General features: G+C 39.9%; 3 protein-coding genes across 19 annotated transcripts; 1 reads left to right on the forward strand and 2 right to left on the reverse strand.

The window, feature by feature from the left end:
* The first annotated feature begins 1,645 nt into the window (after positions 1–1,645).
* On the forward strand, positions 1,646–23,652 carry MPPE1 (metallophosphoesterase 1). Of its 12 annotated transcripts, none has more exons than XM_074340391.2 (12): positions 1,646–1,863; positions 3,418–3,506; positions 6,872–6,959; positions 12,466–12,858; positions 15,381–15,489; positions 17,172–17,275; positions 17,925–17,999; positions 19,680–19,788; positions 19,958–20,023; positions 20,115–20,237; positions 20,781–20,921; positions 21,895–23,652. In XM_074340391.2, the coding sequence occupies exons 4-12, from the start codon at positions 12,581–12,583 to the stop codon at positions 22,075–22,077; spliced, it is 1,188 nt and encodes a 395-aa protein (XP_074196492.1). In that variant the 5' UTR covers positions 1,646–1,863; positions 3,418–3,506; positions 6,872–6,959; positions 12,466–12,580; the 3' UTR covers positions 22,078–23,652. The 12 variants fall into 12 exon arrangements, with proteins under 12 accessions (XP_074196492.1, XP_074196488.1, XP_074196489.1 ...); XM_074340390.2 differs by lacking the exon at positions 1,646–1,863 and adding an exon at positions 2,140–2,272; XM_074340389.2 differs by lacking the exon at positions 1,646–1,863 and adding an exon at positions 2,432–2,567.
* Positions 20,912–223,147, reverse strand: GNAL (G protein subunit alpha L). 6 transcript variants are annotated; one of them, XM_074340381.2, is made up of 13 exons: positions 222,515–222,628; positions 164,687–164,930; positions 164,360–164,432; positions 163,634–163,688; positions 163,350–163,469; positions 71,437–71,534; positions 37,101–37,155; positions 35,484–35,557; positions 34,389–34,447; positions 33,925–34,045; positions 32,124–32,254; positions 28,938–29,005; positions 20,912–24,923 (listed from the first exon to the last, which is right to left on the reverse strand). In XM_074340381.2, exons 2-13 carry the CDS (start codon positions 164,826–164,828, stop codon positions 24,777–24,779), a joined length of 1,143 nt encoding a protein of 380 aa, XP_074196482.1. In that variant the 5' UTR covers positions 164,829–164,930; positions 222,515–222,628; the 3' UTR covers positions 20,912–24,776. The 6 variants fall into 6 exon arrangements, with proteins under 6 accessions (XP_074196482.1, XP_019566908.1, XP_019566909.1 ...); XM_019711349.3 differs by lacking the exon at positions 222,515–222,628 and adding an exon at positions 165,570–165,744; XM_019711350.3 differs by lacking the exon at positions 222,515–222,628 and adding an exon at positions 165,570–165,707 and having other exon boundaries at positions 164,687–164,933.
* CHMP1B (charged multivesicular body protein 1B) lies at positions 43,133–45,816 on the reverse strand. Its single transcript, XM_019711359.3, has one exon. The coding sequence runs from the start codon at positions 45,694–45,696 to the stop codon at positions 45,097–45,099; it is 600 nt and encodes a 199-aa protein (XP_019566918.1). The 5' UTR covers positions 45,697–45,816; the 3' UTR covers positions 43,133–45,096.
* Positions 223,148–288,358: the final 65,211 nt, after the last annotated feature.

Consider the following 288,358-nt stretch of genomic DNA (forward strand, 5'->3'; position numbering starts at 1 on the left):
TGGACTGAATATTTATGTCTCTCCAAAATTCATATATTGAAATCCTAATGGCTGATGTGATAGTGTTTGGAGGTGGGATCTTTGGGAGGTATTTAAATAGTGAGGGTGAAACACTCATGAATGGAATTAATCTCTTCTAAAAGAGACCCCACAGAGGTCCCTCTCCCTTCCAGTATGTGAGGACACAGTGAGAAGGCCCTGGTTATGAACTTGGAAGAGGGCTCTTACCAGAAGTCAACCATGCTGGCACCTTGATCTTGGACTTCCAGCCTCCACAATTTTGAGAAATTTCTGTTGTTTATAAGCCACCCAATTTACTGTAGTGTTTTGTTATGAGAGACTGAACAAACTAAGACATCCTCCCTCTGTTGTTACGTCTGCCTCTGACTCTGTTACAGCTGGGAAAGTTTCTTAATTTGGAAGAACCCAAGTGATTAGATTGGGTCCACAGGGAAAATCCAGAATAATCTCCCCATCCCAAGGTTCTTAATCTTAATCACAGCAGCAAAGTCCCTTTTGGAGGACTATTCATTAGGATGTGGACATCTTTGGGGGGCTATTATTGTGCCAACCACTATGCCATGTACCTGTCTCTTTGCTTCAACATTATCAACACTTTGCCAATATTGTTTCTTTTCCTATTTCCTTTTTTTTTCTGGAGTATTAATGCAAGTTCCAGAAATCATATAACTTGCCTGTAAATACATTCAGTGTGTTTCTCCAAACTTAAAAACAAAACAAAACATAACCATAATAGCATTATCAAAGCAAAATTACCATTCTTCAGTGTCATCTAACACCCATTCCACGTCCAAGTTTCCCAATCTTTTCAGAAAAACGATTTTTTAGAAGCTACTTTGTCCTAATTATGACCCAAACAAGGCCCACATTTAGCTAATGAGTCTCTCAAGCCTGCTTTATAAAAGATTTCCCTCTCATTATCATCCCTTTTTTTCTGATGTTATTTACTTGTTGAATAAAGAAATTGGGTCATTTGGTCTGTAATATTTCCCACATTCTGGATTCAGCTGATTTCTTCCTGGTGGTGTTACATAACATGCTCATTTTGGTCCCTACATTTCCTTAAGCTTGTAGTTACTCATAGGCTTAACCGGATTTACATTTCTTTTTCCTTTTCTTCTTTAGTTAATGAGCATACTTCAGAAGTGATGCTGCATACTTCCCATTGCATATCAAAGTGCATACAGAGTCTGGTTGTCCCACTTTTGTTGATGTTAAAATTATTCATCTGGATATATTTGAAAAGATTACAATATTCCAACTTAATAATAATTACCATTTACTGCTTACTTACCATATACCAGGTATTTCGCTGGTGGCTTTCTATGATTTTCTCATATTACATCTCAGTACCTTAACTATACTCATAGATTTGCAAAAACATACCAGAATTGGTTGAAAGACTGAATTACTGCCATGATCTTCAGTTTACTTCTTGTAACATGGGGTAAGATTCCTGCTCTGATTTACAGGCTTACTTTGAAGATTATTTGAAATAATGGATGTGAAAGCACTTGAGAAATAGAACAGGGGATGCTATACTGTTATAACATTAGTAACATGAGTTTTTTTTTTTTTTTTAAAAAGGAAACCCATAAAAAATAGTCACTCTGACCGTTTCATTTACTCATTACACATTTCTTGAAAGTACTTTGCCAGGCTCTGTTGAAGATGGAGTATGAAAGACACTGACATTTCTCAAGAAGAGCGACCAAGTGGGGAGAAGGCAGAGGGAGCAAGCAATCACTGTGCCAGGGACAACGCAGCACACGGCACACAGGCCGGAGCAACTCGGCTTCCCAGAACAGGCAGCTTGCCGCCGACCGGCTCACCTTCCTCCGGGTGAGCCTTGGGTTCGGGGGTTCTCCCGCCGCGGAGCCGGACTGCGGGAAGCCCGCCTCTCCCTCCCGAGCCGCGGCGGTACGTTAGAGAAGCGACTACTGAGGCTGCCGCAGCGGCTGCCCTGCAACTGGCCGGTGCGGGGGCTGGGAGACCGAGCGTGTGGCTTCTCTGAGCCCCACGGTAGCGACCTTGCTACCTAACGGCCTTTCCGTGCCCAAGAGACTTATCTTCCGTGAGCTCCCCTTGCCTTTCTGGTATGTCGTTCTTGTCCCCGGTCTCCACCCATTTGCAGCGACTTCCCAGGGGTTCAAATGAGCGACAGTACTCAGGTCTCCAGCAGATAGAAAAGTACAGAAGACATTTAAGGATGGCACAAAGGACCGAGTCATTGGGGAAGATGCAGCCACACGTAGGTGTTTGCTTTTCTTTGGACCTATTGTTTGGAGTTGCCAATGGAGCGCCTACCGCGGCCTCTCTTCCTGGGGTCGCAGGCCAGCGGCTCTGTCCCCACAGTGCGCCTGCTCTGGAGGCCCGCGTTCTAGAACGTCGGCGCCGGGCAGGACGAGGGCGGGCCTCTCGGGAGACTCTGGTTTCCCCACCAGGTTGAGGCCGCCAGGGCGGGGTTCCAGGGCGACCGTGACGTGTCAGGCCACGCTGCGGAAACAGGAAGCTGCTAAGATGCTCGGCCCAGGCTCGGAGGACAGGTGAAGCGATGGGTGTCTGCTCGCCTGGGTGGCTTTGCTTTCTGATCTGCCTTGTATCGTGTTGAGCGCTCAGTGCAAGAGGATTTTACGTGGGTCCTTGTAACCGTGTTATAATATTTATGCTTCTAGGTGAATTGCTGTTTCTTGTCACTGCAAACCGGAACCTCTTTGCCCTTTCAGGATTGCGAGTAACTTACTGAAAAAACAGTATTCTGGAGATTGGTTATTTACTGGAAAATCACTATTACTTAGGGCCCATATATTAAATCATAGGGGCTTCACACTTCCTGGTTTACTGATGTAGATTGAAAAACCATCTCTTATTTTAAAATACCATTTAAAATGGAAAATTTAACATGCAAATAGCCATTGACAATATTGTAGTAATAGTATATTTAAGATAATGAGAAGTTAAAAAATTACAGGTCACTGCATAGTAAACATTTTTTAGTGCTTATGGCGGGAGGGAATTTAGATAGTTAATGATAACTTTGAAGTGAATCAGTCAATGGATAAAATATTTTGCTTTCCATTGTGGATTGCAGCTACTATTCTTATGTGTTGGGCAATATAAAACTATGATGTATACATGTCATATTTAAATATACTATAAAAGACCTATTCTTGAACAATAACATAATGCCAGTCTTTTTTTAGCTGTGTCAGTTCTCAGCTTTTTTGTTTTTTTTACTTTCAGTGTTGGTCAGGTGATCAGGTTCCTTGTTTGTGTGCCACAGGGCAGCAGCCATGTACTCTCTAAGAAGTGATGCATATTTCGCTTTAATAATAGTTAACTGAATGAAAGATTACTCAGCAACAAAACACATTTTCTGTTTTTTGCGTATTTCAGATAAAGGTGCTCTGATTTGGAGGAGCACAAGAGAACCCAGAGCCTTTTATACTTCATACAGTCTCATCTACCAGTTGCATTCTTTAAAGGTAAGAAGATGACTCAGTGATATGCCCCTAAAACCAGGCACCTAAGGCTTATTTTTTTTTTATTAGTTTCAGGTGTATAAAACAACATAGTGATTAAACATTTATGTACCTCACAAGGTGATAATCCCAATAAGTCAATTATCCATCTGACACTGCATAGTTATAACAATATTATTGACTGTATTCCCTATGCTATACTTTATATCCCCATGACTATTTTTTAAAAAAGTATAGTTGACAGATAATATTATTTCATATTAGTTTCAGATATATAGCATAGTGGTTAGACATTTTTATAATTTTTTTTTATCGGGGAATATTGGGGAACAGTGTTTCTCCAGGGTCCATCAGCTCCAAATCGTCCTTCAATCTTAGTTGCAGGGGCGCAGCCCACCATCCCATGCGGGAATTGAACAGGCAGCCTTGTTCAGAGTTCACACTGTGACGAACTGAACCATCCAGCCACCCCGACATTTTTATAATTTATGAAGTGATTCCCCTGATAAGTTTAGTACTCACCTGACACTATACATAGTTTTTTCAATATTATTGACTATATACCCCATACTGTACTTTACACATCCCCATAACTATTTTGGAACTACCAGTTTGTACTTCTTAATCCCTTCACCTTTCTCACCCAGCCTCCTAACCCCCTCCCATCTGTAACCATCAGTTTCAATCTAGTTGTGGAGTGCGCAGCTCAGCTCCAAAAAATATTTTATATTTTTTAAAATATAAAAGTAGTGGATTTAGCTCTGAAAGGGAGCCCTTGTTACGGGACATTGTTAGCTTGTAGGGTCCTATGTATGTGTGTTTGGGGCAGAAACCTATATAAAAAATTGTGGCAGAACCTATATAACAAAATTTACCATTTTAATCATTTTTAAGTGTACAGTTCAGTGGCATTAATTACATTCACATTGTTTTGCAACCATCACTAGTATCCATTTTTACAGCTTTTTCATCTTTCCAAACTGAAACTCCATATCCATTAAATAATAATGTCCCATTCTCCCTTCCCAGCCACTGGTACCCACCATTTTACTTTTGTTTTTAGGAGTTTGACTACTCTTGGTTCCTCCTATAAGTGGAATCATGTAGTATTTATCGTCCTGTGACTGGCATATTTCAATTAGCATAGTGTTCTCAAGGTTCATCCATGCTATAGCATGTATTAGAATTTCATTACTTTAAATTAAAAAAGTTTAAATGAGGTAAAATATACATAAAATTTACCGTCTTCCCAATTTTTTAGAGCAGTTTTAGGTCACAGCAAAGTTGAGCAGAAAGTTCAAAGTTCCCATATACCACCTTCCTCCACATAACACAACCTCCTTCATTATCAACACCCCTCACCAGAGTTTTTTACAGTTGATGAACGTACACTGACACATAATCACCCAGAGTCCATAGTTTATGATAGGTCCACTCTTGGTGAGCATTCTATGGGTTTAGTGTATAATGACGTATATTCACTACTATAGTTTATCATTCAGAATATTTTCACTACTCTGAAAATCCTCTGTGTCCCACCTGTTCATCCCTCCCTTCCCCCTGCTCCCCAGTCCCTGGCAACCACTGATCTTTTTACTGACTCCATAGTTTTCCTTTTCCAGAATGTTATGTAGAAGGAATCATACAGTATACAGCCTTTTCAGTTTGGCATCTTTCACTTAGTAATGTGCATTTAAGGTTCTTCCATGTTCTTTCACGGCTTGATAACTCATTTCTTCTTAGCACTGATTAATATTTTATTATCTGGATATAACATAGTTTATCCATTTACCTACTGAGGGACATCTTGGCTGCTTTCAAATGTGAACAGTTATGAATAAATCTGCTATAAATATCTGTGTGCAAGTTTTGTGTGGACATAAGTGTTAAACTCATTTAGGCAAATACTAAGCAGCACAATTGCTGGATGATAGGATAAGAGTATTTTTATTTAGTTTTATAAGAAACTGCCAAACTGTCTTCTAAAGTGGATGTACCATTTTGCATTCCCACCAACAAGGAATGAAAGTTTCTATTACTCCATGTCCTCATAAACATTTGATGTTGCCAGTGTTCTGGATTTTGGCCATCTAATAGGTCGGTAGTGACAGCTCATTGTTTTAATTTGCATTTCTCTGATGACATACGATGCGGAGCATCTTTCATATACTTACCTGCCAATATACTTCTTTGGTAAGATGTCTGTTAAGGTATTTGGCCCATTTTTAATTTTTAATTTTTATTTTTTACCCAGTTATATTGAGGTATAATTGACAAATAAAATTGTATATATTTAAAATGTACAATATGATGATTTGAGATATGTGTACATTGTGAAATGATTACCACAGTCATCTTAATTAACACGTCCATCATCTCACAGAGTTACCTTTTTTTGTGTGGTGATAACACTTAAAATTTATTTGCTTAATTTTTAAATCAGATTGTTTGTTTTCTTATCGAGTTTTAAGATTACTTTGTATATGTTGGGTAACAGTCCTTATTAAATGTGTCCTTTGCAAATATTTTCTCCCAGTCTGGGGCTTGTCCTCTCATTCTCTTGAACCATCTTACCCACTTTTAAGTGTATATCTAGTTCAGTAGTATTGAGTATATTCACATAGCAGTCCAACCAATCTCTAGAGCTTTTCCATCTTGCAAAACTGAAACTCTATACCCATAAAACAATTCCCCATTTTCCCTTCCCCAACCCACTGGCAACCACCATTCCACTTTCTGTTTCTATGAATCTGACTGCTCTAGGTACCTCATATAAGTGGAATCATACAATATTTGTCTTTTTGTGACTGGCTTATTTCACTTAGCATAATGTCTTCAAGGTTCATCCATGTTGTAGCATGTATAGGAATTTTTTTCCTTTCTAAAGGACTGAATAATATTCCATTGCATATAGATGTATATATTACATTTTGCGCACACACACACACACACACACACACACACACACACATATACATATATATGTATATATAACATTTTGTTTATCCATTCATATATTAATTTGTTTTTTTCCCACCTTTTGGCTATTGTGACTGATGCTGCTATGAACATGGGTATACAAATATCTGTTTGAGTCCTTGCTTTCAATTCTTTTGAGTATATATGTACAAGTGAAATTGTTGGACCATATGGTAGTTCTATTTTTAATTTTCTGAGGAACCACCGTATTGTTTTCTCTAGTGGCTGTACCATTGCACATGCCCACCAGCAACGCACAAGGTTTCCAGTTTCTCCACAGCTGGGACTTCTCTGGCTGCCTGGATCACGCAGCCTGGGGAGGACTCAGGAGCTGCCAAGTATTTCTGTGTACTTCACTTATAGAAGAAAGCTGTTTTTTTTTTTTCCAGGGAGGCTCAGGGAAGTTTGTCATACTTCCCTATTCACCAGAGAGCTACTTGAGCATTTCGTTTTTGTGAGAGTCCCACACAGGACCTGGTGAGACATGTTCTGTGTACCTGTTTGCCAGTCTTTAAATTTCTGCCTGGCTCTTTGATCACAGGGAGCAGGAATAACCTCTATGTATATTTTCCTCCTGTTTCTCTGACTGGAGACTTTCAAGCATTTAATTTAAGGCAGATAATGGACCAAAAGGGTGATAATATGTATGTTTGTAATTCTAAAATGTTTGGGGAAATACAACTAAATGTAAGCCATTTAATGCCACAGACATTTGTTGAGCACCTACTGTTTGTAGGCACCATGCTGAGCCATAAGAGGAGGGGGGATATGAAGATAAACAAGGCAAGGTCCCTGTGTCAGGGAGCTTATAGCCTAGTGCAGTAAGAAATACATTTTATATCATGACCAGTGCACACAGATCCATGTACATAAAAATGGAAACAAGTTTTGTGTAAGAAACTTTGCTATGCCTTGCCTTTTTATGTGCCATATAGACCAGTATTTTCTATTCTGTTTTATTTTATTTTTAAAAAAATTGTGGTCACAAACCACCCAATTGAGTTCATAAACCAGTGATGGGTGAATTTTAGCTTCCTAAAAGTTCTGGGATAGTAGGTGTTACTAAGCGGTTTTTTTAAAGTTATCATTTGTGATGTTAGGAATAGGAAGTATATGTGGTAGAAATCAAAATACCACAGATTCAGTGCTTTGGTTCTTACCAGGGCTTTTCAGGACCTTTAATATTAAAGTCTAGCTCCCTTCCAGACAAATCAGGAGATGAGATGTACGTATCAGCCTTTTGATACTAGGCCAGACTGCACTGTGGTTGGGAGGCCTGTATAGTTTTCCTGCTGGATTATCATTTGATGAGTTTACTAAAACTGACAAGTTCAACTTGGGGAGTGAAAACAATAGCATTTTAGTAATTTTGCTTTCTTAACCCAAGCCTGCTAATGCAAAGGAAAGCTTCTAATATGGACAGAAATTTCATCACTTACTCACAAGAAAACAACACATAAAATATAGTCTTTATCCCATTTCCTAATTTTCTGGTCTAGTGATACAAGATGGATAAACACATTTTTTTCATGTAGTTATTGAGTAGACAGGAAGAGATGGTTGCATTTGGCCTGGGTGTAGTATCCATACTGCTCTGATGAAGGACTAGACCCTCCTTTCACTTAGTCTAGGAAAGAACACATTTTTCTCTCCTCTAACCTGTAAGAGCCTGGACATGGAAAGGATAGTAGCATTTATTCAGACTGTGTGGCACTGGAGATGTTAAATCATTGGCCTATTTATTATGCTTGAGATAAAATTTAAGGTTTGCTTTTAGTGAGGAAAGTGCATGGGGACTTCAGATGTGAACCGTTAGAAAGTGGAACTCAGTAAATGAATGGAGAAAGCAGATTCGACCCAAGATGTCCACAGCTTCTAGATTCCCTCCAATTATTGGCCTTTGTTCTTCTCCCTAACTTGATTATAGCCATTTGAATTGAGTATCATTTGAGCCTGTTGGAATTCTTCAGATTGTAAGGTTTACTCTGTAATGTAATCCTGACATACCTACTGCATAGAAAGATTTATTTTTAAAAAACTCTTTTGTAAACATCATTTCTATCAATCTCAACGACATCAGTGGAGGTACCGTGTTTCCCCGAAAATAAGACCTAACCGGAAAATAAGCTCTAGCATGATTTTTCAGGATGACATCCCCTGAACATAAGACCTAATGTGTCTTTTGGAGCAAAACTTAATATAAGACCCGACCTTATTTTCGGGGAAACATGGTAGGTACTGTAGTCCCCATTATGAAGCTCAGAAAGGATCTTTGGCTTGCCCAAGTTCACAGAGCAGAGCTGCGGGTTGGGTTCTTTACAATTCAATGTAGATGTTCTCTCTGCTGGTGAGTATTCATGACATAGGATAAAATACTAGAAGAGGAACAAGTAGCTGCTAATTCGCCATAGAGCTCTTAGGTTTTCCTCTTTGCTGCCAAAAAAGACAGGTTCAGTTTGTGTACATCTGTCTGCCCGGTGGTGGGAATGTGTCTACTCCAGTGCTCCTAACTGCTGGTGGTCAGCACGTTTCTTTCAGCTGTGTCAGAAAATGAGGAAGCAGTTCTGTCTCTTTGTTGGCTTAAAGCTTAGTGCAAGAAGTGAGCACAAGGAAGTCACTTATACCCATCTGGAAGCCATCAGGTAGGGGATATCTCGTTACGTGATGTGGTGCTTTGAATGGTGCCTGGCATGGTGGCCTTACTGTGCCATTTCTAGGAAGAGGATGGATTCCTTCCCCCACCCTCATCAGCCCTAAAAACTATTCTGTCTTCATTTCAGAAGGTAAAAGGGACTATGCTTTGGCCATAACATTGAAGACAATATTAGGAATACTAATTTGATGGGTCATAAAATGAGTTTTGGATAGAGGAAGAAAAGCAGTTTTCCAAGATTTGAACAAAAGGAATTCTGTCTAAGGATTTGGTGCCAGAAGTTGTCAAATATGATTTTCACACTGATGAGGAGTTCTATTTTTAGAAAATGATCACATTATACCTGAGAGATTATTCACATGGTATGTTAGGGTTTTCTCAAGAAAATGTGTGACAGCACCAGCTGGCTTGCTTGCTCTCCCTCTTTCTCCTTCCTTTCCTCTCCCTTCTCCCTCCTTCCTTTCTTCCTTTCTTCATTCTAAGTCCTCTGGTGAATGGCTTCATGTAGGATATTTTTTATTTCTCTGTGGAAAAAAGAACATAGAAGTTTGAGGGATGGGCCAGGGCTCTCCTGACCTTTGGTTTCTTTGCCAAGGACTTTCTAATCTATGCTGACATATTAGTCATCCTCCGCAGCAGTCAGCCTGGAGGCAGAGAGCCCAGCTGTGTGGGCTGCACAGGATCAAATGTATATGGGAATCAAGTTTGGGAGAGCTGTGTTGCCTGTGAGTGCAAACCTATGGCTTGTCTTTTTGTGTCATCTGTCCTGCTCTTTTTGGTCTAGGGAAGGTGGAGGATTGCAGTCTTGTGTCCTATCCGGTTCCTGAATCCCATTGTGGCCTTACTTGTGAAGGCAGTGTCATCATGCTTGTTCCAGGTCACTCATCTTGCTGTGTTCCAAGACTCTGACTTTACTACTGAAGCACGATTGTCTCAGCTTAAAGAAGTGGGTGGAGAAGAGCAATTACAAAGTTATTCTGGTTTTCATCTCGGGAAACTTAGAGCCTGGAAAGAGCAAAGCTTTGCATAATGGAAGAATTCTAAATCCCCAGAGGGTTGGGGTTCCTTCCCTCCCAACCTATCCTCTGTGGTCTGTGGAAACATCAAGTTTTTAGGAAGTTTTAACTGTTGTTTTGGCCTTAGCTTGTAGGATTTAGGAGATTCTAGGCCCTTTGAAAGAAATGAGATGGTAAGATCAAATGGTTGCTTTTCATATATTTGATTGAATCAAACCAAAGGAAATTAGATGGTATTAAGGAATATATTCATTATTCCTTAGAGTCTCTCTCTTTTCTTTTATGAATATAAGCTGAATAGAGAATCCATGCCTTTAGTCACACTGGTGAATGGTTACTAACAACGCTTGTACAGTCATTCTAAAGTTTGATTGCAGATAGATGGATGACAGAAAAAAAGAGTTGTTACCTTCTCTTCATCAGCATCAGATTAAGCACTAGCTTTATAGGGTGAAATTATCCACAGGGTGACTACATATCCTGAGCTGCCTGGGACAGTCCTGGTTTATGCCATAGCCCTGTTTTTATTATTAGTGCCACTTTTCACTCTCAGAGATGTCCTCAGTTGGAAGATATATCGTGACTCCAGTTATGTAGCATGTGTGGTTCAACCTTAGAGAAAATGGAGGAGGTAAGGAAGTAGTAAGTAGAGAACAAGAGGTATGGCACGTAATCACTGATGGTCTGGACCTGGTAGATAAAGATATTGTGGATTTTCTGACTAGAATTCCAGTAAGAGCGTCGATCCCAGGCTACATGCATCGTTGCTTCTGACCTCTCTATCTGAGAGGGCATATTTAAAATCTAGTATTTGTGTACTGTACCTCTTTAATCAAGTACAATGCTCAATATAAATAATGCCATTTGAGTGTAGGCAGAGGAATGATGAAGACTTGGGGCCCAGAGCCCTTCATTTCACTCCTATCATTTCATGTGTTCTGAAGATCCACAAATGGAAGTGAGTCCTTCCTAGTACAGCAAAACAACTGTCAGCTCTTCATTTGAATAATGAAGAGATTTCCTCATTTTATCATTTTCTGAAGAAATTTTCAATTCTGGGGTCTTGTTTTACATTTTTGATAATGGCTCAAAATATGTTTGTCCCTATTTACTTTTCTCTAGGTAAGGCTTTTAATTTTTTCCAAATATAGTGGTCGCTTATTGTAGTACACTGCTGTGAAATAAGCTAGGGACTGAGGCTTATGGGCAAATATGAACAGATCTGAAAACTGAATTTGACAGAGATTATTTTAGATGCTACAGAAATGAGAGTGTTCCTGACTCCTTGTCTATCAACCATGGAAGATTCCTCTCAGAAAATCATCCTTCCAGAAAAGGATTTTCTTTATTTATTGACTCAGTTAAGATCTATGTCTCCCATAGTCCCCACCCCCTGCAATACTTCTGGAGCTGCTCCCATAGCTGAGAGCTCTGTAGCCTTTAGATCACCATCCATTTTAAGATTCTTGTCTTGAGCATTAGTTGTGGAACCTTAAGTAGAATGCCACCTTTTATAGCCTATCTTAGGCCATCCTTTTATCAACCTTTGTCTTCAGATGTGTCGAAAATAGATGCTTTCTTTATAGAATGCAAAGTTCACCTATGACTCAGATGAATCCATAAACATTTTAAAGGTTCCTGTAGAGAAACCATTACACATAAATGCCATTGCCGAAGGACATGCAGGGTTTTAAGGCTAATTTGCAAGTAAAAAGCCCATACTGTGAAAAAATATATAATTTGAATGCAGTGCACAGATGGTGGCTCTCTCAGACACTGTCCTCTGAGCCCAGAGCCCAGAGTGGAATGCATTGCTTGGATCTCTGAAGCACACTGCAGGAAGATATACTTCTTTTGTGGAAAAGAATGTAGAAAACTAATAAATTCACCAACACATTACAGGGACTTATGACCTGTTGATTTTTAAGGTCTTCAAGGGGTGGTGGTGAATACTTTTGGGAGTCACATTACCTTTAAATAATAATTGTTAACTTTCCCAATTAAGTTTACTACCTTAAACATCATTCTCATAGATTTTCATTTAATGATTTCCAAAGTGGTAATAAAATTTTATCATCTTAGTGGGAAGATATTCTAATAACATTATTTTGGCATACAGTTATAGAGACCTCCTAGGCAACCAGTTGTTATCCTTACCAGTAATCAGACCTATTATTATTGTAAGAGTACAGGACAATTTGTTCATTTAGGAATGTAGATAGAATTCTCTGACTCGTTAGTTCTTAATTGAGGGAGCTAGTGTTAGTGGCATTATTAGGAAACATAATCCAATCCTTTTTCCTTTTCCCTGTAGGTACATGGCTAAGACCTGGACACCATTTTCACCTTACCCAGGATTCTACAATTTTCTCACAGTGAATTCTTGGAGGATCTGATTCTTGGTTGCTGGCAACTTCTGGGCAGGAGAAATGGTTACTATCAGACTTGGGTTTGGAAGACAGAATTTTCGTCTGTTCAAGAGGAGTTTTTTGCTGTTGAAACTCATAGCTGTTGTCTTTGCTGTACTTCTATTTTGTGAATTTTTAATCTATTACTTAGTAATCTTTCGGTGTAATTGGCCTGAGTTGAAAACTCCAGCCTGTGATGGTGAACAAGAGACTCTTGAACCTGTGCTGAAAGCCATGTTTTTGGCTGATACCCACTTGCTTGGGGAAGTAAGAGGCCACTGGCTAGACAAATTACGAAGGTAGGAGCTAAAATTAGGAATCTTTCTGAAATTTGACTTTTCCTTGAACTTATTTACTGAACATCTGTATATACAAAGGCTTAGAATTTGGAAGGCAGGTCTGGATTTGAGTCTTGTGACTTTGGACAGGTTACTAAGATCCTCCAAGCCTGTCTCTGCCAACTTTTTTGTAACTGGGTTATTATGAGAAACTCCACAGGCTGTGTGAAGCAATTCCCCCAACAATACCCAGCACATGGCCGTGTTCAGTGAAGGTAGGTTTTCTTTTCCCCTGGGCGGGGAGGACACAGAGCTGGGTTGGTGGGTCCCTCTCACAATCACTGATGTGTAATTTTGAGCTCACTTGGTTTGTGCCCACTCTGGACAACAGGAGGAGCAGGGCAGATTTGTGGTTGTCTTCCTGGGGAGAGGATTCGTTCCTGTCTCTCCAACTTAGACCTGCCCAGTGTAGTCTGTCTGTTTTCCCACCAGAAGGCCTTTTCAAAAATTTAATTGTGAGATACACATAACATAAGTTACCATCTTAAACATTTTTATAGGTGTATTGTAATTGTCCTTTTGTGACTGGCTTGCTTCACTTAGCATAATGTCTTCAAGGTTCATCCATGTTGTAGCATGTGTTAGAATTTCCTTCCTTTTTAAGGCTGATTATCTATTGTATGTTTATACTACACTTTATCATTCATCTGTTGATGGACTCTTGGGCTACTTCCACCTTTTGGCCACTGTGAACAATGCCCACCAAAAGGCGATGGATGGGGGCTTTCAACCCCCAAGGCATCAGAGCTTCTTGTCCGTGATGACCCTGTACCCTGACCCCTTTTCCTTACCATGGCTTCATTTGTGCCTCTCTGAACATTTGTGCCTCTCTATTCTTGTAAGAGGGACTGTCCTCAAAGTGCTTTGGATATAGATGAAACTTATGTTGGGTGACAGGGGAAGATGTGTGATGTCCCCAAAGGTGGGTGAAGAAGACAAGACGAAAGAAGGGCAGATGGAGGGGCTGCTATACATTTTTACTCAGTTTTAAACCAAAAGAGGTATGACATAGAGAAGGCCAGGGTGAGCTTAAGTTCCTTTGGCTTTGTTTGGGGCTTACAAATTGTGCTTTGTTTGTGACCCCTAAGCAGTCTTCCCTGCGCTCTTGCAGCTGCTGTTTCTAGATGCTTTCTTTTGCAGGGTGAATAACATTAAGTCAAGAAAAACTGAGAAATGTATTTTGAGAGGAATCGTAGGTAAAGATGTACCATACAGCGTTTACACGGGGCCTGAAAAGTCTCCTTTGACCCAAAGTTATTGTTCCCTATTTATATGTTCCAGGATGGAACATTCCCCTTTTGCAAGGGAGAAGCAACCAGGAACATGCCTGAAAAAGGAGGGAAGAATTGGGATCCTTAGGCAAGTGACACAAATCAGAGTTGGTTAGGGAGAAGAGAGGGAGGGTTGAGAAGCACTGACATTGTTGAATATCGTGTTTCCCGGAAAATAAGACCTAGCGGGACCATCAGCTCTAATGCGTCTTTTGGAACAAAAATTAATATAAGACCCGGTCTTATTTTACTATAATAAGACTTATAGTAAAATAAGACCAGGTCTTAATATAATAAATATAATATAATATAATATAATATAATATAATATAATATAATATAATATAATATAATACCGGGTCTTATTTTACTATAATATAAGACCAAGTCTTATATTAATTTTTGCTCCAAAAGATGCAGTAGAGCTAATGGTCCGGCGAGGTCTTATTTTCGGGGTAGCATGATACCTATTGTGTGCATTTACATAGTGCTATCTCATTTAATCCCATATCTATCCTGTGAATGTAGGTTTTTATTATCTTTACCAATGAAGAAACTAAGAATCAGAGGGAGCAGGTAACATTCTCAAGGCTGCACAACTGGTTAGTGGGAGGAGCTGGGATGTTAAGCCATTGTCCATGAGATTCCAGGTCCCAGGCTCTTTTCATTCGCTTGTCTTACCTACAGGGTGATTACTTGTTTGTCCAAAGTGCACAGGATTTACAGTTTTGATATTGGCTAGCCTGTTTCTCTCATTGTCTCTCCTGAACTCTGAACACAAGAAAGAAGTTGAGGTACCTTCAAAAAGTGAAAGTTAAGCCAGATCAGATGCTGTTATCTCCTCAGTGTGGTGCAAAAATAGTCTACATTGGGCAGGTTTGGAAGCTGGGTTAAGCCCTCAGACCCCTGGGGCCCTCATGACTGAGTGATGACTTTGTAGCGCAGTGTGGGGCCTGATCTCTTGGTACAACACAGGGGAAGTCAGGCTCTGATATGTATGGGAGGAGCAGGCTGACTCCTTTAGTGCCTTTGCTCCCCACATTTAATCACATATGGATTCTTTGGTTCTTCCAAGCAGTGGATGAGATTACGAGGGAGGGGCCTTGGAAGAGGGAGAATGGGACCATTTGGTTCACTTTTTAAATGGCCCATAAGACACATGTGGCCTCCACCCAAGAAACAGACTGATGCTTTTTTCCTATTGTCTTCTAGGGAATGGCAAATGGAGAGAGCCTTCCAGACGGCTCTGTGGTTGTTGCAGCCGGAAGTTGTCTTCATTCTGGGGGATATCTTTGACGAAGGGAAGTGGAGCTCCTCCCAGGTAGGACCCTGTGATACTGGCACCCTAATCCTGCTTTCAGGGTCCAGCACAGATAGTCCAGATAATCCACGAAGAAATTATCAGCTAGGGGTGGAAGTTTTGCTTAGTACCAATATTAATAATGTGTAGTCTATCTTAAAGGTTATTAGGATCTGTGTGTAATGACAATCTTGAGTTAGGTTGACTGATCTTATCTTTGTCTATTTAGGAAATATGTAGATTAGCCAGATATCACTTTGTTGGAATGCACATTCCCATAAACCTCTTGGGAAAGGGGAAATTGGCAAGACGAATTGCTATTTGTTGTCACCAAAATTACAGAATACACATGGAAATGTAATTTGACTTCACATTCTTCCTTACCCATTAAATTATAAGCACTGTGCTACAAAGTTACTTGCTGCTGTCCTCTTCTTTTCTTTCTTCTGAGGGAGAGGTGCAGAAGGAGCCTTGGGGACGTAGCATGAGGTTCCTCTGTCTTCAGGGTCCTTGAGACCTCTGCCCCAGTGTTGAGGTGATGGAAGCCTTTCCACAAACCAGAGCGAAATGCTCTTCTCAACTTAGCTGTCAGAATGCTTTGCTTATTACATTCCTGGAATTAATGGGGAAAAAGGAGTTTTTCTTGCTGCTTAGTTAAACATGTTCAGTCACTAATGATTTTTGGAAGATAATCACTGGCATTTCACTGGACAATCCCAAAGCTGTACAAAGAAAGTCTTGGTCCGGATGTGATAGAAACCCATTGATTATAGGATTGTAATGTTTGTTATAATCTAGCCCAAAATTAAATATGAGACAGTGGGAATGCTGTATGTAAAAAGCAACCAGTTATAAAATGAGATTGGATATATATGTTGTTTTTCCAAATTAAGGGCAGCATTTTATGTTTTTATGTTTTTCGAATTTTATGTTATTCTGATTTTATAGTATTCTAACTTTAAATATTATTTATCAAAGTGAAGTCTTTGTAAGTGTATTGAAGGACTGTCTACACAGCATATTTCCCTAGGCTTGAGCTGTATTTAAAACTTTTAGGATAAAGTTGATTATTATTCAACTAGGTATTATCTAACCTAGAGTGTCCAATTGATGTTTTTACGTTTAATAAAAATAAGAACTACCTGAACATAATTCTCAAGCTTTAATAGTTAAAGCAAATGTCAGAATATTCTTTAAATATTTGTTGGATTTTGTCTTTCACCTACATCTCATTAGGTCTCACTCCCACAGTTGTGGCCACAGGGAAATGCTAAGACTGAGGAGGGATGTACTCATCCTTGTCTTGGTTGACACACATGAATTTATTCGACATTTCCTAAGAGCTTGTTCTTATAAAATGTCCAGATCTGATGTGATTCTTAAGATGGGGTCTATGTAGCATCTTCAGGGGATCTTGAAATAATAGGTGTATGAACCAAATATTTTGGGGGTTGCTAGTTAATGTTTTAAGATGGGGGATACCATTTAATTAAAATTTGGCATCAAATTAAATAAAGTATTAAGTTGATTTTGGAAAAAGAAGTTTGACATAGAATTAGAAATTCTAATTTATGCATTAGCTTTATGAACATCTGATTTGGACGGGGGAATTAACTTCTCACCATTAAAATAGGGAGTGTGTTTTTTAGCCACAGGGAAGGGAAGGTTCTTTGAGTCTCAGCAGTTACCGTTTTATCCTACAGGCCTGGGCGGATGATGTGGAGAGATTTCAGAAAATATTCAGACACCCACATCACGTACAGCTGAAGGTAGTTGTTGGTAACCATGACATTGGCTTCCACTATCAGTAAGTAGTTCACTAAAGCATTGTAACATGAGAGCTCTTGATAACTATAATTTTTAATCTGCTACAATTCATATGAAAGCCTTGTTTGTGTTGTGTGGAGGAAATTTGTATTCCTTGAAAGATGTAAGCTCTAGAATGTAAGCTCCATGAGGGCAAGGATTTTTTCCCTCATGGACATCATACACTCTTGACAAATCTCTGTTAAATGAATGATTAGTGTGGCGTTGTGTGACTCTAACTTAAAACTTACATTTAATGGCCAGTTATTTTCTTTGGGAATCAGAAAACAATATGATTTAGACTTTAATAGCTAATATTTATATAGTGCTTATGATGTGCCAGGCTATTTTAAGCATTTTACGTCCATATATTAACTCAATCTTTACATGGGTCTCCTATTTTATCCATTGTACCAGTGGGGAAACTGAGGCCTTGGAGACTTAAGTCACTTGCCCTAGGCCTCACGGTTAGTCAGTAGTGGAACTAAGAGTTGCACCTTGGTAGCTTGGGACTAGTTGGAGCTCTGAACTAACAATGCTAGTCTGGCGCTCAAATCCTGAAAAATTATTTTTTGTGTTCATGATAACTTTAAGAGGTTATAGAATGGCTTGCTCTGAAAAAAAATGTTTCTTTTTGTAACTGAATGTAGGATGAGCACATATAGAATAAAACGATTTGAGAAAGTTTTCAACCCTGAAAGGCTGTTTTCATGGAAAGGAATTAAGTGAGTATTATTTGTGAATGCTTATGAAAACCTTTGTCCTTGGAAATGAATTTTCAGAGGTGACTGCCATATTGGGTCAGGCCCATGCTGTCTGGCCTAGTTTACAGTCTCTGACGAAGGTGCCTCAGGCTGTCTTTGCTCATGGTCCCCATTGGAGGCACCACCTTGGTTTTCCCTAACAACCCACAGTGACTCAGTTAGTCTATGACTTTGCCTAGCCACCGAGGGAATTTTATTTTTTCTGTCGACACTGTCTCTGGGTGATATAAATTTCATCAGCCCACTTTGTAAACGGATATTTTTTATTTGTTCAAAATTTATTTATTTCCTTTTATAAAAGATGTTCCTGTAGTTTTGGTGTCCTAGGATTTGGTGGCAAGTGTGTTCACTGTGCTCTATAGCTCTGTGCCTAGTCCCCACTCCCATCAGCCTTGATTTTTAGATCAAAGCTTCCTAACCCTTTAGTCTGACCATCTATACAAGCTCCCCTTCTATGTGGCCATTTTTTTGCCCATTTCTGGACCCTTTCTGGTGTGTGTGAGTGTGTTTGCAGCATAGTGGACCAGACCATACATATCATTCTAGTTGCAGATCTAGTGGAGAGAGAAAAGGTGGGAGAGGAAGGTTTTTCCTATTTTGATCATATCCTTCTCGTGGTGTCCAGTACTCCGCTGGCTTTGGCGGAAGCAGCTCACTGGGCCTGTCAAATGAGATGATCTATGTTAAGCTCCCAGAGACCAGGGTTCAGGGGGTTCTCTACAAATGCTTGCTTCTTCCCTCCTTTTGCCTGTAAGGCAGAGTCCCAGGTATCTTTCTTTCTTGAGTCATAATGGAGACTTGACAAAGTTTGAGTTGTTTTTCTCCCTTGGCATAGCGTTTAAGACATTTTAAACACACTGATCATATTTCAGATCAGTTGATTAGTCAGCTCCTCATCTCTAAAATTCTTTAAATTTCAGTCTTTATGACCTGTACCTTCTTCATGCCCAGTTGATATGTGTATAGGAAATAAAAGCATATTTAATGGAAGTCTGTAGAAAATAAAATTAAGGTAAAGTGCTTGCAAAAGAGAATCATAATTGACTTTAGGACTATCCATTCCTGTGAACTCTGACCAGCACCCCACTCCCTAACCCCGCCTTGTTTGCTGAGTGCACGGATGCTGCCGAATGTTGTCCATGGTTCACTTAATGTACTGATAACAACATCTAACATTTACCGAGTACTTTCTAGTGGCAGGCCCTATTCTGTTGTATTATTTCATTTAATCCTCACAATGAGCTAATGGCATGGTGTACTATTTATATCCCCATTTTACAGATGAGGCACAGAGAGACTAAGTAACTTTCCCAAGGACACATGGTTTGATGCTGAGGTTAGGGTTGTCTGACCGTAGAGATTCTGTAATCTGGGATTTCTCACAAATTCAGGGGTAAAAATCCTTTTACCATGTATTGGACTCCACTTCCAATTATACTACTTTGTTTTATTTGTTCAGTATCGATTTCTTAATATTAACTCCTGCCTACAAACACTGATTAGCTGAGTTGAGATTTAAAACTGTTCTGGATGTGTTTCTTCACCCTGTGGATGCTTAGCTTTCATTTTGTGGGAACGATAATGTGAGAAAACAGTAGACAGAAAGCCCCCTGACTCTCTGCTTGCTCCCATCTGCCTCAGTTTTGTGATGGTCAACAGCGTTGCACTGGAAGGGGATGGCTGCAACATTTGCTCTGAAGCAGAAGCTGAACTCATTGAAATTTCTCACAAACTGAATTGCTCCCGAGAGGTAGGAGATCATCTGAATGGCACAGGTGCCTTCTGTTCTGGCGTCTTCTAAGGGCACAGTGAGTCAGTACACTTTTGTGTTTCTGTCAATCTCTCAGCCCCCTTGTTCCTTCCTACCATGTGCTGACTGCTGGGTTTGCCAGGTTAACTGACTGATTTTTGACCACCAGGAACTTCACTCCAGCCAGTGTGGGGATGGGCAGCCGTTGCCGAGGTCAGCCCCAGTCCTTCTGCAGGTGAGGTGGGGAGAAAGCAGCTCTGTGTATTTGGAAGAAACACCTAGGGTCTCATGAAGTCACATCTGACTCCTCTCTAAATCCTGGACAGCATTTTCCACTTTACCGGAAAAGCGACGCTAACTGTACTGGGGAAGATGCCGCACCTCCAGAAGAAAGGGGCACCCTGTTTAAGGAGAGATATGACGTGCTTTCTCGGGAGGCCTCACAAAAGGTTTGGCAGCATACTGGATGCTAACCAAAAGCCAGATGACTTTATAGTTATCGATTGGGGGATGGAGGGCAGGGTGTTGGCAGTAGCTCAGATTATCATGTCATCATTTTGTTCTTTTACCCCCAGGATAGTCTTGCTATTCTTTATTCAACGTTTTTCCAACAACTTAAGTGTATTTGGAAATGTAAATGGCACTTAAAGAGTTAAATTTTTAGGGACTTAAGATGCTTTTTCTTAAATATGTATAATATATCATATTTATATATAATAAAATATAAACATTTATGAAATAAATTTACAAAATATTTATAAAAACTAAACATAATTTAAAAATATAAAATCTGGGATGAGAATAGATTCTGAGAGCCTGAACTTTTAATAGAGTCTAAGCAAACCCAAGGATTTTAAGGAAAAAACAAAGCAGTCCTACAAAGTAGGGATTTTGTATTTAACTTGATGAAATCAACGGTGCCCTGGCTCTGGGCCCCTGGCAGGGCTCTGTTTAAGTATTAACTGCCTGTTGCTGTCCCCTGGGTGTGGCAGCTGCTCTGGTGGCTGCGGCCACGCCTGGTCCTTAGTGGCCACACGCACAGCGCCTGCGAGGTACTCCACGGGGCAGGAATCTCTGAGATCAGTGTGCCGTCTTTCAGTTGGAGGAACAGAAACAACCCCAGTTTCATCATGGTAATGTGAACATTTATTTTCGTCTCAAAGCTTTTTAAAGTATTTAAATCAACACAGAAATCAACTATTTAATTGCTATAATCTGTCAAAATATACAAAAGCCATAAATAAACTTCCCCAACTCCGCACGCACACTTAGTTTGATACACTGTGCCCTGTCTAAACATCTTCCTGGGGACAGGTAAACATGGCATATTCCAAGAGGGGTGAGGGGAGGAGTGTCTTACAGAGTGTTTCATCCTTCAGGGATGGCAGTGTCCTCTGATATTAGGCTCTGTGTATTGAATGTCATGTTTTCCTTAGCGGTACTTCGTCATCATGTCTTGTTTCCCAAATGTGCCATGTGCTCCGGTAGAAAAATGCTATAGCTCTTGCAAGTTGATTAAGGATATTCTTTCATTGAGTGACCACCTGATGCTTCAGCGCCTTTTTTTTTTTTTTTTTTTTTTTTTGCCTTTGGGTTCCAGCCTCCACTCCAGTTCATAATGCTTTTATGTCAAGTACTTCTACTTCATGAAAAGATGGGGAAAACCTCATGTTTTCAAATTCACAGTAGTAAATGAAAACATTCCCCACTGTCATTTCATATAGCAAAAATGTCTACCAAAAAAAAAAAAGTCTCCTGGCACATGTATTTCTAGGTAACAGATTGCTTATTTTAGCATCAAGTGGCATGAAAACTAGCCTTGGACTCCTGTTCCTCGATGACCATTGCTTGAAATCTCCCTGTCTCTCTGAGTATCTCTCAGGTGTGCCCACTATACTTTAGAGGAGCCCTTGGCTTCCCTTCTCTCACCACTGCTTCTGTAGGTTGAAGTCTGTGCCTCTTTAAGTCTCAGGTGAGGAGAGCTACTTCCCTGCCTCGCCTAAGCCAAGAAAGCTGCCTTTCCTCATTTGTTGTTAAGGCAGACTCTTGTGTTGGAGCTGTGCTTGGGGCTCTCACTGCAGCGTAACATTCTCATTTCCTTTCCAGGGCAGTATGACATCCACAGAGTATGCCCTCGGCAAGTGCTACATTCCCTTCGAGAGCACGGTTCTGATCACATATTGTGGAACAGCTGGGTTCCTTGTGGTCCTCATATTAATTCACTTTGGGTTTCTAGATTTGCCTTTTATTTTTGGTTGCCAGCTGCTCAGAAAATTTAAGACAGTGTGAAGAGGAGACTTTCTGCTTTTAGTAATAAATGTCAAAACCAAAGAAACTGAACTTGGGGCAGTGCTCATTTGAGATGAGACCGAAGTAGGCTGTCTTTATGCACATCATAGAAATTCTAAATGATTGATGCAAATTACTGCAGAATAAATAGTTGATTGTACTGTTCTCATGCTATGAAAATGGGTCATTATGACAAGTCTGTTTTCTCATTTTATCAAATATATGTATAATCAAAGATTATATCTGTACAATGTGTAAACGCTATTAATGTCATCACTTGCATGCACCAGACAGTCCTTCTTTCCCCAAGATGGAGCAGCAGCCCTGGAGCACACTTGGGCTTACGTGTACACAAACCAAACTTTGCGTTGGCTTTTTGTCCTCCTCGAAGTTGTTCTCAAATTCCTATATATTATAAAGCTATACACTGAAAATTAACATACAAATGCTATAAGCAGGAATATGTTGTTTACACAACTTTTGTACTTCTGTGCTAAATTAATGGAATCAGATTTTTAGATAAGTTTAATTTTCTCTCCAGTAGACCAAGTTGTTAAATCTGAATTTAATGCCTGTGGTCAAAAGAAACTTGAAAAATGGAGTAGGAAGTGGCTTTGGTATTTAAAAGTAAATATATCTTGATAATTTTAAGCCAGACAAAATGTATTCTTTTTGTATTTTTGCTAAGAGGCTAGGTCTTTCTTCAATTGATTTTTAAATAGGAAGTTTAGTTAACAGGGGAGTTATTGAGTAATAATGCATGTAAAAATATACAACTTCATTTCTTTGTATATGTGTGGGAGTATATCCTCAATTTTTCTTCATGTCTTATTTTGAAAGTGCAATGGAAATTGAAAATAATTTCTATTTTGTATGTCTCAGTTCAACTGAGAATTTTACGAAATAGTTAAGGATGAGAGGAGCAGGAATTTGGATAAAAAGATAAAACATGTGTTTGTTGCACTGATTGTCTATAAAATTGTGATCCTTTCATGGAAAAGTGGTAGTATTTAAAATTGGATAAGTTTATAAAGGATTATAAAATGCTGATTATATTATAAACTTTAAAATACTCAACAAAGACTAAAAGGAAATTACTGAAGTAATGTATGCTAGGCTGTCACTTCCCTGGATTTGTATTGTTGAAATATCACTTCAGACATCGTTACAGATTATCTTTGACCTAAGTAAACTACCCTCAAAGCTGTGACTGTGGATAGAATATGACATGTGCCTCCTACAGCGATTCTTGCTTTCTAGATATATTGTGCAATAAATTGAGGCTGCATTTGCAAATCTTTCAAGTTTGAGAAATAGCCATATATTTTGATTTTATATTTCAAATAAAGGTTTTGTAATATCTCTTCTTTAAAAGGCAAATGAAGATGCCATCCTTTGATTCTCGTAGGCAGACACAAATGTTGATGCCCATTGGTCTTTTTTCTTCCTATTTTTTAATGATGGAACCTGTGGTCACATAAATGGTTCAAAAACTTTGACAGTGGGAATGGCTGACCTATTCCCACTCAGGGAATGTGTAAAAGTCTTTAAATAATAAAATAATCGAGAAACATATTGTGTGGAGAGAAAAAACATCCTTGGTTCCCTGAAAGAAGCTTGTGATGTTAGTACGGCATTGTTTATAAGATGTGGGTGATTAACTTGTACTTTATATATAATCAAGGAGCATTTTTAAAAGTACCAACTGATAAAATGTCCTAAATTCTACAGATAACCATTCATTCCTTTTTAGAGCAAGCGGCAGGTAATGTTGACATTTAGCTGTTCAGCACACAAAAAAACCACAACAAATTTCTTGTACAGGTATAGCCATAACCAAGATACAAAGATCTACAAGTATTTTTCTTGAGTAGTTATACAAAATAATATTACATTTTGTGGTCTGTACAGTATAATAAACCAGCAATAAAACAACAACAGAAAGAATATATGAAAGGAGACAATTTCTCAAGCATAGTGAAAGTCTAAAGAATAATTTTTAGACAGGACATACTTTGCAGTAGTGAATGTGGTTTTCTGCCTAAATGTAAAAGGCTCAAAGTAGCTCTAATTCAAATGCCTGAGGCTAGCAGCGACTTTAAATATTATTGAAAAAAGGCTTTCTCTCCACTCTGTGGCTTGGGGCCTACTCTAAGTCTTGGGCCAATGTAGATCAGGAGGGGTGGCTACTTGTCCGCCTGCAGCTTCTTAAAACTGGAATTGGAAAGCGCCAGTGCTTCACCGCATTACCCATGTGCCTCTACAATCATGCTTGATAACTCAGAAAAAAGTGTGTTTCTCTCCCATCTGTCAAGTTTGTCCTTGATGAATCAATAAACCACTGAATGGACGAATAAAAGGGAGATTTCACTGCAAAGTCACCCAAGTGAGAGTGGACAGTTTGCAGTGACACAAATTGGAGGTGGGAAGGCTATGGGAAGTCCTGTTCAATGAAAACAAGCTACAAACCAAACCTGAGGGGAACAGAGGTAGCCAGAGGCTTGGTGATGACACACGGAGCCCACACTGAGAAGGACGAACAGCAGCCTAAAGACACTGGGAACTTAACTACTTCCTACCATGGCTTGGGGTTGACAGACAGGCAGTCTGGGAATAAATGCTCCACCTGGTGGGGTAGCAGAGAGGAGAGCAGGCGGAGAGAAGGCGCGAGAAGGCGCGCCCAGCGGCCCAGGGCCGCCTCACAAGAGTTCATACTGTTTGAGGTGCATCCTCTGGATGATGTCGCGGCAGTCGTTAAACACCCGGCGGATGTTCTCCGTGTCTACAGCGCAGGTGAAGTGCGGGTAGCAGTAGTGTTTGCCGTCCCCCGTTGCCGTGCTGATCCTCTGCAGAGAAAGAGGCTTGTGGGCTGTGGGGCACGGTCTGTCTCCACCAGGGGCACGTGGGACAGCTGTTTCCCCCTCCCCCGCTTCATTCTTCGAGAAGAATTTAGGCAACACTTTGATCAAAAACTAGAGGGCTTGGGGTATTGTCTTGTTTGACATAAGAACACAGCTGTGGGGAGTGTCTAAATACTGAACACGCTGGTGGAAACCCAAAGCACCTTAGCTTACCTCTTGCCCACAGAAGCTTAGAGTTCAGCTGAGACAGGACATGTTTAAAAGACTGCCACAGAAAATAGAATTCAGGGTAGAAGTTTCCAGAAATGAAGGTCTAAACCAGCACCTCCCAATGGAACTTTGTGCAATAATGGAAATGTTCTATATCTGCCCTGGCAATAAGGTAACCACTATTCCTAGCAGATGCAACAGAAAGACTGATTTTTAGTTTTATTTAATTTTAATTAATTGGAATTTAAATACCCACACACTTCTAGTAGTTTTGTATGGACAACACATCAGTCACGTTAGAGCTTCAGCGTTTCCTAGGTGTGTCCCTTCTTTAAAAGGCAAATGAAGATGCCATCCTTTGATTCTCCTAGGCAGACACAAATGTTGATGCCCATAGGTCTTTTTTCTTCCTATTTCTTTAATGATGGAACCTGTGGTCACATAAATGGTTCAAAAGCTTTGACAGTGGGAATGACTGACCTATTCCCACTCAGGGAATGTGTAAAAGTCTTTAAATAGTAAAATAATGGAGAAACATTGTGTGGAGAGAAAAAAACACCGTTGGTTCTCTGAAAGAAGCTTGTGATGTTAGTATGGCATTGTTTATAAGATGTGGGTGATAAATATAAAGTACATATATAACCCTTGGTTAGCAGTGTTCTGGGAGAAAAGTGCTCTGTGGCCAAATAACTGGGAAACCCTGAGTCGTGAGTACATCTTGGAACGACATGCTCATGTGCATTGTGAAGCTAAGTGGGGCAGTGGGAGAGAGGCTGCCATGGGCTGAATTGTGTCTCCCCCTCATTCGTATGTTTTAAGTCCTAATCCCCAGCATCTCAGAATGTGACTGTGTTTGGAGATAGGGCCTTTAATGAGGTCATTGAATTAAAATGAGGTCATCAGGGTGGACCTTAATCCAGTAAGATAGGTGTCCTCATAAGAAGAGGAGATTAGGACACAGAAACAGAGGGAAGACCATAGGAGGACACAGGAAAAAGGTAGATATCTACAAGCCAAGGAGAGGGCTCAGGAGAAACCAACCCTGCCAACATCTTGATCTCAGACTTCTAGCCTCCAGGACTGTGGAAAATAAATTTCCTTTGTTTAAGCCCCCCCAGTCTCTAGGTTTTGTTATGGCAGCCCTAGCAAACTAATGCAGGGGTCATGTGGAACTTTCTTCATAGGTGACCACAGGAATCCCTAGGTGTCCTCACCCCCCTACTCGCACCCCTTCTTTTTCTGCAAAGCATCTTGGGAAACAGCCATTGGAGAAATTCTAGGACTCCTGCAAGGGTGTTGTGAAAATGTTCATCGGGTTATGAAACTCCTCTTAGGAAGAGAGCCGTATTTTTAGCAATAGTTGGGCTTATCCTGAGCAATTAAACATTTTTTCTTTAAACTTCTCAACACTGAAATGTGTAGGTTACGTATCTTTTTAGTCCTAAAGCACCAGCTGAGGTATGTGGCATACACAGAGTAAGTGCATAGTGAATGAATGATAATAAGCTTTCTTTTGTAATAATCTGACAGCTTGTCCCTGCCTGGAGCAACAGTAATTTAAGGAATGGAGTCATTACAAAGGTTGTTGCCGTGTACAAACTTCGAACAGTTAAAATCTCTAAACAAACTGATTTTCATTACAAGTGACAGAAATGAGCTTGTCAAGGAAAACTGGGCAATTTTAGGCTCTGCTTGGCTGGGTCACCTGGCTGCTGTCCAACTCTTTGAAGCCCTGTCTTAGGAGATAATGTTCAAGAAATCTGAGACGGGCTAGTAAAATACGAGGAAGACAGCCCAGAAAACATGCAGGTTTCTAACAGATGCTAAGAGCATCAAGACACAGGGTATTGACCTTACACTCACCACCTTCTGTTTTAAAAGGTTTGGTGACACTGGCCATGGAGGAGACTCTAGCCTGGGTCTGGGCTCAGGTTTGCAGGTGGTTTCCAGTTTGAGGGACGGGACTGGTTGACGGTGACTGGGGGGACTCTGGGGGTTTACCACCTGGCTCTCTCTCCTGGATCCTTCGGTTCTAAGTTCCTCCTGTTCTGGGGATGCTTCATGCCTCCCTGCGGGAGGAAATGAACTTGCCTGGGACAAACCTCTTGGTAGTCAGTCCCCTCCTCATGACATTTAAGGAGAACGCTCAGACGGCATTTGGCCCCTTCTCAAAGCGGGGTTCTTCTCACTGTGCTCTCTCCCTTCTCGGCCAAAACCCCCTTTTTTCCTTCCTCAAGGACAGGTCCTCTCCCTGTACCTCTCCATCTCCTTTATAACCTTCATGTCCCACAATCTCTCAGGGCCCTGCATTACCAAAGTTATTGTTTCACCCAAGATTTGCTCCTGTCCAGATTAAATACTGAATAAATAACCAAATCTGCAATCTGCCCTGGCTACCTTCTATGAGGTTGGAACCACTGGGGTTATGGTTTCCAACTCAAAACCTCTCAGATGACTCACTGGCCCAGGAAAATTCCACAATAAAAAGTTTAAGTCGATACCCCCATGCCTTTATTTCCCTGATTTGCAAACTGCATACAAGCCAGAACTATCCATTGTTAGAGAAGAAAAGTTTTCTGGCCAAGGACTAAATACTGGAAGCATGGCCATTTATATTCTATTTCTAATCTTTATCTAAATGCCTAATTTGCACACTTAGTTAACTTTTCATTCTCAATCGAATGGCATTTTGTGGAACATTTTTTATGTGTTTTATATTTTATGGCCTTGCAAGATGCTCCTCCAAAAAGTAAGTCCTTGATCTACTACAGTTTCCCTTATTGAAGAGATTCGCAGTGTGCATCAGCACAGCAAAGGTTCTGAGAAGACTTACAACCGAGAAACCTGTCTCACTTTATTCAACACAGCATTTCCCAGATTGACTCACTGCAGAGCCCTTTCCCAGCACTACTCGTTATGTCCCGGGGGATGCTTGTTCCTCAGAATTCACTTTGCGACTTGATTTCTTGCCCTTGTTACTTTCTCACTCAATATAAGATTAAGAGAAAACAGGGAGCATGGTGGGAGGAGGGTAGAGACATGGGTTCCATCGAGTCAAGCTGAGGATCTGATCCCGATGGGAATGCGTGCCAACTGGACTGTCCCTGCTGCAGACTGGGCTGATTCCCAGTTCTGCAGAGCACAGTTGACGTGTACCACGTGCTATCTGGGTATTATTGGAACATGCCCTTGGGTATGTCATGGTATATAATCGTTTCTAGTAAAACTCCTAGCCATTACACACTGGGTTATTCAAAAGAGAAAAACAGATAAGTAAATGTAAAAATTTACCAATTAATCCATTTGGGTGAAGAGTATGTGGAGTTACTTGTACAATTCTTTTACTTTTTTATGTAAATTTGAAATCATCTCAAAATAAAAAGGAAAAGGAAAAAAATAGGATATGTCTGAATTTGAGCAGGTCCATTTTCACGTTAACCTTAGTCTCTTAGAGTTGAATGGAGAATAAGGGCTGAAAGGATGACCCAGTGTGAGAGCTGGTGTTCCAGACTCTGCTGAAGGACTCTTTCCTTCTGGGAAAATACAAGTGACAGGGTCTGATTTGTCTCAGTACCAGTTTTGCTTGTAAGCTGTGTGACCTGAGATGACATGTCTAACCTCTCTGAACCTCAGGGTGCTTGGCTGTAAGATAAAGTAACATTACCTTCTCTTATCTCATAATTGGAAGGGAGAATGAATGAGATCATGAAAGAGTAAGTAATTTCCAAATTGCAAAGAACAGTTTAACCGTAATGTGATAGGAAAACAAAGGTTAATAAATTTGCTTACCAAAAACAAATCCCGGATAAAGAACTTCGCTCTTGTAACTTTGGGATCTTCTCCTGCATCTGGTGTTGCTGTAGAAATTAAAAATAGACTTTTAAGTAATGTGAAACAGAGATACAACTCTATGAAAATATAAAAGGAATGATAAAGTTAGACTGAGGTATACTCATAGCATTAAAAGACTTGTATAACAAAGCAAAAAACTAAAATGTCATTTTTATTTTAATTTTCTCCTCCCAAATAATTTTAATTTAACAGAGCTCTGATAAAACTTTTTTATTTTTATTTTTTGGTGGTGGGGGATAACTTCCACTCAAGTAAAACGAAAGTATCTCATTGAACATGGACTAAGCCCACAGCTGTCTCCTTCACCTTCAGGGCTCTCTGGAGGAAAGAAGACCTGGCAGCCTACCAGAAGCAGGGCGCCAGAACTGTAGCTGTGGCTTCTGCTGAGGTTCTGCCCATCAGGGCTGCATTCTCATTCCATCAGCCTTATTCTTAGAAAGAACCCCTCTTACTGTTTCTACTACAGACTAGGGCATCTGCAGCTTCTAATTAAAATCAACTACAGCGGCCATTCTGACGCTAGGCCCTTCCCAAGACTTTTTCCCATGCAGATTCTAAGTTCACAGGATCATTGAATAGTTTCTGCAACCCTGTGAGATCTATTTTCCTAAACTTTAGGCTTCATGTCTGCATGTTCTCATCACTTTCTTCCTCCTGTGTTGCAACTACTGTGACTAGGTCCTCACTTCCATGGAGCAGGCAGTAGGGAGCTCTGCAGGCGCGGAGTCAGGCCTGGCCTGGAGGCCTGCCAGGCTTGGCCAGGGCAGGTGCCTGGGGAGGCCCAGTGTAGAGGGAAGAGAGGAGTGGGCAGGGGGAAGAGCACAGTGTGACTGAGGGGGAGAAGGAGGAGACCAGTGACACTGAGGGGGAGGGGGAGGAGACCAGTGACACTGAGGGGGAGGGGGAGGGGGAGGAGACCAGTGTGACTGAGGGGGAGAAGGAGGAGACCAGTGACACTGAGGGGGAGGGGGAGGAGACCAGTGTGACTGAGGGGGAGGGGGAGGAGACCAGTGTGACTGAGGGGGAGGGGGAGGAGACCAGTGACACTGAGGGGGAGGGGGAGGGGGAGGAGACCAGTGTGACTGAGGGGGAGGGGGAGGAGACCAGTGACACTGAGGGGGAGGGGGAGGGGAGGAGACCAGTGTGACTGAGGGGGAGGGGGAGGAGACCAGTGACACTGAGGGGGAGGGGGAGGAGACCAGTGTGACTGAGGGGGAGAAGGAGGAGACCAGTGACACTGAGGGGGAGGGGGAGGAGACCAATGTCACTGAGGGGGAGGGGGAGGAGACCAGTGTGACTGAGGGGGAGAAGGAGGAGACCAGTGACACTGAGGGGGAGGGGGAGGAGACCAATGTCACTGAGGGGGAGGGGGAGGAGACCAGTGTGACTGAGGGGGAGAAGGAGGAGACCAGTGACACTGAGGGGGAGGGAGAGGAGACCAGTGTGACTGAGGGGGAGAAGGAGGAGACCAGTGACACTGAGGGGGAGGGGGAGGAGACCAATGTCACTGAGGGGGAGGGGGAGGAGACCAGTGTGACTGAGGGGGAGAAGGAGGAGACCAGTGACACTGAGGGGGAGGGGGAGGAGACCAATGTCACTGAGGGGGAGGGGGAGGAGACCAGTGTGACTGAGGGGGAGAAGGAGGAGACCAGTGACACTGAGGGGGAGGGGGAACAGCACAGTGATACTGAGGGTGGGGGAGGAGATCAGTGTCACTGAGGGTGGAGGGAGAAGCACAGTGTCACTGAGGGTAAAGGGTGGAGTACTATATTGCTGAGATTGGGGAAGCACAGCTTCTATTTCCTGGACAGGTCAGGTTTGGCCTCAGCTTGTGGTGAGATTCAGTCAGTGTTGGTAGGGATCAAAAGCAGGGTTGTGGTTGTGTTTCAGAAAGGTAACTGCAGAAGTTCTGAGGATGTTCTGTAAAGTTGAGTGACCAAAACTAGGAAGCCTGGGCAGGAAACTGCACTGGCCAGATCCATAGCTGAGATGAGTGGGGAATAAGGGTCAGGACCAAGGCCGTGAAGAGGAAAAGAAGGAAGAGCAGGCGCAGTGGACATTTTGGAGGCAAGCTCCACAGAGCTTTGAGTATTGACAGGGTGAGGGGATGGGGGGCACTGGTGCCTGAGAAAGTTAAAGAAGACTCTGTTGCTGGCAGATAGGTAATCCAGCAACAGAGAGGACTACACAGCAGTGCTCTGAAGATTTCCCTTAGGCAGGTGGCACACTGCCTTAGCCTTGGAAAGCACACCCCGAGACTGGCTGAGGTTAGTGCAAAGAGGATGATGAATTTTCTTATCTTCTTAACTAGGGTTTCTAGGAAAATCCCTTTTATTCTGCTTTATCTAGTTTGGGATTCAAATTTAAGAAGTGGTGCTATTTTGCTGTAAACCTACATCCTACAAGACTCTGGTGGCCCAGTATCTACTCAAAACTGAAGAGCAGCGGTTGGAACTGGGGTTACCAACTCTTCCAGGTTTGCCCGAACAGGACCTTCCTGGCTTTAGCACTGAATGTCCCATGTCCCAGGAACCCCCGCAGATGGTTGGTCACCCTAATGGAAGTCACCAGTGTTGTAGCCAAAGTCATTACTGGAGACAAAAGATGTAAACACAGTGGCTGAAAATGCAGGCTCAGAAGTAAAGGGTTCCAAGTCTGCTTTGTCCTCACAGGCTCTGCCTGAATGACTTTGAACAAGTGACTTTACCTTGCTCAGCCTCACTTTCCATAGGAAAACATGAGAAGAACAGATGCTCCCACATAGAGTTACTGTGAGGGTTCAGTGTGAAGGTCAGTGTAAAGGGCTAACATGGGCCCGGTTCACAGTGGACCCAACTGAGGCACCAAGAGGCAGAACTTACCCCAACTAATAGGGGTTTCACACTCAAAACTACCCTTTCTGCAACTGCAGCTTGAAGGGAAAATCAAACTCTGAAATTTTTATAAATGGAATCCTACATAGGACATTTTAATACTCTAGCACTTGAGGATAGTTGAGAGGATTGATTTAAATTAACTGAATTTCCTAGTTTCATCAGAACTGTTTGAATTGTAGTTACAGGGCTGTTGAAAGAACAATAAAGTCTTTCCCTTAATCGGGAGAAACTTGTTTTGAAATCTTACCGTCTTCAGGAACAGTATAATTTGCATACTCTGGAAAATAATCTTCAATTTTTGATTTTCCTGCCAAGACTTTTTCTGCCAGCATATCTTGTTTGTTCAAGAACAAAATGATAGAAATGGTCCGTAACCACCTGAGGAGAAATAAACATACAAATTTCATATCTACTATATGGGAAAGTACATCTAACAGGAGAAATTCAGTGAAAAGGACAACATTGTCATTTTCTTGATGATGTATAACATTTAGCGTTATTTGATATACCTGTATCTGAGTCCCCTACTCCATCTGTCAACAAGACATTCTTATAATGATAAATATAGGCAGTTGATTTAGCAGTTTAGCACTTTCTAACTTATCTTCACTGGGGTTATAAATTTACTGGCTAAGGTTTATTTAGGTAATAAATACACTTGGTGTTATTTACTAATAAAGGGTCAGAAAATTAGAACAATTAAAGCATTAACAACAACAAAATAGAGGACTCATTAGCTAATCACACAGAATACAGTTTGCAGCTGGCTTGGTTCTTCCCCTGCGACCTCTGAACAGATCTGAGGTTCTCCAGCTGTGGAGAGGATGTGACAGATCTAGAGCTATATCACTGCACTGGACATGACAAGCTAAGGGGAGGGGCTCAGGTACAGTGAAGGTGCAGGATGGAAAGTTCTCTCTCTGTTTCATTAACTAAATACTGAGAACTGGCTTAACATGAGTTCAGTGTGCATATCAGCAAAGCCTTTAGAAATTCTATTACTTCAAAGGAATCAAGCTGATGATTACTGTACAGGAATCGTACTGTGAATTAGAAACACAACCCATTCTCCCCCCAAATGGAAACAGACTTACAGTTTCTTCTGCTTATAAAATACACAGTCCTTGTAAAAATTAATTTTTAATTACAGAAAAAAAATCAAATGTAATTGCACCTAAAGACAACCACTATTAGAATTTTTATATTTTTACTTGTAGTTTTTTTCTATCCTCACACATATTTATCATCTCTATAAAAATAAGTTATGGTGGTTTTAAATCTGCCTTTTCATTTAACATTATTGTAATTTTTCCATGTGACTGTGTGTGTGTGTGTGTATGCATATATATATATATATATATATATATATATATATATATATATATATATATATATATAAATTTTTAATGACTCCAATGCATTCCTCTGTATACCTGAGTATTTCCTGACTCTCTTTCCCATTAACTGTCTTAATGCTATAGAACTGAGACCAGTTGTTGAACACTTCATAGAGAAATACTTTTCTGATAACCCAAATCTTTTGCAAAGTCAGCTTATGTTTCTGTCCTCCTTGGAGCTATTTATTCCCAAATATTTCAGAAGAAACTTTGATTTTTTTAACTGTGTGTGTGTGTGTGTGTGTGTGTGTGTGTGTGTTTGCAGTTCTGTCCCTGTGTAGTACTACCAGTTCAAACATGATCATGTTGTGCTTTTAAACTGGAAGTGATATGTGGTTAAAATTAGTACTTTCTAAATTTTGAAAACCAAACAAAACCAAATTTGAACCCTAGATATGATCTTAGGCTTTCAGAGCAGAGATTTAAATTTTCTTGACAAAGCACTACCAGGGCTTCATCAAGGGACAGCCCCCATGTTAAGCATGTCTGTCTATGAGATGGACTAAAAGAGATACTTCTATAGTTTTGAATTTATCAGTAAGAAAAGAATGACTGTATCTGGAGAATAAAAATAAAAGTGAGTTGAGTGGTATTTTCAGTGAAAGAAAATTTGCAATCGAGTGGTGAGACTGAATTTATTATTTTTATAACCTGTTGTTCCAGATGCTTTCGAAAAGGTCCAGGGACTCTCTCAGCCTGTTGGTGTTGTTATCTTCCCGAATCACCATGTTGTAGCTACTGCAGGCGGCGACGTAAATGATAGCGGTGACGTCTTAGTGGGAGAAGAGACAAAAAGTTAGACCAATGGTCATTGTGGGGTTATGATAAAGTACACATCCAACTGCGACCCATTTCCAGGGAAATTTTCATTCCATGATTCTAAGAATGACTTGAGTCAGCACCGTGTGTATACCTGGTTGTTCAGTAACGTATCTGACCAGGAATCTACCCATATCGGTGAATGATACATGGAAATTGGAGATGCTTAAATTCCTTATTTATGAGATTCATACTGAAGGCATTTTATATATAATCTCATTCAAAGCTACTTAAACACAGTAGCAGGAGTAAGTGTGAGAATTTGTCCCATGTTCCTGAGAGAGCATAGAAATCACCGTTAAAGCACTGGATCCATTTTCTTCTCTCATCCCTCTGGCCACCGACATCAAACATGCTGTGGAAGGACAACAGGACAATTATTAGGAGTGCAAGGAAGCAATGCACACGGCCGTGCTCCTCTCCGTTGCTGTGTGGCCTGTAGCACAGTTCCCGGTGGGACCTCAACAGACCGCTCGGGCCCAGCCCCAGGTTCCATACCAGCTTGCTGGGCCTGGGTGTCCACACCCAGTCGTTTCTCTGGTCTCAGCCCTCACTCCGCAGCCATCAGGCTGACTTGAGCCCGCTTCTCAGAGCAGCCTGAGCAGTGCATCCCTCTGTCTGAGTTTCTGGCTGCAGTTTCTCTCTACCTATCCCAATGCCTTGGATCTTTCTCACGTTCTCAGGTGTCTCAGGTCTTGGATTCTTCCCTTCCCTAAACTTACTGCATGTACGTCAGGACCACACAGTCTGTATTTACTTATTGTCATGCAGGGTGTCATGCGGGGTCTCTGGTCCCGCTCCCCACATAAGAACGCAGGACATGGTGAGGCCAAAAAGGAACATCCATGGAGCCATAGGTAGGGGAGACATACCACTGTAGTCTCGCTGGCGGCTCGGTTGGAGACAAAGGAAGCAGGACCCACACTATCTACAACCTGCAGTCCACTTCTCTGCCAACCAACCTCACTTGCTAGCTGCAATCCGCCATGCTAACTGTAATTCACTCTTGCTAGCTCAGCCATCATCTTCTTGCTAGCCCCCCATTTTCTGCTAGCGTAGCCATGGCAGTTATATTAGTGGCCAATGGCTCACTGGTTACAGCTGATGGCCAACTAGCCACAGCTGATGCCCATCCAATCACAGTTGATGGCCATTTACTACCTGAGTCAGCAACTTTCCACGTGAGGCCAAGAGCCTGGAAACTGCACTCCTGCCTCTGTCCCCACATTTATCCTAAAGGATGGTGATGCATATTTGGTATTCCACTCCCCAAAGCCCTAGGGCCTTGGGTAGTAGCAGGGTCCCTAACGCCCCACACCCGTAAGGCCCAGCCTACAGCGAGGAGGGCTTCCCACACCCCACAGCAGGCCTGCTCTGCAGGACACACTTACTGAAAGTTTACTTTGTCCACTTGGAATCGTGTCTCAAAAATCCCTGATGTCAGGACTCTGCATCTGAGAAGGTCCTGAGGGCAAGAAGAGAAAAAGAAAACCAAGTGACATCGTTGTTCTTCTTCATAAGGGAAGCCCTGGATGCAACCATAATGATTAAGTTTTTCGAATAGCAATTTCTGCCATTATCAAAGATACAATAACATGGTAATTAAAAACTCAGACAAATGCATTCTGTCTCACCCCCACCTCTCCCATCCCCTGAGAAAAATCACAGTTAATGTATTTGTTTGTCCTTAGATACTTGAGAGCTGTGCTTTCACTTTCTTTATGATTGTTTTTTTAAATCATTGATGAATGTAGTTCACTGACTGTCATGCTCCTGACAACCAAATCACATGCTTAGTGTTCGGGGAGAGACCCTGCCAGTGTTCTTCTGTTACACCCGGAGAGCCACCTGCTCCAGGTTCAGAACTATTTGGGTGAGAAACCAAAGGAAGCGTACTCTGCATTCACAGATCATGGATTTTTTGGACTGGATGCTAGCTGATTTTAGATTTCCCCTCTCTTACCTGCGTACTTCTATTCCCTCTAAAAGATGATGCGGTCCGGGGGGGGGGGGGGGGGGCGGGGCGGGGATGAGAAAGCCACACTTTTACACAGCTGACATCTCTTGTACATTTATCAGATGTCAGGGGTATTTTTTTCTGACCACAAATCTATTATGATGTTACTGAAGCAGACAATCATTCTGGAAGCTGGACGGTGGTTGTCCCCTCTTATCCTGACGAGACACATTTAGGACAGCCTCAAGGAATTGACTCTACTGCTCTGTCAGATAATTTTGAGCTCTTGGAGTCAGCCTCAGAGAGAGATGGACTTCACGGGAGAGAGAGGAGGTCAGACTTTCAGGAAGGGCAGAGAAAAGAGAACCCCCAGAAGGGGCCCACAGCCAAGCTCTTCCAGGGGACACAGACACTGGGGAGTGTTGGAGATGCTGCTTGAATGGAGGCCCTCTAACTTTCCTGGAATTCACTAGCTCTTGAGGCATCTGGGTGGCTCCTAAGTTGAGCAGTTCAAGGTTCTCTAAGTCTCTGCAGATGCCTGAGGATCAAAGGTTTCGGGAGACACAGAAGGTCCCTCTCTGCTACTTACAAATGTGCAGTAGGGCACTTTTATCTAGCTTAACCCAAAGGAGACACACTGGGTCACAGCTGGAAAGTGTGCTGTGGTTTATGACCCCGACTAGGGCAGGGTCATAAAAGCTGAATGAACGGGCAGGGTTTATGAAGCTGGGGAAGTAAAGGTTTAGTTTTCTGTTGACAGCTCCAAGAGGAATGGGAATTGCTTAGTCCTATTCCACAGATACAATTTTGTTGATATTGGGAATTTAGAAATCAAGCAAGTTTTAGAGAGTTAAGTCAATGGGCCCATTAACAGGGTATGGTAACACAACACGTGTGCATGCAGGGACAGTGAAACAATTTGAACGAAGTAGTTATTTTAAGAATTTTTTCCTTAGTCCATTTTAAAATAATCATTGAATAATACTGGCAGTTTCTCTAATTCACAAGTTCCCACAGGGTGGCCGGGTGGCGCAGCTCTGACTTCACATACCTGGTCAGTGGGGGTGTAGTCCACCAAGCTGACACTGTCGATTCTTTCCAGGAAGCTGAAAAGAAAAAGAGCAGTGCTCAGAATGTTCTCTGATGACTTTCTCCTGGGCTGTAGGGTGCTGTATAGGATAGTCACACAAGCACAGGGGGACAGGGACAGCAGAGAGGCTGAGGAAAGTTCCTATCTTCTTTCCTGCACATTTGTCTGTCTAGATAGCATCATATTCCTGATTGAGGGGCTACGACTATTTTTTTTTTTTTTTTTTAACTCTTGCCATCCCTCTTGTCAATTGCCATAGGGTTGTGGGTGAGGGACCACTCAGAAATTGGGAACGGGCACATGCCTTTTTCCAAGACTAAGCTAGTAGAGGAAGGCCACACTGCAATGCAAATACAACACGGGAGGTGAGAGATGTTCCTTTAGCGCAATATGTTCGGAATAAGATCCAAAATCATGTGTGAGTGTGTGTGTGTGTGTGTGTGTGTGTGTGAGAGAGCAGGTTTAATGTGGTATGTACGCATGGCAGAGGTTATACGATTGGTCCCAGCAGTCTGATATTTTACACAGAGTGTGTAGCGCACTCCTGGAAGCAATTAGAATGAGTTTTGTGTGAGCAAGAGTGACTCCACATTGAATGAGCAAAAGTAACTGCATTTTGGACACGCACAGAGAACTTAGCAGACAATGCCCAGGGAGCTGCCGGTTGCCCTGGTAATTGGGTGAACTAGCTACAGATCCTGGGGGTCTGAGAGTCTCTCAGGGATTAGTCCCCCTGACTTGCAGGAAGAGACTGCAGCATGGACTGTGAGCCTAGCAGTCAATCGTGACACCGAGGAAGGGAGAAGTAAGTGGAAGGGAAGAAAATCACACTGCATCTACACGTGGAAGAAGACATGGGAGCGAGGGGTCCTGCAGGCAGGTGCTCTCCCTCCCTGCAGAGAGACTGCCTGTCCATCTTACCTAAAATAGCACCCTTGTTCATCTCCATGCTAACCTTGCTTTATTTGTCTACAAAGCACTTATCACAGCCTGACATGCTTTTCATTTGTTTATCTGTTCATTATCTCTTTCTCCAAAATGCTAGCCCTCCAGGGCAACACTTTGTCTGGTTGGTCCAGGTGTCCCAGCACCTTACACAGGACTGGCCCCTGAATATTTGTTTGATGAATGAAAGTCCGCTCCCCTCGTCTTCCTGAAGCTGGAGAAGATAAAGGAGCAGGTGGCTGAGAGGCCCAGTCTACGCGTACAAAGGACACCGTGGAGACTTTTAAGACACAGGAAGAGATGGCACTGGTTAATTGGTAAGCGAAGGACCACTTCCAAAGAGAAGGGCAGCAGGAGAGCATGTGAGGAGAGGGAAGGGGTCTCAGTGGCTCATGGCCCTGGCTGTGTTCAAGTGGCCAGGGTGAGGCTCCTACGCTGGGGAGAGCAAATGTGACCTAGGCTAGAGGAACATGGCCTGGCCTTCCCAGCCTGTCCAATCTTGGAAAGTTTGGGTTCCATCACTGGGTATGTGAAGTAAAGCAATGATCTGGCATTCATCTGAGTCCATGCGCTTGGGGGCATTTTGCACAGTGCAGGGGAGGTGTCATCTCCAATCTCTGCACTCCCCACCTACCAGCCTGCATTGCAGGCCCTTGAGATGCTGTCAGCACAGGCAAGAGGGAGGCCAAAGACACAGTAAGACCACTTAATTCCCTTGGCCATCTTCACTCCTTCCTACTGGAAAGTGAAAGATAGTCCCAGTGGCCAGATATGGTGGCCTGGTGCTGCGGTGACATTTTGACAGCCTTCCATCCATGCACCCTTGATTTGGCACAAGGCCCAGCTGCTCCGGAACCAAGACCTACCTTAGATCTGCAACAAGAGGCAACCCCACGGCAAGCAAGCCACTAGCAGTATGTAGGAAGGGGCAGTGTCAGTAGTGAGGTCATCCCAGCTGGAAGACAGAGCCTGTCCCACGGGGAGGGGGGGAGGGCACGGGGGGGGGGCAGGGGGAGGAAATTATGGAGGGTAGTGTCTGTGACTGCACTGCCTTCTGTGGGAGTTGTTAAATAAAGTCAACTGCTCCCGGAGAAGGACTGCAAAGCTATGGCCAGGTGGCAAGGCCACAGAGAAGCCAAAGGAGCCTGAACATCTTGTGGCCTTTCTGGAGCAGGCACTGTGAGCCCTGGTGGGTGCTGCTGCGTGCATACCAGCAGGTAGGTGAATTGGCCCAGGGTGCAGAGCTGGTACCTGAGACGGAGGAGTTTGGACAGAGTACAAATTGGAAATGCCACAGGAGGGGACCTCCAGGGAGCTGGAGAAACCTGGAGGCACCAGAGAGGGGAGGGCCCTGCCTTTGCTGGAGGCCTGGTTTGAAAACCACAGTTGCAGTTTGGCTCAGTCTTGCTGGCCTTGAATTTGGTGGAGTTGGGAGAGCCTTGGATGTACACACTGAGTTTCTGACCACCTAGCAGGAAAGGAGCCAAAAGACTGTGATGAAGTGAGAGGTTTCTGCTCCTGGAAAAGCAGCTCTGGACTATAACCCAAACAACCAGGTGGGTCTGGGTGGTAGGGGATATGCTACTCCCCCCACTATCCCACCCACTCCCCAATCCCTGCTGTGGGCTACAATAATTTGATTCAGAAATGATCTGTCCTCTTGGTACAGGGGACATATAATACTGACATGAGATACAGAAGCTGAGCATCTCTGATCAAAAAGGCTGGAAAGAATTGCAAATTAAACTAAATATAAAGGCTTTGGCTATAGTTAGTTTAGGAAGCATCCAATTTCTATCAGGATGCAGACAGGGTGAAGGGAGGTGGGTGAATTTATTCAGATGCTAATAACTAGTGTAAGGGGAAAAAATGAAATGTGGTTAAAAAATACATGAAAAGTTCCTGATGTGATTAAAGAGTACCTTCCAAAGGAAGTGGTGGGAGTACTTTCCTGAATGCTGTTAAAAATAAGTGGTTCTGAGATGCTGATGACAAAGGCAAAGATGTCAAGTTCTTTTCCCATCCATGGTCTCCAGGATGGATACTCAAAGTTCCAGCTCTGGTACTTAACCATCTAAGCGAGACCTCACAAGCATCAAAGAACATGTCCAAGAATATCTTCTCAATTGTTACTGATGCTGAATGGTATTCTGAGTTCATGGATTTCAAGTTTGTGCAATGAAAATAAAATGTGAAAATTCCCCCCGAATGTGAATGTATTCCCCAGTTCTTTGAAAGACTCTCTAAGGAATAAAGGAATAAAATAAAAATCTATAGTAGTAGATTTCTGCCAGCCTTTTGCCTAAATCTTTGTTTCAATACTCATATTTTCCAGCATGTTGTAGAAGGACTTCAAATCGGGGCTCTTTAAAGGGTCTTCTGTTTCACACACAGAATTTCACAAGACATTTTAAAGTAGCACGGTCTTCTTAAATATGCCACTGCCTGTTAAGCCAAAAAATTAACCGGACTATAGAATCCCCTTTGTAGACCATTCACTCACACTAGATACAGAGTTGCAGGACAACACCAAATTATAATTATAATTATGGACACTATAAAAAAAGTAGTTGAAAAACAATTTACTTCGATTTTTTTCATTATCTCCTGCTACAGTTGAGGATATTCATGTCTGCAGAAACATTTTTATTCTCATCATTTAGATCTTCCTTCTGTTTAATACTGGCATAAAATGGTAATTCATTGTTTATTTCTCATCTGCTGTCTGCTCTCCCACTAAAATAAGTCAAGTCACAGAGTTCTTGTGGTCATGGAGTTGATCATGAAAAGGGACAAGGAAGGGATTATGAAAAGATAAAAAATATTCTGTGAAGTGCTTTTAAACAACCGGATCTGAGAAAAAGTACCAGCTAAATGAAAATGTATTTAAAATTATCTCTTTTGTGAAAAATGTAGCAAGTTGGAACTCTGTTAAGGCCAATAAAAACTTTTCTCAGTGTGTTATTGAAATTTATTTCATGATGCTTATTTTCATGATATAAAAATACTGTAGAGAAAAAGATGACCTATGCAGTGACAAAGTACTGGGCGGTTCTAACGGGGCGTAGGGTTAAGATCCATGCTGCTTAAAAGGTGGTCCTCACCTCAGCAGCGGCAGCACCTGCAGACCTCGGAAATCAGGACTTGTAGCTGAACCGCATGCCCTGAGGAAGCAGTGGTCCATATGCACGTCAGAATTTGGAAAGTGCTGTGCCTTTTCCTCTCCATTTTTATTGCCACCCTACTTTAGGCTCTCATTTCTTTTCATCTGGACAATATGGGTTGACTCACACTCCTGCTCCTTTCCTCAGGGTAAAGTCCACACTTTTAATCAGCCTCCCAGCTGTTCACAATCTGCCCGATCTCTCTTCACTCTTTAATGTCAAACCCTCCCTTCTAGTCAAATCCTCAGGTAGTTTTTGGCCTCAGGCCTTTGTGTAATTCCCAGTTTTCTTTCTTTGAAGCCACAGATTAAATACAACCCCAGCCTCTTCCAAAAAGCCAATTTTAACCACCAGGGACACTGCAATTCTGTTCTCCATGTACTTATTATTTCACGAATTGATTGGCTTGGTATACTGCCTTATATCATGATTTACCCTTTTTAAAAGTTGAAGTATAAAATCTATTAAGTGTGTAAAGTGCACTAATCTTGTGTTCATCTTCATAACTTTTTTACAACTGTATACACACGTCCATTTTTCTCTTAATGAGTATGCCTTGTCTACCGAACTGTATTGAGTACCACTTAAGGCAGAAGCATGTCTTTGATTTCTAGAAAGAAGCCCCAGCTAACCAGCCTCTGATATACTTTAGCCTAAATTTTTACTATATTCAGTCATTCTGAATAAACACTGAATTGTTTGTCCTGACACTATTTAGGAGGGAAGGAGGATGTATAAACCCTGAAGAGGAGGAACATTTCAATTTGGAGAAACACTGTGAAGGAAAAGGGCACAGTGCTTCTGAGGGTATATAATGGGGCCCTGGCCAAGTGCCCACTGTACAACCTTATCCACAGAGTATGTTGTCACTAGTGACCTAGGCATGATCACCAGTGAGAGCATCTGAGGGAAGTACGCATTCATGCTGGAGTCATTACCAGGAGCCACCTGAGCTAGGGACCACACTAGACACAGTCTGTCCTGCTCCATAGAGAACTTACCATCTAGTTGTAGAAAAACAACTTAGGTCAACCAGGCAGGCATTTTGCTAATTGATTAAAAGAAAAAAAAAATTACAGGGACTTGCTCATCAGTTTGCTCAACATCCACAGGCTGTGGCTTTTTGTCAATACGTAGTACTAAAAGTCTTGAACTTTGGATTTTGGCTATAGAAACGCCTCCAAAAGTGTTGTGTGTAGTGCAGAGGGCGAATCTAGAGTGCAAGGTCCTACACTTCTGCTTTACAATGTTGATAGTCTGTGTGGCTGACCCTGTGACTATGTCTAGTTAATAAGGTTATCAGACTGGCGCTTATTTTAGGTGGTGTTCTTTTCCAAATCAAAGATAGCTGGGTAAGCACAGTGGCCAAGACTCAGCATGCCTCTACCTAAAACATGCATCGACACACACACATGCACTCACATTCCTTCAGGAAGAAACAACTTTAGTGAGAAAGTTCTCCAATAGTGCACATATCATCTGATTGAAATAAACTAAATAGTGCATACAAGTTTACGAGTATTCTAAATCCATGTTAGAAACTGCTTTTGAAGGCAGAAAAATAAAAAGGAGAAATAAATAAAAACTGTACCAGTAGTTGCATGGAAGATTAACTGTTCCTTGGTATGTTTGAGTGGGTCCTTTTGTAAATTATATCTAGCCTGGGGAAGTTTCTATATGAGGAAGAATCTTCTTGCCATAAAGAAACTATTAATATTACAGTAAAGAATAGCTAGGGTTTCTAGAAATATGCATGAAATTCCATGCTAACCTAACAAATGCAGGTTATAAGGGTGAGAATGGAAAAATACCGTACTTTCTGAACCAAATCTACCTCTGAGTTATTTTTCTTAAAAAGCTTTTTAAATAGGATGCACATTCATATGTAGTGACATGCAGTTTAAAATGATTTATTTGACACACTTCGTGGTTTACATTTCAGGATTTCATCAACTGCAAAAATGAGGAAATAAGTCATGGGCCTAATATGCTTTTGAAAATAATATTTATGGTTCCTAAAAATGTACATTCATATAGTTTGAAATGAACATATATCGAGAAAGTTCAAGCTTATACAAGCATTGTTTAATCTCACAAAATATATTCATATTGTTGGGAATATTTGCACTATAAAAAAGGGTCTTCAATTTACCAATGGGTTCAATACTAAGCTATAATTTAAGTTTTAATTATTTTTTTCCAGTCTAAAGAGGGCTTATGACTCATGCTGTACTCACACAGCTGCCTCTGTGAAATCATGTGATGAGAGGCGACACCAAAAGAAGCAAGTTCTAGAAAGACCTGGAACAATCAATTGAAGTCTCTTACAGAGAAGGCTTCAGAACAACATCCAGTCAGATGTAGACTCTTAAGCAGGTCAGCTCTCGTGTACCTGTTTTTTTTTTTTTTCCCCTTAAACACATTCATTCACACTGGAAAATGTTATAATGGCAAATACTTGGTTATGAATCTTTCAAAGGTCCTGGAAGAGTGCCTACAATTATTTTCTGAAACACTGGAATTCTCGATGGAGACACCTTCCAGTGAAGGGGGGATTTAAAATATCTTTGAGTATTTAATTTAGATTAACATACTTGCCAAGGCAAAAGCAAACCAATGTTCTCCATGTTTTGAGGCTATGAGAAAGTGGTGGGTGACGGCTACGGGCTTTACTTTTCAGCCAGAAAATGCACTCTGCCATTCCATAAAGATGGAAGGCAACACAGCTGGGCTCCAGCTTTAGAGAATCAAGCCTGCTGTTCAATCCTGCACCTTCTTCCCAGACTTTCGACCTGTTGCATGTATATTCGTTACTTGCATGGCTAAGTAAAACATTCCAACTTATATTTCCAAGGTTTTTGTTTTAAGAACAAATAATAAATACAAATAATTAGAACTTAAAATGCTGTTCTAATTTTATTTCTATTTTTGGTTGTTAAAATCAAAATAAAACCTACAAATATAGTCCCCGGGTTTTCTCAAACCAATCAACAGTTCTTTGGCAATATTAGAGTAATAGAACTGCTATGCTAATTAACATACTTTATAAGAAGTCTAAGTAATGTATTGAAATAGAAAATAACTAGAAATGTGTTAGAGAAGTTCATTTGAAAGAAACTGTCACGTTAAACCTTGTTAAGGCTTTTAAAAAACTCTTTAGTAAATAAAAACATAAACGAACAATTTTTCCATCTAATAAATGGAAGTCAAGTGGCATTTTTTTGTAGTTATACAAAACAACTACAACACAAAAATTTACAGAACAGTAAGAGGGCATTAGGCAAGAACATCCTAAGGTAATTTTAATATAAGTTATGAGGACAGATTAATAGTCAACTGTAGTCTCATTGTCATGGCAAAAAAGGGATACACTGAGATAGCACTGTCCATGAATTAAGTTGAATGAGGTGTTGACAGCCCTGTAATCAAAGTAATTATTCTCCTCTTTAATTTTTATGCACATATCAATTCTATATATCAATTACACTAAGTTTAAAAAAAAACACACCCTCCATTTTGATAATTCGGGTGGAAAACTAGAGTTTTGATCATATTTTTGAGAAACATTCATGTACATCAAATTAACTAGTCCTGTTAACAGGCAGCTATAAAAATACACACCATCACAAACTATACAGAACTTTAAAATCCAGTTAAGGGTGGAGAAAGCCTGGAATTTCTTAATGTATCTGAGAGCACTGTAAACCCAAAGGTAGAAGCATTTTAAATAAACAGCATTTCAGCATTCTGGCATGTTCAAAGTTTTTAGTGTATAGAATCTCTCTAATACACAGAAAGCATTTTAGAAGGCGGCTACAGCCAAAAAAACCTCGGAGTGGGTTTTGTCGTCACACTTGATCTCGCAGGCGGGCCAGTCTCTGGGATAGTTCATCCTGCTCCGCCGAGGCCACGCTCGTGCCCACGGAGCCGGTCTGCCCCTGCGGCAGCTCCATGTTGAGGTCTAGGCCGGCCTCGTCTGCCATTTCCTGGAGCAGCATATCCACCTGGTTCTGGGGAGTGGTCAGCGTCGTGGTGTTGCTCATCGTGTCTTCCATTTGCTGCGTTTGGACGTCCAGCGTCTCAAACTGGTGCTCGAATTTGTCCATCAAGGCAGAGATCTTTTCCAGATTCATGGTTTTCAATGTCGCGTCCATCGACTTAACCACCCCGGCCATTGACTTGGTCACCTTGCCCATCGTCACCGCCGTCTGGACTCTAGCAGCTACCGCATCGACCCGCGCACTCATTCTCAGGAAATTCACCGCCTGGTTCTTCTGGCGAATGGCATTTTCGGCGTGTATCCTCGCAACTTCCATGTTGCCCTTCTGAATGGCCTTTTTAATTTTGGCCTTTTCGGCCTTTTCCTCCTTGTCGCATTTTTTGGCACTCCTGCTCAGTTCTTTGGCCGCGAACTTTAGGTTGAAGAGGTGTTTCTCCATGTTGGACATAGTCGGAGGGCTCCTGGGAGTCGGCTGCCAAAGCCCAGACGTCCGCTGAAGAGAAGCAGAAAGGAGGCCCGCACCCGGCTGACGCTCCTTTGTTTTGGTTCCACTTCCTGTTTCTGCCGCGCGGCGCAGACGGTGACATCAGAGCCCGGCGCCGGGAGGCGGGGCCCGCGGGACGCACGGCCCGGGGCGGGCGGGGGGTGGGGGCCTGGGGCTGACGGCGCTAGGGGCTGCCCCCTGAGGCGGCGCCGGTCGGACCCCGCCGACCCGGTCAAGCTGGAGGCTGCGTGGTTGACCACGGCGCTCGCCCTTTGCATCGAGTTCCGCTCAGTTTTTAAAGTATTAATAGATTCACAAAAATTTGTGTTCACACATACTTTCTTAGGCATATAGCTACTGAAATACGCAGCATGTGTCTAGAGCTGCACGTAAAAAATACCCAAACTCCAAACTTGGCAAGCCTTAAGGTGTCTGGGCAGAGGGCTAAAAACCAGCAAACAGGTCAGTAGACTAAAGTTTTCTTTGCTTGGGTAACTTCCACTTTCTCAGGGAAACCTGAAAGCATGAATTGTTAACACATTAAAAAACAAAACAAAATTTGTATCATTGTCCTGCGTCTCAGTCTTTGATTACAATTTTGGCTAGAGTCCTGCGATATGTTTTTATTTATTAGTTCACCAGTGGGTGAAGACACCTTCAAAACCATGGACCACTCCATGTATACCTTGGCGGGAAGCTCCGCTTACAGGTGAGTTGCCAGGCAACTATCATCCAAAAAATCCTCCTGTGATTTAGTAATTAAAAACCCCATCATTTGCTGACGTGATTCCATCTATTTGATGTTTTATAAATATCCAAGGAACTTCACTCACATTTAAGTCTGACAGGCTAAGCTGTCATTTTAAATTATGCAGGCAGAGAATCATGAAGTATTAGGACACACACCCACTTGCATACATCAAAACTGTCACTATGTATTAAACCCTTTTTAAAAATGCTGGCTTTCAAATGGCAGCAATATGTGCTATAGCTTTTTTCCTCAGGTACAGCAATAACAAAATATAAGAAGACCCAACCTGCTCTAATGAGCTAGGTTGAAAATGATCACTGAGAGCTAATTCTGTTTAGTGATAATTTTAATCCAGAGTCTCACCATCCCTTTCTCCTGTGATAACTTGCCAAAGGTCTTGAACCACAAATTAAAAGTTTTCTGGTGTCACATGCATTTTCCTAAAACACAGCTCTGATTATATCACTCTCTTGCTCCAAAACCTGGGCAAAAAGACTGAACTCCTCTGTGGCATAGTGGGGCACCCTTCCTACTCTTTCCCTCCCCTATGTGCCAGTTAAATGAGAATGAAGCTTGAAGTCGAGCATCATTTGTGTCATTTGATCAGTGTGGAGAATGAAAATTGATGCTTCTCCCTCTGTGTACACTGTCCTAGCTGCCTGGGCTTCCACCCCATTCATCTCTGCCTATTGCTCATCCTCAAAAGCCACCTTCTCCATGAAGCCTCCCAGCTCCGCCCTCCTCTGTGGTGCCACTGTACTCTGTACCTCTGCCATAGCACACAGGGTATACCTCCTGGCAGAAAGTCTGTGGGGATAGGTAACCTAATTATATTATTGTTAGGCCATATTTAGGCCAGGAACAGGAAACTTCTTATCTTAAAAGCCATCTTGTCTTGCTTTGTACCTTGTACCTGTCAGCTTGTGTTTGCCTTAGGCCTGGAGAAGCCGCCTGGAATGTAGAAAACATCTTATCCTGTCTTGCTTTGTACTTTGTTTGTCTCCCAGGGGCTTGTGATCAGCGGGCCTGGGTGAGCCTGGGTGGTCTGACGGAGGCCTGGGAGCCAGGGTGTGGAGCTGGAGGGCTTGATCATGCCCTGAAACCCTTTGTTGCTAGAGACAATGCAATGAAAACCCCCTGAAACATTGAAGGGGGAACAACCTCGTTTAACTCCTCCTATAAAACTCTATACCCCTTTTTGCTTGGGGAGGTTATGGTCTTTTCTAGCCTGACCTTCCGCAGCTCAAACATGCTAAATAAATTCTAATAGACCACTTTTGGTCTCCCACGACTCATTTCTTCTGGGGGTGCCTAACAATTATAATCCAAGAGGAAGCGTTGAATAGTCTTATTCCTTTTTCCCTGTGTACAGCTAGTGCTCTGCACACAGTAGGCATTGCATCCAATAAGGCTTTGCTGAACTGAATTGTGGTTGGCAGGGGCTAGGACATTATGCTAGTTAGCAGCTTAAGCAAGATTACTTTCCTCCCCTAAAGAAGAACTCTTTGTTCACATGAGACACTTCTAAAAACAGAATATAAAAAACCAATAAAGACAAGAAATCTGTTTGAAGTGGGGCTCTAGGACCTATGCCCCCTTCTCTGCTCACTCCCATCTTACCCTCCCTTTTTTTTTGATTCCCTGTTTTTCCTTGGAGTTAAAAAACCAGCTTCTTAACCATGTTCTATAGTTTGCTTAATGACAAATTCTAATTTGGTGAGAGCATTTGCAAAACAATCATGAGAAACTTTGATAGACTATGAGAATAATAACAACTAACATTTATTAAGCACTAATGTACCAAGCACTGTTCTGGGCATTTCACATGAATTAACGTATCTCATCCTCACAAACCTTATGAGATAGACACTATTAACACCAATTTACAGGTAAGGAAACGGAAGCATAGAGAGCTAACCAACTGGCCTTTGACCACCCATCTGCTGAGTGAATGTTAGAAATAGGATTCCACAGATACAGTGGGGACCACTAACAAAACAATGGGGAATCCAGTAAGTTAACAAGAACAAACATCTTTGGATTAAAATAAGTTGATTTGCTAACTGTTCTGAGAAGATTAAGAAGTTGCATTGATTGCAAGGTTAATATGACCTAAGTAAGTTGCTAAAAGAAGTTAACATCCCCTAACGCTAAATTTATTGAATGATGGCAGGTCTGCTCTCCAGGCTGGTCAGACAGTCTAGAGAATGGGGTGGAGTTCTAGGAGCTGTATTTTCAGAGACCAGAGCAGGTGGAAACAGAAGAGAAGGCTGACATTCACATTTGCCAGCTGATCCTTTTCCCCCTGAGCTGGGTACATTCCTTAGGACCCCTGTTTCCTTTATTCTATAACATCCCCAGCCATCCCCATTGCGTTCAATATGATCTATAGCTAACAACTATCATGTTTACATTTCCAGAGTAAATTTTCTTCTGAGCTCCCATATACCAAACAATCTGCTAACGATGGAAAACCTTGGGTCCAAGAGTGTTTGCAGCTCCTCTAACTTACTGAACACTCAGTCTTTCCCCCCAAATCTACTTATCTCTACTTACAAAATGGCATTTCCATTCACCTAGTTTTTCAAGTCATATTCTTAGGAATAATCCTGGATGTCCCCCCTCCTCTACATCTACATCCTATCTTTAAGTTTTTCCATTCTTTACATTCCATCAAGGGTGAAAACCTTCAGGGTCTGTTCAGATTAGTATGCTTTTTTTTTCATGTATCCAGCACAGGGGAGATTATTTTGGGTTTATGAAAGATTATCAAAGGAGGCTTTGGTCCTATGATAATTCTGATCACACATGAGAACCTTCTGGACTCAATTCATGTGTAAAAAAAGAATATGCAGTTTATAGTCACTGGAACATTTGGAACTTTTACAATAACATCGCTGCCTTTTGACACTTATGGTCAAAGTAGAAAATATTTTTAGGGCTTGTAAAAATTTTTTGATTAGAGTGTAGACATTTCTAGAAAGCCAGGAGTCAAAGTCAAACCAGTTAATGATTATTTTTATTTCTTATACCATTTTCACCAAGTACATTGGCAAAAACTATAATATCTACTTTTAGAAAGAAATGGATACTGTCATAAACTGTTAATGAGAGTGCAACTTGTATAACTTTTTGAGCCAGTTAATTATTTTTATCATAAAATGGGGAAGAAAAATATGCTATACTTTGGCACATATGGCCTATTTCTTTTCCTTCCTTGAACCAATACAAAAGTTTAAGCTTGAGATATTTAAGAGGACATGTGGCTTGATCTCACTGGAAAAGAATCATTTGCTAAATCTAAAGATACAAAAAAGGAAAGAATTAGATATGAAAAATAATGTTACTGCGTGTGTTAAAATATTACTGGATTCTCATAGGTCAGTTTCTAGTGGTTTTGAAATGTTATACTTCAAATTCTCTTTCTGAGCTCCTCCTCGCTTACCACAAGTTGTATCTATGTGTATATTTATGTTGATTTGCTCAGTAGCAGTCTATCCTTTTATATGCTTTTATGGTGAGATTTTGGCTCACAACCTTGCACCTGGCATTAGTCAACCTCTGAAACACACAGATGCTCAATAAATTCCTACTGAAGGTATGAATGCAGCCAAAGGAAATGGCATTGGTTATATATCCAGTTGATGACCATTTTGAAAAATATGTTACATATCTTTATTGGGTATATTATACATAGGGTGCCATAAAAATGTATATACATTTTAAGAAAGGAAAAAACTGTATTAAAATAATACAATGAATGACACTAGCACTCATTTGATTAATGTCATCTTATGAGCAAAAGTCATACTACACATTGCTACCATAATTCAATTCAACTTCAAAAAATAATACATAGATAACATCTCTTAAAATGTGTACATTTTTTTGGCACCCCTGGTATTTTTCTCTGTATCATCTTTTCATTCAGGAACATAGCTATAATTTAAAACTCTGAGACTTCTCAAACCTTCGGAAGTTGCAAAGTCATTGTCCCTCTGATTATGTTAACATGATGTCAAGGTTTAGAAATGAAAAGAAAGAGTTAGAAGGAAATAGAGAAGTAGCACGTGAACAGATGCCTGCCCTGTTCTGTGCGTGTTGGTAAGTGTCTGGTTTATTATCCTCCTGGTGGTGGGGGGAGTGGATACTGTTAGGTGAACCCTGCCTTCCCTATGTCCCAATGGTCTAATGGGGCATCTACTATTGTACTAACACGGGGATTCTCCTGCTCCTTCTGCACTGAACATCCTACCAATTTGATGGCAGGCTGAAAATTTGATCTAAATACCCCTTGCCTTCTAAAGACAATCCAGGATTTCTTTTTGTTGCTGAGTAAAGCAATGACCACCTAGTTGTTTACAGCAGGGGGCTCCACAGTCCTTGCTTTAAAGAATGATCTGGATTTAGAAAAAAAATTAATGGCAGGAATTCTTTAAAAATGTAGTCTCTAAATATTAATTTTCCCATTTCGGTTTTGTTAAAGAATGACTCCAGATTCTCTTTAGTTCACTCTTATTTTAAGATGATTTTTGATTTTTGGGTTTTCCCAACAAAGGAAGCAACAGGAAAGCAGGAGGGAGAGGTACTCAGCGTGGTCCTGACCTGATGTGGGGGCGGCACTCTGGTGCATCGTGGGCAAAGCTGTGTGATACTTGTGTGACCCAGACTAGGCTAGCTCTCTTCTCGGGCCTGTTTTCTCATTTCTAAAGTTGGAAAGAAGTACCTATGACCTAATAGTCTGGTAATAATGCCTTGGTAGATTTCAGCACCCGGGGAGGCTTGAGCAAACCATTAAATCAAACCATTAAATTAAATTAAATTTAAAAAATCCCTGAAACAATCTGTATAGATTCATTCTAACATATATAGTAAGAGGGAAAAAAAATGCATTAACATAAATTGCTTTTTTTTTTCTGGCAATTTGTGATAGATGTTTGCAAATCTCGTGGGGAACATGCGGAGCAGATTCAGCAAAATGGAGAAGGCAAACAGTGTATTTCGGTATTACTCAACTATTTACAGAATATTTTGTAATAAGAAAATCTACTCCTTTGGTGGGATTCCTGCCTCAAAGGGAGAGAAAAATGTAAGTAGAAACTAAAAAACTATAGAAGGAAAACAAAGACCTGAAATATTTTATGGTCTTTGAAATATGCCATGTATTCCTCTTACCAATCACTGTTCCCATTCTTCACTGCAAATCTTTATTATGCTACTTTTTTTTTTTTTTTTTTTAAGAAACGCTTACTCCCCTGCATGGAAGCATGTTGCAATTATCTAACAGCTGCCTGGCTGTCGACTGGGAAATTAGTAGATCATCCTGCAGACATGGGTCTGGATGGAAAGCGATTTCGCAACTACAAGCCTGGGGTGACAGGACAGGACTGTATCCTGGCCTGGTCAGCCTTGCTATGTCTGGGACCCTCTGCAGGAATCGGGAAGCTGACTGTTCTAATGTAACCTTTTAAAAAACTTGAACAGTAATCTTACAACTCATAGGTTAAAAATTAGTTAATGTGCACATTAGTCAGTACATTTTGTTGCTTATTAAAACCCTCCTCATGGAGTACCTTCTGTGTATAATGGAAACAGATGGTTAAAAGCTGAGAGTTTCCCGAGGGCTTCTTTAGATTGAGTATGGGGAGATGTTGGTGGAGAACAGAGTTTTTGTTCCTTATTGCTGCTCCTGGTAACAAGTGTGTACTGCTGACACTCGCACATGTAGCATCATGTAGTCAAATTAAACTTAAGGAGGTCAAGTGATTTAAAATACCCAGGGTCATAGAATAGAAAGTACTAGTTCTCACAATTGCATATTCTGAGAACCATTTAAAGTCCTTCCCATTCTAGTTTAGTCATTAGTTCACATGCAAAGCTAAGCCTGGCAATTCTTTTGGTCAAGGAAGAGCTGCAAGTAAGCTTTTGAGCCAAAACATAAAGCTTTGTTAGTTTCAGTTGGTATCTTTAGTTAGGAAGCAAAATGGTATTAGAAATCAAATATAATTTAACTTAGTGAGTCCTACTAGGAATAATTTATTTTAACACTTCTATTTAGCATGTAAAAAATCCTCTAACAAAGCAGAAGAGTTCTTATCACTTCTATACTTCTATAACGCACTGGTATAGCATTCCGTTCTCTGCGAGACAGTGAACACTTGTGGTCTAAAGGAGGCCAAAGATAGATATTTTTAAAAGAAGTATTAACTTTAAAATGGTTTTGAACTAAACCATTCTGAACTAAAACATAATGCATATGCATTCTTGTTCTACGATATTTGATGGAGTTGGGCTAGAATCTTCCAGCTGATGCCTGTATTCCACAAATATTTACTGAGTTCATGGTTTGGGCATGAACAATATGGGGGACAGGTAAGTAATTGGTAAACATGATGCATTTATAATGTTCCATAAAGCAGAGGTATTTATTTCCCCTAGTGTTTCTTCTCAGAAGGTTCTCCACAATCGGGGCACAGTGGTGGTGCTGGCTGAGCTTTCCTGATAAATTTGACAAGTGAGGCATTCTAGCAGATATTTCTCTTTTGGGAACCACTAGGCTGCCTTGGGACATGATTAACCATGTCCTAAATATAACTAATCCTAGCTAAGATTAACATCTGGAAAACAATACTTCATAATAAATCTTAGCATACTGCAAGAGAAAGAAAATGTATTTTTAGTTTAGGGGTTAACAGAGAATTGAAAGCTCACTGAATTTCAACTTACACTAATATATGGAACTCTGTAAATTCTTCCATGTCATTTACATGAAATAAAATAAGAAAACAGGTACAAATTGCATTCAACATGGTTCCTGGTCATTGGAAGCATCCTGGTGTTTCCTATTTCTGCAGCAGCCCCCCACTGAGTATCTGCCACAGCATCATTTCCCAGCAGGTCCCACCATCTCCTCCCACCCCCACCTTCCTCACAAGGGAAACAACTGTAAGACTGTTAACTATGAGGAGCATGCAGTTGACCAAGGGGAGAGAAAGGAGCTCCTGAGGACTTCCTGAGGAAGACAGCCTCTGAGAGGGGGGCCCAGTGAGCTGCTCTATTTCAAAAGGCCAAATATACTGACATGTTCAGATCACACCATGTGACACAGACAGAAATGGTCCTTATGATTTACATTCACCTCACGCAGAGTTTTTTATCTGAAGAGATCTGAGATGTCATTAAACATGTTCAACTAAGGACAATAAAATTTTTCCTTTTTTGGAAAAATTATTAAGTCTTGTCAACTTTAGAAGAAGATATATTTAGTCACTGTATATATCTTTGCTGAGAGTCATAGCAAAGCTGATTTCTTTCTTAGTGATTACCACCTGCCTCAGGTAGCTGGTATGAGGAATCTTTCATTTCTTCTTCACAGATTCGTGCATAACACTCCAGATTCACATTAATATCAAGTAGAATAAGAAACAATGGCACACCATGCACTTAATTGTCACATGAATAAAACTGTAAGCAAACAGGAATTATATTTGTGGTTAGATTGCTGAGTTAATACAATAATAGAATAAAACTTGTATTTCAAAGGTAGCTTTTTGTTGATATCATGGATTCTAACTATTATGTAATCAGTGGAGTTTCATATCACAAGGAGAAATTCTGAGATGTCCTAAATTAAATTACAGCAGGCCAGAGAGTGGAAAAAAGACAAAAAAGGGTTAATCAACCCCAAAAAGGGGCTAAACAACTAACAAAACTGTTCACATTCCTGAATATGATGGAATTTCGGATTAACTTCCAGGTGGCTGTTTCTGTGATAATCTAAAAGAGAGAATAGCCAGGTGCCATCAAACCTCTGGAGGCTTCTCTTCTCGTGTACACAGAAACTTTCCAATCTTCTGCCCACAGCTAATTCACAGGAACGAACACTTCTTCCTTGTGGACTCTGCACTGATCCCTGGGCTGGCCTCTCTTCAGCTTCTCCTACCCCCTTTATCTACAGTCAGTGTAAATTCTAACTGCTTACATCTTTTCCCCCTACTTGACGTATAAAAATGCTCAACATTTCCAGGACAGTGGACATGTTTGCCTTTCCCACTTGGCGCTGCTGCTGCTGGTTTAGACTTCATGTTCTAGGAGCTGGTGTTTTTTGTTTTTTTCTTGCTAGAAATGGCCCAATTAAACCCTTTCTTTAAAAAATGCTCTCAGCCTTGCAAATTAAAATTTTTGTTTCACAGATGTTAAGAAAGACATTTAATTCTAACTACTGACACATACACCATCTTAAAGAAGGTTTTTCTTTCTTTGAATACTTTTAATATGAAATTATCAAAGGGCAGTTTCTTTACTGCCTAAACCCTGTTTTAAAAGCTTTAATTACATTTCTTGATATTGTGAACACATTCTTGTTGTTTATTAGGAGGAGGGAAGTACTCTAAAACGTATTACTAAATATTCAGTTTTCTCTGAGACAGTAGTAGAAAATTCTGCTTTACAGGAGTCCATGTAGAAGCCAGTATCAGAACTTCATTGCTTTTTATGGCTGAATAATATTCCATTGTATGGACAGACCACATTTTATTTCTCCACTCATCATATGATGGACATTTACATTGTTTCCACTTTCTGGCTGTTTTGAATAATGCTGCTATGAATAGGTATTGTGTCTTTATCTGAGCTTTACAGAAAAATTAACTTTGTGTAGAAATTAATTTTTTAGAGAAAGCAGAAACAGAACAGTTATAATATATTAGCTTGGTGCAAAAGTAATTGTGGATTAAAAGGTTAAAAAAAAAATTGCAAAAACAGCAATTACTTCTGCACCAACCTAATAAAAGCCCATTCATTTAACAAAATTAAAAAAAATTACTTTCAGGTGTACAAAGCAACATAATAGTTAGACATTTAAAACCCTCATAAAGTGATAACTCACCCCCCCAAGCTACTACCCCTCTGACATCTTTTATAACTGTTACAATACCATTGACTATCTTCCCTGTGTTGTACTCCACATCCCGTGACTATATATACCTATATATTTAGTTATAGTTGACATTCAGTATTATTCTACTTCAGCTTTAGGTGTACAGCACATTGGTCAGGCATCTACACAGTCTATTTTGTGATCCCCCTGATAAGTTCAGTGCCTATTTGGCACCTTACATAATCTTGACAACATTGTTGATTATATTCCCTATACTGTATTAACTACAAATTTGTATTTCTTAACGCCTTCACCTTTTTCATCCTGCCCCCAACCCCATTCCCATCTATCACCCTGATAGACCTAGTACCTATCTGGCACCATACCTAGTTATTACGATATTGTTGACTATATTCCTTATGCTATAACCTACATCCCCATGACTACTGTATAACACCCAATTTGTTCTTAATCCCTTCCCCTTTCACCCATCCTTTATCACCCTCCCATCTTAAAGAAGTCCCTCTAAGATTCCTTGTAATACTGGTTTGGTCGTGATAGGGTTTCCAGGTGGGAATTCCCACCCGTTCTCAGGAATTATTTTCACTTTCCCGTTCCCAAATCCCGAGAAAATTTGGTTGGGAAATCGGGAAAATAGGCTCCTTGAACTCAGGTGGTTGGTAGTATTGGCCGTCACTTTGTGGAAATGATTCATCATGGAGAACAGAAAACAATTTATATCTCGGGATTCAGGACTGGGAAAGCAAAAAAAAAATTAAAAAATTCCTGAGAATGGGTGGGAATTCCCACCTGGAAACCCTAGGTAGTGATGAACTCCTTTAGCTTTTTCTTGTCTGGGAAGCTCCTTATCTGTCCTTCAATTCTAAATGACAGCCTTGCTAGGTAGAGCAATCTTGGTTGTATATCGTTGCTTTTCATCACTTGGAATATTTCCTACCACTCCCTTCTTGCTGCAAAGTTTCTGTTGAGAAATCAACTGACAGTCTTATGGGGGCTCCCTTGTAGGTAACTAACTGCTTTTGTCTTGCTGCTTTTAAGATTCTCTCTTTGTATTTAACCTTTGGCATTTTAATTATGATGTGTCTTGGTGTTGGCTTCTTTGATTTATTTTGTTTGGGACTCTCTGTGCTTCCTGGGCTTGTATGTCTATTTCCTTCACCAGGTTAGGGAAGCTTTCTGTCATTATTTCTTCAAACAGGTTTTCAATTCCTTGCTCTCTCTCTTCTTCTGGTACCCCTATAATGTGAATGTCCATATGCTTGATATTGTCCCAGAGGCCCCTTAAACTCTCCTCAATTTTTTGGATTCTTTCCACTTTTTGCTGTTCTGGTTGGGTGTTTTCTGCTATCTTATCTTCTACATTGCTGGTTGGATCCTCTGCTTCATCTAATTTACTGTTGATTCCCTGTAATATATTTTTCATTTCCATTATTGTATTCTTTATTTCTGACTGGTTCTTTTTATGGTTTTCATCTCTCTGTTGAAGTTCTCCCTGAGATCAGTGAGCATTCTTATAGTCAGTGTTTGGAACTCTGTGTCTGATAGATTGCTTATCTCCATTTTGCTTAGTTCTTTTTCTGGAGCTTTGTTCTGTTCTTCTATTTGGGTCATGTTTCTTTGCCTCCCCATTTTGGCTGCCTCCCTGTGTTTGTTTCTATGTATTAGGTAGGGCTGCTATGTCTTCCAGTCTTAGTAGAGTGGCCTTATGTAGTAGGTGTGCTGTGGGGTTCAGTGGCACAGTCTTTCTGGTCACCTGAGCCATGCACTCCAGGTGTGTCCCTTGTGTGGGTTGTATGTGCCCTCCTCTTGTAATTGAGCCTTGGTTGATAACTGCACATCAATGTGAGGGACTGACCTCACTGGTTGTGAGGACTGGCCTTGACTATAGTGGAAGAGTTGTTGTGCAGCGGCTGACTCTACATTTCTCAGAATAGGATCTGCCTCAGCAGGACTCTGGTGCCTGCCCAATCTGCCCCTTGGGTGTGTCGTACTTGGAGGCAGCAGGGTGATGCTCCAGCTCGTTTTGAAGCTGGTCACTGGGGGCGCCAGACCCAGGACCAACTTGGAGAGGATCCACTGTAGGTCTACTTCAGCCACTACCTGTGCCCCACCTGGGGCCACCCAGCGGGAGCCAGAAAGAAATCCTCAGATGGCTGCCACCCATGCTGTGCTTGGAATCACCTTGAGAGGCCAAGCCATGAACCAAGGCCGGCTGCTGCTAGTGTTGGCTTAGTGCTGCTCATCCAGAGGTACAGAACACACTCAAGCCAGATGCTGCTTGTCTGGGTTCCGGGAACCTTTGAGACACCTTAGGAAAGTGCAGCCTGTGTCAGGACAAGTGGCCTGCATGAAAACGCCACTGGAAGTGGCCTGGATGTGCGTGGAAAGTTGGGCGGAGCCAGGTCTCAAATCGCCAGGGTGGAGCAAATAAGCAGCAGAGACTCCAAAATGGTGGCCGCCAGTGTTCACACGCTGGGAAGGGGGAAGGCTCAACAAGGAAACAATGGCCTCCACCAGCTCCTCCCTCCAAGAGAAAGCCAACTCTCCAGCTCCTGTTCCAAGCCAGATAACTCAATTCCCTACCATTTGTCCCTGCCTCCTTTCCCACTGCTGCCCCAGTGCTGAAGCTCAGAGCGAGTGATTCCACTGGTGGGTAAGGCTGCGCACAGTCCCTTTAAGAGGAGTGCCTATGAGTGCAGCTGCACTGTCTCACTCAGTCATAATGTCCACTGGTTTACACAACCAAAATTTATGGGGACTTCTCTCCCCAGCACTAGAACCCTGGACTGGGGTGGGACTGGGATCTCTCCCTCCTTTAGAGGGTGAGGGTGGGAGACCCCACAGTCGAAACAGTCCTCCTGATTTTTAAAGGTCACATGTGGGTGTTGGACCAGACCGTCCAGTGTCTCTGACCTTCCTACCACTATGGAGGTGGCTTCTTCTGCACGTCCTTGGTTGAAAGGCTTCAGTTCAGCTTGATTTCAGGCGATTCTCAATAATGGCTGTTTTGTAGATTAGTTGTAATTTTGATGTGGTTGTGAGAGAAGGTAAACAGCATTTATCTACTGCACCATCTTGGTTGTCTCTCCTAACAAATATTTTTTGAACAACTAATATGTGCCGGCATTGTCCAGGCACAATGGTAAACAATAATTCCATGTGAACAGTCAACAACGGTACAGTAACCTATCCATAATAATGAGTTTTAAAATCTTGATTAGATTTAGTTATTCATTCAACAATATTTAATGAGATGTTGCTGTGTCAGGCACTGCACGGAGAACAACTCAAAATCCTATCAAAATAACTTCTTATAAAATTACTGGTCTTTATTTGTCAATTATATCTTACTAAGGCTGGAAAAAATAAACACCCCTAAAAAAAACCCAAACGAAAAAAACAAAAATTACCTGCCAATTTCCATAAAGATTTTTGTTAGAGAAATTAAGATATATTTTCAGTATGGGAACTGTATTTTGAATCAGCATTTTTGCTTTTCTATTTCTTTTCTTCCTTTTTCTCTCTTGAACTGATTTAAAAAAGATAAAGTAAGAATATGCAAAATTTGAATTTTTTGGGTCTTATAATGACTATTCTCAGCTGTGTATCCATACTGTCACCACACTCAACTCAAGCACATAGATGAGACAATTCATTTTATAGGGTAAGGAGTACTGAAGGGTACCCAAGTTTTGCTACCATAAAGTTGTCTTTTAGGATATTGATTTTAAGCTGGTTATTAAGAAACAAAAGACTCAGAAAGAACCTTTGACCTTCACCTCCTTTTCCTGTCTAAGAGATTCAGATGGAAAAACTTGATTCAGGCAGGAATCTTAGCACAATCACTTTAGGATTAAACTGAAACACTCCAAGCAGGAGCCTGTTGATTAGATTCCCCCACCCCAGATGTCCCATTGTTTTCTGGGTTGCTTAGCAAAAATTCACCTGCCAAGTGTGTTTTGGATTTCCTCAATTACCTACAAATCACCCATTTTCACTTTTAAAATCTAAGACCCAATTTCCCCACTTTTCTCCTTTGTCCAAAATGTCATATATACCCAATTTTGCCTCACTGTCTTTGGAATTTTCATACTATGTGAATTCCCTGTGTGCACATATTAAAATTTTGATTTTCTCCTTTAATTTCTGTTAATTTGATTATTCGCCCAGCTAGAAGAAACTAGAAGGTGGAAGGAAAAGTATTATTTATTTTTATTAGCTTCCACAATATTAACTTCTATTCAGCAATCATTCACCCCTTTGGAATGGAGCCTGTCTCTTTTTGATCCCCACCCCCCCTTGGTACTAAATAGAAAGGCCCTGAAATTAGGCAGATTCAAATGATCAGCAGTCTCCCAATTAATTTCACTGAGATGTCCAAGTTAAAATCTAACGAGACATTTGCAAAAGGGGGTCTCAAAGTGCATTTAAAGTGAACAATTAAATGGTTTTTCATATTCAGAGTTGTGCAACCACTTCCATATCACTTTTAGAACATTTTCATCCCTCCAAAAAGAAACCTTGTACCCATTTAAGCAGTTACTCCTCATCTGAACCCCATTGTGCTTGAGCCCTATGCAACCCTAATCTACTTTGCCACTGCAGATATACCTATTCCATTTCATATAAATGGAACCATACAATACGTGGCCTTTTGTGACTGGCTTCTTTGACTTAGCTTAATGTTTTCAAGGTTCATCCATATTGCAATGTATCAGTACTTCATTCCTTTTTATAGTTAAATAATATTTAATTGTACAGATATGCCACATTTCGTTTCCATCAGTTGATGGGCATTTGGGTTATTTCCACTTTTTGGCTATGATGAATAATGCTGCTGTGAACATTTGTCTAGAAGTTTTTCTGTGCATGTATGTTTTCAAAAATTTTTGGTAGCTATAGCCAGGAGTAGAATTGCTGGGTGATATGGTAACTCTGCCAGACTGTTTTCCAAAGTGACTGCATCATTTTTCATTCCCACCAGCAGTATATGAGGGTTTCAATTTCTATACATCCTTGCAAACATTTGTTTTTATCTGACATTTTGATTATACCCTTCTTAGTATGTGTGAAATGGTATCTCATTATGGTTTTGATTTGCATTTCCCTAATGGCTAATGATTTTGAGCATTTTTTCATGAGCTTAATGGCCCTTTATATATCTTATTGGGGAAATGTCTATTCTGATCCTTTGCTCATTTAAACATTGATAAAATTATAATTAAAGATAGACTTATTCATCTTTTTATTATTGAGTTGTAAGAGTTCTTTATGTATTCTAGATACAATTCTCTTATCTGATACATAATTTACATATGTTTTCCCCTTTCGTAAATTACCTTTTTACTTTCTTGAACCATGAGGAACTTTATAGAAAAACAACTATCCTGGCTTTCATTTACAAACCACGTTCAAGATATAAATTAATTAAGAATGTAAAATTGGTGAGAGTGACTTTAGAATGTGGAAAATGGTTGCCCTGTGACAGCCCACTTATTTATAAGCTTTAGAGCCAGGCCTCATCATCTTTATAAGTTGGCATCTGCGAGTGCCTGACATTGGATGCTCACAAATATTTGTTGAACTTTTAACCTCCAATAGTCTTCACAGATTTTAGGTTTAAAATTTGAAATCCTGGATAAATCAAGTAATAGTCTGGCATGGTGTATTCCTGTGCTTTTGTTTCCTCCTCTATGAAGTAGAAATAATAGACTTAAAAAAAAATTTACCTAATCCAAACTCACCTCATTTCATTAATTTTTAAAATTTATTAAAGTTTTATTAAATTTATTGCAGTGACATTGGTTAATAAAATTATATAGGTTTCAAATGTACAATTCTATAATAAATGATCTATATACTGCATTGCGTGTTCACCACCGAAGTCAAATCTCCTTCTGTCACTATATATTTGATCCCTTTCACACCTCTCCCCACACCCGTTTCCCTCTAGCAACCACCACACTATTATCTGTTTTTGTTTCTTGCTTTCAGTTTTATATCCCACATATGATATGTGAAATCATATGGGTCTCGACTTTTTCCATTTGACTTATTTCGCTTAGCATGCCAATTTCAAAATCCATCCATGTTGTCGCAAATGGCAGTATTTCATCTTATGGCTGAGTAATATTCCATTGTGTATATGCACCACATCTTCTTTATCCAATTATCTATCGAAGGACACTTTGGTTGTTTCCATGTCTTGGCCACTGTGAATAGTGTTGCAAAGAACACAGGGGTACATATATCTTTATGGATAAGTGTTTTCAAATATTTTCAGGTAGATACCCTGAAAAGGGATTGCTGGGTCATATGATACCTCTATTCTTAATTTTTTGAGGAACTTCCATACTGTTTTCCATAGTGGCTGTACCAATTTACATTCCCACCAGCAGTGTATGAAGGGTTCTTTTTCTTCACAACCTCTCCAACACTTGTTATTAATTGTCTTGTTGATGATAACCATTCTAACTGCTGTGAGGGGGTATCTCATTGTGTTCTGATTTGCATTTCCCTGATAGCTAGTGAAGTTGAGCATCTTTTCATTTATCTGTTGGCCATTTGTATGTCTTCTTGGGAGACGTGCCTGTTCAGGTCCTCTGCCCATTTTTTAATTGGATTGTTTTTGTGTGAGTTCTTTATATATTTTGGATATTAACCCCTTATTAGAGGTGTTGTTTGTAAATATCTTCTCCTATTTGGTTGGTGGTCTCTGTTTTGTTGATGGTTTCTTTAGCTGTGCAGAAGCTTTTTAGTTTGATAAAAGTCCCATTCATTTATTTTTGCTTTTATTTCCCTTGGAGGTCAAATTCATAAAATCCTCTCTAAGACCAAGGTCCATAAGTTTAGTATCTATGTTTTCTTCTATGCACTTTACTGTTTCAGGCCTTATATCCACCTTATTCACCAGATCTGGCAGTGTGCAACTTCTGGCTCTTCCCCAAAATCAAAATGACTATGAAAGGAAAATGTTTTGAATCCATTCAGGACATTGAGGCAGCCACAACAGCACGACTAAAGACACTCATGAAAGAGGACTTCCAGAACTGCTTCAGAAAGTGGCAAGAATGATGGGATAAGTGTGTTCGAAGAAAGGGGGAGTATTCTGAGGGGGATTCACAGCAATGTGTCTTTTACTGTAATAATTTTTTTTTATTTAAACATTCACCGTATTTTTCTATCACACCTCGTATATCGTGTTGTTATTTTAATTTGTCTCTATGTATCTTTTGAACTCTCCTTTTATTTCTTCTTTGACCCAGTCATTCTTTAGCAGCATGTTGTTTAATCTCCACATATTTGTGGGTTTTTTTTCACTTTCATTTTGCAGTTGATCTCTGCAAAATTCTCCAGAGAATATGCTTGGTTGGAGAATATGATTGGTATGATTTCAATCTTCTTAAATTTGTTGAGGCTAGTTTTGTGTCTCAACATATGGTCTATCCTTGACAATGTTCCATGTGCACAAGAGGAGAATGTATAATCTGGTGTTCTCGGATGAAATGCTCTGTTAATGTTGATTATGTCCATCTGATCTAATGTGTTATTTAAGGCTGATATTTCCTTATTTTCTGTTTGGATGATCTATAGCTCTCAATGGGGTATTTAGGTCCCTTACTATAATTGTGTTTTCTTCAGTTTCTCTTTTTAGTTTTGTTAGTAGCCACTTTATATATTTTGGCACTCCCAGATTGGGTGCCTGTATAAGTGTTATGTCTTCTAGATGTATTGTTCTCTTTACCATTATAAAATGTCCTTTTTTTTTTCTTGTTACCTTTTTTATCTTCATATCTATTTTGTCAGTTATAAGTATGGATACACCTACTATTCTCTGGATGCCCTTTACTTGGAGTTTCATCATCCAACCATCCACTTTGAGTCTATATTGGTGTATACAGCTGAGATATGCCTCCTGAAGGCAGTATATGGTTGGATTTTATTTTATTTTATTTTATTTTTAATATTTTATTGGGGAAGGGGAACAGGACTTTATTGGGGAACAGTGTGTACCTCCAGGACTTTTTTCCAAGTCAAATTGTTGTCCTTTCAATCTTAGTTGTGGAGGGCGCAGCTCAGCTCCAGGTCCAGTTGCCGTTGCTAGTTGCAGGGGGCACAGCCCACCATCCCTTGCGGGAGTCAAAACCGGCAACCTTGTGGTTGAGAGGACACACTCCAGCCAACTGAGCCATCCGGGAGGCCGCTCAGCTCAAGGTGCTGTGTTCAATTTTAGTTGCAGGAGGCGCTGCCCACCATCCCTTGCGGGACTCGAGGAGTTGAACTGGCAACTTTGTGGTTGAGAGCCCACTGGCCCATGTGGGAATTGAACCGGCAGTCTTCGGAGTTAGGAGCATGGAGCTGTAACCACCTGAGCCACCGGGTCGGCCCCTGGATTTTATTTTTTGACCCAAGCTGCTACTGTTTGCCTTTTTATTGGTGGGCACAATCCATTTACATTTAGGGTCATTACTGATGTTTGAGGATTTCCTGTAGCTGTTTTATCTTTTGTTTTCTGGTAGCTCTGTGTCTCTACTGATTCTTTTCCCTTATGTTTCTGTCTGTTATTTTAATTTTGTGGTATTGTATTATTTTTTCCCTCTTATTTATTTATATATATTTTTATGTCATATGGATAATATGTCTCTGGATTAGTGAGAGAAGCAATATATTAATTCACATAATGTTCATAGAAGAGTGCCCCCATATGGTAAGTTTCGATAATTCTGAGCTATTTTGCAGGTGCACTTTGAAGCTTAGAAATACAGGACACTGCTCTTACGCTATTCACAAGCTGTACACTGTTAGTAGTACTTAGTGGCTTTCAACCTGAGTTTCCTGGGTTTCTTGGAAGTGTTTCAAAGAATTCAGCAAACACTTAAAAGACCTGTAATAAAACCCCTTATACAAACAAATGTCTTAAGTGCCATATTGTAATTTGTGGGGTACTACCAATGTGTTACCTTGTGCTATTATACTATGTTACTTATTTTGGTTTCGCCTTCTGATCACATCTATACGTATGTTTATTTTTCTTCCCCCTACATTTTATTATGAAAAAACTCAAAGATACAACACATTTGAAATAATTTTTTAGTGAATGCTTGAATACCCACCATCTAGACTCTGTCATTACCATTTTACTGTACTTAAGAAAATGACATATCTATCCACCTTACTTTTAACGTATTTCAAAGAAATTGCAGACACCAGTACACTTCTTTCTAAATACTCCAGCATGCAGTTCTTTATCTAGACATTAATATTTTTTCACAGTTTTTTTAAATGTAAAATTTAGATCCATAGTAACACAAATCTTAAGTGTACATTTGCTGAGTTTTGACACATGCATATACCTACGTAACCCAAACTATCAAGATATTATACAGATATTTCAACTTCTTGCAGATGTGTTGTTTTTTAGAGAGATGCAGAGCACTGGACATTGTTTAGAAGATGCAGCCCCTTTCCCACAGTGTAACCGTGAAGGGATGTCCCCACAGGCACAGAGGATGCAGTGCCCTGCCTTATCAAAGGCTACCCCACAGGTGAGTCCAAGCACTCATTATACAGTAACTGTCACGTCATCATAGGTGACAATGTGACACAGTTCCATGATAGAATACTGTCTTATATACAGTATTTACCTCTTCTTCAGATCGTTCATTTATATCCTTTATCATTTCCTTTGATAAACTGGCAAACGTAAGTGTTTCCCTGAGCTGCTATAGCAAATAATCAAACCCAAGGGGGAGGAGATCATGGGAACCTCTGATTTGTAGCCAAGTCAGAGAGAAGTTGTGGGTAACCTGGGGACCTACTACTTGCAAGTGGCCTCTAAGTGGGAGGAATCTCACAGGACTGAGCCCTTAACCATTCAGTCTGACACTGTCTCCAAGCAGATAATGTTAAATTTCAGGACAACCAGCTGCTGTCACAGAACTGCTTGGTGGGGAAGCTCCCCACACTTCCATCTGGTATCAGACGTGTTATGAATGTGGTAGTAGAGTGAGAGTAAAAGAGAGACACAGGAGGAAAAGTGTAGGTTTCCTACTCACACAGAAATATTGGTGCTAAGCAAACCCTCTCAAAAATTCCTTCTCAGGATGAGGGTTTCCAAAAAAGTATAGAAGAAAAGGATAACCATGGGTTGACCAACTAAGATATTTGGTCTACCTATATTATACCCAGTCACTAAATTTATTCTTCATACCTAAAAAAAAAAATTACTGCCCATAAACAGGAATATTTCCAACTCCATAGGTTGAGAAAATAAAACTGAACATAAATTTGTCTAGAAATAAAGGTCAAAATGAGAATTAAGAATGCGTATGTGCACCCAGGCAGTTGATTACATATTTAATGAATTCAATAGTACATTTATTTTAAAATGTCCTGCAAAAAATCAACTTTGAAGTTGAAACTTCAATTTTGCTAATAATTTTCAAATTGTCCTGAAAGCTTAGATTAAAGGACTTGAGAGCTATGAGATTCAAATCAGTGCTAGAGAGGGTAGATGTGGTTACCTCGACTCCTAACAGATGGCAAAGGCAGATGGGACTTAGCAGAAAATCACTTTACCTTTCTCATTGCTCTTTTTATTTTTTTCTGGGATGTTCTCTATCTTTGAGAGTATTCTAAAATCAATTATTCAAATGGGTGTACTCCTAGAGGCTCTTATCATGTAAATACATTGGTACAAAGCATAAGAATCTACACCCTGAGCTTTAGAAGTTTCAAGTTACAGTAAGCAAAGTCTGATTTTATAAACCTGTTCTAAATATCCAATTTCCTCTGATTTTCTTTCTCCCAAAATAGCTGTTTCCATGGCTACATAATAACTTATTATTAGGACTTAGAGGAAATGCATTTTGGGGGATCATGCAGTAGCGATTGTTTTTAATGTTCACAGTGGGAACTAGGGAATTGTGTATCAAATATAATCTCTGGTCATTTGCACAGCTTGCTCGATGCTTCAAAGACACACATTTTTACCAAAAGTACAATATTGAAAACTCAGTTATAGTGATCGTTCCCCTCCTCTTCTAGGCATATCAGTCCTGGTGTTGGACAGTGTAGCCTGGCTACCCTGGCTGCTATGCAGTTTCTCTTCAGGGACATGGAAGTGGCTACCGACTGGGCCAGTGGGGCAGTGTGATGGGGTGGGGGACAAGGCTAGATGGGGACAGGCTGCCTGACTATTAGCAAAACTGATTCCCTCTGTTTTCTCTGGGATCTGGCCTGCAGAGTATGGAGTGGACCTGCCAGTCAGGAGCCAGGGACAAGAGGGGCAGACAGGGAAAGAGAAGTCAAAATGCCCAGACAGCAGGAACAGAAGAGCTGGTTCCCCGAGTGCCTCTGACTTGCAGTGGCTTCCATGAGACTCAGAACAAATTTCCCTTTTCTTGAAGTTGCCTGAGCAAGTTTCACTCCTTGCATACCAAATAGCATAACATAGATCTTAGTAGCCTTTTCATTTATATACCATATAAATGGTATATATGCTTTATAATTTGGGAATTTCCATTCGCATGTATCTGTTTGCAGGCTTGGAGAGTGGCATGTATCTGTGGCTGGTAAAACATGAAGCAGGTCTAATAAACACACATTTAGACTTTCATCTGTTGTTGACCAGAGAACCCCTGGCTCCACAGCAGACTGCCCCCCTCACCAGTTTTGGCCAGTTGTTCCCATTGCTTTTCCTGCCCTGGATCCTTCTTTCCCTGTAATCTTTCTTTTTTCAGATTGAGATGTAATTCATATAATGTAAAGTTCACCATTTTAAAGTATACAAGTCAGTGGTTTTTAGTATATTCACAGGCTGTACAACCATCACTATTATCCAATTCCAGAACATTCCCATTATCCCCCCAAAGAAACCCTGTATCCATTCGCAGTCACTCTCCGTTTCTCCCCCAAGCCCTCGGCAACCACTACTCTACTTTCTGTGTCTATGGATTTGTCTATTCTGGACATTTCATATAAATGGAATCATATGTGACCTTTTGTGTCAGGGTTCTTAAACTCAGCATAATGTTTTCAATGTTCATTCATGTTGTAGCATGTATCAGGGCTTCATTCTTTTTCATTGCTGAATAATATTCCACTGTGCCATGTATCACATTTTGTTTATCCATTCATCATTTGATGGACATTTGGTTTGTTTGCACTTTTTGGGGATTAAGAATAATGATGCTATGAATATTTGTGCACAAGTTTTTGTCTGGATATATGTTTTTCATTCTCTTGGGTATACTGCGGGTGCCAAAAAAACGTATACAAGTGGACACTTTGGTCAACGTTGCTCAAACAGTAGTTTGCCATACACTGAAGTGTCTGCATGTTAATGATAAGCACTTTGAGCACCTCTTGTAATTACAGAAGTCAAATGTGACTTGTATTCATCTTTTGTTATCGGTATATATTGAGTATTACAATTTTAATAGTTTTTTTCCTTTCTTAAAATGTGTATACATTTTTTTGGCACCATCTGTATATCCAGGAGTGGAGATGCTGGACACCTCTGTGTTTAAGCTTTTGAGGACCTGCAAGACTGTCCCTAGATTCTTTATCAGCAGCTCAGCCTTAACAGAATTTTGGCATCATTGGGAAGTACCGCTTCCCAAAATATGTCCATGGTTTCTGTCATGGAAGAAGTTATTTGAACAGGACGTAGAATTATGCCCTTCATAATAAGCATTAGGGTTCAAAATCAATGCTATTGAACAAGGTAGCACAGTGACTTAGATTCACACCAAGATTCAAGTCAGAACTTTTCCTTAGAGCGATTTAGATGAGAGGAAAGAAGAAAACATGTCAGAACACTGGGAATGTGCAAGGGGAAAGAAGAGAGGCTCTAGAGTGTGAGTCTGGGGTGGGGTGGCATGTGCACTTTAAAGAGACAGGGTCAGCTTTCCTATTAGTACCATATTGAATATGGGGCTTCTGTTCTGTCAGTTCATTTATTTCAAATAGCACTTAACTGAGCACCGACTTTATGCAAGAACACTCATCTAAGAGCTGGGCACTTAAGGATGAATTATACACACTCCCTAAGGAATTAAAAATCTAGTGGGTTGGACAAGATGACCAGAGTCTCCTGGTCCCAGGGCGTTACTCTGAGGTCATGTTCCTTCACTGATTTGACATTGAAATGTCTTTTCTTTTATGAAGGGATGGAGATGGGAGATGGAAGCAGCTTATAGTCCTTTAACATCTTATTTGGCAACATAAAAAAACGTGGCAGCCGTTTATTGGTTAACAAATGTTATCCAAATATTACTTGTTTTTGAAATCCCTTACAACCACCCATCTCAAAATCTGAGTGTAGAGGAAAAACAAGACAGTTATTAAGCGACAAAGGTTACTGATTCAACTTGATTCTCATGTGTCTGAAAATAGACTAAAAAAGCAAAGTTGAAGGAATTAGGATTAACGTAAATTGTGCAGTCTAGATGGGAACTGGTTTCTATGATTCTGCCAGGCCCACAGTTAAGGAAGCATAAACAAAACTTTGGTGTTTTATTCCTCACAAGCCTGGAAGGGAAGTCTTGACCTCATGCCCCAGAGTCTCACTCTCAAGGAGGTTTTTATCCGTGGCTCTTGGCAAGATCTGAATCCTAACTATTATTGTCAATGCCCATACTACTACTTGTTTTTTAAAAATTTATATTTGCATATTCCGTTTTAAATTCAATCATCAATTGTATCACTATGGTGATGTGAGAATAAGTTCTCTGTTCCTTTTTTTTTTTTAAGAAAGAAAAATTCCTAATTTGACATTGGGCAGCACTATGGTGTCTCCTTACATCTTTGCTCAAGAAACACTGGAAAAGGATGATAAAACATGTTCCACACCAATTTAAAAATTCAAACGTATATGAATTTCAATATTATTATGAGCTGTGCTAGAAATTCCAGTTGTTAGCATTTTCTTAGTATATCCTTTCCATCTCTAAAATCATTGTGATTTAGCATATAATTCTGTCGTGGCTTTTAAATGATTGTAAAATCATTTAGAGAAAGAGCAAGTGAGAGTAAAAGGGAAGATAAAGACCTTTCAGGAAGAGGGGTGCCTCCTGGGACCCTCTCAGACAGAGTTTGAGCTCCACTGGGAACCTTTCCCCACTCCTACACCCAAATCTAAACCAGCTCAGCTTTCATGGACTGAATGATCCAGCTGTGAAATAAAAATAAATGTACCTACTAAATGACATGAGCGTAACCACAGGTATGTCTTCACAAATGTAAACTTAAGGGCATGGCCAATGTAAAAAGGGATTATGTTTTAGGGTAAGTCTTGAAGGAATTGTTAAGCATGGCAGGAAACGAGAAATTTTAAACACTTTTCTAGTTAATAAAAATTTTTAATTAGTACATTGTTTCTTTAGCATGTGCAGTGGAGGCGCAAACTTTGATGGTCATTTCAGGGTGTGTGGAGCAGGTCTGTGCTGCATCTCCATGTTTTATTCTGCCCTGTGGAGGGGAGGACAGAGCTGCTGCTCATCAAATGCTTCTGGACTGGGGGTGGGAGCGGAGGTGTGGGGGGGTGTAGCCAGTTCTTGGTTGTGATAAGAAGGAAGTTAAATAAATCCCTTAGATGTCCCTTTGGCATCTCAAACTTAACTTCTCCAAATCGGAGCTTGATACCTTCCTCTGTTCTCCCATAAACAACATCTCCCAGGTTTTCCCACCTCAATAAATCGCACCAGGACCTACCATATTGTCATCCTGAATCCCACTTTTCCTCTGTCTCCCTTATCTGATCCACCACCCAGTTCTGTTCCTTCAGCACCCAGAGCTCCCGTCCATGGCCACCATCTGACCCAAGGCATCCTACTGGGGTGTCTGCCTCCTTTTTTTAATTCTCCACATAGCAGCCAGAGTAACCCTGACGTCAGAGTAACCTCCGAGTAACCCTGACAACCTTGGAGCCGATGATTACTCATTCCATTTGGAAGAAAATCCAAGTTCCTTGTCATGGCCTTCTGTACTCGGGAGAGTCTGGCCGCACTGACCTCTTTCACTTGTTTATGGCCACTCTTCCCAGAGTGGCTTCTTGTTAGTGACTGGACAGCCCAGCGACCCCTCCTGGGGCCCCTGCCATTGGCCTCTCTCAGTGCCTGTCACAGGTGATGGTGCCTAAACTCCTATGGATGAGAAAGGGCTGGGGGCACCCACACAACCCTTTCTCCATGAAATCAGTATTTACAGAATAACTTCATTAGTTGGTTCTAAATGTTGTAAATTCCTAGATTTTATGCTTCTAGAATCTTTTTCACACATATGCATTTTTATAGTAGTAGACTAAAAATGTAATAGCACTCCATTTCTTGCTGCTCAAAGAGTCATATAAAACAACTAGTTAAATACAGTTTTTGTTATCGAAATGGCAAACATATCTAGAACTTTTTGATTAACATTCTCCTGGGGGAACCATTATTCTCTAACAGATACAGAATGAATCTAAAATAGCAAAAGAAAACAATAAAATAAGCATTTCAGAGAAAAACAATCGGCCAGCTGTGGCACCAGAGTCCTTTACTTATTTCTTATTTCTCTTCATTACTTTTTTCATCAACTATTTACACATTATATTAACTACCATCTACTTTCAAGGCTCTAATCTACTTCTAATGTGTATCACTTATCACTTTAAGAGCTTGGGCTTGATTGCAGATGTTAATATTATTTTAAAATTTAATTTGGGGGCCCCTGTTCCAAAATTAAAATATAATAACAAATATCTAAGTACAGTGTAATTTACAGATATGCCTATAATCCTATAGAAGCAAAAAAAATGAATAGAACTGAAACAGTGATCAAAATAAAATGAATGCAACATGTTTCTGGTTCTTCCTTGAAACTGATTCCTATTGGATTTTCAATTTTCCATCTATTAAACGTGACTCATTTTAAAACTTGATTTCTGTAGCAAGATGTTAATTATTTGTTCCTTGTATTTAAGAGATGTCAGTAATCCGGGGAGGGCAGCACAACAGACACAACTGCGCATGCAATTCTATCTTCAAGGAGGCCTGGCTCAGAGCCGACTTACTACTGTGCGCAGTCGATCAGCTGGTACTCATTGGACCTCTCAAAGCATGCCTTCACACCTTCATCATCCCAAAGTTTCTTCACATGATCAAAGAATTCCTAAAATTTGAAAAAGTTACAAGAGAAAGCATGTGTTATAATCTTTCAAAAAGTTAAAAGTAAAAAGAAACTGCCCCCCGCCCCCTGCCAAATTTAGCAGGTAGCACATGAATTATTTTCTTTGAGGAAGTCTACACACAGTAAAATGCACAGATCTTTTATTCAGTGTGATGAAAAAAGATGCATCTGTGTTATCATCTCTCACATCAACTTGTCAAACATTTTTATCATTCCAGAAAGTTCCCCAAAATGAAAATTACAAGTCAAAAGTTAATGACATTAACTAGAAATACAACTAACTAACAATTTGAAAGTTCTTAGTATTCAGTAACTTTACTAGTGGAACTGACACTTTGGCAAGGAAAAAATATGTCTATAATGTTAAGTTCTGTTCTAGCTGCTGTCTTTTAAATTTTCTGTGTGAGCCATGATTATGAATAGACGTGGTTGGTCAGATAGGGTAAATATGGCCCAGAAGCATTAGGTACTTTAGAAAGAGACCTTTAAAATCATACTGTTTGGGGGGATAGTAATTTTGTGTGTTTTTTGCCATTTTAAAAAACTATGATTTTAGTGTAGACTGTGATTTCTGGTTCACTCAAATATGTGCGGGCACAGTGTTCAATTTTATTCATTATGATAAGCAGCATCCTCTAAAACAAGAACATTCCTTATCTCAAAGTAAAAGGTGGTTTTAGGAATTCATATCTCCAAAATTACCCAAATTAACTTAGAGCTATGGAAACAAATGACTACACATAGTTGCTAAATAGAAATTTTCACAAAACACTGTGAGAATATTTACATTTCTTCCCATATCAATTATTTGCCCCTCACGGCAAGCCAGGAAGCACCCATTTCTATCTTTGATCTGTATAGAAGGGTCTGGGGCTACATGGCCAGTAAGCAACTGAGGCCTTTATGTTCACCATGGCTGCCAAGCTCCCAAAGAATCAGCATACCTGTTTCCCTGAAAATAAAACTTAGCCAGACAATCAGCTCCAATTAGGGTCTCCAGACAGGAATTCCCGCCTGTTCTCAGGAGTTTTTTTCACTTTCCCTTTCCCGAATCCCGAGATATAAACTGTTTTCTGTTCTGCACAATGAATCGTTTCCACAAAGTGACAGCCAATACTACCAACCACTTGTCTTCAAGGAGCCGATTGTCCCGATTTCCCTATCAACTTTTCTTTGGATTCGGGAATGGGAAAGCGAAAAAAAAATTCCTGAGAACGGGTGGGAATTCCCACCTGGAAACCCTAGCTCTAATGTGTCTTTTGGAGCAAAAATTAATATAAGACCCGGTCTTATTTTACTATAAGACTGGGTAGAATAGAATAGAATAGAATAGAATAGAATAGAATAGAATAGAATATAAAACCTGGTCTTATATTAATTTGTGCTCCAAAAGACGCATTAGAGCTGATTGTCCAGCTAGGTCTTACTTTTGGGGAAACACAGTAGATTCTTTGGAAGAAAAAAATTAAGGGTTGCTATTTTTCTTAGGTATTCACAATTCCTTACAAGGATGAATCCAGGTATTGTGGGCCTAATGCTTATACAATTTGGGGGCCCACTTTGAAAAAAGAAAAACAAAATTATGAATACAAGTAGGTATAAAATCTTGGAAGGGAGAGTAGTGGGGAAGCGCCCGGGCTTAAGCTTCTTTAGGTTCTAGTACGTCCAGTTCTGACTTCCCAGTATCAGGAACAATCTTTTTTTTTTTTTTTTTTAATTAAAGTTTATTGGGGTGACAATGGTTAGTAAAATTACATAAATTTCAAGTGTTCAATTCTGTATTACATCATCTATATATCACATTGTGTGTGCACCACCCAATGTCTGTTCTCCTTCCATCACCATATATTTTATCCCTTTACACTCATCTACCCACATCCCCCCTTACCCTCTGGTAACCACTAAACTATTGTCTGTGTCTATCAGTTTTTGGATCTTTGTTGTCTTGTTCCTTTGTTACTTTGAGTTTTATATCCCACATATCAGTGAAACCATATGGTTCTCTAATTTTTCTGTTTCATTTATTTTGCTTAGCATAATAATCTCAAGATCTATCCATGATGTCACAAACGGCACCATTTCATTTTTTCTTACGGCAGAATAGTATTCCATTGTGTATATATACCACATCTTCTTTATCCATTCATCTATCGAAGAAAGAACACTTTGGTTGTTTCCATGTCTTGGCCTCTATACATAAAGGTGCAATGAACATTGGAGCACATATATCTTTATGGGTAAATGTTTTCAGATTTTTTTGGATAGATACCCAGGAGAAGGATTGCTGGGTCATATGGTAATTCTATTCTTAATTTTTTGAGGAACCTCCACACTGCCTTCCATTGTAGCTGCACCAGTCTGCATTCCCACCAACAGTGTATGAGGGTTCCTGTTTCTCCAATGCCTCTCCAACACTTGTTATTATTTGTCTTGTTGATGATAGACATTCTAACTGGTGTGAGGTGATATCAAAATTAACTCAAAATGGATCAAAGAGCTAAGCATAAGACCTGAAACAATAAACTGCGTAGAAGAAAACATACATACCAAACTTACGGACCTTGGGTTCAAAGAGGATTTTATGAATTTGACCTCAAAGGCAAAGGAAGTAAAAGCTAAAATAAATGAATGGGACTATAGCAAACTAAAAAGCTTCTGCACAGCAAAAGAAACCATTGACAAAATAAAGAGGCAACCAACTGAATGGGAAAAGAATTTTGCAAACAACACTTCTGATAAGGGGCTAATATCCAAAATATATAAGGAACTCATACAACTTAAACAACAAAATACCAAACAAATCCAATTAAAAAATGGGCAGAGGACCTAAATAGACATTTCTCCAAAGAGGACATACAGATGGCCAATGGACATATAAAAAAATGCTCAACATCACTAATCAAAAGAGGAACAATCTTTAAAGTTATGTCACGTGTCTCTATATCTATCATATGTTTGTCGGTCTGTCATTATCATCAACAAATCCAAACTGTCCACAGTTGTTAAGAAGGGACAATCTTTATATGAAGGATAGTAGCTGAACACCTCAGTTTCCCTAGATTTATGTTTCCTTCTGGAATCTCTCACTGCTACTCCTATCAGTCTTATGAAATTTATAGGTTTTCCTTCTATGAGCCATGTGAAAACACACACACACACACACACACACACACACACACACACACCATGTCCCAAGAGAAATACTCCATTACACTATTCTTGAGATGGTCTTTGCAGATAGCCATAACCCCTGAGTCATGGTGCTATTTAGAGTTGAGCTCCATCTCCACTCCCCACGCCCGATTGCAAAACCCTGGTGCAGTGGTCCCTTGAATAAAGTTCCTAGCTGTCTTTAACAAGTGTCAGAATAATTTTTTCTTTAACAGTTTGAGCTAAAGGCTTTGAGACAGAATTACAGAGGAGTGCTTGATCCAAGAATCAAGATACACAATTTCTGGGGTACATGTTGACACAGTAATAAGGCAGGAATTGTAGGCACTGTGATTTTAAAATAGATGCTTTGGGCACCACCAAAGAGACATCAAAGCAACAACAATCTCTCTTTGCTTTAGCTTCCTCATTGGTAAACAAAGAGGTTGCACTAGAATATAGCTGGGTCCCCAAGATTCTCCATGTGTACTTTTTAAGGGGTTCTAAAAAAACACACACAAACAAACAAACAAAAAAAAAACGGCATGGAAAATTCCAGGCATGCTGATGCTGTTGCTTCATTAACATTTTACTATGGAAAAATTCAAATTTACAAAAGTAGAGAAAATGGTCCCCCAGGCACTCATTACTCAGCTTCCTCATTTATCAACATACTGCCAATTTTTTTAAAATCTCTATTTCATGCCCTTTTCCCCACTTTTATTATTTTGTAGCAAATCTCTTATACCATATTGTTTTATTTCAACATTATTTCTAAAAGATAAAAGCTTTAAAAAATCATGGCCACAATGCAACTCTCTCAACTAAAAATACGTAAACAAATAAAAAAATGATTCTGTAAAATCATTAAACATTCAGTCAGTCAGTGCAGCTTTTTTAGTGATGATTAAACATTTGTTCAGAGCCAGGCTAGAATTCTCATACATTTGCTACAACAACTGGGAAATAAATATGAGGAATAATTTTAAGATGACTCCATTAGCAACTAAGATGAATAATACTAAATAAAAATAATTTCAGTGTTGTGTGTACATATGTCTCAAAAAACTGATTCACAGTGAAATGTAACCTATTTTTGACATCCAAGAGTATTCAGAAATTGACGGCATAAAAAGAAATCACTAAGTGTAAGTGATGAGACAGGTTAGTTAGTATGATTGCTAGGTAGATAGATAGGTCTCTGGTAAACTAAAGAAAAGACAGCCATTTCCTAAAACTTCAGGTTTTGAAATCATTCCTTTGCTTCAGGACATAATGTAACAAGCCCTTGAGGTTAATCATAAAATTCATTTTGGCCTGTCAAATGGAGGAGCAGATCTGATAGATAAGAGTGGGTTGCTTTGCTAATTCCTTTAGGATGGGCAAGCAGAACAAACCCGGTAGACAAATTTCATTAGAAGGCGCCAGTTCCCTTTTTCAAACAGTTCCCTTCTCCAAACAGCTCCCCTTCCCCAGGCAGGCAAGGGAAGGTATAAATGTAAGAGCTTTTGCCTCAGTCATGGGGCACCCCCATTCGGGACCCCCTCCCGCTCGGGAGCTGCAACCTCTTCTCCTGCCTCTCATAAACTATCCTTTTTTAAAAAACTCTTTCCCTCTCCTGGTCCATGTTTCCATTCTTCGGCTTCACGAGACATGATCCCGGCCTACACTCAGAAACTGCTGGAAGATCCATCACCTACATCACTGACATTTAAATTTTTTTCTGTATTACTGAGTATGAGACTCGCCTTGGGATATTCATATATTGAGTAAATGAAATACATGAATATTTATGTTACTCTTATTCAAAGGAGTTGGAAGTGCGTTATAGAAAATAAAATTATAACGATACCAAATTTTAACCTACTTTTTAAAAGGGTTTAAAGTTTTACAGTATAATTTTGATTTCAAATAAAAAATTTAAAAATCTACATGCTATCAACATCTTCCTTTATGTATAAATAAAGTTTACTCAAAACTAACTTGGAATTCTCAGATGAGAAACAATTTTTTAATTTACTTTTAAATTCTTCATAACTGCTCTAAAATGGAAATAAATATATGATAATAAGACACATAAGAATAAAAATTCTCGAGTGATATCTCTGCTAATATAGTACAATAAAATAAGTTTTTAGTCACACTGACACAGAGGTACACTTTTTCATTTTTGAAATAATCAAAAGCATATTTCTCATTTCTTGAAATGAAAGTTGTCCAGTGGTCTGGAGTGAAAGCTCTGGCTACACACACAGGGCTCAGGCAGGACTGCCTTCACCATTGGTGCCCTGTCCTAAGGCTGGTGGAAACTCACTGCTTTGAGAGTAAAAATGTTTTTCCTTATGCTCGTGGCACAATCTTCTTCATAGGATGACTTATAGATATACTTCTCTATAATTTTAGTGTCAGGAATACTTGTTTGTATCTCTCAAGCTATTGCTTTCTACATTTTATTATTAATTTTTAATCTTATGAGCCCTGTGATTTTTCTGCCGAGTTGATTTACGTCACTGAGTTGAGAAAGCCTAGAAATCGCGTTTCAGAGTAAGTCCTAGCATGTGTGTAGGGTTTTTCCTTATGCTCTGGGAACTAACTTCACTTCTGTTTCCACATAACTTACTCTCCTGTTCCTAGCTTTGTTCTCTTGTATTTTCAGTTATTTAATTAACTTGTTTTATAACTTTGTGAGCAGCACTAAATCCTTTCTGGAACAAATTGAAGCATAAATACATGTTTAACATAATTTTCTGGGAACAGAGTGGATAATGTCCACTACCATAATCAAATGGACTTTAGAAATAGGCAGTTCAGGTCAGTAGCCATCCAAACTGAATTTTCTCTCTCTCTCTCTCTCTCTCTCTCTCTCCCCCCCCCTTCTCTTTCTCTCTTCCACTCCCTTCCTCCCAGTCCCTTCCTCTCTTCCTTCCTTTCTTTTTAAATTAAAAATTATTGGGTGACAAGTGTTAGTAAAGTTACATAGGTTTCAGGTGTACAATTCTGTAATACATTATCTATATCTCACATCGTGTGTTTACCACCCAGAGTCAGTTCTCCTTCCACAAACTGACTTTTCTAAAGCTCGAGTTTAGGTCCAACACACCTTCTCAGTTTTATCCCTTGGATAACAGAATGATCTAATAGATTTCTGCCATTTGTTTTCAGGTCTCTGGTATATATCAAGTTAAAAGTCTGTGTGGGATCTGTCATACCTGGTAACACTATGATTATGTTATTTATAATCTCTGTCCATCCTCAAATCTAATTTAACACAGTATGTCTAAAATTCTATTTAGGAGCAGCTTTCAGAAAATATGCTAAAAAAAAATATATATCAAAAAAACTAATTCAAAATCATTAGCAGTCCTGATGCCCATACTTTTCCTAGCATGAAGCATGTTAGGCAACAATGTCAACAAGTAACCAAGTATAAAATGAGGTCACTCCTAGCATTTATCCAGTGCCTATTAGGTTCCAGGAAATGTTCTAAGGGTTGTAGATACAAGGTATCATTTGTGTCTCAAACAAGCCTGCCATATAGGTGATTCAACTCCCATTTTACAGATGACAAAATGAGAATGATTAAAGATATTTTCTATTTGCTCAAGCTTCCTTGACTAGGAAATGGTCAAACCTGAGTTCAAAAGCATGTTCTGTGTCCAGCTAGCTTCCTCATTCTCTGGTCAATGGCAGTTCCTTGTGCCTGGAGGACCAGGGAGAACAAATGCAAATTTCTAATATACACCAAACTCCTCTATTTTTTCCCCTTAGGACAGGCTACTTTTAACACCTTTCTGAGGTATACTTTGCCTACCATAAAAGTCATACAACCACCAAGCACAATCAAGTTTTACAACACTTCTGTCACCTCCTCACCCTCCTTTGCAGCCAAGCGTGTCCCCACGCCTGGTCAATTGTTAATCTACTTCTGCTTCTGTAGTTTTGTTTTTTTTTTCTAGAAATTTTATATGAACGAAATCATATAGTCTTTTGCGTCTGTCTTCTTTCACTTAGCATGATATTTTTGAGATTCATCTGTTTTGTAATGTTTATTAGCAGTTTGTTCCTTTTTCAAAAAAAATGCTGAGTTCTAGTCCATTTTATGGATATACCACAATTTGTTTATTTATTCACCAGTTGATGGACATTGGTTATTTCCAGTTTTTGACTGTTATAAATAGTGTTGCTGGAATAGTTGTGTGCCAGTCTTTGTATGGACTTTCATTTTCATTTCTCTTGGGTTGATACCCAGGAGTGGAATTGCTGGGTTATATGGTAGGTAAATATTTAATTTTAAAAAACTAAATTGTTTTCCAAAGTGGCTATTCTATTTTATATTGTCAAGAGCAATGTGCAGGGGTTCTAGTTTCTGTACATCCTCACCAATATTTGGTTTCGTCAATCTTCTTAATTTTGATTACTCTAGTGGGTGTGTAGTGACATCTAATTGTGGATTCATCTTGAATTTCCATAATAACCAATGAGGTTGGACATCTTTTCATGTAATTGTTGGCTACTTGCATATGTTCTTTTTGAAGTGTCTATTCAAATTATTTTGCCCATTTAAAAAATTGGGTTGTAAGTCTTATTATTGAGTTTTATTTCTTTTACAAAGGTAAGAGGTTAAAAAAAACTGGATTCAAGTCCTTTGTTAGCTATAGGTTTTACAAATATTTTCTCTCAAATTGTAGCTTGCATTTTAATTATCTTAGGCATCTTTTGTTGAGCAGAGTTTTTAATTTTGCTGATGTCCAGTTAATCAATATTTTTCTTTTAGCACTTATGCTTTTTTGTGTTTAAGAAATGTTTGCCTAACCCAAAGTCAAAAATATTTCCTCCAAGTTTTTTTCTAAAAGTTTTATAGTTATAGCTCTTAAATTTAGGCCTATGATTCATTTGAATTAATTTTTGGAGATGGGGTGAGGAAAAGTCAAGTTTCACTTTTTTACATAAGGATATCCAGCTTTCTCAGCACATTTATTGAAAAGACTATTCTCTTTCTATTGATTTACCTTGGTACCTTTGTTGAAACTAACCAGACACATGTGTGTCTGTTCATGGAATGGCACTTCTGTTCCACTGATGTATATGTCTAGCTTTATGCCAACACCACACTGTCTTGGTTATTGTAGCTTTGTGGTAAGTCTTAAAATTAGTAATGGTAAGTCCTCCAACTTTGTTCTTCTTTTACATCATTATTTTGGTTGTCCTAGGTCTTCTGAATTTCCACATACATTGTAGAATTAGCTTGTCAATTTCTAAAAAAAGCCTGCTGGCATTTTGATTGAGATTGCATTGAATCTATATATCACTTTGGGGAGAATTGCCATCTTAACAATAATGAGTTTTCTAATCCATTAACATATCTATTTATTTATACCTTATTTAAATTCTCTCAATAATGTTTCCTAGTTTTCAGTGTATAGATCTTTCACATGGTTTGTTAAAATTTTTTTCTAAGTAGTATTTTTTGGATGTCATTTTGAATGCATATATTTTTTTAAATTTCATTTTTGGATTTTTTTTATGACTACTACATAGAGATACAATTAATTTCTGCATTAGATCTTGTAACCTGCAACCTTGTTAATTTCACTTATTTGTTCTAGTAGCTTTAAATTCCTTCCTGTGTAGCTGTGCACAGAAATAGTTACCTACATAGCTCTGGCCTCTCTCTGTTTCTCTCCTAAAAGTATGACTCTTGAGGCCTGGGCCAGAATCATAATTCCCTGCGGTTCCAAAGTGCAGGAGGACTGAGCTAAAGACCTTCACTGCCCACCATGGCAAGGTTTCATAGTTTTTGCTGCTCTTCCATTGTTTTTTAAAGATACAGTAAAATTGATCTAGAGATTGTATCTTTTTTTTCTAAATTATAATCTCACAAAACAACTATGATAAGTATAAAGTTTTAGTAATCAGATCCATGATCCATAATAGAGAATTAAATAAATCTACCCTATAATGATGGGTACATAATTTTCCTCAAGTATTTTTTCCACAAAATTAATTTTTTAGCATTTGATTTTCCCCTTCACAATACTCCCACTCTTATACCTAAGACTCTCTCTGTAAAATCCTAATTCTCTGAGAAAATTGTGAACTTGGAGCATGGCAGAGAGACTCACAAGAGAAACTTATTTGTGTGGGAACAGAAATAAAATAATTAGGTATTTTCATTAGGAAAAAGAGACTCAAAGAATCACGACTTTAGTTTTTGCTTCCAGACAAGGCTCTATCAAATTATCTGACTAAAATTCTCTTTGGAACATCAAACTTAAATTACATAACACTCTAAGGTATTATTCTTCATCTTCTTAGTCACTCCGACTCCTTTCTGTTTTATGTGTTGAGAGGTAAAATGGAGAGGGGAGCCCCTTTTTTTGGCAAGAAGGTTAGATTGAAGTGAGTTTGTTATATTCCTACTGACAATTGTAAATTAGATACATATTTCTTAGGGAAAATCTTAGTGTAAAACATACTAACGGTGTCTAATAAGGAACCATGAAACAATACTGGTGGTTTGAGCATGGATTTCAGTATTTGAGGGCCGGGGCTCAAATCCCAGTAGGGGGGCTCTGATGGCTGACACTGTTTCCTCCTCTGCTCCATGTTCTTCCTGGCAGAGGTTGGCTGGGACTGATCCGTACATGGCGGGCAGGGGAGGAGGTGCACATATGAGGGGTAAGGGCAGCAAGGAGACAAAGGGTGGCTGGAAAGACAACAAGAAGCGGGATGAGGCTGACATCAGGGAGGGCAAGCTCAAACTCAAGACAGTTAAGAGCATATTGACCAATAGTGTGATGTGCTGCTGGGGAGTGAGGTCTGGGAGAGTTCAGCTTTGGAATATGGCACTGTAGTTGTGGTACAACTGTGGGAAGGCCCGCCAGTTGCCAACATGTTAACAGAGAAACACATGGTGAGGAAACAGAAGTCATATGAAGGCTTGGCAACTGAATTTTAGAAACATCTACAGAACATCTGCTGTCATAAGGCATATATGCTTTGTGTTGGGTATAGGAGAGAGAGGGCACAAGATTTCTGAGTGTGAGGAGAGGGATGAGCTCTGGTCACCAGCACAAGGCAGGTGATGGTGTGGCAGTGCAAAGAACCAACAACATGGACAGGAGCTCGAGGGCCACTGCTGTCAGCGCTTCACTTTTAACAGTGTACTTCTGATTCCTGGATTTGCCCTAGGCTTTCAGACATTTCCAGAAAGGCCTCCAAGCTAATATGACTTGTCAAAAAATACACTTAACAGCTGATGAGCCAGTGAAGCTGGCTGAATAAAATGCAGCAAATGATGAGAAAAAAGGGAAGCAAAGGGCCACAGAATATATAAGAATGCCTGCTACAACATGGAAATTCTACTGACAGCCGTGTGCTGTAAGTTGAGCCTCTAAATCCTTTGCCCAGGGAGGTGGTTCCAACGATCAACACTGGGAAACAATCCACCCCTATAAGGTGGCTGGGAAGAGTGGGGGATATGGAGGGATGTCATGAAGGGTCTCTGGTCCCACTCCTGGGCTATTCCAGCAAGTGCTTCCTCTGAGATATGACACAATGAGGTGAGGACCTCCTCTAACTGGTGGTCCCAAGCCTCCAGCGCCCTCCGCCAGGGCTGCCGGTGGCACCTGGGCCACCCCACCAAGTGTGTCCTCTGCGCCATGACGCAACATGGTGAGGAACATCCAGCCCACACGGCTGGCTGCACCTTTTGCCTCCTCTGGCAACTGCTTAGTCAGAACATGCAGGGCCCTCTCCACGCTGGCGGGAGAGCCGCTCACATCCTCCCACCCCTCCCTGGGGGCCCAACCCCCGAGAATGGTGGCCACCAGGCACCACACACTGTGTAGGGGCCACCCATCCTCCTGCCCAGAGTCAGACACCATTCGCACCCAGCTGGAATTGTGCTCGCTGCGCCTGCTGTCTGACTGGGTGGAGGCCTCAGTGTAAGATGTCTGCAATCCTCGGAGCCTACAGCAGCAGCAGACTACCAAAAAGCAGGTGACACCCTGTCACGGGGGAGACCCTGCTCGCTCCACCATTTGTCGTGTGAGGCAGCCTGCGGGGTCTCTGCTCCCATTCCCCACATAAGAACGCAGGATATGGCTAGGCCAAAAAAGGAACACCCACGGAGCCACAGGTAGGGGAGTCATACCAGTATAGTCTCACTGGAGGCTGGAGCCACACAACCTGCAACCTGCTGTCTGCTTTTCTGCCTGCCAACCAACCGACTCCCCAACCAGCGCAGCCGTGGCAGTTATATCAGTGGCTAACTGGCTAACTGGTTACAGCTGATGGCCAACTAGCCACAGCTGATGCCCATATACTACCCAAGCCAGCACCTTTCCACGTGAGGCCGAGAGCCTGGAAACTGCTCTCTGGGACTCTGTCCCCACACCCACTATGGCCAATAGGACAGCGTGCCATCCGGAGGCTTGAGAGGACCACCAATTCACCCAGGGGTCACGCCTCTCCCAGGCAGACTGCGCCTTCTACTCCCAGCACTGCTGTTCACGGGCCTTCTGAGACCAAGCGCCCACATGCACAAACCACTCCACCATCTCTTGGAGAGCCCTGGCTGGCACCATATCCTACTAGCTGCGCCATGTATCATGCAGGGACTCTGGTCCTGCTCCCCGCACAAGAACACAGGATATGCTGAGGCCAAAAAGGAACTTCACGGAGCCGTGGATGAGGGGTGTCACGCAGGGTGTCATGCGGGGTCTCTGGTCCCGCTCCCCACATAAGAACGCAGGACATGGTGAGGCCAAAAAGAAACACCAAGAGAGCCACAGATAGGGGAGTCATACCACTATATTCTTGCTGGTGGCTGGGTTAGAGACACAGGAAGTAGGATCCACACTATCTGCAATCTGCTTCTCTGCCAACCAACCACCCAACCAACCCCCTAGCTAGCTGCAATCCACTGTGCTAACTGCAATCCACGCTTGCTAGTTCAGCCATCATCCACTGCTAGTGTAGCCACGGCAGTTATATTAGTGGCCAATGGCTCACTGGTTACAACTGACGGCCAAATAGCCACAGCTGATGGTCATCTGATCACAGTTGATGGCCATTTACTACCTGAGCCAGTACCTTCCCACGTGAGGCTGAGAGCCTGGAAATTGCACTCCTGGCTCTGTCCCCACAGGAGGTCATACCACTATATTCTCGCTGGCAGCTGGGTTGGAGATACAGGAAGTAAGAGCCACATGATGCGCAATCCGCCTTCTGCTTCTCTGCCAACCAACCAACCCCACTTGCTAACTGCAATCTGCACTTCCTAGCTCAGCCACAGCAGTTATATCAGTGGCCAATGGCTAACTGGTTACAGTTGACGGCCAACTAGTTACAGCTGAAGGCCATCTACTGCCTGAGCCAGCACCTTTCCATGTGAGGCTGAGAGCCTAGAAACTGCTCTCTGGGACTCTGTCCCCACACACCACCCCTACAGGTTTCTCGCCTCACAATCTATGTGACAAGCATCTTCCGCAAGAGGCCCTGTGTCAGGAACCCAGCTCTCGAGAAAAAGTTCCGGTCCAGTTCAAGTAATGTCCCAGGGGGGTGTCCCTCGATGTCCACCTACTTCCTGGGCACAGCCAGGGTTTCTCAGGGTACTGTGCTGGAACAATAGTGGCTCACAGCCAAGGTGCTTACATATTCTCAAAAGCAGCCAGTCGCGACACAGGAAGTAAACATCCGCCTGTACCACAACAAGAGGTCTTCCTGCACCACAGTCTTGCTGGCGGCTGGTTGAGACACAGTGTGGGGACAGCGTCCCAGAGAGCACTTTCCAGGCTCTCGGCCTCACGTAGAAAGGTGCTGGCTCGGGTAGTAGATGGTCATCAACTGTGACTAGTTGGCCATCAGCTGTTACCGGTTAGCCACTAGCCACTGATATAACTACCGTGGCTAAGCTAGTAAGCGCAGATTGTGGATTGCAGATTGCAGTTAGCAAGTGAGGTTGGCTGGCAGAGAAGCAGATGGCTGGTTGCAGATCGTGTGGCTCCTGCTTCCTGTGTCTCCAACCCAGCCGCCAGTGAGACTATAGTGGTATGACTCCCCTGTCTATGGCTCCGTGGGCGTTTCTTTTTGGCCTCACCATGTCCTGTGTTCTTATGTGGGGAGCAGGACCAGAGACCCCGCATGACATCCTGCATGACGACACACAGGAAGCAAACATCCGCCAGTTCCACTACATGGTGGTACGGTTCCCAAGCAAACAGTCAAGTGGCCCATCAAATCAGGAATAGGAGTCAATTCTCCATAGTCCACATTCATTTGCCAGTGCTGTGTGTTAGCCTCACAATGTGTGCCCCTTCAGCAGGGCGAGGGCTCCAAGTCCTCCCCAACCCAGGGGTGAGGGACGGCCTTGACCTCACCTGTATCCTCCACCGAGGACTCAGCAAGCGTTTCTTCTTGGGACTATAAGTCCCGCATCTGGGCTGCTCCAGCAAGCACCTCCCAGCCCACACAGCCACAACGACTTTGCATTCTCCGGCCTATGCTGTTTGGAGAACTGTCCACGTCTTTCTACCCCTACAAGGGGGTCTAGCTCTCCGGCAGGTGCATGGCTCTTTCTATGTTGGTTAGCGAGCCATTCACATCCTCCTACCCCTCCACGGGGGTCCAGCTCTCCGGCAGTTGCTCCTCCTGGTCTTCCTGAGACTGAGTGTTCATACGCACAAACTGCTCCACCGCCCCTAGGAGAGCTTTGGCCAGCACCATACCCTGCTCGCTGTACCATGTATCATGCAGGATCTCTGGTCCAGCTCCCCACACAAGAACGCAGAGTGCCTCACACTCTGTAGCACAGAAGAGCAAGAGCCTTCTCTGGAGAGTAACAAATAGCTATGAGTGATAAAGAAGAGCCCACTCACTATAGAAGTTTTAACACCCCTCACTATAGGAATTTTAAGTCTCCTTTTCCCTAGTTTCTTAGCTCACTAGCCTCTGGTCTTAATCACTTTTCAAACTAGTTTCTTAATCCTAAACTAAACATTGATTCTAGCCTAAATCACAGATATCTCTCACTCCTGCTTCAATTAACTACTTAAAAGGCTGTGACTTAAGCTTAGTAACTGTAATCATTGTAGCCCAACACTCCTCCAGGCTGTTCCATACCTAACTCCTGGGTAAAATAGAAAATTGGGCTTCGAGTCCTCCTTATCTAGGGGCTGTTGGGGTATGAATTATGTCCCAGTGAGGCTTCCAGTGCACCCTGACCAAGGCAGATATGAGACCCTGTCATGCAGGGACTCACACAGGGTTTCAGCTCCCGCTCCCCACACAAGAAGGCAGGATATGGTGAGGTCAAAAAGGAACACCCACGGAGCCATAGATAGGGGAGTCATATCACTATATTCTCGCTGGCGGCCGGGCGATACACACGAAGTAGGATCCACATGATCCGTAATCCGCCGTCTGCTTTTTCTGCCTGCCAACCAGCCAACCAGCCAACCAACCAACCAACCAACCAACCAGCCAGCCAACCAACCAACCAGCCAACCATCCAACACAGTCATGGCAGTTACATCAGCAGCCAATTGGCCAACCGGCTACAGCCAACAGCCAATCACAACCCGAGCCAGCACTCCCCCCCCACCCCCCATGTGAGGCCGAGAGCCTGGAAACTGCTCTCTGGGATTCTGTCCCCACACTCCACCCCTCCAGGGTCTCACCTTACAATCTACCCGACAAGCATCTTCCACAAGAGGCCCTGTGTCAGGAACCCAGCTCATGAAAAAAAAGATCCCAGTCCAGTGCAAGTAATGTCTCAGGGGGCATCCCTCGATGTCCACCTACTTTCTGGGCACAGCCAGAGCTCCCAGGGCACCACCAGTCCTTCTGGGCACAGCCAGACTTCCTTGACACAGCCAGGGTTTCTCATAAACAAGACTGCAGTCTGCGCCAATGTCAACTAGGGTCAAACCACATTAGAAGGTGACCAATGTAAGCACAGTTCCACGTGGGGCCTCCAGTCCCCGCTCATCCCCTCTGATTGGGTACCTTGGCCCCACCCCTAATCAAGCTGAAAGGAGTTGGCCTCAAGCGGCCGCATGAAGTCCTGGAGGGAAACGGGTCATGCTTTCCCGGACTTCTCCTTTATGCTTCGCCGGAAGTGCTGTTCCGGACGCAACTGTTTCCAAAGTTCCAACAAGAGTGCATTGGGTTGTCAGTCTATTTTTTCCTGATCAACCCCTGCTGCCACGAGATCACGCCACATCTGTGCGCATGTTACTCTCTGAGGCCCCCAACCTTGCCCCCTTATTTTTGGCTTGGGCTTCCAGGACTTAACTTCTCGGACCTCCTGTCTTAACTTCCTTTGCCACCGGCTTTCAACATCGCCTAGGGTGGCCATGGCAATGGTAACTTCATGGATCCGCTGCCCCACATAGGGCATAAGAATGGCAACCAAGGATCCAAAAGCACTTGCAGGGGCAGTATCCAAAATCAGATCTCTCATGCTGATTGTAAAACACTTGTAAAACGGTTGTAATATGGCCCCCACATATTATGGTTGAACATAGCATGTCTCATACCCATTTCACGGATGATTTGAGTAAGTTCAGTATACGATTGCCATTTGCTCACAGTGTCTGGCAGCTCGCCAGCCTGTCCCCATACTGTGCATACCGCAGCAGTGAGCTACTCCATTAGAGAGTGGTTGCCCTGGTCTTGGGCCAACCTATGGCAATTCTGTAACCTTTGTCATAGGGACTGTCGTGCAGGGAGGCCTGCGGGGTCTCTGCTCCCACTCCCCATACAAGAACGCAGGATATGGTGAGGCCAAAAAGGAACACCCACGGAGCCATAGGTAGGGGAGTCATACCACTATATTCTCTCTGGCGGCACTATACTCTCAATGCAGGCTGGATCCACACTGTCCGCAAACCACCATCCACGCTTGCCAGCCCAGCCGCCATCTTCTTGCTGGCCCCCATTCTTTTCTTCTCTCTGCTAGCGTAGCCACAGCAGTTATATTAGTGGCCAATGGCTCACTGGTTACAGCTGACGGCCAACTAGCCACAGCTGAGGGCCATCCAATCACATTGATGGCCATTTACTACCTGAGCCAGCACCTGTCTATGTGAGGCCGAGAGCCTGGAAACTACTTTCTGGGGCTCTGCCCCCACAGGGACGGATGCCCCATCATGGAGGCTAGCTTTTCCATTTACCTGGGGAGCAGAGAATGCTGTCTGCTCCCTCATCCCATAAACTTAGTAGCCAAGCCGAGACTGGCTCTCCAGGGCGCTTTCAGCACAGCCTCCCCAGCTCCTGCAACTCAGTGGGAGTGTAAGGGGTGTAGGTTGTGAACTCAGTCACAGCTGGGTTGCCAGCAGCAACCCCCCCCCCCCACAGAGTCTCCACTGTGGGGCTTATCCTCTAACAAGCAGACCCGAGCTTCCAGCACCTCCCACTGGGACACCTGGGTTATTCCAGCAAGTGCTTCCTCTGAGTTATGATGCACTGTGGTGAGAACCTCCTCCAACCGTGTGGTGATTGGCCATTGGCTGCAGCTGGTTGGCCAACTGGCTGCTGATGTAACTCCCGAGCTTCCAGCGCCTCCCCCACCCCGGGGCCGCTGGTCCTGCACCTGAGCTATTTCATTAAGAGCGTCCTCCATGTTATGATGCAACAGGGTGAGGAACATCCATCCCACACAGCTGGCTGCACCCTTTGCCTCCTCCGGCAACTGCTCAGCTAGAACCTGAAGGGCCCTCTCCACGCTGGCCGGAGAGCCATCCATGTCCTCCCACCCCTTCTCAGGGGTCCAACTTCTGAGAACAGTGGCTACCAGGTACCACACACTGTGTGGGCTACATGTCCTCCTGCCCAGAGTCAGACACCATTTCTACCTGGCAGGAATCCTGCTCGCCATGCCAGGCATTTGATTGGGTGGAGGCCTCAATGCAAGATGTCCGCAACCCTTGGAGCCTACGGCAGCAGCAGATTCCCAAAAGGAAGGCGATGGCTTCTATGGCCAAGAGGGTGGTGAGCCATTTGGAGACTTGAGTCTCCCAGGCAGACTGTGCCTCCCGTTCGCGGCGCAGCTCCTCACGGCCCTTCTGAAACTGAGCTTTCATATGGATAAACGGCTCCGTTACCTTACGGAGAGTTTCGGCCGGCACAAAACTCTGCTCGCTGCACCATGTGTCATGCAGGAATTCACGCGGGGTCTTAGCTCCCGCTCCCCACATAAGAATGCAGGATATAGTGAGGCCAAAAAGGAACACCCATAGAGCCATAGATAGGAGGGTCATACCACTATATTCTCGCTGGTGGCCGGGCGATACACACAAAGTAGGATCCACACGATCCGCAATCTGCCGTCCACTTCTCTGCCTGCCAACCAGTCAACCAACCAACGCAGTCACGGCAGTTACATCAGCAGCCAATTGGCCAACCGGCTACAGACAACGGCCAACCACCACCTGAGCCAGCACCCCCCCCCCCACCCCCATGTGAGGCTGAGAGCCTGAAACTGCTCTCTGGGACTCTGTCCCCACAGACCCTCTCTTTTTTTATTTAAGATCAGATAGGGTGAGAGTTTCGTGAATCCCCATTAGGTAGTGACAGCTCTACCCTCCTCAGCTTGAAGCACATACAGAAGAAAAGACCCATAGCCCTGATGTCCCCACAGAGATTTATGGGGATCCCGTCTCTCAGGAGAAAGGCAGGCAGTTAGAGACAAGTGTGGGGACAGAGCCCCAGAGAGTAGTTTACAGGCTCTCGGCCTCACGTGGAGGGGTGCTGGCTCGGGTGGTGGATGGCCGTCGGCTGTGGCCGGTTGGCCGATTGGCCGCTGGTATAACTGCTGTGGCTGCGAAGGATTGCCAAGGATTGCCAAGGAGCCGAGCAGAGCTGAAGAGAGAGGAAGAGGAGAGCCGAGAGAGCGGAAGAGAGTCGAGGAGAGTGGAGGAGAGTCGTCGGTCGGTTGGCGGAAAGGAGGGACGGCAGGTCGCGCGTCCAGTGGGCCCAGCCTCCAGTGAGACCATAGTGGTATGACTCCCCTACCTATGGCTCCGTGGGTGTTCCTTTTTGGCCTCACCATATTCTGCGTTCTTATGTGGGGAGCGGGACCAGAGACCCTGCAGGCCGCCCCGCACGACAAATGGCGCAGCGAGTAGGGTCTCCCGCACGACAACAAGTAATTGGGTCTCAGCATTCCTGCATGTCCAACACAATCTACAGGGAGCACCACCTGGAGACCTCCCGCATGAATACTTCCCTTATCTACCCTAACCTTTAACCACTGTGAAGACCTAACTAAATTGGACTGGTCACTCACACCTGCATGGCAGAAGGCTACAATAACATCCATCTCACCCTAGCCTCATTATACCATCATTATAATATCATACATATGCCCAGAAGTTCATTAATATCATAGCAGACTGAACTCTGGGAAGGGACATGCACACTCCGAGAGGATGAGGTAATGGCTCCTTATCAATTACAGATGTCAATCAAGTGGTCCAGTGACTGGAGAGGAACAGCCCATCCTAGAGAAAAAAGATAAAACCCCCAGGCTCCAGGGCTGCTCCAAACCCTTTGGAGTGTACTTTTTTTTTTAATGTACACATTTTTTAAAAACTATTATTTATTTTAAGTGTGTTTTTCCAGGACCCATCAGCTCCAAGTCAAGTAGTTATTTCAATTTAGTTGTGGAGGGTGCAGCTCAAACTGGCCATGCGGGGATCGAACTGGCAACCCTGGTGTTACGAGCATTGTGCTCTAACCAACTGAGCTAACATATGGCCCCTGGAGTGTACTGTATTTCCCCCAAAATAAGACCAGGTCTTATATATTAATTTTTGCTCCAAAAGATGCATTAGGACTTATTTTCAGGAGCTGGCTTATTTTTTCATGTACAACAATCTACATTTATTCATTTATTCATGGACAAAAATCTACATTTATTCAAGTGCAGTCATGTCATCTTCTTCTGGAACATCGTCATAACTCTTCAAACCCTGAATTCTGGCTTGAATTTCTTGCAACTCCATTTCCTGTAGAAACATTGGCCCCAATCTCTCACGTCCAGTAATAGAGCTCTCCTTAAAGGAGCACTTCTTGTCCATGTAGCCTGTCCGTAGTGCATTGGGAACACAGCTGTCAGTGATTTTACCCCATAAATTCTTCACCCAAGTTACGACCTCTTGCAGGCTAGGCTTCACAAAGTTTCCACACTTATTTCTCTCCATTCTATTTTCAATGTAGTCATTGATTTCCATGTGCAATGGTCCTTGAATGGCTTGTTTATTGCAGTATCAAGAGTTTGGAGATAGGCAGTCATTCCTGCGGGAATCATTATTTGATCTATTCTCTGTGCAAGGAAGTTCTTCATGTGTTTGGCACAGTGAGTGCTGGCTGAATCTCAGACTAGCAGACCTCTTTGGCCACCTCGCAAAACAAGTGGCAGCATTAAATAGACCCACTTCCTTATAACTGCTTGTGTGCACCAGGCTTTTTTGGATTCAAGAACATAAATGCCTGAAACACATTCAACCTTATCTTTCCTGTCCTTAGTGATGATTAGAGATGGGGTGTTCTTTCCACCCAGACGAATTGCCAAAATACAGGTAACCCGTGCACTTTCGTAACCCGTGGAGGGAATGTAGATTAACGAGGCACCCCTCTGATCAATTGTTGTTTGAGATCCCTGGCCCATAAACACTGCAGTTTCATCCATAGCAATCATGTTGGAGAACTGGTATTTAGAAAAGTCAATGCCATCAACAAAGGACTTGAATGCAAGTGCACTTTAATAACTGCAGTATCTTCCAGCTTGAACAGTGTTGTCGATCTTAGAGACAGTTTATACCGCTGAAGGAAGCCATCCAGCCAGTATTGTGATGCTTTGAATTCTTCTAGGGATATTTCTAACTGTGGTGCCATTGCAAGAGCAAATGCTTGAATATCAGCCCTGTGTACAAAGCCTGTGCTCTCCTGTCAGCAATCCATTCACAGATGATGTCTTCCAGCTCAGGAAATAATGGTTGCCGACCTGATCCACACTTGCGCTTTCTTCGTCCATCTGTTGACTGAGGTTATTGTACTGTGCTCACCATTTTTGGACCATTCGGAGATCCAACTTCTTCTCTTTGCAGAAAGTCGTAAGATTCTTGCCCCAGGAGTCCTCCACGATTCCTTTCTTGTACTAGATGGAATAGCTCTTTCCTTTTGCACTCATCTTGTCTGGGGGTCAAAATATTATTCCCTTTAAATCTACCATTAAATCAAGAGTTAATTGAAGACTTACGAGACAGGAGTGGCAACAAAAATGATAACAGTTAAGAATGATGGTTCACACAAAAGCAACGAAAAATTGCAGGCACCAAAATTCAGAAAACGTTTCTTTATTTCAAGAGTGCATTAAGTACGTCTGTTACAACACACAATGTATTGAATTATGAAGATTCATATTAGACACAACCACGTCAGTTCGTTATCAAGTGCGCACGTTATTCATGACTTGTGTCTGTACTCCGGTTGGTCATTCGTCAATAAGTCTCTAGTTCATTTGTTTACATAGGCGTTTACCTCTTGTCCAAAGGCCCCCGCTTGGGTATTTACAAATACTTAATTATAATTTATATTATCATTTATTTTAAGTATTAATGTCAATAATATTATATATCTATATTTATTATATATTAATATTATTATTTTATAATTCAATATGTCTGTCGTGTGTTGCAACGGAGGTATTAAATGTGTCCATCTGGCTGATGATCTTAACTGGGCCTTATTTTGGGGGTAGGGCTTATATTATGAGCATCCTGAAAAATCATGCTAGGGCTGTTTTCTGGTTAGGTCTTATTTTCGGGGAAATACGGTACTTTTTCTTCTAATAATGGCCTTGAGTCACTTTTCTTTGTGCCTTGGCCCACTCCTAATTCTTTGGAGTGTACTATCTCTTCTAGTAAGCTTCTCTTTCACCACTTTACCTCTGTGTCTCATTCAATTCTTTGCTCGAGACACCAAGAACCCGGACACCGTGCCAAGGAGGGCCCTACCCTTGGCAATATAGCAGCTAAGATTCCCAGTTTTACTCCCAGAGGCCTGGGTTTGACACCTGGTGTGGGAAGCTAGCCCAGACTCCGCTGGGATTGACCCCCAGTGTCAGAGCCAAGCCCGGACACCCTGCTGAGAAGGGCTCCCTCTCGGGTAACATGAGGAAACCTAACACCTCACACTACATTGGACGTGTTATGTGATTCAAATTTCCACGTAGATATCAAATAAAAGATTTCAAAGGCAACAGCTGAGCTCCTTTGCAATTCTGCAGGAGTAGCGAATCTGGCAACAGGCAACAGGCAACATAAAAGAAAAAGAAAATTGACCAAAAAACCCCAAACACCTTGCAGTTCAATACTCATGTGTTTATATGAGATAATCTTTAAGATTACTTCCAGTTCTGAGACTCTCTGATTAAATTTTATATTTTTCCTTTCTATCTATTTTGTGTATAACTCACATAGCATACAAAACACCTATTTATAGTGTACAATTCAGTGATTTTTAGACTGTTTGTAGAGTTGTGCTCCCATCACCACAATCATCCTCAGAGGAAACCCCATACCATTAGCAGTCACTCTTTATTCTCTCCTCTCTCAGCCCAGGGTACCATCACCAGTCTGCTTTCTGTCTCCATGGATTTGTCTATTCTGGACAGTTCGTATAAATGGAATCATATAATATCTGGCCTTTGTGTCTGGCTTCTTTCACTCAGCATAATGTTTTCAAGGTTCATTTCATGTTGTGGCATGTGTCAACACTCCATTCCTTTTTATTGCCAAATAATATTCCATTGTGTGATGTATCACATTTTGTTTATCCATCTATCATTTGATGGCCTTTGGGTTATTTGTACTTTTTGGCTCTTATGAATTAAGCTATGAACATTCATGTATGAGTTTTTTTTGTGGACATATGTTTTTAATTCTCCTGGGTATATAGCTAGAAATGGGACTCCTTTTATTCCCAAAGAAACATCTGGAACTATTTTATAAGAGTTATTTGTTGGAATTTCTGATTCAACATGCTTAAGTCATTTCAACATTTAATAACTTTATTAAATGCTTAGTTATTTATCCTAATGGAGGCAGATAGTGTGGCAGATATTACAAGATGGTTAATCTTATTTAGCTTTTGAATGTATTTCAGATTTAAATTTGAACACAGACCTGACATTCTTGAAATTTCTGACAATTCCAAACAAATAAGAATGCCTCAAAGATGATCTGACAGCTCAATGCCTCCTCCCCACCCCACTCATTTCCTTTTCTGCTCAAGCGACAGCCATCTCTGAGCTCACTTTGGGCCACCCTGTGCTGAAACAGGAGATATGGGTGGAAAAGGCAGAGCTAGTTCTTTTCTTTTGGAGCTTACACTGGCCAAGTGAGTGTTTGCAAGAAGAGGTGCCTAGGGCAGTGGAAGTCGTGATTCCTTCCACAGTGGACTCAATCAAAGTAAGGTGTGGCATTCATTGATTCAGTCAGCAAATATGGAGGGCCTGGAATGGGTAAGATTTGTGAGGGGGCAGTTACCAAAAAAAAGGAGGCCAAAGAAGTATGGAATTTCTTCTGCAGGTAATGATTAAGGTAATAACCTTCAGGCTGTTGAGTTCCACGGTCAGTTCTCAGTTGCCCTCTTACCTGCTCTATCATTAACATCTAACACAGCAGACTATCCCCTCCTCCTTGACACACTGTACTTTGACTTTGAAGACATCATTCTCCTGGTTTTCCTGCTCAACCCACAGTCACTCCTGCTTAGTGTTTTTTGCTGGATCCTTCTCTTTTCCCAGCCTCCTAATACTGGGCAGTCCCATGGCTTTGTCCTGAATCCTCTCCTTTAAACTCACTTCTTTGGTGACCTCCATTTTGGGGCTTAACTATGTGTGAATAAACAGTCGTCCCTCAGTAATACGCATATGCTCAAGCCCCTTATATAAAATAGCATAGTATTTGCACATAACCTAAGCACACCCTCCTATATACTTTAAACCATCCCTAGGTTACTTATAATACCTAATACAAGGTAAATGCTAAATAAATAGTTATACTATATTGTTTAGGGAATAATGACAAGAAAAACAAGTCTGTACATGTTCAATATGAATGCGAACAACCATCGTAGGCCAAACTACACAGTACATGTCTACAACAACATAACTTTTTTTTTTTTTCCAAATATTTTTGATCCCTGGTTGGTTGAATCTGCAGATGCAGAACCTGTGGATACAGAGGGCCGACTGACTGTACTAGTGACTCTCAAATGGAAATCTCCAGCTTGGACTTCTCTTCTGAATTCTGTACTCACATATCTAATTGTCTGCCTGACATCACCACTTAAATTCTAACAGGCAACTGCAATTCAGGAAGTCCAAAATGAACTCCTAATTTTCCCCCTAAAACTTGCTCTACTCGAAGTCTTCCTTAGTCGATGGCAATATCAGAAGCATTCAGTTGCTCAGGCTCAAAACCTTGGAGTCACCTTTGATTCCTCCTTTCTCTCACACTCACCATGTGATCCCTTAAGGAAATCCTCTTGGCTGTACTTTCCGAATACACCCAGATTCTGATCATGTCTTACACCTCCACTGCTACATTCCTGATTAAAGTCATCATTTAGGACTGGCAGTTACTGCCACAGACTCCTAGCTACTTCTACCCTTTCTTACCACAGTCTATTCAACCAGGAGTCAGTGATTCTTTGGAAATGTAAGTCAGATCACATTACGATTGGACTCAAAACAATCCAGTGCTAACAACCCAAGTGCCCATCAAAAGCTAAATGGATAAACAAAATGTAGGATATTCATTCATAAAGGGAATATTATTTGGCCCTAAAAAAGAAAGACATTCTGACACATATTGTAGTGTGGATGAACCTTGAAGCCATTATGCTAAGTTAAATAAGTCAGCCCAGAAGGAAAAGTACTGCATGACTCCACTTATACAAGGGGCCTAGGATAGTCAAATTCATAGAGATAGAAAGTAGAATGGTGGTTGCCAGGGGTTGGGTGAGGGGGAATGGGGACGTAGTGTTTAATGACCACAAAGTTTTAGTTTGGGAAGATAAAAAAGTTCTGGAAATGGATGGTGATGGTGGTTGCACAACAATGTGAATGTTAAAGCCACAGAATGTGAACTTAAACATGGTTAAGATGATAAGTTTTATGTTATGCATATCTGACCATAATAAAGAAGAGTTTATTAAGAAAACAAAAACAACAATCCAGTGCTTCCCATCTCAGTAAAATCCAAAGTCCCCACATTATCTGCCCCCTGGCCGCTTCACTCCCCACCTATCTCTCGTTGTCTTTGCTTGGCTCACCCTTCTACAGACACACTGGCTTGGGTGTTTCTTGAACATGCCACCTTGGGGCACTGCTCATGCCCTTGCCTCTGGCTGGACACCCCTTCAGGTCTCTGCATAAACGCTTTATTGTCCTTAATAACCCTATGTAAAATAATAACTCCAACTGCCACCCTGGGGTCCCTATTCCCTTTACTCTTCTTCACTCCCTCCCCCCAGCCATTACTATGCTGTATCCTTACTTATCTAGTGGTTGTAATCTCGTTTGTTCTATAAAATGTAAGCTCAATGAGGAACTTTGTCTCCTTTGTGCTGCTATATTCATAATACCTAGAATTATGCCTGGAAGATGAACATTCAGTGGCTAGTTTTGGAATCTGTGAACAGATGGGAAGTCATTGGGGGTTGTGACCAAGAGCATCCCAGAGCTCTGCTTTAGGAACGTGAACCCTGGAACCACAGGGATGTAGGTTAGAGCCATATGCCACTGATGCAGCGAGACCGGTCTAAAGGACACTGTGATGAGATGTGTTTCGGAGGAGATGACACATTTAATTTAGGTAAGTTGGGTGACTAGTGGAATGATCAGAGAGATGTCTGGGAAAGAGTTACAGACAGAGGACTGGAATTCAGTTCAGGGATGAAGCTGCAGACTGGATGAACTTTGGGAAGAATCTATCGGAGGCTGCTGATTAAAGTCATAATACAGAATGAACTTGCCGAGGGAGAGAGGTAGTGAGAAAAGCAGAGAAGAATGACAAAGATGGGACCACAATGCACAACTAGCTTTTGAGATTAGACGGTTGGAGGAAGAAGAGGAGCGTTAGGAGAAGAAACAAAAATGTATAGTGAAATGAAAATCAGGGAGCACATGTGGGGTCAGGGGCAGTAGCGAGGATGGAACTCAACCATCTAACCAAGGTAAAATTGGAATCCATGAGTAACAAAGAGGTGGATAGACAACGTTCTTTGAACAAGTTAAATAAGAACTTAAAGCAATCTCCAGGTGCTATTCATGGCATAAGAAACTCCATAAATAGAATGGTTTCAGTTGTTACTCTCTCAATTAATCTTTTAGTGCCAAACAATACAATCAGTGGGCAGCAACAGGATTTTAGGGGGAAATCCATAGTATGATCTTTATTTTATCAGTTTTTGCTAACTTGACTCTGAATATCAAAAAATGACATTTTCTTGGCAAGTGATGTATCACCTTCTTGATAGATAAATTAAGGTATCTGACATATTACAGAAAGAACAAATATTTTTCTTATAATCTTTAGCCAAAATCCAACTTTCTTCCTACCACAAGAAAACTATTCTTAAAGTTTAAGTGAAACAGGTAACCAAATTCATGTCTGAAAGAGCTTTGAAAACATGAACGCCATATATGCACTGATTATTGCTATGATCGTTCTATGGACCTGCCTGGGATCACTGATCTGAGCAATATCTCCTCCTTCTCCGACCTTCTCCGACCACGGAGTAACAAGTTTAAAAACTTGTTACTTAAAGATGGTGGAGAAGGGCAGTTCTAGCATGTCCTCTGAATGTCTAATAGACATCTTAAACTCAGCATGGCCAGAGGTAAGCTCCTCATCCCCTCAAACCTGGCCTACCTACAGCTTTTGCATCTCAACGGATGGCAACTTTGTTTTCCCAGTTGCTCAGATCATGCCATGAAGTCATCTTAACGCTTCTCTTTCTCTCACAGGACACATCTAATCCATCAGTATGACTCCACTTTCAAACTGTATCCAGAGTTGACTATCTTACTACCTGCATGTTTCTAACCACCAATATCTCTTATCACATTACTGCAACAGTCTCCTAACTCGTGTCCCCTGCTTCTACCCTACAGTGCTTCTGAAACTGTGGCCAGGATGGTGCTTGTATAGTGCAGGTCAGCTCAAGTCACTTCTGTGCTCAACACCTCCTACAGGACCCTATTCACTCAGAGTCCCTACATTGACTAGAAGACCTTATTTCTTTTTTGCCCCCCTCTCTATGACCTCTCTAGTATCATGTAGTCATTCTCCTCCTGCTCACTGCTCCAGCCACACTGGCCTCCCGCTGCTCCCTGAACCCCCAGGGTGCTCCCATCCCTGGCAGCACCTTAGCATTGCAGTTCTGGCTGCTGGACTGTCTGTCCCTGATCCTGCTTTGCTCACTGCCTTACCTCCTTCAGAGATCGCCTTAAATCCCCCTTCTCAGTGACACCCTCTCTGACCAGCCTCGTTAAAACTGCAGTCCCCTCCTCCTCCATCCCAAGCCCCTCAGCTTGGCCTAATTGTTGTCTCTACAGGGCCTAGCACTTCCTAAAATACTCTGTAATTAATTTATTCATTATGTTCTATGTATTCTCGGTATTTCCTGCTATACCATAAGCCCCACGAGGGCAGGGATCTTCATGTTTTGTTCCCTGATGTATATCAAGCACTTAGTATAGTCCTTGACACATACTAAGAGCTCAATAAATATTTGTTTCATGAGCGAGTGGATGAATAAACTTTCCCAGGAATCCTCTTCTCTCTCTGCCTTCTACCTACTTTATTGTCCAAGTTCACCTCCATAACAAAAGTTTATGCTTATTAAGATAATTCAAAATTCATATACATTATGTTAGCAACTTTGAATTGATGGGACACTGGTTTGTGACTACAAGCAGTTTTTATAATTGGATGTTTAAAGGCATGTTCGTCCTGGTTCTGCTCCATGAATATTTTTAAAATTGACCTTTCCAGGGCCGGCCTGGTGGCTCAGGCGGTTGGAGCTCCGTGCCCTTAACTCCGAAGGCAGCCGGTTCAAATCCCGCATGGGCCAGTGGGCTCTCAACCACAAGGTTGCCAGTTCGATTCCTCGAGTCCTGCAAGGGATGGTGGGCAGCGCCCCCTGCAACTAAGATTGAACATGGCACCTTGGGCTGAGCTGCTGCTGAGCTCCCGGATGGCTCAGTTGGTTGGAATGCGTCCTCTCAACCACAAGGTTGCCGGTTCGACTTCCCCAAGGAATGGTGGGCTGCGCCCCCTGCAACTGAAATTGAACACGGCACCTTGAGCTGAGCTGCCGCTGAGCTCCCGGATGGCTCAGTTGATTGGAATTTGTCCTCTCAACCACCAGGTTGCCGGTTCGACTCCCCCAAGGGATGGTGCGCTGTGCCCCCTGCAACTAAGACTGAAAGGACAACAACTTGAAGCTGAACAGCACCCTCCACAACTAAGATTGAAACGACAACAACTTGACTTGGGAAAAAAAAAAAGTCCTGGAAGTACACACTATTCCCCAATAAAGTCCTGTTCCCCTTCCCCAATTGAAAAAAAAAATTGACCTTTCTGGAGTCCAAGAACATAATCCTCAGAAAGTCATAAATGATTCATGTTATTGATAATGTATTGACTAGCACATGTAAAAGAGCTTCCTTTTCTGAAAGATAAGAGCTGAGACAAATACCTCCCACATAAGAGCCTCGCCTGGCCTCCCCTGGCCTAGCCTTCCCATTCCTGGCAAGTCTAGTCTGCTTGGCCCTTTTCTGGTCTAACTTGTGACTGTGTCACTATTGGTGTCAGTGAAGATCCCTGTGTGTCCTGATGATTTTAACCCATGGCCATGTAATTTGGCAAAGAACAAGTTCTACCTGGGCCTGGGGCCTGAGGGACATTCTACCAAGGCAGTGACCTCTTTGCTTCTGTTGGGTTCTGCCAGGATTTATGCCTCTTCTTCTCTCAGCAAATTTTCTAAATGACAGCAAATTGCTTCCTTCCACTTATACACCTCTCCAGAGTATCTATCAAGAGCCCTTTATTTTGTGTTTGTAAAATTCCTAATTATGACAAGTAACACAAGGAAAGCAACACACCTGTTCTGTTATTCCCTCAATTACACTTCCATGTAGTTGGTCACATTACCCCACATGATCCTTAAATACTATCAGCTTCACTGCAGGGGTTGGTTGGATACCTGTTGTTTGTCATTTTATCTATCTATCTATCTATCTATCTATCTATCTATCTATCTATCTATTCATCCATCCTCTATCTACCTATCTATCATCTATCTATCATGTTTATATTTGTTTGAAATAAACATATGGAGAAAAAGATATATACTGGGGGTGCCAAAAAATGTATACACATAACTTGTATTCATATTTTGTAATTGGTATATATTAAGTATTACAATTTTAATAGTTTTTTCCTTTCTTAAAATGCATATACATTTTTTTTGGTACCCTCTATATATACATGTATATATAGAGGGTTTCAAAAAATATATATATGTAATTGTTGTCCTTGTTGTCAAAGCTATTGATCCACAGGGGAAAATCAGAACATAGGATATTAGATTCAATTGAAAAATAAAGCTAATAATAATAATAATAATGATAATAATAATAATAATGACACTTTAGTTTCATGGCCTGTGAAGAGTAGAGAGATAGGGAGAATGATCCAAGGTGGCGGAGTAGATAAACGCTGTGCATGCCTCATCCTGTGAACACATCGAAATTACAACTGAATTATAGAATAATCAACCTGGACAACCATCTGAAGTCTAGTTAAACAGAAGTTTTATAACTAAGGATATAAAAAAGAAGCCACATCAAGACTGGTAGAAAGGGTAGAGACACGAACCTGGCTGGCCCCAAACCTCTGTGTGGTGAATGAAAATTGTGAAGAATATCACAGCCACAGAGGTTCCACACAGTGGAGCAAGGGACCCCAACCCCACACCAGGCTCCCCAGGAAGAGGAGCCCCCAAAACATCTAGCTGTGAAAAACAGTGGAGATTCTGATGGTCTGGGTGGGATAGAAGGCTGTGACAAATCCAGATGTCCTCTTAAAGCACCCACAGACTCACTCACAGGCACGCACCCTAGACTCTCAGTGACTCGGGAAGCACTGGAGACATAAAGGGGGCAAATTGTGGTGTGTGTCTTTGGGCGAGGGCTAGAAGATAGTTGCCCTGTGTGGGATCCTTCTCCCATGCAGCTGGCAGATGGGGGCCATCTTTCCTGTGTTGAGCCCTCCCTGACACATGGCCAAATCTGAATCTGAATTGGTCTGGTGAGCTCAGCTTGCTCAACCCTGCTGACTCAGTAAGCCCCCACCATACCCAACTGCCTACCGCACAAGGCTTCACCAGTGGCTGAACCTTATGGGAGCAGGCAACCAAGAGCAGGCATCAGTGGGTCCTGGTTTTTTTCAGAGCTACCCCAGACCTGGTACTGGTGGCAGACGTTACTAGAGGCAGCCGTCCTACATTCACAGCGTGGCCTCTCCCATGTGCGTCTAGGTCCAGCACAGGCAGCAACTAACCATGGATCACTTTGTAGTTTGTACCAGGTAGTCCCTGACTCTGTCACAGGCAGTAGCTGACCTGAGCCTTCACCGGAGCACCTCCCAAGAGGCTCCAGAACCAAAATACTTGGAGGTTGGCTTCATATCACAGCAGAACACCACCCAGTTAGCCCCACAAGTGGCACACCCAAAGAGTGGTCTCAACAGGCATTAGAGCGCACTGGGGGGAATCCCACTCCATGTGGTAAGCCCCCTGCACAGCAGCCCATAAGCTGTGGACATGGCCAAACCCCAAAGCCAGTCAGTTTGAGGGTCAACCCCACCCACTAACATAGCAATCAAGGCTCAAATATAACAGGTGGGCACACACAACCCACACAAAGGACACTCCTGGAGCACCCAGTGCAGGTGACCAGGGAGACTGGCACTGGACCCCACAAGGCACCTACTATATAAGGCCACCTGGCAAGACCAGGAAATGTAGCAGATATACTCAATACAAAGAAACAAACACAGGGAGGCAGCCAAAATGGGGAGACAAAGAAATGTGTCCCAAATAAAAGAACAGAACAAAACTTCAGAAAAAGAACTAAACAAAATGGAGGCAAGCAACCTACCAGATGCAGAGTTCAAAACAGTGGTTACAAGGATGCTCAAGGAACTTAGTGAGAACTTCAATGAAGAGATAGCAAGCATAAAAATAAGACAGAAACCATGAAAAAAGACGAGTCAGAAGTGAAGACTACAATAACTGAAATGCACTAGAAGGATCAACAACAGACTAGATGAAGCAGAGGATCAAATCAATGATTTGGGGGACCAGGTAGCATAAAACTCCCACTCGAAAAGCAAAGGGAAAAAAACTAAAAATAAAAAACAAAAAACAAACAAAAAAACCCATGAGGATAGTTTAAGAGACCTCTGGGACAACTTCAAACATAACAACATTCACATCAGAAGGAGACGAGAGAAAGCAAGGGATTGAGAATCTATTTGAAGAAATATTGACTGAAAACTTCCTTAACCTGGTGAAGTAAATAGACATACAAGCCCAGGAAGTGCAGAGAGTACTAAACAAGATAAACCCAAACAGGCCCACACCAAGACACATTATAATTAAAATGGCAAAGGTTAAAGACAAAGAGAGAATCCTAAAAGCAGCAGGAGAAAGGCAGCTAGTAACTTATAAGGGAGCCCCCATAAGATTGTCAGCTGCTTTCGCAACAGGAACTCTGCAGGCCAGAAGGGATTGGCAGGATATACTCAAAGTGATGAAAAAAGTACAGATGTACAACCAAGACTACTCTACCCAGCAAGGCTATCATTTAAAATCGAAGGGCAGATAAAGAGCTTCCCAGACAAGAAAAAGCTAGAGGAGTTCATTACCACCAAACCAGTATTACAAGGAAACTTAGAGGGACTTCTTTAAGATGAAAAAAAAAAATCAAACATATGAGTGTGAATAATAAAATGGCAATAACTACATGTCTATCAACAATAATTTTCAGTGTAAATAGATTAAATGCTTCAATCAAAAACATAGGGTGGGGCGGGGCCAGATGGCTCAGTTGGTTAGAGTGCAAGCTCTGAAAAACAGTGTTGCCAGTTTGATTCCCACATGGGCCAGTGAGCTGCAGCCCTCTACAACTAGACTGAAGATAACAAGCTGCAGCTGAACTGCTGGAAGGGTGGCTGGATGGCTTAGTTGGTTAGAGTGCGAGCTCTTAACAACAAGGTTGCCAGTTCAATTCCTGCATGTGATGGTGGGCTGCGTCCCCTGTAACTGAAGATTGAAAACTGCAACTGTACTTGGAGCTGAGCTGCACCCTCCACAACTAGATTGAAGGACAATGACTTGACTTGGAGCTGATGGGCCCTGGAAAAACACACTGTTCCCCAACATTCCCCAATAAAATTAAAAACAAACAAACAAACAAACAAAAAAAACATAGGATGGATGAATGGATAAGAAAATAAAACCCGTACATATGCTGTCTAAACGAGACTCAGTTCATTCACATTGGAGGATACACACAGACTGAAAGTAAAGGGATGGCAAAAGTTATTTTATGAAAAAAAAGTTGACTAAAACAAAGGTATAACAAGAGACAAAGAAGGACCCAGTAATCCCATTTCTGGCTATTTATCTGCAGAAACCCAAAATGCTACTTTGAGGGGACATGTGTAGCCATATGTTCATTGCAACATTATTTACAATAGCCAAGGTGTGGAGGCAGCCTGGGTATCCACTGATGGATGAATGGATAAAGAGGAGGTGGTAAATATATACAATGGAATATTGCTTGGCCGTGGAAGGGAATCGGTTCTTGCCATCTGAGGAGGCATGGATGGATCTGGAGGGTATTGTGCTGAGTAGATTGTTAGACAGATGCAATGTGATTTCACTTATGTGTTGAATCTAAAGAATAAAATAAACAAACAAAACAGAAACACACTCATAGATACAGAGAACATTTTGATGGTTGCCAAGATGGGAGGGGGTTTTAAAGGGTAGGTGAAAAATGGAAAGGTATTAAGAAGTACAAACTAGTTATCACAAAGTAGTCATAGGGATGTAGGGTATAGCATAAGAAATATAGTCAATAATATTGTAATAACTGTGTATGGTGTCAGATGGGTACTAGATTTATTCGGGTGATGGATGGATGGGTTAGGGGACCAGGTGAAAAACGTGAAGGGATTAAGAAGTACAAATTGGTAGTTACAAAATAGTCATGGGGATGTAAAATAAGGCATAGGGAATATAGTCAATGATATGGTAATAACTATGCATATTGCCAGGTGAGTACTAGTCACTTCTTAAATTACACAAATGTCTAACCACTATGTTGTACACCTGAAATTAATAATACAAAACAATATTGAATGTCAAGTGTAATTTAAAAATTTAAAGAGGGAGGAAAGGTGAAGGGGGATAAGAGATTCTAATTTCCAAGTATAAAACAAGTAAGTCATGAGCATGTAATGTACAGCATGGAGAATATAGTCAATAATATTGTGATATCATAGTATGGTGTCAGATGGCTGCTGGACTTATGGTGATCGCTTCTTTAGGCATCTAAATGTTAAACAACTACGGTATATACCTGAAACTGATATAATGTATGGTAGCTATATTTTTAAATAAAAATCTTAAGAAAAAGAGTAGACACATATGAAAAAAGAAAGAGGAAGAAGACAGAGAGTGAAACAGAGACACATATGGAGGAGAGAAAGACAGTGTCAAGTAAAGAGGAAGGGGAGACAGGAGAGTAGAAGAGAGGCAAAGAGAAAGGCCAGGGACACAGAGAGAGACAGAGGCTCACACAACAAGGAAACAGTGGGATGCTTTGTAAATTGTGTCATTTCCAACATTACTATTAAAACTTTAAAATAAGTGCCTTAAAAAAACAACCATGTGCAAAAGTAGTAATGGCTATGGATGGGTCAGTTGATAATAAACTGAAGGCTACAACTTGCCTGGATTTGGATGGGGACCCTATTATTCATTGTGTTACTATATAAAGCCAGTGAAACATTCTCATTGTGGAAATAACAGAACACTTAGGCTTAAGATTGAGAAATCAAAAGATGTCACACAAGACATTTAAAAACGGTGTTGTCCTAAGAGGACCATAGCACTCATAGCAAAGCACTCCAGTGCTCCGGGGCTAGAGAGGTCATCGCTCTTCCCAAGCACAGACTCAGAGGTACTGAATGCCTCTGTGCCTGCGGACATAAGCTTAGGATATTGGGGCTCATTAGCTTGAGGAATAACTTCTAAAGATGTCATTAGAAAGGATATATTCATTTAAAATACGTTAAACTACTTAAGTGCTTATAGCTTATGATTCAAAATCCACATTTGATTCCTAACATTCCATTTTATGATATAAACATTGCTAAATAAGAGAGAATGTCTTTTAGATCCCTGAAGGGATTTAGCAACTATCAAAATTTTATTCAAAATTAGTATTCATTCATTCAAGTATAGTTCATATACAATATTATATTAGTTTCAGATATACAATATAATGATTAGACATTTTTATACATATAAATCAAAAGACTTAAAGATAATGTCTTTTTAAGCAACTGTATTAGAAATTTATTCTAAGAGGGGAAAAAAAGTCAGAGTTTTAAAAAGCCACATGTCTATGCAGTATTATGCATAATAGCAAAAAATTAAATGTCTATAACGGGGTTTGTTAAAGGAGTAATGGGATACAATATGATGAATACTATTTAACCATTAAAACTCAGGTTGTAGAGGCATATTTATTAAGTGACAAAATGTTTCTAGTAAGTTTAAAAGGCAGGTTTTAAATCAGTAGCTATGCTAAGATCCCAATTTAATAAAAAATAGGTATGCTGGAAGGATATTGCCAAAAGTTTGTAGTATTTATCTCCAGGGGATGGGACTATGGAAGGATTTTACTTTCTTTGATGAAACTTTTCTGTATTAAAAATTGTTTAATCCTACAATAAGCTTGTACACTCACATCACATTAAATAGCACATTGTTGGTGCCCAAGCGTCACCTTTCACTGGCTTTCTGCTTATATGCTCATCTCTAAATATGTGGCATGTCTGTATAGAATTAATTAATGGGATAGAAGGAAATGGTTATTTTCCTCTAAGGCAGTAACATTCTCCTTTTGGGAGAATGCTTTGGTGTCTGTTAACTGACCCCAGCTTTGAAGAACCTCATAGCTGAGCGCCCTCCATTCCTGCAGGAACCAGCTGCTATCGTCCCTAGTCACGCAGAGCTGATGAAATGGGAATTGTTTTGTTTTACCCCTAACCCATGGGGGAGACCATTTCTCTTTAGAGAAGGCTCTTTATTCTCCTCCTTACTGAAGTCTACAGGAATAGGCCTGGCTGGTCGCAGCAGAGTTCTGCTAGTATCCAGGTCTTAACTCAGACAGGTGCCCAGACATACAGACGGAGGCCTAAATATCATGCTTAAGTTGCGAGGAAATATCTGTTTAACAAAGGTCTCATCTAAACTTTTCTGGTTTCTTTCACTCAGCATAATGTCTTCAAGGTTCATCCATGTAGTACACAGGAGTACTTTATTCCTTTTTGTGATTGAGTAATATTCTATTGTATTCTATACCAAATTTTGTTTAACTATTCATCTGTTTATGGACATTTGGGTTGTTTCCACCTTTTGGCTATTGTGAATAATGCTGCTATCATTAGTTTACAGATATCTGTTAAATTCTCTGCTTTCAATTATTTTGGAATTGCTGAGTCGTATGGTAGTTTTATGTTTAACCTTTTGAGAAACGACCAAACTGTTTCCTACAGTGGCTGCACCATTTTACATTCCCACTAGCAGTATGTGAGAGTTCTAATTTCTCCATATCCTCACCAACACTTGTTATTTTCAGTTGTTTTTTTTCAATTATAGCCATCCTAGTAGGTGTGAAGTGGAATCTCATTGTGATTTTGATCTGAATTTCCTTAATGGCTAATGATGTTCAGCATCTTTTCATGTCCTGTTGGCCATTTGTGTACCTTCTTTGGAGAGTGGTCTATTCAAGTCCTTTACTCATCTTTAAATTGAATTGTATGTCTTTGTTCTTGAATTCTAAGAGTTCTTTATATATTCTGGATACTAGACCTTTATCAGATATATGATTTGCAAATGTTTTTTCCCATTCTGTGGGTTGTCTTTCATTTTCTTGATAATGTTCTTTATACACGGAAGTTTAAAATTTCAATGAAGTCCAATTTACCTATTTTTTTTTCCTCTTGTTGCTTGAGCTTTTGGTGTCATATCCAAGAAATCATTGCCAAAATCCAAGGTCATGAAGATTTATTCCTGTTTTCTTCTAAGGGTTTTATAGTTTTAGTTCTTATATTTAGGTCACTGATCCGTTTTGAATTAATATTTTTGTTTGGTATGAGGGTATATGTATAGTTTAGAGTTAGTTTGATCAAGATTATTTCTCAAATTCACATGAATTTTTGTTGGAAAATGACATATTTCAATGCTATAACAAGTCCATACTATATAACCACACCTAATTTTATCAAGGAATTTTGTAGTGATCTCCTTTCCCCAAATGGAATATGAAAAATCACCAATGATGGTAATTTGTCAACGACACTTAAAACAAGGATTACTTCTCCCTCAAAACTTGTTATCCATGCCCAAATATTCCCTAAGAGCCAACAATGAAACAATCATTCAACAAATATTTACCAAGTTACAGCCCTGTGCTAGGTATGATGTTAGGGGTTGAGGAGACCGAAATGAGTGAAAAAGAGGTGGTCTCTGTCTTGAATGAGTTTGTAATTTTGCAGATTATGTGCCCAGCACAAGGCAAGTTGCTGGGGAGATGAACCACAAGTATGAGCCACAACTCCTGTTCTCAAGAAGTCAACACTTTTTTGGTAAGGAGACCATGGCTGAGATACACCAAGTAATTAGAAAATGATAAAAGGCAGTAAGTACTGAATATATAACATGGTGACTAAAGCTATGGTGCCAACTGGGAAAGCTACAGAAAGTGAAAGCTGCATGAATTTGGGAAAGGGAGAGATTAGAACAATTTCAGAATATTGGAAAAGTTCCAAAGGAGGGCTTACACTCAAAGAATCAAGAGGACATGAAAAATGGACATGATATAATAGTCAGATTTTGACCAGATTGGCTTAACAAGTAGGAGAGATTGATATCAGAGAGCCATGAGGGTGAGGGTGAGGGTGATAGTGTTTTGGGGAGCTCTTTAGCTCTTTGCACACCTGAATTACTATAGAGATGGTCACCAGAAAGCTACTTGAGTCCAAAGTCCTTTGTCTCACACTCCTGTGAGAGTGAAGCTAAACCCACGGAGCAGCAAGTTTGATAAATATATGCTGCTGTTGCAGCTCACAAGTCTAGGTGATTGTACCTAACAGCTAACCTGTTATTTTCTTATAATGTTTTACCTAAATGTATCACATGTACTACTAGGCTGATTTGTGTGTGTTTGTGTGTGTGTGTGTGTGTGTGTACAATATGAGCTTAATATCTTTTTTAGATAGTGTGGAGTTACAGTATTTTTTTTTCTTTTTAAAAGGTTGTAAAATGTTTTACGAAGAAAAACACCCATGAGAGAAATCAGCTCATTTATTTCAAGTAAACAAGCATGATCTCTTGATAATCAACCTTCTGTTTAGAAGGCAAATAGAGTCCCTTATGGCTTCTCTGAGCTCCCCTCCCGCCTGGGTGGCTCTATGGTATAACAAGGGAGCCTGTTCTGCTGTGGCTACAGAAAAACACCTAGCTTCTGTGGCTGGTAACAAAGATAACAAATGTTCAAGAAATTTAAAAATAACTGTGGCCTGTAGATCTCATTAAAATTTAAACATCACTTTCATGGAAACCTTCATTAGGATCCTAGCAACGTCTTACAAATTCATGCAAACTCCCCAACACTGAGCTTTCCTTCACAGCCACTAAAGGGACATCTTAATTAGAGAACATCTCCTTCCCAAATTAGGATGTCTTACTCTGTAAATTCTGAGTAGCGGTTTTATTTCTTTTACCAAGTATTGAAATAGTTTTGATAGAACAATCAACAGGCTGCAAAACACAGTTCTACATTATGCTAAATGCAAAGAAGTCTCAGAGATAAAAATCAAACATGTTAGACGCATTCCATCCCCCACATGTACCCTGATTCCCACTGTAGTAAGTGTTAACAAAACTCTTGGTGCAGCTACATGAAGTGTGAGTGAATGACACACTATTATAAACAACACCTGCCCCCCAAGGACACAGTGATGTCATAGTGTTGGAAGCTGGGGATCAAGATGCACTAATAAGTGCCCTGGAGAATTCTCCTGTCATAGCAATGGTGTGGTAAGATCCCAGGGAGACACATGGCACAATCCAGGGCTCTGAGCAATCCCACCTCACTCCAACCTACCAAGACCCTGTGTTCAGCTCCTCATCAGAGGAATGACTCGAGTGAATTATATTAAACTATTAAAACCATTCTCCCACTTTAGTTTTTACATTGAATACATCTGGCATGTCATTATTTTTATTTTTTTTCCATTATTTTAAAAAGAGTATCTTTTCTGGGCCATTGGAGAGCTCTAGAAAAATGAACCCTGGAATGTTCCTAGAATTTTCTTCTCATTTTCAATATCAATAACCTGAACCATTCCTTATTTATTTATGTATTTATTTAATTTAGATATAATTGATATACATTATATTAGTTTCAAGTGCACAACATATTGATTCGATACTATTTGACTATATTGCAAATGAGCCTTTCCTTCTTCAAGTACTCCTATATATTACAAGTAATCTGATTCGTGATGTGCTTCAAACAAAATATTTACTTTGGTACTTTTACTTTGAAACACAGCTGTATCAGTGAGTTACAGGCTGCATCTTTGTGCACCAGCATTTTATAACAAACCTTTTTTACATCTTGTGGGTCTAAACTTTTCATATACCTCCTCAACGTCAGATGAGCATTATTTGTATAAATAACATGCAAAACTCTGTGTAAATTTGTTTGTTTCAGATTACGGTAGAAAATGCCAAGATAAAAGTGGGGATAAAATGTAACTAGGATAAAAAGGCAAACACAGAGTACTTTATTTTAAAAATCCACTTAAAAAAGGGTATTTTTATGTTTGTAAGCCGTAAGATACATAACGGTACTATTTGATCTGTGGGGGACCTGGTTGTCTACACATACCCTTCCCCACCCAATGTGCTTCACAGGTGCCACAACTTTGCATGATCTGTACATGAAGTCCTCCAGGTGAGCTAAGAAGCTGTGAGAAAATGCTGAAAGTGTGTCAGCAAACCATCTTCAAACAATGCTGCCATAGAGGGAATCTACCACTCAAAGTCTCTGACTCTGGAGAACCTCGTTGGTGCTAGAGCTTCTAACACCATTTTAAACTTCTTTTTCACTCACTGTTTACCCAGGCTTAAACAACAGTGAAAGAAAAGGACACTGGCCATTTGAGTTCCTCAGTTTTGACTGGGGCTAGCCTTGGCTAACTTCTTGGCATTCCAAAGTAATACCCCAGTACTTATGCTGCTATGGGGAGCGTCACACCTAACCCTGCTCACACCGCCCCTCTGTCCTGGCAAGCCCGGCTGGAGTGAGAGCAAAATGGAAGGCTGACGAAGGCACAGGTCATGCTGCACAGAGCTGGAAGACCATCTCGAGGTGGAACGGGTGCCTGAACTGAGACAGGCTAGCGGCAGTATCTGTGGTGTCGAGTTCTCTTTAGTACCAATCCTTTACATTTACCATACACGTTGTTTTTAGTAAAAATGCTGTTGATGACTTTTAATGAATCAAGATTTATTCTGAATTGCAAACATAAAAAGCGCTATATAAAAGTGCAATTATCACTATGACTGTGAACTATAACTGCAGAGAAAGCAGGGACTACATGTGTAAGTGAGGCAATTCGCACTGGTGACCACTCACTTATAACTAGAGAGTTCCTGCAAGTCCACTGAAAGTTTATGACCGCACCCTAGCTTGACTAAGCACTCAGAACCACACCATGTGTTTGTTCTGTCATTACTGCCAAACCTGAGGGCGCAGCAGAAACCTTCCGGGAGCTTTTAAAATAGACAGGTTCCTCAAACCTTCCCCAAGAATTCCTGAATCAAATCTCTGTGGGCAGGCAGGCTTAGGGCTCTTGTTTTAGAAGCTCCTCAGATGATTCTTTTTTTTTTTTTTCCCTCAGATGATTCTGAAATGCAGCCTGATCCAAGACTAAAACATTGATCAAGGCTGAGGAGAAGTTCTTAGGGCTGCTTGAGATCTCAAAGACCCAATTACTGGAATGACTCCAAGTTTGATCAAAGATTAATGTATTGGGGATGGCAGAAAATAACAAAGGCAAGTTTGCAGAAGGAAGTGGGAAATTGGCAATGTCAATGAAACCAGGTGCTAAAATCTACTTTGTGCCTTTCTTTATTATCAAGCCAACCATCAGTTCACATTGCCCTGATCCTATTAAGCAGATACTATCCCTAAATACACATGAAAACTTCAAGAAGTAAAATTCACCAGGGCAGGTAGGTCTCAAATACAGGCAATCATCCAATCAAGTTTAATGTTTATTAGTTAAATGATGGCTACCAAATGATGTCAAAGTCTGAAACGTTCTATATCTACACGTTACGTCAATGCTGCAAAAAGTCACTAACGACAAAATCAGATAATGTGTAAATATTGAGAACAGCTTCAGCCCATCTTACTGAATTTGTGTTTTTGTTGTTTCCAGGCAAAAGAGCTGTTGCCAAAAAGTGATGTGTTATTAGCAGAGATTTTAGTGCTAATATAGATACATCTTCATGAGATGTAAAATGCACTGTCTTGAAATTTGTACAGAATAGACTTTTGCCATTGGCATATTCTTAATTTCCTTTATATTTGTTCATGGGAAGAGAGGTTAAAATCTATAACCTCTCGATTTTTAATTTTTCATGAGTGTTGGCCTTACTTTCCTAATTAGACCAGAAGCCCTAGAACAGGGATTATTTAAAAAATGTTTTCCATACCCCTCTGAGTCCCTTGAACACTGCTGGAGGCTAAGAAAGCATATGTTGAGTTGTTTTACTAGCTTGGGATGTACGTAGGTGAGTTGAATTAACAGAGAAATTAAGAAATCATGTTAAAAAAATACAAAAAATATTTAAATGGAAATTTGAGAAAATCCATCCCACTACATTTCTTTAGTCACATGTAAAAGAATCATTTCCAAACATTATTTCTCATTCAGATCTGACCCCCAAAATAGATTTATTTTCAGTGCAAGTTCTGGTACTCAAAGGGATAGGAAAAATAAATAAGAATTTCCATTCCCCTTTCATGTTCTTCTCTATATTTCAGTTATTTGGGGTCTTCGAGTGAAACTCCTGTGAGGACCTAATCTTTAACCATGGGTATCTTCTCCAGGGCGACCACGTACTTCATATTGGAATGTGCACTGTATTTTAGGACACTGAATTATAAGATGAAATAAGCACACAAAAGGCAGATGGAATAAACTTCCTTCTCTCTTGATTTCTGACAATCAGTTCTTTACCGCGTTGCTGATAATATCCTTCATAGGTAAGGAATAATAAAGGAGGAGCAGACCCACTTTTCTTCTCTCTCCTTTTCAGAACAGGGGAAAGTCATTTTTTTCCCACTTTAATAATTTTCTCCCTTGAGAGAGGAATTCAAATGTCTTTCACTTGCTAGGAGAGTGGGAGGAAGGTGGGTGGAAATCTTTAAAGACCTTCAATAACAGCTTGACACAGAACTGAGCTGGAGGAGCTGGTGCTGTAACCCGTTCAGAGCCAAGACAATCTTTGTTATTTTGCTGGAGGGGGAGAATTATACCAGGTCTCTGGTCAGAATGATCCCTCTGGCCTCACATAAACCAACCTGGACCCAATTTAGGATAGACACACTGCAAACAAAACAAAACAAAACAAAACAAAACAAAACAAAACAAAAAACAAAACAAAAAACAAAGAAAGCAATTCGCTTTTAAATTCACTGACACTGACTTCTTTTACCTAAGATAATTAACTATATGCTAGAGAGAGAAAAAATGAAAATCCTTAGAAAGGCTGGAGGAGATGCTCTCTGGGATGATGGTTCTAAGAGGGTCATGGCCAGTACTGGTGGGTGCTGGCAGGTGCCGGACCCGGGCTGCGGGGAGAAGTGCTGTCTTCCTGGGCACCAGCATTGGCAGTTCTGAGTGTGGCTCAGCATCCTGGTTTGTCTAATTGTTAGAGCTTAAACATCTTTTTTCAAGGATTTTTTTTATTAGTTTTGGGTGTACAAAACAATATAATGATTAGACACTAATACCCCTCACAAAGTGATAACTCCAACAAGTCTTCTACCCATCTGACACTGTACATAACTATTACAATATCATTGACTATGTTCCCTATGCTGTACTTCACATTCTGTAAGCATATATATGTGTGTGTATATATAAAATTATAGTTGACATTCAATATTATTTTATATTAGTTTCAGGTCTATAGTGCAGTGGTTACGCATTTATATAATCTATGAAGTGATCCCCCTGATAAGTCCAGTACCCATCTGACACCTACATAGTCGTTACAACATTATTGATATTTCCCATACTGTATTTCACATCCCCACGACTATTCTTTTCTTTTTTTATTAGTTTCAAATGTACAAAACACCTCAATAGTTAGACATTTATCATTTATACCCCTCACAAAGTGATAACCTCCCTCCTCCAATCTACTACCCCTCTGACATTGCATACAGCCGTTACATTTCCACTGTCTCTATTCCATATGCTGTACTCCACGTCTTGTGAATATATATATATATATATATATATATATATATATATACATATGTTTATATATATGTATATAGTTGACATTCATTATTGTTCAGCTTCAGCTTCAGGTGTACAGTGCAGTGATTAGGCATCTACATCATCCCTGAGGTGGTCTCCCTAATTAGACAAGTGTCCATCGGATACCTTACAAAATCTTTACATTATGAATATATTCCCCAAATTGACTTTCGTATCCCCATGTCAATCTTGTGGTTACCCATCATGCTTTCTAATCCCCTCACCTTCTCCCTTCTCCCCATCCCCCATCTACCAACCCTCAGTTTTTCCTCTATGTCTCTGAGACTGTTTCTGATTAGTTCATTCATTTATTCTTTTCTTTAGATTCCACATATAAGTGAGATCATATGGTATTTGTCTTTCTGTCTGACTTATTTTACTTAGCATAATGTTCTCTAGGTCCATCTATATCGTTGCAAATGGTAAGATTTTGTTCTTTATGGCTGCATAATACGCCACTGTATAAATGTACCACAGTTTCTTAACCCAGTCATCTACTGGTGGGCATTTCGGTTGTTTCCATGTCTTGGCTACTGTGTATAGTGCTGCAATAAACACAGGGGTGCATACATTTTTTCGAATTAGAGTTTAGGAGTGAAAGTGCTAGGTCATAAGGTAGCTCCATTTTCAGTTTTTTGAGATATCTCCATACTATTTTCCATAGTGGCTGCACCAATCTGCAATCCCACCAACAGTGCACAAGGGTTCCCTTTTCTCCACATCCTCGCCAGCACTTGTTGTTTGTTGATTTATTGATGATAGCCATTCTGACCGGAGTGAGGTGGTATCTCATTGTGGTTTTTATTTGTGTTTCACTAATGATTAGTGAGGTTGAGCATTTTTTCATATGTCTGTTTGTCATCTGTATGTCCTCTTTAGAAAGATGTCTCTCATGTACTCTGCCCATTTTTTAATTGTATTGTTTGTTTTTTTGGTGTTGAGTTGAATGAGTTTTTTATAAATTTTCGATATTAACCCCTTATCAGCTATATCACTGACAAATATCTTCTCCCATTCAGTAGGCTCCCTTTTTGTTTTATTGATGGTTTCCTTAGCTGTGAAAAAACTTTTTAGCTTGACGTAGTCCCATATGCTTATTTTTTTCTCTTACATCCCTTGCCCGAGGGGATATATCAGTAAAAGTATTACTCTGAGTGATGTCTGTAAACTTTCTTCCTATATTTTCTTCTAGGAGTTGTATGGTTTTAGATCTTACATTTAAGTCTTTAATCCATTTTGAATTTATTCTTGTATATGGTGTAAAGAGGTGGTCTAACTTCATTCTTTTGCATGTGTCTTTCCAGGTTTCCCAGCACCATTTATTGAATAGACTGTTTTTACCCCAACATAAACTCTTGCTTCCATTGTCCTCATGACTATTTTGTGACTACCATTTGTACTTCCTAATCTCTTCACTTTTCTCACCAATTATTCCCCCAACACCCCTCCCATCTGGCAACCATCAGTTTGTTCTTTGTATCTATGAGTATATTTCTGTTTTGTTTGTCTGTTCATTCTGTTCTTTAGATTCCATATACAAGTGAGATCACAAGTGAAATATGTCAGAGTAAGGCTTTATGATTTATATTTTCCATTTGTCCTACTTGTTGGGAGGTTCGAGGCATACAAGCTTACTACCAAGTATCCCATACTTCCATCTGTCTGCAGATACCCACCTCACATTTCCAGAGGCTCCCTAAGGGATGACAGCATGGGGAATAGGCAGAACTCACACTCCTCCACCTAAGCTTTGTCTCAACTTTCAGGTACCCTTTCACCTTACAGTTCTCTAGACTTAATTTCCTAATTCCAAGGGGGCAAAGTCTTGCAAAAAACTGTCTAGAAGATTTTACTGGATTGAAGCAGGGGAAGAAATGGCTGCTGATAGGGGATGAAAACTGAGCGTGGGACTGACAAAAAATATGAATCACAGTAATTCCAGACTTTGGAGAAACTAAAAGTGCTACAATACCTGGAACTTTCTCCCTTAAAACACTATTGTGCTAATTGTCTTCTGGTTCCCAGTTTTAAATAGTAGTGACTGAGTATGAGTAATGCCTCTTGTTTATTCACCTTTTCTAAACTCGAATTCTTTGTACACTGTGAATCATTTATTTCCTCCCACTTTTCTGACTTTCTTATGTACTGGACACCCAGGCCTGCACAGCTTCCTCCTAATTCAACAGAACATGCACAGTGAGTTCCTTGAAGGCTCAGAAATCAGGTACTGGCTTTATTTTTTTTCATTTCCACTGAGGCTGAAAATGAATAGTTTTTTTTTTTTTTCATGTATTGTATTCAGATTCATAATACAGTCCTTTTAAACACACACAGACCAGAGCCAATTTCTTGGCTCAGAAGCAAAATGCTAATTTGTACGTTTTCAATGAATTACTAAATGCCCTAAAAAGTACATGCATAAAAGAAAACGAAAAGAACAAAATTACACAATCTGTCTCTGCTTGAGCAATACATAATGATGTGGCTCTTTTTGGGCAAAGGCATCAATCAAGAAGAATATGTTTAAAAAGCAGAGCACTAGGCTTTTCGCAGCGTTCAATAATTGTAGGGGTGTTTTTATGACGGTCTGGTGAGGTAAGGTCTCGCAGTTATACCTGACATATACACAGAGAACATGACTGTCTGTAACACTACCTATAAATGTGGAAAAAGGCCATGTGATTGAAATCAGTCCCGATGTCAGGTGAATGACCTAGGAGACTTAGAAGCAGTCAGCTGGATTAGGGGTCATGCCCATTCAGATGAACAACTTACCCAGTGACCTGAAGACAAAAGAGCATTGCAGAGAAGGTTCTAAGAGTACAAGAGATTCTCGTCAGCACTGGGAGCGCAAAGACTAGTGTGCCTGCGCCCCTCGATGGGTAAGCATAACCGTCAGGCCCAAGCAGTGGCCACTCTTCACTGAACACAGGCTGGAAGGGCCATGTGGTCATGAGGGTACCAATGGGGGCTCAGAGAAACACAATGAACAGCCAAATATGGTGCTTCTCACCTGGCTCTGCACCTGTCAGTGCCACTAATGCTGAGGCTCGTTAAGAAGAAATTTATTTTGCCCACACCCTCTGGTTCAGACCTGCCTGTCTGACACGGCAGCCACTAGCAACAGGTGGCTTTTGAGCACCTGAGATGCCTTTTGCTCAAATTAAGATGTGCTGTACGTGTAGAATACACTAGATTTCAAAGATCGATTATGAAAATGGGTTGTAAAATTTCTCAATAATTTCTAGAAATTGCACGTTGAAATACTTTGGATATATTGTGTTAAGTAAAATATTAAATTTCACTTGTTTCTTTTTACTTTCAAAAAATGTTGCTACTAGAAAATGTAATGTTACACATGTGGTTTACATTTGTGGCTCACATTATATATTTTCTGTATTTGGTCAGTGCTCCTCTAGAAAATGTGTTCATTAAAAAAGGGCTGGCCTCAGTTACATGTATCGATGCAGTCACTTTGAGATCTTGGTTTTGCAAAAATATAACATAAAAGTTTAATTATAAAATGTTTTTCTCTGAATAGCTAATATGGAGTACTTATGATATGCAAATATTGAGCCTGACAACTTCTATGTATGTTGACTCATTTAATCCTCACAAGTCTGTGAGGCAGGTACCATTATCATGCCCATGTTAGGGAGAAACAAATGCTGGCTCACTGAGGTGCTGCTGCTTAGAAAGGGAGAGCTGGACTCTGAACTCAGGCAGCCTCCAGGAAGCAGTATTCCTTCTACATCCATTTCTGTGGAATGTTGAAAGTGTTAAATACTTTTAAAATAACCTGGATTATACATATTCATAATAAACAAAGAATGGGAGAGGCATCCATTTCTGGAATTCTAGTCTGATTAACTGCAAGAATAACTGCTGGAATATGATATGAAATTTACAGAATGACAGTTAACTACATTTACAGACACTGATTTATCTTCTACCATGTCGTCTGCATAATCAGAATCTGTCTTCAGGGAGGTAATACTCTCAATAACTTTGTGCCACAAAATCTTAAAGCATTGTTATCTATTACAATAAATTTCAAGTAAAGTTTTTGTGCATTATGCTCACATAGCCCCTTTGATATCATTTGTGTAAAATTTCCCTTTAAGAGAGGACGTGACACAAAGAAGAGAATGTATGTTAATAAATTAGAAAACTCTAATTTCTTTTTAATGTGGACTGCAGGTGAATAGAATTGGATAATGACACATGGCCACCATTGGTTCTCACATGGTCTTCCTTTGCTTTATTTTATTATTTATTTGTTTAATAATACAATGAACACCATGAACCCTCCCCCCCCCCCCACTAGACATGATTAACAACTGACATTTACCTACGGACTTTTACTTGCCTTTTCTCTGCCTCCTCTCCACTACCCTGAATCTTGTGATGATCATTCTCTTCTCTTAAAAAAAAATATCACAAATATATGGTAGGCTGAAATAATACAGTATTCAGCTTTGCTTGTTTTTGAACTTCACAGAAGGATACTGTATTACGTACACCTTTTCAATACTTTAGTTCTTCATTGAACATGAAGATACTGAGATCCATCCATGTTGTGGTGTAGGTGTAATTCATTCCTTTTTACTGCTGCATACCTCATTGTGTGGGTATTCCACATATCATGTATGCATTGTCCTGTTAGTGGGCATTTGGGTTATTTCCAGTCTTTCTATTCTTATAAACAGTGCCACTATGCATATTCTTGAACATGTTTCCTGTTATACATTCCTAATGAGAACACTTATTTTATTTATTTAAAAAAAATTAATTTTGAAATACATCGTGATCTCTACCCTTCTGGAAGTGGCATCTGCTAGGTTTTCCTCAAAAAATGCTGGAATAAACAAAGACCTGGTAGCTTGATGATTCTATTGTGTGCAATTCAGAATTTCCTTTCCATGTTACTTAGCACACAGCTTTTCAGTCCCTTTAATTATGTTTATATCACAAAGTAGTTTATCATTCTCACAAAAGACAAGGTATATCTTCAAAGAATTCAGTAATTTGTTCATCAAGTAAAAATAATGTTTTTAAAAGAATTACACAATTAGCCAAGGAAATGCCTACAACTGCTCTTTTCTTTTTTTGAGGCAACATAATGTTTAATTTCCCACAAAATGCTGTATTTTCTCCTTTCTTGATGTAGTGTTGTTTTAACAATAGATTTTTGAGGGTATAGGAGTGTATGGGAAGAGAATGCTATCACATTAAATGTGCATATCTATTATAAGATGCGTGGAAATTTCAGCAATTCTACATTATTTAAGGTATATAGTAAGGCTTTCTCTGTCCTAGGTTGGGCTCCCTGGTTTGGGAGACACAAAAGAACTTTAAGAGTTGTTCAGAGCCATGGTTCAATCTTTAGGTATTTCAAAGTCCATTTTTTTACACATAAGTCAGGGAATGCTTTATTTGTATTAACCACAAACATAGTATGTTGCAAAGATGCATATAAGAGTAAATGTTGATAAGGAAAAATAAAACATATTTCCCCTATACTTAAACTCTTAATTTGAAACAGATATAAAAACCACTGATAAGTTTTGGTCACTTACTGGTTGATATTTAAAATTTAACTTGTAGACTATCAATCCTGTAATCACAAGTTCTGAGTCAGTGAAAAATGCAAACATACCTGCTAGGGGTAACACATTAGTAGTCTGTCATCAGTCATTTACCCCTTGTTGTTACTTAGGTTTTCCAGGTTAGGAATGGAGTTGTCAGCAATGTGCATGTCAAAGTGTCTTTGTGTTTCCTGCTAATTTTTATTGTAATTCAAGCCCCTTTCTGGTTCTAGTATTTGAACTTGGCCACCACTAATGACTCACATTTATTGTGTGTGTGTGTGTGTGTGTGTGTGTGTGTGTGTGTGTGTTTTAGCTCACCAAGCTTTTTCATGCATGTTTTCTATTTCATTTCTCAGAGCAACTCAGTGAAATAGATATTAGCATTCTCATTTTATAGATGGGAAATTTCAAAGACAAGGTGGCTAAGAGACTGTGTCTGGCCAAGAGACTGTGTCTGGCCAAGAACTGACTCAAGTCTTTTTAATCTTGAGCTCAAACCACTGCACCATACTTCACAGGGGCCAATTGGAATAATTACGAAAATATGGTTAGGTAAGGACACATCCTCCAATTTATAGCTGAAATATTTTCATTTTAAAGAGCCAAAAAGGTTCCTGCAACAAAACTGTAAGCATTTATTTTTTTTCAAGATCTTAAAATATTTACATAGCCAGAGTTAACACACATTAAATTTGACAAAAAACTTATAGTTTTCTAAATATAAGGGGGCATAATAAAAAAATTTAGATATTTGCTCTGAAAGAAGGCTAATGTATTAGGATTCAAATACAGAGGGTGCCAAAAAATATATACACATTTTAAGAAAGGAAAAAATTGCATTAAAACTGTAATACTCAATATACACCAATAACAAAAGATGAATACAAGTCATGTGTATACATTTTTTTGGCACTCCCGGTATATGAACAGAATACACAAGGATAAATCTCTGGACAAGAGTATGAATGTGACTATGCAAAAATCCCTCTACTTCAGGGGTTGGCTTCAAGTCCCTATAGGATAATTTTAGGTAACAGCACATGAAAAGAAGTTAAAAAATTAAAAATAGAAATTTATCACAGAGACATTTTTATACTACATCTAAGAAATGTAACACAAACCATCTGAAACCCTAAGGAAGAAAACCAAAGGCTGTACAAAACCAAAAGCTGTAAAAAGGTACTAGCAGAGCTAATAATCCATGTTCTTTATATATATATATATATATATATATATATATATATATATATATATATATATATATATAATCAACAACAACAAATTATTAAAGACATCTTTCACTAGCTCAGCAAGCTACAGACCCCTTCTTCAAATGAGTGGAAAAAATCATTCCCAGTTGATACTTTCCATCTTGATTTTTGTTAATCACTGCACAATTAAATTTTTATGGTATGATGAAAGGAAATGAATTAAATTGCAAAAATATTCAAGTAAAAATGTCTGACTTCAGCAAAATTTTGGTTGATAAACTGTCTTTAAGGGCAGGGATTGTGTCTTGTTCACTGTGATATCCCAGTTTCCAGGCTATACTAGTTTTCACCTAGGTGGTGTTCAGGAAATTCTACCTGAATGAATGAATGATCCAATAATTCCCATACTTCCATTTTCATTAACTTGTATTTTTGCTCCTGAAAGAACTGAGTGACTATGAGATCTGACTCTTTACAGAACAGCTAGAGGTAGATCATAGTGAATGGAAAGAATACCCTATTATTTCAGGTAATTTCTCCTTTTCAGGCTGCTCCATGAAGTTGAGCCCCTGCCACACAAGCTCCTGTCAGCAGGTCCCTATCTTTAAGAAAATTTATCCATCAATCTCAAGGCACTTCATCAAATGACTATTATTCCATCCTGCCTCCACCATCAACATCACCATGTACAGAAGGTGCCAAAAAATGTATACACATTTTAAGAAAGGAAAAAACTATTAAAATTGTAATACTCAATATACTTGTATACCGATAACAAAAGATGAATACAAGTTATATGCATACATTTTTTTGGTACCCCCGGTACATATAATGTTCAGTTGTGACTTATAATATGGATACCACATATTTGCAAGCTATGGGAAGAGATCTAATAATGGAAATTCTAGGTGCAATGACAAACTATTAGGAAACTATAAATTTGGTAAACAAGAAAGTTGCTTCCATCATAACTATTGCTTATAATCACTTGCCTTCTGTTTGGCAATGCCATAAGACCCATTCTCCAACCCACAGTGTGTTTTTCTCCACTCCACTAATTCCACTATTATTGGAATAGGAAGAATTGGTCCATCCATGACATCCACATACTGTTTCTAGTTCTCTTAACAGTCTCCAACTGTTCTTACTGGAATGTATCTCCCAATCCATGATGAAAACTGATAAAAATAGGTTCTTGAGAAAAGGGACTTTTATTTTCTATGTGAATTTTTATCAATGTACCTATTGCACCGATTAAAGAATACCTTTGTCATGATTCTACTTGTTCTCTGTGCAGGAACGGCATTTCAGACATGATCTTGCTAGCTTTCAGTTTTACAGATGATGTAATGAAAGCCCCAGATATTGAGTGATGTTTCCCAAGGTTTTATCACTAATACACATTGAGGGGAAGAGAAGCTAAGACTGTTCCTACATTGTTTCTCTGTAATATCACACCACCTCTGCAGATGTGACTCCAGGCTCTGAAGATTTGAATAATGATCTAATGGATGCTCACTCAGTTTGCAGTTAGTACTATTTTTGATGAAAAAACTGAAAGCAGGAGAACTAAATGGACCACATCTAGGAGAACATGGACATGTAAGTAACCTTATCTATAGAACCATGAATGAGTTATGGTTCAGATATTCCAGAGAATTTAACTCTTCCTTGATATTCAACTATGCTCATCTGTTCCAAGGATGAAAATAATGGGTCAAAAGGAAAACTTTTCAATTCTTAAAACAGATATAATCAAACTACTTCCCACCTCAACAGTCACTATTCACTTTATTTATAATATAATGGGTGGTTATGAGATTCTCTTTCTTAATAGCACTTGTTTGTAGGCAACACAGAAACCCATAGGAAGAAAGCTAGTAATGGGAATTTAAGGTACCAAACAAGCTGGTAGGAAGGTGTAGATTCTGGGACCCAGAGGCAATAGAGTTAGGATACGAAGAGTGTAGACCCCAGGGCCAGACTCTGGACCTGAACCCACCACCAATCAGTTGTGTGGACTTCATCTCTGCATGTAGTCTATTAGTCCATAAGACAAGGACACTAACAGTGTCCCCGGCTGGGGTGTTGTGAGGATTAAGTGAGTACATATGTCTGAAGCTTTTAGTGAGTAATGAGTGCTATGTGAGTGTCTGCTCTTCTGGGAAGGGTGAAATCCTTGGCAACCTATAAAACATATGTAGGTGCTCATCTAGTTTACCTATTTGATTTTGATTAAACAACTTGCAAAGAAGATCATGAAGAAAGGCATTAAGTAAAAACAAAAATTTCAAAGTGCTAATTATATTATAGACAGAAGGATAGGTTATTCTCTTTATCTTGTAGCCCTTAATATTTGGAGCCTTTTTTTATCAGCATACGCTTTACATTCCCACTGTACTGTTCAGATGAAGATGTTGCTTAGAAGATTAATATATCCCTCTGCTTACATGCCTTTTATAAAGTTCTCATGACAAATAGCATGTGTTTGCTGAATTCTGAACACAAGGTACAATAAAATGAAATCATTATTAGTCTGAAATCCTGTTATCCAGGCCTTCACAGGTATGGAAGGCACTGTATTGCCACAATTCCTGAAGTATGTCAGCTGGAATAACAGAGAAAGTTTACTGTGATTTTAGTTTGTATAGTTAACTGTAACTTAAAAGTGAGAAATTCTCACTGAATTTCGTGCCATCTGACATGAGTAGCAAGAATACTGGTTCCAGAAGAAAGGGATGTCGTTTCTAGTCATGATTTTGCCCCTAATGTGTGTAAATTTGGATAAACCTCACCATCGCCCTGGGATTCATTTATAAAACCACTTTAACATTCTCTGAAACTATTCATACACATCATAAACTTACAAGAGGTCCAAAGGAAAAAAAGAGTGGTAAAAAATGTATTTGGCTTTCTGATTCCTAATGTTTAGGAAAAGTAAAATGACTTTTTATTTTGATATAACCTTTATGCTTTTATGATTTATTTATTTTTTTGGCTTCATTCTGGGGTGACCTCCTGATACACACAAATGACTATCAGCACAAAGGGTTTAACGAATAGAAAGGGGACCTGTAACACATGATCCAATAACAAATCTAGTAATGAACAGAAAGTGATTTTTTTCAACAAATAACTTTTAAAAATTTCAATAAAGCCAAAGGATGAAGAGAAGATTGTAATATTTCCAAGTTTTAAGTTCTTATTGTAGGATTTATCTCACTATACACATCAGAAAATGTTATGCTTTATAAGATTTGAACCCTCTTTTCATTAACATACTTATTACATATAAACTTCTTTTCTAAAGAGTATGGAATGTTTTTTCTCATGAGCTAATTGAAATGGGTTGTTATTTACAAAAACGTTTTGTATAATCAAAAGTGCTGGAAAATCCAAAAGAACGACAGGGATAGCTGAATTTAAGAAGGAGAAAAGTGGCTAACAAGCCAAGTAGAAGCAAAAATGTGAACCCCCCAGAACTGTACTGAAAATTTTGCAAGACTCTACTGAGCAGAGCAACTCTAGAAACGAAGCTGTTATTTTTAGGCATCCATGACAATGATGGATAGATTACAAATCACTTCCATCTGGAGACTACTCTTCTTTAGGCATTAACTACTGCAGTTAAATCCGAGGTAAACTGACAGTTAATGAGATTCTAGAGAGCCTGTCAATCTAAATCAAAGATTTCTAGAAACTAAAAGGTTTAAGTTTTTCAGCAAAAAACCTTTTTTTCACATAGATGACTTTTGCATAGAAATCTTTCAGAAGCACTCCATACGTCCCTGACTTCTCAAAAAAATTGAATCTCACCTCTTTTTTTTGAAGACCCAGGATATAGGTAATGAGCATCAATTACTGTATTAATAGTGTAAACACAGTGACACCCCAGGAAATCTACCCCTGCACAGAATACCTAAGTGGATTTGCCTTTTGAGTTCCTATACACGTGTTTTATCAATTTCTGACTCTTTCCTTGTTGATTATAGTACTTCTCATAATCCCTCTTATATCTAATTTGATACAGATTTAGAGTAATTGTTTCATGTGTGAATACTTTTACATTGTGGATTAGAGTGTGGGTTCTAGAGGGAAGTCCCAGCTCCGCTGGTATAAGTCATGTGATGTGGTGCCAGTTATTCTACCTGAACTTCTTCATCCATTTCATGGGCTTGTCATGAAGGGAATCTTGTGTGTGTGTGTGTTTGTGTGTGTAATGAAATAGTCCATGTGAAACCACAGAATGGTATGTGTTGCATAGCTAAGTACTCAGTGATTACCCAAACCAATTGTGTATAAATATTTTCATAAATGAACTAAAGAATACAACAACTGAACTGAAAAACACACTAGAGGAGTTCAACAGGAGACTAGATAAAGCAGAAGAAAGAATCAGTTAACTCAAAGACAAAGCAGTAGAACTCACCCAATCAGAGCAAAAACAAAAAAGTATGAAAAAATATATGATCCCTTAAGGGACTTATAAGACATTAATCAGATAAACATTCAAATTTATATGGCTCCCAGAAGAAGAAGCAGAGAGAAGAAATCTTATTAGAAGAAATAATGGTTGAAAACTTCGCTAACCTGGAGAAGAAAACAGACATCTAGATCCAAGAAGCCTGGAAAGATCCAAAGAAGACAAACCCGAAGAGACTCACACCAAGACATATCATAATTAAATTGTCAAAAGTTAAAAACAAGGAGAAAATATTAAAAGCAGCAAGAGAAAAACTACTTGTTATATACAAGGGAACTTCCGTAAGACTATGAGTAGACTTTTCAGCAGAAACTATGAAGGTCTGAAGAGAGTGACATGATGTAGTCAAACTGTTGAAAGGAAAAGAAAACTTCCAACCAAGAATACTCTACCCAGCAGAGTTATTCAGAATTCAATGAGAGCGAAAAAGTTTTCCAGACAAACCAAAGCTAAAAGAATTCATCACCACTAAACCAGTGTTACAAGAAATGGTAAAGGGATTTCTTTAAGCTGAAAAGGAGGGCATTAATTAGTAACAAGAGCACATGAAAGAATAAATCTCACTGGAAGGATAAACTTATAGTAAAGGTAGTGGATTAATCATTTATAAAACTGGTATGAATGTTAAAAGACAAAAGTAGTAAAAATAACTATGACTATAATAATTTGTTAATAAAAACACAAAATAAAAAGACCTAAAGTGTGACATCAAAAACATAAAACATGGGGGGTTGGGGGGAGTAAAAATGTTGAGCTTTAGAATGGGATCAAACTTAAGTTGTTATCAACTTAAAATAGACTACTATAGGTATAAGTTGTTATATGTAAGCCTAATGGCAACCACAAAGCAAAAACCTATAGTAAATACACAAAGATAAAGAGAAAGGAATATAAGCACACCACTAAAGAAAGTCAGCAAAGAAAAGAGCAAGAGAATAAGAAAGGAACAGAGAGGAACCACAAATAGCAAGAAAACAATTAACAAAATAGCATTAGTACATACCTATCAATAATTACTTTAAATGTAAATGGACTAAGTTCTCCAATCAAAAGACAGAGTGGTTGAATGGATGAAAAATAAGACCCGTCTATATTCTGTCTACAAGAGACTCACTTTAGATATAAAGACTCACACAGAGTGAAAGTCAAGGGATGGAAAAATATATTGAAAGCCAAAAGAAAGCTGAAGTAGCTATGCTAATATCAGACAAAATAGACTATAAAACAAACACTTTTAAAGAACTATAGTTAAGCGACAAACATGGGCATTATATTATGATAAAGGGGTCAATCCAACAAGAGGACATAACGTTTGTAAATATTTATGCACCCAACATAGCACCTAAATATGTAAAGTAAATATAAACAGACCCAACGGGAGAAATAGACAGCGATACAATAATAGTAGGGGACTTTAATACCCCACTTACATCAATGAATAGATCATCCAGATAGAAAATCAATAAGGAAACATTGGCCGTAAACAACATGTTAGGACAAATGAACTCAACACATATATACAGACAATTTCACCCAAAGACTGCAGAATATACATTCTTTTCAAGTGCATATGAAACATTTTCTAGGACAGATAATAGGTTAGGCCACAAAACAAGTGTTAATGAATTGAAAAGGGCAGAAATCACATCAAGTATCTTTTCTGACCATAATGATATGAAACCAGAAATTAATCACACATAAGAAAACTGGAAAATTTACAAATACGTGGAGATTGAACAACATGCTACTGAACAACAAATGGTTCAAAGAAGAAATAAAAAGAGAAACAAAAAATCACCTTGAGACAAACAAAAATGGACACATGACATACAGGATACAGCGGAAGCAATTCTAAGAGGGAAGTGACAAATGCCTACCTCAGACAACCTAACTTTACACAGGAACTAGGAAAAGAAGAACAAATGAAGCCTAAAGCTAAACAGAAGAAAGAAAATACAGATTAAAGCAGAAATAAATTACATAGAGACTAAAAAGACAATAGACAAGACCAATGAAACAAAGAGCTGCTTCTTTGAAAAAATAAATAAAATTGAAAAGCCTTTGGCTAAACTCACCAAGAGAAACAGAGGGCCCAAATAAAATCAGAAATGAAAGAAATGTTAAAACTGATACCACAGAAATACAAAGAATTATAAAAGACTACTATGAATAATTAATGCCAACGAATTGGACAACCTAGAATAGTGGATGAATTCCTAGAAACCTACAAACTACCAAGACTGAAACACGACAAAATAGAAAATCTGAATAGACTGATTCCTAGTAAAGAGATAAACCAGTAATAAAAAAAATCCCCAGTAAACAAAAGTCCAGGACCAGACAACTTCACTGATGAATTCTACCAAAACATTCATAGAATTAATATCCATCCTTCTTAAACTCTTCCAAAAAATAAAAGAGGAGGGAACTCTCAAATTCATCTTATGAGGCCAGCATTACCCCAATACCAAAACCAGACAAGGACACCACAAGAAAAGAAAATTCCAGATAAACATAGATGTCAAAATCCTCAACAACATATTAGCAATCCAAACTCAACAATACATTTAAAGGCTCAAACACCAGATGAAGTGGGATTTAATCCAGAGATACAAGGATGATTCAACATCCACAAATCAATCAGTATGATATACTACATTAACAAAATGGAGTGACGTCATAGGAATGGTGGCAGTGAGGTGGTTTTCTTGAGTTCTCTGGAACTTACCATAAATTGAACATCTATAACCCATCAAAGTACTCTCTGATCATCACACAGAGATGCATAGGCGGATTACTTGAAGGTGGACAAATTTGGCGAGCAGGGGAAGAGGGAAGGGAGCGGAGTGGAGATGAGGCCCGCCTCCATGGCTGCAGAGATGCAGGAGGTCCCAGGACATAACAGAGACCACAAGAACCAGGAGGTGGGCTCTTTCCCTGCGTCCTACAGCTGATCTCTCCTGCTGAGAGAGCAGCATATCCAGTCTTCTTTGAGGCAGTAACCTCAGCTGAGACCTCCGGTTGGGCCGTAGGTCAGACAAAGGACATAAACTCCATACCTGGGCTCCTCCCCCCACTCTCCCAATCCTACCCCGCCCTTCCAGAGACTCAAGCTGGCCCCTGAACTGAGGAGTAGTGTCAGATTACAGAGGAGCAGTAGAGCTCAGGATCTGGGAAGACCCGGTTTGTAGCTGCTGTGACCCATGGAAGAGGCTAGGGAGAGTGTGCCACTGTTGGGCTGGGAGAGAGAAGACTCCTCCATCCCCATCCCCCACCTTTGCTGGCCCGCCTAGGGCAGGGCAATTACAACTGCAGAGACACACCCACGGGTCATCAGCAGGCTGCAGACACAGCTCTGAAATCTATGGCCACACACACACACACACACACACACACACACACACACACACACGGAAGAAGTGCCCTAAGACTCAGGAGACCTGGGCACAGGGCTGGCTGTGTTACTCTCAGTGCGCATAAGTGCAGGCAAGGGCAGAAACTGCACCAACTTTGTAAAAACTACCATCCAGACCCCGTAGCCCCACTCATCTAGAACTGCAGTCAGTCCCAGGGTCACTCTAGGCACCAGGTGACTGGCTCTGCCTGCACAAGACACAGAGGACTGCTACAGCAGAGGATAACGTGGAGATTACTTGGTGGGCTTAAGCGAAGACTGGTGCTGCTTTTTTCCTTTCATTTTGCTTTTGTAGTTTTGATATTTTTGCCTGTGTTGAGTGTGGGTGATTCGTTGTTTTTACATGTGAGTGTATTTGGTTTTTTCTTTGTTGTTGTTGTTGTTTTTGTTGTTGTTATGCTTGGTGATTTGCTTTGTTCTGAAATTGCCCTACACCAGGGCCCAGCCCAAGAGGCACAAGATTCAACACACCCAGAGGCCAACTCCAGACCAAACCAGAGTACTACCAGGTTTGACCTACAAGTGACACACCCAGCAGGAATTCTCTACAGGCACAAGAGCACATAGAGACCAAGCCTCATTTGAGTGGTCAACCCTCACGCAGCAGATCATCCACTGTGGACAGAGACAAGTCTCACAACTAGTCAGCATAGGAGTCAATCCCACTTACCGACAAGCCAAAAGCAATTAAAGCTCAACTTTAACAGGACAATATACATAACAAAAGAGTCACCTTTGGAGCACACGCAGAGAAGAAGGAAGTGGTGCAAGTCAAATATAAAGGACACATACTACATAAGATAACCCAGCAAAAACCAAGAACCCTAGGGGATCTACCTAATATATCGAAGCAAACACAGAGAGTCAGCCAGAATGGGGAAACAAAGAAACATGTCCCAAATAAAAGACAGAAGAAACCTACAGAATTGGAACCAAATGAAATAGAGGTAACCAATCTATCAGAGACAGAGTTCAGAATACTGATGATAAGAATGTTTAGGGAGCTCAGTGATGAAACAAAGAAGGACAGAGAAATCATAAAGAACAACCAGTTAGAAGTAAAGAATACAATAGCTGAACTAAAGAACACACTTGAAGGAATTACCAGCAGGTTAGATGCGGCAGAGGATCAAATCAGCGACTTAGAAGACAAGTTAGCAGAGATCACCCAAACGGAACAACAAAAAGAAATAAGAATAAAAAACAATGAAAATGATTTAAGAGACCTCTGGGATAAAATCAAGTGCAACAACATGTGAATCATAGGGATACCAGAAGGTGAAGAGAGGAAGCAAAGGATCGAGAACATATTTGAAGTAATAATGACTGAAAACTTCCCTAACCTGGTGAAGGAAACTGACATACAAGCCCAGGAAGTGCAGAGAGTTCCAACCAGGATATACCCAAACAGGTCCACACCAAGACACATTATAGTTAAAATGGCAAAGGTTAAAGGCAAAAAGAGAATCCTAAAAGCAGCAAGAGAAAGACAGCATGTTACACACAAGGGAACTCCTATAAGACCATCAAATGACTTTTCTACAGAAACATTGCAGGCCAGGAGGGAGTGGCAGGAGATACTCAAAGTGATGGAAAACAAAGGCCTACAACCTAGGTTGCTTTATCCAGCAAGGCTATCATTTAACATTAAGGAGAGATAAAGAGCTTCCCAGAAAAGAGTAAGCTGAAGGAATTTATTACCACCAAGCCAGCATTGCAGGAAATATTAAAAGGGCTTCTATAAACAGAAGAAAGATGAAAACAATCTAACTACAAATAAAAAAAATGGCAATAACTATGTACCTATCAATAATCACTTTAAATGTAAATGGATTAAATGCTCCAATCAAAAGACATAGGATGGCTGAGTGGATAAGAAAGCAAGACCCTTATATGTGCTGTATACAAGAGACTCTCCTCAGATCAAAAGACACACACAGGCTCAAAGTGAAGGGTTGGAGTAAGATGTTCCATACAAGTGGAAATGAGAAAAAAGCTGGAGTTGCAATACTTATATCTGACAAAATAGACTTTAAAATGAAGAATATATTAAAAGACAAAGATGGGCACAACATAATAATAAAGGGAACGATCCAACAAGAGGACATAACCCTAGAAACATCTATGCACCCAACATAGGAGCACCTAAATATATAAAACAGATATTGACTGACATAAAGACAGAGATCAACAGTAACACTCTCATAGGGGACTTCAACACACCTTTAACAACAAGGGACAGGTCTTTCAGACAGAACATCAATATGGAAACAATGGCCTTAAATGACACATTGGACCAGTTGGATTTAACCGATATTTTCAGAGCATTTCACTCCAAAACTGCACAATACACATTCTTCTCAAGTGTACATGGAACATTTTCCAAGATAGACCACATGTTAGGCCACAAAACAAGTCTTGATAAATTTAAGAAAATTGAAATCATACCAATCGTCTTCTCTGACCACTGTGCTATGAAATTAGAAATCAACTAAAGGAAAAAAATTGGAAGACACACAGATTCAAGGAGGCTGAATAACATGTTATTAATAATGAATAGGTCAACCATGAGATCAAGGAAGAAATCAAAAGATATCTCCAGACAAACGAAAGTGAAAACATGATGACCCAAAAATCTATGGGATGCAGCAAAAGCAGTCCTAAGAGGGAAATTCATGGCAATGCAGGCCTACCTAAAGAAACAAGAAAAGTCACTAATCAACAGTTTATCTTCACACTTAAGGGATCTAGAAAAAGAACAGCAAAATAAGCCCAAAGGGAGTATAAGGAAGGACATAATAAAGATCAGAGTGGAAATAAATGAAATAGAGACCAGAAAAACAATACGAAGATCAATGAATCCAAGAGTTGGTTTTAAGAGAATAAGAAAATCGACAAACCTTTAGCCAGACTCATAAAAAAAAAAAAAAAAAAAAAAAAGAGTGGACCCAAATTAGTAAAATCAGAAATGAAAGAGAAGTGACAACAGACGCCACAGAAATGTAAAAAAATTTAAGAAATTTCTATGAGCAACTATATGCCAACAAATTTGACAATCTGGAAGAAATGGACAATTTTCTAGAAGCATACAACCTTCCAAGGCTAACTCAAGAAGAAATGGAAAACCTGAATAGACTGATTACAACAAGGGAAATTGAATCAGTAATCAACAAGCTCCCAACAATCAAAAGCCCTGGACCAGATGGCTTTACAGGTGAATTCTACAAGACATTCAAAAATGAATTATTACCCATTCTCCTCAAGCTCTTCCAAAAAATCCAAAAGGAAGGAAGGCTCCCAAACACTTTTTATGAGGCCGCAATCACCCTGATCCCCAAATCAGACAAAGATATTACAAAAAAAGAAAACTGCAGGCCAATATCCCTAATGAACATAGATGCAAAAATCCTCAACAAAGTATTTGCAAACAGAATTCAGCAATACATTAAAAAGATCATATACAATGATCAAATGGGATTCATTCCTGGTATGCAAGGGTGGTTCAACATCCATAAATCAATTAATGTGATACATCACATTAACAAAATGAAAAATAAAAATCATATGATCATATCAATAGATGCAGAAAAAGCATTTGACAAAATCCAGCAGCCATTTATGATAAAAACTCTTAAGAAAGTGGGAATAGAGGGATCAACATAATAAAGGTCATATATGATAAACCCACAGCTAACATCATACTCAATGGGGAAAAACTAAAACCATTCCCCTTAAGATCAGGAACAAGGCAAGGTTGCCCACTTTCTCCACTTCTATTTAACATAGTGCTGGAAGTTCTAGCCACAGCAATCAGACAGGAAAAAGAAATAAAAGGCACCCAAATTGGTAAGGAGGAAGTAAAATTGTCAATATATGCAGACGACATGACACTATATATAGAGAACCCTAAAGACTCCACCAAAAAACTATTAGAACTGATAAATGAGTTTAGTAAAGTAGCAGGATACAAAATTAATATTCAGAAATCAGTTTCATTTGTATATACCAATAATAAAACATCAGAAGGAGAAATTAAAAAAAAAATCCCATTTACAATTGCTTCAAAGACTATAAAATACCTGGGAATAAATTTAATCGAAGAAGTGAAAGATCTGTACTCAGAAAATTATAAGACACTGAAGAAAGAAATTAAAGAAGATACAAATAGATGGAAACACATCCCATGTTCATGGATAGGAAGAATTAATATAGTTAAAATGTCCATATTCCCTAAGGCAATATACATATTCAATGCAATTCCTATCAAGCTACCAAGGACATTTTTCACAGAAATAGAACATATAATCCTAAAATTTATATGGAACTATTAAAGACCCCGGATAGCCTCGGCAATCTTGAGAAATAAGAACAGTGACAGGAATAACAATACCTGACATCAAATTAAACTACAAGGCTACAATAATCAAAACAGCTTGGTACTGGCTTAAAAACAGACACATAGATCAATAGAACAGAATAGAGAGCTCAGAAATAAATCCATGCCTATATGGTCATTTAATCTACGACAATGGAAGCAAGAATGTACGGTGGGGTAAAGACCATCTACTCAATAAATGGTGCTGGGAAACCTGGACAGATACATGCAAAAAAATGAAGCTGGACCACCTCCTTACACCATATACAAGAATAAATTCAAAATGGATTAAAATTTATAAAACTCCTGGAAGAAAATATTGGAAGAAAGTTTACAGACATTACCAGGAGTAAGATTTTTACTGATATATCCCCTTGGGCAAGGGAAGTAAGAGAAAAAATAAACATGTGGGATTACATCAAACTAAAAAGTTTTTTCACAGCTAAGGAAACCATTAATAAAACATAAAGGGATCCTACTGAGTGGGAGAACATATTTGCGAAAGATATACCTGATAAAGAGTTAATATCCAAAACTTATAAAAAACTCACTCAACTCAACTCCAAAAAAATCAAACAATTAAAAAATGGGCAGAGGACATGAAGAGACATTTTTCTAAAAAAGACATACAGACGGCAAACAGACACATGAAAAAATGCTCAACCTCATTAATCATTAGAGAAATGCAAATAAAAACCACAATGAGATACCACCTCACCCCAGTCAGAATGGCTATCATCAATAAATCAACAAACAAGAAGTGCTGGCGAGGATGTGGAGAAAAGGGAACCCTTGTGCACTGTTGATGGGATAGCAGATTGGTGCAGCCACTATGGAAAACAGTATGGAGGTATCTCAAAAAACTGAAAATGGAGCTACCTTATGACCTAGCACTTTCACTCCTAAACTCTAATTTGAAAAAATTTATGCACCCCTATGTTTATTGCAGCACTATACACAATAGCCAAGACATGGAAACAACTGAAATGCCCATCGGTCGATGATTGGATTAAGAAACTGTGGTAGGTTTATACAATGGAGTATTACGCAGCCATAAAGAAGAATGAAATCTTAGCATTTGCAACAATATGGATGGACCTAGAGAACATTATGTTAAGTAAAATAAGTCAGACAGGGAAAGACAAATACCATATGATCTCACTTATTTGTGGAATCTAAAGAAAAGAATAAATGAATGAACTAATTAGAAACAGTCTCAGAGACACAGAGGAAAAACTGTGGGTTTCTAGATGGGAGGGGGGGGGTAAACATAAGGGGGAAGGTGAGGGGATTAGAAAGCCAATTGGTAACCACAAGATTGCCACGGGGATAGAAAGTCAATTTGGGGAATGTAATCAGTAGTGTTGTAACGATTTTGTAGGATATCCGATGGACACTTGTCCCATTAGGGAGACCACCTCAGGGATGATGTAGATGCCTGATCACTGCCCTGTACACATGAAGCTGAAGCTGAACAATAATGAATGTCAACTACAATTATATATATATATATATATATATATATATATATATATATATATATATATATGGTTACTGGAAGTGGAGTTCAGCATTAGGAATAGAGACAATGCAAATGTAATGGCTGTGTGCGATGTCAGAGAGGTAGTAGATGGGGGGAGGAGGTCTATCATTATGTGAGGGACATAAATGATAAATGTCTATTACGTTGTTTTGTATACCTGAAACTAATTAAAAAAAAGCAAAACAAAATGAAGTATAAAAATCATATGATCATCTCAATATATGCACAAAAATCATTTGACAGAAGTTAACATCCATTTGTGGTAAAAAGTCTCAACAAAGTGGATATAGAAAAAAAGTACCTCCACATAGTAAATGCCATATATGACCATCCCATAGCTAACATCACACTCAATGGTGAAAAGTTAAAAGATTTTCCTCTAAAATGAGAAACAAGACAAAGATGCCAAATTTCACTATTTTTATTCAACATATAATTGGAAGTGCAGAGCAGTTAGGCCAGAGAAAGATATAAAAGGCATCCAAATTGGAAAAGGAGAAGTAAAACTGTCATTACTTGTAGATTATATTATATTATATGCAGAAAACACTAAAGGCAACCATGAAAAAACTGTTAGAACTAATAAATTCAATAAAGTTGCAGAATACAAAACCAATACACAAAAATCTGTTGCCTTTCTATACACCAATAATGAACTATCAGAAATAGAAATTAAGAATGAAATCTCATTTACAATTGCTTGAAAAATAATAAAATACCTAGGAATAAATTTAACCAAGGAGATGAAAGACCTATATATTGAAAACTACAAGACATTAATGAAAGAAATTGAACACACAAATAAATGAAAAGATATTCCATGCTTACGGATTGGAAGAATCAATATTGTTAAAATGTCCATACTACCTAAAGCAATCTACCGAAAACACTACCCAAAGCAATTAGATTCAATGCAATCCCTATCAAAATTTCAATGGCATTTAATTTTCACAGAAATAGAACAACTAATCCTAATATTTGTATAGAACCACAGAAGACCCTGAATAGCCAAAGCAATCTTGAGAAAGAAGAATAAGGCTGGATGAATCATACTCCATGATTTCAAAATATATTTCAAAGCTCTAGCAATTGAAACAGTATGGTATTGGCAAAAATCCAGACATAGATCAATGGAAGAGAATAGCGAGCCCAGAAATAAACCCACACATATATGTTCAATTAATTTACCACAAAGGAGGCAAGAATGTATAATGGGGAAAGGACAGTCTCTTCAATAAATAATGTTGGGAAAACTGGACAGCCACATGCAAAAGAATGAAACTGGACCACTATCTTATACCATACACAAAAATTAACTCAAAATGCATGAAGAACTTGAATGTAAGACCTGAAGCCATAAAACTCCTAGAAGAAAACATAGGCAGTAAGCTCCTTGACATTGCTCTTGGCAATGATTTTTTGAATCTTACACCCAAAGCAAAAGCAACAAAAGCAAAAATAAACAAGTGGGATTATATCAAACTAAAAAGCTTCTGCACAGCAAAGAAAACCAACAAAATGCAAAGATAACGTACTGAATAGGAGACAATACTTGCAAGTTATATATCTGAGAAGGGGCTAATTATCTAAAATACATAAAGAACTGATACAACGCAGTAGCAAATAGCAAAAATCTGATTAAAAATGGGCAGAAAAGCTGAATGGATATTTTCCCAAAAGCATACAGATGGCCAACAGGTACATGAAAAGGTGCTCAACATGTAGAGAAAAGGGAACCCTTGTGCACTATTGGTATAGAATATAAATTGGTATACCCACAATGGAAAACAGTATGGAGTGTCCTCAAAAATTAAAAACAGAACTACCATATGATCCAGCAATTCCATTTTGGGCATTTATCTAAAGAAAAAGAAAACACTAACTCAAAATAATATATGCACCCCCATGTTCACTGCAGCATAATTTACAATAGCCAAGATATGGAAGCAATCTAAGTGTCCATCGATGGATGAATGGATAAAGAAATTGTGGTGTATATATATGCAATGAAACATTATTCAGCCACAAAAAAAGAATGAAATCTTGCCATTGTGACAATATGGATGGACCTTGAGAACATTATGCTAAGTGAAATAAGTCAGACAGAGACAGACAAATACTGTGTGATCTCACTTATACAGGGAATCTAAGATGATAGATACAGAGAACAGATTGGTGGTTGCCAGAGGGGGGGTGGGGTGGACGGTTGGTAAAGGAATTCAAAAGGTAACAAAGACATAGCTAAATCCCTGGGGTCCCTTTTGGGGAGACTCACACCCTGGGGAGAGCACTGACCATCACAGCTTATTTGAGCACAGTCATATGCAGAAGGAGGACACCATGAAGCCTAGGTTTGTGTCCTCAGAAAGGAAAACTTCACACACAGAGAGTCTAAAGAGCTTTTATTAAGTAACAGATTCACAGCTATCAATATAATATAAAAGACAAATTTAAAAAAATTATTTAAAAAAAAAATTTAGCTTTATTTTTAAACGGGTAAAATTTTATAACCATCATTAAAAGTTCATCCCAGCTTTCATTATGTGCAGACATTGGAAATTAATTATTAATTAATTAATTACTACAGCTTTTCGATATTTACATATTTCAAAATCAAATGATAGCAAAATTTTATCTATAATACCTAAAAAATTTAATATTTTAACATGTACTTATCATGTTTCTTATAATCAAACAATAGCTCTCTGTAAATGCATCTATTTACAGATGGATGGCTAGCTAGATGATAGAGACTATATATATTCTTAAAAGCATTACTGATTACAGATAAGAATGGTGTTCAAAGTATTTATGAAGATGTTTATAATAATTTCTTTTACTTTTTTAAACTCTTATTTATTTAAGTGTGTTTTTCCAGGACCCATCAACTTCAAGTCAAATAGTTGTTTTAATCTAGTTGTGGAGGGTGCAGCTCACAGTGGCCCATGTGGGGATGGAATAGGCAATCTTGGTGTTTGTTATTAACACCACGCTCTAACCAACTGAGTTAACCGGCCACCCCCTGTAATAATTTCTGATGTTATTCTAAAGCCCAGCTTTTTCTCATACTCTTTGGAAGTATTTTGGTCAATGCATGGTTTAAAATTTATAATAACATTCGGTTTTTTCCCCAAGTCTAATAAAAATAATATTCCACAAAATCTAATTTTGAATGACATCTAGCAGCTTCCATTAAGTGATTGTATAAGCTACATTTTTATTTGTTAGTTCTGTACATACTCAGCAAGGTATCTTCTAACTCCTTCCCATTCATCGTGAATAAAATGGAAGATTAAATGTGAGGTGTCCCCTACTGAAAATGAAGTCAAATGTGTGAGAAACCAAAGGCCCATAAACCTTCAAGCGTCACTGTTTAACTGAATTCAAACAGTGCCAAGCTTGGCTGCCTAAAGGGCTCTGGGGTTCCTATTTCTACACACTTTTCAAGTTTCATGAGCTCTTTTCCAAGAACAAATAAAACTAAATGTGCTCGAAAAAAAAATTTTTTTTCATAAGTGAAATCGTATGTGAATATGGAAAGGGGGCTTGGATCAAGACCAGTCTGGCCACCCTCTCGCCTTCATACACAGTGAGTGTCAGCAGTTGTTTTTTTGTCCCCCAGAATAAAATGCCAAACGCATCCCTCTAGAATTGCTTATTCAGAGTCGGGAAATGCCACAGAGCAAACAGTTCCTTCAAGGCAGAAGGTTTGTCATTAGTGGATCAAGAATCAGAAAGAAGCCACAGTCAAGAGAAGATTAAGTAGAAAATCTGGGCTCTCCCTAGAGAGTGGCCAGGCATCTGTTTGGGCGGGAAGAGTTGTCATTCCTCACATGTTGAACTGAAAGATGGCCCCAGCTGGGTGACCCCTGCCCACACCTAGGTAGACTATCATGTAGGCAGATACAGGGCAATACTCATAATACAATCATTTCTTTTCTAAGACATACACATGAATCAGAGATTTCCATTGACCTGAAATTTGAAAACAAAGACCAAAATGAGGGATGACAAGTGACCTGACCGAGCTTCACCCTGCAAGTGAAATGAGGCTAACTTGGTATACAACATTGGACCAGCGGTTCCTGTGCCCAGGAAGGTCAGACTGTGGAGTCAGACCTGGACTCAAATGCTGAACCATCTACTATCCAGCTCTGAGATCCTGGAAAAGTCAATTAATCACCTTCTGTGTGCTTCTGTTTCCCCATGTGTGAAATGAGGAAAACAGCCCACCTCAGGGGACTGCTATGAATACACGACTTAGGACAGTACTTGGCATGAAGTGCTATGTGAGCATTAGTCATTATTTTCATTGGAATCAAGCCAATTTATCATCATCACCAAAAAAAGATAAAAACTGAGGAGTAGAAAAAGTTTTCGGTGGGCTCTCATGTATTTTAAAGTCCCAATTTGGTTTTTCTTTATATTTTTATCTAAACTGTATAATTTATTCCAGATGAAAACATTTTCTGCAAAACATATTAGGTCGGTGCAAAAGTAACTGCGGTTTAAACAGTTAAAAATAATTGCAAAAACGCAATTATTTTTGCACCAACCTAATAGTATTTTTGACTCTTCTCATGCAAACCCAAGCCTTGGAGTGTTATAGCAGACAGAGAATCCCCTGCAAGCACCACAGTCTGGCCCTTTATTCAGAGCCAGGCTTGTTGTGGGTCCACTCTAAGAAGTGCTGGGTCAAATTGGGCAGCTGTGTGCAGTGCAGGCATCTGACAGTGGAAGCACATGCACTGTTCCATCTCTCTGCTCCTCAGGGCCTTTTCAGCTTTATGAATTCAGCAAGGATACCAAGAGTTGCACTGCCTGTCTCATCCCTCCCTCCATGAGCAATGAGGCTCTTTGCATGTTCCTGGAACCCATGTATTTGTAGGCAAAATCCCTGAATGAAGTTCCTAAAGCTTCAGCACTGGGTAACATCTAGAAAGGCAGTGTGTATACATTTAGAGACATCATGTAAAAAGGCAACTAGTATGGTGGCTAACATTTGTTGTATGTTTAGTGTGCCAGGCAGTGCCAAGCACTTTAGATGCATTATTGTATTTAAATCCCATCACTACTTCAAATGATAGGCATTATCATTATCACCCCCATTTTACAGATGAGAAAACTGAACACAGAGATGTTATTTAACTTACCCAAGGTTATATAGATAGTAGGAGGCAGAGATGAGACAAGAACTACAAAGCCTACATTCTTAGCCATAATATTAAGGAGCCTTTACTCTAGCCATCAAAATGACTCAGATACAATTGTTCTTATACAACTATATGTGTAAAGCTATTGTTATTATATTTTTGGTATGATATTGTTTCCTTTCTTTTAAAGAAAGAACCTCAACAATGGATACGAAGCCGCCTAAGGGAACAATTTCAGAGACGGGTTACACAGAGCACCATCCTGTTTTTCTCCCATCCCCAACATATACTGAGACTCTTTCCGGGTGATTTCTCACAAAATCCTTTAAACAGAGTGCTTGAACTTCTAGTTGTTACCACTGTAGATAAGCAAACATGTTACGTGCTCAGCCACCAAAGTGTGTAACTTTGACTAAACGAGCACTGAAGAAGCACACATTAAATAAATTGGGGGATGAGAAACTTAGGTGACACTGTGCAGTCTGTGTGTAGCTTCGGGGGGTCTGCTACTTCTCATCTCACAGGTAGGGGAAGAAGCCCAGTAGAGATGGCTTGTTGGAAGGCTTCTGCTCAAATGTACATGACTAAGGATGTGAGAAGTGCCTCAGTGGTGAGAGGGTGACTGAGGCAAGGGATCAAGTAGATGTTACCAACCAGCATGAAGCTGAAAGGCACGTCAGAGGAAGGCAGACCTGTGAAATGAGAAGAAAAGGCATCCCAGCCAGCAATGCTGCCTCTCCCTGAGCACAAATTCAAAGCCGTCTTCTAGAAACACGGGGCATAAGGGACAGAAGGCTAATGGGTAGCATGTAGTCCATAAGTTGAACCATCTGAAACTGCCATATTATAGGTTAAAATGGTCACACATTAGCAATTTCTTATGATTCAATCAAATAGATAATAAAGCTCCCCTATATAAATGCAGATCTGAAAGATACATGGATGAAAATGACAAAAAGGAACTACCGTGTTTCCCTGAAAATAAGATCTAGCCAGACAATCAGCTCTAATGCGTCTTTTGGAATAAAAATTAATATAAGAACCAGTTTTATTATACTACGAGACCGGGTCTTATATAATGTATGATATAATATAAGACCGGGTCTTATATTAATTTTTGCTCCAAAAACGCATTAGAGCTGATTGTCTGGCTAGGTCTTATTTTCGTGAGAAACACGGTACATGAGGAATTAGGAGGCTCTGTTCTAGTCTTGACTTAAGCTCCAGATGAACACATCTGGATGACCCTAGACAAGCCTCTTAAAATTCTGCTGTGATAACTTGCTCATTTATAAAGTAAGTCTTGGACCAGACACACTTAAGTCCACTCCCTGTTGAAATGCTAAGATTCAAGGAGAAGCCACCGTAAGAGTGCAGATAAGGAGGAATGGTCAAAATGAGGTAAAGAAGTCAATGCATTTAACCCATGATCAGCTGGAACAGAAGTCCTGGGGGCAACCTGATGGGTACAGAGCAAGCACTTGAAGTAGAAAACCTGCAAAGATTTAGTTTCCCCCACGCGGGCGCAGGACGCAGACCTAGCTCAGTGCGCCGAGCTCGCTGCCTCCCGGAACTACCGCAGCTGCGGGAGAGGGAAGAACTCGGACTGCTAGGGCTCCGCCAGGGCTCCACAGGGCTGAGGGGACAGCATATAACACGACTGAACCCAACGCTCACGGCAGAGACCTCGGAGAAAAGACTGAGGGAAAAAGGCTGAAAACGGTGGTTTAAGCCCGCACTGCCGAGCAGAGAACGGAGCCTTAGGCACTGAGACTAGCCACCCCCTCCCACCCCTCCCAGAGCTCGCCCCGCCCCCACCTGCCCGGTGCTAGAAGCGAAACAGTAGCAGTGTCAGATCAAAACAACAGAAAATTTGCTGTTTTGAGAACTGTGGACCGCAAACGCAAATTCACAGCCCAACTAGTTCCGGCAAAGGGGAGAGAGCTGTGGAAGCAGGACCGGCTGTGGTGGTGGTCGCCGCCATTGCTCTGGGCCACTTCTCACAACTCACCCCACCCCTGACCCCACCTATCTGGGCGGATCCCTGCAGGAGTAAACAGAACTGCTGAAACAAACGGGCTCTGAATCAAGAGCGGGAAGAGCTTTGGAACATCAAAAGCTCTCCGCATACCCACGGGGACACTGCGCCCTGTGACCTAGACGAACTATTAACAGAGGAGAAGCCCGTCTCCCAGGGAATCCCCCCATTGTGTGAGAAGTTGGAATAGTGCAGAGAAAACATAGCACTACCGTGTGGGAGAAGAAAAATAAGTTGCAGTTGGAGAAATAATAAAACATTCTACCAAAAAGTACTGGCAAACAAAAGAAAGACCGCTTTCTATCAACCTGTTGCAGAAGTCACTCCTGTAGATGTCTAGGAAGAGAAACAGTAAACCAGTAATCGCCATGAATAACGAAGGCAACAAGATAGCTCAGAAAGAAAGTGAAAAATCTCCAGAGAAGGCACTTAAAGATACAGAAATATCTGACTTAAATGACAGAGAATTCAAGATTGCAGTTCTGAAAAAACTCAACGAGATACAAGAAAACACAGATAGGCAGTTAAATGAACTCAGAAACTCAATCAAAGAACAGCATGAGCATTTTACGAAAGAGATTGAAATCTTAAAAAAGAACCAAATAGAATTTCTGGAGATTAAGAACTCAATAGAAGAAATTAAGAATGAAATAACCAGCTTAGGTAGTAGAGTTGACCAGATGGAGCAAAGAATCAGTGACATCGAAGATAGAAACCTGGAAATGACACAAATAGAAGAAGAAAGAGACTTGAGACTTAAAAGAAATGAAAGAACTCTACAAGAACTTTCTGACTCCATCAGAAAGAGCAATATAAGAATAATGGGCATACCAGAAAGAGAAGAAAGAGAGAAGGGAACAGAGAATATATTCAAACAAATTGTCGATGAGAACTTCCCAAATTTGTGGACAGAACTGGACCCTCGAATCCAAGAAGCAAATAGAACACCTAGTTACCTCAATCCCAACAGACCTTCTCCAAGGCACATTGTATTGAAGCTGTCTAAAATCAACGACAAAGAAAGAATCCTCAAGGCAGCCAGGGAAAAGAAGACGGTAACTTACAAAGGAAAGCCCATTAGATTATCATCAGATTTTTCAGCAGAAACTCTACAAGCCAGGAGGGAGTGGAACCAAATATTCAAACTATTGAAAGAGAGACACCATGAGCCAAGAATAATATATCCAGCAAAGATATCCTTTAGATATGAAGGAGGAATAAAGACCTTTCCAGACATACAGAAGCTGAGGGAATTTTCTAATACACGACCTGCACTACAAGAAATACTAAAGGAGGCTATTCGACCACCATCAACAGGGACAATTTGTGGCAACCACAACTCAAAAAGGGGGAGAGTAAAGGCCTGAATCGGAATATGGGAATGGAGAAAGTAAGCGTGCTGAAGAAAATGGAATACTCTAAATATCAAAATTTCTTTTACATAAACTTAAGGGTAACCACTCAAAATAAATCCAGAATTGAAATATATACTGAAATAAAAGAAGAAACAGAGGGAAACATCATAGAATACCACCACACAGAAATAATAGACAACAACAAAAAGGCAAAGAAACAATGGAGACACAGCCTTACCAGAAAACTAAAGATAGAATGACAGGAAATCCTCACATATCAATAATCACCCTAAATGTAAATGGACTGAACTCACCAATAAAAAGGCACAGAGTAGCAGATTGGATCAAAAAACTAAACCCAACCATATGCTGTCTCCAAGAGACACATCTCAGCTACAAGGACAAACATAGACTCAAAGTGAAAGGGTGGAAATTGACACTCCAAGCAAATGGTATCCAGAGAAAATCAGGTGTAGCCATAATGATATCAGATGAAACAGACTTCAAGGTGAAAAAGATAACAAGAGACAAAGATGGACATTTCATAATGGTGAAGGGGACTGTACAACAAGAAGACATAACAGTCATCAATATTTATGCCCCCAATCAGGGAGCACCGAAATACACCAAGCAACTACTAACCGAACTAAAGGGAGAAATTGACCAAAATACAATTATACTAGGGGACTTAAATACATCATTGACAGCTATGGATAGATCATCCAAACAGAAAATAAATAACGAAATAGTAGCCCTAAATGACACATTAGATGAAATGGACATAATTGACATTTATAGAGCACTTCATCCTAAAACATCAGACTATACATTCTTTTCTAGTGTACATAGAACATTCTCAAGGATAGACCATATATTGGGACATAAAATCAGTCTCAACAAATTTAAGAAGATTGAAATCATACCATGCATATTCTCTGATCACAAGGCTTTGAAGTTGGATATCAACTGTAAAAAGAAAGCGGGAAAAAACACAAATACATGGAGATTAAATAACATACTTTTAAAGAACGACTGGGTCAAAGAAGAAGTTAGAGGAGAGATCAAAAGATACATAGAAACAAATGACAATGAAAATACATCCTACCAAAATTTTTGGGATGCAGCGAAAGCAGTTTTAAGAGGGAAATTTATCTCATTACAGGCCTATCTCAAGAAACAAGAAAACTCCCAAATAAATAACCTCATGTTACACCTTAAAGAACTAGAAAAAGAAGAACAAGTAAAACCCAAGGTCAGCAGAAGAAAGGAAATAACAAAAATTAGAGCAGAACTAAATGAAATAGAGAACAAAAAGACAATAGAAAAAATTAATATGACAAAGAGCTGGTTCTTTGAAAAGATTAAAAAAATTGACAAACCCTTGGCTAGACTTACTAAGATAAAAAGAGAAAAGACACTGATTAACAAAATCAGAAACGTAAAAGGGGAAGTTATCACGGACACCACAGAAATACAAAGGATCATCCAAGAATACTATGAAGGACTGTATGCCACCAAATTCAACAACCTAGAAGAAATGGACAAGTTCTTAGAAACATATAGCCTTCCAAGGCTGAACCATGAAGAACTGGAAAATCTAAACAGACCGATCACCAGTAACGAAATTGAATCAGTCATCCAAAACCTTCCCAAAAGCAAAAGTCCGGGACCAGATGGCTTCACTAGTGAATTCTACCAAACCTTCAAAGAGGATCTAATACCAATTCTGCACAAACTCTTCCAAAAAATTGAAGAAGAGACAGTACTCCCTAACTCATTTTATGAGGCCAACATTACCCTGATACCAAAACCTGGTAAGGACAGCACAGAAAAAGAAAACTACAGACCAATATCTCTGATGAATACCGATGCAAAAATCCTAAATAAAATTCTAGCAAATCGAATACAACAATGCATTAAAAAGATTATTCATCACGACCAAGTGGGGTTCATCCCCGGGGCACAAGGATGGTTCAACATACGCAAATCCATCAATGTGATACATCATATAAACAAAATAAAGGACAAAAATCATATGATTATATCAATTGATGCAGAAAAAGCATTTGACAAGATACAACATCCATTTATGATTAAAACACTTAATAAAATGGGTATAGAAGGAAAATACCTTAACATAATAAATGCCATATATGACAAGCCCTCTGCTAATCTCATAATTAATGGAGAAAAACTGAAGCCCTTTGCTCTACGTTCAGGAACACGACAGGGATGTCCCCTATCACCTCTGCTTTTCAACATCGTGTTGGAAGTCCTTGCCAGAGCAATGAGGCAAGAGAAAGAAATAAAAGGCATCCAAATTGGGAATGAAGAAGTTAAATTATCACTCTTTGCAGATGACATGATGCTATATATAGAAAACCGTAAAGACTCCACCAAAAAGCTATTAGAAACAATCAACGAATACAGTAAAGTTGCTGGCTACAAAATCAACGCACAAAAGTCCATTGCCTTCCTATATACCAACAATGAAATCTCAGAAAAAGAAATACAAAAAACAATTCCTTTTGCAATTGCATCAAAAAGAATAAAACACCTAGGAATAAACTTAACCAAGGATGTGAAAGACCTATATGCTGAAAACTATAAGACTTTTTTGAAAGAAATTGAAGAAGACACAAAGAAATGGAAAGACATTCCGTGCTCATGGATTGGAAGAATCAACATAGTTAAAATGGCCATATTACCCAAAGCAATATACAGATTCAATGCAATCCCCATCAAAATCCCAATGGCATATTTTAAAGAAATAGAACAAAAAATCATCAGATTTGTTTGGAACCACAAAAGACCCCGAATAGCCAAAGCAATCTTAAGAAAAAAGAACTATAATGGAGGTATCACACTTCCTGACTTTGGCTTGTACTACAGGGCTACAATAATCAAAACAGCATGGTATTGGCAGAAAAACAGACATATAGACCAATGGAATAGAATTGAGAACCCAGAAATAAAACCACACAAATATGGACAGATAATTTTTGACAAAGAAGCTAAAAACATGCAATGGAGCAAAGACAGCCTCTTCAATAAATGGTGCTGGGAGAATTGGATAGCCACGTGCAAAAGAATGAAACTGGATGCTATTTGTCACCATGTACCAAAGTTAATTCAAAATGGATCAAAGACTTAAGCATAAGACCTGACACAATAAACTGCATAGAAGAAAACATAGGTACTAAACTTATGGATCTTGGGTTCAAAGAGCATTTTATGAATTTGACTCCAAAGGCAATGGAAGTAAAAGCTAAAATAAACGTATGGGACTATATGAAACTTAAAAGCTTCTGCACAGCACAAGAAACCATTGACAAAATAAAGAGGCCACCAACTGAATGGGAGAAGATTTTTGCAAACAGTGCCTCCGATAAAGGGCTAGTATCCAGAATATACAAGGAACTCATGCAACTCAACAACAAAAAAACAAACAACCCAATTGAAAAATGGGCAGAGGACTTGAAGAGACATTTCTCCAAAGAGGACATACAAATGGCAAATAGACATATGAAAAAATGCTCAACATCACTAATCATCAGAGAAATGCAAATCAAAACCACAATGAGATATCACCTCACCCCAGTCAGAATGGCGATGATCAACAAGACAAATAGTAACAAGTGTTGGAGAGGCTGTGGAGAAAAAGGAACCCTCATACACTGTTGGTGGGAATGCAGACTGGTGCAGCCGTTATGGAAGGCGGTGTGGAGGTTCCTCAAAAAATTACGAATAGAATTGCCATATGACCCAGCAATCCCTCTCCTGGGTATCTACCCAAAAAATCTGAAAACATTTAGAGATAAAGACACGTGTGCTCCAATGTTCATTGCAGCTTTGTTTACGGTGGCCAAGACATGGAAACAACCAAAATGTCCTTCGATAGATGAATGGATGAAGAAGTTGTGGTATATATACACAATGGAATACTATTCGGCGGGAAGAAAAGATGATATAGGAACATTTGTGACAACATGGATGGATCTTGAGAGTGTAATGCTGAGCGAAATAAGTCAGACAGAAAAAGCAGAGAACCATGTGATTTCACTGATATGTGGTATATAAACCAAAAGCAACAAAAGAACAAGACAAACAAATGAGAAACAGAAACTCAGAGACACAGACAATGGTTTGGTGGTTGCCAGAGGGTAAGGGGGGTGGGGGGTAGGGGGTGGGAGATGAGGGTAAGGGGGATCGAATATATGGTGATGGAAGGAGAACTGACTCTGGGTGATGAACACACAATGGGATTTATAGATGATGTAATACAGAATTGTACAACTGAAATCTATGTAATTTTACTAACAATTGTCACCTCAATAAATTTAATTAAAAAAATAATAATTTACCTGCAGTAAAATTGACTACGACAATTTAAATCAATCTTTTAATTGAAGCACAGATATTTTCTAAATTTATTGTAATTCTTTTTATTATTTATACTGGTATTTTCATTTATTTCTACCATAACATTCCTACTATAAAAGTGTAAACTGCAGTAAATATAAAAGTCTCCAGTTGAATTACCTAAAAGTTAGCTTCAAGAGAGCCATGGTTCTACAAATATCCCACCTGCCATGGTATTTCTGCAGGGCCAGACTATCTAAATTCTTCATATGATGTGGGAATTTGTGAGAAGGACCCCTCGGATGCATCCCAATTTGTACATGGTGCTACTCTGTCTGTAGTGCCCTGAATCCTGGTCTAACTCCAGAACTCATTCATTCTTAAAAGTCCAGTCCAAGCCTCATTTTCCCTGGGACAGCACTACCAACAGCTCCCTCACAGGCTAATCCCACCTTACTCTGTTCTGGTGGCATTTCAATGTGTCCTAACTATTTATTTAAATTCTGTGCACCCTGTTATTCCTTACGGGTACACAAAAATTCATTTTGGTATTTTCAATGCCTAACACAGTTCCTGACACATATTAGGTAATCATTTAAAAAAACAAACTGAATTGAATGCCCATTCAGTAAAACTGATAATGGTCAATTTGAAAGATATTAACTTCTAGTAAATTGGAGAAATTCATGTGATGATATGATGTACTACTTATTAATTATAACCTTTTAACAGTAGAAATAAGAAACACTGATCATAATCTTTATCAATTTAATTCTTTCAAGCAGTTAAAAATACTAGTGGAGCCATTTTGGTAGGTGATTACATAGTTTAACAAAATCAAATGAAAATACAATTGTTTAAGAACTATTAAAAACCTTTAAGAAATTAAAACTGAACACTTTGAAATGATATATCATCATTAAAATGTAAAGCAATAGGATATTTAGATGATGTCAAAATTTAGGAGATTGGTTAAGAAGCAGAGGCTTGACAAAGACGAGTTAAAGCCTCCCAATAATTTCTCAACTCAACCGACTTGTGGTATTCTCACAAAAGGTAGTCTTTAGGGTAACGGATACACTGCTGTGGATAAAAACTAACTCAATAAAACTTTTAACATTATTTTTGATAAAAATAAAGGTTCAAATAACAATTGTTATTTTTCTGTAAATACTCATTTGATTGAGATTGTGTAAATTATTCTAGAAACCAATCAAGAATAATGAGTGGCAAAACTCATTTTTGAAACTGAACACCATTCTCCTACCTGATGGATGGTAGTAGTAGGAGAGGAAAATCAAGAGAAAATATTCGTTTTTCTTTTTTCTTTTTCAGAGATTATTCTAAAAGTAGTTTTTGCTGTGATAAGATCTTTCATTCTTTTTAGAAATTTTTGAAGAATAATCATTGACATAAGTGTAGTACTTGGGTAATACATTTAAAATAATGTTCATAATTTAGACAATACTTTGTGCATGATTCCATCTCCGTGTGTGTGACTGTGTTAATTGTGTATACGGATAAATAGGTAGGATAAACAAGATTTTGGTAAGGTTCATTTTACCTCAATTTGGAATGATTAAGTTCAAATGGAAATGAATAAAGTATCTCTTCTGTTCCTATATTTATATGCTTTATAGGATGAAAAAATACAATTAGCCTGAACATATTTTTCACTACTAACATCTCTTTGAGCACTAAGTAATTATGCGCGTATGTAATGAATTACTGCCACAAGTGTGCAGTTAATGCACTTTTTAAGCTAAAAGATGACATTCTCTGTTTTTCTGAATACCATGGAACTGATGTGGTAAACCATGGGCTCATTTTGAGTTTTAGCCAAGCCTACTGCTCCCACAGAACTGAAAGGGACAAAAGCTGCTATGCTAGATTATGGACCTTAAATTTTATGATGAGGAAATGCTTCCTGACCAAGTGAGTCCTGCCATAATTCCATGGTCTGTCAATGTTCCCTTCTCGTTTCTGTGTTCTCCTTTTTAGTCTTCCTGAAGCCATATTCCAAATGTACAGTGTGCCCACTTTTTAATAGAAATGAATAAAAAGTGTTCCAATTGGTCTGGTAGTCTACGTCTCATCTCTCTCTAACTCTTGATCACCTTTCAACACCCACCTTTGACTTTAGCTAAGCTGGGTTCTTTCCACCATGGTCCTTAGTTCTTAGTGCTCTGCTGATGAAAATATTACTCTCCCAGGAAGCCCAACTACATCAGGTATTATCACAAAGCCTGCAGTCTGAGCACTATAGTCCTTATGAATCTTCTTTTCTGAATGGGTACAGAATTTCTAGTTTATTCCATGTAAGTCAGCATTAAATTACATAATATTTATTATTAATTAATTTCATATTACATATTATATATTATCTATATTGTACACATCTTGTTTTTTCACTAAATCATAAGTTTCTTGAGGCTAGATGTCATAACTTAGACTTTCTTTGTGTAACTCACAGTCCTAAGTACAGAGCTGAGCACATGGCAAATACTTGAGTTTAGCACACATTTTCAAGCATAACTACAGTCATGCACCGATTGCTTAATGATGTGGATATGGTCTGAGAAATGCGTCATTATGCAATATTGTTGTGCAAATATCACAGAGAACACTTATACAAAACTAGATGGTATAGCGTACTGCACACCAAGGCTATATAGTATAGCCTATTGCTCCGAGGTGATAAATCTGTACAGCATGTTACTGAATATTATAGGCACCTGTAACACAATGGTAAGTATTTGTATATGTAAACATATGCGGTCTGACAATTAAGTTCGTGAACTCATCCTAGAAAGAGTGCTTACATACCTCATTGCTGAATATCACTACGGTCACCTTTGAAGTGCTCCCTTAGGGAAGCTTTGCACTAACACCAGTGCCTAGTCCACCCTTCAAAGCAATTTTGGAACTCTTTTTCTAGAATGGCCATCAGAGCTGCCATCATTATTACCCTTGATGTCCTGAATGTCATCAAAATGTCTTCCTTTCAATATTTCCTTTATTTTCGAGTAAAGAAAGAAGTCATTGGGGGCCAGATCAGGTGAGCAGGGAGGGTGTTCCAATACAGTTATTTGTTTACTGGCTAAAAACTCCCTCACAGACAGTGCCGTGTGAGCTGGTACATAGTCATGATGCAAGAGCCATGAATTATTGGCAAAAGTTCAGGTCGTCTACATTTTTCATGCAGCCTTTTCAGCACATTCAAATAGTAAACTTGGTTAACTGTTTACCCAGTTGGTAAAAATTCATAATGAATAATCCCTCTGATATCAAAAAGGTTAGCTACACCGTTACAATAAGTTCGTGAACTTAATTGTCACACCATGTATAACAGGTACAGTAAAAATATGGTATAAAATATTAGGTTGGTACAAAAGTAATTGCAGTTTAAAATGTTAAATATAATTGCAAAATCGCAATTACTTTTGCACCAACCTAATAGAAAAATGGTACACTAATATAAAGCACTTACCATGAATGGTGCTTGCAGGACTGGAAGTTGCTCTGGGTGAGTGAGTGGTGAATGAATGTGAAGGCCTAGGACATTACTTTGCACTCTGTAGACTTTATAAACACTGTACACTTGGGCTACACTAATTTATAAATTTTTTTTCCTTTCTTCAGTAAATTAACCTTAGCTTACCATAATTTTTTACTTAATAAACTTTTTGATTCTTTTCTAATAACACTTATCTTAAAACATAAACATTGTGCAGCTATACAAAAATATTTTTTCTTTATATTCTTATTCTATAAACTATTTTCTATTACTTTTTTTTTTTTTTAACTTTTTTGTTAAAAACTAAGACTCACACACATTAGACTAGGCCCACACGGGGTCAGCATCATCGATATCACTGGCTTCCACCTCCACATCTTGACCCATTGGAAGGTCTTCAGGGGCAATAACATGCATGGAGCTGCCATCTATGCTAACGCCTTCTTCTAGAAGACCGCCTGAAGGACCTGCCTGAGGCTCTTATTAAGGAGGTGTCACTGTTTTCAGAAATATGTCCAAGGTGGTGTGCTTGGTTTGTTTCTTCTCTGCATCACATATTTGCATGTAAGCAGATAATGAACCATGAACATTCCTCTCTATTAATGAAAACCTTTTGGCGTTGGGGGTCCATATTTTCAAATGTTTTAAGGAGCTTGTTGAGGCCTGCAAAAGCTTCTGCTAAACCTTTCACTGTGAATTTTCTTGGGCATTCTTCTTTTTCTTGTCCTGTAGTTTCCTTTCTCTTGCCTCTTCTTCAGCTATGCATTCCTGTTCCAGTTCCAACAACTCCTCAGTCAGTTCCCCAAGAGCCACCTCCAGGAGTTCCTCCATGTCACCGTCATCCACACCCAGGTTAAAGCTGTTCGCCATCTCAACCACAGCCTTGTTGGTTTTTGTAACCTCCTCATCCTTGGGAAATCCTTTGAAGTCACGGATGAATATCCGTCCAATAAATGCCATTTACACCCTCCTTGGTGACATTACCCCAAGCCCAAGCAAGCTTCTTGATGCAGTCATAGATGTTGTAATCCTTCCAGAATTGCATCAGTGTCTTCCTCAGTTGCAGCAAGAGCCTGGGCATAGGTCCACCTCAGGTAGCAGGCCTTAAAAGCTGCTATGACTCCTGGATCCCGTGGTGGGATCAAACAGGTGGTGTCTGGAGGGAGAAACACCATTTTGATATTGGGATGAAGCTCACCATTAAAAGGAGGAGGTCTGGGAGAATTACATATTTTGCCATGTATAATGTGCTCCTGTGTATAATGCGCACCCACATTTCTTGCCCAAACTTTCAGGGACAAAAATCTTTCATTTCAGTTCTTTAATTCAAATTTTTGTTTACATTTAGGTACTTACTTTTTTTGTATTATAAAGGAATTTTAGCATTTATTTTTTAACATATTATGGTACAAGAAATTTTATGTAAGAAATAATTACAAAACACAAGAACAGATACAAGGTACAAGAAATTTTATGTACCGGTAACAAATTTATGTTATTTATACATCATAGAAGGCCAAGAACTCTTCGTTGTTGCAAGTTCGTCGTAAATGTTGTAAATTCACCAAACCAATTATCGTATTGCAGGGTATTGTTTTGCATACGGATATCGTTATTGATTTCTAGAGTTACACTTTTAACTCATAAGCATAAATAAAAGAATTAAAACATTATGTAGATACAGAATCGGTACTACCCATATATAAAGCACATCCTTTTTTTTTTTTTTTGTATTATTGCCTTTCTTTTCTTTTCTTTTCTTTTCTTTTCTTTTCTTTTCTTTTTTTTAAAATAAATTTTATTGGAGAATATTGGGGAACAGTGTGTTTCTCCAGGGCACATCAGTTCCAAGTCATTGTCCTTCAATCTAGTTGTGGAGGGCGCAGCTCAGCTCCAAGTCCAGTCGCAGTTTTCAATCTTTAGTTGCAGGGGGTGCAGCCCACCATCCCATGCGGGAATTGAACTGACAACCTTGTTGTTCAGAGTTCGCACTCTAACCAACTGAGCCATCCGGCCGCCCCCTATAAAGCACATAATTATTTTTCCCTCACAAATTTGGGCAAAAAGGTGCACATTATACATTGCAAAATATGGTATCAACAATAAGAAAATCTTGAAAGGTATGTTATTCTCCAAACAGAACTTCTTCATTTTGCTGGCATAGCAATTCAGGAAGGCATCTTGGAAGAGGAGCTGGGTCATCCATGACTTCTTATTGCTCCTAAAGTACAGTGGCAGTGTACTTTATCAGTGCTTATTGATATGATTGAAGGCCTTGGGGTTCTCACTGTGCCCCAAAGGGTTTCAGTTTGTAGCCTGCAACACTAACCCAAAGCAAGACTGTTATCCTGTCCTTAAAGCCTTGAAACCTGGCATTGACTTGGCCTCCTTATGGATCAAAGTCCTTTCAGACATCTGTTTCCAAAACAGGAAAGTTTCATTCATTTTGAATATTTGCTCTGGCAAGTAATTTTCCTCCACAGTCAGCTTATCTAGAGTTTCCAAAAGTTCTTCAGCTGCCTTCTCATCAGCACTTGCAGACTAACCACTCATTTTCACATTATGTAATGAATAATGATTCTTGAATTGTTTAAACCACCCAGAGCTAGCAGTAAATTCAACATTGTAGTTGAGTCCAGCCTTTTCTTTCAACACCGCAAACTATTCACTTGGGCCATGATCATCATGGTGCCAAGAGGGATACACTTCTGTGTCTGGTCTTCAATCCAGGCCATTAGAAGTTTCTCCATGTCTAATATAGACCCTTCTTGAATTTTTATTAGTCTTGTCACCTTCAGTGAAGCAGATCCCTTAACAGTTTTCATCACTTTGTTCTTGTTCTTCAAGATTGTAGCTCTGGTGGAATGGGACATGCCTGACTGGCAAGCAATACCCATCACTGGTTTTTCCACCTGCATTAATCCTTAATCACTTTTAATTTCATTTTCAGGTCAATCATTCAATGTTACCACTGGCAACACTGGATTTTGTACACTTAGGGGCACGGGCCATCCATGATGAACAAAACAACACAAGATTAAATCAAGGACAAGGGAAAATGATGTGTAATAAAGAGATGCAGTAACACAAGATGTATGAGGCTGCTGCTGGTGTAACACGGCATACTGTTTTACAGCCAAACCTTTTCTTTATAAGTAGAAAGAGTACACTTTAAGATAACAATAAAAATATAGTATAGTAAATATATAAACCAGTAACAGTAATTTATTATCATTATCAAGTATTATGTAGTGCACATAATTGTATGTACTATATTTTTATACGACTGGCAATGTAGTAAGTTTGTTTGCACCAGCATCACCACAAACCATCATTATGCGAGTAATACATTATGCTATGATTTTATGACGGTTACAACATCACTAGGCGATATAGGCGATAGGATTTTTCAGCTCCATTATAATTTTATGGCACCACTGTCATATATATATATACATGTGCATGGTCTGTCATTGACTAAAACATTGTTATGAGGTGTATGACTGTATGTGCCAAGCAAAGAGGAGATGGTTTCTACCTCCAATAAATGTATGTGTAGAGGCAAAACTCAACATGACTAACCATGATGTGAGCTTTAAATAAAAGAACAAGCATAAAAGTTAAACTTCTAAATCATGAAACAATATCTGCTTTCTAAGCAAGTCTAGCCTTGTTAATAGCCTTGTTAAAAATCACTCAGCTTTAAATGAGTACTTAATAAGTGCTCAAGACTGACCTTTGGCAAATCAATATTTAAATAAGGACAAATAAATATACAACATGCAAACTGTGTTCTTGAGAATCTTAGTTTTTCATGTAGAGGGTATGAAAAACAGCAGGCATGTTTTGAAGGTGGTAAGAACAAGAATTGTGGAAAGGAGGAACAGTATACAATGTGCAGATTGAGGTAAGCATGTCATATGGGAGGGAAACCAAGGGAGAGCAGAACATTCTAAAGCCAAGATGGAAGAATGCAGGATGGGTACAGAATGAACAGGAAACTTGTGTGCGAAACATACCATGTGGCATGGACCTGAATGGTTGTGCCCCATAAGGGCAATGTCTACAGACATTTTTGGTGTCAACACTGGGGATGGAAGAAATTCTAGAGAACAGAGTCCAGGAATGCTGTTAAATATCTTACAATGCACAGGACAGCTTCCCATAACAAGGAATTATCAGAGAAATAGTCCCAAAGAGCTACCAAATGCTCTAACAGGTTATTAGGCAGAACATAAAGGTCAAATGACCTCCAAGGGTTCTGCTTGGGTTACTTGTATAATTTGTGATTTCCCTCAGTGATGAAGTCTGTACCTTCTATACTTTAAAACATCAATATTTAATCGATGTCTAATAAAATCTTTTATATTTTTATACTTAAGTACTCTGGCATTTTGTCTAAGCACCAAAACAGTTTCCATACAATTTACTTTAATGTTAAATTTTATTTGAAAAATGTTTACTTTGCAATTCAGGCTAGATGTTTTCTCCATACTAATAAGATTAATTACAATTATATGTTACAACTGATTATTCACTATGAGATAAAAATACATGAAAAAGATTGCTATTTGAGGACCCTAAGTCAATTTTAAGCCACACGAGCTATCTCCAGGGACCAGACCTGGGTACCTGGGGGCAGGAATAGGAGAAAGACTTTTCAATCTTTTATATCCTTTGGAATTTGTGCCATACTTCTTATTCAAACAAAAAGAACTTAAAAAAAAATTGCTTTGTGTAGTGAGACTGTTATACATCAAGTTGGTTTAATTCAATTTATATGCCTTAATAAAGGACAGAATAAAAAATGTATGGGACGATTTTAAGAGGTGAAGGAAAAAACTCACACATTCATGGATGACATTCTCATGCAAAACTGAAAAAATTAAAAAGTCAGTATTTTAAAGGAATTTTTTAGGAATAACTTCATTATTCCTCCTCTTTAAACTTCAGTGTATCTTTCTCACAAACCACATGTGTCAACGTATCCAGATCTTAATTTGACATAAGAGTAGCCTACTGCTCCTGCCACCATTTCCCAAGAGTGCGTTGAAAGTTCGAAGTGTTTTCTCTCAGAGTTACATAAAACTAGCAATAATAAGGACTAAGTGTTCTAACACTAAGGTATTTTTAATGTCGTATTCTTTTGAAAAGAACGTGTCCTTAGAAGTGAACCAAGCAACAAACTTCCAATACATCCAAATTAGAGGTGCACCTTGACAACAAAAACTTTGACAACACACTTTCAAAGGATTTGAAGTTTCAATGACATCTTATTAGCGGTGTCTCGTGGCTCACGCTCAGACTTCCTGGCATGTTGGTGTAGATGAGAGGTCACCACTCTGGATGATCCTCTAACGATGTGCTTTTTATTATGTGAAAAGCAGCATCACGACCCACATTCTATTTAGTTTTCATTACAAAATTTAGAAATAATCAGAAAGAATTGGCAACAGCTTTCCCCTTAAATATCATCGTGGATAAAATTTATTAATGTGCTAAAACTAGAGTATAAATATTTCGTTAAAAATAGGATATTTATACAGTCTTCAAAGGACATTCCTAAAATGTCTACTTATGAATTACAAATGGGAAAAGGTACCTTTACAGAGAGAAAAAGCACAGACTGCACTTTACTAAGCACTAGAGTTCATGTCCCTGATGCACTAGGAAGGACACAAGATCACTTTTGCATTTTTGATGCCAAAGCACTAACCGAACCTCGTCATGGCACATCAGATGAACCACAGTGAGGGCATTCCACAAAATAAATGCCTGGTCAATGTCATGAAAGAAAAGGAAGGTCAAGGAACTATTCTAGAGTAAAGGAGAAATGGAAATCAAATATAGCAATTGATCCTGGATTGGATTATTAACCAGAGTTATTATTACTATTATTTCACTACATTATTTATTATTGGGACAATTGGTGAAATTTGAATAATGTTTGTAGATTACAAAACAACATCGTATTAATGTTAAATCTCCTGATTTCAATAACTATGCTGTGGTTATATAAGTAGATGTGTTTATTCATAGGAAATACACACTGAAGTATTTAGAGGCAAAAGAGCATGATTTCTGCAACCAATTCTAAAGTGATTCATAAAAAAATGTGTTAGTGTAGACAGAATGAGAAAGCAAGTGTAGCCAAACATTAGCTATTGATAAATATAGGTGAAGAGTATATTGGAATTCTTTGTACTACATTTGCATTTTTGAGATAAGTTTAAAAATGTTTCAAAAGAAAAAAAAATATTTATTAGGAATACACCTTATAATATTTTAAAGAAAAAATGGAATTTTAAAAAAGTATCTTCATTGAAGTTCTAGATCTAATTGAAATAATTTACTCCAATGGTAGCAATTCCTTTTATTAGTATACCAGATGTGCAGAATGAAGTATAATAGTGATTCTCTATGGGGGTTCCATTCCTCCCTAACATTTTGACGTAAGTGATGTGAGGACAGGAAGCAGGTTTCTGATGGAGGAAATGTCCTTTGCCCAATGACAGACAAACTCCAAGAGCACCATTCCAAAGGCAGATATACAAGACTGGCTTTTTTATAAATTCAGGAATGTTCTTTTCAAAGACAACTTGCATTTCGTCATTCCCTGACTAGAGTCACCAAATGTTTCTGCTCCTTTGGGGAGGAGCCCAACCCCTTGGCATGCACACGGGGCATTCAAAACCTGCCTGCTTCTCCCTCCATGGTGTCAGTGGCTGGTTCCCAACTAGCTCTCAGCCCCACTGAGCTTTTTGTTACGTCCTGGAAGGTGCCATCCCCCTTCTGCACTTCTCTATGCCCACTTTTGCTCTAAAGTTTACCTTTCAAGGAAGACTGAGGTTGGCATGAAGCTGGATAGGTGAGGGTACTGCCATGTGCTCCCAAAAGCTTCCCATAAATCCCTCTAACATAGCATTTTACGACAGTATCGACTTTGTTTGCATTCCCTCTAGACAATAAGCTCTTGGAGGAAAAGTTGTGCTCCTTATTCATCTTAATATCCAGACACTTAAAGTTTGTTGAATAAATATTGAAGAAGTGAGAAGAGTTAATGTGACCTCTTACACACCCACCCTTCCTTCCCCCTCAGCAGTACCTTCACACTCAGTTTTGGCAGTAAAAGCCTTACAGATCATCAATGTTATCCCACTGAAGACTGCTGTTTATAGACTACTCGGTTACAAAAACCTTTCATTGGAAAGACATAGTCATCCAGTGAAGCCATGTTCCATCTCTGCCCACTACGAGGGTGCTCTGTACACAGCTGGGGAAATCATCAAACTTCCAAAGCAGACACTTCTCCAGTAAGTTCTTTCCTTCTTCCGCTGCCATTTCCTCAGCTGGAGCTGTCAGACTAGGTGGTCTCTAAGGCCTCATTAACAATCTGTTTTCAACACACACAATCTTTAAAATCTGACTTTGACATCGCTGTACATAATCACTACGGTGGCCTTGACTCTAAGACATAGGCACTCACCCCTTCCAGCAAACTTCAGAAAAGGAAAAAAAAAACCAAAAGCCTCAAATGTGCAAATTAGAAAAGGAACAATATTGTTCATTTTTAAAAAATGAATTTTTCTAGGATTTTTTAAAACTAGAGAACACACCCTAGGACATTTAAAATACTTTATTTACAAAAACCAAATGCTGATAACTTTTCTGAGACACCTATTCTTAAAATGTGATGTATTTCAGTAGTAACTCTCATTGCCAGGGTGAGTTGGGGGGTGCTGTTTCAGGATACAGCTCACCTGTCTATCACTAGAAAGCACGAAGCAGAGGTGTGTTGGGGTGAGTACTGGGCTGAAAGAATTAGCCATAAGCTTGTTGCAATTTGTGGCAAAATCTGGCAGAAACTATAGCTCCGGGAAGTAAGGCACAAAATTTGACAGAGATCTAGCAAATACAGTAGCTAGGTAAGGTGCAGAATGGAAGGGTAGGACAAAGTTGGCAAAGATGACAGGAAAGGAGGAAGACCAAAGTCAATTTTAGAAAATCTCACGAAAACTATGGTGGAGAAAGAGAAAGAGGACTGAGACCTGGGAGCTGCTGGTGACAGAGAACAGGTAGATTACCTGGAAGAATGCTCACCTGGGCACCTGTGCTCTGAGAGAGCACAAAGACTGAGATTCCTGAGTAGTTGGAGCCAGTCAATGGCCTGACTTCCCTTTCAGGATAGTTGAGACACCTCCCCCCAGGCATGTTGTGAGGTGTGGGGACTTCAGCTCTTGGCATGGGCAGAAGAGATGGTTTACAGATGCTGGTCTGAGGCAGGGCTGCAGTGAGGGATTGGGAGGGAGGAGGGCAGATAACTAGAGGATTGAAATGGCTCCCCACTGGACCCAGACAAGAGTGGACAGTGTACGGGTAGCTGGGTGTTCATCTTAGGCCACCTGGTTCTCAGAAAGATGGACAGGGCTGACCAGGCCACCAGCACCGAGTCGGTGCCAGAGGTCCTACTTTGATGGAGCAGTACTGCCAATTCTGACGGGGCACCTCCCATGTGCCATCACTGTTTCAGGGACTAACATATTCAATCCTCATAACAACCTCACAAAGTAGAAACTGTCATCATGCCATTTTACAGCTGATAAAAGGCAGACACAAATGAAGTAATTTGCTCAAGGTCACATAATGGCAGCGCTGGAATGTGAGCCCAGGCGTCTGGCTCCAGAGCATTCTCTCAAGACAGGGATACTGCCCAGTCCACAGAGTCCTAGGTCACTGGCAGGTGTCTCTGGAGCACCCAGTTCACTTCTTGCCCCAGGCGGATATTCTTTCAAGGTCCTACCTTGGCCCATGAAGGCCCAGAGGCAACCCTGATCCCCAAGAGGCCATTCTCCCCTTGGGCTCCTGTTCACCACAGCCAGTTCCCCAACTGTGTGGTTCAGAACCCAGCCAGGGCCAGCTGATATTTGAGACGAGTACACCTAGAGCAAGGCCCCAAGGTGCCACCATATTGTCATCTGGGTTCATTAATTACATCTGAATCATCTGAGATGACGCTTTTCCCTTTGATGCCGTATATAAAAATCTTTGAGTTTCAGATTACTGTGGGACATACAGTAGTAGTTCCTACTTTTTATACTTGTTAATGTTGTCTGTCTCTTAAAACACACACTAAACCTCACTACCTCAAAAGAGAAAGAACAGGGGGCTGCTTGGCAGATGGAGTTAAAGTCCATTTTGAATGAAAGTGTTGGTTACTGTGTTGTTGCACGGATGGGGATAAATGAGACACTGTGATATCCCGGTGGGCCAGTCCCCGCACTGGTTACCCCCACAGCTCCTTACTGAAGTGGACAAAGATTCTGTTATACTTTAAGCTAGCAGGCACTCAATGATTGCTTTTGGTGTACCCGGCTGTGCCATGTGAGTGGTGGGGGAGAGGAGGGCTGGCAGTAGACAGAGAAAGGTGGACAGTATACAGAGGAAAAGTCCTGTTCCTCCCAGAGCAAATACCACCAGCTGTCATTTTCTGACAGTGCTGGGTAGGGCCAGAGGGTCCTGATGAGGTTTGAGGGCAGATGCTGGGGACTCATGTCGGGGCTGCAGCTTGGGCTCCCTATGGAGAACTTGCTCCTACCTGATTTACTCTATGGGCTTCAAAGACTTTTTGGGTGGGGGTGGAGGGGAGGCAACAGCGTTCACCAGGAAGATCACTAACCTGTATGATATGAATTCTAGAATTCTACTCACACTTCCCAGAGGAGACAGAACAAGCACATAGGCAGGAGCAGCTGAGAATCACTTGGTGTAGGCATAGCTCTCAGTCTTTCCATGGATGTGCTCGCCTGCCCTCCTGAGAGTGGCTTCAGGAAGCCCTGCTCTTACCCTGTTCTTTACTGAGTGGCAGGTCACTTGCTTGAGGTCATGTCTTTAGAGAGTGGTAGAACCAAGACTCACAGTGTCAGCTGGGCATCTCAGGGCCTTACTTCCTGTCCATTGTGGTAAGCCAGGCTGCACCCTCACCAAATGCTTGGTGTCCTCTCACCTGGGAGGAGAGGAAATAATATTCCTGCTCTCTGGATTTATACTGACATGCAATTCTGATAAACGTCACCTTAGGAAGTATCAGGTGGTAATGATAGAGCAGTGACCAACAGATCAGACTGTTCTCACATTTCTTGTTAAGCTTTTTTATCCTCTTCTCCTTAAAAAAAGATCTAATTTTTCCTTCTTAAAGAAATCTGAATTATTTTTAATGATAGGGTATATTTGGTTCAAAAATTATTTTACATCTAAAGGAAAATAAACGTAAGACCCTCAAAGAATTGAAAGTAACACTGAAAGACTTTCTCAAGAATTTAATCTCAAAGAAGTCCTAGATTTAGTAAATTAGTGTTATGTTTACTATAAAAAATACTCGATTTAGCTCTACTTTTATTGTTAAAACAATAATCATTCTCTTTAAATAAAAGTTAATTTTATCCAAATGTACCAAGTATATAAGTCAGAGACTTCTTAGGATCATCAAAATGTAAATCTAAGAACTATTCCATCTGACATTATAAGTGATATGAATATTTTAGAGATCTATGAAAAAATGTTACTGAAATGTACGCATATTAAAAACAGCATTTTCAGAAGTAAAGCTATATATTTAGACATTAATTTCTTCATTTATATTAAGTGCAGTCTCTTTTATTAACATAAATATAATGTCATTTGACATGGACAGAGACACAGATGACAACAGAATGTTGGCTTTAAAAACTACTAAAAAAGTATTACCTCTGAAAGATCATTATAATTGCACATGTATCTGCTGATTCCCAATTGTCTTTTATTGGTTTCTGATAATCATTTTTAAGCAGCCTTAACACATCTATATGAAAATACCTGTGTTCAAAGAAAATGGCTTGTCGAGTTTTATTTGTTTATTAAAAATATTTATGATTTAGCTCAAAAAACACTTTCACAAATTAGGTACTTTGAATCCTTAGTAATCCACATGGGAGTTACTGAGTTTATGAATTTTAAATATGGGATCATTTTATCATGTGTGAGTTTGTCATGAACAGAAGAAAGAAGATGTGTAGTTGATTAATTCATCTTAATTCTAATTTCTCATTATATGCTAAGAAAAACTTTCCTGTATCAGAACTATATAAGATGTTTTAAGATTACATTTAAGCAAACACAACAGGACAAAATTGAGAATTCAAATATGTGTCTATGAATGTGTAAATCTGAAGTTGAATGGGAATGCTACTTTTGATTTCAGCTAGGACCTTATAGTTTTGGGTGACTTCTTCAATATGTAAGACACCATAGAGTGCTGGGAGGACATCTTACAGCTGTAGTTAGCTGAATCACTGCTTTGCCCACCCCACCCCACCCCTATGTCCCCCACATCATCTCCTTTATCCCTCTTCAAGCCATCCAATGAAAGACATAGTTTAGTAAAATAAAGTGGGCCCCGCTGTGCCAGATGCCCTAGCCCCTTTTTCTAGTCATTTTGCCACCCCTATCTCCGTTTTATAAATGGTAGATAACTCACTGACTACATTGGAATGCTTCGCAGAAGCAATAATCCCATGGGAAAACAGAAATAAAGTCTTTTAAAAAAGTCATTCTTATCTACCATCCCAATACAGAGCATATAGGAAAACTGCAGTGCTGAAAAGAAGGGGTAGGGCTGAGCAGGCACACACTGGCTGGAACTTCAGTCAGAGCAGGGCCGGATCTATCTATTGTACACACTGGTTTCCGTATCAGCTTCCCTTGGAAGAAAGGGTTCTGAGAGTGAAAAATGTCTTAAGACCACCATGCCAGGCAGTGAAAACTTTGAAATACTGTTATTGATGGGTAGACACACTCATACACAAACACACAAATATATGCTTTTGGCACAATTGTAACAAAAATGATTTTGAGAAATTTAACAAATATATCTTTCTTCGAAACATGCTTAATAAAATTTCCAAATAATAATATTTAAAAGAAGTGGTGATTCCCCAAAACAGAGAAACTTGTATTCATATCACTCTTTTGCATAAGCATTACTGCCATCCAAGTGATTAGGAAAGCTGCCCTAAATCGTACAGATGTAAAGCAAACTACATTTTTCTATCATAGAGTAAACATTCAGAAGTGATCCACATTATTATTTATAGCATGCATTCTTTTCTTGTCTAATCTGAAGGACACACACACACCTTAAAAGTAAAATGAATTCTGTTCTTTCTATTCTTTCCATGGAGGCAATCACATATCATAAAGTATTTCTCTCTACTCATGGAATTTCTACTCATTTGTTATCTGGGAAATTGCTTACTTGTTAATTTAGAAATACATATAGGAGAAAGTACTATCAATATTTTTTAAAGATATGCTGTCTTCCTGACTATCAAACTCATCAATACATTCACAAAAGCATTTTTTACAATCCTATTGTCTTTAATATTTTTAACCAATGTTAATATTTTGGTACAGAGGAAAATATTTCTCTTAAGCAGAGCTAGATTTTGAAGAAACTTGATAATGAATTAATATTAACATTGATTCTCAGTAAGCCACCTCATTAAAAATGGTTCCATCTTGCATCACCTAAAATATTTCAATAAGGATTTACGTACCTGGGAATATTCAAAGTCAGTGATAGGGGCTATACTCTTGATATAGTCTGATCGAAATTGGTTTTCAGGGTTGGCCAGTGGAACTGGAGGTATTATAGTACTCATCGCCGAAATAATTGTCTAAAATGGAATGAAAAGTATAAATATAAATATAAATATATATATGGATAAATATAACACTTAGGCTCCATGTATGAGAATAATATATAATTTCGGTATACACAGTTTTAGAGAGAAGAGTACTTAACTTTTCTAGTAAACATCATTTAAATATAAGTTCTTACCACAATAGCATCTTTAACATTTTTCCGGATGTCCAGAATTTTCTGCTTCTTTTCCCTGTATTAAAAGAGAATTGTCATTAATTTATCACTGGCACTGATTTGAATCAATTGGATGGGATTTAAAATTTCCAGCTGCGGCATGGAGCTATACTGGTTTTCCTAGAGGTCAACATCAAGCCCCAGGACAACCACTGCCAAGTTTTTACCAGAAAGGAAAACACCTCCCTTTTCTAATTTGTACTAACAAATTTGAATGCACGAATTACAATCTACAGCTTTAAACAACCACACCGGTTACACAAAACATGGCAAATTTGTCATGAGTATTACATATAAAACTATAAAGCTATACTTGTAAATATATTTAATTTGAATCTATCCGATATGTTGATAGTTATGAATTAAAATAGATGAAGACAAATATGAGAAACGTATGGATTGACATATTGATTAAGTGTGCTCAGAGCAATACCAAGAATACAGAGTACCTAATAAGTCAAGAATACCTAATAAGTCATATTTTGTTAAGCAAGTTATTTTGTTTTTTTGATCTAGACACTACTAGAAGAAGGATTTGCCTAAATATACCAAATTCAACAACACACTTCTATATTTTTCTCCCTTAAAGGTGTATTCACTGGTCAAATTAACTGTTTGCGAAGACAGAGAGAAGTGACAAAGTTTGCATGCAGTTTTTAAGCAAAACCGCAATTGATCATTCCTTACTCAGGATTAAATCCATTGACGTGCAGGATCCTCATTTGTTTGACGATAGTGCTTTTCCCAGATTCACCAGCCCCTACAAACAAACAAAAAGAATGCTGTGATCTGTAGTTCGATGCCCTGGCCATTTTTCACGCCAACCCACACTAAGCAATTATCCTAGCACATCGCAGGCATTTTCAAGTACACGCCAACTCTTGAGGAGCTGGTCCGAGTCGCTGGCGGCTGCTAGGTCGCGGGCGGTGCGCACAGCCCCGTTCGGCCCGCCCGGCCCGCACTCGCAGTGCTCTTGGATGTGCGCTCCGCTCGCCGCGCGCCCTCCAGCCTTACCCAGTAGCAGCAGACGGTGAGTCGCTTTGTAAGCCAGGCGTTCCTTCTGCAGCTGCTTCTCGATCTTTTTGTTGGCCTCGCGTCTTTCTTTTTCATCGACGCCCTGGTCTTCTGTTGTCTTGCTGTTGCCCAAACAGCCCATGCCTGCCCGTTTGGATGGATGTCAGGCACAGTTAGGAATTTGCACAAAAAGCAATAGAGAGTTGTAGATATGTGTGGCTCCCGCGACGGTTTCTCTTCCTTGCTGCTGAAAGAGATGGTCGTGGTCTCTCTGTGTTTTCCGATCAGAACAGGCGTTCTTGTTCCTCCCCCGCCCACCACAAACTCCTAACTAAAAAGGATGCAAGGAAGACGCACAGAGTCAAATGCTTTTTAAAGATTATTGCTTAGAATTATCTGCTGGATAAATAGCATACAATCAACTGATGCAGGTGCTTAGAGCTCCTGGCTCTGCTGGAGCCGGCTGTTGGCGTAGCGCCCTCCGGTCGCCCTGCGTCCGCGCGCAGCGCTCAGCCCCGCCCCTGGCGGCGCGACCGGGAAGAGCCCAGAGGGGTCCCGGGGGAACGCGCGCTCAGCCTGGTGCCGGGGCCCTGCTGGGTGGTGGTCCACGGCTACGCCGAGGCACGGAGCGCGCCACCGAGTCCCCGCAGGGCGATTGCGGGCACCTGCCGTTCGGCCCGCGTCCCGTTTTGCCTCGGCCGTCGAACCTGCGGTCCCTCCCGGGTCTGAGCTCCCCCGGGGGCCTCTGCGCCTCAGGGAAAGGGAGTCGGCCTGCTCCGGGGGCAACTAATACGATGGTCCCGGAGTGTGGGAGGGGCGCTAGTGCTAACGGTACTGGAGGGGTCGGGAGCTGACCCCTAAGCGCGGCCCGAGGGAAGCTCACCCGCGTGGGGTCCGGACCGCGGACGTGTGGCTGCCTCGCACCCCAAGCCCAGAAGAGTGGGTCCGGGGGAGCGTTCCCCGCCGATCCTTCGGACGCCTCCCTGCTCCCAGGCAGGCGAGGCCTCACGCGGGATCATGCATATTCTATCAGGGAGGAGGATCTGTGAGAAGTTCACCAGTCACACCGCCTTTGTTCTCTTCATTTTCTAGACTATTCCAGTGCACCCACGCCGCCGCCTCCCTTAGCCTCTTGTCTTTACCTCCAGCCCCCGTTTCTCCTCTGCAGTTCTCTGAACAGCTGTACTCCTTTTCTAGAAGACACTCTGGCCTCGAACTTGCCATTGTAGCTGAGGAACAAAGGAGGGCAGGAGACAGGCATGTGTTATGTATTTTGACGGAGTGTGAGATAGGTCTCTCCATTCCTGCTACAGCCAGGCCACAGGGGCAACCAGTGCTTTGCACTCGGGTTGCTGTACTTGGGGGTAAGAGGGCAAAAGAAGAGATGGGGCAGCAGTTTTAGATGCCAGCACTGCACTGTGGAGACGATCACTTCCGTGTGCGTTGTTACAAGTTGATGGTCTCAGGCTGGGGGTGAAGGGGCACAGCACTGCACATCTATTCTTCTACATGCCTTTGCTTATTTAGCTCTGTCTTCAAGTGTCTCACTTTTCTCCAAACCCACAACTTTCTGCATGGCCTGTCTGGCCTTGTTCCACACAGAGAGCCACTGGTGGGGCTCCTGCTGTGCTGCCTCTGTGTCCAGGGTCTTGGAGGTCCTTACCCTGTCAAGTGTCCCCTCTGACTCTTCCCTCTTTCTTCAACCTTCTTTTTTTCTGTTGGCTTGTTTCCTTCAAGGATACAAATACATTCAACTCTGTCCCATTTAAAACCAACAGCACTTGCTTCAATCTCAGGTCCCTTGTTAGTTCCAACAACTTTGTTCTGCCCACCACAACCAAGAGTTAAAAAGGACATGTGACTCCCCTTGTCTTGCCTTACTTCCTGTTTACACCTTAGCCCTTGGAAGCCCACCTCTCTACACTGAAACTATTCTCACCAGGGTCATCAATGGCCTCCCAGGGGCTAAACTTCACCCATGAACTTCGGTCTTATCTTCTTTGACCTCTCTGTAGAGCTGGGTCTGGTTTTTCTTGGAAGCTCTTGTCTTTTGGCTTCCTCCACATGGCCTTTTTGATTTCTTGCTTGCCCTCTGGCTGGTGGCTCTCCCCTCCTCCGATGGGTGGAGGCATCTTGGGCCCAGCACAGCCCTTCTCTTTGCATCTGCTTCACCTGTGCCTCCTTCAGTGTCTGACCCAGGAGAGATGCCCTGTGAATCTTTGTTGAATAGATGAATGAATTCACAAGTATCATAGATAATTCCTGCTTGAAGTGTGTGTTCTCATTAAAGGAATTTCACGATAAAATTTTAACTTGGTAAAATACTTGTCCAGTTTAGTACTATATTAAAAATAGCAATACTCTTTAAAAAACAAAAGCGGTAAATCACCCTTTTTGACATAGGCAGAAGCAAACAGTGCTATACTATATTCTGAGCTAAGTTGAAAGTTCTAGTTGTGTGGAAGGAGACTATTTAGCACTGTTGTCAGGCCTCACACTTTGTGTTAACACAAATATTCACACATGGCACTATCGACCTGCAGTGTAGTAAACGGGGCAGTCAGAAGGCAGGAAACGGTCGATAAAAATAGCATAGTGTAATGGGATGTTTAAAAGAGTTTGTCAATTATTTTTGATGCCAAGATTTCTATAAATTGTTAGTGGGAAGAGAAGAGGACAAAACAAATCTCGTGAAAACTTATAAAGGGAGAATTAAGTTAGAACCCAGAAACCACACTTTTAAGGCAACCTGATATTCAGTCACCCTAAAAATATAGCAAAAAGTTTCCACTTGTTCAGATTTAGGAATTAGGGTTAAAGATAACTTTTTATATGTTGAATTTTTATATGAAGGATTAGATGAACAGATCTGCACTATACGACCTACAGTGTGTTCCACAATACACTGCTGAACACTAAATACAAAAACAATGTCCTTATACAGTGATGCAATTGTTTCTTAAAAGAAATGCAGTCAATCTTTACCTAGTCTCTCCTTTATCAAGTAGGAGCTCCTTAAAAAAGACTCCTTAAAACAAACAAACAAAAAAAAACACCCAGTCACCTGGCCATTTTCTAGTCTGGTCTGGGAAATCGATCTTCATTTGTGTTTCGAACCATGGGATCAGAATTCAAAATCCCAGGGGGCTCATCTGGAACAGCAGTAGCAGAGCTGTTGGAGGAGCACAGAGCACAGCCTGGCACCTCTGGCAGTGCAAGCATCTGTTGCCAGGCAACGGCAGTGCAGCACCAACATCCTCACCAAGCAACGCAAAACCCACCTTCACAGATGAAGGGCTGCTCTGCAGAGGTGCCAGCAGAGGGGCAGAGGTGGCCAGGTCAGGGAAATGCTGGGGCCCACAAAGTAGGCGAGGGAAGGCCCTGGTCACATCAAGGAGAATTGGGAAGGCACAAAATTTGGAGCAAAAGGGCAAAGACAAAGTGATTTTTTTTTGGTCACTCTTGTTGATGTTTAAGACGGTATTTTAGAAGTCTATTGCATTTGAAAGTTTAATTAGATTTCTTTTATATTACTTAATTTTGTGAATTTTGAATAGTGTAATGATTTTTAAATTTGTTTTTTGTTTCAGTCCCTCTGATTGAAGTTGGCAAATGTCGAAAAAAAATTGCACCTGTTCTCTGGTTAGCTGAACTCAAGTCCAGGATGACAATAAGAACAAAATTTGTTTCTCCTATAAATAAGAAACAAAATTTGTTTCTTTCCACAGAATTGTAACAACTGGATGAGAATATTCAAAGAAACTTTTTGAATTCCTGACAGTCCTACATCCAAGAGATGCTGAGTTAGTTTGAAAAATAACTAGAGTGCTATATAGCACAAGATAGTGCACATTTTGAATTTAATTTAAAAAAATCAATATTTGAAAAATATAAGTGGTCTTTCAGAAGCTTTTTATACTTTTGAGGTTACTAAAGGTTAAAACTGCACTACGGCTTCTGGAACAAATACGAGGTATGATAATTAAGTTCGCGAATTTATCCTGGAAAAAGTACTGCATACCTCATTGCTGAATATCACTGTAGTCACCTTTGAAGTACTCCCCTTGGGAAGCTATGCACCAACGCCAGCACCTAGTCCACCCTTCAAAGCAATTTTGGAACTCTTTTTCTGGAATGGCCATCAGAGCTGTCATCGCATTACACTTGATGTCCCAAATGTCATCCAACTGTCTTCCTTTCAGTATTTCCTTTATCTTCGGGTAAAGAAAGAAGTCATTGGGGGCCAGATCAGGTGAGTAGGGAGGGTGTTCCAATACAGTTATTTGTTTAGTAGCTAAAAACTCCCTCACAGACAGTGCTGTGTGAGCTGGTGCATTGTCATGATGCAAGAGCCATGAATTGTTGGCAAAAAGTTCAGGTTGTTTTCATCTAACTTTTTCATGCAGCCTTTTCAGCACTTCTAAATAGTACACTTGGTTAACTGTTTATCCAGTTGGTACAAATTCATAATGAATAATCCCTCTGATATCAAAAAATATTAGCAACATCGTTTTGACTCTTGATTTGGACTGATGGAATTTTTTTGGTCATAGAGAATTGACTGACTTCCATTGTGCATTTTGACGCTTTGTTTCAGGATCATATTGGTACATCCATGTTTCATCACCAATGGTAACATGGCCCAAAACCTCATCTTGCCTCTCCAAAAGGTCTTGGTAAACTCTCCTTTGCTTTTGTTCATTGGTGAGCTCCTTTGGGATCATTTTTGCACACACCTTTCTCATGCCAATATTTTCAGTTAAGATTTTTCTAACTGTTTCTCTATTGATGTTTCCTTGGTCTACTATGCATCTCACAGTCAGCCGACGATTTTGATGCACAATTTGACAAATGTTTGCAATCTTTTCATCAGTTCTGCTCATTACTGGCTGCCCTGACTTTTCTTCATCAGTGACGCATTCTCTCCCCTCAGAAAAACGTTTAATCCATTTGTACACTGCTGTTTTCTTCATGGCATTATCCCCATAAATTTGGACTAACATGTCCCTAATTTCACTTCTACTCTTGTCAAGTTTAACAAGAAATTTAATGTTTTTTTGTTGCTCTAATTCAAGCTCAGACATTCTTGTGCCGGCACACAAAAACATGCAACCACAATAATGAACGCCACTCAGCAAGACACCGCCACACATCAACACGAACACAGCTGTGAGACACTGATCTACCAAGGTTATGAAACCTTACTGAGCTGTTTGCACAGTGCTGCCAATGTAAGCGCATGGTGGCAAGTTCGCGAACATAATTGTATATCAAAAGTTTTAAAAGAAGAGGAACAAAATAGGTTAGGAAAGGTGAAGTCACTAATTCAATGAAATGAGAGTGCTCCAAAAAACCGAAAGCTCCAGCCAGTTTTGCAAACAAACTTGGCAGTGCCAAATCAGTGGTGGCTGAGTGACCAGTGTGCACACAGCCCTCATTCCAGTTTGTGCTATTTTAGGTAACTTGTTGTTGTTTTCTCTTTTCTTCTTTAGTATCTTGGTGGAAATAAACTGTGTAGATTATTTTCCATTCTTAGCAGTGAAGCTCACACCATGACCTAACCACTATACACTTTAAAAGTATTGTGGTAAATTTTTCACTTTTTTTAAAATAGAAAAGCAGGGAAACATATCCCTTTTTGTACATAATACTCTGCAATCAAATATTTTAGAATTTATTAAAATAATTTGTCTCCTTTTTTTTCCTTCTTACTCCTACAGCCAAAGTAATATTAAGCAGCTTTTGGAAGTGTCATCCATAAAGGGTAGTAATGCAGTCTTGTTCAACTGACAGCTTTAAAAACCAAAATAGCAGCAAATCAGAAGGAAACGTATGCTAACTGTCTCTGATTCCACCCCATGTGCAAAAACCCAACACTGAAATATCTTTATTGGAATACACAACTGAGTGTCACAGGTAGGAGTTTAATTATAGCATGAAAACATGAGGTGAGAGGTTACTGAATATTATAAAACAAAACAACAAAAACCCATAAAACAGAACAGGGAATCTGCAAGATTGAATGAATGAATAAAACTATCAATGTTTTATAGCTCAGAAAAATCTGTGAAAGCCATTAAACTGGGTCAAGTTATGAGGTAGAAATGGTTGGAAGGGCAGTCTGTGGGCTGTTAATGTATTGCGAGAGAAACCACACACATCAAAATTGAATTTAAAACACATTTTACAAACCAGAAATCAAATCATGCTCAAGGACCAGAGGAGTGAAAATTAGCATTTGAACAATAAAGATTAGCATCCCTACCTGTTTAATTCTGTTCTTTAACCTCAAATAGCCTAGCAGAATACTGGACTACAGCAGAGTCAAGCGCATGTTTAACTGGTATGTTTCAATACTGATTTGATGTTTCAAAATTAGTCTAACCAGTTTTAAAAATATTTCTTCACTTGTTAACAAATATTGGGTGAAGTAAAATATAAAAACTGTGAACAAACCTACCATACATGAATACAGCTAAATTTTAAGGAAAATTTTATGAAAAAAAAAGTTTTAGCACTTAGTTCTTAGTTCACTAGTTCAGCACTTAGATACCATGAGTTTTTAGTCCTCAAATTACTACATTCATTAATATTTGCTTATAAAGTGAATCAGACTCCACGAAGTCGCCAGATTTGGAGCCAAAAGAAAGACAAGCAATGTGGTGTGCATTTTACATGCTTAGCAATGTTCTCTGGTATCACTGATGTGACCTCGTGAAATGTCAGAGCTGCTAGAGACTAGGTGATAGGAATTCTCATTTTAACACACTGATTCGATGTTGGGTTTCAGCAATTCCTGCCCGCCTCACAGCTATTTTCATATTTTAAGCAAACGATGTACCAACATGCTGTAAGGAGAGATATTTAAGAGAATCCAGTTGTAGATTCATATCACTGAACACATGTCTATTTCTCCCCACAGGCCGTCATCTATAGAGATATTCTACAAAACAGATAAGAAAACTCTAAGACCTATTTCTTATGTTCTTGAGCAATTGGGAAAATAAGACTAGAACACTCCAATCATTCAGAGGACAAGGTGTGACAATATATATGAACCAAGGGCTGAAAGGTGTGGCAGGGCCTCCAAGGGAGATGTAAGTGTCCATGGAAATGGAAAAAGCTTCATCAAGGACAAGAGACTTGAGGCATGTCTTGAGGAATGGTGGGGCTGGATCACAGAGAGAAGCACAGTTCTGGTGAGGAAGAACTGCAAGGTAAAAGCAAAGGAAAGAGAATTGATATTGCACAGGAGGGAGATGGACCAACAGTAAAACTCTGTCTCAGAGGTTAGGTGAACCAGATGAGTCACAGGGAAACACATATTCTTGCTGTGGCAATTTTTCTGAAGGTATAAACTCTCACATGAAGTGTGTGGCTTAGTGTTTAACAGAATGGGTTTTTGAGCAAGAATGCCTGGGCTCAAATTCTTCTTGTACTATGTTATTCTCAGTTTCTTTCTCTGTAAATGGGTGAGGATAATGGCATTCTCCTCATAGTACTGTGGTGAGAGTTATTGTATGAATCAATTCCTTTATCACAGTGCCTCATGAGTAGCAAGCTCTGAAAAAACGTAGTAATTATTATTTTCATTCAACATTAATTTAACAAATGCATATCCATTTTATCCCTCTACATTATCCCTCTTTGAGCAGCTCCTGATTTTTTCTACTAGGCAGACACACAAACAATGAACTATAGCATAGGCAACAAAGGTTTGTTCACTACCTATACTCAGCTGAGCAAAGTACTTGCTGCTAGCTGGGGACACAAAAGCTAGGAGACGTTAAAAAATGACAAAAAAATGCACAAATGGATGAATTGATAAACAAAATGTGGTTTATACATGCAATGAAATATTCTGCTTTAAAAAGGAAATTCTGACACATGCTACAACATGGATAAACCTTGAAGAAATTATGCTAAGTGAAATAAGCCTACTTATTTCACTTCTGCATGATTCCACCAACGAGGTTGAATAATTAAGTTTGTGAACTCATTCTAGAAAAAGTGCTACATACCTCATTGCTGAATATCCCTACTGTCATCTTCAAAGTACTCCCCTTGGGAAGCTATGCACAGATATTACCCTTGATGTCCTGAATGTCCTCAAAATATCTTCCTTTCAATATTTCCTTTCTTCGGATAAAGAAAGTAGTTATTGGGGGCCAGATCAGGTGAGTAGGGAGGGTGTTCCAATACAGTTATTTGTTTACTGGCTAAAACCCCCCTCCCAGACAGTGCCATGTGAGCTGGTGCATTGTCTTGATGCAAGAGCCATGAGTTGTTGGTGAAAGGTTCAGGTCCGCTAACTTTTTCATGCAACCTTTTCAGCACTTCTAAACGGTAAACTTAGTTAACTGTTTGTCCAGTTGGTACAAATTCATAACAAGTGATCCCTGATAGCAAAAAAAGATTAGCAACATCGTTGCAACAATGTCGCGAACTTAATTGTCAGACCTCATATGTGAGGGACCTAGAGTAATTAAATTCATAGAGACAGAAAGTAGAATGGTGGCTGCCAGGGGCTGTGGGAAGGAAGGAATGATGAGTTAGTGTTTCATGGGTATTGAGAGGGGTTTGGGAGAGGAACAAGTTCTGTGGAAGGATGGAGGCAATGGTTCCACAACAGTGTGAATCTATTTAATGCCACAGAACTGTACAGTTAAAAATGGTTAAAATGGTAAATTTTTATGCATATTTTAGCACAACAAAAACAAGAAAAAATTCACATGTAGAATCTTCATCATGACAATGGTGAAAGAGAGAAATCTTTCTCTCTTGTGGTTTCGGGATATTTGTTTTGACTGAACACAGTGAAGTGACTTCAATTCCTTTAGAAACATTTACTGCAATTATAGTTTCCTAGCAGCAGGTGGCAACGTAGAGCCTGAAGGACAGATGGAGGTTCTAAGGATGTTTTCAAATGGGTGCATTTTCTTTCATTCATTCACCAGAAAGCATCTTTTTTTAACACCCCGTCTCCCCCACATAACCTTGAGAGTACAAGAATGAATTAGACATTGTCCCCGATCTCAAGCAGTTTAATAGTCTAGTAGAGAGGGACAACAAGCAATCAAGTAAATGCAATCAAGTTCTCTGAGTTCTACAGATTACAGTGAGAGCACATAGAGGGGTGTGTGTGTGTGTGTGTGTGTGTGTGTGTGTGTGTGTGTGTGTGTGTGTGTGTGTGTGTGTGTTCAATTACAGAAGTGAAGAAAAAAATCATTTCCTTTACTAGAGAAATTTATGTTAACCTTTGTAAGTCACCCTTCATTTTAAATTTAAGACACCAAAAGGTGCTTTATTTCCAGCACCACAACCAATCATCACCACCACTACAAGATGCACATTTAATCCACATTTTGCAGATGAGGCTGTTGGTCTGAAGGTCACACAGGGGCCTAAAAGGGATGGAGCATGACTGATCTCAAAGCCTGTGCCTTTTCCAGAAGGAACTCTAAGGCTCTTACTGAATGAAAAAAAATCGCACCATTCTCTCTTCCACTAATTCCAAAAAGAAAAACCAAACAAGCCCACCTCTTTTCTAACTCAGTTAGGCAGATTAATCTGCATATAATGACTGATAAATTAATTAACTCTTTGCCCAGTTGCCTTGGCAACTGGCTTCTTTTAGAATTTGGCTTAGTTACAGAGTTTAAAGCAACAGTATTCCTTATAATAGAATGTCAAATTGTATATGAAATTAAACAGAACATAGCTTGTTTTATCACAGGTGGGAACTATGTGCCTTTCTCGGAAAAGTTGGAATGGCTCTTCCTAAAACTCGTAGTGCTGCTGACAAAGAACAAGAAACATAGAGCTTAATACTCGTATTTGTCTACATTTGCCAGTATATGGTTTGTTTATATTTGTCATTAAGTAGAAACCATTTGATGGATTTAAACTATAGACAAATTAAAGATTGACGTTCAATAGGGTATCTCTGCAGACAAAACCCAAACCATCTTAGATGTATTAAAATGAGGCTTTTCAGAGAGGAAGAAGGGAAATATAAATATGGAATAAGGGAAGGTAAGAAAAAGCCTGTGGGCATGGACTGGAATTGTAGTGACTGGTATGAACTCATGATTTCTAAAGTGTGTGTGTATATGTTCATGATTATGTGCACATATATGTGTCTGTACATTTGCATGTATGTGTATGTACGTGTGTATAAATACATATATTTCCTAGTCCTGTTGGCTGAAAAGGCCAAGAAGTTAAGACACTCCAGTAGCAGTGAGTTCACCTAGTGTCCAGACCTTGGCCTTTGGTATTATTCACCACCAAAGGGAACCAGAGCTCCTCAGAGAAAGTGCTGGTTCCAAGGTGGGGGCAGGATAGCTACAGGATCAACTGGAACATTGAATGCCAGAAAGTAAGAATGTGCTTAAAAATGTTGGGGGCTTGTCAAGAGTTAGATGAAGGGAGCTCTCATTTGGCCAAATCTGGGATGATTTGAATGCCAAAATGTTTAAGTGCTGCAATAAATTCTAAACCACTGAAAAATATAGTAGTATCATATGTCCATGCCGATAACAAATAGATAAATAAATAAGTGGGGGAGAAGGGAAGGCTGCTGCCCCCTGGCAACTAGTGCATGTGAAAGGAATTCTGGAAAGGGAGAATCAGCATTTGTCAGGCAAGATTCAGCAATGGAGGCTAAATCTAGGGGAACATTTTCATGAGGAAGAGGATATCTGCATGGTCTCCCCACCAACTGCTTATTAGTTGCAAAATAAAAAATAATAATCACACAGCAGAGGAACTAGACAACAATTTGGGTAATCAAAATGAATATTGTCAAAGGGGGAGGGGCTGGACATCGTCTGCTTCCAGATGTAGACCCTGAGAGGACACACATCATCTATGTAGTATTCTGGGAGTTCATCTAGGTAGGATTCTTTAAGTCTAGCGGGGCATAACCTGAACTTAAATCTGGATGAAACATCAGGCAAACCTGAAATTAAAAAAAAAAAAAAAAAGGCCAACGGGAGGAGACTATTCTTCAAAAATGGCAACGTTAAACCAATCAACAAACAAAAGACTATGGAAATGTCCTAGGTTAAGGGAATCTAAAGAGAGACTAGACCTTAAACTTGGTCCTGTACCGGAAGGGGGAGAAAATACTATGAAAGAAATAATTGGGTCAATTGATAAAATTGGAATACAGATGGTAAATTAGATATGTTTCTTGTATCAGTGTTGCTAACTGTACCTAGATTATGTAAGAGAATATCCCTAGTCTTAGGAAGGACATACTGAAGTCTTTCAGGGGCTTCATGATGTCCACTACTAACTCTGAAATAATTAAGAAAAAATCCTGTGTCTATATTTATACCTTCTATCTGCAGAGAGAATGCAAATGATAAGGCAAATGGGGGAAATGTTAACAACAGGTCAACCTGGGTGACAGGCTTCTAGTTCTTTGTACTCTTCTTATTCTTGAAATTTTTCTGAGTTTGAAATTATGTCCGAATAAAAAGGCAAACAATTAAAACAGTACCACGGGGATTCTCTGCTCTGCACACATTCACAGTGCATTAAAAATCAAGTCTCTGGAGTAGGTTTGAGCTGAGCCCTCTCCAGGCCACATGCCCTTGTTCAGTCTACACATTCACAATGTTCTGGTCCTGTACCTTAGTGGTTCCTCTAGTGCAGGAAGTAAGGTAACAACATGGTGGTGACGGGCAGCGAGGAGCAATCTGACAATCCTCCCCACTGCGATTATTAGCATTCTGTGAGCCAGTGCAGTTGTTGAGGGACTCACAACAAGCAGCTTCCACTTTGGATGGGAGGAGCTGTCTACAATTCCCCACTGACACACTGGTCCAAGGGGAAAGCACTGAGGCTTGTGGGGAGACCAGGTATCATCCATCCACCTGGGCAGCGTTCAGCGCCATCCTGGGCTCTGCCCAGGTGAGGCCAGACCTTCCAAGATGCCATCCTTCCCCTTGCTGATGCTGGAATCCAGTCCTCAGGGAGATATGACTCCCCATAGCAGATGTGACAACACATGTTTCAGGCACTCAGGCCTCAGAAGCACAGAGCCAGGGCACCTTGGTTGGGGCTATGCTCAGGCTCAAAGCTTGTCAGAAGGCAAAAAGCCTGGAGGAGGCCTGGGGCACCAAGAACAACAGAGGGACCACCATTAGAAGGTGCATGTGAAGGGTACAGGCTGTGTTTAAGTTGGGCAGCAGTGATCCGCAGCGTGTACCCAGGTAGCTATAAAGGTAGGTCAGAGGGAGGTTTCAAATATTCAAATACTAAATGTAAGTCAGGCTTTTATGTGTTACGTGCTGAAGACTAGGATCTTTTCACTACCCTGCAGACCTACCCCCACATGCCTAGGAGGCTCCCCTCCCTTGAGTGCAGAGGGGATGGATGGGTGGGGGTAGAGGTCAGGGGTCAGGGTACATCCCCCAGTCTCCTCCCTGCTAGGCTGTCTGGCTGTTATTGGAGCCTTTATGGCTCCAATAACTGCTCCAGCTTCCTGACCTTTAGGCCTGGGGTGGCAAAGGCTTCCTGCTGTGGCCAGCACTAGGATGGGGCACCATCCCTTATTTCCTCAACCCTCCCCACATGTTTATAAATAATACCTTTATTAAGCATTGTTTTAATTAAAATATAGCTAACATATAATATATTAGTTTCAGGTGTACACTATAGGTATTCACATTTATACACCTAAAGAAGTGATCCTCATGGTAAGTCCAGCAACCATCTGACACTGTACCTGCTATCACAATATTACTGACTATATTACTTATGCTGTACATCACATCCCCGTGGCTTATTTGTTTTACACATGGAAATTTGAACCTCTTATTCCCCCTTACCTTTTTCTTCCTTTCAAAATTTTTCAGTTACAGTTGACATTCAGTATCATTTTATGCTAATTTCAGGTGTACAGCATAGTGGTTCAACATTTATATAATTTAAGAAGTGATGTTGCTGACTAATCTAGTATCCACCTAGCGCTATACATAGTTATTAACATATTATTGACTATATTCCCTATGCTTTACTTTACATCCCCATGACTATTTTGTAACTACCGATTTGTATTTATTAATTCCTTCCCTTTTTCACCTCCCCACACGCCTCCAATCTAGCAACCATCAAAATGTTCCCTATATCTGAGTTTGTTTCTGTTTTGTTTGTTTTGTTATTTTGTTCTTTAGATTCCACATATAAGCAAAATCACTTTGCATCTGTCTTTCTCTGTCTGACATACTCCACTCAGCACAATACCCTGAAGGTCTAGATGGTGGGAACCCACTCCCTTCCATGGCCAAGCAATATACCATTGTATATATGAACCACCTCCTCTTTTTATCTATTCATCCATTCATGAACACTCAGGCTGCCTCCACATCTTGGCCATTATAAACACTGCTGCAATGAACATATGAATGCACATACCCTTGAAGTAGCATTTTGGGTTCTTTCGAATAAATACCCAGAAGTGGGATTACTTGGTCCTTCTTTGTCTCTTGTTATAGCCTTTGTCTTAAAGTCTATCTTGTCTGATATAAGTATTGCTACCCCACCCCACCTCCGTTTTTTTTCCCGTTTTCATGAAATATCTTTGCTCATCCGTTTACTTTCAGTCTGTGTGTGTCTTTTGATCTGAAGTGAGTCTCTTGTAGGCAACATAGGTAAGAGTCTTGTTTTCTTATCCATTCAGCCACCCTATATTTTGATTGGTGCATTTAATCCATTTATATTTAAAGTACTTGTTGCTAGATATGTACTTATTGCCATTTTATTATTCATATTTTTGATCTTTTTATTTTAATTTTTATCTTAAAGAAGTCCATCTAAGATTTCCTGTAATACTGGTTTTGTGGTCATGAACTCCTTTAGCTTTTTCTTGTCTGGGAAACTCTTTATCCATCCTTCAATTCTAAACGATAACTTTGCTGGGCGATCTTGGTTATAGATCCTTGCTTTTCATCACTGAATATTTCATGCCAATCCCTTCTGGCCTGCTAAGTTTCTGTTGAGAAATAAGCTGATTGTCTTTTGGGAGTTCCCTTGTATGTAAATAACTTCTTTTCTGTTGCTGCTTTTAAGATTCTTTCTTTGTCTTTAACCTTTGGCATTTTATTATGACGTGTGTTGGTGTGGACCTCTTTGAATTCATCTTGTTTGGGGCTCTGTATTTTCTGAGCTTGTATGTCTATTTCCTTCATCAGGTTAGGGAAGTTTTCAGTCATTATTTGTTCAAATAGGTTTTTAATTCCTTGCTCTCTCTCTTCTCCTTCTGGTACTCCTATGATGTGAATGTTGGTATGCTTGATGTCCCAGTGGCCGCTTAAACTATTCCCCCACCTTTTTTTTTTTGTATTCTTTTTTCTTTTTGCTGTTCTGGTTGGGTGTTTTTTACTACCTTATCTTCTAAATCACTGATTCGAACTTTTGCTTCATCTAATCTACTGTTGATTCCCTCTGATGTGTGCATTTCAGTTACTGTATTCTTTATTTCTGACCGATTCTTTTTCATGCTTTCTATCTTTATTTTTCTGTTTCCTATCTCTTTGTTGACGTTCTTACTGAGATCGTTGAGCATCCTGATAACCAGCCTTTTGAACTCTGCATCTGGTAGATCACTTGTCTCCATTTTGTTTAGTTCTTTTTCTGGAGCTTTGTTTCTATTCTTTTATTTGGGACATGTTTCTTTGTCTCCCCATTCTGGCTGCCTCCCTGTGTTTGTTTCTCAGTATCAGGCAGAGCTGCTATGTTTTCTAGTCTTAGTAGAGTGGCCTTATGTAATAGGTGTGCTGTGGGGCCCAGTGGCACAGTCTTCCTGGTCACCAAAGCCCGGTATTCCAGGTGTGTCCCTTGTGTTGGTTGTCTGTGTCCTCCTGTTGTAGTCAAGCCTTGGTTGCTCTTTGCATGTCAATGGGAGGGACTCATTCTCAGGCTGATTGGTTGTGAGGACTGGCTATGACTATAGTGGAGGAGCTATGGGGCAGGGGATGACCCTACAGAGCTGGATTTGCTTCAGCAGGGCTCTGGTGCCTGCCAGTCTGCCCTGTGGGTGTGTTGTCCTTGGGGGTGGCCAGTAATGCTCTAGCTTGGTTTAAAGCTGGCCTCCGGGTGTGCTGGTTCCCAGGGCATATAGCAAGGGGCCCCACTGAAGGCCAATTCGGCCATAGCCTGTGTGCTGCCCAGGGCCGTCTGGCATTAACTACAAAGCAATCCTCAGATGACCATTCTCCATGCTGGGCTTGGAGGTGCCTCAGGAGGCTCAGCTGTGAACTGAGACCAGCTGTGGCTAGTGCTGGACTTAGGGCTGCTCAGAAAGAGGTATGGGATACAATAAAAACAGATGCTGCTTGTTTGGCTTTTGTGAACCTTTGAGAGATTTTGGGAAAGTCTGCAGCATGATCCAAGACAGGCTATTTGTATGGAGAGACCACTGGAGTGGCATGGGTATGCCTGAAAGTTGGGTGGGGCAGGGTCTCCAGGAATCTCCCAGGGCAAACAAATATCATTAGTCAGGTTGATGGAGACTTAGATATGGCAGCCGCCTGCGTCTGCATGCCAGAAGCGGGTAGGGTTCAACAAAGAAATAATGGCTTCCTCCAGCTCTTCTACCCAGCTGCCCCTCCAGCCCTCACTCTGTAGCTCGACAACTCAGTTTCTCCCTGTACGTCACTGGCATCTGTCGAGCTGCTGCCCCAGTGCTGGAGCTCAGAGCGAGTCAGTCTGCCAATGAGTAAGTCCATGTGAGGGCTGTTTAAAAGGAATGCCTGGGACTACAGCCCCCCTAGTCTCACTCAGCCACAATCTCTTCTGGTTTTCACAGCCAGGAGTTATGGGGACTTCTCTTCCCAGTACTGGAACCCTGGGCTGGAGAGTGTGATGTGGTGCTGGGACTCCTTGCTCCTCAGGGGGGATCTCTGCAGCTGAGATGTCCCTCCCAATTTTTAATGTTCACACATGGGTGTGGGACCAGCCCGTTCTCCATCCCCACTGCTTATACCAGTCTCGAGGTGGCTTCTTCTGTATGTCCTTAGTTGTAGAGCTTCAGTTCAGCTAGACTTCAGATTCTCGATGGTTGTTCTGTAGTTCAGTTGTAACTTTGAGGTGGTTGTGAGGAGGTAAGTACAGTGTTTACCTACTCTGCCATCTTGACCAGAAATCCCATCATGTGTCCATCAAGCATTCTTAAATAACAGTTTAAATGGGTGATTTGTTTTCTGCCAGGATCCTGACCCAAATAGTACTCTTCCTCTGAGGTGATGTGTTCCTGTGCTGGGGTCATGGTTTGTGAAGCAGAGACAGCTGGATTTCAGTCCCCACTGCTATTTTCATCAGGTGTCCTTGTGCAGTTGAAAACCTGCACAACTGTATTTGGCAGCCCTGGAACACTGTCAGGATCTGAGCGGGCTGGGATCTGACACCAACATACTTTCAGAAGGAAGATTAACCTGTGGACTGGAAAAATGGCAGAAGGGGCAAGTGGATCGTTAAATCTACTACAGGGAACTTGAGGCCTGGCCAGGGTGGTGAAGATAATAGACATTAAATAGAGGGAGAAGCATTCTGAAAAACTTGCAATAACTTGGGTTGGGAAGGGGGAAAATAAAAAAATGGCTCAAGATTCTTAGAATTTGGCTGGAAGACAATATATATAACATAAAGCATTTGTAGGTACTATTGCAAGGAAGCAAGCTATTTTTTTTCTACAAAAGTGATTAAAACATACAATAAGCTAATTTTCTATATACCGTGTTTCTCTGAAAATAAGACCTCGCCAGGCAATCAGCTCTAATGCATCTTTTGGAGTGAAAATTAATATAAGACACGGTCTTATTTTACTATAATATGAGACTGGGTCTTAATATAATATAATATAATATAATATAATATAATATAATATAATATAATATAATTAATATGATACTGGATCTTATAATAATTTTTGCTCCAAAAGACTGGATCTTATAATAATTTTTGCTCCAAAAGACTCATTAGAGCTGATTGTCTGTCTAGGTCTTATTTTCGGGGTAACATGGTAGTGGTCAGATAAATATTCAGCCACATATATGCTTTCAATTTTGAAATAATTTCAAACTTACAGAAAAGTTATAAAAATAGTATAAAAATTTTGCACATACCCTTCACCCAGATACTCCACTTGTTAGCATTTTGCTACATTTTTATGATATACTCTCCCTATCTGTATTTTTTGTTTTCATATATCATATTTACAACACTCATAAACCATTTGAGAGCAAGTTGCAGACATTATGTCCCTTTCAGTGTGTATTTCCTATGAATGAGATTCTCTCATATAACCACAAACATTCCTACAGTTCTCTTAACCAACCCATAGTCCATATTCAAAGTGTGCCATTAGAACCCATGATGTCCCTTAGAGTGATCTCCCCCATCCTTCTCCCAGGAGCCAATCACCACCACGCAGCATTTAGTTGTCATGTCTCTCTTTTAATACGACTGAGAAATTTTCACCCCTCAGGAAACATGGGAAAATTATTGTTAAGGATGCTCTTCATGTGCCGAAGGAGGCTGATGGTCATCACCAGCAGCTTCTAATACAACACGACTAAATCTACCCTCATAAATCGGCCCATCCTCAAGCACCTTCTGCAAATCAGATTGCAAAATTCTGGTGCAAATCTTTTCAAACAAATGCTGTACAAGTTCACTGTAAGGCTGTATGGTGCTTTATTTAGTCTCCATTCATGAGACTGCCTTTATTATTTAACTTTCAAGTTAATTAAAAAAGATACCTCTACATTAAAAAGAAATAGAACCACACAGAAGTATCTTTAATAAAAAAAAAAAAAAATGCTCCCTCCATGGAAAGAAAATATACTATATCTTGAGATAGACTTACATTTGAGGTTAAATCCCCAGTAGGCTGCAGAACAACATAGATAATGGTACCCTATTTATCTAAGTTATCTATGTTCACAGATTCTTGTTTGTGAATATTAAGAGGGCCTGAAGGGTGCTGCTGGGACTGGGAAAGGGAATGTTTTCACTTTTGCTTTCTGTCCTGAATTATCTGAACATTTTACAAAGAATTTGTATTCTTTTTAGTTAAAGAGACTAATGATCAAGTATTATTCAAATTATCTCCATTTAACCCAACTCTCTTATTAATACCATGTGTTAATACTTTAAGTGTCCGCTAATGCCCACATTGGCCCTGCATCTTCCCTCACCCCATTTTAGTTCAGCCTTCTCCCTTTACCTGAAATGCTTTCCTCTGGCATTTCTGCACATCTATGCAAGTCCTCTCGAAACTCTCAACTCAGTTCAGTGACTCCTGCCTGAAGAGCACACTGGTCTTTTGGTGACTTGCTTCATCTAAGTCCCACTGGCCCTTTACCTCCCTCCCACCATTGGGGTGGTTCTTTGTGAAGCCTGGTCTCTCTACTAGAATAAAACTCTCCAAAAGCTATTTCCTACAATGCTTGTCAGATGGATGCTTACTGAGTAAATGAAAGAAAGACTCTACCAGCAGCCTCCACTTAGGCACAAGTGGTGTTACATTTGGAAACAAAGCCAATGCTTTGGTAGCGCTACAGGTGGGTAGGGTCCTAGCTCGCCCCAATCATCCCCATGTTCTCCATGATGACCAGGAAGCTCAGCACAGGGCTGCATCTAGTCTATCTCTATGCTGTGCCTGTCAGCACCAATGTAAATAGAAAACTCCCAACACTCAGCCATTTCACTTTTATTCATGTTTCACAACCTTTTCTGTTTACTGTATCCTAAAGTATGATCCTATGATATTAAAAACTGAAGCAATATATTTATAGACACAGATTTTCCATGAACATTATTATCATCCTTTTAAAATCTATAATCCATAAAGGAAAAAGAAATTATTGCATATGAATTTCCCTAGGATAGTAGAATTACTTTTCAAAAAATTAAGAATAACAGGAAATATTTTAAACTTTATTGAATATATTTCTAAAACATATTACTTTACCTTCCTGTTTAACCAAATGAAGTGTTTTTAAAGTAACTTATCTTTTTTAATTTTTTTTTTTACAGGATCTTACAGAAACATAAGAAATGATCAAAACTCTACATACTCTAGTGTTGTTTTCTTTCATGAGATTGAAATGTTTGCATGCAGGAGGCTTTTAAAAAAAAGATTGTTATGGAAAATTTCAAACATATGCAAAAGTAGATGGAACAATATAACGGATCCTGTGCACCCTTCACTCAGCTCCAGCAGTCATAAATACATAGCTCGTCTTGTTTCATAAATTCCCCATCTTTCTGCCTTCTCCTGCACTATTTAGAGCATATCTCAAACATCATTTATCACCCATACATCTTTCAATATGTCTGAAAGATAGAGGCTCTTTCAAAGTAATACAATTGCAATGTCATTATTGTATCTGAAATAACTGACAATAGTTTTTTAGTATCATCAACTATACAGTTGGTGTGAGAAGGCTCTTGACACCGGGCTCTAGATGGGGGCCTGGTTTTAATCAGAGTTCCCTAACTAGTTCCAAGACCCAGATGTTTTAAAGACTTCTGGATATCAATCTTCTCACCAATCCCAAACTGAGAATTACTGCTTCAAGATTACTGGTAAAATACTAGTGATATGAGGAATGTGACTTTTCTGGCTCCTGATGTTCTTTGTTTGGGTGTATTGGAACAGAAATGTAAAAATATATCGTATGATTTAAAAAATCCATAAAACTTCATATGCACAATAGAGTAGGAAACTGACAGAATCTTTATGGATCCCATGTTGATTTGATGCTAGAAATTTGGTCATTTCTTTGTCATCTTGTTTCCCTTTAAAAGCTGAATATAGAATAAAAAGAAAGGTTTGATTACTTTGAATCTAGTTAATCATATTTTTACTATACATGCAAATTGTCAAGCCATTGTTAAATTTACCCAGAGCTTGCTACCCCCGGAGAGCATGGAGGCCACACTATCACACTTTCGGCCCTTGAGCTCCAGTGATGATGGTTTCAACTTAATCCAGTCTGTGTGATTTGATCATTTTGTGTAAAGAAAAGGTTACTGCCCTTCCCTAACTCCCCAACTATACCAAGAAACTATTGAGCCTCTGGAAAGACAGCTTCATCAGAACTGAGAACTGTCTGAGAGGATGAGACCATTCTCTCATCTTAATCTCTTCATGGTGAAACTGGAAGCACCAAAGTCTTGAAAATGACGATCTGCAAATCAAGACCACGCAAACCTTCCCACAATATGGCACAGAACAACACCCTAACACATCAATTAGCAAGAAATAAGAACCACTTCTTCACTTCTGAACTCTCCTTCATACCTGCTTGGTAGTTAGATTTCATTTGTGTGGATTTTTATCACTGATCTTTTCAAATATTTATGGAGTGCTAATGATATGCTGGGTGTTGTCCCAAGGAGTCAGTGTCTCACACAGGTGGGTTGTGGGTTCTGTTAAGGATTCTACTCTTCATCCCAAGGACCATTGGAAGGCATAGCATTGTCAGAAGCAGGGCAATGACAAGGGAGTTTTGGTTTCAAAATAATTCTGTTAGGTGGAGAACTGTTACAGGTAGGACAAAACTGGAACCAGGTGGCAGCTAAGAGGCATTGTGACTTCTTGGGGACAGAGATGATGGGAGCAGTTTTGCAGAATGCACTCAAGAATGTTGCATGACCTGCCCAGGAATGTACAGAATCACATGTGCACGTAAGTCCTGGGCACGGACTTTAACACAGAAAAAAATATTCCCAGAAAAGAAAAAGTAGAATACACTAAGGAGGGGTTGGGATTCTGAAGCTGCTGTGACTCCAACTTGAGAGTGCTGCAGGGTGTACAGGAGAGCACTGCGAGGCCCCATCAGCCCTCTCCCGCGACCTTCATCAGCTCTCTCCCGCGACTGGCATGACATTCATCAGACTGAGGGACAACTTTAACTTCCCTTTGAAACAAAGTAATAGAGGAAATCGTCCAGTACTAAATCATTCACAACTAAGAGCTTAAAAAAATGCTAGTTTTCCCTCTAACAGTACGCGGGCTTGGGCGTCAGCCACCTCCAGGTTATCAGTGGGGACTCTGAGTGTCCTTGGCACACGGCCCATCGCGAGAAACTCTCCTTGCCACCGCCAGCCCTCTGAGAGGGTCCACCTTTCCTGTGTGGCAGCACCACCTGGTGGCTGGTCCGAGGAATAACCCAACCGGAGCACAGCATCTCTTTCTAACACTTAAGTGCCAACAGCCGGCCAGGCACCGCCTTCCTTTTCTTCTCAGCAGGACCTTGCAGTTTAGTTTCTCCTTTTCTGTTTGCTATTTCTTACATGTCAGTTAATCAAAGCTCAGAAAACGCCTATTTCAAAAATACACAGCATCTTTTTTATCCATTCCTTTTTTGCCTTCCCTCTACCTGTTTTCGCCGTTTTCCATCTCCCTGAACGTCCCTGCACTTCTGCTTATGTTATTGCTGTTAACTTAAATTATCATGTTCATCATCGATCGTGCGTTCTGAGACTTAACATTTACACTGATAAAACAGTGTTTCAAAGTACTGACATCTTACTTTGTTTAGAAAATTCCACATATTCCCCCTATATTTATGTTGGTAAAGTCCATGTGTAGAATTTTGGAATTAAGCCTCTTGATTTTGCTCATTTACAGCATAATTAAAATGATAAAAAGAGGCAAAACTTGACATTATTCACTACTGAACAGATATCTATGGGTAAGGACATAGTATGCAGAGTTACGTGTAGTTAAGAACAAAGGCTCCAGTGTCCAGAATATTTTAGTATACGTGCTGCTGAAGCAAGCACCAGAATATTTAAGGAATGACTGCAACTCAACAATAAAAAGGCAAATAACTCAATTTAAAAAATGAACAAAGGATTTGAACAGACATTTCTCTAATGAAGATACACAAACGGCCAATCAGAATACAAAGAGATGCTCAATATTCTTAGTCATTAGGGAAACACAAATCGAAAGCACAGTGAATAAATACCATTTCACACTCACTGTACCAAGGATGTGGAAAAACTGGAACCCTCACATACTGTTGGTAGAAATACAAAATGATTCAGCTGTGTTGGAAAACTGTTTGACAGTTACTTAAAGTTATTAAACATAGAATTATCATATGATCCATCAATTCTACTCCTAGATATATACCCAAAAGAAATGAAAACATACGTTCAGACAAAAACTTGTATGTGAATGTTCATAGCAGCATCATTCATAACAGCTAAAAAGTGGAAACAATTCCAATGTTCATCAACTGAATAGATACATAAAATGTGGCATATTCATAAAGTGGAAAATATTTGGCCATAAAAATTAATGAAATACTGATACATGTTACACATGGATCACACTAAGTGAAAACGTTAGATACAAAAGACCACATGCTATATGATTATTTATGTGAAATGTCTAAAAGAGACAATCCCATGAAGACAGAGAATAAATTAGTAGTTGTCAGGGTTTTGGGGGGGTGGTGAGTAGGGGGATTTTTTTTGGAATGATAAAAGTGTTCTGGAATTAGATAGTGGTGATGATTCCACAATCTTGTGAATACACTAAAAACCACTAATTTCTACAAGTTAGAAAAAGGGTGAATTTCATTGTATGTGAATTATATTTCAATTAAGAAAAAAAGAAAGATGGCAGCCTTTCTGGATTGGAATGAAAATGCACAGCAGAATTTCCATGTTCTCATTTCTGTTTTGTCAATGGTTATTTCCGATTTATTTTATGCCATAAATTGCCAGGTTGTATGGAGGATGCAGAGATGAATCAGAATGGGTACAACTCTCATAGAATATATAATCTGATAATGGATTTAAGCTAAACTTACAAATATCTACAATATAAGGTAAAAAGGTGTCATGGGGAAGTACATATAAAATGAGTAGAGACTTCCAACAGAGGGGATCACGAAGGGTTTCAAAGAGAAAATAACACTTGAGATGGACTTTTAAATATGGGAAGGTTCTGGCCATTTAGGGATGTGGGGAAGGGTCTCCAGGGGCAGAGGACCAGGTGAGATGAGGAGCAGCAAGCAGAGGGCACAGACATAACATCTGGTGGGTTCACAAGGGGAATGGTTCATGCAAAATGGGTAAAGATGGTCAAAAGATACAAACTTCCAGTTATAGAATGAATAAGTTCTGGGCATATAATGTACAGTATGGTAACTATAGTTAATAATAAGTATTTTATATTTGGAAGTTGCTAGAGAGTAAATCTTAAAAGTTCTTATCACAAGAAAAAAATTATTTTGTAACTATGTGTGATGACGGATGTTAACTTGTTGTGATCATTTTGCAATATGAACAAATATTGAATCATTATGTTGTACACCTGAAACTAATGTTATATGTCAATTATACCTCAATAAAAAATAAAACAATTAACTCCCCCACCCTCAAAAAAAAGTTTTCCATCTGAGCTCTGCACTCTTGATCTAGAGCATCATGCCCCATAGCATCCACCTGCGGGGCTACAAAACGGAAGGGTTGGCACTCATCAGCTTTTACGCTCAGTGCTGAGGACCCTCCTTGCTTATTATCATCCAGATCTTATTCTGACATCCATTTATTTATTGAAAAGCTTTCCTTCAGGAACCAGGGAGGACACTGGAGACCAGTAGAAAACATGAAGGATGAAGTCCCCGGACCCAGGAGCTTACTGGATTCAGACATGAAGCAAACAAATGAATGAAGATATAATTGCAAAATGTGGTAAGTTCTATGAAGACAAGAGGCAGTTACCCAGGGAAAGAATAAAATGGGCATCAAGTAAGGCCTCTCTGAAGAGAAAGCGACAACTGAGCTGAGATGTGAGGAATAAGATGGAGTTCATACAGGTGAACCGAAAGAGGACAAGTTTTCCAGGCAGAGGGAACAGCATGTGGGGAGAGGTATAAGAGAGAGAAGGAGAGAGGCAGATATAAACGCATCTGAAATGGCAGTTATTGGTGGTGTGTCACCAAAAAAGGGAAAAAAAATGTGGGAGGGGAGTGGCAAACAATCAGTTGGATCAAAAAGAACCTTAAAACAACCCAGCTTGTTTTCTTTCTAACCTCTCAGGGAAAAAATGTTTCATTTGTGTGTGTGTGTGTGTGTGTGTGTGTGTGTGTGTGTGTGTGTGCTAGGTTATGTGATAGGCAACAGATCTGGGAACCTAAGGGCCCATATCCTCAATGTCATTTCCCAGGATTTTAGAAATATGGCTTAAATATCTTGTTTGTTGCCAAACACTGAATTATGAACACAAAGACCAAATGGCAAATCGAAAATATGATGCCAGGCGTCTTTTATCCCCAATGGTTCTGACATTTCTTGATGAGACTTCACCTATTGACTGGTCCACCCATGCCAATGTGTTCCAACTTTCAGGGCTTTACGTGATGCCTTACGATTTCTCCCAAGGGAGGAATCAGTCTTTCATCCGTGGGCTCCTAAGGAAACAATTAGTCTTCAAAATGCATAAGTGCCTTTAGCTTTCAATATTGATCAATATTATACATCACAAAATCACTATCTAAGACAGGAATCCAGGAATATTTTCATTTTCTAACATCATTATGTAGCAAATATCTGTTTCATCATGTAAGGGAATATAATAAAATATGAAGAAATCAATAAATCTCTTATCAAAGATTAATGGTGAAATTAAGTTCAGAAATAATTTTAGGAAATATTAAATAAATGTGTCTAAAAAGCAACTTTGAGGCTTGGATCAGGACCAAATGCCAGTTAGAAACAACTTTAAGCTCTCACTTGAGCTGTCCAGCTCAGAATTGTTACAAGACTTCAAAGCCTCTTTCCACTGGGTTCCTGAGATTTTGTGAAGTTGGTGTCACTGGCGGCCTATCTGAAAAAGTGGCCAGAACATGGTAGAATCAAGCCCTGGAGAGACAGAGTTAGGATGACATTGATTGTCAGGCCACTTGAACTTGCTGGTTATAGGAGCCACTCCTCCACCTCTAACTTAATACTAGTTTGAGTTAGAATTGTATCACTTACAATGGAAAGAATCTGCATTAAAACAATCAATGTATAATTTCCCTACACAGTTGGCCCAATGAATGGCTTCATATTAGGCTTTCTGCCTTTGAGTTTCAGGTTTATAACTTCAGTTTAGGGTCCTAGTTTAGTGAGAAGACAGATGGAAACAGAACATAAAAATAGTAAAGCAGTAGTGGACCCAGTAAAAAAGCAGTTCATAGTTTCATGATTTGCAAATGTGAATATTCCCATGATGCCTGGCATCATCTAAGAGCTCAATAAATGTTGAAATAGGCAGTTGATCTGAACACAAAACTCCTCTTTCAATCCTGACTATATGAGAGAGGTTAGCTATACCACCCTTGCCTCCTCTCACATACCACTGTCCCATTTCAGAGTTTGGTGTTTAATCTTTGGGATCATTAGAACACATATCCAACCAATGGTAAGGACCTTCTCTACTGAATATATTAAATTTAGGTATGCTGCAGCAAGCCATAATTTATTATCTTATTATATAATTAGAAGTCCCGTTTTTGACATATCTATCCTTTAAAATATCCTTTTAAAAATAGTAAATATTTATTAAGCCTTTACTACATACCAGGCACTATTTTTAAGGGCATCATTTTTTTTCTTTAAAAAAGAAGTAAAATTTACACACAGTGAAATGCATAGATCTTAAGTGTACAGTTTAGTAAGTTTTGACACATTTACACATTTACACATCACACATTACTCCAATCAAGATATAGCACATTTCCATGACCTCAGAAACGTGCCTCATGGCCTTTTCCAGAAATCTGCCCCCTAAAACTACTGTTCTGATTTCTGTCATCATAGTGAGCTTTCATCTGTTGTTGAATTCAACAAATAGAATCTTAAGTAGATACTCTCTTATGTGTTTCAGTAACTCTTTTGTATATGTACATAAAATTTAAAAAATCATCTATGTTGTTACCAGTTTATTTTTTCTTGCTGAGTATTTCATTGTATGAATATACCTAATTTGTTTATTTATTCTGCTGTTAATGAAACTTTGGGTTATTTCCAGTTTTGGGCTATCTTGAATAAAGCTGACATAAACATTCTGTACAAGTCTTTATATAAACACATGGTTTCAATTTTCTTGGGTAAATTCCTAGGAGTGGAGTTCAGCTTCTTGATCAGGGTTCAGCAAACTTGGGTCTGCCACCTATTTTTGCATAATCAGTAAGCTAAGAATAGTTTAAGTGGTTGGGAAAAAAATAAAAAGAATATTTTCAAGATACTTAAAAATTCTATGAAATTCAAATTTAAGTGTTTATAAATAAAGTTTTATTGGAACACAACCACAGTCCTGTGTTTATGTTGGTCTACAACTGCTTTCCTGATACAACACAGAGCTGTGTAGCTGCCACAGAGATCCTATGGCCTGCAAAACAACCTATTTACCATCTGCCCCTTATAAAGAAAGTTTACTGACCCCTGCACTAAATCTTTGTTAACATTTGTTATTGTGGGTCTTCAAGCCATTCCAGTGGGACTGAATTCCGTTAATGATTAATGATGTTGGCAGCTTACTTGGCTTTTAAATATATCTTCTTTTGTGAAATGTCTGTTCTAAGTCTTTTGCCCTCAGTCTGTAGAATTCTTTCTTATGTTCTGGAAACAAGTGCTTTGCAGATATGTGCTCTGAGGACGTTTCCTCCCAGCACTGCAGTACAGCCTCAGTCCTGCACAAAGGTCCCTGTGAGGTCCATGAAGGGGGTCCTGGGTTGCGCATGCGTAGCCAGGAATTCCCACAAGGACTTCTGGGTTCTCCCTTCAGCACAGCTCATCTCTGGCCTACAGCCTTTCTACAAAGTCCCCACCCTTGATCTCCAACTCCACTTGGCTTTCTCTGCTCTCACACTGCTATGCTCCACCTCTCTGCACAGGGGAAGAAATCTTATGAGATAGATTATGATCCCATTTTACAGGTAAGAAAAATAAGTAACTTTTTTTTTTTTCCTTAAGAAGAGTAAGAATAGTTTCCTGGCTGAACTGGAATATTTTTGTCTAAGCACTGGTTGTCGTTACACTTCGTTCATGTCGTTTGGTAGGTGAATGGATAAACAAAGTGTGGAATATTCAGACAATGGGCATGACTCTGGTAATCCCTACTGTGTTTTACTGCACAGCTTTGCTAGGGTCAGTCTACTCTGAAGTATGTAAAGAAGATAAATTTCAAAAAATGCAAATCAAACACCCCTTCTTTCAGTCTTCAACAACCAGGTGACTGGTGTCTCAGTTTAATTGTGAGGATGCTTTTTTTCCCCAGTAATTACACAATCAGATACAAGAGACTCACATATTTAGCTATAATGTTTTGTGTACAGGAGGCACTGAATAAATTTTAGTCCACCCCTCCCCCAACAATAACACTAATCCTTGACTTCACCTTCTCCCCTACCTACATCCAGTTCATCAGCAAATTGTTAATTTGCCTTCAAAATCTATCTAGAACCCGACTGCTTCTCATTACTCCCTTGCTACCACTCCATCCCAAGTCTCCACTGGCTACTTGGATTATCACAAATAGCCAGAGTAAAATCCAAGATCCTTTTAGTGCCTTATACATTCATACGTGGTTGGCCACTGGCCTGCATCTTATTCCTTGAACACACTAGGCTCATGCAAACCTCAGGGCATTTGCACTTGCTTCTCCATATCCTGAGATGCTCTTCTTCAGATAGTTACCTGGTCCTCTCTTTTATCTTCATCAGGCCTTGGCCCAAATGTCCACCTTCTCAACGAAACCTTCCTGACAAAGTTGTTTAACATTGCAACCCTCTCAGCAATTCCTGTGCTCATTAGTTACCCTTCAGCTGACAGCAATGACGAAACGCCGTAGAGATGCCTCATAGGTGGGTCCCTGGGAAGAGAAGTGTTTATAAAAAATGTGGGAGAAATTAATATTCTAGCTTCACTTATTCAGTGAATTATTTAATTGCTGGCACCACAGGCACCCCTCAAAAATCCCACAACTCTGGGATGTTCCTTAAGATTAAACCCGGGCTTTGTCCTCTGTTAAAGTGCAGGTGTTCCTGGGAAGGAGAATGACCTTACACATCAGTGTGAATTGGGGGATGACAGGAACAGGGAGGTAGAAAAACGAAATCACCAGACCCTGCTGTATCATGGTGCTTCACCTCACTAATTTTCATAAAGATCCTTCTGGAAAGTACTCTCACCTTCACGTTATAATCACAGGAAGGGAGCTCAGAGGTGCTAAATAACCTTCCAGAGGAGGGAGAGCCAGAATTCCAAAAGGGTCTTGGCCATGGAGCCTTTTCTAGACCCTGCACAGCAGGAGTTCTCTGTTAGTTCAGACAACTCTGTTAGTTCTCCATGGGCATGTGCAGAGAAACTGAATGTACAAACAGGCGATGGCTCTACCATATATAAAAATCGAACTCTGACCCACAATATGCAGCCACCACCCCAAGGCCAACCTACCATCTGCAGTAACCAGCCCAGGAAGTGAGATCACTATCTCTAGCAACCAGTCCAGGAACCCAAACAGTAACCCATGTAACAATTGGTCCCAAATGCCCAGGATTTGAGCAATGACCGACAGCTTCCCTAATTTTTGCCCCCACCCACCTCTAACCTGGGATCAACTGGAGAAAGGCAAATACTTACCTCTAACCAATCAGACAGGATACGCTGCTTCTAGTTAGCTCACCTACCGTTTCCCACACTCAGGGCACACTTGGACCTTTCCTCTTTTTCCACTAAAAAGCTTTCCCATTCCTCTTCCTGCCTTTGAGCCTGCCAGGTCAAGAGATGGTGGCTGATTCCCTTGCTATCGCAGGCTCTAAATAAACAGCCTCTGCTTGTTCTCACTTGGGTGGTCTTCATGTATTTCCACAGTGTACTCAAAGAAGTAACTGCATGTTGTATACATATAGCTCGTTGGATTGATAAAATTGTTCTTGGTTAGCAAGAAGGATTAAATATATCAGCGTTGCATAGTGTTCTTCAGGATGCACAGTGATCCATGTAGATTTCCATGGTACCCATGGGCTGGGAAGACCCTTCGAGACCATCGACACCAGCCCTTGTTGCCCCATCACAAAATCATTACTGTACCCAAGCCCAAATGGGAGCGGTTTCTTCTGAGAACGTACCATTAGTCCACAAGAGGGAAGTGGATCTCAATGTTCAATAAACATTCTCCATTAGGCACAGCAAAGTGTATTAGACCAATGGCAACTTTGCATGCTTTTTAGTTCTATGCAGCACTTATCAATAGTTGATGTTCAGTATGTTATTAAAAAGTAATTCTAAAATAAAGCAGAAGTTAGAATAATTTCAGAGATAAATTATGTAAGTGTTCCTTATTGGCAAAGGGAGCAAAGAAAGACATTAAACTGCTGTCTTCCCCTTTGGCATTTTACTGGTTCTTTTTAGCACACTGAATTTCTTCATACAATGAAAATCTTCAGTAACACACACATGCAACGATAGACACTCCCTTATATTCCACAGGAAGGTCATATAAGTCAATTATGGCATGTCCAACCTGGAGTTTGATCAAACGGGCTTCTCCAGAAGCAGAATTTTGATACAAATATAGAAAAGGTGTTGAGTGCTCCTCCTTTTGTTTGCTCTAAGTGGAACCTTAATACGCTATTTTGCAATAAACCCCTCAAAATAGATAAAAAGAAACTTGTCAACTTTAGAAACTAAGGTATAGTTTCCAAGTGTATTTTGATTTTTCAGTGAGAAAGTTGTCAGGGAGACACCGTCTCACCCCATCCAGGCTCCTTTGCCCTGCCTTCACTTCTTTTTTAGGCATGGTGCCCCTCTGTCTCCTGTGCAGCGTGGGTACAAGTTTCTACTCTGTTGTGATGGTTGCTTTATGCCCTTTCTTCATACGGGCCATTAGTTCCTGAGGATGGCCTCGTATACTGACACCCTGGGCAGAACCTGGCATGTAGCAGGTGTCATTACCTGGGATTGAATTAAATGCACAGCCCACAACACAGCACTGACATCCTTCAGAACATACGACTTGCTCCTTAAATCAGTTCATTGATTTGCAACTTATTCTCTTACGGGGTATGCTGGCTTTGGCCTTTTCTAGGCTTCCTTCTCAGGGCAGCTGTGGGCTTGTGGTTTGTCTACACTGGCCTCTGAGGCTGACTAGCCCTTGGGACCTCAGGGAACATGAGGTCCGAGTTGTCTCCGGATTAGCACCTACCTCTTCCTTCTGTCCTGCTCCCTCCCTTGGGCCATATCTGCTTTCTGAGTTTTGCTCTGTTGCTTAAAAATGATGAGTTTTGTTTCTACAAACACAACTTTGATCTAGGTACATATGTGCTTCAAGATTCTGACCATACACCTCTTACTGAGAAGCCACTTGTGGGGAAAGAAGAGTCAGAAATGTGGGCTCGACCCCCCAGCTGGGAGGTGCAAAGGCACATTCTCTAGAAGATGTTCCTAGGAGTTCTTGTAAAACATATTTGATTCTGTGTAGTTAAGTTACAGGTTCGACATGTGGCTTGGCATTTTTCCCTACAATTATTTCCTTTCAAACTATCAAACAAGAGCTAATTTAGGACTCTACTGTCAAAAATTCCTTGCACACTACTGTACAGGAAGAACAGCTGACACTTGGACTCTGGATTAGCTACTCCTCCTGTCCCTAAAATGTTTTAAAACCACTTTAATCAGAACTTAGAAAAAAATCTGATATTGTTCTTACAACAATAGTAAATAAACAGTGTTCATTGCTTTAATGGAGACATTTTGGGGGGACCAAATAGCAGCTTCTGAATTTTACAACGAATATATTTCTTTTTAAAAAAGATAAACTTAATTTTTTCCTTTATGCTGATTTATAGTCAGCTTCTCATGATGGTGTAATTTATAAAATGCATCTTCTAATATTGATTTGTGGAACACTTTGATGGTTGGAAATAAAATGAACAATTTCTTTCTCATTTGAAATTGCTACATACAGTCACTCAAACTTCCTTCATCTTCTAGAACCGTTAATTCTATTTAATAAGCACCACAGATCCTGAGCTGTGAGTACTTTGGGGTTCTTTCCAGGGCTCCTTGATGAATAGAGAAACCAGGCGGCCAAGTGTGAACTCCCAGCAGGTTTCCCGATGCTTCTGCTGATAGTTTGCCTCCAGGATCAATAATAGCATTATTGCACTTATGTGCACACGTCAACATTTTCTGAGCAATTAAGTGCCTATATCCCTTGTACTTCCCCCCATCCAATAACATGCCCTAAAGAAGGGGAGTGCCCGTCATGTTACAAAGAGATTTCTATGTGGACCCTTGTAATAATATTATTGACCTGTATTGTTGCCATTCATCACATAGCACATGCACACTCACACTGCTATTTCTTTGGGTTCATGTCATTTCTCTTCGACTACATTGTGACTTTCCCCTGGGCTGAGACTGTGTCCTCTAGCCCTTGGAATCTCCATATTACTCAGAGAAGTACCTGGAACATAGTAGGCTCTCAAAGAAATGCTCATGGTTGGTGAACAGAAGTGATTCAGTGAATAAGGTAAACTTTTCCCTTGAATGTAGCTCAGGGTATGGATATACTTGCTCCTTATTCTCCTGTTATGCCAAATGCCTCTTCCTGACCTGTTCCTGGGAGACTTTTAGGTTGTATTTTAGTTCCTTGGAGTGAAAAGTCAACTCTTCAACTACAGAAAAACACATTAAGTGAACACTAATCCAAGGCATGGAGATGCAGGCCTTCCCTACCTCTCCTCTGCTGGGATTGAAGAAAAGCCAAGCGGTGGTACTTGACATCCTTCCTCTATCAGTCAGCAGCTGTCCTGTGGCCCATGCTTACTCTCTGGCAGCCTGCATCATCATTTCCCCCAGAAGGCAAGTGAAATGATAGTAGCAGGAGGGTTGACTGAGGGGCGGGGGCCAACGTCCTTTGTGTCTTTAGTGGCATTGGGTTTGATCCCTTCTAACAGCAGTGGCATAATGATGCTGTGACTCCCCCTGATGAAGGCAGTGATGGGGGGGTTGGAGCCCTACGAACAGATGTGGAGCAGCCTGGAGGTACAGGGAGGGCTTGGCTCACCAGCACCAGGCAGATGCTAGAATTGCAGTGCCAATCTTCTTGGTTGGGAATAATTTGCCCCCTAGAACTGCAGCTGGAAACATCTTTCAGAGATTTTTTTTAAATTCATAAATCACAGCTTTCAATAATAGCACACTATCTTTCCTGACTTGGTTTGGGGACAGAGCCAGGAGTGCAGTTTCCAGGCTCTCGGCCTCAAGTGGAAAGGTGCTTGCTTGGGTAGTAAATGGCCATCAACTGTGATCAAATGGCCATCAGCTGTGACTATTTGGCTGTCAGCTGTAACCAGTGAGCCATGGCCACTAATATAACTGCCGTGGCTATGCTAGCAGAAAATGGGGGCTAGCAAGCATGGATTGCAGTTAGCAAGGGGTTGGTTGGTTGGCAGGCAGAAAAGTGGATGGCAGATTGTGGATCGTGTGGATCCTACTTCCTGTGTCTCGCCCGGCCACCAGCAAGACTGGGGTACAGGAAGATCCCTTGTTGGGGTTCTGATGGATGCTTGCTTTTGTATCTCCAACCCAGCTGCCAGTGAGAATATAGTGGTATGACTCCCCTATCTATGGCTCCGTGGGTGTTCCTTTTTGGCCTCACCATATCCTGTGTTCTTATGTGGGAAGCGGGAGCTGAGACACCGCATGACACCCTGCATGACACTTGGTCAACCTTTTGGGCTTTTTAAGAGGAAGGCCTGATGCTTGTGGCCCTTAGATCTGCTCATAGAGGAACCCAACACCCTTCTTCCCACCAGCTCTTCCTCTTGAATCCTAATTCAGGGATAAAAATCTTTCTCTTTTCCTAGTAAGGAGTTTTAAAAAAGTAAAATATTTCAGAGCACTTTTAGGTTCACAACAAAATTGAGTGGAGAATACAGAGACTTCCCCTATACCTTCTGCTCTCTTACCCCCCGCCCCCACGCACAGCCTCCCCTGCTTCAACAACCCCACCAGAGTGGTGCATTTGTTACAGTTGAGGAACCTACACTGACACATCATTATCACAGAGTCCATAGTTTACATTATGTTCACTCTTGGTGTTGTACATTCTATAGATTTGAACAACTGTATAATGACACGTAACCACCATTATATTATCATACAGAGTAGTTTCACTGTCTCCCCCTGATCCCCATCTCCTGTACTTCGCTTGTTTATCTGTTGTAAGGGAATTTTAAAACAATAGGGCAGTTTTCACCTGACCCCTAAACATAATTAGAGTCATTGCTTCAACTGATAGGGTCTAATTCTCCTCTCTTATTCAGTTAAAGCATTTGTTTCTATCTGAAACCACTAAAATAATAAGTGCTAATAAATTTAGACATGAAGTAAATTATTCTGGGTGCTGTGAGGTAAGGAATAGTCATTTAGGGTTCTTTGTTTAATCCTGTTTGTTTATGTGGTGGGGTTTGACAATCTGCTGATTATTAGTTTCAATGTCATGAGCTGATTTTAGGCCCTAGTAGGTTTTATCTTTGAAAATGCTTATGCTTGGAAACTTTTCATAGATTAACTGAATTATCTAGAGAACTTGCTAGACCTCTTGGTCTCAACTGAAAACTCTACTTGCCAATGAAGACTTTCACTCAGAATTACAAATTTGTGTGACAGTGTAAACAGGAGAGTTACTTGTGTTAGAGGGAATGAGGTTGAGTCTACACACGTGAATGTTTAGAGAGCAGATGCATGACCAGCATCAAACAAGATGATGCTTTATGAAACCCACGTGAGTGGAACTTGATAATTCCTCTCCCACCCTCTTTCTCTTCACCTGCAGGAAGCCACTACCATTGTAGTTTCTAAACTTGCATTTGTATCCTTCCACACTTTCCATGAAGCAGTTTGAAAGGTATGGTCACAGCTGTTTTGTCCTCGTGTGACCAAAGTCCTCCCAAGAACAGGCATCATGACTGCTTCACCATTTCCACATCCTTTACAGTCTGCAGCCTCCTGCATCTGCCGTTCTACGAACTGTCAAATCCAATGGATTTTTTTCAGTCCTTATTACCCTTGAACTCCTAGCTAAAACTGCTGACACTCCCTCCTTCTTGAATCTCTTTCCCTTCTTGGCTTCTCCCAGCTGTCTTTGTGATTCTTCATACTTTTCTTCTTCTGATATTTTTCTGAAAGGTTGGAGTTCCGTGTTATGTCCTAGACCCTCTTCTCTTGTCTCTCTGCACATTCTCCCCGGGTGGCTACCTACTCCCCCAGGACCCATTGCCAGTGGGTTATTTCATGTCCATCTCCAGCTCATGAACCTCCACACCCACAACAGACACCTAGCTGCTTCCCAGACATGCTTACTGGATTCTCATGGGTGTCTCACCTTCAACACATCCAAAATGTAATTCATTATTCCCTCTCACTCTACCTGCCTCTCCTAAATTCCTATGGGGAAGGAATTTTACCTAAGTTGAAAATATTTTACCTAAGTTCAAAACCTCAGAGTGGAGAATATTCATCAAACGCCCCCCACCCCCCAACATTTTTCTTTTCCTCCATTTCTTCAGTCACCAGGTTCTCTAGATTCCCATCCACAATCATGGCTGCTCCTACTTTCCTCTGTCATTACTACATCTGCCTGTGTCTACATCTTCACATATCTTGACAGGACCATTGAAGCTGTCTCCACCTGGCCACTCAGCCATTTGCGAATTTTGTGCAGTGAAGCCAGACTGCCTGGATTTGAATCCTGGCTCCATTACAGAGTGTGTTTGGAACAGGATTAGCTTTTTTAGATTGTGTGATCTCTTGTTATCATTTAATCTACAATTCAGAGTACGGGTATCACAGAAAATTGGTTTAGCTAAATATAGAATACAGAGATCATACTAATTTTAGAGCGGTTACCATGTGCTAATATCTATGCTAAGTGAATTAATATACATTATTTCAATTAATTTCACTGAATCCTCCCAGTAAAGCATGTGCCATTGGGATTATTATTGATATAGACACTGAAGCTCAGAAAGGTTTACCTACATTCACAGCTGGTAAATGGGGGTGCCGGGGTTTCAAACAAAGTATGTCTGACTCCAAGGCCATATTCATTTAAAAATTTAAAACATATTTTTATTAAAATATAGCTAACAAAAAAATATAGCTAACATACAGTATTATATTTAGTTTCAGGTGTACATCATAGACATGGCACTATATGACAAGTTAAGTTCACGAACTTGTTGTAACGATGTTGCTAATCTTTTTTTGATATCGGAGGGATTATTCATTATGAATTTGTACCAACTGGACAAACAGTTAACCAAGTTTATTATTTGCAAGTGCTGAAAAGGTTGCGTGAAAAAGTTAGACGACCTGAACTTTTTGCCAACAATTCATGGCTCCTGAATCACGACAATGCACCAGCTCACACAGCACTGTCTGTGAGGGAGGTTTTAGCCAGTAAACAAATAACTGTATTGGGAACACCCTCCCTACTCACCTGATCTGGCCCCAAATGACTTTTCCTTTACCCAAAGATAAAAGCAATATTGAAAGGAAGACATTTTGATGACATTCAGGACTTCAAGCGTAATACGATGACAGCTCTGATGGCCATTTCAGAAAAAGAGTTCCAAAATTGCTTTGAAGGGTGGACTAGGAGCTGGCATCAATGCAGAGATTTCCAAGGGAAGCATTTCGAAGGTGACTGTGGTGGTATTCAGCAATGAGGTATGTAGCACTTTCTAGAATGAGTTACAAACTTAATTGTTGGACCTCGTACATAGTTATTATCATATTATTGATTATATTCCTGTGCTAAAGAAGTGATCACCACGATAAGTCCAGCAAACCATCTGACACTACACCACACTATCACAATATTATTGTCAGTATTTCCTATGTTGTATATTACATCCCAAAGACTTATTTCTTTTATACCTGGAAATGTGAACCTCTAATTCCCCTTTTTATCTTTTCCTCCCTTTTTAAATTTTTCCATTACAGCTGACATTCAATATTATTTTATATTAATTTCAGGTGTACAGCTTAGTGGTTAGACCTTTATAGAATTTACAAAGTGATCCCCCTAACTAGTACCCACCTGGCACTATACATAGTTATTACCACATTATTGACTATATTCCCTATGCTTTACTTTACATCCCCGTGACTATTTAATAACTACCAATTTGTATTTCATAAACCTGACACCTTTTTCACCCCCTCCAACCACCTCCCATCTGTCATCTCAATAAATCTAGTCCTCATCTGACACCATACATAGTTATTACAATATTATTGACTATATTCCTTATGCTGTACCCTACATCTCCAGGACTACTGTGTGACAACCAATTTGTATGTCTTAATCCTTTCCCTTTTTCACCCACTCACAACCCCTCTCCCATCAAAATGTTCTCTGTATCTATGAGTTTGTTACTGTTTTGTTTGTTTGTTTATTTTGTTCTTTAGATTTAATTTAAAAATGAACTCATATGACATTTGTCTTTCACTGTTTGACCTACTACACTCAGCATAATATCCTCTAAGTCCATCAATGTTGTCGCAGATGGCAAGATTTCATTCTGTCTCATGGCTGAGTAATATTCCATTGTATATGTGTACCACTGGTTTTTTTTTATCTGTCATTCATTCAGAGACACCCAGGTTGCCTTCATACCCTGGCTATTGTAAATAATGCTGCAATGATTATATGGATGAGCATGTCCCCTCAAAGTAGCATTTTGGGTTTCTTCAGAAGAATACTCAGAAGTGAGATTACTAGGTCCTTCTTTATCTGTTGTTATAGCCTTTCTTTTAAAGTCTACTTTGTCTGGTATAAGTATTGCTACCTCAGATTTTTGTTTGTTCCTTTCCATTTTCATAAAATCTTTTTCCATCCCTTTACTTTCAGTCTGTGTCTCTTGATCTGAAGTGAGTCTCTGGTAGGCAGCATATGTAAGGGTCTTGTTTTCTTATCCATTCAGCCTCCCTATCTTGATTGGAGCATTTAATTCATTTACATTGAAAGTAATTTTTGATAGATATATAGTTGCAATTTTATTATTCATATTTTTGATTTTTTAAAAATCTTAAATCAGTCCCTCTTAGATTCCTTGTAATACTGGTTTCATGGTGATGAACTCCTTTAGATTTTTCTTGTCTGGGAAGCTCTTATATCGGTTTTTCAATTCTAAATGATAGTTTTGCTGGGTAGAGTAATCTTGGTTGTAGGTCCTTGCTTTTCGTCATTTTGAAAAGACAATCTCTTCTGGCCTGCAAAGTTTCTGTTGAGAAATCGGCTGACAGTCTTATAGGAGCTCCCTTGTTTGTAACTAACTGCTTTTCTTTTGCTGCTTTTAAGATTCTCTCTTTGTCTTTAAGCTCTGGCATTTTAATTATGATGTGTCTTATGTGGGCCTCTTTGGGTTCATCTTTGTTTAGGACTCTCTGTGCTTCCTGAGTTTGTATATCTATTTCCTTTGCCAGGTTAGGGAAGTTTTCAGTCATTATTTCTTCAACTAGGTTTTTCAATTCCTTGCTCTCTCACTTCTCCTTCTGGTATCCCTACGATGTGAATGTTGGTATGCTCGATGTTGTCCCAGAGAACCCGTAAACTCTCATTTTTTTGGATTCTTTTTTCTTTTTGCTGTTATGACTGGATGTTTTTTTGCCACCTTGTCTTCTAAATCACTGATTCAGTCCTATGCTTCATCTAATCTACTGTTGATTCTCTCTAATGTATTCTTCATTTCAGTTATTGTGTCCTTTTTTTCCTGGCTGGTTCTTTTTTATTTTCTATCTTTATTTTTCTGTTTCCTATCGCTTTGTTGAAGTTCTTACTGAGATTATTGAGCATCCTTATAAGGAATGTTTGGAACTCTGCATCTGGTAAATTGCTTGTTGACATTTTGGTTAGTTCTTTTTCTGGTACTTTGTTCTATTCTTTCATTTTGGACGTTTCGTCTTCCCATTTTGGTTGCCTCCCCATGTTTGTTTCTATGTATCAAGTAGGCCTGCTATGCCTCCCAGTCTTAGTAGAGTGGCCTTATGTAGTAGGTGTCCTGTGGGACCCAGTGGTGCAGTCTCCCTGGTCACCAGAGCCAGTGTCCCTTGTGTTGGTTGTGTGTGCACTCTTGTTGTAGTTGAGCCTTGGTTGCTCTTTGCATGTCATTGGGAGGGATTGACCCTCAGGCTATCTAGTTTGAGGACTGGCTGTAACTACAGTGGAGGAGCTGTGGTACAAGGGCTGACCCCACAAGAGCAGGGTTTGTTTTAGCAGGGCTTTGGTGCCTGCCCAATCTGTCCTTGGGTGTGTCATCCTTGGAGGTGGCTGGGTGATGCTCCAGCCAAGTTCAAAGCTGACCATGGGGATGGCCAGCCCCTGGGCCTGCTGGGAGGGGACCCACTGCGGGCCAAATTAAACTGCAGCCTGTGTCCCACTGGGGGCCACCCAACAGGAGCTACAAAGCAGTCTGCAGATAGTCACTGCCCACACTGAGCTTGGAAGTGCCTTGAGAGGCCAAGCCATAACCAAGGCCACCTGCCATTAGTGCCAGGATTAGGCCTGCTCAGCCAGAGGTATGGGACAGGGTCAAGCCAGATGCAGCTAGTCTATGTTCTGAGAACCTTTGAGAGACTGTAGGAAAGTCTGCAGCACGAGACAAGGCAGGTGGTTTGTATGAAAAAGCCACTGGAAGCAGCATGGGTGTGCCCTAAACTTGGGTGGGGTCTCAGAATCACCAGGCTGTGGTGAATGAATGGTGTTAGCCAGCTTGATGGAGACTCATATATGGTGTCTCAGATATGGCATCTGCATACTGGGAGGGGTGAGGGCTCAACAAAGAAACAATGGCTTCAACCATCTCCTCCATCTGGCAAGAAGCTACCCTTCCTGCCCTGATCCTGAAGCCAGACAACTCAGTTCTCCCCCCACCCCCAGTGTGTCCCTATCACTTTTCCAGTTGCTGCCCCAGTGCTGTAGCCCAGAAACAGTGAGTGTGTATGTAGTCCCTTTAAGAGGAACGCCTGGGACTCCAGCTGCCCTCTATCTCTCTCAGCCACAATCTCCACTGTTTTTCAAAATCAGAACTATGGGGACTTCTCTCCTTGGCATTGGAACCCTGAGCTAGGAAACCTGGTGTGGCGCTGGGACCCCTTGCTCCTTCAGGGGGGAGCTCTGCAGCCGAGATATCCCTCTTGATTTTTAATGGTTACACGTGGGTGTGGAATGGCCTGTTCCACGTCTCTGCCCCTCCTACCAGTTTCCAGGTAGTTTCTTCTGTATATCCTTAGTTGTAGAGCTTCGGTTCAGCAAGATTTCAGGTGATTCTCAATGATGGTTGTTTTGTAGTTTAGTTGTAATTTTGATGTAGTCATGAGAGAAGGTAAGCACAGCATTTACCTACCCTGCCATCTTGACCGGAACTCCTCTCCAATGCCATGTTCTTAACCACCATGTTCCTCTGTATCTTTTACTGGGCTATAAATATATCCCCAAGTTTTGAGATTATTCATAAAATGATCATATTTTCCAGTGACACACTTAACTACCAATAGTTGACATCCAGGTTGAGACCATTTTCAGAGCCAGTACTAATTATGTGTATAAACATGAATGGGTTTGCAAGTTGCTATGCACTGAATTGTGTCCCCTGAAATTACATACATTGAAGCCCTGATCCCCAATGTGACTGTATTTGGAGATAGGGTCTTTAGGAGGTAATTAAGTTTAAGTGAGGCCATAAGGATGTGGCCTCATTAATATTGGCTCTCAAATTATGATTAGCCCGGCCAATCATAAGGATTGGTGTCCTAATAATAAGAGAAACCAGAGCTCTTCTGTTATGTTATGTGCAGACACATGAGAAGGTGGCCATTGCAGGCCAAGAAGGGAGTTTTCGAAGACACCAAACCTTGCTGGACTTTGATCTTAGACTTTCCAGCCTCTGGAACTGTGAGAAAATAAATGTCTGTTGTCTAAGCCATGCATTCTGTAGTGTTTTGTTATTGCCATCCGAGGTGACTAAGATGCAAGTTAAAGAACAACTTTGAAGAGGGCTATGAACCTTCAGTGTTTTGACAGGTTAAAGAACAACCTGAATTCCTGGGATGAAATTTGCTTTCATATAAATAATGGCAGCTTCAAGTCTATAAAATTGTAGTAACAGTATATACAATAGAATGCTATAGAAGTTTTTACTAAAACACAACAACCCCACTGCATCATCTTCCAACACTGGGAGGAAATGTTATGCTTCTGTGACTTTAGAAAACCTAAGGCACAACCACAGTATCTGGCATTTCTATTGACTTTAATAGCCACAGCAAGCTATTAAAGGTGCTACAGCAAGCTGTGGTCAAACGAAGACAGCAAATTTATGAGTATGTATCCCATATGTCCACACAGCTCAAATCTACTGAACATCTCAAAAACTGCTGTCTTGGTCACTGAATTTATTCCCATTAAGGAAAAAAGACATTTGGGGATTACAGCACAGAAATGGTGGCATAAGGAGTGCTTCTTGAAATCTCCCCTAGAAATTACAACAAATTGAACAGCTATAATTCAACAAAGAATAACTTAAGGAACACACAAGTGTGTCTGAGAGATCCACACATTGAATCACCTGAAGGTGGGCAAATCGGGCGAGCAGGGAAAGAGGGAAGGGGAAGTACAGAGACATGAGCCATGGGCCGCAGGACACAGTCCAGAGCTCACGGAAGTCTCGGGAGAGGGAAGAACTCAGGCTGCAGGTGCACTCCCTATGGCCCACAGTCCTGCCTGAGTGATCAGCATATAATATGGCTGAACCCAACGTTCAGGGCAGATACTTCAAGTGAGAACTGTGGTTTAGGCCCTCACTGCCAGGCAGAAAACAGAAAACAAAGACAGGGAGCCTGGCTGATTTCCCCCAACCCCCTCCACCGCCCCAGAACTTGCCACACCCACCCTCCCAGCATTAGAAGTGGGCTCCAGAAAAAATGGTAGCAGTGTCAGATTAAAGGACAGAATGTCTACAGTCCTGAGAACTGGAGCAACATTCCCAAAGCTGCAGATGCAGAGCACACGACTAATTTCAGTGATAGGGAAGAGCTGTCGGGGCGAGATATCTGTGGGCTGGTAGTCGCCATTGCTTGGAGCAACAAATGTACCAGCACTTCTCACAGCCCACCCTACCTCCCCCCCCCCTTTCTGGAAGGATCCCTGCGGGGGCAACCAGAGCTGCTGACACAAACAGGCTCTGCATCAGGATGCAGGGGTAGCATTGGGATTTCAGAAGCTCAGAACTCTAGCACCCTGCACATCTTCCCATGGAGGCAGTGCCCTGAGACCCAGGCGACCTGCTCACAGAGGAGAATCCCACATTTTATCATGTGAGAAGCCAGACCAGCACAAGAGAAAATAAAATGCCACAGCAGGAGAGAAAATAAAACATTCCAGCAACACCTACTGGAGAACAAAGAAAGATCTCTTCATATCAACGTGCTGCAGAATCCACTCCTGTAAATTCCCAGGAAGAGAAATAATAATTCATTAATTGCCATGAATAACCAAGGTAACAAGGCAGCTCAGAAAAACATTGAAAACTCTCCAGAAAATCGGCTTAAAGACATGGAAATATGTGACTTAAATGACAGAGAATTTGAGACTACTGTTCTGAAACAAAACTCAATGAGATGCAAGAAAACACAGATAAGCAGTTTAATGAACTCAGAAACACAATCAAAGAACAAAATGAATATTTTACCAAAGAGACTAAAATTTTAAAAAGAACCAAATAGAAATTCTGGAGAGGAAGAACTCACTAAAAGAAATAAAGAATGAAATAGCCAGATTAGGTAATAGAGCTGATCAGATGGAAGAAATAATTAGTGCACAGATATAAATCTGGAATGGAAGAAGAGAGAGACTTGAGAGTTAAAAGAAATGAAAGAACTTTCTGACTTAATTAGAAAGAGCAACATAAGAATAATGGGCATACTGGAAGGAGAAGAGAAGGAAGGGAAAAAGAGAGCATATTTAAACAACAGTCAACAAGAACTTCCCAAACTTGTGGAAAGAACTGGATCCTCGAATCCAAGATGCAAACAGAACACCCACTGTGTTTCCCTGAAAATAAGACCTCGTTGGACAATCAGCTCTAATGCATCTTTTGGAGCAAAAGTTAATAGAAGACCCAGTATTATATTATATTATATTATATTATATTATATTATATTATATTATATTATATTATATTATATTATATTATATTATACCCGGTCTTATATTATAGTAAAATAAGTCTGGGTATTATATTATATTATATTATATTATATTATATTATATTAATTATACCCAGTCTTATAGTAAAATAAGACTGGATATTACATTATATTATATTATATCATATTATATATTATATTGACCCGGTCTTATGTTAAAGTAAAGTAAGACCAGGTCTCACATTAATTTTTGCTCCAAAAGATGCATTAGAGCTGATGGTCTGCCAAGGCCTTATTTTCTGGGAAACACGGTAATTGCCTCATTCCCAACAAGTCTTCTCCAAGACACATTGGATTGAAGCTGTCAAAAATTAATGACAAAGAAATAATTCTCACAGCAGCCTGGGGAAAAGAAAGCAGTAAACTATAAGTGAAAGCCCATAAGACCAGCATCAGACTTTTCAGCAGAAACTCTAAAAGCCAGGAGGGGTTGGAATCAAATATTCAAGCTATTGAAAGAGAGAAATTATGAGCCAAGAATAATATATCCAGCAAAGATGTCCTTTAGATATGAAGGAGGAATAAAGACTTTCCAGACACACAGAAGCTGAGGGAATTTTCTAACACACGGCCTGCATTATAGGAAATACTGAAGCAGGCTATTCGACCTGACACAAAAAACAAAAAGAATACAAAACCATGAGTAACATTATGAACAGACAGACAGAAGCAGGAAATGGCAACCCCTACACAAAATAGGGGCATTATACACTTGAACACAACATAAAAGGTAAAGAATATAGAAACATTTAAAACAGAAAGGAATAATAGAAGAAAAAGACAATGTGCTACTGTAACTCAGAAATCACTCACAACATAAGTGGGGAAACATAAAAGGGGAGAGAGTAAAGCTCTGAATCTGCAAAGGGGAATGGAGATAAGAAACATGCTGAAGAAAAAGGACTACTGTATACATAAAACTTTCTTTTAAATAAGCTTAATGGTAACCACTCAAAAAAAAAAAAAAAAATCCAGAGTGAGATATATACCATAAAAAAGAAGAAACTTAGGGGAAAATCACCACACTAAAATAATAGACAGCAACAAAAAAGCAAAGAAACAACGGAGACACCTAAATACCAGAAAACAAAAGACAAAATGGATATAGGAAATCTTCATATATCAATAATCACCCTAAATGTAAATGGACTGAATTCACCAATAAAAAGGCACAGAGTAGCAGATTGGATTAAAAAACTAAAACCAACCATATGATGCCTCCAAGAGATACATCTCAGCTACAAGGACAAATATAGACTCAAAGTGAAAGAATGGAAATTTATACTCCCAGCAAATGGTATTCAGAGAAAATCGTGTGTAGCCATACTGATATCAGATGAAACAGACTTCAGGATAAAAAAGGTAACAAGAGACAAAGATGGACATTTCATAATGATAAACAGGACAATACAACAAGAAGACAATACATACATATGTTCCCAATCAGGGAGCACCAAAATATGCAAAGAATCTACTAACAGACTAAGTGGAGAAATTGACCAAAACACAATTATAGTAAGTACATCACTGACAGCTATTGATAAATCATCCAAACAGAAAATAAGTAAGGAAACATCAGTCCTAAATGACACATTAGACCAAATGGATATAATTGACAATTTTAGAGCATTTCATCATAGAACACCAGAGTATACATTCTTTTCCAGTGTACATGGAATATTCCAAAGACAGACCATATGTTGTGACATAAAACTAGCCTCAGGAAATTTAAGAAGACAGAAATCATACCAAGCATATTCGCTGACACAAGGCTTTGAAATTGGATATCAACTTCAAAAAGAAAGCAGTAAAGACCACAAATATGTGGAGATTAAACAACATGCTTTTAAAGAATGACTGGATCAAAGAAGAAACAAGAGGAGAGATCAAAAGGTACATAGAAACAAATGAGAATGAGAAGACATCCTACCAAAATTTTTGGGATGCAGCAAAAGCAGTTTTAAGAGGGAAATTTATATCATTACAGGCCTATCTCAAGAAAGAAGAAAAATCCCAGATAAACAACCTCTCATGTTACACCTTAAAGAACAAGAAAAAGAACAAATGAAACCAAAAGTCAGCAGAATGAAGGAAATAATAAAAATCAGAGCAGAACTAAATGAAATAGAGAACAAAAAGACAATAGAAAAAATTAATGCAACAAAGAGCTGGTTCTTTGAAACGATTAATAATTGACAAACCCTTGGCTAGATTCACTAAGATAAGAAGAGAAAAGACACAAATAAAGAAAATCAGAAAAAAATGAGAAGTTACCACGGATGCCACAGAAATACAAAGGATCATACAGGAATACTATGATGGACTATATACCACCAAATTCAATAACATAGAAGAAATGGACAAGTTCTAAGAAACAGATAGCCTTCCTAGGTTGAATCATGAAGAACTGGGAAATCTAAATTGACCAATCAACAGTAAGGAAATTGAATCAGTCATCCAAAACTTTCCCAAAAGCAAAAGTCTGGGACCAGATGGCTTCACTAGTGAATTCTACCAAACATTCAAAGAGGATCTAATACCTGTGCTCCTCAAATTCTTCGAAAATATCGAAGAAGAGGCAATACTTCCTAACTCATTTTATGAGATGAATGTTACCCTGATACCAAACCTGGTAAGTATAACACAAAAAACGAAAATTACAGAACAATATTTCTGATGAGTACAGATGCAAAAATTCTAAACAAAATTCCAGCAAATTGAATAAAACAATGCATTAGAAAGCTCATAAATCACGATCAAGTGGAGTTAATTTTAGGGTTACAAGGATGGTTCAACATATGCAAATTGATCAATGTGATACATCACATAAACAAAATAAAAGATAAAAATCATATGATTATATCAATAGATGCAGAAAAGCATTTGACAAGATACAACATCCATTTATGATTAAAACACTTAATAAAATGGTTATAGAAGGAAAACACCAAAAAAAAAAAAAAAAAGTCCGAGTGACGTAATACAAATGGCAGCGTGAGGTGAGCCTCTGGAAATCTTCCCTGGAATTTACAACAAATTGAACAACTATAACTCCACAAAGTACTCCCTGAGCTGCAGACAGGCAAAACTAAGAAGCACACTACTGAAATCACCTAAAGGTGGGCAAATTACATGAGCAGGAGAGGAGGGAAGGGAGAAGTGTGGAGATGGGGCTGAGCAGGTGCAGCACAAAGACCTAGCTCGGTGCTTTAAGCTCCCTGCATCCGGGAACTACCGCAGCTGTGGGAGAGGGAAGAACTCTGACTACTGGGAATCCGTTTATGGCCTGAGGGAGAGCATATAACACGGCTGAACCCAGTGCTCAGGGCAGACACCTCGGAGCAAAGACTGAGGGAAGAAGGCTTAAAATAGTGGTTTAAGCCCTCACTGCCGAGAAGAGAATGAAACCTTAGGGACTGAGCCTAACCGCCCCCTTCCTACCCTTCCAGAGCTTGCCCTGCCCCCACTGGCCCAGTGCTAGAAGCAGAAGAGTAGCAGTGCCAGATCAAAAGGGCAGAATATTTGCAGTTCTGAGAACTGTGGTCCAGAGACATGGACTCACAGACCAACTACTTTCAGCAAAGGGGAGGGAGATATGGAAGCAGGACTGGTTGTGGTGGAGGTCGCCACCATTGCTCTGGCCACCTCTCACAACTCACCCTGCCCCTGTCCCCACCTATCTGGGTGGAACCCTGCAGGATTAAACAGAGCTGCTGAAACACACAGGCTCTGAATCTGGGGCAAGAAGAGCTTTGGAACCTCAGAAGCTCTCCACATCCCCCCACGGAGGTGGTGACGTATGACCAAGCCCAACTGTTCACAGAGGAGAAGCCCGCCTTCCAGGGAATCCCCCCATTGTGTGAGAAACTGAATAGTGCAGAGAAAATATAACACTATAGTGTGAGAGAGAATAAATGGCTGCATTCGGAGAGAAAATACAACATTCTACCAACACTTACTGGAAAACAAAAGAAAGACCCCTTTGTATCAACCTGTTTCTATCAACCTGTTGATATCAACCTGTTGCAGAACCCACTCCTGTAGATGTCTAGGAAGAGAAATAATAAATCATTAATGGCCATCAATAACCAAGGCAACAAGACAGCTCAGAAAGAAAATGAAAGGTCTCCAGAAATGAACTTAAAGATATAGAAATATGTAACTTACATAACAGAGGATTCAAGATTGCAGTTCTTAAATAACTCAACAAGATGCAAGAAAACACAGACAGGCAGTTTAATGAACTCAGAAACACAATTAAAGAACAAAATGAACATTTTACCAAAGAGATTGAAATTTTAAAAAAGAACCAAATAGAATTTCTGGAGATTAAGAACTCAATAAAAGAAATGAAGAATTAAATAGCCAGCTAAGGTAGTAGAATTGACCAGATGGAGGAAAGAATCAGTGACATTGAAGATACAATTCTGGAAATGACACAGATGGGAGAAGAAAGAGACTTGAGACTTAAAAGAAATGAAAGAACTCTACAAGAACTTTCTGACTCTATCGGAAAGAGCAATATAAGAATAATGGGCATACCAGGAGAAGAAAGATAGAAGGGAACAGAGAGTATATTCAAACAAATAGCTGATGAGAACTCCCTAAACTTGTGGAAAGAACTGGATCCTCAAATCCAAGAAGCAAATATAATAGCTAATTAACCCCAACAGGCCTTCTCCAAGGCACGTTGTATTGAAGCTGTCAAAACACAACAAAGAAAAAATCCTCAAGGCAGCCAGGGAAAAGAAGATGGTAACCTACAAAGGAAAGCCATTAGAATATCATCAGATTTTTCGGCAGAAACTCTACAAGCCAGGAGGGAGAGGAACCAAATATTCAAACTATTGAAAGAGAGAAATTATGAGTCAAGACTAATATACCCAGCAAATATATCCTTTAGATATGAAGGAGGAATAAAGACCTTTCCAGAGATACAGAAGCTGAGGGAATTTTCTAACGCATGACCTGCACTACAAAAAATACTAAAGGAGGCTATTTGACCAACATCAACAGGGACAATTTGTGGCAACCAAAACATAAAAGGGGGGAGAGTAAAGTCCTGAACCAGAATATGGGAATGGTGAAAGTAAGCACGCTGAAGAAAATGGAATACTCTAAATATCAAACTTTCTTTTACATAAACTTAATGGTAACCACTCCAAAAAAAACAAAAAACAAAAAACACAACAGAACTGAAACATGTAACGTAATAAAAGAGGAAACAAAGGGAAAAATCATAGAATACCACCACACAGAAATAATAGACAACAACAAAAAGGCAAAGAAACAATGGAGACACAGTCTTACCAGAAAACTAAAGATAGAATGATAGGAAATCCCCACATACCAATAATCACTCTAAATGTAAATGGACTGAACTCACCAATAAAAAGGCACAGAGTAGCAGATTGGATAAAAAAACTAAACCCAACCACATGCTGTCTCCAAGAGGCACATCTCAGCTACAAGGACAAACATAGACTCAAAGTGAAAAGGTGGAAATTGGCATGCGAGGCAAATGGTATCCAGAGAAAGTCAGGTGTATCCATACTGATATCAGATGAAATAGACTTCAGGGTAATAAAGGTAACAAGAGACAAAGATGGACATTTCATAATGGTAAAGGGGACTATACAACAAGAAGACATAACAATCATCAATATTTATGCCCCCAATTAGGGACCACCGAAATATACCAAGCAACTAATAACAGAACTAAAGGGAGAAATTGACCAAAACACAATTATACTAGGGGAACTAAGTACATCATTGACAGCTATGGATAGATCATCCAAACAGAAAATAAAGAAATAGGAGCTGTAAATGACACATTAGATAAAATGGATAAATTGACATTTATAGAGACCGTCATCATAGAACATCAGATTATACATTGTTTTCTAGTGTACATGGAACATTCTCAAGGATAGACCATGTTGGGACATAAAACTAGCCTCAGCAAATTTAAGAAGATCGAAATCATACCAAGCATATTCTCTGATCACAAGGCTTTGAAATTGGACACTAACTGCAAAAAGAAAGCAAGAAAAACCACAAATATGTGGAGATTAAATGACATACTTTTAAAGAACAACCAGGTCAAAGAAGAAATAAGAGGAGAGATAAAAGATACATAGAAACAAATGACAATGAAAATACATGCTACCAAAATTTTTGGGATGGGGCGAAAGCAGTTTTAAGAGGGTAATATATATCATTACAGGCCTATCTCGAGAAACAAGAAAAATCCCAAATAATAAAGAAGAACAAATGAAACTCAAGGTCAGCAGAAGAAAGGAAATAATAAAAATCAGAGCAGAACTAAATGAAATAGAGAACAAAAAGACAATAGAAAAAATTAACGTGACAAAGAACTGGTTCTTTGAAAAGATTAACAAAATTGACAAACCCTTGGCTAGCCTCACTAAGATGAAAAGACAGATGACACTAACAAACAAAATCATAAATGAAAGAGGGGAACTTAACACGTATTCCACAGAAATACAAAGGATCATCCAAGAATACTATGAAGGACTATATGTCACCAAATTCAATAACCTGGAAGAAACAGACAAGTTCTTAGAAACGTATAAACTCCCTAGGCTGAATCATGAAGAATTGGAAAATCTAAATGGACCGATCACCAGTAAGGAAATTGAATCAGTCATCCAAAACCTTCCCAAAAGCAAAAGTCCCCTGGAACCAGATAGCTTCACTAGTTCATTTTATCAAACCTTCAAAGAGGATCTAATACCTATCCTGCTCAAACTGTTCCAAAAAATTGAGGAAGAGACAATACTCCCTAACTCATTTTATGAGGCCATCATTACCCTGATACCAAAACCTGGTAAGGACAACACAAAAAAGAAAACTACAGACCAATAGCTCTGATGAATACAGATGCAAAAATCCTAAACATAATTGTAGCAAATCGAATGCAACAATGCATTAAAAAGATTATCACAACCAAGTGGCGTTCATCCCAGGGGCACAAAGATGGTTCAACATATGCAAATCCATCAATGTGATACATTACATAAAGAAAATGAAGGACAAAAATCATATGATTGTATCAATTCATGCAGGAAAAGCATTTCACAAGATACAACATCTATTTGTGATTAAAATACTTAATAAAATAGGTATAGAAGGAAAATACCTTAACATAATAAAGGCCATATAGACAAACCCTCAGCTAATCTCATAATTAACGGTGAAAAACTGAAGCCCTTAGCTCTACACTTTCAGGTACACAACAGGGCTGTTGCCTATCATCTCTGCTTTTCAACATAGTGTTGGAAGGCCTCGCCAGAACAATCAGGCAAGAGAAAGAAATAAAAGACATCCAAATTGGGAATGAAGAATTTAAATTATCACTCTTTGCAGATGACATGATGCTATATATAGAAAACCTTAAAGACTCCACTAAAAAGCTATTAGAAACAATCAATGAATATAGTAAAGTTGCCGGCTACAAAATCAACGTACAAAAGTCCATTGCATTCCTATATACTAACAATGAAATCTCAGAAAAAGAAATAAAAAAACACAATTCCTTTTGCAATTACAGCAAAAAAGAATAAAGTACCTAGGAATAAACTTAACCAAGGATGTGAAAGACCTATATGCTGAAAACTATAAGACATTTTTTAAAGAAATTGAAGAAGACACAAAGAAATGGAGTAACATTCTGTACTCATGGATTGGAAGAATCAACATAGTTAAAAGGGACAAATTATCCAAAGCAATATGCAGATTTAATGCGATCCCCATCAAAATCCTAATGGCATTTTTAAAAGAAATAGAACAAAAAATTATCAGTTTTGTTTGGAACCACAAAAGACCTCGAATAGCCAAAGCAATCTTAAGAAAAAAGAAGAATGCTGGAGGTATCACACTCCCTGACTTTAGGTGGTACTACAGGGCAGCAATAATCAAAACAACATGGTACTCGCAAAACCAGACACATAGACAAATGGAATAGAATTGAGAACCCAGAAATAACCACATAAATATGGACAGATCATTTCTGACAAAGAAGCAAAGAACATGGAGAAAAGACAGCCTCTTCAATAAATGGTGCTGGGAGAATTGGAAAGCCATGTGCAAAAGAATGAAACTAGACTGCTATTGGTCACCATGTACCAAAATTAGCTCAAAATGGATCAAAGACCTAAACATAAGACTGGAAACAATAAACAGCATAGAAGAAAACATAGGTACTAAACTTATGGACCTTGGGTTCAAAGAGCATTTTATGAATTTGACTCTAAAGCAAGGGAAGTAAAAGCTGAAATAAATGAATGGGACTATATCAAACTTAAAAGCTTCTCCACAGCAAAGGAAACCATCGACAAAATAAAGAGGCCACCAACTGAATGGGAGAAGATTTTTACAAACAGTGCCCCGATAAGGGGCTAATATCCAAAATATACAAGGAACTCACACAACTGAAGAAGAAAAAAACAAACAACCCAATTGAAAAATGGGCAGAGGACCTGAAGAGACATTTCTCCAAAGAGGACATACAAATGGTAAATAGACATATGAAAAAATGCTCAACATCACTAATCATCAGAGAAATGCAAATCAAAACCACAATGAGATATCACCTCACCCCAATTAGAATGGCTATCATCAACAAGACAAATAGTAACAAGTGTTGGAGAGGCAGTGGAAAAAAAGGAACCCTCATACATTGTTGGTGGGAATGCAGACTGGTGCAGCCGTTATGGAAGGCAGTGTGGAGGTTCCTCAAAAAATTACGAATAGAATTACCATATGACCCAGCAATCCCTCTCCTGGGTATCTATCCAAAAAATCTGAAAACAGTTATCCATAAAGACACGTGTGCTCCAATGTTCATTGCAGCTTTATTTACGGTGGCCAAGACATGGAAACAACCAAAATGTTCTTCGATAGATGAATGGATAAAGAAGTTGTGATATATACACACAATGGAATACTATTCGGCGGTAAGAAAAGATGATATAGGACCATTTGTGACAACATTGATGTATCTTGAGATTACAATGCTAGGCGAAGTAAGTCAGACAGGAAAAGCAGAGAACCATATAATTTCACTGATATGTGGTATATGAATCAAAAACAACAAAAGAACAAGACAAACAAATGAGAAACGAAAACTCATAGACACAGATAATAGTTTAGTGGTTACCAGAGGGTAAGAGGGGATGTGGGTGGTAGACGAAGGTAAAAGGGATCAAATATATGGTGACATAAGAAGAACTGACTCTGCGGGGTGAACACACAGTGTGATTTATAGAAGATGTAATACAGAATTGTACACCTGAATTGAAATTCATGTAACTTTACTAACAATTGTCACCCCAGTTAACTTTAAAAAATAAGAAGGAAAATACCTTAACATAATAATGGCCATATATGACAAACCCTAAGCCAATATCATAACTAACGGTGAAAAACTGAAGCCCATTGCCTATGTTCAGAACAAGACAGAGTTGTCTCCTTTCACCACTGCTTTTCAACATAGTATTGGAAGTCCTAGCCAGAGCAATCAGGCAAGAGAAATAAATAAAAGGGATATGAATTGAGAATGAAGAAGTTAAATTGTCACTTTTTGAAGGTGACATGATTCTTTACGTAGAAAACCCTAAAGACTCCACCAAAAAGCTATCAGAAACAATAAATGAATATAATAAAGTTGCCAGCTACAAAATCAATGTACAAAATCCATTGTATTCCTATACACTAACAATGAAATTTCAGAAAAAGTAATGAAAAAGAATTCCTTTTGCAATTGCAACAAAAAGAATAAAATACCTAGGAATAAACTGAACAAAGGATGTGAAGGACCTGTACACTGAAAACTATAAGACATTTCAAAAAGAAATTGAGGAAGACACAAAGAAATAGAAAAACATTCCATGTTCATTGACTGGAAGAATCAACATAGTTAAAATAGCTGTATTACCCAAAGCAATATACAGATATAATGCAATCCACATCAAAATCCCAATGGCAGTTTTTAATGAAACAGAACAAAAAAATCATCAAATTTGTATGGAAATCACAAAAGATCTGGAGTAGCAAAGCAATCCTAAGAAAAAGAACAATGCTGGAGGTATCACATTCCCTGACTTCAGCTTGTTCTACAGAGTAACAATAATCAAAACAGCATGGTATTGGCAGAAAAACAGACACACAGACCAATGGAATAGCACTGAGAACCCAGAAATAAACCCACATAAATATGGACAGATAACTTTTGACAAAGGAGCCAAAAACACACAGTGGAGAAAAGAAAACCTCTTCAATAAATGGAGCTGGGAAAATTGGAAAGCCATGTGCAAAAGAATGATACTAGATTGCTGTCTATCACCATACACCAAAATTAACTCAGAATGGATCAAAGACCTAAGCATAAGACCTGAAACAACAAACTGCATAGAAGACAGCATAGCTACTAAACTTATGAACATCAGCTTCAAAGAGGAATTTGTGAATTTGACCTTAAAGGCCAGGGAAGTATAAGCTAAAATAAATTAAAGGGACTATATCAAACTAAAAAGCTTCTGCACAGCAAAAGAAACCATCAACAAAATGTAGGGAACCAACTTAAAGGGAGATGTTTGCAAGCAACGCTTCCAGTAAGGGATAATGTCCAAAATATATAGTGAACTCATCCAACTCATCAAAAAAAGACAAACAATCCAATTTAAAAATAGGCAGAGGATATGAACAGACACTTCCACCAAGATGACATACAAATGGCCAACAGATATATGAAAAAATGATCAACTTCAATAGCTATTAGGGAAATGCATATGAAAACAACAATGAGATACCACCTCACACCAGCTAGAATGGCTATCATCAACAAGACAAATAATAACAAGTGTTGGAGAGGTTGTGGAGAAAAAAGAACCCTCATATACTGCTGGTGGGAATGCAGACTGGTGCAGCTGCTATGGAAGGCAGTGTGGAGGTTCCTCAAAAAATTAAGACTAGAATTACCATATGACCCAGCAATCCCTCTCTTGTGTATATACCCAAAAATATCTGACAACATTTATCTATAAAGGTATATGTACTCTGATGTTCACTGCAGCTTTATTTACGATGGCCAAGACATGGAAACAACCAAAGTGTCCTTCGATAGATGAGTGGTGAAGAAGATGTGGTATATATATACAATAGAATACTATTCTGCCATAGGAAAAGATGAAATACTGCCATTTGCGACAACATGGATGGACCTTGAGATTATTATGCTAAGCGAAATAAGTCAGACAGAAAAAGTCGAAAATCATATGATTTCACTCATATATGGGACATAAAACTGAAGGCAAAAAAGGAATAAGACAAACAAATAAAGAAACAAAAACTCATAGACACAGACAATAGTTTAGTGGTTACCAGAGGGTAAGGGGGGAGAGGGGATTGTAGAAGAGGGTAAAGAGGGTCAAATATATGGTGATGGAAGGAGAACTGACTCTGGTGGTGAGCACACAATGTGATATATAGATATATTATATAATTGTACACTTGAAACCTATGTAATTTTACCAACCATTGTCAGCCCAATAAAATTAATTTTAAAAAAGGAAAATATGAAGAAAAAGACATTTAAAAAAATTAAAAAAACATGTTCAGAGGAAATCATGCCAGCATTCTGTTTTATAGTAATAGCCAAATACAAAAGAGGAGTAATAACTGTCCCAAAGAGATTGCTTCCTTCTTGAAACAGGTATTCCTATCAGAGAAATATCAAACACACAAAAAATACAACAGGAAATAAACTAATAAATCAAAAAGCATGAACCGTACCCATTTTAAATTTGAATAATTATCTGGAAAAAGGATAATATCAAATGAATAGTTAGGTGGTACATGATGACTCTTCCCTAATTGGAAAGTTTTGAACAGGGAATTTATGTCAGTCAACAAAAGATATGGAAAAATCAGTGGCATCTACTGTAATTCCATGAGTTCAGTGGCAGAAAAATTCACCTGAAGAATGGTGAATGTGGCTTTGCTTGCAATATGTGTTTGGATAAATATCTTGATCTCACACCCAGCATTGTCAATTGTGCTTTTAACTGGCATTGACCCAGGGCTGCTGTCCCTGGAGCTCAGTGCACAGCCTGCAGAAAATGTGTGTGGCTTAACATAGATCAGAGGTAAGATGCAGCCTGTGAACTGCATCAGTCACATAGATTGTGTTTTATTAATTTGAGCCAAAGCTAAAAAATAAGTAGGTTTCAAATGAAAATGGGTATTTCTATTTTATTTTGGAAATTCAGAAGACCTGGCAACATTGGGTTTGCATTCTCACAAGGCAACAATGGGATGAAGCTAGGATGCACTGCCTCTTTTAGACAAGGCATACACTCTTACACGACTTTTGGACTCAGTTGTGTCCAGGAGAGATGCCTCACCAGAAACCAATACTGCTAGACCTCAATCTTAAAGTCTCAAGAACTGTGAGAAAATAAGTGTCTGTTGTTTAAGCCACTCAGTCATTTTGTTATGGCAGCTTTAGCTGACAAATACACAGCTCATGCTCTGGATGTGAGTTACCTGCGTATTCCTCCCCACGATCAACCCTCCACATGCACTCATCTGACCACTTCTCCAAGGACATTCCTTCACCATTTCTACTATACTGCTCTAGTTCCAAATCTATGAGCCATTCTGGACCTGTTGTCTTCTAACTGGATTTTTCATCTTATCTCCATCCCACTCCTGCAACCCCTACATTTTACCATGCCTGAAAGAGTGCTCCATCTGAAAGTTAAAATGGGACCATATCACTCCTGCCACGAATCCGTCATTGTCATGGTGGCTCCCAGACTCTTCTGCTCTTAGCGCTGTGTGGGTTATACAGGTCTTAGTTCTGTGCAGGAAACAAAGTTCAGCTCATCGGGATGGACTCATGAGGAGTCAGAGCACATGAAGGCACCAATGAAGCCATGCTGACTGTAACAATGTGCTATATGAGAGGTGCAAATATAAATCAACACCGACACAAGGGAATTAAACATTTATTTCCACTGGAGGATGCTGGGCAGGTCTCCTGGAGGAGATATCATCTTGGAAGATGGGACTAGCCTAAGACTAATGGGCATGGAGTAAAGAAGGGCCCTGAAGCAAGAGTGTCCTTCCTGAACCTATGAGTTCCCTGTCCTGCAATGCACATTTTCAGAATTAAATGAATGGGGTCAGTGAGTGAGATAAAAGGCTATTAAACACAACGGCAGCGGAAGCAAGCATTTGAGGATATTAAGGGTCTGTAAATTAGGCTTCTGATTCAATGACTTCCACTTAAATTCATTCTAAATCCTAACAAAACCAAGAAACGCTCTGTGTTTAATTCAAATCTACATTAAAGCTGATAAACAATGTCCATCTGATACAACAGTGTTTTACTGTTGACATCATTGGGTGGAAGATACTTTCCCTCCAAAGTGTGCAGTCACTTGATTCATTGTCATTTCAGATATGATGTTGATATACAAGCCGTATTAGGCTATGAGATAAGGTCTTTAAGAAGGAGAGTCTTTCAACATGTGTTACAAGAAGTCGGCTCTTTGGAGTTCACAAGTCCATTCTTTAGATCCAATCTCCCAGTTCTCTTTCATGGAATTTTAAGTTTATTAATTTTTATGTATCGCAAGCATCTTCTGCTTCACACATCCTTTTATTTTTATTAGTTTCAGGTATTCAAAACAATGTAATAGACATTTACACCCCTCACAAAGTGACAATCCCAATCCCCCAATCTACCACCCCTCCGACATCAAACATAGCTGCCACAGTTCCACTGACCCCATTCCCCATGCTGCACGCCACATCCCATGACCATATATAGAACCACAGTCGACACCCATCACTATTCAGCTTCAGCTTCAGGAGCACACCGCCTGGTCAGGCACCTACACCGTCCATGAAGTGGTCTCCCCAATACCCTTTTATTTTTTTTAAAACAAAACTTCTGCTCAACTGCACAATCACATTGAAACAACATTGTATCACCGCAACTCTAGACCTTATTTTATTCTCTTATCTATTTAGACCACAATCCTCTCTTTTTTGAGTTATTTTAATCTGATACATTTTTAAAAGATTTGGCTGGAATAATTTCTAATGTATTTCTTTTCAGAAAAATATGTGGGTGGGATACTCTGGTTACTTCTATATCTGAAAATCTATTTTACCCTCACACACAATGGTTTAATGAGATATGAAACTCTAGGATTACAATTCTCTATTTTCAGACCTCTGGAAACATTGCTCTGTATGATTCTATAAATTAGCACCATAGATGAGAATTCTGCTTCTGATGTGGTCTGCTGTCCCCTTAGGCAAACTGCTTGTTTATTTATTGTTTTCTTCTATTTCTCTCCCCCAAAACTGTCCTTTTATCTTAGAACTCAGATATTTCACCAGGTTACAGAATCTAGGTTTGTCTTGTTTTAATTATTTATTCTTGCAGTGGGTGAGCACTTTCAAACCGAAGACTTAATTGTTCTCTAGATCTTAACTAAAAGTCACATTCATTTATAAGCAGGGATCCTACGTCATGGAATAGACGTACAGAACTGAACAATTATTCGTTCTTATCTATCACAAAATTTGGGTCAAACGCCTACATCTCAAAAAAATTTTTTTTCTTTCCGCCGTAAAATTTAAAAGGCAACCAGTAGCACCAGGATTTCATGATTTTTTTCTTTGATTCTACAGTAGAGTGCATGGAAAATGTTTTCCGGTTAACTCGTAGAGGGACTATTATGCTTGCTACAGCTGAAGCTCTAAGAAAATACTGGCAAATCATGCAGTTTATTACTTTAAAACGCTGGTGATTTTGTACCCACTTTCTTGCATGCAGTTAGCACAGCGAACAGCACTGGGGAGCCTGCCTCGCTATTCTGCTTCTGAAAGAGGAGCAAACATTCTGAGAACACCGGGGTTTAACTTATTCAATGAAACAGAAGTGCCATATCTTCAGCTGTTGAAGTTATTTCTCCAAAGGTAACAAGCCACACCTACCGACAACTGTTATTATTCTGTAATTGGAATAAAAGCTTTGTGGTCAAGCTAAAAGGCCGTATAAATCTCCTTTCATTTGTGTTCTTAAAGTGCAGCATGACTATTACTGTTGCAGGAAATGAGATGCTCGAGTTAGCCATCCTTGTGGATTACATACTGTGGAAATAAATCAATTGAGGGGAGGAAATTCCCAGAGAAACTCATTAATTAGTAACAAGTGAGCGAGCGGTCAAAAACCGCAGGGTGTGGAAAATAATAAAATCACCGGGTAGTGGGTTATGTTCCAGATCACAGAAGTAAATATTGTCAGGATAAAAATCATTCCGCGCAGAATTTAAGACAGACAAACCGCCCTGGATCCCGCCTACCCCGTGCGGGGATGACAGCGGCCCTCCCCTCCAGGACGTAGACGTCCAGAGAGCCCGCAGGAGCTGCGCGGGTTTCCCCGCCCTGAGCTCGTGCGCTCCGTGCGCCGACTGCACCTACCCAGCAGCAGGAGCCGGTGCGTCTGCTGCAGGTCTCGCTTCTGCTCCCGGAGCATGCGGTCGATGCCCCTGCTGACTTTCCTCGCCTCCCGCTCGGCCTCGCGCTCTTCAGCGCGCAGCTGGTCCGGGCGTCGCCGCCCCTCTTTCTTCGGGGAGGCTTTGGGCCGCGCGCACGCCAGGCTCCCGCCGGCGCCCGTTGGGAGCGGGATCCGCGCCGCATCTCCCCCCGCCGCTGGGGCCGAGGTCAGGGCCAGGCCCGGCCACGCGCCCCCCGCGGGCGGTTCCGAGCCCACGCAGGGGGTATCCTGCGGATCTCCAAAGAGCAGCGGTCGCAGACTGTAACACAGACCCATGTGGGCGCGGCGCGGGCGCGAGGAACGCGGGGACGACTGGCGCCGGGCTCACGCCAGGGCCCCAGCTCCGAGGCGGGAGTGGACTGCACCTGGACCCAGGGTGGGGTTGCGGCCAGCCCGAACCCAGGGCCACGGCCCCTCACTGCCCTGGAGGGCCATTTTGCATTTTCCGCTGGGCGCAGGGGGTGGTGGCTGCCTGGGCCGGAGATCACCTGATCAGGCGGAGAGCCGGCCCAGCTGACGGACCTCCACGAGCCCGGCCCTCTTTACCGTAAATACAGTCTCCCTGGCCAGCCCCCCCGTTACCGTATATACCGCCACCCAAACGGCTCTCTTTACCGTAAATACGGCCGCAACGGTCGTCTCCCGTGACCGTAAATACCTCAGTCTTGGCTAGTCCACATTACTATAAATACCGCCACCAGATCCACGTCTAGTTACCGTAAATATCGCCGCCTGGGCCGACCCCCAAGACGCCGCGCGTGCGGGTCTTCGATACCGTAAATAGCGCTGCCGGCGCTCTGCGCTCAGCTGTGGACAGTGCCGCAGTGGCGCTGGTGGTGGTGTCACCAATCGGAGGGGCCATTACAGCACTTAAAATCGCTGTGGTTTTGATCTTGGGAAAGTGGTAAATAAGAACGGAAAGGCGGGTGAAGGGATACAGATGATAGCTTTAAGATCTTACATTCCTGACTATATTACCTGCAGAGATGTCTGCATCTGACCGCTCCTTTTTCAAGCTCACATCTAACACACAAGCACATACTTGCGTACACTTTTGTTCCCTACTTTAATACTATTATACCTTGTATCTTGACAAAATCTCCCTATCAGGAGATCCATGACATCATTTTCAACAATTACCACACTTACTAAAAAATAAAAAATGAGCACATGTAATTGTCATGTACTATTTGTATTTGCTAAAGCGAGAATGAGAAATTACACTCTGTAGCTTATTTTTTAATCCCCAATATGTATAGTGCAGAGAGGGGCAGAGGCAAATTCAGACCGGTGCCCTGTCTGCCGGCTTCGTAAGGACACAAACCTGCCAGAGAGCCCCACTTTCTTGCGTATCTCCCATTTCATGTCCGTTATCTTACAGAGCTTTTACAATGGATGAAAATTTCAATAGCTTTTAAGAACTCTGCTATAACGTATTCCTTAATTTTGAGCAAAATGACATGGACTATTATAACTGATAGTTTAAAATATCTAAGTTTCATTAACACAGGAGATTGAACTATTTAATGAAAAATAGCATGTCACACAGTTTACACTATACCAGTCAGCACTTGGTATAAACATTACATTTGATTAAAATTTTAAATAAAGAAATTGGAGATCCATAATTCACATTTATTTTAGAGCTCTGTTAATAACAAATGAATATACCATGTAATGTTTTAGACGGAACATTATCCCTAAATTATTGCCAAAATTATGCTGTACTATTAGATCTTTGAGTAGTAGGAGAAAGGAGGACTATAGAAAATCTAACTTGAGAAAACAGAAAAAGTTACTAAATATCGCTGTCATTTTCACTATTCTGTCATGCACCCATCCGCCATTTATCCATTCATTTATTTAAGATTTATCAAACCACAAAAGACCCCGAATAGCCAAAGCAATCTTAAGAAAAAAGAACAATGCTGGAGGTATCACACTCCCTGACTTTGGCTTGTACTACAGGGCTACAATAATCAAAACAGCATGGTATTGGCAGAAAAACAGACACATAGACCAATGGAATAGAATTGAGAACCCAGAAATAAAACCACATAAATATGGACAGATAATTTTTGACAAAGAAGCTAAAAACATACAATGGAGCAAAGACAGCCTCTTCAATAAATGGTGCTGGGAGAATTGGATAGCCACGTGCAAAAGAATGAAACTGGACTGCTATTTGTCACCATATACCAAAGTTAATTCAAAATGGATCAAAGACTTAAGCATAAGACCTGACACAATAAACTGCATAGAAGAAAACATAGGTACTAAACTTATGGACCTTGGGTTCAAAGAGCATTTTATGAATTTGACTCCAAAGGCAATGGAAGTAAAAGCTAAAATAAACAAATGGGACTATGTGAAACTTAAAAGCTTCTGCACAGCAAAAGAAACCATTGACAAAATAAAGAGGCCACCAACTGAATGGGAGAAAATTTTTGCAAACAGTGCCTCCGATAAGGGCCTAATATCCAGAATATACAAGGAACTCATGCAACTCAGCAACAAAAAAACAAACAACCCAATTGAAAAATGGGCAGAGGACTTGAAGAGACATTTCTCCAAAGAGGACATACAAATGGCAAATAGACATATGAAAAAAATGCTCAACATCACTAATCATCAGAGAAATGCAAATCAAAACCACAATGAGATATCACCTCACCCTAGTCAGAATGGCCATCATCAACAAGACAAATAGTAACAAGTGTTGGAGAGGCTGTGGAGAAAAAGGAACCCTCATACACTGTTGGTGGGAATGCAGACTGGTGAAGCCGTTATGGAAGGCCGTGTGGAGGTTCCTCAAAAAATTACGAATAGAATTGCCATATGACCCAGCAATCCCTCTCCTGGGTATCTACCCCAAAAATCTGAAAACATTTAGAGATAAAGACACGTGTGCTCCAATGTTCATTGCAGCTTTGTTTATGGTGGCCAAGACATGGAAACAACCAAAATGTTCTTCGATAGATGAATGGATAAAGAAGTTGTGGTACATATACACAATGGAATACTATTCGGCGGTAAGAAAAGATGATATAGGAACATTTGTGACAACATGGATGGATCTTGAGAGTGTAATGCTGAGCGAAATAAGTCAGACAGAAAAAGCAGAGAACCATGTAATTTCACTGATATGTGGTATATAAACCAAAAACAACAAAAGAACAAGACAAACAAATGAGAAACAGAAACTCATAGACACAGACAATAGTTTAGTGGTTACCAGAGGGTAAGGGGGGGTGGGGAGTGGGGGGTGAGAGATGAAGATAAGGGGGATCAAATATATGGTGATGGAAGGAGAACTGACTCTGGGTGATGAACACACAATGGGATTTATAGATGATGTAATACAGAATTGTGCACCTGAAATCTATGTAATTTTACTAACAATTGTCACCCCAATAAATTTAATTAAAAAAAAGAAGATTTATCAAGCACCTACAGTGTGCTAGGCATTCTGGTTGGTACTGGGTGAGACAAAAGACATTGGTCCTTGTGGAGTTTACACACTAGTGAGGTAGAAATATGTTCAACCATATAAATGCAAATATATATATATATATATATATATATATATATATATATATATATATATAAAGTACATTGCAAATCATACAAATCCCATTAAGAGAAAGAATAGCGTTCTCTGAGAAGTAATAAGGTCAGGTTCAATTTAAATTGGGAGGGGAGGGTATTTGTATATGATACAGACAAGACCTTTCAAAGCAAAGGATATTTGAACTGAGACCTGAAGGATACATACCAATTCTTTTTCTGTTATAACTTATTTGGTAAAAGATATCAACCACTATCACATGAGATAGATGACATTTTGTTTACTAGGTCTGACAATTAAGTTCGCGAACTTGTTACAATGATGTTGCTAACCTTTTATGATATCAGAGGGATAGCATAACTGGACAAACAGTTAACCAAGTTTTCTATTTGGAAGTGCTGAAAAGGCTGCATGAAAAAGTTAGATGAAAACGACCTGAACTTTTTGCCAACAATTCATGACTGGTGCATTCAAGACAATGCACCAGCTCACATGCCACTGTCTGTGAGGGAGTATTTAGACAGTAAACAAATACCTGTATTGGAACACCCTCCCTACTTACCTGATCTAACTTTTAGCAATAAAGTGTTCCGTCTAAAACATTACATAGACTTCTTTCTTTACCTAAAGATAAAGGAAATATTGAAAGGAAGACATTTTTATGACATTCAGGACATCAAGGGTAATACGACAACAGCTCTGATGGCCATTCCAGAAAAAAAGTTCCAAAATTGCTTTGAAGGGTGTACTAGGCGCTGGCATCGTTGCATAGCTTCCCAAGGGGAGTACTTCGAAGGTGACCACAGTGATATTCAGCAATGAGGTATGTAGCACTTTGTCTAGGATAAGTTTGTGAACTTAATTCTCAGACCTTCCTATATATTAAAGCTGGCTGAAAATAGAAACAAATGTAGGACAGATTTTTAAATGAAGTACATAAAATAAAATGTATCTAAATGAGAACTCATTGACATTTAAGAGTTTACTTAGAAGAAATTGAAGACAATGTTTTCAATTGGTACACTAAAATAAACTGAAAAAAACTCTCAGTATCCTATTAAAAGAATCCTAGGAAAAAATGCTCTACCCATTTTGCTCATATTTCAGTTTCTTTCAAACACTTGTACAAATTATTAAAAAATTAGATGTATAGGATAAATTAAAATAAAATATTTAATATTTATATATCACTGTTAGTTGAATTTAATGTTTTCTCTTTAATCCAGAATGATTTTTAGTTTACAAATCATTATGTCATGTAAGTAAGCAATTTTAATGTCAAAGAATGATTATGGATCTAAGAATAGAATGATTATGAGTTTTAAATAAAAATGAAATACATGAACATGTTACAAATGATGGGGTGTGTAAAGGAACTATTTTCTCACAAAGTTCCAATATTTTATGTAAAGTAGTGTAATATTAACTATAAGTAGATTGTAATTAGTTACCTATAGAATTTTATGTAGTGATGGACATGTTCTATATCTGCATTGTCTCTTAAGGTAGCCACTAGTCACACATACTTATTGAGTACTTGAAATGTGGGTATAGTGACTGGAGAACTAAATTTTAATTTCATTTAATTTAGTTAACTTAAATTTTAAATTTAAATCATGACATGTGGCTAGTGGAAACCATTTTGTACAATGCAGCCCTAGAGCAACCACTGAAAAATAATCAAAAGTAGGATACCTAAAAAAACTAATAGAAGAATAAAATTAAAATACAAAAAAAAAAAAAAAAATCAAGTAAGCCCTCAGAAAGAAGGATCAGGGGGAAATCAACAAATGAATTAAATAGAAAACAAATAGCAAAATGGCTGACCTTTTTTTATAATTAAATGTAAATGGACTAAACCTTCTGATTGAAAGGCAGAGAATGTCAGAATGGATAAAAAAGAAAAGACCCCACGTTATTCTGTTTATAAAGAATACACTTTAAATACAGACACAAATAGGCTGATAGTAAAAAGAAGGAAAAATATATGTGATGGTGTGTTAGTTTCCTAATGCTGCAGTAACAAATTATCATACACTAACAAACTTAAAACAACAGATATTCATTCTCTCACAGTTCTGGAGTCCAGAGGAAGAAGTCAAGGTGTTGGCGTGGCCACATCCCCTTCAAGAATTCTTCCTTTCCTCTTCCAGCTTCTGGTGGCTCCTGGAGATTATTGGCTTGTGGCAGCATCTCTCCAGCTTCTGCCTTTGTCTTCACTTGCCTTCTTCCTTGTGTTTCTGTGCATCCTTCTCTGTCTTTTATAAACTAGTCTCATTGGATTTAGGACCCAATATGATCTCATCTCTATCCTTACCTTAATTATAATTTGCAAATACTCTATTTCCAAATAAGGCCATATTCTGAGGTTCCAGGTGGACATGAATTTTTGGGTGACACTGTTTAACCCACTACACCTGGAAACATTAATTATGGGAAACTGTGTTAATACCAAGCTATATAGACTTCAACATAAGATTTATTGACAATAAAGAGGATGATTTCATCATGATGAAAGGGTCGATACATCAGGAATACTTAACAAATACAAATGTGTGTACAGAGCTTCAAAGTACGTAAAGTAATATCTGACAGAACTTAAAGGAGAAGTAAACAAACCTACAATCTTTGTTGGATCTTTGAACATGCTTTTCTCATTAACAGAAAAAGTAGAAGTTCTGAGTGACACCACAAGCTACTTTTACCTAATTTATATTTATATAACACTCTTCCTAACAGATGCAAAATGCTCTTCCCAAGTTGAAGTTGAATGTTCACCAAGACAGACCAGATTCTGGGCCCAAAATCATCTCAACAAATTATAAAACTTTTAAAGTCTTGTAAAGTATGCTTCTGACAACAATGGAATTAAATTAGAATGACAATAAGGTATCTAGAAAATTCTCAAATATTTGGAAGTTAAACAATAAACTTCTAAATAATTCATGGTTCTTTGAAAAGTTTAATAAAATTAATAAATCCATAGCAAGAAATAGAGACAATGCAAATTATCAATATAAGGTATAGAAGTAGGAATACTGTTATAGAAACTACATACATCAAAATTACAAATGGAACATTATGAACAGTGTTATAACAACACATTTGACAACTTATGGAATGGACAAATTCCTTGAAAAACACAATTTAGAAAACTAACACAAGAAACAATAAAAAAGTCTGAATAGTGGTATATCTAGTAAATAAATAAATGCAAATGGTTACTAAAAGTGTACCCACAAAGAAAACTCCAGGAATCGATGACTTTACTCATGAATTCTTTAAAACATGTAAGAAAGATACTAACACCAATTTAATACAAACTTTTTCAGAATATAGAGGATGAAAAATATAACAACAACAAAAAAGCTTCAGTGACTTGTTTGAAGCCAGCACAACTGTGATACAAAACTTGACAGACAAAACCAGAAATTTTAGGCCAATATTGTTCTAAATATAGATGCAATAAAGATTTAAAAATATTAGCCAATGATGTAGGAAAATAATAATGTCATGATCAAGTGAGATTTATCCTCAAGAAACAAGGTTGATTTAACATTTGATAACCAGTGCAATTCACCACATTAATATATTAAAGAAAAATAGTATAATCACCTCAGTAGATGCAGTAAAGCATTTGAAATAGTTTAATATCTATGTATGAAAAAAAAAGCCCAACTCTTAGCAAACTAGGAATAGAAACAAACTTCTGATAATGGGACATTCATTAAATCCTACAGCTAACATCATCTTTTATGGTGAAACACTGAAAACTTCCTAACATTGGTCACAAGGCAAGGATGTCTGCTGTCACCATTTCTCTTCAACACTACACTTGAGTTCCTACCCACTGAAATAAAGCAAGAAAGGAAAGTGTAAAGGTTGCAATGAAAAAGTAAAATTGTTTTTGTATTCCCAAATAACATAATTGTTTATGTAGAAAATATGAAGGAATAATTTTAAAGGCGTTCTAGAGTTAACATGTGAGTTTAGCCAGAACTCAGGATACAAAGTCCAAATATAAAAAGAAATTATATTACTAAATACTAAGAACAACAACATAATTGGAACATGAAATTTAAAAATTCCATCTACAATAGAATCCAAAACCACAAAATACTTCGAAATAAAAAAAATGTGAAAACCTCTATACTGAGAACTGTGAAACATGGCTGGGAGAAATTAAAGAAGACCTAAAAAATGTAAAGGTATAACACGAAAAAAACCTCAAAATTGTTAGGGTGCCCATTTCTCCCAAATAATCTACTGGTGTAATGCAATACCGATTGTTATCTCAGAAGCCCTTTTCATAGAAGTTGATATGGTGATTCTAAAATTCACATGGAAATGCAAATAACCTAGAATATCTAATGGAATCTTGGTAAAGAAGACTAAACTGGAAGGGCTTACACTGATTGCTTTCAAAACTCACTGTAAAATTATAGTAATTAAGATAGTGTGGTACATAAAGACAGGCAAATAGATCAATGAAATGGAATACTGACAGCAGAAATAGACCCATATTTATATGGTCTATTGGGTTTCAACAAAGGTACCAAAGTAATTTAATGGAAGTTTTTAAAAAACAAAAACAAAAAACAAATAGTGATGGAACAACTGGATGTCCATGTTAGGAAAAAAATGGACATTTTTACAGCATACACAAAAATGGACTGGGGTTTAAACATATGCTTAACTATAATATCTAAAGCCATAAAGCTTTTGGAAGAAAATATAAGTGGATATCTTTGTGATATGGGCTAGACAAAGATTTCTTGGGTAAGATACAGAAAAATTAATCATAAATGAAAATTGATAAATTTGACTTGGTAAAATTGAAAACTGCTCATCAAAAGATACTGTTAAAATGAGAATGAGTAGACAGAAAGTGTTTGCAATACGTATATTGACAATGAACTCCCACAAACCAATAAAAATAAGACAATTCAAAACTGTGTGAAATACTTAAACACTTTACAGAGGTAGATATGATTGGCCAATAAGCAAATGAAGAAGTGATCAACATCTTTAGTCATTAGCAAAATGCTAATTAAGACTACATCTACTAAAATGGCTAAAGTTAAAAAAGACACTAATACCAGCTGAGGTGAGGATGTGGTGAAACCAGTACATTCATGTTCATATTTCTAGTGAGAAAGTGCACAGGTCCAGCCACTTTAGAAAAAAGTTTTGCAGTTTCATTTTACAAATGTAAACATTTACTTATTATTTAAACCAGCAATTCCTCTCGTAGGTATTTATCCAAAGAAAATTTAAATATGTGTCCACAGAAAGACTTGTAGAAGAAAACATAGCAGTTTTATTTACAATAGTCCCCAAATGGAAACAACACAAATGCCTATCATCATTACAATGACTAAACAAATTGTTGTGTATTCATTGTACAATGGACTTTTTTCACTCCTGAATAGGAAGGAACGAACTAATAATGAATTTTACAACATGGATAAATCTCACAGACATTATGCTGAGTGAATAAAGCCAACCCAAAGACAACATACACCACTTATATGAAGTGCTGGAACAGAACTAATTTAAGTTGAAAAAAAATTATAACAATGGTTGCCTCTGGTGGATAGTACTGAATGAATTTTCAGGGATATGAAGAATGTTCAATATGATAAGAATGTGGGTTGTATTGATTTATCAATTTTTCAAAATTGTACAATTAAGCTGTGGGCATTACAATATATATGATTTTTACCTAAAAAAATGAAAATCTTAGTGGGGTGTGGGAAGCAGGTAGCGTTACAAATGACAAAAAAAAAGAATGGCAAAATGCTTATAATTGTTGAAGCTGGTGATGACTATATTAGGGTTTATTATATTATTCGGTTTACTTTGTATATGTAAAAATATTTATAATAGAATGTTTAAAAATCATGAACTACAAAAATTAAATATGTATGCAATATTATGATAATGAAAAATTTAAAGGATATACAAAATATTCATGATAAATAAAGAAGAGGAACTTCTGAAACAGCATATTTTGAAAAGAAACATCTGAATGCAAAGAAGGTCCCTGAAAAACTGCATTCTAAAGTGTTTGATTTCCAGTCAAGACAGCGGAATCGGTAAATGCTGTGCTTGCCTTTCCTCATGACCACATATAAACTACTACTAAACTACAGAACAACCAGCACTGAGAATCACCTGAAGTCTAGATGAACTGAAGTCCTACAACAAGGACATACAGAAGAAGCTACCTTGAAACTGATATGAGGGGCAGAGACACAGAATAAGCTGGTCACACACCCATGTGTGACCATTAAAAATCAAAAGGGATATCTTGGCTGCAGAGATACTCCCCTGAGGAATGAGGTGTCCTAGCCCAACAGCAGGCTCCCTAACCCAGGGTTCCAGTTTCGGAAAGAGAAGTCCCCATAACTTCTGGCTGTGAAAACCAGTGGAGAGTGTGGCTGGGTGAGAGAGAGGGTGGCTAGAGTCCCAGGCATTCCTCATAAAGGGCCTGCACATGGACTTACTCCACTTTGAGTTTCAGCATTGGGCAGTAGCTTTAAAGGCACCAGGGACATATGGGGAGGAACTGAGTTTTCTGACTTCAGGGTGAAGGCTGGAGGGACAGCTTTATGCCAGACAGAAGTGCTGGTAGAATCCATTGTTTCTTTGTTGAGCCCTCCCTCTTCCCCGTGTGCAGATGCAGGCAGCCAACATACCTGAGTCTCCATCAACCTGGCTAACACCATTGTATCCCCCTGGTGATTCCCTGAGACCTTGCCCCCACCCAACTTGCAGACCTACCCAAGTTATTTCCCGTGGCTTTTCCATACCAACAGCCTGTGTTGGCTCATCCTGCGAACTATCCTGAAACTCTCCAAGGTTTTCAAAACCGAAGCAAGCAGTATATGGCTTCGGTGTGTCCCACACCTCTTGCTGAGCATCCCCAAGCCAGGCACTAGTGGCAACCAGCTTTGGTTTACAGCGTTGCCTCTCAAGAAATCTCCAAGCCTAGTGTGGGTGGTGGCCATCTGCAGATTTATAGCTCATACCAAGTGGCCCTGGGCAGGGCACAGGCAGTGTATGACCTTAGCCTGCAACAGAACCCGTTGCAAGAGGCTCCAGAACAACACACCTGGTGGCCAGTTCCAGACCATACCAGAGCACCAGCCAACCACCTCCACAAAAGACATATCCAAAGGGCAGAATTGGCAGCCACCAGACCCCTGCTAAAGTCAATCCTGCTCCGTAGGCTCAGCCCCTGCACAACAGCTCCTCTATTGCAGTCAAGGCAAGTTCTCACAAGCAATCACCCTGAGAATCGATCCCTCCTAGTGACTTGCAAACAGCAAACAAGGCTCAACTACAACAGGAAGGCACACACAACCAACACAAGAGACACATCTGGAGCACCTGGCTCAGGTGACCCAGGAGACTGTGCCAAAGGGCCCCATAGGATATCTGTTACATAAGGATACTCTACTAAGAACAGGAGACATAGCAGCCCTACGTAATACATAGAAACAAACACAGGGAGGCCAAAATGGGGAGACAAAGAAACATGTCCCAAGTGAACAAAGCTCCAGAAAAAGAACTAAACAAAATGTCAACAAGCAATCTACCTGATGTAGAGTTCAAAACACTGGTTATAAGGATTCTCGATGAGCTCAGTAAGAACTTCAACAAAGAGATAAGAAACATAAAAACGAATCAGTCAGAAATAAAGAATACAATAACAGAAATGAAGAGTACATTACTGGGAATCAACAGTGGATTAGATGAAGCAGAGTACTGAATCAGTGATTTAAAAGATAAGGTAGCAAAAAACACCCAGTAAGAACAGCAAAAAGAAAAAAGAATCCAAAAAAGTGAGGAGAATTTAAGTGGCCTCTGGGACAGCATCAAGCATACCAACATTTGCATTATAGGGGTACCAGAAGGAGAAGAGAGAGAGCAAGGAATTGAAAAACCTATTTGAAGAAATAATGACAGAAAAATTCCCTAACCAGGTAAAGGAAATAGACATATAAGCTCAGGAAGCATAGAGAGTCCCAAACAAGATGAAACAAAAGAGGCCCACACTAAGACACATCATAATTATAATGCCAAAGCTTAAAGACAAAGAGAGAATCTTAAAAGCAGCAACAGAAAAGCAGTTCGTTACCTACAAGAGAGCTCTCATAAGAATGTCAACTGATTTCTCAACAGGAACTTTGCAGGCCAGAAGGGATTGACATGACATATTCAAAGTATGAAAAGCAAGGATCTACAACTAAGGTTACTCTACCCAGCAAAGGTATCATTTAGAATCGAAAGACAGAAAAAGAGCTTCCCAGACAAGAAAAAGCTAAGGAGTGCTTCATCACCAAAGCAGTATTACTAGGAATGTTAGAGGGACTTCTTTAAGACAAAAAATAAAAAATATAATAATAAAAATATGAACAATAAAATGGTAATAACTACATATCTATCAATAATTACTTTAAATGTAAATGGAGTAAATGCTCTAATCAAAGATAGGGTGGCTGAATGGATAAGAAAACTAGACCCTTATATGTGCTGCTTACAAGAGACTCACTTCAGATTGAAAGATACACACAGACTGAAATTAAAGGGATGAGAAAAGATATTTCATGGAAATGGAAAAGAAAAAAGGAAGAAAGCTGAGGTAGCAATACTTAAATCAAACTAGACTTTAAAATAAAGACTATTACAACAGAGAAAGAAGGACCCAGTAATCTCACTTCTGGTTACTTATCTGAAGAAACCCAAAATGCTACTTCAGGAGGATGTGTGCATCCATATGTTTATTGCAGCATTGCTTATAATGGCCAAGATGTGGAGATAGCATGGGCATCCATCGATGAAAGAATGGATAAAGAGGAGGTGGTACATACATATATAATGGAATATTGCTCGGCCATGGAAGGTAACGGGTTCTTGCCATCTGCAGCGGCATGGATGGACCTGGAGGGTATTGTGCTGAGTAGAGTATGTTAGACAGAGAAACATAGATGTAATGTACTTGCAATGTCTCTTATACGTTGAATCTAAAGAACAAAATAAATAAACAGAAGCAAACTCTTAGATACAGAGAACAAATTTTGATGTTTGCCAGATGGGAGGGGGGGTTAGAGGTTGGGTGAAAAACAGGAAGGGATTAAGAAGTACAAATTGGTAGTTACAAAATAGTCATGGGGATGCACAGCAAAGCATAGGGAATATAGTCAATGATATGGTAATAACTATGCACAGTGCCAGGTGGGTACTAGACTATTCAGGGAAATCACTTCTTAAATCATATAAACGTCTCACCACTATGCTGTACACTTGAAATTAATATAAAATAATATTGAATTTGAACTGCAATTGAAATATTAAAAAGGGGGGAGAGAAGGGGAACAAGAGGTCTAAATCATGGGGATGTAATGTACACCATGGGAAATATAGTCAATAATATTGTGATAGTGTGGCATGGTATCAGATGATTGCTGAACTCATGGAGATCACTTCGTTAGGTATATAAATGTTGCATAACTATGGTGTATATTTGAAACTAATATAATATTGTATTGTTAGCTATATTTTAATAAAAATCTTTTTTAAAAAGTGCAAGCCATGTTGTCTTTAAATAGTGGATTTGTTGACTCTGAGAATGAATGTGCCGTTTAAGAAAGTCTCCTGGTGGCTAAATTGGGCTCAAAGTTATAAACACAGTCTAGCAGCCTTTGCTAAATAGGGGCCTCTCATGCTCTCCCCACTTAGGGTGTTAAGTCCTGGAATCGTCCACCCCTCAGACAGACAGAGGACACACACAATAATGCAAGTCACACAGCGAGGTTTATTTCCAGCTAGCTGGTGTCCCCGTCTCTGCACGACGCAGTGGGTTTTAACAAGGACCCCTAGCCCTTCAAGCTAAGGGTTTTTATAGCGTTTCTAAGGCACTCAGTAATTTTCCATAGTTTTAGGGAGTACAAGGTAAACTACAATTCCCACATAGCTAAGGCATTTAGTAATTTTTCATAGTCTTAGGGAGTGCAGGTTGAGCTATGCTTAGGGAGTACACGTTGGTCTATGTTTCAAAGAGTTTACAGATAGGCTACAAAAGCCTCCATAGCTTCAGAGAACAGGAGAGATAAGCTATCAGCCATCTGGTCTCTATGCCCGCATCCTGGAATTAACAATTAGACCATTAGGTTATTTTAAGCTCAGGGCTGTTAACCCTATCTTAACCTTAAAGTAGCAGTTCTTACGCTAACAGTCTCTTACAAAGGCAAAAGCCACACACTGGGCTGCCAAGTCCTGAACTGTGTTCTGCCATCTGAGCCAACCTTTAGAAAGGAACTCCTAAGCTCCAAATTAACCAATGGACTGAAGACCTGTCTGGACAATGGGGCTGTGTAGCCATATCATTTGCATCTTTACTAACCAATTAGAGTGACTCCATGCTGACCACTCAGGACAGTGCTATTTGGTCCAATCAAACTGTACCTTTTTGGAGTCCTCTTTGCATATAAATGGACCAATCAGAGACCAGGGGCAGGCACTTTTCTCTACATAAGCTAGCTTTACCTGCTTCACCTCTTCCTCAACAGAGCATATTTTCAGTTTCCACAGAAGACTAATATTCCCCGGCCACTGGAGCTGTAACACCGAAGCTGTTAACAACTGAGTCACTTCACCTTAGCTGCTTCACCTGAGCCACCTTGCCCAGGCCACTCTGACTGAGCTGTCTCACAGCCAAGCTGTTTCACTATTAAGCTGTTTTTCTTTCTTCTTTTTTTTTTAAATTTTATTTTATTAAATTTATTGGGGTGCCCAGCAATCCCTCTCCTGGGTGTCTACCCAAAAAATCTGAAAACATTTAGAGATAAAGACACGTGTGCTCCAATGTTCATTGCAGCTTTGTTTACGGTGGCCAAGACATGGAAACAACCAAAATGTCCTTCGATAGATGAATGGATAAAGAAGTTGTGGTATATATACACAATGGAATACTATTCGGCAGTAAGAAAAGATGATATAGGAACATTTGTGACTACTATTAAGCTGTTTTTCATTGAAAAGTTTCCACACGCTCCACACTCCAAACTGGGGATTCCTATTGGTGTTGAATTGATGGCAATGACCTTTACTTGACAGATTACAGGTGATTTTAATTTTGATCTTTGTGCTCTTTACCTGTTTTTATCTCTAGTGAACATTGTTAAACAAAAATCTTTGAGGCCAAAAGCTTTTCTGAAAAAACGCGTTTATTGAGCCATATGCTAGCCAGAGAAAGACTGGGTCCTGCGACAGGCCGCTTTATCCACCAGCAGCTGGTCTAGATAGAGAAGACGAACATGTTTGCCATCCTGGACCTGAGGACTCTGATACAATGAGTTTTGGGGAGGAAAGATGTAAGTTGTTTTGAGAGAATTTGCATTGTCTATAGATAAGGGGTGGGGGAAGAGTGAAATGGGGCTAGTTCTTTGATAGTTGTATAGTCCATAAGGAAGCAGTGTTTGGTGCTTTTGGATTGATTGGTTTGTGGGCAACAGTCAGGAAAGTTCATGCAAAAGCAGGATGCAGTGGAGTCTGGTAGTTGGCTATCCCTTTTCAGGTAAGAGTTGAAATTTCTTCCTGAAAGTTAATTCAAAGTTTCAGTATGCATTGAGGAATGTGAGGAGTCTTTTGTTGGTTTCTGCCAAGGTTCAGTTACTGATTAACTCCTTGTCTCTTCTTCCTATCCTCCAGCCTGCTGTAATTTAATTTAGCACATCCCAGAATTTTTCTCTTGTCAAACCTGTGTAACTTCATCATTCTATTGATTCCTTCCTTAGAATTCTTGCATGTAGTTGACATCTAGTTCAATCCAAGGTCCGTCTGGGCATTTGCTTATTTTGTATCTCCATCACTGCAGAAAAAGGCCCTGACGTGAACCTGACTCAGGAGGGATGTATTTGCTTCTCCCCACCAGGTTTCAGGTAGCTGAGATGTAGAGTAGTGGGTAAATACACTCAGGGGGTGTGCACAGTGGTTTGTACACCCCCTGAGTGTATTCCAGTAGAAAATATGAGGACAATTCTGGAATTCCAGTAGAAAATATGAGGACATCTCTAAAAATTTGTATATCTAGATTCCTTTAATATCTGATTTGTGTGTGTTTCATTAATTTTTTTTCTCACAGTTGACATTCAGTATTATGTTATATTAGTTTCAGGTGTATAGCATAATGGTTAGACATTTATATAATTCATGCAGTGATCCCCCTAATTAGTCTAGTACCCACCTGGCACTATTCGTAGTTGTTGCAACATTACTGACTATATTCTCTATGCTGTACTTTACATCCCAGTGACTATTTTGTAACTACCAATTTGTATGTCTTAATCCCATCACCTTTTTTACCCAGCTCCCTAAACTCCCTCTCTTTTGCAACTATCAGTTTGTTCTCTGTATCTATGAGTCTGTTTCGGTTTTGTTTGTTCATTTATTTTGTTCTTTAGATTCCACATATAGGTGAGATCATATGGTATTTGTCTTTCTCTGTCTGACTTAAAAAATAGACTATGTTTTAGAGAAGTTTTAGGTTCACAGCAAAATTGAGCAGAAAGTACAGAGATTTCTCATGCAGCTCCTGCCACCACACATGCATATCCTCCCCTATTATCAACATCCCCTACCATAGTGATGCATTTCTTACAATTGGTGAATTTACATTGATACATCATTATCATCAAAAGTCCATAGTTTACATTATGGTTCACTCTTAGTGGTGCACATTCTATGGCATGGACAAATGTATAATGACATGTATCCACCATTATATTTTCATTTAGAATAGTTTCACTGCCCTAAAAATCCTCTGTGCTTTACTTAATCATTTTTCCTTTCCCCCAACTGGTAGCAAACACTGATCATTTTATTGACTCCTTAATGCTGCCTTTTCCAGAATGTCATATAGTTGGAATCACACAATATGGAGCTTTTCTGGATTGGCTTCTTTCACTTAGCAATATGCATTTAAGTTTTCTTCATGTCTCCTTGGAACTTGATAGCTAATTTCTTTTCAGCTCTGAAAAATATTCCATTGTCTGGATGTACCACACTTTATCTGTCCATTAATCTAGTGAGGGATATAATGGTTGCTTCCAAGTTTTGGAAATTATGAATAAAACTGCTCTAAACATCTACGTGCAGGTTTTTGTGTGGACATATGTTTTCTTTTTTTGATTAAAGTTTATTGGGGTTATTAAAGTTACATAGATTTCAGGTGTACAATTCTGTAATACATCATCTATATATCACATTGTGTGTTCACCACCCAGAGTCAGTTTTCTTTCCATCACCATATATTTGATCCCCTTTACCCTCATCTACCACCCCCTGCCCCCTTTACCTCTGGTCACCACTAAACTATTGTCTGTGTCTATGAGTTTTTGTTTCTTCATTTGTTTGTCTTGTTCTTTTGTTGTTTTTAGTTTTATATACCACATATCAGTGAAATCATATGGTTCGATACTTTTTCTGTCTGACTTATCTCGCTTAGCAAAATAATTTCAAGATCCATCCACGTTGTCGCAAATGGTACTATTTCATCTTTTCTTACAGCAGAATAGTATTCCACTGTGTATGTATACCACATCTTCTTTATCCAAACATCTATTGAAGGACGCTTTGGTTGTTTCCATGTCTTGGACACCATAAATAAAGCTGCAATGAACATGGGAGCACATATATCTTTACAGATAAATGTTTTCAGATTTTTTTTGGTATATACCCAGGAGAGCGATTTCTGGGTCATATGGTAATTCAATTAAATTTTTGAAATCCTCCACACTGCCTTCCCTAGCAGCTGCACCAAGCTGCATTCCCACCAACATTGTATGAGGGTTCCTTTTTCTCCACAGCCTCTCCAACACTTATTGTTGATGATAGCCATTCTAACTGGTGTGAAGTGATATCTCATTGTGAATTTTATTTGCATTTCTCTGATGATTAATGATGTTTTCATATATCTATTGGCCATTTATATGTCGCATTTGGAGAAATGTCTATTCAGGTCTTCTGCCCATTTTTTAACTGGATTGTTTGTTATTTATTGTTGAGTTGTATGAGTTCCTTATATATTTTGGATATTAGCCCCTTATCGGAGGTGTTGTTTGCAAATATCGTCTCCCTTTTTGTTGGTTGCCTCTTTATTTTGTCGATGGTTTCTTTTGCTGTGCAGAAACTTTTTAGTTTGATATAGTCCCTTTCAAACTTATTTTAGTTTCTACTTCCCTTGCCTTTGGAGTCAAATTCATAGAATGCTCTTTGAACCCAAGGTCCATAAGTTTAGTACCTATGTTTTCTTCTATGCAGTTTATTGTTTCAGGTCTTATATTATGGTCTTTGATCCATTTTGAGTTAATTTTGGCCTTTTATTTCTTTCTCTTGCCTGATTGCTCTGGCTAGGACTTCCAATACTACATTTTAACTATGTTGATTCTTCCAATCCATGAACACAGAATGTCTTTCCATTTGTTTGTATTTTCTTCAATTTCTTTTAAAAATGTCTTATAGTTTTCAGTATATAGGTCTCTCACATCCTTGGTTAAATTTATTTCTAGGTATTTTATACTTTTTTTGCAATTGCAAAAAGGAATTAAAAATATTTTTTCCCCTGAGATTTCATTGTTAGTATATAGTAATGCAACAGACTTTTGTACGTTGATTTTGTAGCCAGCAAATTTACTGTATTTGTTTATTGTTCTAATAGCTTTCTGGTAGAGTCTTTAGGGTTTTCTATATATAGCATCATGTCATCTGCAAAAAGTGACAATTTAACTTCTTCCTTCCCAATTTGGATGCCTTTTATTTCCTTCTCTTACCTGATTGCTCTGGCTAGGACTTCCAATACTACATTGAAAAGCAGATGGGATAGGGGACAGTCCTGTCGTGTTCCTGAATGTAGAGCAAAGGGCTTCAATTTTTCACCATTAATTATGAGGTTAGATGAGGGTTTGTCATATATGGCCTGTATTATGTTAAGGTATTTTCCTTCTATGCCTATTTTATAAAGTATTTTAATCATAAATGATGTTGTATCTTGTCAAACGCTTTTTCTGCACCTATGATATAATTATATGATTTTTGTCCTTTATTTTGTTTATGTTGTATATCACATTGATTGATTTGGGTATGTTGAACCATCCCTGTGCCGCTGGGATGAACCCCACTCATCAAGATGTATAATCTTTTTAATGCATTGTTGCATTTGATTTGCTAGAAAATTTTTTTAGGATTTTTGCATCTGTATTCATCAGAGATATTGGCCTATAATTTTCTTTTTTCGTGTTATCCTTACCAGGTTTTGGTATCAGGGTAATGTTGGCCTCATAAAATGAGTTAGGGAGTAGTATTGTCTCTTTTTCAATTTTTTGGAAGAGTTTTAGTAGGACAGGTATTAGATCCTCTTTGAATGTGTGGTAGAATTCACTAGAGAAGCCATTTGGTCCTGGACTTTTGCTTTGGGGAAGGTTTCGGATGACTGATTCAATTTCTTTATTGTTGATCCGTCTGTTTAGATTATCCAATTCTTTGTGATTCAGCCTAGGGAGGTTATATGTTTCTAAGAACTTTTCCATTTCTTCTAGGTTATTGAATTTGGTGGCATATAATCCTTCATAGTATTCTTGGACGATCCTTTGTATTTCTGTGTCATCTGTGGTAACTTCCCCTCTTACATTTCTGATTTTGTGTCTTTTCTCTTTTTAGCTTAGTGAGTCTAGCCAAGGGTTTGTCAATTATTAATCTTTTTAAAGAATCAGCTCTTTGTTGCATTAATTTTTTTCTATTGTCTTTTTGTTCTCTATTTCATTTAGTTCTGCTCTGGCTTTTATTATTTCTTTCTTTCTGCTGACTTGGTTTCATTTGTTCTTTTTCTAGGTCTTTAAGGTATAACATGAGAGGTTGTTTATCTGGGATATTTCTTCTTCCTTGAGATAGGCCTGTAATGATATAAATTTCCCTCTTAAAACTTCTTTCCTGCATCCCAAAAATTTTGGTAGGATATATTCTCACACTCATTTGTTTCTATGTACCTTTTGATCTCTTGTCTTATTTCTTCTTTGATTCAGTCTTTCTTTAAAAGTATGTTGTTTAATATCCACATATTTATGCGTTTTCCTGCTTTCTTTTTGCAGTTCATATTGAATTGCAAAGACTTTTGACGAGAGAATATGCTTGGTATAATTTCAATCTTCTTAAATTTGCTAAGGCTAGTTTTATGTTGCAATATATGGTCTATCCTTGAGAATGTTCCATGTACATTAGAAAAGAATGTATAGTCTGATATTTTAGGATGAAGTGCTCTGTAAATGTCAATATGTCCATTTCATCTAATGTGTCATTTAGGGCTGATATTTCTTTATATATATTTTTGGGTGATCTATCCATAGCTGTCAATGATGTATTTAAATCCCCTAGTATAATTGTGTTTTGGTCAATGTCTCCCTTTAGTTCTGTTAGTAGTTGCTTGGTATATTTTGGTGCCACCTGATTAGGGGCATCAATATTGATGACTGTTATGTCTTCTTGTTGTATAGTCCCCTTTACCATTATGAAATGTCCACCTTTGTCTATTGTTACCTGTTTTATCCTGAAGTCTATTTCATCTGATATCAGTATAGCTTTGCCTGCTTTTCTCTGGGTACCATTTGCTTGGAGTATCAATTTCCACCCTTTCACTTTGAGTCTATGTATGTCGTTGTAGCTGAGATTTGTCTCTTGGAGGCAGCATGTTTTTCGGTTTAGTTTTTTGATCCAGTCTGCTACTCTGTGCCTTTTTATTGGTGAGTTCAGTCCATTTAAATTTAGGGTGATTATTGCTATATGAGGATTTTCCATCATTCTATCTGTGGTTTTCTGGTAGGGCATTGTCTTCATTGTTTCTTTGCTTCTTGTTGCTGTCTATTATTTCAGTGTGGTGGTATTCTATGACTTTTCCCTCTTTGTTCTTTTTTATTTTATATTTTTCAGTTCTGGATTTTTTTTTAGTGGTTACTATTAAGATTATGTAAAGAAAAGTTTCATATTTGTAGTAGTCCATTTTCTTCATCATGCTTAATTTCTCCATTCCCTTGTGCCAGTTGAGACCTTTACTCTCTCCCTTTTTGTGTTTTTGTTGTCACAAATTATCCCTATTTATGCTGTGAGTTGATTTCTGTGCTGCAGTAGTAAGTTGTCTTTTTCCTCTCTCTCTCTCTTTTTTTAAGTGTTTTTTTCTTTACTCTGTATGTTATGTTTAAGTATATAGTGTCCTATTTGGTGTAGGGGTTGCCATTTCCTGCTTCTGTCTGTCTGTGTGTAACACTACTCATGGTTTTGTATTCTTTTGCTTTTTTGTTTCAGTTTGAATAGCCTCTTTCAGTATTCCTTGTAGTGCAGATCATGTGTTAGAAAATTCCCTCAGCTTCTGTATATCTGGAAAGGTCTTTTTTTCTCCTTCATGTCTAATGGATATCTTTGCTGGAGATTTTATTCTTGGCTCACAACTTCTCTCTTTCAATAGTTTGAATATTTGGTTCTACTTTCTTCTGGCTTGTAGAGTTTCTACTGAAAAATCTGATGATAATCTAATGGGCTTTCCTTTGTAGGTTACCGTCTTCTTTTCTCTGGCTGCCTTGAGGTTTCTTTCTTTGTCGTTAATTTTTGACAGCTTCAGTACAGTGTGCCTTGGAGAAGGTTTGTGGGATTGAGGTAATTAGGTGTTCTATTTGCTTCTTGGATTCAAGGATCCAGTTCTTTCCACAAGTTTGGGAGGTTCTCCTCAACTATTTGTTTGAATATACTCTCTGTTCCCTTCTCCCTTTCTTCTCCTTTTGGTATACCTCTTATTTTTATATTGCTCTTTCTGATGGAGTCAGAAAGTTCTTGTAGAGTACTTTCATTTCTTTTAACTCTCAAGTCTCTGTCTTTTTCCATTTGTGTCATTTCCAGATTTCTATCTTTGATGTCACTAATTCCTTCCTCCATCTGTTCAGCTCTATTACCTAAGCTGAATTTTTCATTCTTAATTTCTTTAATTTAGTTCTTAATCTCCAAAATTTCTATTTGGTTCTGTTTTAAAGTTTCAATCTCTTTGGTAAAATGTTCATTTTGTTCTTTGTTTTTCTGAGTTCATTAAACTGCTTGTCTGTGTTTTCTTGCATCTCGTTGAGTTTTTTAAGAACTGTAATCTTGAACTGTCTGTCATTTAAGCACAGATGTCTATGTCTTTAAGTTCATTATCTGAAGACTTTTCATTTTCTTTCTGAATTGCCTCATTATTTTGGTTATTCATAGCAATTAATGAATTACAATTTCTCTTCCTAGGCATCAACAAAGGTGGGTTCTGCAACAGGTTGATAGGAAGAGGTCTTTCTTTTGCTTTCTAGTAGGGTTGGTACAATGTTTTATTTTCTCTCTGACTGCAGCCTTTTATTGTCTCTCATGCTGTAATGTTATACTTTCTCACACTGTTCTGGCTTCTCACCGAATGGACTGATGCCCTGGAAGGTGGGCTTCTCCTCTGTGAGCAGGTTGTCTGGGTTTCAGGGCACCACCTCCCTGGGGGCAATGTGGAGAGCTCCTCCTTATGTTCCAAAGCTCTTTCTGTGCCAGTTTCAGAGCCTTTGTGTTTCAGCAGCTCTGTTTACCCCTGCAGAGATCCACACAGATTGGTGGGGGCAGAGGTGGGGTGGGTTATGAGAGGTGGCTCTGAGCAATGGAAGCCACCACAAGCACAGGCAGTCTTACACCCAAGGCTCTCTCCCATTTGCTGGAACCAGTTGGGCCAAGAGTCTATGGCCGTGGGCCGCAGTTCTCAGAACTGCAAATATTCTGTTCTTTTGATCTGACTGCTACCATTCTGCTTCTAGTACTGGGAATGTGGGGGTGGGGCCGGCTCTGGGAGGGTGGGCAGTGGTCGTCTAGGCTCCGTGCCTATGCCTTCCATACTCTGCTTGGCAGTGAGGGCTTAAACTGTCATTTTCATCCTTCTTCCCTCAGTGTTTGCTCCAAGGTCTCTGCTATGAGCGTTGGGTTTGGCCAAGTTGTATGCTGATCCCTTAGGCGGGTTGTGGGCCATACTGGGAGCACTAGCAGTCCAAATTCTTCCCACTCTGGTGACTGTGGTAGCTCCAGAATGCAGGGAGCTCAGAGCTCTATCTCTGCACTTCCCGCTTCCCTCCTCCCCTGCTCGCCCAATTTGCCCATCTTTAGATGATTTCAATTGAACATCTCTTAGTCTTGCCTATCTGTTGTACAGGAAATCCTTTGTGGAATCATAGCTGTTCAATTTATTACAAATTCCAGGGGGGATTTCAAGAGGCTCACCTCATGCCGCTATTTCTATGATGTATTATCCATACATTTTCAACTTACTGGGGTAAATACCAAGAAGAATGATTACTGGACAGTATGGTATCACCTTCCTTTTGCTAGGCTTTCTTATTTTCTGGCTGCTATGAATATGTCTTTCTTAATGTATACTCTCCATTTTGTAGAAAACATTCTCTAGTAGCTTGTTGAAAAGGGTACATTGTAAGTAAATTTTATGAGAACTTGCATATCTAAAAATGCCTATCCCACCAGGCTTAACTACTACTTTGGCTAGCTATAGACTTCTATATTATAGGTTGGTGCAAAAGTAATTGCAGTTTTTGCAACTATTTTTAACTTTTTAAGCCGCAATTACTTTTGCACCAACCTAATAGAAATATTTTTCTATTAGAATTTTTTTATTAGTTTCAGGTGTACAAAACAATGTAATAGTTAGACATTTATGCCCCTCACAAAGTGATAACCTCCCTACCCCAATCTACTACCTCTCTGACATCGTAAATAGCTGTTTCATTGACTCTCTTCCTTATGCTGTACTCCACATCCTGTGACTATATATATATATATATATATATATATATATATATATATAAAATTGTCGTTGATATTCATTATTATTCAGCTTCAGCTTCAGGTGTACACTGCAGTGGTCAGGCACCTACACCATCCATGAAGTGGTATCCCTAATAAGACAAGTGTAAGCCATTCAGTTGACTTTTTTTTTAAATTAGTTTCCGGTGCACAAAACAATGTAATAGTTAGACATTTATCATTTATGTCCTTCACACTGTGTCAAATCCCCTCCCCCCATCCACTATCCCTCTGATGTCGCACACAGCCCATTACATTCCCACTGTCTTATTCCTAATGCTGTACTCTGCTTCTTCTAACTATATACATACATATACATGCATACATATATGCATATATACACACACACACATATATATATAAACTTGTAGTTGACATTCATTATTGTTCAGCTTCAGCTTCAGGTGTACAGTGCAGTGATCAGGCATCTACATCTTCTCTGAGGTGGTTTCCCTAACGAGACAAGTATCTATCGGATACCCTACAAAATCTTTACAACATTATTGGTTACATTCCCCAAATTAACTTTCATGATCCCGTGGCAATCTTGTTGTTACTGACTGTGCTTTCTAATCCCCTCACCTTCCCCCTTATCCCCTCATCTAGCAGCCCTCAGTTTTTCCTCTATGTCTCTGAAACTGTTTCAGATTAGTTCATTCATGTATTCTTTTCTTTAGATTCCACATATAAGTGAGATCATCTGGTTTTTGTCTTTCTCTGTCTGACTTATTTCACTTAACATAATGTTCTCTATGTCCATCCGTGTTGTTGCAAATGGTAAGATTTCTTTCTTCTTTATGGCTGCATAATACTCCATTGTATAAATGTACCACAGTTTCTTAATCGAATCGTCTACCGATGGGCATTTTGGTTGTTTCCATGTCTTGGCTATTGTGTATAACGCTGCAATAAACATAGGGGTGCATAAATTTTTTTGAATTAGAGTTTTGGATTTCTACGGATAGATACCTAGGAGTAGAATTGCTGGATTGTAAGGTACTTCCATTTTCAGATTTTTGCGATACCTCCATACTGTTTTCCATAGTGGCTGCACCAATCTGCAATCCCACCAACAGAGCACAAGGGTTCCCTTTTCTCCACATCTTTGCCAGCACTTGTTTGTTGATTTATTGATGATAGCCATTTTGACTGGGGTGAGGTGGTATCTCATTGTGGTTTTTATTTGCATTTCTCTGATGGTTAGTGAGGTTGAGCATTTTTTCATATGTCTGTTTGCCATCTGTATGTCCTTTTTAGAAAAATGTCTCTTTATGTCCTCTGCCCATTTTTTAATTGGGTTGTTTGTGTTTTTGGAGTTTAGTTGAGTGAGTTTTTTATAAATTTGTGATATTAATGTTTTTTTTGTTTTTTTGTTTTATTGATGGTTTCCTTTGCTGTGCAAAAACGTTTTAGTTTGATGTAATTCCACATGTTTACTTTTTCTCTTACTTCCCTTGGCCTAGGGGATATATCAGTAAAAATCTTACTCTGGGTAATATCTGTAAAGTTTCTCCCTATATTTTATTCTAGGAATTTTATGGTTTCAGGTCTTAATTTAAGTCTTTAACCTATTTTGAATTAATTTTTGTATATGGTGTAGGGAGGTGGTCCAGCTTCATTTTTTTGCATGTGTCTGTCCTGGTTTCCCAGCACCGTTTAGTGAATAGACTGTCTTTACCCCACCGTAATTCTTGCTTCCATTGTCATAGATTAAATGACCATATAGGCATGGATTTATTTCTGGACTCTATTCTGTTTCATTGATCTATTTGTCTGTTTTTATGCCAGTACCATGCTGTTTTGATTACTGTAGCCTTGTAGTATAATTTGATGTCAAGTATCGTTATACCTCCCACTTTGTTCTTATTTCTCAAGATTGCTGAGGCTATCCGGGGTCTTTTATGGTCCCATCTAAATTTTAGGATTATATGTTCTATTTCTGTGAAAAACGTCATTGATAGTTTGATAGGAATTGCATTGAATATGTATATTGCCTTAGTCAGTATGGACATTTTAACTATATTAATTCTTCCTATCCATGAACATGGGATGCATTTCCATCTATTTGTATCTTCTTTCATTTCTTTCTTCAGTGTCTTATAATTTTCTGAGTACAGATCTTTTATTTCTTTGGTTAAATTTATTCCCAAGTATTTTATAGTCTTTGAAGCAATTGTAAATGGGATTTTTTTAAAATTTCTCCTTCTGATGTTTTATTATTGGTATATACAAATGCAACTGATTTCTGAATATTAATTTTGTATCCTGCTACTTTACTAAATTCATCTATCAGCTCTAATAGTTTCTTGGTGGAGTCTTTAGGGTTCTCTATATATAGTATCATGCCGTCTGCATATAATGACAATTTTACTTCCTCCTTACTGATTTGGATGCCTTTTATTTCTTTTTCTTGTCTTATTGCTGTGGCTAGAACTTCCAGCACTATGTTGAATAGAAGTGGAGAAAGCGGGTAACCTTGCCTTGTTCCTGATCTTAAGGGGAATGGTTTTAGCTTTTCCCCATTGAGTATGATGTCAGCTGTGGGTTTGTCATATATGGCCTTCATTATGTTGAGATATGATCCCTCTATTTCCACTTTCTAAGGGTTTTTATCTTAATGGCTGCTGGATTTTGTCAAATGCTTTTTCTGCATCTATTGAAATGATCATATGATGTTTATGTTTCATTTTGTTAATGTGGTGCATCACATTAATTGATTTGTGGATGTTGAACCACCCTTGCATACCAGGGATGAATCCCACTTGATCAAGGTTTATGATCTTTTTAATGTATTGCTGAAATCTGTTTGCTAATATTTTGTTGAGGATTTTTGCATCTATGTTCATTAGAGATATCGGCCTGTAGTTTTCTTTTTTTCTGGTGTCTTTGTCTGATTTTGGGATCAGGGTGATAGTGGCTTCGTAAAAGGTGTTTGGGAACCTTCCCTCCTTTTGGATTTTTTGGAAGAGCTTGAGGAGAATAGGTGATAATTCTTTTTTTGAATGTTTTGTAAAATTCACCTGTAAAGCCATCTGGTCCAGGGCTTTTGTTTGTTGGGAGCTTGTTGATTACTGATTCAATTTCCCTTGTTGTAATCAGTCTATTCAGGTTTTCTGTTTCTTCCTGAGTTAGCCTTGGAAGATTGTATCTTCTGGAAAATTGTCCATTTCTTCCAGATTGTCAAATTTGTTGGCATATAGTTGCTCTTAGTAATTTCTTAAATTTTTTTGTATCTCTGTGGTATCTGTTGTCACTTCTCCTCTTTCATTTCTGATTTTATTAATTTTGGTCCTCTTGCTCTCTTTTTTTAATGAATCTGGCTGAAGGTGTGTCGATTTTTTTATCTTCTCTAAAAACCAACTCGTGGATTCATTGATCTTTTGTATTGTTTTTCTGGTTTCTATTTCATTTATTTTCTCTCTGATCTTTATTATCTCCTTCCTTGTACTCCCTTTGGGCTTATTTTGCTGTTCTTTTTCCAGATCCCTTAAGTGTGAAGATAAATTGTTGATTAGTGATTTTTTCTTGTTCCTTTAGGTAGGCCTGCGATACTATGAATTTCCCTCTTAGGACTGCTTTTGCTGCATCCTATAGATTTTGGGTCATTGTGTTTTCATTTTTCGTTTGTCTCTAGATATCTTTTGATTTCTTCCTTGATCTCATGGTTGACCCATTCATTATTTAGTAACATGTTATTCAGTCTCCATGAATTGGTGTGTCTTCCAGTTTTTTTTCGTGTAGTTCATTTCTAATTTCATAGCACTGTGGTCAGAGAAGACAATTGGTATGATTTCAATTTTCTTAAATTATCAAGACTTATTTTGTGGCCTAACATGTGGTCTGTTTGGGAAAATATTCCATGTACACTTTAGAGGAATGTGTATTTTGCCGCTTTGGAGTGAAATGCTCTGAAAGTATCAAATCCAACTGGTCCAATGTGTCATTTAAGGCTCTTGTTTCCATATTGATGTCCTGTCTGGATGACCTGTCCCTTGTTGTCAGAGGTGTGTTGAAGTCCCCTACTATGATAGTGTTACTGTTGATCTCTGTCTTTGTCAGTCAATATCTGTTTTATATATTTAGGTGCTCCTATGTTGGGTGCATAGATGTTTACTAGGGTTATGTCCTCTTGTTGGATTGATCCCTTTATTATTACATTATTACCCATCTTTGTCTTTTAATGTATTCTTCATTTTAAAGTCTATTTTGTCAGGTATAAGTATTGTAACTCCAGCTTTTTTCTCACTTCCATTTGCATAAAATATCTTACTCCAGCCCTTCACTTTCAGCTTGTGTGTATCTTTTGATCTGAAGTGAGTCTCTTGTATACAGCATATACAAGGGTCTTGCTTTCTTATCTACTCAGCCACCCTATGTCTTTTGATTGGAGCATTTAATCCGTTTACATTTAAAATGATTATTGAGAGGTACATGGTTATTGCCATTTTTTAAATTTGTAGTTAGAGTGTTTTCATCTTCTGTTTACAGAAGCCCTTTTAATGTTTCCTGCAATGCTGGCTTGGTGGTAATAAATTCCTTTAGCTTATTTTCTGGGAAGCTCTTTACCTCTCCTTCAATTTTAAATGATAACCTTGCTGGATAAAGCAATCTAGGTTGTAGGCTTTTGTTTTCCATCACTTTGAGTACTTTCCTGCCACTCCCTTCTGGCCTGCAATGTTTCTGTAGAAAAGTCATTTGATAGTCTTATAGGAGTTCCCTTATATGTAACCCTCTGCCTTTCTCTTGCTGCTTTTACGATTTGCTCTTTTTCTTTAACCTTTGCCATTTTAACTATAATGTGTCTTGGTGTGGACCTGTTTGGTTTTATCCTGGTTGGAACTCTCTGCACTTCCTGGGCTTGTATGTCGAATCCTTCATCAGGTTAGGGAAGTTTTCGGACATTATTACTTCAAATATGTTTTCAATCCCTTGCTTCCTCTCTTCACCTTCTGGTATGCCTATGATGTGCATGTTGTTGTGCTTGATGTTATCCCAGAGGTTTCTTAAACCATCTTCATTGTTTATTATTCTTTTTTCTTTCTTTTCTTTTCTTTCTTTCTTTCTTTTTTTTTTTTTTTAAGATTTATTGGGGAAAAGGAACAGGACTTTATTGGGGGAACAGTGTGTACTTCCAGGACTTTTTTTTAAGCCAAGTTGTTCTTTCAGTCTTCGTTGTGGAGGGTGGAGCTCAGCTCCAGGTCCAGTTGCCATTGCTAGTTGCAGGGGGTGCGGCCCACCATCCCTTGCTGGACTCGAGGATTTGAACCGGCTACCTTGTGATTGAGAGCCCACTGTCCCATGTGGGAATCAACGTCAGCCTTCGGAGTTAGGAGCACGGAGGTCCAACCGCCTGAGCCACCGGGCCTGCCCTATTCTCTTTTCTTTTTGTTGTTCCGTTTGGGTGATCTCTGCTAACTTGTCTTCTAAGTCGCTGATTTGATCCTCTGCTTCATCAACCTGCTGGTAATTCCTTCAAGAGTGTTCTTTATTTCAGTTACTGTATTCTTTAGTTCTAACTGGTTGTTCATTATGTTCTCTATCCTTCTTTATTTAGTCACTAAGCTCCTTAAACATTATTATCGTCAGTGTTCTGAACTCTGTCTCTGATAGGGTGGTTACCTCTATTTAGTTGGTTCCAATTCAGGAGGTTTCTTCTGTTCTTTTATTTGGGACATGTTTCTTTGTTTCCCCATTCTGGCTGACTCTCTGTTTGCTTCGATGTATTGGGTAGATCCCCTAGGGTTCTTAGTTTTTTGCTGGGTTATCTTATGTAGTATGTGTCCTTTATATTTGACTTGCACCACTTCCTTCTTCTCCTCTGCGTGTGCTCCAAAGGTGATTCGTGTTCTGTATATTGTCCTGTTAAAGTTGATCTTTAATTGCTTTTAGCTAGTGAGTAGGTGGGATTGACTCCTAGGCTGACTAGTTGTGAGACTTGGCTCTGCCCACAGAAGGATGTTCTGTTGCGTGAGGGTTGACCGCTTAAATGAGGTTTGGCCTCTATGGGCTCTTGTGCCTGTAGAGAATTCCCTCTGGGTGCGTCACTTGTAGGTCAAACCTGGTAGTACTCTAGTTTCGTCTGGAGTTGGCCTCTGGGTGTGTTGAATCTTGTGGCTCTTAAGGTGGGCCCTGGTGTAGGACAATTACAGAACAAAACAAATCACCAAGCACAACAACAACAACAACAACAACAACAACAAAGCAAGAAACCAAATATATTCACATGTAAAAACAACCCATAACCCACACTCAACACAGGCAAAGATGTCAAAAATATAAAGACAAAACAAAAAAAGCAGTGCCAGTCTTGGCTTAAGTCTTGGGTCACTTAAGCCAAGGGGGTTGTCCTGTGCTGTACCAAAGAGTCCTCTGCGTATTGTGCAGGCAGGGCCGGTCACCTGGTGCCCAGAGTGGCCTTAGGACTTCAGATTTAGATGAGTGGGGCTAAGGGGTCTGGATGTTAGTTTCTATAAAGTCAGTGCAGTTTCTGCTCTTGCCTGCACATATGTGCACTGGGAGTAGCAACACCCAGTTGTGTTGTGGGTGTTGTGTTGTGCCCGGTTCTCCTGAGTCTTAGGGCACTTCTTCCGTGTGTGTGTGTGTGCGTGCGTGCGTGCGTGCGTGCGTGTGTGTGGCGGGTGGGAGATTTCTGAGCTGCTGAAATGCCAGAGCTGTGTCTGCTGCCTAATGCTGATCCCTGGGAGTGTACGGGCAGTTGTAATTGCCCTGCTGGGTCTTCCCAGAGCCTGAGCACTAAGGCTCCTCTGTAATCTGACACTACTCCTCAGTTCAGGGGCCAGCTTGAGTCTCTGGAAGGGTAGGGGTAGGATTGGGAGAGTGAGGGGAGGGGCCCAAGTATGGAGTTTATGTCCTTTGTTGAACCTAGGGCCCAGCTGGAGGTCTCAGCTGAGGTTACTGCCTCAAATGCTGGATATACTGCCCTCTTGGCCGGAGAGATCAGCTGTAGGACGCAGGGAAAGAGCCCACCTCCTGGCTTTTGTGGTCTCTGTTCCCTCCTGGGATCCCCTGCGTCTCCATAGCCGAGGATGTGGCCGTGTCTTCTCTCTGCTCCCTTCCCACTTTCCCTGCTCGCCCAATTTGCCCACCTTCAAGTAATCCTCATAGGAGTCTCTTAGCTGTTCTGTGTGATGAGTACAGAGTCCTTTGATGGGTTACAGAAGTTCTGTCTGTGGTAAGTTCTGGAGGAGAACTAAAAAAGTCCGCAATGCTGCTGCCATTCCTATGACGTCACTCCATTCAGTTTACTTTTAATTTCTAGTGTTGATTTTGAAATTTTTACTGCCTTTCTGATCTTGATCCTTTTTATGAAATTTGTGGTATTTATTTTTTCCCTCTGGAAGTTTATGGGCTCTTACTTTGTTTTTAGGGTTCTGAAATTTCACATGAGTCTAATTGGACCCATTTTGCTAGATTCTTCTTGTTTTTTCATTTTTTCAGGCATTACTACCAGCTTTAATCTAGAAACTTGTTCTTTCAGCTTTGAGAAAATTTCTTGATTTCCTTGATATTTCCTTCCTTTCTTTTCTCTTCTTTCTAAGAATCTGATCATTCAGATGTTGGATTTCCTATTTTTATCTTAATTTTCTTACTTCCCTCTTCTATTTACCAGTTATTTGTTTTTGCTTTACTTTTTGGTGATTCTTTTCACCTTTATATTTTAAACATTCATTGATTTTTTTAACCTAATATACATTTATTGAGCTATAACTGACACGCCAAGAAAATTTTCCCTTTTAAATTGTACAATTCAGTTTTTTTAGTATATTCATAAAGATGTACAATAATCACCTCTTTCTAATTCCAGAACATTTTCATCACCCCAAAAGAAACACTATATCCATTAGAAAGAAGTAATTTCCTGTTCCTCTCTCCTGCCAGCCTCTGGCAACCACTAATCTCCTTAGTGTCTCTATGGATTTGCCTATTCTAGACATTTCATATGAGTGGAATTATACAATATGTGGCCTTTTATGTCTGGTTGCTTTCACTTAACATGTTTTCAAGGTTCGTCGATGTGTAGCATGTATCAGTATGTTACTACCAAATAATATTCTATTGTAGGCCATATTTTATTTATTTATTCATCAGTTGATGGATATTTGGGTTATTTTCACTTAACTATTATGAATAATACTGCTATGAACATTTGTGTACAAAATTTTATGTGGACCTATATTTTCATTTCTCTTGGGAATTGCTGGGTCATATGGTGACTCTAAGTTTAACTTTTTGAGGAACTGCCACACTGTTTTCTGCAGTTGCTGCATCATTTTACATTCTTCCAGTAATGTATGAAAGTCCCAATTTGTCCACATCCTCACCCATACTTTTTATCGTCTTTTTGATTATAGCCATCCCATTTGATTTGCATTTTCTTGATGACTAATGATGTTTAGTCATTGATTTTAAAAATCTATTATCAAACTCTTAATTTCCAACAGCTTTTTTTCCCTTTGGTTGTTGTTCAGGTATACATAAAAATATAAAATAATCCAGCCCTTGTTTAATGGGGACTTATCTTTTCTTGCCTCTGTGAGGATAGCAATGAAAATATTTTGAAGTTTTCTTATTCTTAAATTTCTCCTAAGTTTCTTTTTATATGTTTTGTGTCTATCATTCTATATTTTTTCCTTCAAATTATCTAGTCATCCTTTGAACTTAAAAGCTTATTGAAAATTCTGTGCACATGTTCATTACAGTTCCACTCTGTCATCTTCTGTGGGAGGTGATGTGGCCGAAATGTTTCATTGGGGGAGGTCCCTCAATTAAGTATCTGTAGGCCGTTTCTCCTGGATGATGAGAGTCTTCAGAAAAATTGCCTCCATATATTTGCCCAGAAGGTCTAAGTTTGAGCTTGGGTCCAAGCATTCTTATAGCTGAGTGTGTGTGTGTGTGTGTGTGTGTGTGTGTGTGTGTGTGTGTAGGGGGGGAGTGGAGTAGGAATGGGGAATACCTTATTATTCAATTTGGAAATTTTCAGTCAATCCCCCTACTTTCCATACCATGTTCCCTCCTTCATTCATGTTCAGATATCCTGATTTATCCTCTCCAAAGAACAAGGTTGGGGCCTCTGTCAGGACAGGGGAGGGGCAGTTGTTCAGCTGTGTTAGTGTGGGAGGGTTTATAGGGGGTCTAATTGTTTTTTAAAATCTTTTTAACCTCACAAGTACCGTCATTTCTAGATCTATCTTTCATGTCTGTTACTTTCCCGAGTCTTTGGGAGTCTAATGTACGTCAGGTGCTTCTTTCGTTTTAACACTGCTGCCTTATGATACAGCTTTCTTGTGCCTGCTATGTCAATCACAATTGATCCATCTGTCTCTGGCTTCCAAAATTTTGTTTTTCTTCTTTCCTACTACCTTTTTCTTTTTAGTTTTATTTCAGTCAAGTTTAGGGAGGTTTAGGGAGGCAGCAGATGTTAAGCACCTTTGATCAGTTTCTAAATATAGATTAAAAATGAACAGTATCAACAAATTCTCTGTGCATCTTGGATTACAAAACAGACATATAAAATACTTTGATATAAAGGAGATCCTATTGTAGTTCTATTTTAAAAAAAGACTATCGTTCAGCAATATTAGTAAAACCAAACCTGCCCTTTTTAGACACCAGAACTTGTTAATTGGAGAAATCAGTCAAGGATGACTTTTGTCTGGACACCAAAATCATAGCTAGAGGGCAAATTTGGTTCATCCAGAAATAGAATAATAGCCTACATGTAAATGATATTCAGATTTATGAAACAATGAACTTAAGCCCACATACGGTTATATGACTGCAGATTAACACAGATGCAGTCTTCAATAAACATTTACTGTTGACTACTCCATGTAAGCTGTTGTGTGCCCATGGTGGTGGGAAAGTAGGGAAGGGAGAATTTTTTCACTCTCAGGATAGTCCTTAATAGTCCTTTCTTGTATAAGAACCTCTTAGGTTTAAGATCTTGCTTCACCTCACCAAGAAACTAGAAAAAAAAAAAAAAAAATGGACAGAAGCCTCATATTCTCATGGCCAAATATGTAAATCCATTTTCATGTATTCTGCTATTTTCTGTCTTCTTCTTGGTGGGTGTCTCTGCTCCTATCAAAAGCCACCCTTCTACATCTGCTGGGGTGTCATCCCTCACTGTCTCCAGCATTTGTATTCTGCAATTATCTCCTCTCTTTCTTGCACCACACATTTCTTATTTTGTATTGAATCATTCCCAGTAGGAATTCAGGTGCAATTCATTCTTCAGTCCGCTTCCTTCTGGCACCTGCATCCACTATCCACTGAAATGGCTCTTGTCGAGGTCAGCAGGGACCTCCCTTCCTGCTGCCATATTCACTGGGCACTTCTGCGTCACTGTCGAATTCAGCTACATTAGGTACAGTTCTTAGGATCTGTCTCTCATCTTTTGTGACTATACTCTTCTGATATTTCTTCTGCTCTAGCTGCTCCTCCTCCATCTCCTTGTTATCTCCACTCCTTTGACCTAATCTCTACATGGTGTTCAGCTCAGGCTCATTCCTTACTCTTGCTGAGGTCATGGTTAAAATTCATCCCGAGGTTTAAATCCTTCCCACATGTTGGTGACTCCAGATTTCCATTGCTAGCCTGTACCTCTTTCCTGCGTTCCAGATTCCTATATTTAATGAACTACTTGACAGTGCCATCTGGATGTCTAATAGTCATCTCATTTTAACATGTGCAAAATGGAATTCATACTCCTCCAACCAAACTGATTTTTTTCTCTCTTCCAAAATTCAGACAGAGAGACCACAACTCATCCATTGCTCAAGAAGAAATTTAGGAGGTCTCCTCTAGTCTTCTTTTTCTATGCTCCACATCAATCAGTGACCAAGTCCTGTCACTTCTATCTTCAGCGTGTACCTCAAATACCTCTGCCTCCATTTCCTTTACCCTGGTAGACTACCTTCTTGTACTTGGTTTTCTGCACAGCCCAATCTAAATGACGTCCCTGCTTCCATTAAAAGTGACTGCAGTAATCTTTTAAAAACATGAAACCAATTATATTACTCTGTTTCTTATAAACTCTCAGTGGTTAGAATAAAAATCAGTGGTTAGAATAAAAATCCTACCTGCTTGTCCTGGCTTGTGTGCCCTGCATGATCTGGTTTCTGCCTAACTCTCTGAGTCTTAGTCTACTATTCTCTCCATAACATGCATTGGGCCACTCTCACCAGCTTTTCTTTTGTTCCTTAAACACCAAGTTCGTTCCTGCCTCAGAGCCTTTGCAACTGCCTCTTTCTCTGCCTGGAAAACTTTCCCAGGCAGCTAGTAGATGACATGGCTGAATAGGTGGGAGTAAGGAACAGGAACTGAATGTAGGCTCCATGGGAATAGGAAGCTAGTTTTTCTAATTCACTGTATCCCGTGTCTAGCTTAGTGAATGAATGAGCTAAAGTTATTTTAATCATAGTGCCCCAAAGGAAGAAAAGATGGGACAAAGTGCTGTGAAGCATTCAGAAATAAAGTGCGGTACCCCTGCCCCCACCCCATATTACTTCCCATCCTGAGAGTAGATTCTCCAAGTTTGGGGAAGGAGAGACAAAAGAGTAAGGAGATGTGTCTTGCTTCCTGGGACTTCAGCAATACCCAGAAGGAGAGAATTATGAGGTCATGCTGCAGTTTGAAAACAGGGCCCAGGCAGCCTTGTATGTCATGAAAGTTGTAGAGTCATCAGGCCTGAGGGACCATGCAGCCATGCATGAGGCAAGTCTCTGATGGGATGATTCAGGACTGGGTAACCACCATACCATGTCACAACGTCACATGTGTTCACAGTAATGTAGACAAAATCCCAACAGTGGGGGGTAGGAGGATGGAAGATGGCATGCTGCAGCTGGTTCTCCTAATTCATGAGAGCCCGTGGTACTCACTTTTTCCAGGCCTTGTTCAATGACATTATGTTGGGAGTTTGAGATTGGCCTTTGTGGGCCAATTTCCACCTATCATGGAAATTAGCAAATGCTAGAAATCATCACTTTCGTTTTCTTTTCCCTGGAGATCCTGGTTTACCAGTATACCATTGGGAACAAACTAGGGAATTCATTCAATCTGAGGGAAACAAGCTATCTAAATAGAAATTTAGTTGGGTTACGGGAAAACATGTGTTATTCTTTGCATGCATGAGGTTGACGATAGCAATTTTTTTTTTTTTCATGCTGTGAGTTATCTTAGGTGGGGTCCGCAGAGGCTGACTTGGATGCAAGTGATTTGTTAAGGAAGTTCTCCTAGGAGAAGCCGGTTAGAGAATAGGGGAAGCAAGGTAGGAAGAAACCACACCAGGTGGGATTTCAGGTGACATTTCAGCTACGGCCTGATTCCTGGGAGCACTGGAGCCTGAGTTATACTGCAGTCTTGGTTCTGCCTCGCTGTATGGTAGGCTTTCTCACATCTCAGTGATTAACTGCTGGCTATGGGCTGCTCAGGGGGCCATAAACTCCTGGCTGCTCTCAGCACATCTAGTTGAAGCTGCTCCAGTAGCCCAAAGATTGTTTTCTGAAGAAGGTTGCAGAAGCAGAAGCTGGGGACAGACTTATGTCCTGATGATACAGTCAAGCCGAGGCAGCACCTCCTCCAGGGTGACACCCGGAAGATGACATTGACTTATTCATACTCCTTGGTTCTTGGCCCATTATCATCACTGGTCTGTATCAGTCCCCTATCTCATTTTATTTTTCCCACTTTATCCCCAATCCCCACTTTTATGTGTCCCTATAGGTACCCCCTTCTAATGTGTTGGAGATCAATACCAGTTATAAAATGTGGACATGTTTGAAGATTACAAATTTACCTAAAGTACGTGTGTGTGTGTGTGTGTGTGTGTGTGTCTGTGTTGCATTAATTCAGGTAGGCTTTCGTTCTAGGAAGATACACACACAGGCCCAGAGAGGAATAGCATGATGGAGACCCATTTCCTAGGAATATAGGAAATGCACCCTGAGGAAAAGGTTGGCCAGGTAACTCTGGGATGAGGATTGGGCCATCTGCATCATGGTGGATTTAAAGTGTATGGCATGCTCTGGCAGAATTCTGGCAACTATCAAGAATACAACACCCACCCAATGTTGGGAATGGGGGAGGAAAATTCGTGGTAGTGCTCTGTGGAAGCCAGGCATGACTCTGGTCAACAATAAAATCACTGTTCATAGTGGCTTTATTCTACAGCAGCCAGCTATAGGGAAGCAGGGTGGCGAAGAAATTTAGGAGGCTCCCACTCATGCTCCCTACACCACTACTGTCTAAGTAACTATATAGTCCCAGGAATCAAGTCAGACTCTCAGAAGGAGATCAGGGAGTGCTGAACTCCTGGAACCAAACCCAATTTAGCTCATTCTTAGCATAGTAGTTCCCAGGAGTGCCTGGTGGCAAAGAAGACTCAAGAGCAAGAGGGAATGATACATAAAGGAGCTTTATTCTATTATTTAAGAGATAGATTATTATATGAGTAATAAGACTCAATTCAAAACTTGCTCAATGGTAGCTCTGGGTTACCACCCACCTCTCATAGATGGGCTGAGTTTCTTGTCTGCCTCACGGTGATGCCCCCTCCACCCAGGGTGGGCTCCCCTGGCACATACCTACTACGAGACTCCCTCCCTCTTCCATGCCTAATTGGGTCAGGGTGTAGCCTTGACTGTGGATGCACCTATGGTAAAGTCAAGAATTAGTATCAAGAAAGCTGATCTTTCTTTGTTTTGATATGTAATGCGCAGTCAGGAGCTGCCAGGAAGCCAAGGGGTCAGGTAATCAGAGGGAGCCAGTCCACAGAAAGAAAAGAACATAAAAGAGGTTCAGAAAGCCACACAGGTAAGACAAAGAGAATACTGAGGGCTTTTCAGGGTTTGGTTTAGTCTCTGACTGAGACCCAGCGGTGATCTTTCCTTTCAGGTCCATGAGACAGACCCCCTTGGCAATGACAGTTCTCATTTTGGCCTTTCCCGTTTTCTTTATTTGCGAGCTTCCTCCTCATCCTTTAGAAAAACCTCCCAGGCCCTTGTAGATTGGGTTGGGTCATTTCCTCTGAGTTCCCATAAAGCAGCCTACATCCTCTGCCAGACTGGGCACTTCTTGAAGGGGCCATGTTTAAATTAACTTTTGTAGCCTTATTGGCAATACCAAGAGCTCAAACAGAGTTTTAAAACAGAGTGCTCAACAGAATAAGGGACCCTAGGCATGTCACAATATGAGGACAAAAACATACCATGGCTTTTGATAATGGGAAGCTCACTGGTGCCTTAAACAGAAGACAATTTTGGCCACGTTGTGGTAGGGGAAGCTATATGACGTAGATTAAAGAGGGGTCAGGAGGGATGTTAAGGAATGGGAGAACAAACGGAGCAAAATTTTCAAGAAATTTGGTTGTGAGGGGAAAAGAGTGTCATATCTGGAGAAGGGTGGAGGATGAATGACAGACGGGTCAGGGGGCCTGGGCCAGCAGCATCCAGGTGAGCCCAGTTAGGGAAGCATGGACATCCAGGACATAGCAGCCTCTAGTTCTGACTGTGCAAAATCTGTAATGATAGATTTCTGAACCTTGAGTCCAGGCGTCAAAACCCGATGTTGAAGTAGAAGGGAATGGAGGGCCCGGGATTGAACTTCAGACAAATCTCATGGTGGTCGGCCTTCAGAGAACAATGCTCCACAGCATTGTATTCTTTTGAAGAAATAATTTTTGTGTGATCCTGGACTTTTGACAAAGTATTTAAGTATGTCCTCAAAAGGCTTTAGTATCTCTGATGGAGACACTCACCAGCACTACACACTGTTGAGAAACTCTCAGAAAGCAGGCCAGTTCTAGGTGGAGCACAGAGGATGTTAAGAAGAAAAGCAAAGATGATGGAGGAGGCGAGGGTCTGGTCCAGTGCGGGGGACATGGACAGAGGCAGTTCTGAGTTAGTGGCAGTTGCATGAAAGCAGTTGATGGATGGGGCAACAGTTAGAACCCCAAGGCAGTTAGAAGATGCTGGTTCCACAGTAGCCGGAGCGCTAAGAGGGTGCTGCAGGCCACAGGCAGTGCTTAGGCATCAAGAAACTGTTGACTCTTTCCTATTTGTGCTGTAAAATTTCCCAGCCACAAGATTGGAGTTGCAAAGTCCTGAGGACACGGAAGGCTAGAGGGACCAGGGCACCCCTTCCATGGCTGCAGGCACTGGGGAGGAGGTGTAGTTCTGGAGGGTCAGGGATGGGGCAGAGGCTTCGGAGAATAAGTTTGCTCTCTTCTCTCACATTTCCTCTCACAGTCAGGTCAGCCCCCTGCATTGAGAGTGCCACTGTGCCAGTGGAGCAAATGGGCAGAGAAGTCATTTCTAGAGAGGTTCTTGGCTTGAGCAGCAGCATCTGTCATGTGTGTTAGACTTGACAATACTGTTGGCTTCTGTTCCCTATAAATCTGGCTGAAACAAGAGATGAGCAAAGGGTGGGGGTGGGGGCATTGAAAGCTACTATTTCCCAATTTTCACAGCTGACACTGGGCTCTCAGCATTTTTCTGTGTGTGTGTGTGTGTGTGTGTGTGTGTGTGTGTGTGTTGGGGGGGGGGGGGGACTAGCGACTGCCTTTTTTGGTTGTTCCTGACTCAAGTCTACTCTCCACAAAGCAGCTAGAATGAAAACAAAACAAAACAAAACAAAATGCAGTCCTGGGTTTTCCCCTTAAAGCTATGTAATGTCCTCTGGGACTTACATGACCTACAGGCAGTTCTGACCTGGCCCTGCCTCTCTGGAGCCCTCTCTCCAGCGGTGATGTGCTGGCCTTGAGACCTGGGGTCTGGGGCCAGTCTGCTGATGGAGCCACCCTGTTGTCCTGCCTCAGACCTCAGAGTTTGCTCCCTTGTCCTGGAAAATTTCCTGTCTCTCTCTGGGCTCAGTCCTCCTCACCCTTCTCCTGGGTCCAAGCAACCGCTCCACCCCACCAAAGGGGTTTTTCTACCTGACAGTGCCTCCCTGTGAAGCTCTGTCTCTGCATCCTGTTAATTCACTCACTGTCCTCATCATGAAGTGTGGTATTTATTTACTCAGTGTCTGTTTCCCAAGGGAGGTGCCATCACATCCGGTTTCTCACCAGCATTTAGCACACTGCGTGCGTAGGGTGTATCTGATGAGTGAACACATGGACTCCAGTTTCTCTCTATTAAAAACCTACCCTACATTCTGCCAGGAGGAAGACTCCTCTTGTGTGTTAGTTCTTGCTTAAAAGTTTTTATAGCTTTGATTTTTATAGGCTGCGTTTCAGTCAGGCTTTTCGTGGGTCCAGGTGTTTCTTACTACCCTGAACCAGGTGGGTGGCATCTCTACCGTTCCCCCCAAAAGCCAGCTATTTCTGGATCGTGTTCTCTGGCCATTCCTCTTCCACACTGATTCCTGACTCTCTTCCTTCGACAAGCGTTTTGCTTCCAAGCATTGCTCTCTGGTTTCTCTTCCTCTGAATTATTTTCATGATTTATTTTGAGACTGTTAACTTTTGTCACTTCATTACATCTTTTACTGATAATTGTTTTTGTGTCTGCATGTCTGCTCACCCCCGCCCCCCAACCGCCCCCAAATACTTTAAGTTCTGAAAGAGCAAAGTTTATAGATTTGGTACTTTTCATAGTGCCTTATAAGCACATAAATAAAACCCTCACTAAAGTCTTCTTAACTTAAATTGATTTATGAAAACAAAAAACATGAAATATGTGATTCCTACCAGAATGTAAGAGCATGTGGTTGCATGCTGTTACATGTCGTGATTTTTAAAACTGTGCCTGGTACATTAGTAAATATTAGTTGGATGAATTAATCTTTTAAAATATGATTAGGAAAATATTCCATGAAACTTTCAGATTTCTAATTAAAAAAATCAACGTGGAAGAAACATTCCTAACTTATCCTAGTCAGTAGTTTTGAGTTATTTTGAATGTTACTATAATTTATCAGCTGATTTCTACCATACTGAATTCAATAAAATAATCTGTTAACAGTATTGATTTGCCATTTCATCAGAGAAGTCAATGAAAAAGTAGTATTTGGATTATAGAAATTTGCTTTATCGTCAGACATTTCAGGGACACAATCCTTGGGCAGAGTAGCACATCATTGACATAATTTTGGAGAGAGGGACAGCAGGATATATGAGGAGCTCTGGTTTGTGAGTCGGGAGACATGTCCCAGGCTGAGTTCTGTGATTAATCAACTGGACTAGGCATGTAACTTCTCTAGTACTAGCTCGTATCATAAACATGAGGGGATTACATTAGGTTTCCTCTAGTTTTAACATTGGGGGGTTATTTCCTGATCATATAAACTGTCTCTGAAAGTCACCCTGATATAGCAGTAAAAGATCTGGACTGGGACCCAGGAGCCTTGAGAACTTGGGGTGACAGTAAGACATTAAGTTTAGGACCTTAAGTTTAACTTCAGGGACTTAAAGGTGCAGAAGCACAGATAAGAGATGAGTTTAACCCTTGCTACCATCAAAATTGAGTTTCTAGGCCTATAAAGCTGATGACCGGAATTTAGGCTTTGAGATCCAACCAGGGGGTAGCCACCTTTATCTAAGTAAAGATTCAGCCTCCAGAGATTTCAGGGAGGTGACCCAAATGCAGAATGGCATGTACTGAAAACAATCTACAAAAGAAGGGCATCAGGAAATAAGAGGAAGATGTAATTTTAAATGTAATTCTTTATCCCATGACAGGCTACACCCCAATTTCATAATTAACTGTATGGTGTTGGTATAGTTACTTGCCCAATGAGGTTTCTGAACCTCGTTTCCTCTAGAATAAGAGAGTTGAAATAGATGATCCTTGCACTCCCTTTTAGCTCTACTGAACTGTGATTTAATTTTGCATCCCTGAAATAACAGGTAGTAGATACATTTTGACCTTATCCTATCATCTTTGTTGTTCTGACTTGATACTCTTTATCTGTAGAATGGTCTGGGAGAGCATGAGGGGCCACAGTTGTTGCCATCCAAACAGATGCATGAACACTGGTGTGCAGATGAGTTCTGTCACCGCTCAGTCCAGTGCTTCCTTTATCAATGCTGATGGTTCAAGGAGAAACCCTTGTGTATCCAGAGTATTTGTTTGTTGTTGGTAGAACAGACTGGCAGATAAGATGCCCAAAAAATTCACAAGCTTGCTTGGCGCCATAAATCCCCTTTCCATCCACAACTAAAACTTACCTTCGTATAATTATCTGTTGTCTCCACCGAATGAATGACTCCAAATTCTATCCTAGTTCCTTCCTTCCTCTGGTGAGATGAAACAATGTCACAACAGTGCAGGCTTTTCCTCCTTATTTTGTTTGCACAGCTACGCTTGAGGCATGATTTTGTTAACCATGCTCACTTCAATTTACAATACAACATTTCTGTTAGTAATTCTATTAATAATGATTCATGTCATTCATAATAACCATAACATATAAAGCATTCTCAAACATGCTATGATCACATAATTACACAGTTTTCCTTTATAAGAATAAATTTTAAACACTAAATAATAATTTAACTATACCACTTCACAAGCATTTACTAAATACTAGTTTTATAGTCAAGACTCTTGATTGCAAGTGACAGAAACTCAAACTTGTTTAAGCTTAAAAAATAATAATTTATTGGGTCAGATAACTGGAAGTGTTGGGATATAATGGTTTCAAGCTTCACTATATCCAGGGGCTCAAACATCATCAAGACACTTGCTGTATTCCTTAGCTTTACTTTCTCTCTGTGTTGGCCTCATTTTCAAGTAGGTTCTCCCTACATGGTGACAAATATGGCTTATCTCATCCTTACATTTAGTTTTTCTAAGTTCAAAAGAGGTGTTTATTTTTTGATAACTCCAGCAAAAGTTCTGGGAAGAGGTTCAACTGGACAAATTTGGGTCATATGCTCACTCCTGAATAAGTCACTGTGGTCCCGTCAAAAAGGCACACGTATGGGCTGGGCCTGGGGCATGTGTCCACTTCAGAGTTGGGGACAGGCATCAGCCCCTCCAAAATCAAATGGACTGCAAATGGGAAATGGGTGGGACCCCAAATGAGTGTTGGAAAAGTGGCTACATCTGTAGTTATAGAGTGAATGATGCTGATGCCTGTCCCCAAGCTCCCTAAGGTTCCCAGGAATGAGTAATGCCCTTGGGGAAGCCACATTACTGTAGGTTATGATAGCTCTGATACTCGCTGAGGAAGGCAGAGGTGCTCAAGGTTCAGGCATGGATGCTTAACATCCTGTGGCCCCTCCTGTATCTTCTACCTAGTTCCCGCAGGTACTGATTTTGTTCTAGTTCCCAAAGTGTTTGCTGATAATGCAACAAACCATTTAACAGAATTCTTTGCAACTGGGACTGATGTGTTTTTCTTGTAAATGTTTAAGAACAGGTTTTGGTGCTCAAAGACATCCTGATGAAGTGGGAGAACCCAGGCTCTCAAGTCAGACCCAGGGTTCATATTTAGGTCTCGTTTTCATAGTTTGGTAACTGAGGCTTAGCTATTTCGCCTCAGTTTCCCAATTGGTAAAACAGGAGTGATCCCATCTGTTTCTTCTACCTTAGGGGGTCTTGTAGGGATCACATAATACTACACATGGGAGAGTGATTTCATGAAATGTAAGTAGTTACGTGAATAAAGGTTGTGTGTTTAATAATTTAAACAAGTAGGTAAATGATATGCTCTCAAATATTTGCTTGAGTGAATGAATTTAAGTGTTTTAAATATTTTGTTCACCATATAAAGCTCATGTTTATGTTCAGGCAAGATATCATTACCAATCTTTGCTGCCCAAATAAGTTATCACATCATTATTCTGCACAAGGCACAGAATGGCCCAGATCCGAGAGGGAGCCCCCAGGGGGAATGGGGTCCTCAGGGTTTCCTATGTGAGGATCCAGTGACTAAAAACAGGCTTGGTTCTAGGTGCCCGACAAGACCTAGACCATGACAGCCCAAGAAGTTACACATCTCTGACCTTTGACCCCTCCCTCATTGCTGGAGTAACGCTGAGGTGATAACACCATTTCTAAAAGAGAGATGTAAGCTGTCTTACATATCTCCATAACCTCAACCAATTTCTCCATTTTAAGAGACTGTTTTTAAAAATTGTTTTATAGAAGCAAAACTAAGCCCTGGGACTAACAGTTCATCTCAGCAAGGAACTCTAAATGACCCCACAGCCCAGTCTGACATGGGGTGGAGGTGGTGGTGGAGCCCTGGGAGCTTCTGTGGGATAGGGCTGGTCCTGGGCACAGAGTTACGCTTGTGCCAGTAAGGGCAAAGTCAGTGTCCCTTGACATGAACTGAAAAGGACAGCTTTAAAAATCATAGCTTTCATCCATAAGCTTTCATCTTATGTTAACCTTAAAGGAATTTTGTGATTGTAAAGTACCTATGTTTTGAAGCTGTAATTTAGAAATAAAACATATCTCCCTTTTTCCTGAACTTGCTCCCCATCCTTCTAAAAATAAAGGGAAAAAATTCTTAAATTTCTAAGGGAAATGGTAATTAAAACATGAGTATGAATGATAGTCAGATCAATAGCCAATTTCAGGAAAATCTTTCAATGTTTCTTAAAAGAAAGGCTGAGAGAAGATCCTGCTGTTTTGAGTGCGTATTTCTGTGTAAATGGACTCTCACATTTTCTGTCCTAGGAAAGTCATTATCCACCCTGAGGTGTGGCAGGGGTGTGCACCTAAACAACGTGAACCACAGGAAATGGGAAGGACTTAAGACCCGAGCCACATATTATAAAGTGACACCTCAACGGTCCAGTCCAACCAGCGGAGATGGGTTATGTGGTTCACATAGTATTTTAAGAAAGTTTGCATTGGTTATAGACATTCAAACATTGCAGCATTTCGTACACAAATTTGTGTTTCTGGTTTTACTCAAAAAAAGTAGAAGACCAGGTAGCCTTGGGCATATATGTCCACATGGCAACACCTGGCCTTTGCTGGGTGATGGCTGCTGCCTGGTGCATGCAGGTGTGATCCTGTCATGTCTCCTGCCCGTAGTTATCTGAACGTGTGACCCAAGACAGAGGGCGGATAAAACAAGGACAAGTCATTAAAGATGTCAAGAGCTGAACTTTCTTGGTGGAGAATCCAGACAAGATCCTGGGTGTCTGGAAACAATATATTATAATAGCTATTATAGAGCTGGAAACCTAACCTACATAAACTTGACTTTTCTTTGTTGATTTCCCACCTTTGCTCAGATAATTAAAGTCCTTTAGAAAATATCAGCCTTTTCAGATGGGCTGAGGTTAAAAACAGAAAGACAGAATAGGCCGTGTTGGAGAGCAGGGGACAGCTGTACTTCACTGTGGCCGTAGCGGCTCAGGAGGTGTGGTTCAGAAGCCACCACAGAAGGACCTGCATATGACCTCCTTGCTCCTTGCCACCTGGGGGAACGTGAGGGTCCCCTTCATTTTTTGGTCAGTTTTGCTTTATTCATATTTGAATAAATAAAGATTCATATTTTAGAGAAAAGATGGTTGGCAGAGGCAGAGGTTGAGAGAGGAATAAAAGAAATAACACCCTACAAGGAAATAAAAACTCAGAAGAATGGAAATAAGCTTTTTCTTTTCTTTTCTTTTCTTTTTTTTACTTAGGAGGATTTTGAGCTTTCTTTTTGGGGTGAGGTGGGGGCACTGAAAGCATCTAAAAACCCTTTAGAAGGAAAGGTTTGGAACTTCTCACTTATTTCGAGTATAACAGTTTAATATCTCCGATCAGGAGGAAGCTTGAAATACTTCCATAGGTTACAACTTGGTTTAGCCTTGAATGGGCACTTAGTGGGCACTATTACACTATAATTCACTGCTGGAGTCAACTATATACTAGCTGAGTAATAGCCCCTATTGCAGGCGAACATTATCCCTATGTGCTGCTTGGTCATGTCACTCAGGGGCAATACCCGTCAGGGAAGCCCAGGGCCACTTCCTTGATCACCTCCACCATCCACCTGTTGCGTACCGTCAGTCAGACCTCCTGTGTTCTTGTTTCTGAAAAACACATGTGCTTAGCTCTGCAATGATGAATAATATGGCTGTTACTGAGATTTTGAGGAGAAATGAAGGGATTCTATCACTTTCGACATTCTTTTCTCTCTTGCTCTTTCTTAAATCCCCGTCAGATCTTTCGTCTAGGTCTCTTCTCTCTGAATGTTTTCTCTGAAGTCCCTTCAAATATACCCACTTTTCTTTCTGGTCTCACTTTTCAAAATCTCCTCAGCTTGCATTCCTGTCAGGAAAAAAAATTAGACATTTTGCTAAACCCTGATTACCTGCTCTCTTCAGCAGACCCCTTGGGGTTGGAGTTGGACGGGCTTAATTCCTGACAGGTAGAAGTCACAGTTAATTAATGCTTGCTAAGTGATGCTTTGACTGCTAGTTTTCAAGTGTCTTCCTTGAGACATGGACCCCAGAGAAGAGATTGACTTTTGAACAAAAATAAAGACAAACCCTGTTTTTTTATGATGTTGTTTGTTTGTTTGTTTTTGCATGTGCATGCGTGTATAGCCAGAAGTAAAAATAAAATAATAAAAAATGAAGTTTAAAAGCCTTTGTAATTTATGACCACAAGTGCTTTCCACGGAGGGTTCCCCGGGTACATCTTGCAGTGAGGTTTGCACGTGTATCTAAGATGAGGGCATGGGAAAGCTGATGGCTCTGTGTGAAGGGTGGGAAAGAAAGTCTTTGTTACTCACTAGGTTGGATGCTGTGCAGGAAGAGAGGCAGGGGCTATGCCCTCCTACCCTAGGAGTCCAAGGGATGAGGAAAGACTTAGAATAGAGCCAATGCTCAGGGTGGTTTACTGTCAGGATTGGGGCAGACGCTGCTCTTCCATGATTCCAGCAGAATAATTTGTAAAGTCCACATAGCTCACCAATGCTTTTGTGAAAGTTGGTTCTTTTTGGGAAACTTGGAGAAAATGTCAAATTTTATTATTCACGTTGAGGCGGGTACAAGGGGAAGTGGGGAGTGACTGTGGGGGTTGGTGGGGAGCATAGGGTACAGACCAACAGCACCCATGAAGAAGGGAGTGTCTGGAAGTCTGCAGAAGTATTCGAAGGCTTAGGTTTCCAGTTTGTGGGGGGTGGCAGGAAAGTGGGGTATGAGGTTCAAAAATCTTTCTGTGTGGTCCAGGCTTCAGAGGAAGTATAAAGCCATCTTTCTTTAATGCTTCTCACAGTAGTTCTTAATCTTCCGGGTTTGAAAGAACAAGAAAGTTGGGGAGGTTGTCAGTGAGGAAGCTGGACAAGAGGGGAGCTAAAGGGAGTCCCTGAGTTTGTGTCACTGATGTCCCGATGTCTGAAACCCTGTGGCAACAGCAGCATGATTGTGAGGCTTTTTGCCTAGTTTAGAAGGACAATTTCAATCTCACCAATTGAGATTCTGCCTGTCTTTTGCTTTGTAGAGGATGATCTGAATGTGTCCTGTGCTCTTAGCCGTCTAGCTGGCCAAGGGTCTGGCTCAGCCCCTAACGGCCATGCTTCCCGGGCCGCCTCCTGTGTCTGCAAACTAGAAGTAATGACAGGATCTATCTGCCCCACAGGATTGCTGTGAACAACAGCAAATGAGACAATAAGTGCAAGGTGCCACTTTGAAAAGAGCTCCAAGTGGGTATGCAAAAAAAAAGAGGAATAGCTGTGTATTGGACCCATGTGAAGCAAACATGGCCTTGGGGTGATGAGCTACCTGTGATCTCCCTCAGTTAGGACCTCCTTGATTTTTCTATGAATCACTGCTCTGCCTCCCAAAGAGCCTCACTGATCATCCTGTCTCATATACAGTCTCGTCTCCCATACGATGGCCGGAATTATATTTGAACATGCACTTCTAACCCCTCAAGCCCAGGTAGTTATTTCAATGGAAACCACTTTCTCCCTAGAATAAAGTGAGAAGTTGAATTTGATTGCTGAGGGCCTGGAGCTAACTCCTGCTTGCGTCCTTGGCCAGTCTCCTCTGCTCCCTACCTGGTTATGAACTTCAGGTAGTACATTTCACTTCTTCCCATTCACATTTCCCATCCTGCTTGTGGCCCATTGCCCCACTCTCTTTGCACATGCTTTTCTCACATTTTGGAAGGCTTTCCCTCTTCCCAAATTTCAACCATTTCCATGTGCTACCACCTCTGATAGGAAAGTAATTCTTCCCACATGTTTAGGTCCTGGGAGAAATGCAAAGTTGACTTGGGATCTTAAAAAGGTGCCTTCCCTCTCCCCCCGCCCTAGACAAGTAATTAGCAAATGTGTGGTCATACATTTCAAAAGGTAGACAGGTATGTGCTTTATTTCTGACACTTCTTGGCTCCTCTCCCTTTGACCAGAGTCACACCCACCTCAGTAGCCTGCCGGTTGCCTCTGGGCAGTCCCTCCCCTGGACTCAGCAAATGCATTTGTCACAGTATATATGTCAATTTCTATTTAGTCAGTTTTGTGATTGTGGTCAGATGATACCCTTCCCCTGCATGAAATTCAAATTTCTTGTCTGGTCATATGGGCTCTGCATGTTCTGGTTTGTGCTTAACTGTCTGAGTTCAACCCAGACTCTTCTCCTGGGTGACCCACTCTTTTGGCCTTTGTCCAGTACATGGGACATGCAAACCTGTACCTCTCTTCTCTCTGCCTGGGAAAGCTCTTTCCCCAGGTCTTTGCAGGCTGTTCTTCTTCCTGTCATGAAGACATATCAGTTCACATATCGTATCTCAGAGAAGAGATGGTGTCTGACCTCTCTTTCTGTGAGAGTGGTCCAGACATTCTATCCAGGGTGACAGCTCCCCACATGCCAACTGAAGGCACGGGGACAGCAGTTGCTATTCTTTATTTCATTCCCTGCCAAGTTGTTGTCATTTGTCTGAGTGGGTTTTTGCTTCAATTCCGCTGTCTATCATCACAGATATTTGCTGGCACTGGAGCAGTGCCCTGAAACTCCAGCAGGTGTGCTGAGTACACTGACCTTTGGCCTAACTTTTTGGTCCTCCTGGCAGGAACATGCTGGCCCTTCCTCTAGCTGTGGCCAGAGTCCGGCCAAGAATGGACATTAATGCTGCCACCCACACAGCCTGTCAAAGCTGTATTCTTAACACAATTGCTGCAGCAAACTACTTTCAACAGTAATGAGCTTGGGTTTGCCAGAACCTTTGGGCCTCTTCGCAGACTTAGATCAATGAATCTGCTGCCTGGGCCAGAAGGGGCAGTTTCTGCAGCTGCCCATGGGCCCTCAAAAATGATTTCTTTTCCCTTCCTCGAGGCTCGAGTTGCGAAAGTGACATGCCATTTTGTGCTTGTCAGTGAAACTTCTCTGATAAAGTAAGTTCCTCTGTATGAAAATAATCCCAAACTATACCTTGCTAATATGGAAGATTGATATGAACTTTATCTAAGAATGTTCAGAGTTTTAAAAAAATTAAAAGTAAAATCGATGATTTCAGAAATAATATATTGAAAAGGAAATGAAAAAAAAATCACTTGATTTCAGAGAAATGTTACTACCCACCAGTTGATGGGGTCTTCAAGATAACAATACTTTTTTAGACAGAGTGTGCATTTATGTTGGTCAGGTATGTTTTCTTGGGGGGTATTTGTGTCTTCTGTCATTTTAAGTCTTGATCTATTGGCCATTATGCCTTTATTTAGGCATGTGTGGTGAGCCAGACTATTCATGGAAAATAGCTCTTTGGATATAGTTTGCAAACTAAATAAGTATTTATTCAATTACTTTCTCTATCCAGATAGATATATGAAATAACTTTTTATGTAGTATAGAGCCATGGGAACCTCAGGAAGGAAGGCTATTAGAAGTCTTCCCAGCCCTATTTGAAGCTAAAATTCGGTTCACAGTGCTCAGAGCATATAGCCTCTGTCTCAGCACCTCTGATGAGAGAGAACTCGTTATCTCTCAAGAAAGAGAAGCCCCTACTTGCTGGCTCTTAGACAGGTCTTTTATTGAGTTGAAATGTGTCTTCTCATACGTGCCCTCTCCTCCTCTTCAGTTTTAATTCTTCTCTGTACGGCTCCAAGGAAGTAAATCCTGGTTTTAGGCTGGGTTCTCCAGGAGGAACTCGTTATTGCTAAGTGCCACTGACTTCCCAATTCACGGACTGTGCCTCTGAGGGACCACACTGATCAAGCCCTGGGATTTTTCCTTGGCAGTGAAAGAGGGGAGAATTTGTGTGCTGGGTCTGGCTCACACTTGGGGTGGGGGTAGCGGTGGGGGCAGGTCCCTTATACTCCAGACTCCTCCCACTCATGCATGGGTATGGACACTTGTTGGTGTCAGACAGTGACCTCTTCAGGGTGGTGACAAGAGGCATTTGGGTGTCACTGTCAGGGTGTGGTGTATCAAGGTGGTTGGAGCACAGATGACAATAGCTTTTAAAGTTCAAATTGGGACCCTTTTGAGAGTAAAATAATTATGTCAGAACAACAGGAATAAATGAGGACTGTTCTGGGCACACTGGGATGTACAGCCATCCTCTTCAGAGCCCATGAAAGGCTGGATCAGGACTCCTGAAACCTCGGACTCTGAAAAGGCATCTGAGAGGGTCTGATACAACTCTAGTCTACATGAGAGTCTGAGCTGAGGGCTCCTTTGTTCATTCGTTTAGCGAACATTTATTGAGGGCCTGCTAATGCCAGCACTGCACTAGGTCCTAAGGAGGCAATGGTGACCAAAGCCAGGCATAGATTTCTGCTCTCATGGAACTTATACTTGAGGAGAGCAAACATGTACTTAGCAAATAATTAAATAGTTACTTAATTATAATAGTGGTGCTGTGGAAAAATGCTGTGAGTACCTAAAAGGGTATAATCTCTTTTGAGGACCGCGGCAATCAGCAAAAGGTCTTATGTTAAAGGTGAGACTCCAAAGTATGAGCAGAATTGGTCAGGCTGGGCTGTGTAGAGGAAGGCCTATGAGGGAGGGAGAAGGGAACAGATAGGGCAGGAGAGAAGAGTGCCACAGGCAGGGCAGACCCTGTGGCAGAAGGCTCCTGGCTGGAAGAAGTTTGGCATCCAAGATGATATGAAGTGCGACCATGTGTCTGGGGCGTAGTGGCTAAGGGGAGAATTGGATGGAGGAGGCAGGACCACAGGGAGGCTGGGGCCAGATCGACACCATGCTAAGGATCACATCATTCAGTGATTTAGGAGTCTGAAGCAATATTGTCCCTATTATTAGCTGCTATGTGTAGTAGTATGTATGGGAGGAAATCTTTAGGATGATTTTGGGAGTGTCATACAGTGGAAGTCATAGGTGCTTTGTTAGGATGGAAGGAGTACAGATGAAGTAAAGTGGATGGGTTGGGGATATATTTAGGGGACAGTATTGGCAGAGCTCAACAATACATTGGATGCAAGTGGGGAGGGAGAAAAAGAGGTCCAGTCTTTAGCATGAAGGGCTTCACTACAGAGGTGCCATTTTGTGAGATGAGCAGGATGGAGAGGAAGGAGCTGTTTGTGTGCTGGGAAGAGACAAACTGTATTGTTTTGGATCTGCTGAGACAGAGGCAATGTGACTCCTTCCCATGGACCATGGAGATGTGAAACAGGGAGTTGATCTGGAGGGCTGGAACTTGAAACAGAAATGTGACCTGGAGATAGAAATTTGAGGCATTACGAATCTATATGAAACAGCAGGAGTGTGTAAGACCTTTGAGGGAGAGCTCAAAGAGAAGGGAGTCCAGGACCAGACCTTGGTAGACTCCAATGTTTAAAGGTTTGGAGAAGGAGGCGGAACCCTCAAAGGAAATACAAAAAGTGGCTGGAGAATCAGAAGGTAGACAGAGAGTGGTCATTTGGGAAGCCAAGAGAAGAGTGTTTCAAGAAGGAACAAAATGGTGTCAGGATGTGACAGAATTCCTGACTGGTGGCTTCATGTTTTCTTTGAAATATTTGAGATAATTCCTCTGCCATGTGGTAGAAAAAGCTGGAGGTTTGGGGGTAAATGGAGAGTGTATGAAATTGTCATTGGTTGGGATGGGGAAGAGCATGCATTTGAGGCATTTGTTAAGTTCCATGATATGAAGATGAACCAGGAGAGTCAATTAGCTCTTAAACATTTATAATAAAATTTCTCCAAGAAGTTGACCAGCTGAACTGGCAGTACAGACAGTGGTCATTTTCTTGAGTGCCTGTGCTTGTATTTGAGGCACAATATTTGTGCATTTGTGCCTCACCCTGGAAAGTTGTTCTGGACTCAATCTAATTAGTGAGCATTTGAGATGCTGTTCTCACCTTTTTCACTTATCAACTCAAAATAGTTTCAGAAACTAGTTTTCTCTGCCCTCTATCCAGAGATCTGAACTTTGGTTTAAAGAAATACTTTCTAGGAATGTCTGTTGAAGTAACAAAACCTGCACACTCTAGAAAACCGTACATGTTTGTGGTTCTTCTTTTTGTGATTGTTCATTGGGGTGGGGGTAGAGCAGGGCAAGTAGTAGAGGTCAATTTCATTGGCACAGGGAGGACCCAAATGAACACAGATCAGAGGTGGTCACTGTCCCTATCCCTTGTCTGGCTTTAGCTTTGTGTTACTTTGTTGTAAAAATGACGATCACACTCTGAGGGCTACATCTAAAGGCTTGAGTTTGCTGTACACCTGGACAAATCAGTCACTGCTAATGAGAAGCTATGTAAGGGACGCTGTCCTTCATGGGAATTTCATAGAGACTCAAGGGATTCAAACATCTGGAATAAAATCTATTCCAAACCACTGTACTGGTGAATAGCTTAATTTTGACTTTATTGGGCTGAGATGCTTCCGTAGTGGGCCTGAGCCCCCTGGGAGAGGGAGGAATATTGATCTGGAAATTGTGATTTAGTTGTATAGGACTTCCAGTGAGTTTTCTGTGGAGTATAAACTTTGGGCCTTGAAGTTAAGATCATGTACTAGAAAGATAATAGCTATTCATAAACATAAACACTAAAAAAACATAAAGCCAGTTCTTGGCTGCCAACACCCCACAATGTGGCCAATCTAGCTTTTAAGTCTTGACAGGAACCTTCCACTTTAGCGATACAGATTAAACGAGGATGAATTGCCCTTAAACGTGTTCAGAGTACTCTTGACTCAGTATCTTGTTTCACCTTGACATCGTCAGTTCTCTGAATATAGGGACTCGTGTGTTTATATTCCCAGCATTTTACAGTTAGTACTTTTTAAAATGTTACTTATCTCCTTTAATTTTCAGAACAGTTGCTCAGTTATAAAGATGAGACATTGAAATTGTCATCGAAATTTCTAAATTTGGGGCATTTTCCCTTTTGCTGTGATATCAGAAAATTCGATTTCTTGTCTGCATTTAGTAGACATTAACAGCATTCTCGTAATTCTCCTGTTGTCCAGACTCAGCGCTCTCATTCCTCGTCTTTTCCTTTCCACGACCTCTCTACTACTGAATAAGAGGCGAGGTAAGACGTGTAAACCATTTGGAAAACAAATTTGTAGTACTTACGAGCTAAAGAAGTTTAAAGTGTAATTTAATTCCACATAACACTTGGAGTTAGGACTAGAATCCGTATACAATGGTGTAGACTGCCCTCTGCTGGTTTTATTCGGAATCGCAGAGAACCTTGGTTAAACCCACTCTGTGTCACACCCTAAGGGAAGAAGTAGTTTTGCTCAAATCTGGAAATTAAGCCTCTTGGAAATCCGAACACGTGGTGTGTTAATGTCGCTTCGGCCCCCCTTCCTGCATCTGTACGTTTTATTTTAGTAAATCAACTAGTGTCACTTGGGGGAGGTTGTGTTGCTTTAAAAATCAAATGATATTTCTGCTTTACAATTTTACCAAATCTAGGCTCTCAGTGAAGCTGTCTTGGGAATGCATACTCACATTTGAAGCTACAGCTGGACCTGTGATCTCTGAGGGAGACAAACGTGGCCCTGTGCTGGAGAAAGGGCACAGGACTTAGATGGAGGAGGTCCTCACTGGACTCCTGGCTCCTTGAAACCGGGCTTTCCCTTGTGAATAGGGTAGTTGGATTAGATGATTTCTAAGGACCCTTCCAGCTATGTGTCTATTATAGGCAGCACCATCTTTGCATGCCAAGAGCTTAAATGAGGTAGTGTGTTTGAGCCAGCAGGGTCAGTGTAGTAAAGTACGCGACTTGGGTAAAGTGATCTGGCACGAAGAATGGTTTGCCACCTCTATGACTAAACCTGGATGGCTGGGTTTGTGCACACACACACACACACACACACACACACACACACACACACACACATTTCTTCTCAAGTCACTGCCCCAGAAGATTCACCTGGGGCATCTGTACTCCTTGGCAATTCTTGTATATGTCCCTATTCAGCTCTCAACTTTCCCTTCCATTAAGCATGGAAGCTCTTTCAAAACTTCTCTCCACCAGTCCTTTGATCCTGCCTCCTTTTGTCACACTCCTAGCAAAGGATTTTGCTTTCCTCCTGTTTCACAGAGAAACACAGAAGCTGTTGGAAAATAACTTGCCTGAACTGTCAACCAGTCCCTCATGGCTGGCTGGTCCCTGATTTGATTTAACTTACTATCCCAAATCAAAAGAGCCTCTTCCTCGATGCCACATCTTCATTCTGTATCTTATTTGTCCTCTTCTTCACAGCCAGATTTCTTGAAAGCAGTGTCTACAAAGCACTGTCTCTCTCTCCTTACCTCCTGCTCACTTCCTACCCCACTCAATCGGGCTTTTCCCTCCTCTCTACTCCACTGACACTGTCACCACTGACCTTCATATTTTTAAAGCCAGTGGACAACTTGGCAGCTCTTCTTACAACTAGACCGTTCCTCTCCCTAAATGAGCCTTTCTCTTCCCTTGACTTCTAGTCACACTAGATTCTCTGGTTTCTTTCCTCTCGCTTTGGCTGTTTATTTTCAGAGTCCTGTTGTTTTTGTTTTTCCTTTGGGTTCTGTTCTAGATGTTTATCTGTTTGGCTCCACATACTTCCCTTTGGAGCAGAGGTAAGAAGCAAGGGCAGAGACAGGAAGTATCTTAGATAGATTGGCTAAAAAGCCAAAAACGGATGGGATTTGGCTTTATTTTTCACTTGGAACTGTACAAAGTCTGCCAATTAAGTTCGCGAATTCATCCTACAAAAAGTGCTACATACCTCACTGCTGAATATCACTATGGTCATCTTGAAGTACTCCCCTTGGGAAGCTATGCACCAACGCCAGCACCTAGTCCACCCTTTAAAGCAATTTTGGAACTTCTTTTTTTCTGGAATGGCCATCAGAGCTGTCATTGTATTGCCCTTGAATTATCCTGAATGTCATCAAAATGTCTTCTTTTTAATATTTCCTTTATCTTTGGGTAAAGAAAGAAGTCATTGGGGGCCAGATCAGGTAAGTAAACATATTTTCATTTTTTTCTGTGATATCCTATTAGTTACATGAGTAGGCCTGCCCATTGTGAAGTGGGAGTACGCAAGGCATGAATACCAGGAGGTGAGGAACACGGGGCCACTGTGCTCCTTGGAGGCTGGCTGCCACAGTCTGCCATCTGGCCACCAAAGACTCATATCTTTCCCACAGGTGAGATATGCTCATTTCTTCCCAAGGCCCTCTAAAGGTCTCATCCCATTAGAGCATTTCCTCATAACTGTCATGTTGTGAGGAACCTCAATTGCTATAGACATTCCTGTCTAGAAGGTGGGGAGAGTGGGGCCATATAGTAGTCACTGGTCCATAGCAATTCTGAAACCCATCAGGGTACATTTTAAGAATTACTTTAATAGGACTCAGTCCAACTCCTGCCTGGTAGTGTCTCCTAACTTCTTGGCTCTGCCCTCTAGTTCTTATTTCTACCCTTGAATCATCCTTCATCTCTCCTGAAAAGTAGTCTGTGTTTGCAACTAAATTTGTTTCTCAGTCTTACTGTGTATAGATGTTAGATGTTTGAGCTTCAGAGGTTACTTTTCATTTTGAAATCTCTCTGTCCCTTTTAGCCCAAGTTGGTGGTGTTTCTGTCAAAACCATTCTCTTAAAGTCTTTGTGGATCTCTTGTCTCAGTGGGTTTATTCCACTGGAAAAAAGTCACACCTACGACTCTCTTCAAGATAAGCCTTTCTCTGTCTGACTTAATTAACTGAAAGAAACAAAGGAACAAGACAAACAAAAACTCATAGACACAGACAATAGTTTAGTGGTTACCAGAGGGTAAGGAGCCAGGAGGTTGGTAGATGAGAGTAAAAGGGATCAAATACATGGTGATAGAGGAGAACTGAGTCTGGGTGGTGAGCATACAATGTGATATATAGATGATGTAATACAGAATTGTACACTTGAAACCTATGTAACTTTACTAACCATTGTCACCCCAATAAACTTTAATTAAAAAAAAAAAAGCCTTTCTCTATCTTAGGCTGCTACTGAGACTACTGTAAGACAACAACTTCAAAGTACAGTGGTACCTCGGTTTTCGAACGTAATCTGTTCCGGAAGACCATTCGAGTTATGAAACGTTCAAAAACAGCCGACAGCTGGGCCTCAGGATCTTGCACTCAGCGGAAGCCATGTGACATGTTCAACTTCTGAGGCGTGTTGGAAAACCGAAGCATTTACTTCCGGGTTCATGGCATTGGTAAACAGAAATGTTCATCAACGGAGATGTTCGAAAACCGAGGTACTACTGTACTTAGAAGCCCCAGACACTTCCAGACTGAACAGTTCTTTGAGGCCATAACAAAGCATTTTGCAGTTACACTCTTGGCTTCATCTTTAGACCATGTTTTCTTAAGACAGCCCTGGATATGTTTTTTACCTCGAAGCCATTTCTTAATTTTAGCATCCTTTGCCATCTGGAGAGCCTGAGGATTTTAAAATTCAACAATTTCTGGTTCCTTTCTGTTTAAAAGTCTTTCCTTTAGCTTATCTCTACCCTGTTGTTTTGACATGAGCTCTATGAAAAACAACCCCAAAACCAAAATTTCAGCCATATTACTCAGTTTATTAGGTCCATCTTATACTTTCCACATTCTGTAGTTAACAGTGTCGATGAACATTTTGCCATTAAATAATCTCTAATTTCCAATAATTTTCTCCTCTGTTTCGTTTCAACCCTCACAGCCCTTCTCAAATGGTACCAAGCTTTTGCTAACAGTTCCTTCAAGGTCCTTTAAGCATTCGTTAACACTCCTTGGAGTCCTTCCAGCTTTTGCACTGCCAAATCCACAGCTTCTCGCACATTTTAGGCTTGTCTTAGTGGCACCTCACTTCTATGTTCCCAAATTTATTATCAATTGCTGCATAACAAATTATTCCAACACTTAGATGCTTAAAACAACAATAACCATTTATTATCTCACCAATTTTCTGTGGGTCAGGAATTAGGGATTGACTTACCTGGTGGTCCTACTCTAGGGTCTCTCATGAAGAGATAGTTAAAGGTCAGCTGCAGTCCTTTGAAGGCTTTCCTGGGATGAATGGATCCAATTGCAAGATGTGTCACTCACATAGCTGGCAAGTTGTTGCTGGCTGTTGGCAGGAGGCCTTAGCTCTTTATCACATGGACCCTCTCCATGGGGCTGCTTGTGGTTTTTGACAACATGGCAGCTGGTTTCTCTCAAAATGAATGAGAAATTGCTTTTCATGACTTAGACTTGGAAATCACACGCTGTCATTTCTGCAGTGATAGCCTACTCTGCTTATTGTGGGAGGGGAAATGCAGTAGGATGTGGAAGCCAGAAAGCAATGCCAGTGGGAGCTATCTTGGAAGCTGGCTACCACATAAAATATGTGAGCTAAAGAATATATAGTCACACATGCAAAGAAAAAACACCCCGAAACAAAAGAACGTACACATGCACGTACACACACACACACACACACACACAAATGTATAGAGTAAAAAAGTAATAAAATGAAAACTACATACTCTCTGCAAAGTATAAGAAATAGAACACTACCAGTAACTAACTTTTAAGCCTTTGTTTGCCACATCTCATTCCTTTCCTGACATGGGAAGGCATTGAATTGTGGTTATATTACCTCAGTCTTCGTTATGTTCTTTTTATTGAGGGATAACATTCAAAATATTTAACAACCAGTATGATGTGGGCACTGACCCCTGGGATGAGGCCATAAACTCTTGGCACAGCCACACCAGTACGTGCTGACTAATATCATGCTTGGGGTTTGTATCTCTAAACAATGTATTGTTTAGCTTTGAATGTTTTTAAATTTTGTTTTTTAAAATTTACTGTTATATTTCTGAGATTCCTTCATGCTGAAGTATGAAGCTGCAGTTCACTTTCACTGCTTCATTGTGTCCTATCGTGGGACAATACCTTATTATTCATACTTCCTCCTGACTGGCCATTATGTGTTTTCTAATTTTCTTTTTGCTGTTAAAATAACGCTGGTATGAAATGATCTATGCATTTCTCCTGGTATACTTGTGCAAGAATTGCTCTAGGTACATACTTAGCAGGGAAATTCCTGGATCTCAGAATATGTATATGTTCAATTTTAGAAGGTAATGCCAACCTGTTTTTCAAAGTGGACACAGGAATTTATATTCTCACCACCATGTTCAACATCTTAGTATTGTGAACTTTAATTTTTGTTTTGTCTTATGGATATAAAACGGTATTTTAGGTTTTCTTTAAATTCCATTTTTTAAATTAATAATAATGAGGATGATTGTCTTTCTGTATTTTGTATTTTGGTCATTCCTGTTTCTTCTTTTTTAAATGTCAGTTTGTGTCTTTTGCCTATTTTTCCATGTTTGATTGACTCAGATAATTAGCATTCAAATTCAATGACTCAGTGATGTCACTAATGACACAAAGACCTGGTCTGATCTATCCTGTCTGCCTTTTGTGCAATGTTGCATGCCCTCAAAAGGGCCTCCTTCTGGGTGCCCAAGTGGTTGCAGAAGTTCCGAGCGTCACCTCCCTGTACCACGCCTCCAGAAGCAGCAGAATATCGTTTATCATGGATGTGTCAGAGAGTGGGCTCTTTGAGGCCAGAGATTATTGCCTGTCTGGTCAAATACGTGTTTCTTATACTTACCACCCCTGGCACAATTGCTGGCACCCATGAAGCATATGATGCCAAAATAAGCAAAATAAGCCACCTGCCTCACGGACCACAGGTGCATCCTTGGGCTGTCATGTGACCAGGGGATGCCATGTGCAGACATGTGCAGGCTTTGATGACTTCTCCAATTTAATCTTCATATAATTTCACCACAGAACTATTGGGGCTTTCAATCTTTGTATCCTGCAAAAGAGGTGGGTCACTGCTGAATCTGTTCCAAGGTGAGAGGCACAATATCAGACAGCAGCCTTGCATTCCACTTACAACAGGAAATGCCGTGAGAACTTCTCCAGGGTGACCCACCTACTGGATCTTCTCCTCTTTGTACTGTTCAGTCTTTAGTGCTCTGATCATGTTGGCAGGTGCTGACACTGGGTGTGGTAGATGGCAGGGCAGAGGAAGTGTGGACCAGTGGGCAGTTTTGCTTGACTCCATGCACAGTTCTCTGGACTGATCAGGGTCTTCAGCAGAATGTTTTCTTGCTCTATCTATTAGTTTTTATTTTTCAGCTCCTAACTCTTTGCAAGGATCCACTTCCTCTCCAACTGTGGAAGTCAAATATCTTTTCACCAGATCCACAGCTTGCTTCAAGCTGTCTTTAGTACTTCTCACATTGCACCAGAGAGGATTTACAATTTCTTCTATTTCTTCTAAGTGTCTTGAATAGTAGGTCCTGTCCAGACATACCAGGAATCTAGGTCAAGATACCTTACATAGAATAGATCCTTCAGGTGTGCATGTGGGATAGTCTCTCTTTTTGGTTTTGACACCTCTGAAGATGGATAGCAATTGTATTGAAAAACAGAGAAAAAAAATGGAATAGAGAGCATTTTTTTTTCCCTGAAGGAAAATACATTTCTTCTGAATGTGAACTGACATGATTAAGGAAATAATTTATGGTATTTTCCCAGTACCTTGCTGCATCTAGTTAACATGACCTATGCAGCAGGGCAGTCCAAATATTTTTGCTCATTTTCCTCAGTTTTATTGAGGTGTAATTATGTAAAATAAAATGCTAACGTGTATAATTTGATGAATTTTAATATACCATAATGCCATCACCACCGTCGAAATAATGAACATAATTATCATCACCGAAAGTTTCTGCGTTGTCTCTTTGTAATCCATTCTTAGGCAACCACTCATCTATTTTCAGTCACTATAGATTACTTTGTATTGTTCAGAATTTTATATATATATTGAATCATACAGTAAGACTCTATTTGTGCCCGGCTTCTTTCACTCAACATAATTATTTTAAGACGCATCCATTATTGCATGTTTCAATAGTTTGTTCCTTTTTTATTGCTGAGCGGAATTCTATCTTATGGATATATCATAGTTTATAGTTTCACCTGATAATAGACATTTGGTTATTTTTCCAGATTTTGGAAATTACAAATAAAGCTGCAATAAACATTCATGTCCCAGTGTTTGCACACATGCTTTTATTCTCTTGGTTAAATACTTAGCAGTGAAACAGCTGGGTCATAGGGTATATGTTTAACCTTTAAAGAAACTGCCAAACTGTTTTCCAAATTGGTTGTACCATTTCACATTCCCACAAGAAGTGTAAGAGTTCCAGCTGCTCCACACTCTTGCCAACATTTAGTATAGTAAGTCTTTTTAATTTTAGCCATTCTAGTGAGTATACAGTGGTATGTCATTGGAGATTAGTTTGCACTTCCTTAATGACGAATGATGTTGAGAATCCTTTCATGTGCTGTTATGCTATCCATATATTTTCTATGGGGAAGTGTCTATTAAAATATTTTGCTAATTAAAAAAATTAAGCTAATCCTTTGTTGGATATGTTTTGGAAAATGCTTTCTCCCAGTTGTTGGCTTGTCTTTTCATTTTCTTAACAATGTATTTTGAAGATTGAAAGGTTTGAGTTTTGATGAAGTCCATTATATGTATTTTTTCTATTATAGTTACTGCTTTTGATGCTCTGTTTAAGAAATTTATGTTAAACATAGGTTACTAAGAGGTTATTTTCTGCTTTCCTCTGGAAGTTTTATAGCTTTTTACCTTTACATTTAGATCTATGATCCATTTTCAGTTAAATATTGTGTATGTTATGAAGCAAGGGTCAAGATTCATTTTACTTATTTTTGTTTATGGATTTTCTATTAATCCAGCACCATTTATTGGAAAGGTTATTCTTTTTCCCAGTACGTTGCCTCACAGTTTTATTTCTAGAGTCTCCATTATGTATCATTGATCTATATGTTTATCTTCATGCCAATACCACACTATCTTTTCATTGATTTCTCCTTTATATTATTTATTTTTTAAATTATGTTTGGATTTAATTTGCTCTTGTTTCTTCTGATGGAAGCTTAGCTCATTGATTTGATGTCCTTATTTTTTCTCCTAATAGAGGTGTTTAGTGCTGTTGATTTCCCACTAAGCATTGCTTTAGCTGAATTCCAAAATTTTTGATATGTTGCATTTTCATTTTTATTCAGTTCAGAATACTTAAAAAATTTCCTTTTGATTTCTACTTTGATGCATGGGTTATATAGATTGTGTTTGTTTTTTAAATATTTGGGGATTTTCCACATACTTTCCTGTTACTGGTTTCTAATTTAATTTCACTGTGGTTGGAGAACATCCTTTGCTTGATTTGATTTTTTTCAAAATTGAGACTTATTTTATGGCCTAGATTATGGTTCTTGGTAAATATTCCATATGCATGTATAAAAAAGGTATTTCTTTTCATAGGGTCTCCATTATACTTCATTTATCTATATGTTTGTCTTTATGCCAATGCTATATTGTCTTTTTGTTGATTTCTGGCCTTTATTACTGACTTTTTTTTAATTCTTAAACACCTCCCTAATTGAGTTAGAAATCAAGAAAATATACAGAATTTACAAATTTAAAAATAAAACTAATGTTAAAAACTCTTACTGAGTTGAAAAACATGATAGCTTCTTTTTCTTTTAAAAAAACAAAATGTATTCTGAAATATTCACAAATTTACAGAACAGTTGCAAGTACAATGCAAAGAATACTTTTTCCTTCTGAATTATTTGGAAATTTGTTACCAACCTGATGTTTTATGACCCCCAAATACTTAAGTATTTCATACAAATAAGGATATTCTCTATTATATCCACAATGCAACCATCCAAATCAGAAAATTGACATCTATACAATACTGTTATCTAATCCTCAACCCCAAACCAGTTTCACCAATTGCCCTAGTAATGTACTGTTAGTCCTTCTAAAGACTCCACTTTGTTTTTTAAAAGATTTTTATTAAAAATATAGCTAACATACAATATTATATTAGTTTCAGGGGTACATCATGCTTATTCAACATTTATATATGTAAGGAAGTGATCACCATGATAACTCCAGCAATCATCTGATACTACCACATTATCACAATATTATTGACTATATTCCCTATGCTGTACATTAAATCCCTATGACTTATTTGCTTTATACCTGGAAATTTGGACCTCTTCTTTTCCTTCACCTCTCCCCCCCATTTTAAATATTTGAATTACAGTTGAAATTCAATATTTTATATTAATTTTAGGTGTACAGCATAGTAGTTAGACGTTTATATGATTTAAGAAGTGATCCTCTTGACTAGTCTAGTACCCACCTGCACTATATATAGTTATTAACATATATTGACTATATTTCCTATGCTTTACTTTACATCCCCATGACTATTCTGTAACTACCAATTTGTACTTCTTAATGCTTCATATTTTTTCACTTGGCCCTCAACCCCCCTTCAATATATCACCCTGATAAATCTAGTACCCACTGAAACCATACATAATTATGACAATATTATTGACTATATTCCTTATGCTATACCCTACATTCCCATGACACTTTGTAACAACCAAGTTTTACTTCTTAATCCCTTCCTGTTTTTCACCCACCCCCTAACAACCCTCCTATCTGGCAGCTATCAAAATTTGTCCTCTCTATGAGTTTGTTTCTATTTTATTTTGCTCTTTATGTTCTACATATAAGTGAAATCACATTGCACCTGTTTGACATACTCCACTCAGCACAATGGACCCTCCAGGTCCATCCATGCCACTCAGATGGTAAGAACCCAGTACCTTCATGGCCAAGCAGTATTCCATTGTATATATGTACCAAGTCCTCTTTATCCATTCATCCATCGATGAACACGCAGGCTGCCTCCACATCTTGGCCATTGTAAATAATACTGCAATGAACATATGGATGCATACGTCCATATGCATTCTTTTGAATATGTACCCCAAAATGAGATTACTTGTTCCTTTTTTGTCTCTTGTTATAGCCATTGTTTTAAAGTCTATTTTGTCAGGTATAAGTACTGCTACTCCAGCTTTTTTTTTTTCATGAAATATCTTTACTTTCAGTCTCTGTGTCTTTTGATCTGTAGTGAGTCTGTTGTAGGCAGCATATGTAAGAGTCTTGTTTTTTTAATCCATTCAGCTACCCTATCTTTTGATTAGAGAATTTAATTCATTTATATTTAAAGTAATTGTTGTTAGGTATGTACTTATTGCCATTTTATTATTCATATTTTTGAACTTTTTTTTTTTTTTTTTTTTTTTTTTTTGTCTTAAAAATGTTCCTCTAAGATTCGTTGTAATACTTGGCTTGGTGGTTATGAACTCCTTTAGCTTTGTCTTTTTCTTGTCTTGGAAGCTCCTATCTGTCTTTTGATTCTAAATGATAGCTTTGCTGTGTAGAGTATCTGTTGAGAAATCAACTGATAATCTTATGGGAGCTTCCTTGTGTGTAACTAATGCTTTTCTCTTGCTACTTTTAAGATTCTTTCTTTGTCTTTAACCTGTGCTATTTTAATTGTGATGTGCCTTGGTGTGGGCCTGTTTGGGTTCATCTTGTTTGGGATTTTCTGTGCTTCCTGGGTTTGTATATCTATATCCTTCCCAGGTAAGGAAAGTTTTCCTTCATTATTTCTTCAAATAGGTTTTCGATTCCTGCTCTTTACCTTTTCTTTCTGGTACCCCTCTGATGTGAATGTTGGTATACTTGATGTTGTCCCAGAGACCCCTTAAACTCTCCTCGTATTTTTGGATTCTTTTTGCTTTTTGCTGTTCCGAATGAGTGTTCTCTTCTACCTTATCTTCTAAATTGCTTATTCATCTAATCTACTGTTGATTCCCTCTAGTGTATTCTTTATTTCTTTATTTCAGTTATTGTATTTTTTCGTTTCTGACTAGTATTTTTTTTAATGTTTTCCACCTTCATTTTTGTGTTTCCTATCTCTTTATGAAGTTCTCACTGAGATCATTGAGCATCCTTATAACTAGTGTCTTGAACCCTGCATCAGGGAGATTGCTTGCCTCCATTTTATTTAGTTATTTTTCTGAAGCTTTGTTTTGTTCTTTCATTTGGGATGTTTCTTTGTCTCCCCATTTTGGCTGCCTCCTGTTTTTGTTTCTATGTATTTGGTAGAGCTGCTATATTCCCAGTTTTTGGTAGGGTGGCCTTATGTAGTAGGTGTCCTGTCAGGCCTAGTAGCACAGTTTCCCTGGTCATCTGAGCTGGGTGCTCCAGGTGTGTCCCTTGTGTGGGTTCTATGTGCCCTCCTATTATAGTTGAGCCTTGTTTGCATGTCAATGGAAAAGACTGACCCTGGGCTGATTTGTTGTGAGGACTGGCTGTGATTACACTAGAGGAGCTGTTGTGCAGGGGCTGACTCTATGGAGTGGGATTCCCTTTAACTGGGCTCTAGTGCCTGCCTAGTCTGCCCTCTGGGTGTGTCATCCTTAGAGGCAGCTGCATGATGCTCTCTGGCTTGGTCTGAAGTTGGCTGCTATGTGTGCCAGCCCCAGTGCCTGCTGCCAGGGGCCTTGCAACAGGCCAAGTTTAGCTGTAACCTGTATCCTGCCTGGAGCCACCTAGAATGAGCCAGAAAAGCAATCCACAGATGGCCACTACCTATGCTGGAGTGGTACTTGGAGATGCCTCAAGAGGCCAAGCCATGAACCAAGGCCGGCTGCCGCTAGTGTCAGGATTGGGGCTGCTCAGCAATAGTTATGGAATATGCCAAAGCCAGATGCTTCTTGTTTGGGTTTTATGAACTTTTGAGAGATTTTTGGATAGTTTGCAGCATAAGCCAAGACAGGCTGTTTGTACTGAAAAGCCATTGAGAGCAGCTTGGGTGGACCTGAAATTTGGGGTGGGGGCTGCAGGGTCTCAGGGAATCACCTGAGGGGGTGCAGGGGCAGGTGGACAAATGGTGTTAGCCAGTTTGATGGAGATTCAGGTATGGCAGATGCCTGTGTCTGCATGCAGGGCAGAGGGAGGCTCAACAAAGATATAATGGTTTATGCCAACACATCTGTTTGGGAGAAAACTGCCCCTTCAGCTCTTGCCTTGAAGCCAGACAACTCAGTTCCTCTCTGTATGTCCCTTGCACCTTTCAAGTTGCTGCCCCAGCGCTAGAGCTCGGAGTGAGTAAGTCTGTCAGTGGGTTAAGTTCATGCATGGGCCCTTTAAGAGGAACTCTGGGACTGCAGCCGCCTTCCATCTCTCTCAGCTGCAATCTTTGCTGGTTTTCACAGACAGAAATTATGGGGATTTCTCTCCCTGGCCCTGAAACCCTGGGTTGGGGAGCCCGGTGTGAGGCTGAGACCCCTCACTGTTTAGGGCGGGATATCCCTCTTCATTTTTAATGGTTGCAACCGAGATATCCCTCTTCATTTTTAATGGTTACATGCAGGTATAGGACTAACCTGTTCCACATTTGTACTCCTTCTCTAAGTCTCGAGGTGGCTTTTCTGTATGTTCTTAGTTATGGCACTTCTGTTCAGCTAGACTTCAGGCAGTTCTCAATGATGGTTGTTCTGTTGTTTAGTTATAATTTTGATGTGGTCATGAGAGGAGGCAACTACAGCATTTACCTACTCCACAATCTTGACAGGAAATCTCTATCTATCTATCTATCTATCTATCTATCTATCTATCTATCTATCTATCATCTATCTATCTATCTATCTATCTATCTATCTATCTATCTATCTATCTATCTATCTATCTATTTATTTAAAAACCAACTCAGGGTTGCTCCAAGCCTTTGGTTAATTTTCAGAGTTGTGAAAATGTTGATTCTGATATTCCTTTTATGCAATTGGGAGTTTTAGGAGTTCCTCACTCTGCCAATTTCACTGATATCATTTATTTCTTTATTTTTGAATGAGTTCTGGCACTTCATGTCTTTCTAATAAGTTTTCCATTCCTCCCAAGTT

This window comes from Rhinolophus sinicus, chromosome 4, assembly GCF_057876585.1.
Source record: "Rhinolophus sinicus isolate RSI-liver-muscle chromosome 4, RSI-T2T, whole genome shotgun sequence".
NCBI lineage: Eukaryota > Metazoa > Chordata > Mammalia > Chiroptera > Rhinolophidae > Rhinolophus > Rhinolophus sinicus.

What these genes read in the sequence shown, in the direction of transcription:
- MPPE1 (XM_074340391.2), top strand. Translation starts at nt 12,581, where the DNA reads ATGGTTACTATCAGACTTGGGTTTGGAAGACAGAATTTTCGTCTGTTC. An exon ending in TGGCTAGACAAATTACGAAG is followed by an intron (nt 12,859 to 15,380) that starts GTAGGAGCTAAA and finishes ATTGTCTTCTAG; the next exon opens with GGAATGGCAAATGGAGAGAG. An exon ending in AACTGAATTGCTCCCGAGAG is followed by an intron (nt 19,789 to 19,957) that starts GTAGGAGATCAT and finishes TTTGACCACCAG; the next exon opens with GAACTTCACTCCAGCCAGTG.
- GNAL (XM_019711346.3), bottom strand. Translation starts at nt 222,866, where the DNA reads ATGGGTCTGTGTTACAGTCTGCGACCGCTGCTCTTTGGAGATCCGCAG. An exon ending in ACTACACCCCCACTGACCAG is followed by an intron (nt 35,558 to 37,100) that starts GTATGTGAAGTC and finishes TCTTGCCCTCAG; the next exon opens with GACCTTCTCAGATGCAGAGT. An exon ending in ATGGATCCAGTGCTTTAACG is followed by an intron (nt 34,046 to 34,388) that starts GTGATTTCTATG and finishes TCTCCCACTAAG; the next exon opens with ACGTCACCGCTATCATTTAC.
- CHMP1B (XM_019711359.3), bottom strand. Translation starts at nt 45,696, where the DNA reads ATGTCCAACATGGAGAAACACCTCTTCAACCTAAAGTTCGCGGCCAAA.